The following is a 234,722-nucleotide window of genomic DNA, read 5'->3' on the forward strand; positions in this document are numbered from 1 at the left end:
TTGGGTCTCTTTTTTTGGTCAATGTCTTTCACTTATTAATACATTCCTGAAATGCCAAACATTGCTACTAAAACAGCAAATACAATGAGCATGTCTCAGAGTCACATAAGCCAGGTTGCTAAAGCATCTTTGCTTGGGGCTAAAGCATCTTTGCTTGGGGCTTCAGCTAATCAACAAAATGGGACTCTGTCTGACCTCTTGAAGCCCAGTGCCAGGATAGAGGACTCAGAACTGCACTTAGCTCCTGGGGCTCCAAAACAACTAGATTCAATAAAGTAGTGGCATATTTAAGCCATGTTGTGCCTACATACATATCCATATGCACACACATGCACAAAAGCTTGGAATTTGCTATCCTAAAAGTCAGGAATGATCAAAGACAATCCTAAATGGACATTAATATGAGAAGGGATAAATATATGAAGGTACATCTAAAATATGTCAGGCTAAGTAGAAGTTAAAATGAATGAGGAGGAAATTTCTGTACAGCCAAGAAACTATCTCAAAGAAATATTAAGAGGAAGAAAAACTTATAAAATAACATCTTAAGCATATGACCTTAATAATGTAAAAGTAAATGTATATTATTCTATATTCCTATATTCTATACTTCTATTAACAAATAAGTTAAAGATAAGTAGTTACTAAGTGCAAAGGAGAAAAATAAAATAGAGAAGGAACATATGAAACAACAGGAGAGGTACTGAAATGCACTTTAGCAATGTTCTCACAGCCTTTTATATAAATAAATAAAGTGTTCAAAATTTTTTAATTGAATAAATAAAAAGTCAACAAGGCAGGAATGGTACATCCCTCTTCCTTTTGCTTGGTAAGCAGATATTTCTAATCAGGGTTTTGTTCTAGGTCTAAAATGATATTGAGTGGATGTCTCAGTCAGCTCCTGCTGCCCAAATATGGGGAAATGGGCACTTTTTTAGGAGTGATGTTGGCCAGAGTATAAGTTAGTGTATCTCTGGAAAGCAATTTCACAATATTGAACAAAATGTTATCTGCATATGCCCTTTGATTCCCTGATTCCATGTTATTTACCATTCAAATATATAAATGTTCACAAGAATGTTCACAACAGCATTGTTTATAACACCAAAACACTGGACCAGGCACAGTGGCTCACACCTGTAATCCCAGCACTTTGGAAGGCCGAGGCAGGCAGATCACCTGAGGTCAGGAGTTCGAGACCACCCTGGCCAACATGGTGAAAACTGTTTCTACTAAAAATACAAAAATTAGCTGGACATGGTGGCATGCGCCCATAATCTCAGCTACTCAGGAGGCTGAGGCAGGAGAATTGCTTGAACTCAGGAGGTGGAGGTTGCAGTGAGCCAAAATTGCGCCATTGCACTCCAGCCTGGGCCACAAGAGTGAAACTCCATCTCAAAAAATAAGTAAATAAATAAATATCAAAACAACCAATTCCTCCATTATCGGGGTGTAATTAAATAGATTATGGCATCTAGTCAAAGAATTTGGTTCAACTCTGTTCCCTGAAAAAAACCAAATGACTGTTGAATGTGATCTGTTTGTATAATTAAGACAAAAATGCATAAATAGATTAATATACATGTGTACAATACGGATGCATTTAACATGAATTTGAATAATGCAAATTATATATTAGGCCATATGAAATATTAATACAATTTTTCCTGTGCTTGGAAGTTTGAATAACTTAAATATCCCCAAATATAATATTTATTTAAGAAATACTTGCTTAAAAAAATACTGGCAGGCCCCGGGCGAGGTGGCTTACGCCTGTAATCCCAGCATTTTGGGAGGCCAAGGCAGGCGGATCATGAGCTCTAGAGATCGAGACCATCTTGGCCAACATGGTGAAACCCTGTCTCTACTAAAAATACAAAAATTAGCTGGGGCCATGGTGGCACATGCCTGCAGTCCTAGCTACTCAGGAGGCTGAGGCAGGAGAATTGCTTGAACCTGGGAGGTACAGGTTGCAGTGAGCCGAGATCGTGCCACTGCATGCCAGCCTGCCGAAGGAGCAAGACTCCATCTCAAAAAAAACAAATACTGGCAGGCCCTGTGCTTGCTTAACCAACTGCAACATGGTAGTGTCACCCAAGCTGTAAATGTCACCTTCTTCTGACCAAGGTGTTAATGTGGGAAGGAGCATGGGAAGTTGGGGAACTGAATGACTAGCTGTATGGATACAGCACTGATGCCCCAGTTCTGTTTTCTGGCACAGTCTTTTGTTCAGGAAATGAGAGTAGCTGTCTACAATGCTCAATGAAAGATCTTAAGAAGATACATAATCTTTCTCTTTCCTTATTTCATAATAAATTAAGTGAACTAACATATTTCCATGTTACTAAGTCCAAGTACTTTTGAGTTGCAAATAAATGTACTCAAAGGTATGAGCTATCATGGCCTAATTTAGTTGTTTGAAAGCAAGATAAAACTAAATTCTCATTAACTTGAAGTGTGGCTCATATCACATTTCTCTGAAACAAATTTGAGGAAAATTTGAAAGAACCAAATATATCTAGTTATTTTAGATATTTAGATTTGGAACCATTTACCTTCATGGGGAATTTTCAGGATCTCTATTGTAAAAGCAAACTGCTATTTACCTTGGGTTTGGGGAAAATAGTTCTTTTAGCATTAGTTTCTACATAACAGAAAAGAGAGTAGAAAGATATAACCACCCCTCATTTGCAAAATACACAATAATGTAGACTACAACCAGAGTTTAGCATAACTGAAAGTATAAACATGATAACCCACAGACATGTTTAGGGTGAACATTTGATAAGAGTGCCATGAAAGTAGCTTGGTTAGTCAAAATACTGAATTAAAACAGATGAATGCAGCCAGGTGCAGTGCCTCACGCCTGTAATCCCAGCACTTTGGGAGGCTGAGGTGGGTGGATCACTTGAGGTCAGGGGTTCAAGACCAGCCTGGCCAACATGGTGAAACCCCGACTCTACTAAAAATAAAAAAAAAAAAACCGGGGATAGTGGCACACACGTGTAGTCCCAGGTACTCAGGAGGCCGAGGCAGGAGCATTGCTTGAACCCAGTGGAGGTTGCAGTGATCCAAGATCACTGCACTCCAGCCTGGGCAAGAGAGTGAGTCAGACTCCATGTCAGAAAAAAGCAAAACAAAACAGATGAATGCAAAAAGCAGCATGAATTTTATGCAGCTTTTATACTACATTTGATGCAAATTCTATAGAATAAAGTAATTTAATTCAGTGGAAGATGGCTAACCCATTGTGTGTTGTAATAGCAAATGTACATTCAGGTCAACTTATTTTTTAACTTGAAAAAAACCCACCCCAATAAAAGTCCCTTGTGTATTTTATGGTGAACCAAATACCGCCTCTAAAACTGTGTGTGTGTGGCAGCAGCTCACATCCGTAATCCCAGCACTTTGGGAGGCCGAGGCGGGCAGATCACAAGGTCAGGAGTTTGAGACCAGCCTGGCTAATATGGTGAAACACCATCTCTACTAAAAATTCAAAAATTAGCCAGGCATGGTGGCACGCGCCTGTAGTCCCAGCTACTTGGGAGGCTAAGGCAGGAGAATCACTTGAACCTGGGAGGCGGAGGTTGCAGTGAGCAGAGATTGCGCAACTGCACTCCAGCCTGGGCGGCAGAGTGAGACTCCATCTCAAAAAAAGAAAAAAGAAAAAAAAGTCCTTGGTACATGGATTGGTTTTAACATCTAAATAGAACTAAGATGTTGGAGACCTTCTGTATATCATTCCCCCACTCCTTTTCTTTGTTTTTTTTTTTTTTTTTTTTTGAGACAGCATCTCGCTCTGTCACCCAGGCTGGATTTCAGTGGTGCAATCCTGGCTCACTGCAACCTCTGCCTCTCGAGTTCAAGTGATTCTCCTGTCTCAGCCTCCTGAGTAGCTGGGATTACCGGCACACGCCACCACATCTGGCTAATTTTTGTGTGTGTGTGTGTGTGTGTGTGTGTTTTAGTAGAGACGGGGTTTCACCGCATTGCCCAGGCTGGTCTTGAACTCCTGAGCTCAGGCAATCCGCCTGCCTCAGCCTCCCAAAGTGCTTGGATTACAGGCGTGAGCCACCGTGCCTGGCCCCTGTATTTCAAACATAAAGGTTGCTTCCTGTTTTATAACTAAAGTTACAAGTTTTCTATTTTTAGCATTTACCTTGCTTCCAATTTTTTTCTTCTTGCTTCCAATTTTATATTATTATAAATAACATGGCAGTGGACATTTTCATGAACATAGCATTCCATATTTTAGATTATTTCCTCATTTCAGTTCTCAGAAGTGGAATTACTGGCTCATGGAGCTGTAAAAGCTGAGTCATTTTTGGAGTATTGCAAACTTGCTTTTTTAAAAGGGTTGTATCAATTTATAATGTTGTGAGCAATGCAAGACAGTAATAAGAGAAGCAGTTTTGTTTTCTCATCACATGACCACACTTTAGTACTTTCAGAGTTTTAAGATTCAAATAATATTATATAATCTGCAAAGAGGTACTCATTTTACACAATAAGGCTTTTAGCATGCGATATTCACTGAAACAATAAAAATGTAACACGAAAATTCATTCTTTAAGAAAGTAACAGGTCACATGAATATGAACACACTCTACCTTCTCATTTTCCCATCAGGGCACTTGATTTCTAGGACTTTAAAGGCAAACCTTATCTAGACTAAAATAAGCATACTTGAGCCTGGACGCGGTGGCTCACGCCTATAATCCCAGCACTTTGGGAGGCCGAGGCAGCTGGATCACTTGAGGTCAGGAGTTCCAGACTACCCTGGCCAATATTGTGAAACCCTTTCTCTCCTAAAAATACAAAAATTTGCTGGACATGGTGGCAGGCACCTGTAATCCCAGCTACTGGGGAGGCTGAGGCTGGAGAATTGAAATGAGAAAGTTGTTATTTTGTGGAAAATATTAACTACAGGATGTATGATAAAACAACACTAAATAGTGTGGCAAAACTTTTGAAGTCGTATACTTAATGCAAAATCGTATCTTTTTGGAAAAAGATATTAATTTTAAAAGTCATAAGCTATTAATGTGAAACCTTTAGGGTTGTTTTGTTTTGTTTTTTTCTTATTTTCTCTTGTCATCCCCATCCCCTGGCCTCCCTCTCCACTTATGAGTTTTGCTGTTTTTATAAGAGCAGTTTAGGTCTAAAAGAAAACCACTGCTCACTGAAAATTGAATTAAGAAGGGAATTAATTTCTAGCAATGTTCCTCCCCAAATCTGTGAGGAGACAACAGTTAATATTTTCTATTTATAGATTATTAATATTTCAAGACTATATTCTACCTCCCAGCACTTGGAGAAACTGCTGTCTTTTCCCAGTGAAAAGTTGGATTTATTCTCACCTGGAAGACAATCCACCAACATTGGAAAACCAGATGTATTAGTCAGGGTTTCCTAGAGGGACAGAACTAACAGGAGACAGGATACATACATATATATATAAAGGGGAGTTTATTAAGTATTAACTTACACGATCAGAAGGTCCCACAATAGGCTGTCTGCAAGCTTGAGGAGCAAGGAGAGTCAGTCTGAGTCTCAAAACTGAAGAACTTGGAGTCTGATGTTTGAGAGCAGGAAACATCCAGCGTGGGAGAAAGATGGAGGCTGGGAGGCTAGGCCAGTCTCGCCTTTTCAGGTTTTTCTGTCTGCATTATGTCCACTGGCAGCTGACTAGATTGTGCCCACCAGATTAAGGGTGGGTCTGTCTTCCCCAGCCCCCTGACTTAAATGTTAATCTCCTTTGGCGACACCCTCACAGACACATCCAGGAACAATACTTTGCAGCCTTCAATCCAACCAAGTTGACACTCAGTATTAACCATCACAAGTCAACCCCTTGTCAACTTGAACCCATATGCATCTCCTGAGATCATACATAATATTCAAATAAAGACAATAATGAGGTCATAATTACCCCTAACATAATACAACTATCGTTTGTACAACCGGAAATGCACCAATCCCCAACCCAAATACGCTTACATAAAGTTAACGATACTTAAATGCTGCCATGAAGTCAATAAATCTTATGTCACATGATAAAGGAAAAGGAAATACAATGAGGATATTTTCTTAGTACAAGTGTATACACGCACAAACATGTTTTTTAACAAAAGAAGGAGGAAATATTCATGAGAGCTATATTCCTCATTGCTGCAGCTAGTCATGTGGTAGTAGCTGGTCTTGATGACTACATTCTTCTACTACCCATTTGATATTTCCTTTGCCTTCAGCAAGCACCTCAGCAGGTTGTGGTTTCTTTCCTGGCGGAGTGACCCAAACCTTCATTCCTGAGGGGTCTGGGCCATTTGTAGTCCTACCTGGATTGAGCTATTGTAGTTTCCCATTGACTTTTATCACAGGGCATGGTAATACTAAGAGACACCCTAATGGATCTCCTGTATTCCATGCATACTCTTCCTTACCTCCATTATGGAGTAGTATATTGATTTAATCTTGATAGTCCGGGTCAATCACCGCAGCCAACACTGTAACTTCCTTCTTAGCCTGTTGACTTAAAGGTAGGAGGAGCCCAAAGTGTCCCGGTGGCAATCTTAACTTCCAATTTAATGGAATCATTGTTGTGTCTCCTGGTGGCAGTGTACCTCCCTCTGGAACTAAGACCTCTAGGCCAGCAGAAAGTAATGTCGCAGGAACAGGGAGCAAAAATGTTGCTAGTGGATCACTAGGGGTGATGGTGAGTGGTGCCACTTCCACTTCCTCTCCTTGATTCCTGGATGCATGAATCCTGGCTATGGGAAAAAGAGTACCATACATTGGACACTGATTCAGAGCACACACGGCCTTCTGGAGAACTTTGCCCCAGCCCTGCAAAGTTTTGTCACCTAGTTGGCATTGTAATTGTGATTTCAAAAGGTCATTCCATCATTCTGTCAATCCAGCTGCTTTGGGATGATGGGGAACAAGGTAAGGCCAGTGAATTCCGTGAGCATAAGCCCACTGCTGCAAGTCTTTAGCCATAAAGTGAATGCCTTAGTCAGAGGCAATGCTGTGTGGAATATCACGACAGTGGATAAGGCATTCTGTGAGTCTACGGGTGTTAGTCTTGGCAGAAGCATTGCGTGCAGGATAGACAAACCCATACCTCGAGTAAGTGTCTGTTCCAGTGAGGACAAACCTCTGCCCTTTCCATGATGGAAGAGGTCCAATATAATCAACCTGCCACCAGGTGGCTGGCTGATCACCCCAAGGAATGGTGCCATATCAAGGGCTCCGTGTTGGTCTCTGCTGGTGGCAAATTGGGCATTCAGCAGTAGCTGTAGTCAAGTCAGCCTTCGTGAGTGGAAGTCCATTTTGTTGAGCCCATCCGTAACCTCCATTCCTGCCCCCATGGCAACTTTGTTCATGGGCCCATTGGGCAATGACAGGCGTGGCTGGGGAAAGAGGCTGAGTGGTGTCCACAGAACGGGTCATCCTAGCCACTTGATTATTAAAATCCTCCTCTGCTGAAGTCACCCGTTGGTGAGCAGTCACGTGGGATTCAAATATCTTCACAGTTTTTGAACACTCAGAGAGGTCCATCCACCTACCTCTTCCCCAAATTTATTTGTCACTAATTTTCCAATCATGCTGCTTCCAAGTCCCTGACCATTCAGCCAAACCATTGGCTACAGCCCATTAATCAGTATATAATTGCACATCTGGCCATTTCTACTTCCATGCAAAGTGCGCAACCAGATGCACTGCTTGAAGGGCTGCCCACTGGGAAGATTTGGCTTCACCGCTGTCCTTTAGGGATGTCCTAGAAAGGGGCTGTAGTGCTGCAGCTGTCCACTTTCAGGTGGTGCCTGCATATCATGCAGAACCATCTGTGAACCAGGCCCTAGTCCTCTCTTCCTCTGTCAACTGATCATAGGGAACTCCCCATGAGGCCATCGGCGCAGGCTGGAGAAGAGAAGGCAGGGTGGCAGGAGTGGAGACCGTGGCCATTTGAGCCACTTTCTCATGTAACTTACTTGTGCCTTCAGGACCTGCTCAAGCCTGACCACATATATACCACTTCCATTTGATGATGGAATGCTGCTGTACATGACTCACTTTATAACTAGATGGGCCAGAAAGTACCTAGTTCATGATAGGCAGTTTAGGATGCATGGTGACTTCATGACCCATAGTCAAACAATCAGTTTCCACCAAAGCCCAGTAACAAGACAAGAGCTGTCTCTCAAAAGGAGAGTAATTATCTGCAGAAGATGGCAGGGCCCTGTTCCAAAATCCTAGAGGCCTTTACTGTGATTCACCTATGGGGGCCTGCCAAAGACTCCAAACAGCATCCCTATCTGCCACTGACACCTCAAGCACCATTGGATCTGATGAGTCATATGGCCCAAGTGGCAGTGCAGCTTGCACAGCAGCCTGGACCTATTGCAGAGCCTTCTCCTGTTCTGAACCCAACTCAAAACTGGCAGCCTTTCAGATCACTCAATAAATGGGTCAGAGTAACACACCCAAATATGGAATGTGTTGCCTCCAAAATCCAAATAGGCCCACTAGGCGTTGCGCCTCTTTCTTGGTTGTAGGAGGGGCCAAACGCAGCAACTTATCCTTCAACTTAGAAGGACTATTTCGCTAGGCCCCCCACCACTGGACCTCTAGAAATTTCACTAAGGTAGAAGGTCCCTGAATTTTAGTCAGATTTATTTCCCATCTTCTGGCATGCAAATGTCTCACCAATAAGTCCGGTGTGTCTGCTACTTCTTGCTCCTTGGATCCAATCAGCATAATGCCATCAACATAATGGACTAGTGTGATATATTACAGAAGCAAAAAGCGATCAAGGTCTCTTCGAATAAGATTCTGACACAAAGCTAGAGAGTTGATGTACCCCTGAGGTAGGACAGTAAAGGTATACTGCTGGCCTTGCCAGCTGAAGGCAAATTGCTTCTGGTGAACCTTTTGGACAGGAATGGAGAAAAAGGCATTTGCCAAGTTAATGACTGCATACCAGGTACCAGGAGATATGTTAATTTGCTCAAGCAACAAAACCACATCTGGTACAGCAGCTGCAATTGAAGTCACCGCTTGGTTAAACTTACAATAATCCACTGTCATTCTCTAAGATCCATCCATCTTCTGCACAGGCCAAATGTGAGAGTTGAATGGGGCTATGGTGGGAATCACCACCCCTGCATCTTTCAAGTCCTTGATGGTGGTACTAATCTCCGCAGCCCCTCCAGGGATGCAACATTGTTTTTGATTTACTATTTTTCTAGGTAGAGGCAGCTCTAATGGCTTCTATTTGGCCTTTCCCACTTAATAGCCCTCACCCTACCAGTCAGTGATCCAATGCGGAGGTTCTGCTAGCTGCTAAGTCTGTCTATGCCAATTATCCATTCTGGCACAGGGGAAATGACCACAGGATGAGTCCAGGGACCCATTGTAAGTCACACATGAGCTAAAACTCCATTAATTAACTGACCTCTAGAAGCCCCTACTTTAACTGGAGAACCACATATGATGTTTTGGGTCCTCTGGAATCAATGTCAGCTCTTAGAGCCAGTGTCCAGTAGTCCCCAAAATGTCTGATCATTTCCCTTTCCCCAGGGCACAATTACCCTGGTAAAAGGCTGGAGGTCTCCTTAGGGAAGGGTGGGAGAAAGATTCACTGCATAAGTTGTCAGTAATGTAGTGGGGTCCTTCCTCAAGAGGACCCAGCCTCCCCTTCCTTCAAGGGGTTCTGGGTCTGTAAACTGGCTCAAGTCTGGAAATTGATTGAGGTGCTGTGATTCTCTGTTTTTATAATTCAAATTAGTCTTCAGTCCATTTGACCTGAAAGTTTTCTACTTATATAAATTAAGTAGGATGCAGTAGGCTTCCTAACAATTTCACTTCTTGGAACACCATGATTAATTAGCCAATGCCAGAGCTCTTCACGAGTCAGACTATTCTTATTGCTGCTTTGTCTCTGCTGTCCGTTAGAGTAGCTACACCCACCTTGCCTTTGACAGTTGAGTGCCACCACTTGGTTCCTACCACCTTGGGATCCAATTATTCCCATTGTATTTAAATTTTTATTTGGGTGCCTGCAGTTCCCACTGTTAGATCTGACATACAGAGAAGAGCAATTACAGGGCTCTTCAAAGATGCAGGTGCTGCCCTCACAAATCTATTTTGCAAAGCATTGGTCTAAGGGTACATCTTCTGGACCCTCCCAGCTGGGAAGAGTGGATCTAAAGTGACTAGTCCACTCCACCATCCCAATCTCCCTAAGCCTTGGGGTCCCTTCCTCTACATTAAACCAAGGGAGATCAGGCATTTCCAGCTCACTCACCGTGGGCCATCTTCTAATCCATCTTTCAGCTAACCAAGCAAATAAACCATTAGAACCTTTTTTAACTCCCTGAGCTGCAACATGAAATGTAGAGTCCCTATATAGTGGGCCCAAATCAATCAATTCAGCCTGATCCAACTCTATGTTTCTTCCACCATTATCCCATACCCTTAATATTCATTCCCATGCCTGTTCTCCAGATTTCTGTTTATATAAATTAGAAAACTCAAGCAGTTCTTTTCGAGTATAGCACACCACCTCATGGTTCACACTCTGAACCTCACCTCTAGGGGCCCACCAGGACTTTAGTCTAGTTACAGGTCTAGAAGCAAACAGGGGTGTTGGGGGTGGCTCCTGAGGAGAATCAACATTTTTTTTTGCCTGGCAACTGCCTCAGGAGAGGCCATCACTGTAACATCAGGCAGCACAGGGTTCATCTACTCAGACAAAGGTGGCAAGGCTGATGGCAGCATGGGTCAGGGAGGGGATGTTGCCACTACTGGGGATGGAAAAGCTGATTCTTCTGGCAAACAAGGTTCATCAGAGTTTACAAACTCAGTGTCCTCAGCTTCATCAGGGTCCTCCCACACATCCCCATTCCAAGTTGCAGGGTCTCATTATTTTCCAATCAATCTCACTTTAATAGTAGACACCTGGTGAGGCTGTGCATGCACCTTTCATTGCATGTCAGTCACTCACATAAGAGCTTGTGTCTGTTTTTCCACAATTTCAACTCTTTCTTTACAGGACATGACTCTTACTCAGGCTGGGTATGGTGGCTCACACTTGTAATCCTAGCACTTAGGGAGGCTGAGGCAGGTGGATCACAAGGTCAGGAGTTCAAGACCAGCTTGACCAACATGGTGAAACCCCATCTCTACTAAAAATACAAAAATTAGCCGGGCATTGTGGTGCATGCCTATAATCCCAGCTACTCGGGAGGCTGAGGCAGGAGAACCGCTTGAACCCGGGAAGCGGAGGTTGCAGTGAGCTGAGATCGCACTAGTGCACTCCAGCCTGGGCGACAGAGCAAGACTCCATCTCAAAAAAAACAAGACTCTCATTCAGGGCAATCTTAGCAGATTTGAGGCTCAGTATCTGCTTCTGAAGCCAGGAGACAGAATTCCTAAGTTCATCATTTTCTTTCATCACCTTGTCCACTGAACTTAGGAGCAACCAACCAGCTTCATTATGTTCCTTGGTTCTCCATATATGGTCAAAAGTATTATGTATAGAGTCACTAAACTCCTTGCCTCTCATGAGCAGTGAATCCGGAGTGTCAAATGCATTTATTTCGCATAACTCTCTAAACAGTTCACACCAAGGACTATCAGTGTTCTCCACACTATTAGAAGTAGAGTCCTTAGCATTTTTGGGCGTAATCATATTAAGCAGCCAACTCCAGAAACCCAAAAACCAATGAAAGAACTCCATCTCTAATATTCTGTTCCTCTAGAACCATTCCTGGTACTAAAATCTGTATTAGTCAGAGTTCCCTAGAGGGACAGAACTAACTAACTATTATATATATATATATATATATATATATATATATATATACACACACACACACACACACACAAACTATATGTATGTATATAGGAGTTTATTAAGTATTAACTTAAGATGATCAGAAGGTCCCACAATAGGCTGACTGCAAGCTTGAGGAGCAGGGAGAGCCAAACCGAACGTCAAAACTGAAGAACTTGGAGTCTGATGTTTGACAGCAGGAAGCATCCAGCACCGGAGAAAGATGGAGGCAGGGAGGCTAGGCCAGTCTCGCCTTTTCAGGTTTTAATGCCTGCTTTATATTTGCTGGCAGCTGACTAGATTGTGACCACCAAATTAAGGGTGGGTCTGTCTTCCCCAGCCCCCTGACTTAAATGTTAATCTCCTTTGGCGACACCCTCACAGACACACCCAGGATCAATAGTTTGGCATGCTTCAATCCAATCAAGTTGACACTCAGTATTAACCATCACACCAGAGTTTCAAATAAATCTGTAAAGAAACAAATACAACAGTTAAATTCAGGATCACACATGCAAGTACATTTAGCAATGGGATATGAGCCAAGCACATTTCAGTTTAGGGAGCACATGATCCGACAAACACAAGTGTCCTTGTGCAGACAACTGCCTAGAATATTTTGGATCACAGCTGCCGCATAAAATCAAGTCCACATGATTGCTGCAGTTACACTTCTTGTGGAATGTATTTCTTGATCTTAAAATCTGTGTATCTATATTTCTGCACATTGTATTGCTATTAGGAGATATACTACATGGATTCTGGTGCCAATTTGTCAGGGCTGCAATCCCAGCTCTGCCATTTACTAGCTATGTAATTCGGGCTAGTTCCTTAACCATTCTATACCTCACTTTCTCCATCTGTGAAGTGGGGACAATAATGGTACTCAATTTATAAAGTTGTTGGAAAGACTGAATGAGTTAATATATGCAAAGTCTTAAAGTAGTACCTGGCACATAAATAAATACTATATGAATGATAGCTACTACTCTTAATATCATGATTATTAATTTTGATTACTACTTCTACCTAAATTTAAATACAATTTTATAGCCCTTATTTAAAAATCAAAAAGATGGTAAATACTTCTACAAGTATAATCTGTATTTTCCACAGCACAGTAATTTGGGCCTTAAAATATAGTCTTGCAATCACAGTTATACGGTATGCATGCATAGACGCAGGAAAATTTTATTTTGTTTTATTTTATTTATTTATTTTGAGACGGAGTCTTGCTCTGTCACCCAGGCTGGAGTGCAGTGGTGCGATCTCAGCTCACTGCAACCTCTGCCTCCCGAGTTCAAGTGATTCTCCTCCCTCAGCCTTCCTAGTAGCTGGGACTACAGGTGTGCACCACCACACTCAGCTAATGTTTGTACTTTTAGTAGAGATGGGGTTTCACCATATTGGCCAGGCTGGTCTCAAACTCCTGACCTTGTGATCCGCCCACCTTGGCCTCCCAAAGTGCTGGGATTACAGGCGTGAGCCACTGTGCCCGGCCTATTTTATTTTATTTTATTTTATTTTATTTAGACAGAGTTTCACTTTGTGCCCAGGCTGAAGTGCAGTGGCATGATCTCAGCTCACTGCAGCCTCAACTTCCTTGAACTCAGGTGATCCTCCCACCTCAGCCTCCCAAGTAGCCAGGACTACAGGGACGTGCCACCACACCGGGCTAATTTTTATATTTTTTGTAGAGATGGGGTTTCTTTATGTTAGCCAGCCTGGTCTTAAACTCCTGGGCTGAAATGATCCTCCCTCCTTGGCCTCCCGAAGTGCTGGGACTAGACTACAGGAGTGAGTCACCATGGGCAGCCATAAGCAGGAAAACTTTAGAATCAGTCGTTTCTGGCTGTGAATTCTACCTACATCACTAACTAATTGTGTGACCCTGGGAAATTTACCTACTTGACCTCTCTAAGCCTTTAGAAGCAAAATAATAATAATACTTGCCTGACAAGATAACCAAGAAGTAGATAAGATAAAATGTGAGGTGCCTGGCAGAGGCCTGATGCATAAAGATCTGGATGGAGCCTACTTCAAAGAACTGAACTATTTCTTGTAGCTTCTCCAGGGACCCTCTTTTTTTCACTCTCTGGTTCCCTCCCACCAAGCTTCTACTACACAGCATTAGGCGTGTGAGGAATGTATTATTCTTAAAAATAGAAAAGTGTAGCTGCCCTATTTTTAAGAATACAGGTTGGACACCTGTACTGCAAAACCTCCATGTCAGAGATCTATTCCACTCAGAAAAAAAAGAAAAAGAAAAACTTAGATGCAGACATAATAAAGCCAACTTCCAAATGATGAGCAATGTACATTGTTCTCCAATTTCTATGATGCTCCACCAGCCTCCCAGTCCCTTCGCCTCTATGCACTGCAATGCAGGTACCCTCATAATACTGTGGAGGGGCAAGTAGGGGTGAGGGATATTTCTGCATATTGGAAGTGTGAAATTTGGCTTCCAGACCCTATTGCACTGCCTCGGCTTCAGCAGGGCCTTACTCTTTTGCTTGGTGAAACCAAACCAAGAAGCAGGCCCAGGACCAGCTCCAGCTGAAAACTTGGGTGTTAAGATATCACTGGTGACTTGGTAAGTATTATATTGCTATGTAAAAAAGGTTTAAAAGTCGGTATTTTTAAGAGATGTACATAAATGTATATATGGGTTCAGGTAATAGATAAGCTTTGTTTTAAAATAATTCAGCAAACGGAGAAGTAAAGAGAAGGATACACGAAACAAATGTGTCAACATCTTGATAATTGTTTAATCAGGATGATGGGTATGATGGGGATTTATAATATTATTCTCATTATTCTGTCCCATTTTTGTGTCTGAACATTCTCAAACAATTTTAAAATCTGAAAAATTTAAAAAACCTTCACATTTTTAGGAACAATACATATGGTCTTGTAGCCACCAGGCACATGAGGCTTGTCTAATATCCTAGGCATCTTTTTCCGTCTCCAAAAGAGTCTAGTAGGATCTGGTCTGGTCATACAGTCCATCAAATCCTCTGTTCTTCCTAGTCCAACAGAATATGTCTTTTAATTTCCAAACAAATATTTCTGAAGCCTTGCTTAAGTTGGGGAATTGCCATCTTCTCCAACGTCACCATCCAGACACTGAAAAATGTTTTCAAAAGTGAAACCATGAGGTAAATCTAATGAAACTCTAAAGCATTATGACAGGTAAAATAATCCAGACACAAAAGACGACATATCATATGATTCCATTTATACAAAAAGCCCAAGAAAGGCAAATCTATAGAGACAGAGAGTAGATTAGTGGGTCATGGGGCTGGAAATGGGATAGGCATATAATGTAAATGGGCATAAAAGATCGTATTGGGATGATGGAAATGTGCTAAAACAGGATTGCGGGGATGGTTGTACAACTCAGTTGCCAAAAATCATTAAATTTTAAACAGGTGAATTTCACTCTATGTAATTATATCTCAATAAAGTTGATTTTTAAAAAAGAAATCCAGCTAGGTCACAAGCATTTTTGTTTTTTTGAGATGGAGTCTCGCTCTGACACCCAGGCTGCAGTGCAGTAGTGCAATCTTGGTTCACTGCAACCTCCACCTCCTGGGTTCAAGTGATTCTCCTGCCTAGCCTCCCAAGTAGCTAGGACTACAGGTGTGTGCCGCCACACCTGGCTAATTTCTGTATTTTTGGGAGAGATGGGGTTTCACCATGTTGGCCAGGCTGGTCTCGAACTCCTGACCTCAGGTGATCCACCTGCCTTGGCCTCCCAACGTGCTGGGATTACAGGCATGATTCACGATGCCAGGTGGGTCACAAGCATTTTTAAGTCATTTATTAGTCATGTAAAACATTTTATACTTAAAATGAACTATAGCACATCAACTTGAGATTTCACAGTAGTGATATAAACCTTTTGAATAACTTTCTAAGTTAAAAAGATGAATTAATTTAAACCACTGCTTTAAATTATTTTAATTTACATAATTAATTTAAATAATTATTATACAAAACAGAAGTTTTGGTGAATGCTAGTTAGGTTATTGATTCCCAAGTGATAAAACCCCAGCTCTGTGTGTGTGTGTGTGTGTATGTGTGTGTGTGTGTGTGTGTATTTTAACCTCAAGATCAATAATAAATATTAAATGGGATTATGTTGATTAAAATGGTTTGTAAATTGCCAGTGCTGTACTAACAAAAGAAAATGAATGGCTTACCTAAGGTGCCTTCTATTTTAATACAAAAGAAATTCTTATGTCTTGTTTATGACAGACAAGAGACTCTCCAGGTGGGGCAGGAGTTAATTTAACCAGTAGTGCTGCCTCCCTTTTCTAGGGTTTCAATTTCTTCCTTCAACAAACATTATTGAATGCCTACCATGAATCCACTAGGCGCAGGTCCACGTTCTGGATCCTCAAGAGATGCACAGTTGTCTTATTCCTCCTCTTCCTCCAAGCCAAGATGCTTTACCATGAAACCTCTACTGGACTGAGGTGCAGCACCCCCAAGCCCTTTCCTGGTTGCACTTGACACAGCTGAAAAGGGCTGGCATTTTTCAAACTTTCCCAAATATTGAGGGAGGAAAAAAAACCCACAAGAGTACAGTCAAGTTTTTAAAATTACAGAATTACAAAACAGAAGATTGGGGTTGGGAAAGAAAAAAGAAATCATGCTTCCCGGTTCCCACCTAGATTTGAGTTCCTAAAATCCTGCCTCTCGCACCCCTTTTTCTTTCTAAGGAACTAGTATCTCCCACCTTCTCAAGAAAACAATGAATGCTCCATTACATTTAAATCCCATCCCCAAATGAAGGAAGCAGTCATTATCTTCTTAGTTCTCAGCTCCATGAAAACCACCATGAAAATACCAATCCCCGTATTTTCAAGAATAGTTCTCAGCAAAGTGTTGCCGCAGGAGAATATGGTCTGGAGGCAGGGAACCTAAGGCAGATTCACACTGATTTCCTAGAACTAAATCAAATGTAAAACCCCGGCCGGGCGTGGTGGCTCAGGCCTGTAATCCCAGCACTTTGGGAGGCCGAGGCGGGCGGATGACGAGATCAGGAGATCAAGACCATCCTGGCTAACAGGGTGAAACCCCGTCTCTACTAAAGATACAAAAACAAAATTAGCCGGGCGTGGTGGCAGGCGCCTGCAGTCCCAGCTACTCCGGAGGCTGAGGCAGGAGAATGGCGTGAACCTGGGAGGCGGAGCTTGCAGTGAGCCCAGATCGCGCCACTGCACTCAAGCCTGAGCGACACAGCAAGACTCCGTCTCAAAAAAAAAAAAAAAAAAAAGGAAAACCCCAACTTTCTACACCTAAGTAACAAAAGAACCAGATGTTACTCCCTTTGCAACCCCCTCCCCACTACACAACCACACACACACACACACTTTCGCCGTGTGGCAGATGTGAAATTGACAGTATCTCTGATTCGTTGCTTTCTGCAACCAATCAGACGTTTGCATAGGAGTGTAACTTTGTAACTTCACTTTAGCCTCTGATTGGTTGTTTTCCACAACCAATCAGACTGATAGTGGAGCCGCTACTTCATTTACATAGGGGGTACACCATGTAACCAATGGGAAACCTCTAGAGGGTATTTAAACCCCAGAAAATTCTACAAAGGGATTCTTGAGCTCTTATGCTCTAATCGGTCTTGGCCTTTCGTTTTCAATAAATCTCTGCCTTTATTGCTTCATTCTTTCCTTACTTTGTGCGTTTTATCCACTTCTTTGTTCAAAACGCCAAGAACCTGAATACTCTCCATCAGCAACTATTATTGTTGTTAGTAGTAGTGGTATTACTATTTTGACGTTAGTTTGGCTAATTAATAAATCTAGGGATATTTTGCATTATCTAGATGTTCTGCCAAGTTTTCTATATGTAGCTATCAGCCAAATTTACAAAGGCCATAAAAAAAAGATCAGAGCATGGCCCATATCGTCGTGCCTCTTGTGTACACATTGGTCTCACGTAGTTTTGTTTCATCTCCTGCCAATTCTAAAAGGGTATGCAAGGCAAGATACTATAACCTATATAAACCTACATAACCTGTTTAAAGGATGTGTCTAAGAAGACAACACGCTAGCTGATGACAGATCCTAAACAGACACCTGTTCTGGATGACCTAAGTGAATTTCTCTTTTTATTTCAAATTCCTTAGAAAGAATCACCCTTGGGGCACGTAAGAACTGGCTCAAATGGGAGTGCCTGACGCGGGGTGGGGGGCTGGGGGGGTAGGTGGTGGCCGTGAGAAGGTGGGAGAGGAAGGGGTGGTTAGACTATTAGGGATGCAGGCTTTGGCACCACTACGAAGCCACGGTTTTGTTCGTGTTTTAACTGTCAGATTGAGAGTAGCTCTGTTGTAGCCCCTTTGCAGGGTTCCCATGAGACTTTTCCTAGGTAGTTACGTCGACTCGCTTAGCAACATAGCAAATTACAGAAACGGAGTAAGAACGTAAGAAATCGCAAAGCACGTGACGTATGGTGTCTCACTGTTCTTGGCCTTTCTCCCGACCCGTAGCCCTGCTCTGTTACGACTGCGTGGGTGAGTCGTCTATAAAAACTCATCTCTGCGCGTCTCTTCGCCGCATTCGCTTCCTGTTTTTGGCGTATCTGTTGTGTCTGGTTGCAGGCACCGCAGTCGCCGTGAAGATGGCGTCTACCAGCCGGTTAGTATGTCCCGCCGAGCCCGGCGAGCTGAGGGGCGGGCGCGAGCGCCGCCGGCTTTTAGGAGGCCTCCGGGCAGCCTCGTAGGGCTGAGCGCCTAGGGGTATGGGAGAGAAGCGGCGGGACTGACCGACGGACCGGGACAAAGGCACTTCCAGACGGCAGGACTGTCAGGGTGTCGCAGGGGTTACCAAGCTGTTGACGTTATTGCCTTGGAGTCTTATGTGGACATCACTCTATGTGGGTCCTGGTGGGCTTCTGTGTCCCCAGTCCTTGCCCTCGTATCTTTTCCGAATATTTCAATCTCCCTTTATTTTCTCTTCCTCCCCCCCTCCCCCCTCCCCCCCCCCTCCCCCCGCCGCTTGTGTTTTTCCTCTGCGGCCCAAACAACCCGAGGGTCCGTAATTTCTCCTTTTCAAAGGAACGGGAAACAGTTTCGGTTTCCTATCGATCTGACAGCTAGGAAGTTGGGAACGTCAGCATTGGTAAGCCAGATGGAACCTGGTTGGTTACCATCACAGCGGGCCTCGGAAGTGGAAGCTAGAGCCATCGGAAGAGTTGATTAGTTCCCTGCTAAAGGATTTGTTTACAAATATCGTTGCCTGTGTACTTCTGAAGAAAATCTTGCCAAAGGAAATTAGTTATATGTGCTGGGAGGTCGCTTTTTAGTATATATTTAAGAATGTAGTGTACTCATATCTACAGGAAATGCATGCAGTATCCTCAGAAACAGCCTTTAATCTTGTGACCTGAAAAATGCTTGCAGACCCTAATTATGTCTCTCATTACCACTGTGAGGTAGACATTAGTATTTTTGCATAAGTGTAAACTGAGTCATGCCAATGTTGACTTTTCCAAAGGGAGTGTTAGAGTGTAGAGTCTAAGAGAACCTGTTTCTTGTTATCCACACCTGGCCTTTGGTTAACTAATGCTGTGTTGAAAGTATCAAATTAATTCTACAGCTTCTGGAACTCTGGCACTATTTTTCTGACCCTGCTATCATCTGTGGAATTGGTTAATTTCACAGTGAAAGCCATTTTTACAAAATAGCCTTTTCTGGTAACTGCCAAGACTTACATTTTATGATTAGAAAAAAAGAATTTGGGGTGGGAGGCAGCTTTAGCTAATATACTGTTTGAACAGAACTCATAAAGCCAGTGACACTCTTGTTTACTGATTCTGATTCTTGGATTGGATGCTCAGTCATTCTATCTGGGTGGTATTCTGTCAGGTAAGGCCTCCTTGTAGGTAAATGGAAAACTTGGGCTCCTCAGATCACTCAAATACGACTTAAATTCTACCATGGCTTTTTTTTTTTTTTTTTTAATTGTATCATGGCTTTTTAAGTCTGAAATTCTTTTCTAGATATGTGCAATTTATGTATCATAGCAGTTATTGCTCAAGTTTTTCTATCAGTGACAACAAAGAAAGTTAAATGCAGTATTTTTTATTTTATGGAACAGGCCTGGGCTGAAGTGCAGGTGGCAGGATCATGGCTCACTGCAGCCATGACCTCCCCAGTTCAAGTGATCCTCCCACCTCAGCCTCCTGAGTAGCTGGGACCATAGGTGCACGCCACCGTGCCTGGCTAATTTTTTTATTTTTAAATTTTATTAATTTTTATTTTTGTGGAGACAAAGCCTAGTTACATTGTCCAGGCTGGTCCCGAACTCCTGGGCCCAAGCAGTCCTCCCGCTTTGGCCTACCAAAGTGCTGCGGTAACAGGTATGAGCCACTGCGCCCAGCTTAAATGTAATATTTCTGCCTTTTGCATGTTTTTCCCTCAGGAAGATGTATTGTTACTAGGCCATGAAACTGGCTGGTGTCCTCACAGAAGAGTACAAATGTTGAGTTCAAATGTAAGCTCCGCCACTTAATAGTTCCATGACTTCAGGCAAATCATTCTCTGAGCATAATCTTTTAAATGTGAAATAGTGCCTTTCTTGCAGGATTGTTGTGGAGATTGACAATAATAAATGTATAACACAAGTAATACAGTCCATGCCCAATAAATGATAGCTATAAAATGGAGTTTGGGATTATCTGGTACTTTAATAGTCTCAAATCGTTTTAATGTCAGTGGTGGTGGTTTCTCTATTCCTCCCCATTGTTTCTCTCTGTTACCACCTCCACCACCCCATTTGTATGGTTCCTCTTTTGTATTGTGGGTAATTTCATTAAGTTTACTAATTTAGCATACTTTTATTTTGATAGGTAACACATACAAATGGTCCAAAAGCAAAACTGCAATAGACTAAAACCTTGAAAAGTAGTCTCTCTCCTTTCCTAGCTCCCAGCCATCTAAGTCTCCCTGGATCAGCCATAATTACTAGTCTCTTGGTGTTTTCATAGTGTTTATGCTTTAACAAATGTATACGAATAGTTCTAACCTCTCTTCCCCCACAAAAGTGACCTAATTTAAACTCCATTCACTACCTTGCTTTTACCTTTTTTTAATGAAGTTAGCACAGATTTTAAAAGTGGGCAGCTCAGTTACAAAGTGAGCACATACATATAGCTACTACCCAGGTAAGGAAATGAGATACCACTAGCACTAGCTAAGACACTAGCAAAGTCTCTGTCCTCAGTCATTCCCCCTCCCTTGAGAAAACCACATCCTGATTTGTAACACCATCAATTCGTTTTGCCCGCTTTAAAGTTGGTATAAATGGCATATGTATTCTGTCTAGATTCTGTTAGTATTTTGAGGTTCATCCATGTTATGGTGTATGGCTAGTTCATACTTTTCAGCTTCGTATAGGTTTTCTACCTTATTCTTCACTCTTCATGTCTTTGAGATGTTTCTGTATCATTACACAAACTATAGTTTTCTATCTACTTTTTAGTACTGCAGAGATATTAGTTCTTAGCACTGTGTTGCACATGGCCTCCTCTTTTACTAATTTGTAATTACTGTTACTCTACTAACATTTCCCTTTATTTCAACATGGTTTTTCATAATTTATATCAACTGGTTAATTTTATTTGTCATAATTTATTAAAATACTTTCTTCAGAGGAATTTATAGAATAAGCACAAATATGAAGTAATACTCATCCCCCCGTGTTCCCAATGAGAAGATTCAAGACGTTCTAGTTAAGCTGACTAGATAAGTTTAGGGGGGAATATGGATTATTTTATCAGTTTTCCCGTAGATACCACCTTCTGAGTTGAGAGTTAACATTCTGAATTGTATTTGCTAGCATGAGAAACTTTACCCCAAACCGCAAATACTATTTACATACTATAAGAACAGTTGATTTTGTCTTTTACATGTATCTGATGTCCATAACCTAACCATTTATTGTATTTCAAATGATTTTTAAAAGGGCCTTATTTCCTGTGATACCAAGAATTTATGATTGTGAGGTCATACCCCCTGAAATAATGATCAAATCTTTGTTGCTTTTACAGCTGATTCTGTCAGATCATTTAAGATTAATGTGTCAAAAAAAGATGAATGTGTCTTCTGCAAACTGCTTTGTTGTTCAGAATAAATTGAGCTAATTATTAATATCACAGGTAAATTAACAAGTAGCTTTTGAAACAGTTTCTTGAATGATAAATTCAGTAACTCAATTCTGGACTAAAAGAAATCATCAAGTCTTAAGTTCGGCAGAGCAACTTCTACCATCCCTCATTTCTATACTTACTGGGTTCAGTGTACTATTTAAATGTGTTACTAAAGTACTTAACAAGTAGAAAAATACAGAGAGAAATTGTTCTCTGACTAGAGAAATAAGTGGCAAAGAGCACAAACTGGATGGTAATGTTAATGCTGCAGGTTATTATGGTAACTAGTCATTACTACACTAATCAACATTTCTAAAAGTCTTACTGGCGTACATATTAAGAGAAGAAACAATTATTTTCTATTTATGTTTTGAAAGCCTTCCACAATAAAATAAGAATTCCAGTGGAAACTACTTGCCAGTTACTAGCTGGAATTTAAAATAACCTAACTGGGATGTTTACTTTGAAAATCTAGCTTATATGTGTTACAGTCGTATGTACGAAAAAATGTTCACAATCTTTGTCTCCCCATCCCCCATCCCAGAAGATTAATTTGATACATGTTGGTTGGGAAGATGTAAAAATACAACTTTTTTCTTTTAGTTTGGATGCTCTTCCAAGAGTCACATGTCCAAACCATCCAGATGCGATTTTAGTGGAGGACTACAGAGCCGGTGATATGATCTGTCCTGAATGTGGCTTGGTTGTAGGTGAGTTGTTATTATGGTTTTAATTTAAATTACTGTTCAGGAGGCCAAGCGTGGTGGCTCACGCCTGTAATTCCAGCACTTTGGGAGGCCAAGGCGGGAGGATCACCTGAGGTCAGGAGTTCGAGACCAGCCTGACCAACATGAAGAAACCCCATCTCTACTGAAAATACAAAAACTAGCCGGGCGTAGTGGTGAGCGCCTGTAATCCCAACTGCTCGGGAGGCTGAGGTAGGAGAATGGCTTGAACCCAGGAGGCGGAGGTCTGCAGTGAGCCGAGATCGCGCCATTGCACTCCAGCCCGGGCAACAGAACAAGACTCCGTCTCAAAAAAAAAAATTAATGTTTAGGGTCCTTCACTTTTGCATAGTTTCCAAACTATCATTTAATGAACACATTTTTGATTTTCTCCCCAACAAATAATTTGTTTTTTGCAAAAAAAAAAAAAATTAGGAAACAGAAACGAGTAAAATTATTCAGAGATATATTTTATTGTATATCCAAATGTATATTTTTATAATGTGGGGTGGGAACTAATCCAGAAGACATGAAAAGGCCCCAGTAATTTCGTAAGTCCTTAGTCTGAAATATTTGGTAGAGGACTGGGGAGATGGGCTGACACTCATGCATATTAAATAATGAATAAATATAATCAAACTTTTGTGGCTTTTTTATACATCGGGAAGTAGATAAACATGATTTTTGAGTCCCACCTAAAGCCTTTTGGTCAAAAAGAAGATTTATTATAACTTCTATACAGAATCATCTATTGATGAATATCTAGTATAAAATTATTGCCAAAAATAACACTTAAAGTTTACCTTGTTCCTACTTGCACACTAATCTAGATAAGCAGCAGAACTTTAGACCACAGATAGTCTGTTCAAAAATTATTCTTGTGGTGGAGTTGCAGCATCTGAGAATAGGGGTAATATTTAGCAGTTTGAATTACTTAAGAATGAAAATTATAGAAAGATTGTGGGCAGTATAACAGAAGCATTAGTAGTGGCATACTGTGGACTTGTCTTACTTGGTCCGAGAAGGCTGCTTGCCTCAGACCTACAGTGGGAGTTTTAAAGTATACAGTTGCTAATAGGAATTGAGAATCATTTGCAACTATATTCTGCTGAGGAAGGAATATTAATAGCTAATACATTACTATATACTAGGCACTATTCTAAATGATTTACATATTCACTCAGTTTATCCTCACAACAAACCTGTGAGGTGAGTACTACCATTATCTTCATTTTACAGATGAGGAAGCGGACGTTTAGGTAGTCTAGAAGACTGGCTCCATTGTCTGCGTGGGAGGCAGATTTCTATCTTGTATTGCCTTTCATAATAATAACATTTTAATCTGGGGTCGTCAAAGTACAACCCATATATGGCCTATTTGCTAATTATGGCTTTTACATTTTTTAATGGTTAAAAAAATCAAAAATAATATTTTAGGACATGTGAAAATACAAATTTCAGTATCTATAAAGTTTTTCTTCGTTTGTTTTTTGAGACAGTTTTGCTCTTGTTGCCCAGGCTGGAGTGCAATGGCGTGATCTTGGTTCACCGCAACCTCCGCCTCCTGGGTTCAAGTGATTCTCCTGCCTCAGCCTCCCAAGTAGCTGGGATTACAGGCATGTGCCACCATGCCCAGCTAATTTTATATTTTTTTTTAGTAGAGACGGTGTTTCTCCACATTGGTCAGGCTGGTCTCGAACTCCTGACCTCAGGTGATCCGATCGCCTTGGCCTCCCAAAGTGCTGGGATTACAGGCGTGAGCCACTGCGCCCGGCCAAAGTTTTTTTTTTTGATATGGAGTTTCGCCCTTGTTGCCCTTTTGTTGCCGTGGTGCGATCCCAGCTCACTGCAACCTCTGCCTTCCAGGTTCAAGTGATTCTCCTGCCTCAGCCTCCCGAATAGCTGGGATTACAGGCGCCCACTACTACACCCGGCTAACTTTTTGTATTTCTAGTAGAGACAGGGTTTCAGCATGTTGGCCAGGCTGGTCTTGAACTCCTGACCTCAGGTGATCCACCAGCTTCGGCCTCCCAAAGTGCTGGGATTACAGGTGTAAGCCACCATGCCTGGCCTGGTATCTATAAAGTTTTATTGGAATATAGCAACACTCAGTTGTTTACATAGTGTATATGACTCTTTTCACATTACAACAGCAGAGCTTAGTAGCTTCGACAGAAACCACATGTGCAGCTCTCATCCCTTTTGTTCTGCTGCTCAGCATACTAATTGCAGTGATGCAGTTATAACTCAGCAACATGTTGATCGCCACATATGTTGCCATACTGCACTATTTTATTTATTTATTTTTATTACCATTACATATCCATCACACCAAAACAAGAAAAGTTAACTTTGAATGTCATGCTTTTAAGGCATGGTGGAGTGTGGATTATTTTGTCACTGAATTAGATGGCAAAACATTGTGTTTATTACACAATGATACTATAGCTGTGTTAAAAGTATACAGTAAGCGTGGACATTACCATACTGAGCACTCATCAGAATATTTCTAACTCAGGAAAACAATGGTCAGAAAATAATGTAAAATAGAATATCTTAACACAACATTCTTTTTTCACAAAAATAAAAGAATGAAACTGAGGCAGCAACTAGTTTCTAAGTGGCTTATTTCTTGGCCAAGCAAGGAAAGCCATTTACCAATGACAAGTTAATTCATATTTGATTGCAACAGCTGAAGAAATGTGTCCAGAGAAAATAAATTCATTTAAGACTGTTAGCATCTCACCAAGAACAGTTGCTTGAAGAGTTGAGGACAGTGGAGCAACATCAGTAGTCAATTAAAAGTCAAGGCAAATTAGCTCAGGTATTTTTCCTTGGCTCTTGATGACTAGATCGATGTTATTGCTACTTTGCAGTTGTTTATTCAAGAGGTCAGTGTTGGGCCAGGCGCGGTGGCTTACGCCTGTAATCCCAGCACTTTCGGAGGCTGAGGCGGATGGATCATGAGTTCAGGAGTTCAAAACCAGCCTGGCCAAGATGGTGAAATTCCATCTCTACTAAAAATACAAAAATTAGCCGGACGTGGTGGTGGGCATCTGTAATCCCAGCTACTCGGGAGGCTGAGGCAGAGAATTGCTTGAACCCGGGAGGCGGAGTTTGCAGTGAGCCGAGATTGCACCACTGCACTCCAGCCTGGGTGGCAGAGTGAGACTCTGTCTCCAAAAAAAAAAAGAAAAAAAAGTCAGTGCTGAGCTTGACAGAAGAACTAGCTCCAGTGAGTTGTCTATATGGAACAGCTATAGGAGAAAATAGCTTCAAAGCAGTTGCAAAAGTGTTAATTCAGTATAGCCTGAAGTGGGATCTGTTAAGATTTATTATAACTGATAAGAGTAAAAATACGTGGAGCAGAAGACTTAGTGGGACAGATTTGCCAAGATTGAAAACGTAAGGTGTTTAAAAAGCCTATTTATTACATTATTCATCAGCAGTACTTTGTTAGAGAAGACTTTAATCTACCTTGTGTTATTGAACCAGTAATTGTGAACAATGAACTTCATTCACTCTTGTGGATGTAACTATCAATATCAGTTCTGTGACTTTTTTTTGAGACAGAGTCTCACTCTGTTTCTCAGGCTGGAGTGCAGAGGTGCGATCATGACTCACTTCAGCCTCAACTCCTGGGCTCAAGCAGAACCCTGGCTAATTTATTTATTTATTTATTTTTTTATTTTTATTTTTTGGTACAGATAGGGTCTCACAGTGTTGCCCCGGCTAGTCTTGAACCCTGGCCTCAAGTGGTCTTCTTGCCTTGGCCTCCCAAAGTGCTGGGATTATAGGTGTGAGCTATCATGCTCAGCCAGTTTTGTGACATTTTTGTTAGAAATAGAAGCTGAATATTTCTAACAAAATACTGTTAGGGTGACTTGTCTTAATGACACACTAATCTGGTGACTTAGCAGTAGCAAAGTTTTGTTGTGATTTTTCTCAACTTGGGCCAAGAGTAAGATTTTTCTGAATCAGTACTGCCTTCGGCTACTACTGTTGAACACTGAATGGTTTTGAAAATTAGCTTTTGCTGCAAACTTGCTAATATGTCTTAATGAATTCATCATAGAGTTACAAGGCAAAATACTGCTTTTCTGTGAAACATAAAGTGCAGTAAAGTCAATTCGCAAGTTAACATTTGAATCGTAAGTAATGTCAAATTGCTTTTATATACTTTATATACTTCCAGTGGTGTCAGAAGTTAAAATAGGATATTCATTACCACATAGATTTGCAGCAGATATGTTTTCCAGGCTCAAGCTGTATTTTCAGCAGTGTTTTTCAGACCTGAATGCAAATGCAAAGGAAATTTTCATATTTCAAAATTTGTTTTCACTGTACAGTTAAGGGGGTTCCATCTAACTTTCAGTTGGTAGTGACTAATCTGCAGTGTAACAGTATGTTAAAAGGCCATTATCAGAAGAATGTAATACAATTCTATAAATGCCTTCCAAGCGATAAATATGCTCAATTAAAATCATACGCTTGTGGATTAATATCGGTATTTGGCATTACTTATCTATGTGAAAAGAAAGTGAAATACATAAAATCTTGTTAACACAACATCATTGACAAATGAACATTTGTCATTGATTTTGATAGAGAACGTTAACTTTGAACTCCAATTAAGTGAAATGTGATCCTCAAAAGAGAATTTTATTTTCCTCATTAGTAGACGTGTAAGTACCTACTTAATATCCTGAATTTTGCCTCTTGACCCACAAAACCTAAAATACTTACTATGTCACCCTTTACAGAAAATGTTTGCTTAACCCTTCAGTTAAATGAGAGCCTTCCAGTTCTTCCACAGTGTTAAGATCAAACTGATAATGTGTATGAGTGAGACAGACATACGTGAGATTGAAGATAGTTTCAGCTTCTTAGCTCTCCTAACCTCTGTAGCGTTTTTTTGTTTGTTTTTTTTGTTTTTTGTTTTTTTTTTTTTGGAGTGAGAGTCTCCCTCTGTCCCCCAGGCTGGAGTGCAGTGGCATGATCTCCGCTCACTGCAGCCTCTGCCTCCGGAGTTCAAGCGATTCTTGTGCTTCAGCCTACTGAGTACCTGGGATTACAGGCATGCACCACCATACCCACCTAATTTTTGTATTTTTAGTAGAGACAGGGTTTCACCATGTTGTCCAGGCTAGTTTTAAACTCCTGGCCTCAAGTGTTCCACCTGCCTCGACCTCCCAGCGTTCTGAGTTTACAGGCGTGAGCTATGGCGCCTGGCCCATTTTTAAATAATGTAAAAGTATCCCATTATATTTTTAGCCTTCCCACCAGCCTTACTTCCACTTTAACCAGCAAGACAGTTAAGTGAGATTAATCAACTGAAAAAGGAAGATACAATTCACAAGACTTGTATGCTTTCTTGTGCTTGGAATTCCTAATTTTTGCTTGTACTTTTCTGCTATATGAAACCAAAGGAAGTTAATTTTGTTTTTGCTTTTATTGACTTACTAGTATCAAACACCATGTTAAATCTTGAGGTCTGAAAAAAAATCCAATAAAACTTACTTTCTATAATATATGACAGTATTTCTTTTTGATACTGATTCTTCTGACACAAAATATAACCAACACTTATTTTAAAATATACAGTAGGCTCATTCATAGATATTTGTGGTTAAATGTGTAATATATCCTGTAAGCGAAGAATCCATTCCATTACCAAACAAGGGCAGGTGTAGAAGAGTCTAGGAGCAAAGTTCTGTTTTGCTGAGACTATCATCAAGCAAATTAAGTTGGAAATACCTAAATTGAACATGACACTGCATGAGTATAAATTAATATATGACATAAACACATGTATATATTAATGTCATATATCAATAGTAAATTTAGATTGCATTAAAATCATATGTCACTTGATGAGGGTATGTTTTGAGAAATGCATCGTTAGGTGATTTCATCATATGAACATCATAGATGGTACTTAATAAAACCTAGATGGTATAGTCTACAACACACCTAGGCTACATAGTATAGCCTATTGCCTCTGGGCTACAAAGCTGTACAGTGTTAGTGTACTGAGTACTGTAGGCAGTTTTAACTCAGAGGTAAGTATCTTTTTAAAAAAAAAAAAATACATACCTAGCATGTATTTATTCTGGCTTTTGGAGCTTCTGGCCAAACTCATATTCTAGTATGTGGTGTTTTTAACATCCAGTTCAATGTAGGCTTTGTGGGGCATGTCTGACCAATTGTACCTTCACTTACTAGTTCTTTTTTTTTTTTTTTGAGACAGCATCTTGCTCCGTCACCCAGGCCAGAGTGCAGTGGCATCATCTCGGCTCACTGCAACCTCCACCTCCCAGGTTCAAGTGATTCTCATGCCTCAGCCACTCGAGTAGCTGGGATTAAAAGTGTGCACCGCCACTCCCAGCTAATTTTTGTTATTTTAGTAAAGACGGGGTTTCCCCATGTTGGCCAGGCTGATCTCAAACTCCTAGCTTCAAAGAGATACCTCCAGCGTCGGCCTCCCAAAGTACTGGGATTACAGGTGTGAGCCACTGCGCCAGGCCCCACTTACTACATTTTTGTAGGTACTCAGGTACATTAACTTAATCAGTTTACCTATGAAAAGTGGGAGAAAGTATCCTTTCATCCCATTGTTCTGTGAGTTGTCAGGGTGCATACAGACCCTGCCATATATGTGAATGTGTTCAGCTCTCTCTGGAGGCAGTGCCTCCTGTATTTATATATCGAAACATAGAAAAGGTACAATGAAAAGACAGTATTATAATCTTAAGGGACCACCATTGTATATATAGTCCATTCTAAGCCAAAATGTTACGCAACATGTGACTGTATATGTAATTGAATTTGCATCAGCTCGCTGGTTTAAAGGCATCTGCTCTTTATTGCCAGCTCAGTTCAGCCTTTACCTCTTATGCTAAGAAAATGGGGAAGAAATCAAGGTGTGCAAATATTCTACAACGCACTAAGGGATAACATTTGTGACTTTTTTCTTATTTAAAATACCGTTTTTCATGGGAATTTGAATCCAGACATCAAGTGTTTCCTAATAAATTATCTTGGTATACATGATTGATTATGCTTGCCATAAAATTTTTTACATTGTCTGAAACTTTTTGGATTAAACCATATTAATTCAGTAAACATTTTCAGAATTGTTTTTGGACAGTCCCTTTTTTCTTTTCTTTTTATTTTTTATTTTTTTGAGATGGAGGAGTCTTGCTCTGTCGCCCAGGCTGGAGTGTGGTGGCACAATTTCTGCTCACTGCAACCTCCACCTCCCAGGTTCAGGCAATTCTCCTGCTTCAGCCTCCGGAGTAGCAGGGATTTACAGGCACATGCCACCACGCCCAGCTAATTTTTTTTGTATTTTTAGTAGAGACGGGGTTTCACCATGTTGCCCAGGCTGGTCTCAAACTCCTGACCTCAGGTAATCCACCCGCCTCGACCTCCCAAAGTGCTAGGATTACAGGTGTAAGGCACTGCGCCCAGCTGGACAGTTTTATATTAATGTTTAATTTGTGCTTGCAAATTAGGACAGCCCATTGTCACTAATTCCTCTTAATAGCAAACTTAAGCATAGATAGGGCCCAACTTGCATAATCAGAGCCATATGTCACCCTCTCATCTGAGTTAGCAACTAAGAGAGCCCATTACTATTTTTTTTTTTTTTTTTTTTAAGATGGAATCTCACTCTGTTGCCCAGGCTGGAGTGCAGTGGCGCTATCTCGGCTCACTGCAACCTCCACCTCCCAGGTACAGGCGATTCTTGTGCCTCAGCCTCCTGCCTGAGTAGCTGGGACTACAGGCACCCGCCACCACACCTGGCTAATTTTTTGTATTTTTAGTAGAGATGGGGTTTCACCATGTCGGCTGGGCTGGTATGGAACTCCTAACCTCAGGTGATCCGCCCACCTCGGCCTCCCAAAGTGCTGGGATTACAGGCATGAGCCACCGTACCTGGCCATTATCACCTTTTTTAATGAAATAATTCATAATACCAAAAGTATATTTATCTTATAAGCTTATATCTTATACTTTATACCTTTTTTCCTGCCTCTAATAACATTTATCTCATTGTCAAACCGTCACCTCCTTCTTCTTGAGGCCCACCCACCACCAATCTGAAAACAAGAGGCAAGTGTTTTTTATTTTTCTTAAAGCAACGTAATACTTCAGGAACCAATTTTTGTTTCATTTACAGTTACATTACAAACTACCTCAAAACTTAGTGGCTTACAACAACCATTTTATTTTGCTCATGATTTTATAAGTCAGTCATTTGGGAAGGACTTATCTGGGCAGTTGGCACTGGCTGGACCTGTAAGATCTGCTTCTATGATAACTTCTTCACTTGCATTTCTGGTTCCTCCGTGCTCCTTGACCTCCGCACATGAATCTGTCATCCTCCAGGGCTTCTCCATAGTTGTCTCACGGTAGTCATATTTTATACTACGTGGTAGTTGGCTTCTAAGAGAAATACCTCAAGAGCAAGTGTTCTGAGAAAGTGGAAGCTAGACATGGGTAGGTAAGGGTTATGCCTAGAACTGGCACAGGATCACTTCAGTATTCAATTCGTCATAGCCATGATAGGACCCACCTGAGTTGAAGGGAATGGAGAAATAAGCTGTACATAAATTTGGTAGTGACAAGGTCACCTTGCAGAAGAACATGTGGATGGGAGATATTGTTGCCGTCTTTGGAAAATACAAATTGTCACACATTTACTGTTTTTTGATAATGTTTTTCCCCAGTATTTAAATAGCTGTGTAATATTTAGTGTCTCTTAAAACTTGTTTCCAATTTTTGTAGCTATAGTTAATGCTATTCAACATGTGATAGTTGTTTGATTGGTTCTCTTTTATTTGAATTACAAGATTTTTATTTGAAACATATGAAGTGTTATGATTTGGTATTAGCTGCCCATTTCATCAGTGATCCTTGAGATACTGGTAGTGACTCTAAAACGACCAATTTTTTATTTTTTTATTTTTGAGACAAGGTCTCACTCTGTTACCCAGGCTGGAGTGCACTAGAGTCATCTCGACTCACTGCAACTTCCACCTCCCTGGTTCGTTCAAGTGATCCTCTCACCTTAGCCTCCTGAGTAGCTGGGACTATGGGCACACAGCACCACACCTGGCTAATTTTTGTATTTTTTGTAGAGATGAGGTTTAGCCGTGTTGCCCATGCCGGTCTTGAACTTCTGGCCTTAAGCAGTCTACCCGCCTCGGCCTCCCAAAATGTCCACGCCCAACCTGGGCCAATCTTAAAGCAAAGTTTTGTTGTTCCTACTATGAAACTGTTAGTTGTCTTTGCTTGTTTGTTTGTTTTGTTTTTGAGACCGAGTCTCGCTCTGTCGCCCAGGTTGGAGTGCGGTGGCTTTATCTTGGCTCACTGCAACCTCTGCCTCCCAGGTTCCAGCAATTCTCCTTCCTCAGCCTTCTGAGTAGTGGGATTACAGGTGACCACCACCATGCCCAACTAATTTTTGTATTTTTAGTAGAGATGGGGTTTCGCCATATAGGCCAGGCTGTTCTCAAACTCCTTACCTCAAGTGATACACCTGCCTTGGCTTCCCAGAATGCTGGGATTACAGGCATGAGCTACTGTGTCCGGCCGAAACTGTTTGTTCTAACAGCACTCTTTTGTGGGGGGTTTTTTCCCAAATTCCAATTGTGTGATTATGTCGTTTTAAAAGTTGAACACTAGGTGGCAGTATTATTATATTTAGATAATCAGCTTATTCATAAATTTGACCTTGTGCATTGCCCATAAATTGATTTTTATAGTCAGTAAAGTATTAGCTTAGTAACCTGCCATAATTGCTATTAAAACATAAAATTGGTCTATCATGACTTTATAAATTATTTCACAATGAGGAGTTGTTTGAAACTAGTAGTAGTATTTCTAGTTAAAGCCACTTTTTTGTGTACCATTTAAATCTAAATTATTTGATTGTATGTAAAAGCAATGTAAGGAAAATACTGGAAAATAGCTTAGGTATATTTGAAAGAGAGAAATGAGTCCATTTGACCTCTCCCTTCTACTAAACTCATTCTGCATATTGTTTATACCAGCGAATCTGAAATATGAATATATAAATGGGCATTAAGAGTCAGCTGGCGAATGTGCTTAAAAAGATTCTAGGCTCCATTCCCAGAAATTCTAATGTAGGTCATACATTGGTAACATATTGAGGAACACAAATCTGTACTATTTACTTTATAATTTACCACGTTCTTTTGGATTTTTTGTATGTTTAGGTTTTTTATCTTCATATTTTCCATGTCTTCACACCTACACTGCAAACTCCTTTGGGGCATATATTTTATAATTGTGTGTCTCCATTGCTCCTAGTATAGCTAGAAGTCAGTGTCTCTAGAATTGAGGGTTGGCTTTACTAATTAGTAAGCAGTGTAACTATAGTTACATAATTTGTTCAAGTTTAATTTGTTTCATCTGTAAAATAAATCTTTTTTTCCTCACCCATGAAAGACAGATATCATACATCTCAGAATGCTGAGTCAAATGAAATAATGTATAAAATATATAGTGTAGTTTTAGTATAAGATTTCACTGATACGTATTGTGGAGATAAAGTGCTTTTTTTTTGAGACAGGGTCTCGCTCTGTTGCCCAGGCTAGTGGCATGATTATGGCTCACCGCAACCTTGGCCTCTCAGGCTCAGGTAGCCTTCTGCCTCAGTTTCCCAAGTAGCTGTTGCCGCGGGCTCATACCACTACCCCCAGCTAATTTAAAAAAAATTATTAATATTTGTAGAGACAGCATCTCCCTGTGTTGCCCAGGCTGATCTCGAACTCCTGGGCTCAAGCAATCCTCCTGCTCCAGACTCCACAGTGCTAGAACAGGCATGAGCACTGTGTTCGGCTTCCCCCTTGTTTTTTTTTTTTAACCTTGTAGAAAAAGAGGGTGATTCTAAGTCTGAGATGCCACATTTCATAGCATGTCAGTTGCAACATATGTTTGAGTGATTGCTGTGGGTCTAGTATATTTAATGCTCCAATTATAGTATGTTAAAGATTATTGGGTTACCATCTTTCAATTAGCATTAACAGTGTTTCCTAAAGGAAAAAATCAGGTTTCGTTTAATATGGCTGAGTTAAGTTTTTAAAACAAACATATTTGTATTCACTTACAAGTTATTTCTTTGGCATCCCTTGTAAGCCTTTAGACACAGCCTTCTTGCCTAATTTACAGCTTTTAATTTGGGTGCAATTTTTCTCTTAAACATCAAAAAATTACTCATTAACTACTTGAGTAGCAGACTGCCCTTCGAGCTGGTTTGTTTCCATTTTACAGAAGGGGAAACTGAGACTCAGAGTGCTTAGGTAACTAGCTCAAGATTCCCATCTTGTAAGTGACAGAGCCACATAAATCCAGGTCTATGGGACTTAAAAACCTTTTTTTTACCATATGTCTCAGTTAAGCACTGTGCTGGTTGGTTACTGAGAGTGATAGAAAGATAAGAATGCTGTAAGCAAACCCTGGAGCAACTCTTTGGATAGTGTATGAAAGACAGTAGGGTAACTTAATACGGCATCCGCGGTAAAAGCTACATTACAGATCTTCCAAGTATGGTGACATCCTGAAGATAGTACTGTTGAATTTCGAGTGAAGCATAGTTTGTAAGAATGAATAAGGATTTATCAAGAGAAAATGATTCCAAGTAAAGAGAAAAAGAAACCTATGCCATAGGATAGAGGCCTAAACAGTAGTAGTGAGTGAGTGGCCAAATTTATTGTGGCCAAATTTAGGATACACCTTCAACCAGTGCATCAGCTCCTCATCTTAGATGCTGCTGCTCGTATCGACCTACTTGTATTTGAGGAAAATTGAAATGTAATAAGATATCCAGGGATGGAGCTTACAATATATTTTCCTCACTGTTTTCTACTATCACCTTGAACAGTTTTCTTTACAGTCTAAACATCAGGGGCAAAGTAGGCTTTTATGGGCTGGTCTGGGAAATAAACTGTGATATGCTTTGTTTCTAGGAGATAATTCATGTTGAGTTCCTACTCAATTTATGGCAACATAAACTGTGATTTAGAGACTGGTGATTTAGAGACTTGCTGTATTATTAATAGTATTTCTTTATAAAGTATCTCTTGGTCAGCATTCTCTTCAAAATTGTCTAATGCAAGATTTCAATAAGAATGTATAGTGACCCTAGACTAAAAATTAGGATTATTTGACATGTCATGAGAAGGAATGGTAGAAAGGATTAAATGACCACAGAAAGTGTGGAAGCTAATGATACATTTCATCATCAACATTAGACTGTTTACAGCATGTTGACTTAAAATAGTTTTCCAAAGTACCTTGGATTTTTTTTTTTACTTGAAATGTAAAAATATTTGATGTTTAGAGTTTGTCCACCTTGAATAATAATATGTTCAGATTCTTGAACTTTTAGACTTACCAGCACATTTGACAACATACGTAGTTTGTAAACTAAATGAGCCTGTGAAGACAAGTAATTTGGGTTTATTCTGAGACTTCTACTTCTGAATTCTCTACTACAGGTTGTATGCCACAGTGGTTAAGATTAGTTTCCAGGAAGACAGCAGAAAGAATTGAAATTCTGGGAAATTCCTCTTCATGTTCCTGTTTTTAAAAATTCCTTTATGAGGAGCCAGGGGTTTGTGCTGTAATGCTGATAACTCAGGAGGCTGAGGTGGGAGGATCACTTGGGGCCAGGAGTTCAAGACCAGCGTAGGCAATGTAGCGAGATGGTGTCTGTAAAAAAAAAAAAAAAAATTTAATTAGCTGTGTGTGGTGGCGCAAGCCTATAGTCCTAGCTACTTGGGGGAATTAGTTCCCCCAAGTAGCTAGGGAGAATCGCTTGAGCCCCGGAGTTTGAGGCTGCAGTGATATGATTGTGTCACTGCACTCTAGCCTGGGTGACAGATCAAGACCCCACCTCCAAAAAATAAAACAAAATTTTAAATGCCTTTATTAAATTGCAATAAGAAATAAGAAGCAAAAACACTCTAAGAGTCTAGGTCAGGCTAGAAAATCAGACCCTCCTCAGTATTTACTTCCTGGCTGCTTTTGGTGTGTTGCAATTTCCCCTGCACGATAAGCCCTTCTGGTTTTCACATTGTACTATGAAATACCTTTGGTTGGATTTCCAATTGCTTGCACGGTAAAGAGGATACATGTCTGTTTAATTTGTTTTTGTTTGCGATTCCCTTCAGAATATGAGGCAGAGTACCCTGATTTTTCTGGACATTCTTTCTCACTTCTCATCTCCCCCATCCTATTATTCCTTATAGCTGAGACTGCTGGTTATTTGCCAACATCCATTTCCCCATTCTTTAATTAGTAAGAGTCCCTGAGTTTTACATGGGCATGTATGTGGCTGCTCACCTAGACCCTATTTCCCAGTTTCCCTTGTAGCTAGGTACGCCATGTGGTTAAGTTCTGACCAGTGGGTTTGTAAGTATTAGAAGAGATGTGTACAGCTCTAGATTCTGCCATAAGAAAAGATGTATCCTTACTTTTTTTCCTTCCCAATAGCTAGAATGCAGACATGATAAAGGAAATTACCAACAGCTGTCCTATGCTACAAAATGCAAGCCATAGTGAGGATAACTTATCAAAAAGATAGAAGGAGCTTGGGTCATACTAGCCTAGGCCTGTTAAGTGTGGACTGTTAACATAAGAAGCTTCTGTCTTGTTTAAGTCACTACTATTTTTTATTTAATTATAGCAACCCTACCTGTATGTCCTTCCTTAAAAACTTCGGGAATCCTGGCCAGGCGCGGTGGCTCACGCCTGTAATCCCAGCAATTTGGGAGGCCGAGGCGGGCGGATCACGAGGTCAGGAGTTTGAGACCAGCCTGACCAACATGTTGAAACCTCGTCTCTACCAAAAATACAAAAATTAGCCGGGCATTAGCCTGGCGTGGTGGTGCGCGCCTGTTATCCCAGCTACTTAGAAGGCTGAGAAAGGAGAATCGCTTGAACTCGGGAGATGGAGGTTGCAGTGAGTCGAGATAGTGCCACTGCCCTCCAGCCTGGGCGACACAGCGAGACTGTCTCAAAAAAAAAAAGTACTTAATGGAATCTGGTGGGAAGTTTCTCTTGTTTGGGTCATCTGTTAGTCTGCTTAGGGACTGTGCTAATGCCCATAAAGACTGAGAGTACTGGTGTTAGTGATGTTGGAAGATTTTCTGGATTGGATTGACAATTCTTTATTATAGGATGAATAAGCTTAAAAATCAATATGAGGCTTGTGAATATAAAACTATAATAAAGAGAAACAGGGATCCTATGGACTTAGCAGAAAACTGTGCCCCTGACATAGTTTAATTACTCAGAGAAAGTTACAGAAACCAATGTGATCAGTGAGCTAAAGGGTCCATTATTGAAATACTATGGAAGATTTCTATTAAATGTCAGAAAAAAGTAACACAGTACAAGGAGACAGACACAATAAAACTGGTTTTTAGGTGATAATTAGCAGACTTAACACTCTAAAAAACTAAATCAGTAAAGCAGAGAACAAACCTGAGACACACCCACAGTGTGCAAGAAGACAAGATATCTGTTAAGTTAGTAAGACAAGGTACCCATTGTGGTACTACTTGAAGATCCAGGTGAGTAAGGTAAAGTATTAAAGATAAAAGAGAATAAAACTTTACATTCCTAGCAGGAGAGCTTAGGGCTACAAATCAAGAATTGTGCATACCACTGGGGATTGCATCCTTTTAATATTTAAAAAATTATATTAATAGAGACTTGCAACGAACCAGTAAAAAGGTTACTTTTTTTTTTTTTTTTTTTTTGAGATGGAGTTTCACTCTTGTTGCCCAGGTTGGAGTACAATGGCATGATCTCGGCTCACCACAACCTGTACCTCCCAGGTTCAAGCAGTTCTCCTCCTCAGCCTCCCAAGTACCTGGGGTTGCAGGCATGCAGCACCATGCCCGTCTAATTTTGTATTTTTAGTAGAGACCGGGTTTCATCATGTTGGTCAGGCTTGTCTCAAACTCTTGACTTCAGGTGATCCACCTACCTTGGCCTCCCAAAGTGCTAGGATGACAGGCGTGAGCCTCTGCACCCAGCCTAAAAAGGTTACTTTCAAAGGACCTAAAATCATATTGACAGATTACTTCTCTGTGACAGTTGCTGAAATACAATGAAATTATCCCTAATTCTTCAGTTTGTCATTTGGTACAAAAAAAAAAGGAAGCCATAGAACAATCTTCTGGGCTGGATGCAATTGCTCACGCCTGTATTCCCAGCACTTTGGGAGGCTGAGGTGGGTGGATTACCTGAGGTCAGGAGTTCGAGACCAGCCTGGCCAACGTGGTGAAACCCTGTCTGTACTAAAAATACAAAAAATTAGCCGGGCGTGGTGGTGGATGCCTGTAATCCCGGCTACTCGGGAGGCTGAATTAGGAGAATTGCCTGAACCTGCAAGGCGGAGGTTGGCATGAGCCGAGATTACCCCATTGCACTCCAGCCTGGCCAACAAGAGTGAAACTCTATCTCAAAAAGCATAATAATAAAAAGAGCAATCTTTTTTACGACTTTATACATAAATCTCCAAAATACAGTGCCAAATTATCTTTGTTAATTGTCACTTGGAACAGCACTAATGACTATTCACTTAATATTTTTGGTTCTCCTTTAGGGTATATGATGTAATTGTATTTCTCCCCTTTGAAGCATGACCACTTGACTGACTTTGGCCAGTGGCATGTGAGTGGAAATGTTAGTGTCACTTTTGGTCAGAAGCCATTATTAAGTCTGTGTGTAACTTCCCACATTCCCTTCCCCCATCCATGGTAACTGGCAATATCTCAGGTGATAAAGATCCTGTCACCTTGAATAAGGATGGTGTAAGAAGCTTCCATAAAGTTATCTCTTTATAGACATGTAATGTGAATAAGAAATAAACCTTCATTTTAAGCCACTGAGCTTTTAAAATTGTTACTCCAGTATAACTTGACTTATCCTAACACATAAGTATTAAAGTATAATAACTCTCAAACAACTGTGGTTAGCTTTTTACAACATAAGACAATCTGGGCTGGGCACAGTGGCTCACACCTGTAATCCCAGCACTTTGGGAGGCCAAGGCGGGCGGGTAACATGAGGCCAGGAGTTCGAGAGCAGCCTGGGCAATATAGTGAAACCCCGTCTCTACTAAAAATACAAAAATTAGCCAGGCGTGGTGGCACATGCCTGTAGTCCCAGCTACTCAGGAGGCCAAGGCAGGAGAATCGCTTGAACCTAGGAGGTGGAGGTTGCAGTGAGCCGAGATTGCACCACCGCACTCCAGCCTGGGTGACTGAGCGAGACTCTGTCTCAAAAAAAAAAAAAAAGACTGTGTAAGAAACACAGTGGTCTGGTAGGAAGACAGACATTTAATAAACTCAACACTTACTCCTATTTAAGATACTTAGAGTAGAATAATGCTTTAATACACTGTTTCAATTGTATGCATAATGTTGAAATGTTTCAGTTTAAAATCAAGAGCATTGTTTTGAAAGTTTTGACTAGTGCTTTAGATATAAAATATAAATGAAAGTTAAGCATTGGAAATGGAATATGTTTTTTGCCACTGATGGGGTTCTCTATCTAGAATAGTCAAATTTAAAAAATTAATAGTCTATTAAAAGTGACTGAATTCAAGCATATAAAATATAGCAATTAGTAATTAGAAAATGAGATTTTTAACATAAAAAAATCTAGGTCTAGTCTTAAGCGTGGCATACATCATACTTTGAAATCTGAAAGAAGACCTTGAGGAAAGAGTATTCCCTTGTTGAAGAAGATAAGAATTGTCCTATGATTCCCAAAATAATATATAGGTTTGTTGTCATTTAATTCGAAATCAGTAGTATATTAGTGGGAATGAGTTTATAATTTTTAATTTATTGAGCTGTAATTGCATACAATAAAACATAGTTTGAATTTTGACAGTGCACTTACTGGTGTAACCCACACCCTAATCAAGATACAAAGACCGTTTCTCTCACCTTAGAAGTCATTTTGGCAGCCTGGCATGGTGGCTGACGCCTGTAATCCCAGCACTTTGGGAGGCCGAGGCGGGCAGATCACGAGGTCAGGAGATCGAGACCATCCTGGTTAACACAGTGAAACGCTGTCTCTACTAAAAATACAAAAATTAGCCAGGCGTGGTGGCGGGCGCCTGTAGTCCCAGCTACTCAGGAGGCTGAGGCAGGAGAAGGGCGTGAACCCGGGAGGTGGAGCTTGCAATGAGCCAAGATTGTGCCACTGCACTCCAGCCTGGGTGACAGGGCGAAACTCCATCTCAAAAAAAAAAAAAAAAAAAAAAAGTCATTTTGGCTGGGCACAGTGGCTCATACCTGTAATCCCAGCACTTTGGGAGGCCGAGGCGGATGGATCACAAGGTCGGGAATTTGACACCAGCCTGGCAAACCTGGTGAAACCCCGTCTCTACTAAAAATACAAACATTAGTCGGACGTGGTGGCAGGCGCCTGTAATCCCAGCTACTCGGGAAGCTGAGGCAGGAGAATTACTTGAACCTCAGAGGCAGAGGTTGCAGTGAGTCGAAATCGTGCCACTGCACACCAGCCTGGGTGAAAGAGTGAGACTCCATCTCGGGGGGGGGCGGGGGGAAGAAGTCATTTTATGCCACTTGCCAATCACTCCCACCCAGCAATAGCCACTGAACTGATTTCTGTTCTCATAGATTATTTTCCCGTTTTTTTCAACTTCATGTGAATGAGATCATATAGTATGATCTCATTTTTTGTGACTGATATTTTTTGTGACTGATATTTTTGGCTTGAAATAATTTCAAAAAAATTTCAAAAAGTTTTGAGATATATTTGTTATTGCATATATCAGTAGTTTATTTACTGAAGAATATTCCATTGTACACATTTTTCTGTTGATGGGTTGTTTCTAATGGGTAAATGCACTCACTCCATCCCTCAGTATCTGGGGGACTGGTTCCAGGACCTCCCTTGCATACCAAAATTTGCAGATGCTCTAGTCTCTGATACAAAATGACATAGTATTTGCCTATGCACATCCTCCCATATACTTTAAATCATCTTTAGATTACTTACGTAGTGTAAATGCTGTGTAAATGTTTATACTGTGCTCAGGGAATAATAGCAAGAAAAAAATGTCTGTACATGTTCAGTACAGGCATATTTTTTCTCCAAATGTTTTCAATCTGGTTGGTTGAATCCGTGGATGCAGAATACACAGATACAGCAGGCCAACTGTACTTAAGAGTAGAATTGCCAGATTGTAAGGTAGGTGCCAAGTGACTAAACCACTTGAAACTGTTGCAAGTGACTTTTGACAATTACTCTCGGTTTCTTCTTGAAAAATAGAGATGGAATTCGTATTCTCTTCAGAATATGGTAAGATGTTTCAGTTAATACTCTTTAGACACCACTCTAATATATGGATTGAGAGCTAATACATGTGTGAAATACATAAATACACATATTGGGTGCGTTTACTCTTTTGGATGGGGAACTTGATTAAAAGTGTTAAAGGTCACACTCTAGGTGGAGGGAGGAGTCGTGCATATATATGTATTATAGTAGTGTAAGTTTTCTTTGATACTATAAATCTTCACATAGACTACAGTGTGTGGTTAAGAAGGAAACTAGTGGAAATTCATATGTTTCTCTGTTTCTAGAAGACTAAAGGATATGTGAAGTTTTGTGTATTTGCTAATTGGCTGGCTTCTTCCTTTTCAAAAGTTGACTATAAATTATACCCAGGCATGGCTGCCTTGTACCACTTAGCCCTTGAAAACATTTTGTCTTGCAGCTTTCTTCCAGAGCAACTTTTAAAAATACTACTCCATTTAGATTTTCTTCAAATGAAAATTCTTTATGTGTTCTAATTTTTTCTGAATGGACTTGCCCTATTTCTTGTTACTCATGCACTTAATCTGCTGGACTAGTTGTAGTTGCATGGTATGCTAATTTAGTTATTTTGGAAACTTCATTCCTTATGAGTGCTCTTTTGAGTAGTTAAATATAAAAAGAGGGAATGGTTCTTAGCACAAACCACAGATTCTTGAACGAGTCATTTAGATCATTCCTACGTATGTGGAAAAATTACATCACCACCCAGTGTTGCGTTTTCTATTTATACTATACTACCTTAAAATAATCCATCTAAAAAAAATAAAAAATCCATCTTGTCTTTATAAAAACAGTATAAAGTAGGCAGCAAATGAAACTCATGGTAAGGTATTTCAGAAAATGCTATGAAATGAAGCATCTTAGCTAACTAATGGTTTGTCTTTAGATTTCTAGAGAGACTTAAAAGATGTGGGCATACCTTCCTGCCTTTTCATTTATGCCATTCTCTTGATACATTCATCTATGTTAATAAAAATATTGCAAGTTATTGATGACATTTGATGATTTTTTTAGCTTAAAATTTAGTAACTCTGGGTTTGAAGACCACAGTTATTTTTGTTCTATGCATGTTTGTGTTTTTATTTTGCCAAATAGGAAAGTTAGATTGTCTTTTCTCTCCTTGAAAACATAAGTGCATGGGAACACCGTGGTATCACTTCAGTTGGTGGATGCTATTAAAGGTACTAAATTCTGTCTAAAAATACCATGCTGGTGTTTATGATAAATTTAGTGAAAAGAGCTTGTCATGAAACAGGCACAATATTTAAATTTTAGGAAAACATAGGTGCATACATATGAACGAAAAACACAGAGCGTATATGAAAATATAGTGGTCATCACTGGGTATTGGGAATGCAGGTAATTTTTTTCTAACATATCTTTTAGTGAGCTAGTATTTTCTAAAAAGGAAGAAAAATTTATCTCTTTAGTGTGATCTCTTTGAGACATGGGCTTGTTGGTAAATAGTACTCACTGCACAGTGGTTTGGTAAGGTTTCAGTGCACAATGACAATTTATGATACTTTTAAGTATCTTTTTAAAATCTGTATAATTCAAATTGCTTCCTAAGTTTAGGGATGTTTATTATGAGGAAGAGGAAACAGATAAATCCTTGTAATGCCATCCATCTAACGCTTTTCTCCTTGTTTCGGGCCACCTGTTCAATGTGTGATGTATTAAAATTGCCTTCTAACTTACCGTCCTGCTTCTGCCTTCCTTGGGTGTTCTCCTTGCATACAGGGATGGCACATGGGAACTCTGCCTCTAATCTCAATCCCTTTGTAATGTGGACACATAGTAGTCCAACTGATAATCCGCTTTTACCTTGGTGATTCAGTTGTTTAAGGAAAAGTTTTTCTGTTGTGCATGGTGGCCCACCCCTGTAATCCCAGCACTTGGGGAGGCCGAGGTGAGTGGATTGCTTGAGCCTAGGGGTTCACGACTAGCCTGGGCAACATGGCAAAACCCTATCTCTACAAGAAATACAAAAATTAGCCAGGCAGTGGTGGTGCATATCTGTAGCTGCTCAGGAGGCTAAGGTGGAAGTATTGCTTGAGCCCCAGAGGCAAAAGCTGCAGTGAGCCAAAATTGCACCACTATACTCAAACCTGGGCAACAGAGTGAGACCCTGTCTGAAAAAAAGGAAAAGAAAAAAGAAAAATTTTGTTAGAGGCTTCAGGAATGAATCATTCTCTTGGGCATTTGCTTACTTTAGACAGGGTCTCCCTCACCTCGGCTGGAGTGCAGTGGTATAATCATGGCTCCCTGCAGCCTCAACCTCCTGGGCTCAGGTGATCCTCCCACCTCAGCCTCCCTACAGGCACATGCCACCACGCCCAGCTAATTTGTTTTTGTATTTTTTTGTAGAGACAGGGTTTCACCATGTTGCCCAGCCTGGTTTTGAACTCCTGGGCTCATGTGATTTTCCTGCTTAAGCCTCCCAAAGTGCTAAGATTACAGGTGTGAACCACCGTGCCCAGCCTTTTTTTGAATCTATCACTAAGATTATACGATCACTATACTCTGGTTGTTTATGAGCATTTAAATTAATTTTTATATAAAAAATTAAAAAGTTAGCATGGTCTAGGTGGAATTCCTTCCGTTTTCTCTGTTCTTTGCTGTCCTCCTGATCAAATACGTAGCAGAGCACTTGGAAACTTTTAAAGTCTTCTATGGAGATTAATGTTTTTTTTTTCTTTTTTTGTGATGGAGTTTCACTCTTGTTACCCTCTTGTTGCGATCTCGGCTCACCACAGCCTCCACCTCCCAGGTTCAAGCAGTTCTCCTGCCTCAGCCTCCTGAGTAGCTGGGATTACAGGCGTGCGCCACCACGCCCAGCTATTTTGTATTTTTAGTAGAGACAGGGTTTCTCCGTGTTGGTCAGGCTGGTCTCGAACTCCCAACCAGGTGATCAGCCCGCCTGGACCTCCCAAAGTGCTGGGATTACAGGCATGTGCCACCATGACCAGCTAATTTTGTATTTTTAGTAGAGACAGGGTTTCTCCATCTTGGTCAGGCTGGTCTCAAACTCCTGACCTCAGGTGATCCGCCCGCCTAGGCCTCCCAAAGTGCTGGGATTACAGGCGTGAGCCACCACACCCGGCTGGAGATTAATGTTTTAAACTGATGCGTCTCCCTTATCATCCCCACAAAAAAGGAGAAACTCAGAATATTTGCTATCTTTCTGATTTTCATAGCAGTAAATAGTGAATATTGAGCACTTAGTACTACTTTTTAAGCAGTTTACATGCACTATACATGGGTATTATAATAGCTTATTTAGTCTTTATAATCTTTAAAATATGAGGTTAAGGAGAATTTTAGAGCTGAGGTAATAAAGACATAGAAATGAAGTAATATTCCAAGGCTAAGCAGCAAAGGGCAGAGTTCACACTCCTGACTATTATATTAATTGACTGCTAATACCGTAACTTCTAATTGCTGCAGTAACTGGTTTCTGCCATTTGTTTCTTTCTGCTTGCTGCGTATACACAAAGATGAAATGGTCTGGTTCCTTCCTACTTTCAGCTTCATCACACTTCACTGAAAAAGCTCATGTTTTGCAATTGGAGTGTAGAACAGTCTCTGATGTGCGTTTCAGTTCTAGCTATGTGATCTTAGGTTAGTTAATCTTATTTGTTAAGTGGCAATAAAATTGGTACCTACCTTTATAAGGCTGTGAAGATTAAGTGAGAACATTTACAAAAGGGCACAGTGAGTAGTATGTGTTAAGTATTCAATGTTAACTTTTGTCTACTCTGAAGGTATTGCCAGACATTGAGCTTTCTCACCAAAACAGTAATTAATGAGGTTTACTTGCGTCTGCTTTTATTGGACATGATATATTTAGATGCTGCCTCTTTGCTTAAAGAGAAAAGTTGGCCTACCAGGCTCTCTTCTCACTGATTCTAGGCTTGAAGTTTATTCTGTATAAATTATTTGGCCAGATATATTTTTCATCAGATTGTTATTTTGAAACAAAAGCTTAGGCTTATTTTCTGCGAAGCATTTCCCACACAAACTTAGTGACATTTTAATATGAAATTATTTGCATTAATACCATTCTAAAAAATGTTTTCTGTTTTTTTCCCATGCCTGTTGCAAATTTTGTGCAAAATCTGGTTCTTAATCATTATTACATTGGTTTACCTTTGCATCACATATGAATAGCTGTACTTTGCTACTTTTGACTAATACTTTTTCTTCCAAGAGTTAGAATATCATAGCATAATGTTTCAAGAGGATTATTGTTAGACTGGCACAATAGTTAAAGGAATGCTTTAGGACAAATGTCTGAAATGTGATATTTAAGCTTGGTCCTAGATGTCCATGTTGAGATTTCCTGGGAATAAAATGGCTTAGTTGGGCATTGGACAGTGTAGTTAAGTAAACCCTATCTTGACAAAATGATTCAGATATGTGCTTATATTCTTAGGTGACCGGGTTATCGATGTGGGATCTGAATGGCGAACTTTCAGCAATGACAAAGCAACAAAAGATCCATCTCGAGTTGGTGATTCTCAGAATCCTCTTCTGAGTGACGGAGATTTGTCTACCATGATTGGCAAGGTAATAAGTCCATTTGGCAGGAAACACCAATTGCAGAGTGACCATAGACCTGAGAGTTTGGGAACTTTGCAAAAGTATCAGTCACTGCACCAATGGGGAATCTTGACCTGTCTAATAAGATTTGCCAGTAATATCATTGTGAATGATGGCTAACTTGTGTGTGTATTCCATCTTAAAGTGGGGAAGACCATTAAATCAAAATTATAGAGCCTTTATATCGGGCCTTTTTTTCATAAATGACATTTTGTATACATAGGAAAAATGAGTGTAGTGTGGCCTTCATGAGTTAATATTGATATATTCTTTGAATATCAAGAATGTCTTCTCTTGATATTCTTGATGCCAAGCCACGGCTGGGCATCGTGGCTCACACCTGTAATCCCAGCACTTTGGAAGGCCAAGGCAGGCAGATCACAAGTCAGGAGTTCGAGACCAGTCTGGCAAATATGGTAAAACCCCATCTCTACTACAAAAAAAAAAGGAAAATAGAAAAATTAGCCAGGCTTGGTGGCGGGCACCTGTAGTCCCAGCTACTCGTAAGGCTGAGGCAGGAGAATTGCTTGAAGCCAGGAGGCAGAGGTTGCAGCAGTGAGCCAAGATCGCGCCACTGAACTCCAGCCTGGGCAACAGAGTGAGACTCTGTCTCAAAAAAAAAAAAAAAAAAGAATGTCTTCTCTTTTCTCTATATACCACTTAAGATAAATGGGAGGTTAGTGTAACCTCTTTTCTGGTATTAGTGAATTTATGACTTACCTAAACTTTACATTTCTCATCTGTAAAATGAGAATAAGAGTACTTATAGAGTTTTTGAGGGTTTCATGAGAATGTATGTAAAGTATTTATATAACCTGCTCTCTATACTGTGTGCTCAGTGAGTGGTAGCTGCTATTATTATGTAAGGCAATAGTATAGTTTTCTTGGCAGCCTGACTCTCACTCTGTTATCTGAGTTGGAAGTAATAGTGACAGTATTACTGAGGGCTAATCAAGGAAGTATGCACCATTTTATAACTTCATGTATACTATTGCATAGTCTGTTTTTTCTTTTTTTTTTTTTTTCAAAGAAGTCTTGTTTAAAATTTGTCTGGCTGGGCACAGTGGCTCATGCCTGTAATCCCAGCACTTAGGGAGGCCGAGGTGGGTGGAGATCAGGAGTTCAAGACCAGCCTGGCCAAGATGGCAAAACCCCGTCTCTACTAAAAATACAAAAATTAGCCAGACATGGTGATGGGCGCCGGTAATCTCAGCTACTCAGGAGCCTGAGGCAAAGAATTGCTTGAACCTGGGAGGTGGAGGTTGCAGTGAGCTGAGATCGCGCCACTGCACTCCAGCCTGGGCAACAGAGTGAGACTCTTGTCCAGGCAGGTCTTGAACTCCTGGTCTTCAGCAGTCCTCCTGCCTCAGGCACCCAAAGCGCTGGGATTACAGGCATGAGTTTACCATGCCGAACCCTGTATAGTCTGTTTTGTTTTTGAGACGGTCTAACACTGTCGCTAAAGTGGGAGTGCAGCAGTAGCATGATCTCGTCTCACTGCAACCTCCACCTCCCAGGCCGAAGCGATCCTTCCACCTCGGCCTCCCAAGTAACTGAGACCACAGGTGTGGGCCACGACACATGGCTAATTTTTGTATTTTTTGTAGAGACAAAGTTTTGCCATGTTGCCCAGGCTTGTCCCAATTCTTGGGCTCAAGTGATCCACCTACCTCGGCCTCCCAAGGTGCTGGTATTACAGGTGTGAGCCACCATCCCTGGGCAAGATAGAAATATTTTTAAGCTGCTAGATTTATCACATAATAAATTTCTATGTGTACTTGGGCATATTTCTCGACTTTCTGTCTTTTCCTGTCCTGGTCCAGTTAGTCAAATGCCATACCACACTGTTTTAATATTTAGTAGCACTAGTTTTCCCTCATTGCTCTTTTTCAGCATTTTCTTCACTAGTCTTTTCCATTTAAAGGTTAAGTTTGTTTCATTTTTAAAAAAAGTTAGGTTTGTTCACTTGCATTTTTTGTACCTTTGGAGTTGATCATATGATTTTCCTCTTTAGCTCTATTAATATGATGTTTTATGTTATTAGATTCTTTAATATATTTGTGGAACATTCTCCACTTGGTTGATATTACTGCCTTTTAATACCCTGTTGGATTCTGTTTTCTGTGGGGTTTTTTGTTTTTTTTCTTTTGAGACAGGGTCTCTTTCTGTCACCCAGTCTAGAGTGAAGTGATGTAATCATAGCTAACTGCAGCCTCAAACTCCCAGGCTTAGGTGACCCTCCTGCCTCAGCCTCCTGAGTAGCTGAGACCACAGGCGTGTGCCACCACACTCGGCCTGTTTTGTTTTGTTTTGTTTTGTTTTTTCGAGACAGAGTTTTGCGCTTGTCGCCCAGGCTGGAGTGCAATGGCGCGATTTCTGCTCACCGCAACCTCCGCCTCCCAGGTTCAAACGATTCTCCTGCCTCAGCCTCCCAAGCAGCTGGGATTACAGGCATGTGCCACCACGCCTGGCTAATTTTGTATTTTTAGTAGAGGTGGGGTTTCTCCATGATCGTCAGGCTGGTCTCACACTCCCGACCCCAGGTGATCCGCCTGCCTCGGCCTCCTAAAGTGCCGGGATTACAGGCATGAGCCTCTGCGCCTGGCCTGTTTTTTAATATTTAATATTCTCACTTGGGTTTTGGTCAGATTCATTTGCAAATTGACACAGGGAAAATTGGCTTCTTCATAATAAATCTTGTATTCAAAAACTCATATAATGCCTTTCCATTTCCTTAGCTATCTTATGTGTCCTTCAGGAGATGTTTGAAAGTTTTCTTCATGAACGTCTCACATGTTTCTCAAGTTTATTCCAAGATTTTTGTTGTTGTTTTAATTGAAAAATTTGCTTTCCTTGTCTTTTAATTGGTTGATTGTACTTATGAAGGGTATTGATTTCTATTTATCTTGACCTTGCTGCTTTAATGAATTATTTATAGCAGCTGTTTTTTAGTGATTTTCTTGCATATTCCAGGTGTATAAAGGTACTATCTGCAAACAGTTTATCACATCCTTTCCAATTTTGTACTTCCGATTTTTCTCTTGCTTAATAACATTGGCTAGTTTTTCCAATCAGTGTTACAAAATGGTAGCAGTAGGAGGTGCCTTTGTCTTGTGATTTTGGTGATAATGCTGGTAATGTTTCTCCATTAATCATAGTACTTTCTTTGGGCAGAGGAGAGTGGTTTTCTAATGTAAAGAAGTACTCATTTGTAGTGTCCTATGAGTTTTTATCAAAGATGAACTTTGAATTTTGTTCATTTGCCTTTTTAGCATCTTTGGAAATGATCATGGTTTTTCTTCCTACATCTGTTAATGTAATGTTTTACATTATTTGATTCTCTAATAATATCTTGTGGAACAATCTCCAGTTGGTCATGATATACTACCTTTTAATATGATGTTGGATTCTGTTTTCTAGTATTTAATATTTTTTATCATATTTCTAAGTGAAATTAGACTTTCTTTTTCCATTGTTTTGTCAGGTGTTTGTATCATATTTCTATTTATACACTTTAAGCTTCCTGTTTTCTGTGTTCTTGAACAGTTGTTAGACTTACATGTTCATTTAGTATAGATGAGCAGGATGCACAATTCAGATATCTAGTCTATATAGAATCAGATCTTGTAAGCTATATTTTCATAGAAACTGTCCATTTTTCATGCTTTCCAAAAAATTTTTTCATAGTTATAAAACTGTTTTATAGGGCACAGGAGCTGCAAGTTTTGATGAGTTTGGCAATTCTAAGTACCAGAATCGGAGAACAATGAGCAGTTCTGATCGGGCAATGATGAATGCATTCAAAGAAATCACTACCATGGCAGACAGAATCAATCTACCTCGAAATATAGTTGTAAGTTCTTGTCTGCCTCCTTTAGCCATTCTGGCATTGACTTTGCATCATTTAATGAACACATGAAATTTTGATATTGCAGCTAATTAAATGACGTAGAGTTAAACTTAGTTTCTCTGCTTTGAAGGATCGAACGAATAATTTATTCAAGCAAGTATATGAACAGAAGAGCCTGAAGGGAAGAGCTAATGATGCTATAGCTTCTGCTTGTCTCTATATTGCCTGTAGACAAGAAGGGGTTCCTAGGACATTTAAAGGTAAGTTTTTAGCTTTGTTTTTTTGTGTTTTTTTGTTTGTTTGTTTGTTTGAGACAGGGTCCCACTTTGTCGCCCAGGCAGGAGTGCAGTGGTGCGATCTTGACTCACTGCAACCTCCGCCTCCCAGGTTCAAGCTATACTCCTGCCTCAGCCTCCTGAGTAGCTGGGATTACAGGCACGTGCCACCACACCTGGCTAACTTTTGTATTTTTAGTAGAGACAGGGTTTCGCCATGTTGGCCAGGCTGGTCTCGAACTTCTGACCTCAGGTGATCTGCCCACTTTGGCCTCCCAAAGTGCTGGAATTAACAGACGTGAGGCACTGTGCCCATCCTAAAATAGCATTTTCTACATCATATTAAAGAAACAGACCAATGTCAGGCAGCTTTGACACTTAGAAGCTAAGTCATCTTTATTGTGACTACAGTAATCCACTTGAGCATCATTTGCCACTGCCTACTTATTTTGTTCCTTGACAGCAAATTCATAGCATGTTCTTTTAGGCTGTTTTCCCATGTAGACTCATTTTAGTCCATGTAAGCTCACTGTGTTCTTTTCTAGTGAGATCTTTTGATGGACTGTTGCTTTGTGGGCTTTCAGAAGGCCTGTAATCATAAACCAAAGTAGGCCGTTTATACATTTGGTTTACATGAAAACAGTTTCCATTTCTAGCACCGGTCTCTGTAGATGAGGGAGTCAAGCTTCAGAAAGTATCAGTGAAGGCCAGGTACAGTGACTTAAACCTGTAATCCCAGAACTTTGGGAGGCCGAGGTGGTTGGGTCATGAGGTCAGGAGTTCAAGACCAGCCTGGCCAATATGGTGAAACCCCGTCTCTACTAAAAATACAAAAATGAGCCAGGCGTGGTGGTGCGCGCCTGTAGTCCCAGCTATTCAGGAGGCTGAGGCAGAAGAATCGCTTGAAACCAGGAGGCGGAGGTTACAGTGAGCCGAGATCACGCCACTACACTCCAGCTTGGGCAACAGAGTGAGACTTCATCTCAAAAAAAAAAAAAAAAAAAAAAAGTTATCAGTTAAGTTTTTTCTCTTGAGGTGTATTGTTTGCACTTTTACACTTCGTTTAAGAACTGGTATTTTTCATCTAGTTTGCAGTTACATGTGAATATGTGATAATTTGTTCAGTGTTGCTCACTGACTTCTACTACCAAAGGTCAGTTTAGCTGAAGACTATACTTAACCCTTTATTCATCCAGTGAGTATTTATTTTTTATGTTTATGTAAAAGTGAAGAGGTGATGGCCTTTATCATCATCTTTTTTGTTGTTTTTACAACTAAAACAGCTTTTGTTAAATTTCTTCTGAAAGTGTATGGTGGTTGCATCTGGGAATAGCAGGATCAAAATATTTTATCTCATTGAGCTACAGCCCATAATCACAGGGATTTCATGTACACATGGTATTGTGTTGCCTAAGAGGCATCCTTTAGCTTGAGTATTTTCTTTCAATTCCTTGGTAACACTGCTTACAACAGATTAATACATAAACATCAAAGAATTTTTCATTTAAAGAAATTTAGTTGCATGAATTAATCCTTAGAGCAGTTAATATTTTGCAAGATTAAGACGTAAATTTAGCCAGGCATGGTGGCTCACGCCGGTAATCTCAGCACTTTGTGAGGCCGAGGCAGGTAGATCATGAGGTCAGGAGTTCAAGACCAGCCTGGCCAAGATGGTGAAACCCCATCTCTACTAAAAATACAAAAAATTAGCCTGGTGTGGTGGCAAGCGCCTGTAATCCCAACTACTTGGGAGGCAGGAGAATCGCTTGAACCCAGGGGGCAGAGGTTGCAGTGAGCCTAGATGGTGTCACTGCACTCCAGTCTGGACGACAGAGTGAAACTTCATCTCAAAAAACAAAAAAACCCTAAATTGAAAGAGTGAAGAACATTAGGCCAGGTGCAGTGGCTCATGCCTGTAATCTCAGCAGTTTGGGAGGCTGAGGTAGGAGGATCACCTGAGGTCAGGAGTTCTAGACAAGCCTGGCCAACATGGTGAAACCCTGTTTCTACTAAAAATAGAAAAGTTAGCCAGGTGTGGTGGCACATGCCTGTAGTCCCAGCTACTCGGGAGGCTGAGGCAGGAGAATCACTTGAGCCTGGGAGGTGGAGGTTGCAGTGAGCTGAGATCAAGCCACTGCCCTTAGCCGGGGCAACAGAATGAGATTCTGTCTCAAAAAAAAAAAAAAAAAGTGTGATGAACATTTAACTGAGAAATTTGCAATTACCTCTGTGGGAAGAAGTATCACTGAGAGGATTAGGGTTTCATCTTTAAGGTATAATTGAATGTTTTACAATTAGAATGTATATTATGTTTATAATTAGAAATGGTAGATTTTAAGATGAACTATATGGCTTAAGTGAATTGATTTATTTAATTTTTTTTTCTTTTAGAAATATGTGCCGTATCACGAATTTCTAAGAAAGAAATTGGTCGGTGTTTTAAACTTATTTTGAAAGCGCTAGAAACCAGTGTGGATTTGATTACAACTGGGGACTTCATGTCCAGGTTCTGTTCCAACCTTTGTCTTCCTAAACAAGTGCAGATGGCAGCTACACATATAGCCCGTAAAGCTGTGGAACTGGACTTGGTTCCCGGGAGGAGCCCCATCTCTGTGGCAGCGGCAGCTATTTACATGGCCTCACAGGCATCAGCTGAAAAGAGGACCCAAAAAGGTAGGGTTCGTCATCAGGAAGTGTGGCAGTAAACTGAAATTTGCAGCATGTGATTGTTTTTCCATTTTAAGTCTGAACCAGGTAAATAGCAAGAACCCACATTTGACCAGGCGTGGGGGCTCACGCCTATAATCTCAGCACTTTGGAAGGCCAAGGCGGGTGGATCACCTAAGGTCAGGAGTTTGAGACCAGCCTGATCAACATGGTGAAACCCCATCTCTACTAAAAATACAAAAATTAGCTGGGTATGGTGGTGGGGCTTGTAATCCCAGCTATTCAGGAGGCTGAGGCAGGAGAATTGCTTGAACCCGGGAGGTGGAGGTTCCAGCGAGCCGAGATTGTGCCATTGCACTCCAGCCTGGGCAACAGAGCAAGACTCCATCTCAAAAAAAAACCCCACGTTTAAGACATCATTCCTCAACATCAAAACGTTAAGAAAATATGTTTTGCTTTTAAGCAGCTCGTAAAAAAAATGTTCAGAGACATAACCCTGTGAACAAACCTAATTTTTTTCCCATTTGAATTATTTTAGTTTGTACATCTTTTATTCTTACAAGTTTTTTCTCCCTAAATATATTCCTCCTGATAATTTTGAATACTCTTTTCCTCCCCAAACTTACCTTTTTAAATCTTAGAGGTCAGGGAGGCAAGCTTTGTTTCTCACTGCTTGGCATGGGATCCTACAGATAGACACACTGTAAAATATGTGTTGGCCATCAGCTTTTAACATTCTGTGAAGGTTGTTTTTTTCCCATTTTGCACAGTATTTTACAGTTTCTTAATACAAATTCTGAAATAAGTAGATGTAAGTAGTTCAGCCTTCTAAAGCCATGTTTAAGTTTAGTGTTGTAGGAAAACTTTCACCAGAAGTATTAAGTGAATTTCTTTACCTTTTTTTTTTTTTTTGAAACAGTCTCCCTCTGTTGCGCAGGCTGGAGTGCAGTGGCACAATCTCAGCTCACTGCAACCTCCACCTCCCGGACAAGCTATTCTCATGCCTCAGCTTCCTGAGTAACTGGGACTACAGCCACGTGCCACCACGCCCAGCTAATATTTGTATTTTTAGTAGAGATGGGGTTTCACCATGTTGGGCAGGCTTGTCTCGAACTCCTGGCCTCATGTGATTTGCCTGCCTCCACCTCCCAGTGTGCTGGGATTATAGACGCAAGCCACCACACATGGCCCACTAACTCCCTTTTAAAGTTAGAAGTGACTACTCCTTTCTAAGTCTTTGAGGATTACAGAAGTTATTCATGAACAAATGCATGTAAAGAAATTCATAAACTAGGTGTGGTGACCAGCCTCCTGGCCAACATGGCAAAACCCTGTCTCTACTAAAAATACAAAAAAAATTAGTCAGGTGTGGTGGCACATATCTGAATCCCATTTAGTAGGGAGGCTGAAGCAGGAGAATCACTTGAACTCAGGAGGCAGACGTTGTAGTGAGCTGAGATCTTGCCACTGCCCTCCAGCCTGGGTTGATGGAGTGAGGCTCTTTTTCAAAAAAAAGAAAAGTTGGTGGCAGGGTGCGGTGGCTCACCTGTGTAATCCCAGCACTTTAGGAGGCCAAGGTAAGTGGATTGCTTGAGGCCAGGAGTTCAAGACCACCCTGGCCAACATGGCAAAACCCCATCTCTACTAAAAATACAAAAATCAGCCCAGCATGGTGGTGCACACCTGTAGTCCCAGCTACTCGGAGGCTAAGACACGAGAATCTCTTGAACCTGGGAGGCAGAGGTTGCAGTGAGCCTAGACTGCACCACTGTACTCCAGTCTGGGAGACAGAACAGGACTGTCTCAAAAAACAAACAAAAACAGTGAGTTAGTGAATTACTGGCCTCAATAACTTTGTAATACTCTATTCACAACAGCCTTCAGCTTAGGCTATATGTTGAAAAAAGTAATAAATGATAGGAATAATTAGAGAAAGGAAGCCAATCATTAGTTATTTGAAGGAGCCATTATCCATTCCCTTTGGCCTTCACTCACGTTTTAAGGAAATTTTGAGTCTTTTAGTAAAATTGAGAAGTTGCAGCTAGGCAGTTTGTCCTTGAGGTACATTCCTAATTGTAAAGTTTATTCTAATGAACAACATGAAAACATTAATCTTGTTGCCTTCTGCTTTTTGGCTTTATATGTAAAGTCTTCTTCAAATGTAAGGTCTTTCTCTTCTCTGCACAGCAGGCAGTTGACATTCAAATAGTTGGCATTTATTGGTATTTAGATGTAGAATAATGTAATGCAGTGTGAGATATGGAAATTTAAAATTAGCTAATTGTACAATGATGGCAGGCATTCACAGTGAAAATCACTAAAACCTCACTGATATGAATAAACTGAAAAGGTAGTAAAATGAATTTGTATTAAAAGATGCTCAGGCCAGGCATGGTGGCTCATGTCTGTAATCCCAGCACTTTGGGAAGCCGAGGCAGGTGGATCACCTTAGGTGAGGAGTTTGAGACCAGCCTGGGCAGCATGGTGAAACCCTGCCTCTACTAAAAATACAAAAATTAGCTGGGCGTGGTGGCAGGTGCCTCAGCTACTCAGGAGGCTGAGACAGGAGAATTGCTTGAACCGGGGAGGCAGAGGTTGTAGTGAGCTGAGATCTTGCCATTGCACTCCAGCCTGGGTGACAGAGCAAGATGCCATCTCTAAATAAATAAATAAATGATGTTTAAAAATCCATTTTAATAAAGCATTCATAATACTTAACCAAACATTGTAGTGGCAGTCCTTTGGTATTTCTTTTAATGACTTTGAAAGGAAAAAAGGGACAGTGACTTTAAAGGGTAAAAGTGGATCTGTTAGGATTCTGTACAATGTTCGTTTGAGCTCAGAATATTTAAGTATGTGCTTGTATCAGTGAAAAACTTCTCCATATGCTATAATAAGTAGCTGTTTGATCTCTGATGTATTAAGTAGAAAAAAAGATTGTAGAACAATATTTATAGTGTCACATTTTGTTTTTAATAAGGACCCCTTAACAGAAGTTAGCTAGGGGAGATTTTCCATGGGAGCTTTCAAATACAGAAATATAAAGTGAATTTCTTTACAAGAATGTATTTGTGGAGTACTCTTGTGATCCTCAGAAAGATTTATAAAGAAAAAGGAGCAGTCAGCTGTAAATACGATACCCAGTATAAGATGATAACACTCCTAATACTAAGACCTGAACACTGTTCATATATTTTATGTTAGTTAAACCCTTTAAAACATTGACAACCCTGTAAGGTAGTAACTACTAGTAATCATTTTTATTGTTGCTTGTTACTGACTTTAGCTCCCGCTTTTTTTTTTGAGACAGTATTTGGTTAAGTATTATGAATGCTTTATTAAAATGGATTTTTAAACATCATTTATTAATTTATTTAGAGATGGAATCTTGCTCTCTTGCCAGGCTGGAGTGCAGTGGCGCAATCTCGGCTCACTGCAACCTCCTCCTCCTGGGTTCAAGCGATTCTCCTGCCTCAGCCTCCTGAGTAGCTGGGACTACAGGCGCGTGCCACCACGCCTGGCTAATTTTTTGTATTTTTAGTAGAGATGGGGTTTCACCATGTTGGCCAGGATGGTCTCGATCTCCTGACCTGGTGATCTGCCCACCTCGGCCTCCCAAAGTGCTGGAATTACAGGCACGAGCCACTGCGCCTGGCCTAGCTCCCGCTTTCTACCTTTTAGTATGCATTTCTATTATCAGTTTTTAGAAATCACTTCTGGTTTTGTTTTTAAGTTTGGCACTTTATACTATCATATCTCACAAATTACAATGCAGGTAGTAGAAAGGAGGTAGGATGGAAATGATGGTTAATGTTTCGATTTTTGTCTTTCAGAAATTGGAGATATTGCTGGTGTTGCTGATGTTACAATCAGACAGTCCTATAGACTTATCTATCCTCGAGCCCCAGATCTGTTTCCTACAGACTTCAAATTTGACACCCCAGTGGACAAACTACCACAGCTATAAATTGAGGCAGCTAACGTCAAATTCTTGAATACAGAACTTTGCCTGTTGTACATAGCCAATACAAAATGCTGGGTTGAGCCTTTCTTGAGGAAAAACAAAAGACATGGTACGCATTCCAGGGCTGAATACTATTGCTTGGCATTCTGTATGTATATACTAGTGAAACATATTTAATGATTTAAATTTCTTATCAAATTTCTTTTGTAGCAATCTAGGAAACTGTATTTTGGAAGATATTTGAAATTATGTAATTCTTGAATAAAACATTTTTCACAACTAAAGTTTTTGTTATATGTTACATGTAACTTACGATACATAATTACAAATAATGCAAATCATTGCAGCTAATAAAGCTGATAGATGTTCTTTATTTCCATTACTTATATATACATAGTTTTTTATTTTAATTCATGGAAAGAGCAAAAGCTTTTGAGAACCATTGTTAACATCAACATCATTTACTTTCCAGTTTGAAAGGATGTGTATGTGAGATTTATTAATATGTATATTATTAAACAAGAAGTGATGAGCTTGGACCTTGAAAGGCACCAGCTTGAGAGATATTAAAATGTTCTAAGTATGTGATTTTCTTAGTGAGCTTATTGAGCAGAGAAGATGATGCTGGTAAATTAATAGCAGCAGTAGATCAACAGATTTTAATTTTGGGGTGTTAAAATCTTATGTTGTAGAATCTGCATATCCCTGGTTCTTTTTTCTTCTTTGTTAGGCTTACTGGTGTACTCATAGGCTGAAGAGCATTTCATTTATTTATTATCTATTTACTTATTTTTTGATACAGAGTCTTGCTCTGTTGCCTAGGCTGGAGTCCAATGGCACAGTCTCAGCTCACTGCAACCTCCGCCCCACCTCCAGGGTTCAAGCGATTCTCCTGCCTCAGCCTCCTGAGTAGCTGGGATTACAGGTGCCCACTACTACGCCCAGCTAAATTTTTTTGTATTTTTAGTAGAGACAGGGTTTCGCCATGTTGGCCAGGCTGGTTTAGAACTCCTGACCTCAAGTGATCCACCTGCCTTGGCCTCCCACAGTGCTGGGATTAGAGGCGTGAGCCCCCATCAGGCCTAAAGAGCACTTTAAATGAAGATTACTGGGCCTGGGATTGTCCAGTAGTTGTTTTTAACTAGCATCGTTTACGTGATTGTGATGTGTTAGATGTTTTCCCTATGACTCTTTAAGGAACAATGATTTAGGGTCATTTGACTTCTACTCATTGTAAGAGAAGACCAGCAACATTTTGCTCTTTGATCAGGTAGTTTTTACAGGGGACTTGAATTCATACTAGACATCACCACTGTTCACTGCTCTGGAAACAGGTGTCACGGTTCTGAAACATCTGAAAAGAGCTTAGCACTAGACTAGAAAGACAATCTCCTGTTGTGGCCTGGTGGGCAGGGTCAGACTCTGGTTCATAGAGGGACTTTCCCAAGAGCAGACCTCCACTGCCATTCTGCTGACCATGGAGCGGGGATAAGTATTGGCACGATGAAGACAAGTGGTGTTTCTCCCTTGAACAAAACATAGGACACTCACCCAGTATTGCTCACAGCTGGGGGAGAACACCGGAAAAATGACACCATCTTTGATCCCTAGCATCACACATCTCCACATACGGACTAAGGAACAGGGGTGCTTTCTAGTGTTCCCCAGGTTCTAGTGACTAGCCACAAAGTTGCCCATACAATGACCACTGCAGTTATCAAAGGTCATTTTTGCACTGAGTAAAGGTCAGTACCTACACATTACAGAAAATTAGAAAAATACATAAATAAGTCACCCAGAAATAACCAGTATTTTGGTGGCTTTTTTCTTTTCTTTTTTCTTTTCTTTTTTTTTTTTTTTTTTTGAGATGGGGTCTCACTCTGTAGCCCAGGCAGGAGTGCAGTGACAGGATCTTGGCTCACTGCAACCTCTGCCTCTTGGGTTCAAGTGATGCTCCTGACTCAGCCTCCCAGTAATTTTTTTTTTTTTTTTTTTTCATTTCAGCTTCTTGCTGTGCTTGTTTTAAGAGAAAGGTTCTCACTTTGTCACCCAAGCTGGAGTGCAGTGGCATGATCATATCTCACTGTAACCTCAAACTCGGGGTGAACTGATCCTCCTCAACTTCCCAAGTAGCTAAAACTACAGGTTCAGGACACCATATCCAGCTAATTTTTTCTTTTTTTGTAGAGGCATGTCTCACTATGTTGCTCAGGCTGGTCTGAAACTCCTGGCCTCAAGTAATCCTCCCACTTAAGCCTCCCAAAACACTGGAATTACAGGCATGAGCTACTGTGCCTGGCCCACATTTTTTTCAGCATAACTGATTAAGATTTAATATGACTTGTTTACTCTGTTCATTTTTCTGGTTAAAAAGATGTATTTATTAGGTAGCTAGAAAAATTCAGATAAAGGGAAAAGAAAAATCTAGCCCTTACTACTCATGTGTCAACAACATGGTCTTTTTTGTTTTGTTTTTTTGCTGTCTATACATTTGTAAAGTTTGGATCAGGAGAATTGATTTTGAAGATTAATCTGGGGTCAGAGGGTATGTTTGGATTTTTTTTTGTTTTTTGTTTTTGTTTTGAGAATGAGACTTGCATTGTAGGCATTTCTTGAAACTAAAGGAATTAAAATGCTAGTTTTTATAAATCCTCCGTAAGCCACCCATATGGTTAAATCAGCTTAATTCCAGATACTGAAATAAAGAAAAATGCCTATTCGAAGGGTAACTAGTAGCGCTGTGACCTGTTTTTCCCTCCATCCCTCCCTGGCTTCGCATGCTTGCGTGTTCGCAAAAGGGGTAGAAGTGGTTGGAATTGGATCCATTGTTAATAACCCTTTTGGGAAGTCATTAAATCTGACTACTGGAACATTTTCAGCAAAGAAGCGCAGGGCTCCGCAGCAATTCTGTTTGGGGCTCAGGCCCCTCAAGCGTTCTTCACCTGAGCAGGCCCTAGTCCTTATTTGTCTATTTCTTTGAAGACTGTTCCATCTTATAAATATGGAGGTTTTAGTTGGATGATTTTCTACTAAAATTCACTGAAGATGTGGAGTGTTCATTCACAACTAAATCTTATTTATTGTGGCAAAATTACTAATACTTAGACATTTTGAAAATTAGGGCCAGGCCCTACTTAGAGTGAAAAGAATTTGACATACTTCGAAAACAATACATTGTAAATTAGTGATTCAACGTGACTGATCTCTTGAGTTGTGAAAAATCCTATATAAAAGTGGACACCCACCTTATTGAGAGATGAGCATACTTAGATCTTGAAGCCAGCGCTGCTTCTGGGGCTTACATTTTACAAGTAAGATTACTGAGCTATGCAAGATAGTTTCTATGAAGATAACGTGGATCCACTTTATGCATGTTAGCATTTTTTTTTTTTTTTTTTTTTTTTTTTGAGACGGAGTCTCTGTCAGCCAGGCTGGAGTGCAGTAGCACAATCTCGGCTCACTGCAACCTCCGCCTCCCAGGTTCAAGCCATTCTCCTGCCTCAGCCTCCTGAGTAGCTGGGATTACAGGTGCATGCCACCACACCCAGCTAATTTTTGTATTTTTGGTAGAGACGGGGTTTCACCATGTTGGTCAGGCTGGTCTCGAACTCCTGACCTTGGGTGATGCGCCCACCTTGGCCTCCCAAAGTGCTGGGATTACAGACTTGAGCCACCTCGCCTGGCCACGTGTTAGCATTTTTAAACAGTTGAAGTATTCATGAATATGGTTCCTTCCATTTGGGTATTTGAAACATTCACTGGAAGCCACTTTCATTGATAACCTCTGCTATCACTCTGAGAGTTCAAGGATTTGATTATACGTTTCATGAAATCTTAGCTTCAGTGCTGTGGTCCAATCTCCCCATTTGGTATATCAGAGCAGTGTAGAGAAATGAGAAGATCTGTGCAAGTTCTCTTAGTAGCAGCAGAGATGAGACGGACTGAGGTCTCAGTCACTCAATCCGGTGTTCTTTCCACTGAACCATACCATTGAAGCTCACCTCACAGGAGGTTGCCTGAGAACCAACTTTAGTTGTACCCTTCAAATAGAATTCCATTCAGTTACTAAAGAGAATACTTAAAGGTAAAACTTCTATCTGGCTTATTGAGGAGACCTTTTGAGAGTTTTTGAATTATCTTTAAATCAGCCCAGGTGACAAAGAGTTAATAGCCAGAAATTGTTTAGTCTTTCCTCCGAACTTAAATGCTGCTTAAACTAGATGCCTCTTGATAGTAAGCATTTGTGTTCAAAGCAACAAATGTACTTTACCAATGGTTGTGTTTGGTTTCTGAGCTAATTTTGTTTCACAGGTGCAAGATTTACTTTAATTATCAAGATGAACAGCTGTGGGGGTCAGCCTATTACCCATATGGTCCTAATCCAGCCAAGAGGCCTCTGTGCCTCATGCCAATATTTCCAATTGTCAGTGGCCCTGACTTTTCCTGTTGCTGGAGTTTTAATCTCATCTGCCAGTGTGGAGCTATTGAAAGATCTTCTGATCCCCTGAACACCTCCTCATTCTTCCCTTCCCAGATACACACACACACACACACACACACACCCCCTTCATCAGGATCTCAAGATTGTAAGGCGTCACTACAAGAGCCCCATTCGGCTGATCTCTAGGCCACAGAGGCCCCAGCATCTTTCATAAGCATAAACTTCTATTCGTAATCCTCACTGGCATTTCTGGGGCAATATTTAAACTGGCATTTCAGGAGGCTCAAGCTTGCACTTGGTGAAAGAGGAGGAACTCTGAGAGGAAAAAACCTCTTTTTCCCTCTACCCACACACCACTAAACAACTTTTCTGACACTGTAATGTGGGAGTATTTCCCCACACAAACTTAGCAATTCTCCCGGAGACACCAGCTTGGTGTCCTATAATTCAATTTTGCCACTGTTTACCTGGAGATACATGCATCGGATCCCACAGGTTAGGGGTTCATTCCCACAAGAACTGCCCCCCAACTTCAGACACCAATTGCAAGTAGTAGGTTGTCACCTATATCTTTGGCAAAAAGTTGGGGCTCTCACCGGCCCCTCTTTGGGTTCCATTATTGAGCTAAGGCAGCTCATGTGACTCAGAAATACATTTAACAGCTTATTATAAAGGATATTACAAAAGATACAGTTGAACAGACAGATAAAGAGATGCATAGATCAAATATGTGGGAAGGGCACTGATGGCCTCTCCAGCACACCTCCCTCCTGGAATCTCCACATGCTCAGCTGCCTGCAAGCTCTCTGAACCCTCTCCTTTTGGGATTTTATGGAGGCTTCATTATGGAGGCAGGATGGATTACATCACTGGCCACTGGTATCAACTTTCAGCACCTCTGGACGTTGGTGGGGAGGTGGGACTGTGTCCGGAATTGGTGGGTTCTTGGTCTCACTGACTTCAAGAATGAAGCCGCGGACCCTCGCGGTGAGTATTACAGCTCTTAAGGTGGCGCGTCTGGAGTTTGTTCCTTCTGATGTTCAGATGTGTTCGGAGTTGCTTCCTTCTGGTGGGTTCGTGGTCTCGCTGGCTCAGGAGTGAAGCTGCAGACCTTCACGGTGAGTGTTACAGCTCTTAAGGCAGCGCGTCTGGAGTTGTTCGTTCTTCCCGGTGGGCTCATGGTCTCGCTGGCTTCAGGAGTGAAGCTGCAGATCTTCGCGGTGAGTGTTACAGCTCATAAAAGCAGTATGGACCCAAAGAGTGAGCAGTAGCAAGATTTATTGCAAAGAGCAAAAGAACAAAGCTTCCACAGTGTGGAAGGGGACCGGAGCGGGTTGCCACTGCTGGCTCGGGCAGCCTGCTTTTATTCTTTTATCTGGCCCCACCCACATCCTGCTGATTGGTAGAGCTGAGTGGTCTGTTTTGACAGGGTGCTGATTTGTGCGTTTACAATCCCTGAGCTAGATACAAAGGTTCTCCATGTCCCCATCAGATTAGTTAGATACAGAGTATCCACACAATGGTTCTCCAAGGCCCCACCAGAGCAGCTAGATACAGAGTGTCGATTGGTGCACTCACAAACCTTGAGCTAAACACAGGGTGCCAATTGGTGTGTTTACAAACCTTGAGCTAGATACAGAGTGCCAATTGGTGTATTTACAATCCCTGAGCTAGACATAAAGGTTCTCCAAGGCCCCACCAGAGCAGCTAGATACAGAGTGTCGATTGGTGCACTCACAAACCCTGAGCTAGACACAGGGTGCTGATTGGTGTATTTACAATCCCTGAGCTAGACATAAAGATTCTCCACGTCCCCACCAGACTCAGGAGCCCAGCTGGCTTCACCCAGTGGATCCCGCACTGGTGCTGCAGGTGGAGCTGCCTGCCAGTCCCACGCCATGTGCTCGCACTCCTCAGCCCTTGGGTGGCCGATGGGACTGGGCGCCGCGGAGCAGGGGGCGGCACTCATCGGGGAGGCTCAGGCCGCACAGGAGCCTATGGAGGGGGTGGGAGGCTCAGGCATGGCGGGCTGCAGGTCCTGAGCCCTGCCCCGTGGGAAGGCAGCTAAGGCCTGGTGAGAAATCGAGCGCAGCGCCAGTGGGCTGGCATTGCTGGGGGACCCAGTACACCCTCTGCAGCCGCTGGCCTGGGTGCTAAGCCCCTCATTGCCCGGGGCCTGGCCGGCTGCTCCGAGTGCGGGGCCCACCAAGCCCATGCCCACCCAGAACTCCAGCTGGCCCGCAAGCGCCACACGCAGCCCCGGTTCCTGCTCGTGCCTCTCCCTCCACACCTCCCCACAAGCTGAGGGAGTGGGCTCCGGCCTTGGCCAGCCCAGAAAGGGGCTCCCACAGTGCAGCGGTGGGCTGAAGGGCTCCTCAAGTGCCACCAAAGTAGGAGCCCAGGCAGAGGAGGCACCGAGAGCGAGCAAGGGCTGTGAGGACTGCCAGCACGCTGTCACCTCTCAATCCCCCCTCTAAACAGGACACCCCAACTGCTGTTGGGAATTTGGCCGATGACCGCTCTAGCTACTTCCTGCTGGATAGGGGTGAAGAAAGGGCACTGCAGTTGTAGTGTCCTTCAGAGGGGAACTCTCTAGGCCAGGGGAAGTGCCAGTGGGTCGGTCCAGGGGTCCTCGGTAGAAGTTGTTAGTTGAACTCATTTGGGGTTCCATTTGTAAGACCATCTGTAGCTTGATGGCCTCGATTCTAGAGGAAACAAATTTGACGAGAAGGTTAAAAATACAGGGCCCAAAGGCGAGTAACAGCAAGATGGCTGCCACAGGACCTAGAAAGGGGAGAAGCCATGTTGCCCAACTCCAGAGGTTGGTATAAGAATTTGAAAGGCGTTGTCTGATTTCAGAAGCCTTTTGCTGTAAACGCTGGGCGGCATCTCGTACTATCCCTGACTGGTTAGTGTAAAAACAACACTCTTCCCCTAAGAAGGTGTAGAGTCCCCCTTTCTCAGCAGTGAGGTCTAGGCCTTGGCAATTTTGGAGAGTCACTGCTGCCAAAGAGTCTATTTGGGATTGTAAAGTAAGGATAGATTTCGTTATTTCTTGCAAACTGTTTGAGAGGCAGATATGGGTTGAAGATCCATATAAGTAGAATATGCCTTGGCTGGATAGATAGACATTTACCCTGGCTTTTAAAGGAATAGAGTACACTGTTTTTTCTTTACTACTTCCATCTCTCTCTTTCTCTTTGACTTCTCCTTTGTCTCTTCCTCTCTTTTTAACTCTCTCTTTGATTTTCTGTGTCTGTCCCTCTTTCTCTCTGACTTCTTCTTTGTCTCTTCCTCTCTGTCTCTTTCTTTGGCTTCCTGTCTCTTTCTTTCCTTTCTGCTGCCTCTGCCAGCTGCTTATGCTACTGTTCTCCCCTCTCCTTCCCATTTTGATGGCTCTGTCAGTGTAAGATTCCCACCTCTTTGTGTTTTTGCATTGCGTGACTGGGCGGGCATTTTTTTGCCCTTCCAAATTGTCCTTCCAATGCCCAGACTTCAGGGTTGATTCCCTCCTCAAGTAGGGGACAACCAATGGGTAACTTGTTCCCCATATTCATGTAGTTAATAGCTCCAGCCTTGGTTAATATATCCCTCCCTAATAAGGGTGTGGGACTTTAAGGCGTAACAAGAAAGGCATGTGAAAAGAGCAAAGTCTCCCAATTACAACTGAGCAGATGGGAGGAATACCTGGTTACAGGCTGTCCCAGGATTCCTCGGATGGTAATGGACCTTGAGGACAGTCGTCCAGGACAGGAGATTAACCCTGAGAAGGCCACGCCAGTGTCCAGGAGGAAGTCAATTTCCTGGCCCTCAATAGTTAAACATACCCGGGGCTCAGTGAGGGTGATGACATGAGCTGGCGCTTGCCCCAGGCACCCTCAGTCCTATGTTGGATCATCTGGTTGGGGGCTTCTGACCCAGGGAACCTTCATCCTCTGGGGCAGTGCACCTTCCAGTGATTGCCTTAGCACAGTGGACATGGATGAGGGGGCAGCTTGTTTCTCATTGGACAATCTTTTTTAAAGTGTCCTTATAAACCACACTGATAACAAGTCCTACCAGGTGATTGGCCTGCTTCATTTTCTGTCCTCTCTGAACCACCAAGGTTTGTTTGTCTGAGGGCCATGACTAAGGCTGCAGCCTTTCTCTGATCTCGCTTTCCCTTTTGGGCCTGTTCCTCTTGGTCCCTATTATAGAACACCGAGGTTGCCAGGTTTAATAATGTCTCTAGGTTTTGTTCAGGGCCCAGGGCTTGCTTTTGGAGCTTTCTTCTGATATCTGCAGCTGATTGGGTAATAACCTTATCTTTTAGAATCAATTGACCCTCAAGTGATTTGGGTGACAGGAGAGTATATTTTCTTAAGGCCTCTCGTAGCTGCTCGAGGAAGGCAGAAGGAATTTCTTCCTTTCCCTGAGTTATGGTGGACATCATTGAATAATTCATGGGCTTTTTTCTAATTCTCCTTAGTCCTTCTAGAACACAGGTCAACAGATGTTTACGACTCCAGTCCCCATGATCTGAGTCAAGGTCCCAGTGGGGATCCATACTGGGCATGGCTTGCTGACCAGTAGGGAATTTGTCCCTTTCTTCGGCTGTCAGGACTAACCCCTCTAATCACATGGTTGGTTCCCTAGGCAGCCTGCCCTCATCTGAGGCTATTCAGCAGCCTGCCATGAATCATCTTATTAGGACAAAAGATGCTTCCATCACCCAGAAAATTCCAAGGGATTTAGGAGCTTTTAGACTCCATGATCATTCAGGAAATTACAAAGGTTCTATTCAAGTGCCAGTCTAAATACCAAGACCTCCAAGAAGCCTTCACTGAATTCACAAAATTCCAGGTTTGCTTGGAACTGTATTAAGTGCGCCTGGAACATCTTGTAGTTTAAGAAAGCAAGGCGGTACTCAAAGACCAATGGGGTCAAAGTTTGGGACAATCTAAGCATCCAAGAAAAAAGTATAATACATTTAAAAATCCATGCATTCACAGTAATACACAACAATACCAACCACAAAAGCAAAGAAAAACTGAGGGGAGAAAAAGCAAAAGCTTAAGAAAGAACAAGCTAAGAATGGCTGCTAATCAATACAGAAGGAATACTAGAGTTAGAAAATTATTTTGCAACTCCCAATGTAATGATTTATTCAGATGAAGATAATTGGAAGGATAAAACCACTGAAAGGAAGGTTTTTGGGAAATAGAATAAATAATCTCAAGTATTATCTCAAATTTCTTACTAGTTACAAAGGAAAAATGTATCTTTACAAAGAGCGTTCTGGTGATCCACCTTAACCATGTGATTGAACTTAAATAATAGACATTTGACATTACATATCTACTTATGTGATGCAATAAGAAGTATGCCATACCACTGATGTAGTATTCCTGAAAAAAAGTTTTAATTTTTATCTATTTTCTTTTTTTTTTCACACTTAATTCACTTTATTTTTTCTCGTATAAAAATCCTATGTTGTAGCCACAGCTGGAGCCTGAATCCGCTGCACAGAGACTCTGGTGTGGGTCTTGACGAGGTGGTCAGTGAATTCCTGATAGGGAGACTTAGTAAATACAGTCTCCTTCCAGAGGTCAGGGGTCAGGTAGCTGTAGGTCTTAGAAATGGCATCAAAGGTGGCCTTGGCGAAGTTACCCAGGGTGGCAGTGCAGCCCCGGGCTGAGGTGTAGCAGTCGTCGATACCAGCCATCATGAGCAGCTTCTTAGGCACAGGTGCGGAGACGATGCCAGTGCCCCTGGGTGCAGGGATGAGGCGCACCAGCACAGAGCCGCAGCGGCCTGTCACCTTGCAAGGGACGGTGTGGGGCTTGCCGATCTTGTTCCCCCAGTAGCCTCTGCGCACGGGGACAATGGAGAGCTTGGCCAGGATGATGGCCCCACGGATGGCGGTGGCCACCTCCTTGGAGCACTTAACACCCAGACCGACATGGCCATTGTAGTCCCCGATAGCAACAAACGCCTTGAACCTGGTGCGCTGGCCGGCACGGGTCTGCTTCTGCACTGGCATAATCTTCAAAACCTCATCCTTGAGAGAGGCCCCCAGGAAGAAGTCAATGATCTCTGATTCCTTAATGGGCAGGGAGAAGAGATAGATCTCCTCCAGAGACTTGATCTTCATGTCCTTGACCAAGCGGCCCAACTTGGTGACGGGCATCCACTCCTTATCCTCGGCCTTGCCTCCGCGAGCTCCGCGGCCTCGGCCCCGGCCCCGTCCCCGGCCGCGGCCGCGACCCCGGCCCCGGATGCCACTGCCGAAACCTCCGCGGAAGCCACCGCGGTTCCCCATCCCAGGGCCACCAGGGCCTCCGGGCCCCCCCGCTGCACCGGCGTCATCCGCCATTTGGTGTTTTTTCGGAAAAGAAGGATTTTTATCTATTTTCATCTGATGTTTTTGGAAGTTGACTGGTCTAATTTAAAGTCAATTTTTAAAAAGGTTTGCAGTGTAGCAGAAAAAGCATCAGGCAAGAGATTGGTCTTGGCTCTGCCATTTAGCAGCCATGTGAGCCAGGACAACTGCACTCTACTCATTTCACAGGAGTACTCTTGAGGATTAAATGAGATGATATACATGAGACTACTTAATTATAAGATATTAGTATTTAATTGCTTTTTTTTTTTTTTTTGAGACACGGTCTCCCTCTGTCACCCAGGCTGGAGTGCAATAGTGAAAACTTGTTCACTGCAGCCTTGACCTCCTGGGCTCAAGTGATCCTCCCATCTCAGCCTCTGAGTAGCTGGGCCTACAAGTGCACACCACCATGCCCAGCTAATTTTTTTTTTTTTTGAGACGGAGTCTCGCTCTGTTGCCCAGACGAGTGCAGCGGCATGATCTTAGTTCACTGCAACCTCCGCCTCCCAGGTTCAAGCAATTCTCTGCCTCAGCCTCCCGAGTAGCTGGGATTACAGGCACATGCCTCCAAGCCCAGCTAATTTTTGTATTTTTAGTAGAGACAGGGTTTCATTATGTTGGCCAGGCTGGTCTTGAACTCCTGACCTCAGGTGATCCACCCACCTCAGCCTCCCAAAGTGCTAGGATTACAGGCGTGAGCCACCGCACCCAGCATTTTTTATTTTTTAATAGAATCGAGGTCTTGCTATGTTGTCCAGGCTGGTCTCGAACTCCTGAGCTCAAGCAATCCTCCTGCCTTGGCCTACCAAAGTGCTGGGATTACAGGCCTGCACCACTGCATCTGGCCACTATTTATATTTACTTCTAAAAGGTGAAAAATTCATTAATACTACAAGCAGGCAATGACTTCAGTTCAGTGACCTGATTAATATGGGATGAGAAGCAATGAGTAAAGTAGATATTAGTAGAAAGGCAAAAATAAGCAAAGTCTAAAAAGTCAGCAAGAGTAGGAACACTTGAAGTGCATTAGGAGGCCGGGCGCAGAGGCTCATGTCTGTAATCCCAGCACTTTGGGAGGCCAAGGTGAGTGGATCACTTGAGGTAAGGCGTTTGAGACCAGCTGGCCAACATGGTGAAACCCCCTTCTCTACTAAAAATACAAAAATTAGCCAGGTGTGGTTGTGGGCGCTTGTAGTCACAGCTACTCAGGAGGCTGAGGCAGGAGAATCACTTGAGCCTGGGAGGCGGAGGTTGCAGTGAGCTGAGATCATGCCACTGCACTCCAGCCTGGGTGACAGAGTAAGACTCCGTCTCAAAACAAAAAAGAAAAAAGAAAAAAAGTGCACTAGGAAAGCCTGGTGCCAAGGTGATCTCAATATCCTGGTTTTCTGGCTCTCTGGTTACATGTGTTCACACCTGGGAGAGACACAGTGCTGATTACTTAAAGGGAGGAGGGGTGTTTTGCAGATTACTCCAAAAAATTACATAATCTTGACAATACCAAGCAGATATTTAATTTACACAAATGCAACTACAATTACTTGTCATGCGTATGCACACAAGAGAGAAAGAAAAATAATTTAAATGGTATAACCAGTCTAGCCTCTTACATACTAAACATCTCTTAACAAATCTTACCTTTCAGAATGAGCGTGACAAGGGAGCTGAGTTTACTGTCCCTCAGCTGCTCTCAATTTTTTTCATGTCTTTTGTAGTGTGTACATTAACTGTGCTAAATGATTCTACCACTTAAAATTACAAAAAATATATTGAATTTATAGTTGGAAGACATAATGGCAAATGCATGCCTATTGTTGGTAACACATTGTGAGAATGAGCTTTTTAAATTTCAAACTTTCTACTAAGAAGTCAAAGTAGACTGCATTTTATGGGTAAGTTAAAGAATTTCAAGAACTACAATTATATGAATTTTTTGCTTTACTTAATTTCTAAATGAGTTTTATTGCATAAGACTAAGACTTTAGTTATATGCAAATTCACACAAGGTGAACTACTCCAAATGATGTTGAATTAAGGAAGTGTTACTGTATATTTTTTGTGTGATCTCTTTTGGTATTGACTGCATCACATAGTGTTATTTTAGAGCTGATTACTATATTTGTTTGTTTATTTATTTGACCGAGTCTCATTCTGTCACCCAGGCTGGAGTGCAGTGGCACGATTTCAGCTCACTTCAACCTCCGCCTCCCGGGTTCAAGCCATTCTCCTGCCTCAGCCTCTTGAGTAGCTGGGATAACAGGTGCCCACCACCACACCCGGCTAATTTTTGTATTTTTAGCAATAAGGGGGTTTTGCCATGCTGGCCAGGCTGGTCTCCAACTCCTGACCTCAAATGATCCACCCACCTCAGCCTCCCAAAGTGCTGGGATTACAGGCACGAGCCACCTGGCACGTCTGGCCTGATTACTACTTCTATAATTTTAACTGTCTTGCTGATTTGAGCAAGCATCAGATGTGACTATATTTATAAAGCAGATTATATATATGTATAGGTAATAAGAAAAAGCTCATGTATTTCCTGGAAATGGACTTTTCCTTAATATACGGTGAATAGCCTTGCTTCCTTATGACTTTTAATAATCAATATGCTGAAATCCACATTCTTGCCATTTTCATTAATTTAGCAACAAAGGCAGGTACTATAAGTATACAATTTCCACATGAACATGTGAAACTGTTTGAATTTTAGATATCAATATCAAAATGATTTTAAAAAACACTTTAGGGGCCAGGCACGTGGCTCATGCCTGTAATCCCAACACTTTGGGAGGCCGAGGTGGGTGGATCACCTGAGGTCGGGAGTGTGAGACCAGCCTGGCAAATATGGTGAAACCCAATCTCTAATAAAAATACAAAAATTAGCCGGGCGTGGTGGCGTGCGCCTGTAGCCCCAGCTACTCAGGAGGCTGAGACAGAAGAATCGCTTGAACCTGGGAGGCGGAGGTTGCATTGAGCCGAGATTGTGCCACTGCACTCCAGCCTGGGCAACAGAGTGAGACTCCGTCTCAAAAAACAAACAAACAACAATAACAAAAACTTTAGTCCTTTTAATTTATGGAGACTTGTTTTACAACTAACCAGAGGCATCAGCATCTCCTGGAAATGTACCGGAAATGTAAATTCTTAGGCCCCATCTACCAAATCAGAAATTAGGGGTGAGGCTCATGTGTTTTTAACAAGTCCTCTGAGTGATTCTAATACACGCTGAAGTTTCAGAGCAACTACACAGGGAAGTTTAGTAAATACTTAGTTCAAAATAGTGAGACGAGTTAGCATGGTTGTTTGGATGCAGAGATGGATTTAAAAGAGGTTGGGCTGGGCACAGTGGCTCAAGCCTGTAATCCCAGCACTTTGGGAGGCTGAGGCGGGCACTTCAGCTGAGGTCAGGAGTTCAAGACCAGGCTGATCAACATGGTGAAACCCCATCTCTAATAAAAATACAAAAATTAGCTAGGCATAGTGGCAGGCACCTGTAATCCCAGTTACTCGGGAGGCTGAGGCAGGAGAATCACTTGAACCCGGGAGGCAGAGGTTGCAGTGAGCCAAGATCGCCCCACTGCACTCGAACCTAGGTGACAAAGCGAGACTGCATCTCAATAAATAAATAAAAGAGGTTGGGCTTGAGGTTTTAACAGAGTTGTACAAAGAAATAAGAGTGGAGCAGGGAGCTGAGATATATGGAAGAGAGTGATTACAAGGACGAGTTTGGGAATGAAAGCTGAAAAAGGGAAGACCAATGAAATCACCAAACTTGAGGCTTCATCTACTACCAATAACTTTAATCCAACAATGCACTTCGCCGGATCTCATTCTTCTGCCTTCCCACCAAATAACCACTGTCTTTTGTTTAACATTCCCTTACTTAACAAAGTTTTATTATATGTTTGGTAATAGACTTTGAAAAAGAATATCATGTTGTATGTAGTTTTCTGTGATTAGCTTTTTTCACATATTTTGTTCTTTTCTATTGTTCCCTATAGCTGCAGTTAATTTTCATTGATTTATATTTCATGGTGTAAATATGTCATATTTTATTAAGCCATTATCTCTCACTGATGGGAATTTAGGTTGTTCCCAGTTTTTGCTACTACAGACAGTGCTATGAACATTCTTGTTCATGACACTTGGTGAACATGTATAACAGTTTCTTTTTAATACAAGTCAAATGCTGGGTACCAAAGTATGCATATGTTCAAACTTTATAATACCAAATTGTTTTTCCAAAGTAGTTACTTCTTTACACTCTCCACAACAATTTCAAGGGAACTCATTGTTGGACTCCATCACTTGATACCAAAATTTTAAATTTTGCCAATTGAATGGGTGCAAAATTGTATCTCAGTGTGGTCTTGATTTGTAGTTCTCTGATTACTGTTGTGGTTGGGCTTTTTTTTTTTTTAAGTTCTGGGGTTCATGTGCAGGATGTGCAGGTTTGTTACATAGGTAAACTTGTGCCATGGTGGTTTGCCACACCTATCAACCCATTACTTATATATTAAGCCCAGCATGTATTAGCTATTTTTTCTGATCCTCTCCCTCCTCCTGCACCTCCACCTCCTACTGACAGGCCCCAGTGTGTTCCCCTCCCTGTGTCCACGTGTTCTCACCGTTCAGCTCTCACTTATGAGTGAAAACGTGGTGTTTGGTTTGCTGAGGATGATGGCTTTCAGCTCCACCCATGTCCCTGCAAAGGGCATGATCTCATTCCTTTTTATGGCTACATAAAATTTCATGTATATATGTACCACATTTTCTTTGTCCAGTCTATCATTGATGGGCATTTGGGTTGATTCCATGTCTGTGCTATTTTGAATAGTGCTGCAATGAACATACACATTCATGTATTTATATCCCTTTGGATATATACCCAGTAATGGTATTGCAGGGTCAAATGGTATTTCTGGTTCTAGGTGTTTTTTTTTTTTTTTTTTTTTTTGAGATGAGTCTTGCTCTGTCGCCCAGTCTGGAGTGCAGTGGCACGATCTTGGCTCACTGCAACCTCCGCCTCCCGGGTTCAAGCAATTCTCTGCCTCAGCCTCCCAAGTAGCTGAGATTACAGGCATGTGCCACCATGCCCAGCTAATTTTTGTATTTTCAGTAGAGACAGGGTTTCACCATCTTGGCCAGGCTGGTCTTGAACACCTGACCTCGTGATCCACCCACCTCAGCCTCCCAAAGTGCTGGGATTACAGGCGTGAGCCACTGTGTCCAGCCCAGTTTGTGCCTTATCTTTTAACTTTATGATGTCTTTTGATAAACAGAAGTTCCTAATTTTATTATAGTTGGATATATCAATCTTTCTTGCATTTTAGTGCTTTCTTGTAACATATCCTCAATGATTTGTTTTGCTTTTGACACTTCCTGTTTAATCTATTTGAGATGTTTAAGTATGGTGTGATACAGGAATTCAATTTCTTTTTACATTTCCACATGAATAATTTTCCTAATTCTATTTATATAACATTACTTCTTCCTCCACTGAATTATGTCTCTTCTACATGTTAAAATTCCAGATTCATGTGGGCCTGCTCCTTGACTCTTTTGTCCTATTTCTAATATACTACACCTTTTAAGTCTTATATGTTGATATTTATAGCTACATAATTTTATCTAATTACTTAATACATAGTTACATAATAGAATTACTACAATAATTGCCATATCTTTTTAAGTCTTGGTATCTAGTAGGGCAAATTCTCCTTTCTTCCTTAGGAATTTCCTATTCTTAATCCTTTGCTCTTCTACGTGAACTTTAGAGTGAGCTTGTAAAGTTCCCCAAAAAGTATTGGGATTCTGATTGGGGTTACATAGAATCTACAGACCAATTTGAGGAAAACTGACATCATAAAATGGGTATGTCTATGTTTACTTAGGTCTTCTTTAATGTCTCCCAGTAAGGTTTTTCTTACAGGTCTTGTATGTCTTTTGTTGTATTTATTTTTAGGTAACTTAGTTTGTTACCATTGTAAAACTTGTTTTTTGAATATTATGCCCTCTAATTGTTTGACAGTGTTATCAACATACCATCAACTTTTTTGTCTTCACCTTAAATCCAGTATCTTGGTTAAACCATTATTGCTAGCAAATTGCAGTCTTTTGATTTTTCTAGGTAGGCAGTCATATCATCTGCAAATAGTAGCCAGTTTATTCCCCCCTTTGAATCCTTATGCCACTTAGAGTAGCAAAGTACAATATTGAAAAGTAGTAGTAATGATAGGTATCCTAGTCCTATTCCCAATTTTAAAGGGGATGCTTCCAATGTTTCCTCATATGAAATGCCATTGGCTTTAGTTTTTTGGTTTTAAAAAATATAAAAAACATTTATCAGGCTAAAGAAACTCCCCCCCCCCACCTTTTTTTTAAAAATCAAGTATGAGATGAGCTTTTCCTTACTTTTTCTCCTTGAATCTGTTAGTATGGCAAGTACAGACTTTATAATTTTAAGCCATCTTTGCATTCCTGGGATAAACCCAATTTGACGTCTTTTTCAAACATCACTGAACCTGATTTGATACTTTATTATTTTGCATCAGTACAAATTAAATTTGCTAGTAATGTACTTTTCTTATTTTATCTAGATTATACTGATTTCATAAAATGAATTGGGAAATAAAATGTTTATAAAATCAAAGAGAGACTTCTAAGACAACCATTGTTATGAGAAAAGCCGTCAAATAGAAAAACCATTTGAAAAGCCGTCCAGCAGACTGTCTCCTCATCCCTACAGAACTCACTTCCTGCTGGCCTCTCAACTGCTTTTGATGTTTCAACTGAAAAAAAAAAAAAAAAAGTGTACAGTAACCTTTTTTTTTTTTTTGAGATGAAGTCTCGCTTTGTCACCCAGACTAGAGTGCAGTGGTATGATCTCAGCTCTTTACAACCTCTGCCTCCCAGGTTCAAGTGATTCTCCTGCCTCAGCCTCCCCAGTAGCTGGGATTACAGGCATACACCACCATGCCCAGCTAATTTTTGTATTTTCAGTAGAAACGAGGTTTCGCCATGTTGGTCAGGCTAGTCTTGAACTCCTGACCTCAAGCCATCCACCCGCCTTGGCCTCCCAAAGTGTTGGGATTACAGGCATAAGCCACCGCGCCTGGCCACACTAACCTTTTTTTGCAGGTGGAGTTTCGCTCTTGTTGCCCAGGCTGGAGTGCAACAGCATAATCTCGGCTCACTGCAACCTCTGCCTCCCAGGTTCAAGTGATTCTCCTGCTTCAGTCTCCTGAGTAGCTGGGATTAAAGGCATGCGCCACCATGCCTGGCCAATTTTTTATTTTTAGTAGAGACAGGGTTTCTCCATGTTGGTCAGGCTGGTCTCGAACTCCCGACCTCAGGTGATCTGCCTGCCTCGGCCTCCCAAAGTGCTGGGATTACAGGTTTGAGCCACTATGCCCTGTCCGCCGTTAACCTTTTAATGAATACACAGGGCTGGGCACAGTGGCTCACACCTGCAATCTCAGCACTTTGGGAGGTTAAGGTGGGAGGATCACTTGAACCCAGGAGTTCGAGACCAGTTGTGGCACATGTCTGTAGTCTCAGCTACTCAGGAGGCTGAGGTGGGAGGATCGCTTGAGCCTGGGAAGTCAAGGCTGCAGTGAGCTGTAATTGCACCATTGCACTCCAGCCTGGGTGACCCTGTCTCAAGAAAAAAAAAGCCAGCATCAAAAATGGAGACTGAAAGCCTGCCATTGTTTGTTGTTGCTGTTAACAGATGATCCAGGTATTCTGGTGATGCTACTCGTGCGGCTTGGTTATCCTGAACACATTTTTTCACTGTATTAATGGTATGTTGTATTTTTTACTGTTAAGTATTTATGTGTAAATGAACATAAAACAATGATTGCTTATTGACAGCGCTAAATTCAAAGTCAGGAATGACAATGATGTTAAACAACCACAGACTGTCTACGAGAGTGGCTGTGACAATGACACCTTTGCCTTCTGAAGGTTCAATGTACACAAACTTTGTTTCATATAGAAAATTATTTAAAATATTTTATAAAGTTACCTTCAGGCTATGTGTATAGGTGGATATGAAACAGAAACTCTCTCTACTCTTGTTGACATGGTGTGTCTAAAATCTACTTTGATATTAGGTGAAGCTACCATAGCTTTAGCTTGAGTGGATTTTGCATCACATATTTTTCCTCATATTTTTACTTTCAGCTTCTCCATATACTTCTATTTCAGATGTATCTTTTTGCAAACATCATACAACCAGATTTCTCTTTTTAAAAGCTAATCTTATAAATCCTGCTTTTAGCTAGTGAGTTTGCTCCATTTACATTAAGTGTGCTTTGGATTAATTTCTACCATCTTGTCTTTTGGTTTAGAATTTATAGTCACTATACGGTGAATAGCCTTGGCATTTCACAGTGAACCTAAAATCTAAAGTTAATCAATACCTTAACATTCCAACAATAAAAAGACTACACAATACTGTAGCTCTGGTGTTCACTATCCTGACTTTCCTGCTACTGCTATCTAGAATTTGTGCTTAGAAAAAACAAAAAACCTCAAAATCCAGTAATTCCTTCTTTTATCTCTTTGGTTTATTTAGATTTACCTAGGTGTTTGTCATTTTACTTATCACAAACCTTTTTTTTTATCTTGTGTTAACCCTTCTGGGATCATTTTTCTTCTTCAAGCACATTCTTCAGAACGTCCATTAGAGCAGCAAGCATTCCCCTTTTAAAACATATTATATGCCCTAATTCTTATGAAAATTGTTTTACTTTTATGTAATTCTAGGTTAACCTTTTTTTCCCCAACCTCTGAAGGTAATATTCTACTACATCCATTGTTGCAATTGAGAGGTCAGCTGGTTAGTCTTTCCTTTATAGACATTTAGTCCCTTTTCTCTGGATAGTTTCAAGATGCTGTCTTTGGTGATTTGCCATTTCACAATGGTTCTACGCATACATTTATATTTATCCTGTTTGGGAAATATTGTACTGCTTGGATATTTTCCATCTCCGAGAAACTTGCAGCCATTATGTCTTTAAATATTGCCTCTCATTCTTTCCTCGAGTCTCCATTCCATCTTCCATATCTCTTAATCTCCCTTTTATATTTCCCATCTTCATTTGGGATTGACTTTTCAGTTTCCAATCTTCAGTTTTCTTCAACTGTCTAATCTGCTGTTTAATCTTTCCACTGAATTTCATATTAGAACAATTACATTTTTCATTTTTGGATTTTAAAAATGTTTGTTAAAATGTTCATTTTACATGTTTATACTGATAGTTTTAGATATATATATGTATATATACTTTATATATAGCTATTCTATAACTCGTATCTGGTAATTTTTTTTTTTTTTTAAGTTGGGGACTTGCTCTGTTGCCCAGGCTAAATACAATGCAGTGGCATAACAGCTCACTGTAGCCTTGACCTCCTGGGCTCAAGCAATCCTCTGACTTCAGCCTCCAAAGTAGCTGGGACTACAGGTGCACACCACCATACCTAATTTTTAAATGCTTTTTTTTTTTTGTAGAGAGGCGGTCTCGCTGTGTTACCCAGGCTAGTCTCAAACTCCTAACTTCAAGCAATCCTCCTGCCTTGGTCTCTCAAAGTGTTGGAATTACAGGCATGAGTCATTGTGCCTGGCTGATAATTCTAATGTACGAAATCTCTGACAGGGATATCTAAATTTAATATTTCTGTTGGTTCTTATTCAAGGTAACTTGCTGTCTCTCGCATGTGGTTAGGGATTTCTGACAGTGAATTACTTGATCTTAATCTGTGGAATCTGATGGTCCCAACCTGGATCCATCCAGAGAATATTTCCTTCCACTGTCAGGGAAGAGTGACATGCAAACTAAAATTTGAACTCGTCTACAGGATTTAAGCACAGAAGTTAAGTCCTGATGCTATTGCAAGGTTTGCTATCCTCAAAATTGTGTTGCTAATCTATCCTTGGTAACCCCACTTCTCTTGGGTGCCTGCATTTTCAAAACCTGCTCCTTGCCATTGTGACTCCTATCTTTTCCAACTTCCTGCTACTCTGCCATACTCTGTAGACTCAGCTTCCAGTTCTCTCAATATTCCTACTTTTGTGCTTGAGCACTCCCACTCTAACTCTTAGGTGCTGAAGCCCTAACTTGTCCAGACTCTGCTCGTTTGTTTGCTTCTTTTGGGGTGAAGGGTTGCCAGAGACCACTGTTACCTTTATTGAGATCAGCAATACCTCAAATTACATATCTTATTGACGGTCTTCCACTAATTTTATATGCATATGTATACATATTATTTTTAATAACTTTAAAGCCTCTACCCATCATACTAATGTATAAAGCCAGTATCTCAGAAAAACCCTAGACCTCAAAAGATGGCTGGAAGGTAAATAAGAATTCTAAATTTAAATTAAGATTATGATCTGTGGATTAGGTATTTGCTTCTTTGGATTTTTCATACTTACTCCTTCAGTGGCTTTGGGAATACTGGCAGTACTTGCAAAAATCTTGTTAGACTTGAATCTGTACAGCAGATTTACCAAGTCAATATATGATTGCAATTTCCATTGTGCCCTCAATTTGTGTTACAGGGAGAGCATGGATCATTTTATATTTCTAAAATATTCCATTTGTAATTTTTAAGCAAGATTACTATAAAATACTAGTATTCTGTTTTATTCATTTGCCTTTTTGAGAAGCCAGGTCCTAAATTAAAATAAGCTAACCTCAAACAAGAGAAAAGTACATACAATACTGGTGCTTGCATCTTAATATTAAAACAGGCTGTTCTTCATTCATCAACATTTTGTTGCTTTAAAAAAAAAAACTTCCTATTCTCAGTATCTATACACAGTAAGCAGTCCATAAATATGCTTCAAATAAAATATGCTGCTGACCTTACAGGAGCAGAATACAAACTTTTCCCATTATTCCCAGTGAAGTGGACAATTTGCTCTGAATGTTCATGGTTTTAAGCCTTCACTAGGACAAAAAGTACTTGCAAGAATGTTTACTAAAGTTAATTAGTTTTGAGATTTTGAACACAGAAAAGTTAAAGTATATTTTAATCATTAGGAAGTTTCTAAAAGGAAAGAATACTTAAAACCAAAGTTACAAATTTCAATCTATATAGACTTTAATTTGTGCATTTGTGATAATTTATGACTGCAAAAAACACTTGTTTTCTTAGAATGACATAGTGAAAGGCACATTTCATTTGAATGCATAGTGTACCATTCTAAAATATCCTAATTTCTTTACAAAGTGCTTGAGCAGTCACATACACATACAGTAATAGCAAAATATATTTACACTCTATAAAGCTTAAAATTTTAAATCTGACTAAAATATATATATATTTTAAACTACAAAAAATTAGTGCTTTCTTCAGCTTAATTGTGTAAATAGACCCTGCCTTCTAATTTTTTTAGTGATTGACTTCAATTAAAAAAAATTCTGTACATTGTGTAGTTACAAAATGCTGTCAGTTTTTAATGCTAAAAGCCTATTTTAGACATTACTTTCTTTGCTATTTGAGAACCAAAAAAGTGAGCAGACTGTACCTCAAAAGTATTTAGTGTTTTATTTTAATGTTGTATTAACACTGTTTAAATTAAAGCCAGACAATTAAGCTAAGTTCCTCTATTGTCCTTTGCCAAGGAAATTAACTGGCATTTTAAAATAACTTTAAACCACATATTGTTCCCCCTTTCTATAAGATTTTCTCCCAAAGGATCTTGGGTAATAAACAATTTGGAAGGTAATATAAATGATCTCTGGACAATTTTAATTGTTCTCAGAGTACAATGAAAAGATGCTAAAACATCCCAGCAAATATTTATAAATGTTTTTAGCTCAACTCTCCATAAATCAGTGTGCTTTTTCATGTTTCTCATAAGATTGACACCTGAACAATTTTTAAGAGATGAGCTCACTGTGATTAAATAGTTAATTCAGTATGGTTACTTAACAGCTTGCTATTCCTGAGGTATAATGACCCTAACATGCTAAGCACAGGATCAAAGATGCTATTACTAAACTAAGAAAAAACAATAAAGTCATAGATTAGGAGAAAAAAATATAAAATCAAACCAAACCAAAACAAACAAAAAACTACAGGCAAGTGGAAAGTCATGGTTTGCAAAAAGACAACCCTAGAAGAGTATAAAAAGCCACAGACGGATCCTTTGAAGAGTTGTATAAAATATTTCATCAAATTATTTTTGAGACTTTTGAGGTACAGCTTTAGTGTTATAATTCTTTTTTTTATAAAATATAGACTGTTTTATCAAAAATATTTATACATTCTGTTACAATATATTGCTTTTGCCCTCAATAACTGCCAATATAAAATCTGGATCCAGTGGCCTAAAATGTACAAATGCACTTAATGTAAATGCTGGAGTTTGAGGTGTCTGCTTGGCCACTGTACAAAAGTGATGAAGTGGTAAAATTAAATAATAAGCCTACAACATAGAATACATTAAAACTTGCACATATACATGTTCACAGCATGTATACAATGATAATCCCTACAGTTTAACCAAGTTATAGTTCCCTTCTACAGCAGACACAAAACCAAGGTGAACTAGGTTGGCAGATGTAGAGTGAATATCAAAAAAAGGGTAATCGGTTCACTGATTCTGGAAGATATGACTGAACATACTGAGCATCTAGACTTTGGGAATGCATACAGGTAACAATATCTTGGTTCAGCTGATTAAAAGTCTTCATTCTTAACATCTTAAGTAAATGCTGATCTTGTTTGTTTCAGCACTGTTTAATAAACAAAAAAAATTGTTTGGCAAGCAGCTCTGTTGGAAAGCTATAAGCCTCTGTTACATGGTTGATAAAAAAGGCAATATAAAGTTTTCTCCTAATAAATATAGAACATTTATAAAATAAGACATCAATTGTTTTTTTAAAAAAATCAAGCCCCAAATTGTATACAAACTGCCACGTTTTTTGATATTACAGTAATGTCTTTTTTTTTAAAAAAAGGAGCATTTGCCTTATTCAAACAGAATCATAGTTTGTGTGAACAGTAATAGCATTCCAAGCCCTTTTTTTCTTTTTGAAAAACATAGTTAAGTGATTAACTTTCCTTCCACTTAAGGCGGGCATATGGCAAAGCTAGGGACTATAAAAAAGTGGTTTTTTTCTTTCTTTTTAAAAATATACTATTGATCCAAAAGTATTTGTGATGTATTTTCATGACCGATGTTCACTCAAGTTAAACTCCATGAAACTGTTTCCAGTGCTCATATTTACGTTGAAGTACAATGAGAAGCCACTTTTGAAGAAGTATTAGAATGGTACTTTTAAACAAATCTTCACGTGTTTCAATTAAAAAAACAAAACAAAACTCAGAAGCTATTGGTGGCACAGAGAGCAAATGAAGGGTTGCTATTTTTAAGAGGTCTTCTTGTGAGTCAGCTTGGTTTCGCAGTGTCTAGCAACTTAACACCAATCAGCAATGTAGTCAAAATCTCTGAACATTTCCTGCTCCTCTTCCGAAAGTATCCTTGGTTCTCGAGGTGGAGTCAGAATAGGTGCTTCTGAGGTAAATTCATCATCAAAATTACTAACATCTTCTCGTCCTCTTATGGTAGGTATAAATGGTGGCTTTACTTTTTTGTCCATCAGAGCGCTCCAATCAATTAGCTGGATCATAAAATAAAAAATGACTAGTTTAGTTTGTTACATCTAATCGCTCTAGTTTCATAAAAAATTTTAAATAGTCACACTTACCCGGAAAAATGGGTGCTTTTTTACATCCTCTGCATCTTTCTCGCTAGCCCCAAGGCGCCGCTCAGGATTTCTTCTTAACAGCTAGCATAATGTAAAATAAAAAAGTTAAAATAAAACCAATAGAATAAAATTCACTGATAAGGATTATTATTTTAAAAAACTTAGATATATTTTGTCTGTTTTTGTCTAAGCTATGCAACATTTATGAACTGAAAAACAACTTCTAAAGTTCTACTGGGAAATTTTCTTTAGTATAAAAAATTAAAGTAGTCTTTAAAAAATTCTTAACCTTATTTTAATTCTTACCCTTCTCATTATAGAAATGGCTTCTGTAGATAAGAACCTTGGATACCTTACTTCATCATTTACAATACTGTCAAAAACTTCCTCTTCATCATCACCAGGAAAGGGAGACTAGAAGAAATACCTTTGAGTAAGTTAAAGCAAGTTTTAAGGCAGTAAAATCTTATCACCTATTCAAAGTACAACCAAGATCCAGGCAGTGAAAAAGAAAAAACAGACAAACCAAAAAAAAAAAAACCACAAACAACAACAAACCCATGCCTACCAAAACAACAACAACAAAAGAACTATAAGAAGTGACAATAGATATGTTATCTATTACAGAGGGAATATACCATATACTCTTTCTGAAATCTTTAAATTTTATAGACCCTTATAAAAAACTTGTCTATCTCATATATGGTATAACTTTTCATTTAATTTCATTCCACTCCATTCCATTTTATTTCATTCACTCAATCACTTATTTGGCCAGACAGTCAATTTTTAGTGTCTAACAGACAGTAGGGAATATTTAGATAACAGATACAATCCTGAAGAACCTCAATCTTGTGGAAAGACAGAAGAAAATGGATAAGGTTAATATGGTAATAAATGTTATAAGAAAGGAAAGCAATCTGCGGAAATACATCAGATATAAATGTGCTTTGGATTTTAAAGTCAACAGTAAATTAATGGTGGTAAAACACAATTAGAGATTAGCAGGCATAATGACTGTATTAAGAAGCAGCTGCCAACAAAATTAGACTGAAAGGAACCCAAAAAGCACACATTGCCAGGCATTTTTAATGCTCTAAACACAAAAAGTTTTAGGGCATTTCCATAAGCTCAGTATTAAAATCATTTTTCATAATGACCCTGAGACATAAAAAAGTAGTTACATTATATTCAGTATGACAATTTGATTCACAAAGAGATAAACTTTCAACTATGCTAAAAACGTGTCTATCAAATGTGACTGCCTGCCTCAGAATTTCAGATGGCTTAAAAATCACTCAGTCATTTTTAAAATCAGGAAACAAATGTCTAAATATCATTTAATTCCTTAAAATCACCGAAATGAATTAGTATCTTGAACCTTATTTTCTCACTGGCTATTGAAGAAATATAGGCTTACTTAGCCTCGTTAGATTTGATTTGGCTGCTTGTTTCCAATTAAGTTTTAAAGAATAATAAGCAGAAAGCAATATCCAGGGAAAGTGAGCAATCTTTAAGGAATCTGTGAAAATAAATTCAGAATCCAACTTCTTAAGGCTGAGCTTCTAATCTTGCTCATAGCTAAGAAAATTTCAAAGCTTTCAGTTACCAAAACCTTAGTTTGTTCATTCACTCACTCAAAATACATAAATCAAATATACTACATGGGACAATGTAGTACACTCAAAATACATAAATCAAGTACTATATGGACAATCTAATTTCTTCTGGGGACTGAAACAGTAAGTCAGGAGAAAATTTTATTTTACTAGGATTCTCAATGGGAATTTCAATGGATAATACAAAGACAGCACTTTTGTCTTCTGCTTGAACAATTTTTACTTGAAAACTCACTCTACAAGTCTGAATAGCAAAGAAATATCTACACATTTGTTAAAATATGTAGTATCTTTTTTCTGCAAATAGATTGTAAGCAAACAGGGCTAACAACTGAAAGCTAACAAATGTGTTTTAAGCACATTTAAAGGAAACCAATAGTCTGTTCAGATGTCAACACTGATAGTATCTAAAACCATGTCCAGCATTCCGTTCAATCTCTCTGGTATCTTCACTCCCATCTGAGACAGGAAAAAGGGGACTTGGGATGTTTGTTTATTCCTGGAGTCTTTCCAGTAATCAAAACTAGTAGAAGTATACAAATCTGAACATGTATAATATATCCAGCGAGTTTACAATTATTTGTAATAATAGAGAAATCTGACATAAACTTTAGCCACACCTTACTTTCATCATAGTTAAAAAGGAGTTATCACTAGCGTTTCACTAATGCTATAAAATTATGAAGTAGACTGATGAGTTTTAAGTTTAGTTCTTTTCCCAGCTACCCTCTTGTGGAGATACTAAAAAGAAATTGCAAGAAACAACTGTGAAGAAATAGCCAGATCCACTGTCTTTTATCTTCTAGGTAATTAAGAGCTCAATCAATTAGCTCTTTTAAAAAATATGAAACAGGAGCTTCCTTGTTTTCTGCCAAACCCTCCAGTGGCTTTATAACAGGAGGGAGTAGATTCAACTGGCGATTAATTCTATAGTATTTTGTAATAAACTCATATTTTGCACATGTCATCTCTAATATGGAGAGTAAATTTTAAGCAAGCACATAATTGAATCTCATAAATCTCATACTTACTTGAATATTACATTAAACAAAACCAAAAAACCCCTCCAAAATGTTACTTTTAAAATAAGGGAAGGGGGTAGGGAGGAGTTCAAGTATGCCAGAGCTTACAGCAGATTAACTATTTTATGAGAACTTCTGGCACTCTCAGAAAGTAAAAGCCACTGTGGACTGGAGCTAAAATAAATCTTTCCAACCTAAACACTGCACAACAGCTTTTCTAAATAGAGGTGAAAAATTCAGATCTGGACCACTAGTCTTAAGAACAGAAACAAGGCTGGATGAATTGAAGATCCTATCCTGGAGCAGCAAAGCATAATGCTTTAGATATGTTCTGGAGCCAGAGTAACAAGGTTAAAATTCCAGCTCCACCATATGAGAGCTGTGTGACCTTAAGCAAGTCATTAATCTCTTTGTGTCTCTATTTACACCTCTGAAAATGGGCATAAGATCAGTACTGAGCTTATTAAAGGCTGTTGCAAAATTAAAGGAACTAATATTTAAGGCATACAGTACAGTGCTTAGCACATGATAAATTTTAATTAGCCATACTTCTCCTCCTTTTCCAAAGAATCCACTTCAAATTGACATACCAAAAGGGGCTATCCATCCGGAGAAACTAAAACCACTTGTTTGTTTGGGGTAAGTGCCAATAAATGACAAGCATAGGACAAAACTTTAGAAATTTCTGATATTCAATTTGGTAATTTGTTCATTCAGCGCTAACTTCTTCAAACTTACAAGTGTACAAGGGAGGTTGCTGGCATGGGGAAACTGCAGAATAATGAACCAGTCCCTTAAAATAATTTTTCTTGCATCTCCAGTTCAAGTCCCTTCAAGTAATCTTCAATTACTTATTAGAAGATTTACTCTTTCCCAATTTCACCCCAATTCAACATTTCTAACAATTTATAACATAATAAATTATTAGTCTCCTATTATTGCCTTATTAAACATAACTCACTGTTTCCTAATGGTAATAATTTCTATGTACAACTCAATTATCCTCAGAAATTTAAGTTAATCTACAGAAAACAGTAGGAAAAAATGCGAATTTTTTCAACTCTACCATTTTTTAAGGTAACACTTCTTTCATTTTTTTAAAATTATATTTTATTTAACAATCTAGGAAGTTCACAGCCATCAGCAGTTCTACTGCAACTTCAGGTGCAACTGGGAATTCAGGAATCTCGGTGGAGCTGTTAGTGTAGCAAATACTTTTGATAGCACATGTGAAGGTATCTCTCTAAAATTGACCTCATTGGTTTCATTCTCAGCAAATTGACCTGGGCCACTCAACATGACTTTTATCGTGCCTGATGTTAATGTACGTTCTGTTTTTACAATAAATTCATGGCCATCGGATGATATCAATTTGACATACATGGCATCAGGGCCTTCACAGCCACCGTAGGTTTTCTCCTCTCTCCATCCATTTTGTTCTTACGAAATTCTACTTTGCTTCCCCAGGAACTTCAGCAGTTTCCTGGTGAAGCAAGGATGCAGAGTGTGTTGCTCAGATGGAAGTCTGGATGAAGTCGGAGGTAACATTCATTTCTGACCAATCTATAGTGGGCTTTTCTTTACAGGTACAGAGTACATTCTTTTTATTATTAGTCTTTCTGTTATTCTATTCCCTATAAAATGACTATGTCTTAAAATCAGAAAACATAATCAAAGTACAATACTGAAATACAAGGAACTATTTTCAAAGCACTGATAATGCATTCCACAAACCACATACAAATCTTTATTGAAAGATACAGAAAGACAGCTGACTACTAGTATACTATAAATATTTATAAAACTTAAATTCCACTCATACTGAAGACAGTATTAGGTGGTTTTATAAATGACATGCTTTATTATTTCAATCATCCTTCCTCTGTTCTCTTACCTATTTCACACTGCTTACCTCACCAACAAGCATTTCATATATAAGCACGCCAAGGCCCCACCAATCTACAGCCCTTGTGTAAGAAGTTTCTGTTAATACTTCTGGGGCAAGAAATTCAGGAGTGCCACAAAATGTGCTTGTTCTATCTCCATATCCCATTCCTGGAAAAGATAAAATATAAACATTTGTTAGCAAAGAAAACAAATCTAGCATAAAAAAAAACACACGCACATTTGTGCATGGTGAACAAATTCAGACATATCTAAAACATTTCAAGAAAACAGTAAAGACTGGTATAGCAAAAACTGCAATAGCAACTATACTGTCTAATTAATGGGTAAATAGAAATAAGATAACCATGTTTCTTTTCAGTTACTTTTTCTTCTTGTCATTACAAGGGAGCTAAGAAATTATAACAAAATGAACTGATTGTGAAGTTCCATCATCTTTCCAATTCAATCTTAAATAAGTTTATTTACTTCATTATAAAAACAACATTCTAAAAAAAATAAGTTTCAAAAATACCAAAAAGCAAACCCTTGGATAATCAGAAGCTGACCAAATGTGTCATGTAATACAGAGAGATAGGGCCATGTGCAGTGGCTCATGCTTGTAATCACAGCACTTTGGGAGGCCGAGCCGGGTGGATCACCTGAGGTCAGGAGTTCAAGACCAGCCTGGCCAACATGGTGAAACCCATCTCTACAAAAAATAAAAACAAAAATTAGCCGGGCATGGTGGCTCCCGCCTGTAATCTCAGCTACTTGGGAGGGTTGAGGCAGGAGAACTGCTTGAACCTGGGAGACGGAGGCTGCAGTGAGCCGAGATTGTGCCATTGCACTCCAGCCTGGGTGACAAGAGCAAAACTCTGTCTCAAAAAACAAACAAAAAATATATATATATCTCAATATATATAACATATATATAGAGAGAGGAGGGGAGGAGGGGAGGGGAGGGGAGGGGAGGGGAGGGGAGGGGAGGGGAGGGGAGGGGAGGGGAGGGGAGGGGAGGGGAGGAAAGGGAGAGTACAGGTTGAACATCCCTAATCCAAAAATCCAAAATCTAAAATGCTTCAAAATCTGAAACTTTTTGAGCACCAACATGATGCCATAGAGAATTCCACAAGTACTTAACACAAGATTAGTTTCATGCACAAAATTATTAGAAATATTATATAAATTTACCTTCAGGCTATGTATAAGGTATATATGAAACATATATAAATTTTGTGTTTAGACTTGGGTCTTGGCCTCAAGATATGTCATTATTTATATATGCAAATATTCCAAAATCCAAATAAATCTGAAATTCAAAACATTTCTCATTCTAAGCACTTTGGATAAGGGATATTCATCCTGTATTAACATTTTAGCTAACTAGTTTTTAAATATATGTTCCTCATAATTTATATGTTAATCAAATATATAGTCTACATATTGAAGATATTATCTGTATGTATTCCAAAGTGTTAAAAACTTGTCATAAGTGTCATCTTTTTAAGAATTTTAAAGAAAAGCTCTCAATTCTAAATTAAGAATAATTAGGTATGCATATATAGTGACTATAAAATAGAAATGAATTTGTGTCTATGAACCAAGACTTGAAGGGCACAATTAGATACATTAGCACACTGGAGTGGAGAAATTTTTTTTGGCAAAATTTCTTTAACACTATCATAATGATTTTTATTTTCTTCAATAAAATATTATTTTAAAAAACAGTGATATAGTATTAATATCTATCTAAGTTCTGCACCAGCCTTTTAGTAACTTGGACAAAACTAGGAAAAAGTTAATTAACAAAGAAATATAACTTATGTTTCTTGTAGACTGGTAAAACTGCATGGAAGTGGTTAATATCAGACTCTAGATTAATAAATACCTGGTTTAAGTTCCAGTTCTGTCATTTGTTAACTGTGGGAGGTTGGGAAAGTTGTCTAACATCAAATCCTAGGTTTCTTCATCTGTATATGAGGGTTAATAATACCATCTACCAGTGTGGAATGATAAGACAAGGAAGACTCAGAAGGGTGAGGAGGTGGAAGGGGGGTGGATGATGAGAAATTACTTACTAGGTACAATGTATGTTATTTGGGTGACGAATATCCTAAAAGCCCTGATTTCACCACTATGCAATTTATGCATGTAACAAAATTGCACTTCTACCCTATAAATTTATACAAACAAAAATAAAATAAAAAATATTTCCTCCAAAAAAACTGTCTACCTTCATACGATTGTTATAAATTACAGAAGATATGCATATGAAGCATTTGGCAAAATTCTTGGCACACGGTAAGCACTCAAAAGTTGTTAGCTATATAATCTACTAAACATGTTTTTATGATAATGCATTAATAAGTCTGGTTATTCAACACACATATTTTCTGCACCTTTTATGTTCTAGGCACCTGTGCCAAGTAGCGGGAACACAAAAATGAGAGTAAGACACAGTCTTAAAGGGGCTTACAGGAGACTGGAGGAAAATGGATATTTATTGATAATTTTATAATAACAAGGGAAGAGCAAGATAATGTAGAATAGTGAAGAAGGGCTCCTAAAGCAGACTTGGGAGTTGGGGTAGTAAAAGGGAATCTCTGGTAACTTGCCTGTAGAGGTTACACTTGAGTTGAATGAGAAGGATGAGCAGATGTTAGTCAGCAAATAGAGTTGGGATGGGTGACAGTGCTAGAGGGACATAGACTATAAGCAGTTCATTGTTGCTGCAGCAAAAAGTACTAAACAGAGAGCAGCAAGAGATGTGGTCGGAGAGGAAGGCAGGCAGATCAGTAAGGGCACTGTATGTCACCTTATCCTAGCCACTGAAGAGTTTTCAGCAGGTGTGTGCCATGGTCCGATCTGTATTTATATGGACTCCTTAAGCAATTCAGCAATTACATGGCAGGTTGATTTGGGATAGAAAAAGACTAGAAATAGGAACAATTAGGAGATTATTATACCTGTCTTGTCAAAACAAGATGATGGGTGGCAGGAGCTGACTGGAAATGATAGATTTCAGAAATATTCAGGAGGTTAAGTGGCAGTAGAATTTTGTGAATCACTACATACGGAAAGTAGAGAACAGGATAGAACGCAAGATAATTCCTTACTTTCAGATTGAAGGCTGAGGGGATTGTGGTACCAACACCCAGACTACCTGCGGAAAATAAATGATTTTTGTTTGGGTGGTGTTTGAGGTGTCTCTTCACTATTCAGGCAGAGCTGTCTAGTAGATAGTTGAATATATATCTTTGGAATCCATAGGAAAGGAAATAATAGATTTGGGAGTCATTAGGATATAGCTGCTAGTCAAAAATTGCAGTGAAGAGCAGCCGGCTAAGGAGAGATGCTGAGAAACAAAAGCATTTAGATCGACAGTGTCCAATAAAAAGAAGCCCAGTCAAGAAAAAACTTACTTGATTCAGCAATTAGGTCAGTGGGTATGTGATGGGCATATATCTACAGAGTTCATTCATTTATTCATCCAACTACTTACTAATCAAACACTCACTGAATACTTAAGATGTACCATGCACTGTGTTATGTACTATGGAAACAAAGCTAAATAGCAAACAGAAGCCACGAGTGCCGAGGGAGATAGACAATGTTAGTACTAGTAAACAGAAAGAACTATGTCCATTTTTTTATAATTGGGGAAATAAGACTCAAAGAGGTTAAAACTAAGTTTTCCAAAGACAAACAGCAAATAGTGGCAAAGCCACGATTCAAACCTAGAACTGTTTGGTGCCTAAGCCCATGATCTTTATCCTTTCTTATGTTACCTCTGATTCAAATTTCCCCAATTTACTTATTTACTTTTGAATATAAAAAAAACATACATGAGATACCTATCTCTATTTATTTTCTATTTTTAAATGTTTCCAACTTTAAGAAGCTGGAAGGAAATTATCATGCCTATGAAATTCACTGTGTACAATCTCACCAGAATAAACGATTTTGGTGCTTAATCAATACTTCCTTAAAGTAGTGACAAACTTATTAATCACGCAGAGAAGCTTACTATGATTTCTATACATCTAACCTTATTTGTATTCAGAGAACAAATTCTTAATGTGATAATTAGGTTATATAAGCAATGTTTTCATTATATCTACAATGTCTTAATGAAGAATAAAGTTAAAAGTACAGTTTGTTTTCCATAGACAAACTTGAAAACTACTGATGTACAAAGAAACAGTAATTTTGAATCAGAAAAGAAACTTAAAAACATTCCATTACCTTCTTTGCAAAGACCAAAATCAGCAATTTTCACAAAGCCCTCTGTATCTAGCAATAAGTTATCCAATTTCAAATCTCTGTTCAGGATAAAAAGATACAGCATGAAAAAAAAATCAAAGAAATCAGTAGGTTATACAGTTAAAAAAATAATTGCAATTGGAACTGTATTTTCTCTTTATTAAAAATGGGATTTCCAAGTTGTGATTTGAGATTTAAATACTATATCACAAACATTCAGTTTTCTTCCTTTTGGTAAGTTTATTGCTCTATATAAGGTAGCTCATGAGAAATTCTTCTCCTGTTACATAAAAAAGGAAGAATGTATTTAATTTGTTATTTGTGATAATCTAATTTAATCCTTTTTTAAATTTTTTTGAGAAAGAGTCTCACTTTGTCACCCAGGCTGGAGTGCAATGGCATGGTCTCAGCTCACTGCAACCTCCACCTCCCGGGTACAAGTGATTCTCCTGCCTCAGCCTCCCGAGTAGCTGGGACTACAGGCGCATGCCACTACACCCGGCTAACTTTTGTATTTTTATTAGAGAGGCGGTTTCACTATGTTGGCCAGGCTGGTCTTGAACTTCTGACCTCGTGATCCACTGGCCTCAGCCTTCCAAAGTGCTGGGGTTACAGGCATGAGCCACTGTGCCCAGGAAATATTTTATCCGTTAGGTAGAACAGAACCTTATCGTGAAAACATCATTAGAACCTTACCGGCTGGGCATGGTGGCTCACAACTGTAATCCCAGCACTTTGGGAGGCCGAGGCGGGTAGTCACCTGAGGTCAGGAGTTTCAAGACCAGCCTGGCCAACATGGTGAAACTCCATCTATACTAAAAATACAAAAATTAGCTGGGCATGGTGGCAGGCACCTGTAATTCCAGGTACTCAGGAGGCTGAGGCAGGAGAATCGCTTGAACCCAGGAGGCAGAGGTTGCCATGAGCCGAGATCGTGCATTGCACTCCAGCTTGGGCGACAAGAGCAAAACTCCGTCTCAAAACAAAAAAGCTTAAATAATCCAATGTTTATAGTCTTCTAATTCTGACTAGCCTTCTCATAATCTGCTTGGTCCTGGGCAGTGAGTGCTAGTCAAAGTGTGGTTCACAGACTAGCTGCTGGGCCACGAATTACAGAGATCAGCTACATCACCAATACACTATTTAGTTCAGTTGACAGTAAGGCTTCTTAATGAGGGAAGCAGTGTGATGTTTTACACTCTAACACAAGCTACTTGTCTCATCATGGACATGTTTTTAGTAGTATTGGTCTATAGAGGTTTTTTGCAATGAGTCGTTTGAATGCAAAATATTCACTAGGATGAATATTGTTGAGAAATGCACTATCATAGACCAACTCATAATTTGACTATTTTAATTAGAAAATGTGCTATGGATTAGGAAACAAAAAGTTCATCATATAATCATAGTGCTAACCACATGTCTTCAAAATTGGGGTCTGACTTACAGGTGAAGGAGAAAACTAAGAAGCTGGTTAAACATAAAATGTTTAAGAAAAACAAAATACTATCTTTAATTCTAAATCATACCAAAGCAAGCCATTAGAAAAAATTAAAAATTAACTTACCTATAAACAATTTTGTGTTCATGTAAATACTGCAACCCAAGAACTACACAAGCAGCATAAAATCTGTTTGAAGAATTAAATCAACAGGAGTTTAATAAATTTTATTGCTCTTGAATCCCAGCTTATATGTTTATACTTCAAAGCAGACCTATCATTAATTTATTTCACAAATATTTATTTAGTCCCTACTATGTATCACACATTGTGCTAGATATTAGGGGTAAAATTTTAAAATGAGAAAAGTACAGTCTTGACAATGGAAGCCATTAACTTTGCCTAGTGGAGTCACTGAGAACCTCAGGGAGAACATTTAATCTGGTTCTGCAGGAGGAATTACAATATACCATAAGGACAAAGGACAGTGTGACAGGCAGAAGTTTTGTAGGGGAATAATAAAGTACTTACCTGAGAGAAAAAAGAAATAGAGGTGCAAAAGGCATAACATGTTTGATAACAAGTTTGGTGTGGCTGAAGTAAAGGATGGGTGTATCTGGGGAAGAAGTAGGAGATTAGGCTGAAAAGATCCTGGGCGAAGGACCTTGAATGTCATATTATGGATACTGAAATTTTTTCTCTTAGTGACAAAGAATCAAACCATTTTAATCAGAGGAGAATGATGGCATTTATGTTAAAGTTTTCTGGTAGCAATGCGAAGGATGGAGAAGTAGGTAGAGATCCAGAGGAAAAAAGAACAGATAAGGCTTTTATCATAGTATAGATGAAAAGATCATGAGAACATCCACTGTAGTGGCAACAGAGACAGATTCACAAGAACTTAAAAATCAGCATGACAGAAGGTGGTATCCCATTACAGGATAAGGAATTGGGAAGAGCTAAAGGTAAGTTTCAAGGTTTCCATCTTAGAATGAACAGATACAAGAAACACAGAGGTAGCCAAGGTTGTGTGACAAAACTAATTTTGGCATTTGACAGGTTGACTTTGTCTGTGGGGCAGGTGATGATATGTAAAAGCTGGGTATACGGGTTTGGATCTCAAAAAACCTGGGCCAAGAGAGAATAATTCTTGAGGCACAGGACCATGTTTGACTTTTTCAGTTTTTATCCTAAATGCATTAGCATAATGCCTAATATACATGATAGGCTTATTGAACAAGGAGGAAATAAATGAATAGATTTAAAAATGCAAATGTCTTCAGTGTAGAATAGCCTATAAACAGACACTTAGGATAATTAGTTTTTAATTATAAAAGTAATAACATGAATATTTTCTCTATAAAACGTTAAATATGCTTCTCCAAAGTACACTATTTAATCCATCTATCTCCATCTCACCTCATTCCACTGCCGTTCATACAGATAACAATTCTTGTCACTTTAACGTTATTCCAAACTTTCAGAATATATTTACATTCACATGCAGATAATATAGCTATGTTTTATATTTACCTATTTTTATTAAAAATGGGTGAATACTTTTTATTTATTTATTTATTTTTTTTTTGAGATGGAGTTTTGCTCTTGTTGCCCAGGCTGGAGTGCAATGGCGCGATCTCAGCTCACCGCAACCTCCGCCTCCCGAGTTCAAGTGATTTTCTTGCCTCAGCCTCCTGAGTAGCTGGGATTATAGGCATGCACCACCATGCCCGGCTAATTTTGTATTCTTAGTGGAGACGGGGTTTCTCCATGTGGTCAGGCTGGTCTCAAACTTCCGACCTCAGGTGATCTGCCCGCCTTGGCCTCCCAAAGTGCTGGGATTACAGGCGTGAGCCACTGTGCCTGGCATTTTTATTTTTTTCTATTTATTTATATATATATTTTTTGGTTTCTGAAAAGATTTATTTTGTTTATTTACTTTTAAATTATACTTTTAAGTTCTGGGATACATGTGCAGAATGTGCAGGTTTGTTACATAGGTATTCACATGCCATGGTGATTTGCTGCACCCATCAACCCGTCATCTACATTAGGTATTTCTCCTAATGCTATCCCTCCCCTAGCCCCTGACCCCCGGTGTGCAATGTTCCCCTCCCTGTGTCCGGGTGTTCTCATTGTTCAACTCCCACTTATGAGTGAGAACATTCAGTGTTTGGTTTTCTGTTCCTGTGTTTGTTTGCTGAGAATGATGGTTTCCAGCTTCATCCATGTCCTGCAAAGGACATGAACTCATCATTTTTATGGCTGCATAGTATTTCATGGTGTGTATGTGCCACATTTTCTTTATGCAGTCTATCATTGATGGGCCTTTGGGTTGGTTCCAAGTCTTTGCTATTGTGAACAGTGCTCCAATAAACATACGTGTGCATGTGTCTTTACAGAATTTATAATCCTTTGGGTATATATCCAGTAATGGGATGGCTGGGTCAAATAATATTTCTAGTTCTAGATCCTTGAGGAATCACCACACTGTCTTCCACAATGGCTGAACTAATTTACACTCCCACAATCAGTGTAAAAGCGTTCCTATTTCTCCACATCCTCTCCAGCATCTGTTGTTTCCTGACTTTTTAATGATTGCCATTCTAACTGGTGTGAGATGGTATCTCATTGTAGTTTTGATTTGCATTTGCATTTCTCTAATGACCAGTGATGATGAGCTTTTTTTAATATGTTTTTTGGATAAATGTCTTGAGAAGTGTCTGTTCATATCCTTCACCCACTTTTTGATGGGGCTGTTTTTTTTTTCTTGTAAATTTGTTTAAGTTCCTTGTAGATTCTGGATATTAGCCCTTTGTCAGATGGACAGATTGCAAAAATCTTCTCCCCTTCTATAGGCTGCCTGTTCACTCCGATGACAGTTTCTTTTGCTGTGCAGAAGCTCTTTAATCAGATCCCATTTGTTAATTTTGGCTTTGGTTGCCATTGCTTTTGGTGTTTTAGTCATGAAGTCTTTGCCCATGCCTATGTCCTGAATGGTACTGCCTAGGTTTTCTTCTAGGGTTTTTATGGTTTTGAGTCTTATGTTCAAGTCTTTAATCCATCTTGAGTTGACTTTTATATAAGGTGTAAGGAAGGGGTTCAGTTTCAGTTCCCTGCATATGGCTAGCCAGTTTTCCCAACACCATTTATTAAATAGGGAATCCTTTCCCCATTACTTGTTTTTGTCAGGTTTCTCAAAAGATGAGATGGTTGTAGATGTGTGGCGTTATTTCTGAGGCCTCTGTTCTGTTCCATTGGTCTATATACATGTTTTGGTATCAGTACCATGGTGTTTTGGTTGCTGCAGTCTTGTAGTATAGTTTGAAGTCAGGTAGCGTGATGCCTCCAAATTTGCTTTTTGCTTAGCATTGTCTTGGCTACATGGGCTCTTTTGGTTCCATGTGAAATTCAAGGTAGTTTCTTTTCTTTTTCTTTTTTTTTTTTTTTTTTTGAGACGGAGTCTCACTCTGTTGCCCAGGCTGGAGTACAGTGGTGCAATCTTTGCTCACTGCAACCTCCACCTCCCAGGTTCAAGCAATTCTCCTGACTCAGTCTACCAAGTAGCCGGGATTACAGGCGTGTACCACCATGCCTATCTAATTTTTGTATTTTTAGTAGAGATGGGGTTTCACCATGTTGGCCAGGCTAGTCTCAAACTCCTGACCTCAAATGATCCACCCGCCTCAACCTCCCAAAGTGCTGGGATTACAGGCGTGAGCCACCACACCCAGCCTAAAGTAGTTTTTTCTAATTCTGTGAGGAAAGTCAATGGTAGCTTAATGGGGCTAGCATTGAATCTATAAATTACTTTGGGCAGTATGGCCATTTTCACGATATCGATTCTTCCTATCCATGAGCATGGAATGTTTTTCCATTTGTTTGTGTCCTCTCTTATTTCCTTGGGCAGCGATTTGTAGTTCTCCTTGAAGAGGTCCTTCACATCCCTTGTAAGCTGTATTCCTAGGTATTTTATTCTCTTTGTAAGCAACTGTGAATGGGAGTTAATTCATGATTCGGCTCTCTATTATCAGTGTATTATGCTTGTCATTTTTGCACATTGATTTGTATCCTGAGACTTGGCTGAAGTTGCTTATCAGCTAAGGAAATTTTGTGCTGAGACGATGGGGTTTTCTAAATATATAATCATGTCATCTCCAAACAGAGATAATTTGACTTCCTTTCTTCCTATTTTAACAAACTTCCTTTCTTTCTCTTGCCTGACTGCCCTGGCCAGAACTTCCAATACTATGTTGAATATTGGCTGTGGGTTTGTGATAAATAGCTCTTATTATTTTGAGATACGTGCCATCAACACCTAGTATTGAGTTTTTAGCATGAAGGGGTGTTGAATTTTACCGAAGGCCTTTTCTTTTTTTTTTTTTTTGAGACGGAGTCTTGCTTTGTTGCCCAGACTGGAGTGCTGTGGCACAATCTCAGCTTACTGCAACCTCTGCCTCCAGGGTTCAAGCGATTTTCCTGCCTCCTACCTCCCGAGCAGCCGAGACTACAGGCCTGCACTGTCACACCCAGCTAATTTTTTTGTGTTTTTAGTAGAGATGGGGTTTCACCATGTTGGCCAGGCTGGTCTCAATATCCTGACCTGGTGATCCAACCACCTCAGCCTCCTAAAGTGCTAGGATTACAGGCATGAGCCACCGCACCCGGCCTTTTTTTTTTTTGAGACAGAGTCTTGCTCTGTCGCCAGGCTGGAGTGCAGTGGTGTGATCTCCGCTCACTGCCATCTCCGCTCACTGCCACCTCCGCCTATTGAAGGCCTTTTTTGCATCTATTGAGATAATCATGTAGTTTTTGTCATTGGTTCTGTTTATGTGATGGATTGCGTTTATTGATTTGCATGTGTTGAACCAGCCTTGCATCCCAGGGATGAAGCTGACTTGATCGTGGTGGATAAGCTTTTTGATGTGCTGCTGGATTTGGTTTGCCAGTGTTTTACTGAAGATTTTCGCATTGATGTTCATCAGGGATATTGGCCTGAAATTTTCTTTTTTTGTTGTGTCTCTGCCAGGTTTTGGTATCAGGATGATGCTGCCCTCATAAAATGAGTTAGAGAGGAGCCCCTCTTTTTCTATTGTTTGGAATAGTTTCAGAAGGAATGGTACCAGCTCCTCTTTGTACCTGTGGTAGAATTTGGCTGTGAATCCATCTGGTCCTGGGATTTTTTTGGTATGTAGGCTATTAATTACTGCCTCAATTTCAGAAAAATATGGAATGCTTCAAGAATTTACGTGTCATCCTCGCACAGGGGCCATGCTAATCTTCTCTATAAGGTTCCAATTTTAGTGTATGTGCTGCTGAAGTGAGCACGGGTCTATAATTTTTAAACGGGGGGCTTGTGCTGCAGGGGTGGTGGTCAGGGTCCACCAGGCAGTTTCATCAGGGCTTAAGACTCCCCAACACAGAAATAAAAAACAAAAATAAAATGCAACTACTTAGAAATACTTACTTGATTATACATTAAAAATTATATAACTTACCAGAAGTTTTAAGGATCTACTGAAGTTTATTAAAATAAACGTGAGCTTAAAATTGCTTCAGATGGCCAGGCGTGGTGGCTCACGCCTGTAATCCCAGCACTCTGGGAGGCTGAGGCAGGCAGATCACCTGAGGTCAGGAGTTTGAGACCAGCCTGGCCAATATAGTGAAACCCCGTCTCTACTAAAAATACAACAATTAGCCAGGCATGGTGGCACGCGCCTGTAGTCCCAGCTATTTGGGAGGCTGAGGCAGGATAATCTCTTGAACCTGGGTGGCAGAGGTTGTCGTGAGCCAAGACGGTGCCACTGCACTCCAGCCTGGGCGACAGAGCAAGACTCTGTCTCAAAAAAAAAAAAAAAAAATTGCTTCAGATAGTTAAACATAATTTTCTTAGCAAACTTATTTTTGTGGCAAAACAATACTGTAACAATTATAAAAATACCTTGATTTCTCTCTCTTTTTTCTTTCTTTAATTAGTGGGGGTCTCACTCTGTCGCCCAGGGTGGAGTGCAGTGATGTGATCTTGGCTTACTGCAACCTCTGCCTCTGGGGTTCAAGTGGTTCTTCTGCCTCAGCTTCCCAAATAGCTGGGATTACAGGCGCCTGCCACCATGCCCAGCTAATTTTTGTATTTTTAGTACAGACAGGGTTTCACCTTGTTGGCCAGGCTGGTCTAGAACTCCTGAGCTTAAGTGATCTGCCTGCCTCTGCCTCCCAAAGTGCTGGGATTATAGGCGTGAGCCACCGCTCCCCGCTGATTTCTTTCTTTGTAAACAGACTGCCTTGATTAATTGGGTATACTATCTAAAATACATATTTTATTGAATGCTCCTGTTTGTCAGGTATTGTGTCAGTATTTTCATTTATTAGCTTATTTAATCTTCAATCAAGCCTTAAGATAAATATTTTACAGAAGCAGATAATGAAGCTCAGAAAACATAATTTGTCTAAAGTTAGACTATGAAAAACAACAAAGCTAGAAATCAAGTTATTTTGATTCTGTGGTTTCAATCAATAAAAATTCACTGATTGCCTAATGTGTTCCAGGTATTCTTTTAGGTGTTTCACTAATAAACAGGACAGATACGGTTCTTGCTCCTCTCTTTTAAGTGAAATAAGATAGACAATAAAAATTTTAAAAATAAATCAGATGATTTCATGTAGAAATAAAATGATATGAAAAAGATAATACAGAAAATAGAGTGAATTGAATTGGTTAGTGATGTGATATTTTAGCTAGGGAACTCAGAAAATTACCTTTAAAGAAATGACCTTTGATCTGAGAACTGAATGATAAAGGGAGGTACTTCAGATTTGGAGTTCTGTAACGCAGCATTGTATTCTTGTATTTTCACTGGACTTTATGGTTTTATTTGTATATAATTTATATTTTCAGCAAAAATAACAGTTTCTTAAGGCAAACTACATTTATATATTATTTTAAAAACAAAAACAAGCATTAAAAAAACCAAACAAATTCCCATGGCAGCATAAGGCTAGGCATAATCATAATGCTCTGCCTTAAATATTGAGGGAATGAATTATTCGTAGCCTTCTACTACTTTCTGGCTTTTGCCTCCTTTTAAAATGCTTCAGTACCCATTAGAATTAATCCCTATTTCCCTCATCTGAAACTTGAAAGTTATGACAGTATTACAACTCTCCGCTCTAAATCCCTCTAATGGTTATGACAAGAATCAAATGGAGGAATCAAAGTGAAAGTACAACACAAATGTCAGTTGCTATTTCATCAGATTATAGACATGGAATGAAAACTAAAGAGTAAATAAAATAGAGATTTACTACTGGGTTTATGCTTCCTATGATTTGGGATATATTCTACAGGTGGAGTTGACTGGACTTGCTAATAGTTTGAGTGTTGAAGTTAAGGGAAAAAGAGCATCAAGAATGACTTTTTGTGTTCTGGCTTGAACCTGGTATTGCTGTTTAACAAAATAGGGAAGACTAAGAGTAGCAGGCCTGGGGAGTAGTAGATGAGGTAGGTAGAAAAATGGAAAAAATCAGTTCAGTTTAAGTTGTTAAATAAGATACTTAGCCACACAAATGGAAAACTAGCTGACCACTGAATATTATTAAAGTTGGAAGTTTAGGTAAGAGGACGGGGCTGGAAACACAAATTTGGTAAACATCAGCATGCAGGGTGTAGGTATTAATATCACTTTTCTAGGTTCAAATCCTAGCTCCACCATTTAACAGCTATAAAATTAAGATACTAACAGGGAAAATATACATACATGCATATATAATTTCAAGTGTTTACTATTATTCTTATGTATTTGAATAAGCCAAACCTTGAATTCAAAAACTACAAAAAGAGTTTACAATGAAAAGTCTGCTTTTTATCTCTTTGTCTGGAGGCAACACACATAGCAGTTTCTTTTACATTTGTTCAGAGATATTTTAAGCACAAGGACACAAATACTTGATATTCTTTTAAAATTATGCTTTAGAAAGGCAAATACAAATATTTTATATAAATATATGATACAGACTCTTCTGTACTTTCTTTTCAAAAACTTGACAGTGCATTTTGAGTGTAATCTGTCTTTAAAGCTGTAATTCTGGATGGTATTCTCTAGTGAGAAAATCTAATAGCAAAAAAAGAAATTTTACTAAAATGAATCTAAATTGCTTATCTAAAGTATCAATTGTAGTTTAGGGTAATCCATGACATTTTCAACACAGACAACAGAATACATACAAAAAGTATATGGCAAAAAAGTAAGTAAGGAGTTCTAATATTTCTTGCAGAGATCTATTTTCTGTTAGGAAAAAAAATCTAAAATTCAAAGAATCTCTTTTCCTTCCCAGAATGAAATCAGTCATGGAAAAACTCAGACAAATGTCTAAAGCATACTCACACAGCTCTTGGTTCAGAAAAGACATCAGTATGAATGTGCATCATTAGGTCCCCACCGGCAGCATATTCCATTACAAAGCAAACATGCTCTTTGGTTTGGAAACATGCAAAAAGGTTCACCAAAAAGGGATGCCTTACACTATTCACAGTTTCAAAAATTCTTTTTTCACACATCAGGCTGTAAAAGAAAATATTTAAAAATAAGCAGATTAAAAATAATTCTAGTTGGAAATAACATTCTTTATAAATTACTAAACTTAAAAATAAGCAAAATTTTAACTATAACTTAAAAATCCTAACATGTGTCTTAGTTTTGCTATACGTGCTATGAAAACTGACCTACCTAAAATAAATAACTTCAGTTGAAATATATTAATAGAAACTTTAAAAGATTATAGCATTCACATTGATAGTCTATAGCACATACATGGTTAGTGGTTACAGTTAATTTTTTGAAAGGCTTAATTAAGGGTGAAATATGAAAATTCTTCAGGAATTGGTCAGAGAATTTAGCAATTTAAAGCATACTCTGAAAAATTTAAAAGTTTGTGGTGAAGGTAATTTCAAGGACAGTATCTATAATTCACAAGCTATAGTATTCAATTTTTTTATCATATAAAATTGATATGAAGTTGAGCGGTACAGATATGCTGCATAAAATTTTAATTTAAAAGACTAGAAAATAAAGAGGATACCTGACAAACTTTCTAAATGTTACTACAAATTAAGGCACTATTATAAATAAACTCATAGAAGATTAAAAAGTTAATAGCTTTTATTTTTGTCATCATTTAAATTTACTAGAAAATAATGTACTAAAAATTGCTTTAGACAAGATCTGTAAGATGTATTCTAAAACATCTGCTTTATTAAGCCAATCTGAATGTTGGCTAAATGTAGATAAAATAATCAGATGAAATAAGACAAAACTAAGATGTTTTGGGCTTAAGTAGATGACAAATATGTTCTCTTCATTGTCTATAGTTGTGTGTTTTTTTGAGACAGGATCTTGCTCTTTCAGGAGCTGGAGTGCAGCGACATGATCATGGCTCATTGTAACCTTGAACTCCTAGGCTCAAGTGAACCTCCTGCCTCAGCTTCCTGAGTACCTGGTACTACAGGAGCATACTACACCATGCCTGGCTTTTATTTTTTTTGATAGGAACAGGGTCTCACTATGCTTCCCAAGCTTGTCTTGAACTTCTGGTCTCAAGCAGTCCTCCTGCCTTGGCCTCCCAAAGTACTGAGATGACAGGTATGAACCATCATGCCAGCCCCTGTCTATAGTTTTTATTTATGGGTGACTCACTAATTCATTATGGGTGAATTTATGAATGAAACAACTGTTCTCAACTGAACAGGTGTTAGGTTAGAACTAGGTGGAACATATAAGTGGTATAAAACATTTGAGACCCATTGACTGGACTACCCCTTGAAATGATTTCAATGCCATTCACAGGAATTAACTGAATTACAATAATGATGATGTATCTGCACAGATGTCTTAGGACAGCGAGATAAAGGAGCAAGGCTCTTTTATAGATCCAAATTGTCACAATAATTTTAATTTTATGCATTTTGTAGCACACGAAAAAGCTATTACATACGAATCTTCAACTTGTCCCACATTATCTAAATTGTGTATTGTCCCTAAAAGTCGATGCAACAATCCAACTTTATATAAAACTTTAAGCCTCATTCATCCTGTCCAGAATATTTCCCTCTAAATTGTCATCACTCTTCTCTCCTTATTCCCAAATAACTTCTGTCTACCAAAACCCAGCAAAAATCCAACCTCTTTTATAAGACTCTACCTAAATCTTGCTCCAAATACTTCTGATGATGACGACAAGAATCAAATAAACGGGTCAAAGGGAAAGTGCAACAACAAATGTCAGTTGATATTTCATCAGATTATAGACGTGGAATGAAAATTTAAGAGTAAATACAATAGAGATTTACTATTGGCTTTATGCTTTGTATCATTTGGGATATATTCTAGAGGTGAAGTTGACCGGACTTGCTAATAGTTTGAGTGTTATAGGTAAGGGGAAAAGAGCACCAAGAATGACTGTGTTCTGGCTTGAACAACTGGTATTGCTGTTTAATAAAATAGGGAAGACTAGAAGAATTGCACACCTGGGGAGTAGTACACTATATGTACTATGGTGTAGTAGTACACCAGTACACTGATTTCCTCCTAAGAACTGTTATTGTTTGTATTGCTTATTTTAACCTCAACTCTATCTAGCCACCTTTATTACATAAAGTATTAATGTCTTGTTTCTTGAAGTTACTAAGTTCTATCCTAACATGTTTCGTGTACTTCCTTCAAAGTTCATTACATTTTTAGATAAGTTAGAAACCTGAAAAACTTATATAAATAGTTATTTTAGTCAGGGGAAAACATCATTAATAAAACCAAGGTCTTAGAATTGAATCCTACATAAGCTGGTTAGCTGTGCTTTCTTCTACAAACACAAAAATATACTTCTAACCCTATTCTGTTGTGTTGAAATATAAATTGGTAAGAAAAGGAAGCTGAGTGAGGATGCATTGCAGTAACATAAACATAATATCCTTACTCAGCAATTGAAGGGCAGATGGGACTTAGAGTGTTTTACTAATGGTAGGTACACAGAATATGATCTTTGTTCATAAATTATCTAACACTTTATTTTAGAATCCGTAATTTGTGTTCACTTAAAAAGAGGTTGATTTGAAATTTTCTATGATTTATTAAAAAAAGGTAACTTCAAAGTAAAATAATATAATACAGGCTATAGAAAGAAAATTTAGACTATGAGAACTGTCATTAAGAATCCTAAAGTAGGCCAGGCACAGTGGCTCATGCCTGTAATCCCAGCACTTTGGGAGGCTGAGGCGGGTGGATCACCTGAGGTCAGAAGTTTGAGACCAGCCTGGTCAACATGGTGAAACCCTGCCTGTACTAAAAATACAAAAATGAACTGAGCATGGTGGTGCACACCTGTAATCCTGGCTACTTGGGAGGCTAAGGAAGGAGAATCACTTGAACCCAGGAGGCGGAGGTTGTAGTTAGCCGAGATCGCTCCACTGTACTCCAGCCTGGACAACAGAGTGAGACTCTGTCTCAAAAAATATATAGATAAAGTATTCTAGGAACATCTATTAAAAAATAAACAATAACACCAAATTCTATGGCTTAAAAAGATGAGCTAGGAAGTGGAAAGTAAATATTTAAAATTCTGCTCAGTTATAATAAGCTTAGCTTGAGTTATTTACTATTTATACTTGCAAGTAATGAAATACATTATGCTAGTCTTGGCCGGGTGCGGTGGCTCACGCCTGTAACCCCAGCACTTTGGCAGGCTGAGGCGGGCAGATCACCTGAGCTCAGGAGTTTGAGACCAGCCTGGCTAACATGGTGAAACCCCATTTCTACTAAAAATACAAAAAATTAGCAGGGCATGGTGGTGCATGCCTGTAATCCCAGCTACTCGGGAGGCTGAGGCAAAAGAATCGCTTGAACCTGATAGGGAGAGGTTGCAGTGAGCCGAGATCACGCCATTGCACTCCAGCTTGGTCAACAAGAGCAAAACTCCGTCTCAAAAAAAAAAAAAAGCTAGTCTTTAAAAAAAAACTTACAAACTAAATTTTTTTTCTTGCCTTCTTTCAGATACGCTAGAAATTTAAAAGTACTCCTTTTTCTTACCTTCATTCCTCAAATTTCTCTAAGAGTGTGTTTTATTTCTCACTCTCAGATTTTTCTTTTCTCTGTTTTTATACCAGTTCTACTTGAGATTTTTAAATTTTCATGTTACTGAAAAGTAGAAATTTAAGTTAAGACTGGGCGTGGTGGCTTACACCTATAATTCCAACACTTCGGGAGGCCAGGGAGGATCGCTTGAAGCCAGGAGTTTGAGACCAGCCTGGACAACATACCAATACCCTGACACTATGGGGGAAAGAAATGTAGATGGATCAGTTGTATGCACCTGTGGTCCCAATGGGAAGCTTAGGCAGGAGGATGGCTTGAGCCCAGGAATTCAAGGCTGCAGTGAACTAGGATCATGCCACTGCACTCCAGTGTGGGTGACACAGTGAGACACTGTCTCTACACAAGACTGGATTAAATTTCATTAGAGGTAATGGCCTAGATTCTGGCTACAGCACCATCCTGTGATCCAAACTTTCTGTAGATTTCATTAGGAAGCATTTTCCTACAAAGATTCAGCACAAAGACGTAACAAAGTAGCAGAAAGCCACATAAATCAAGATTAATAGAAGTAGTAAACAGTTTCCTATTATTTTAGAAAATAAATGAATTTACCATTTAAGAATCTGGAGAAAAGCAAATATTCCTTCAGGAAAGGAAAACATTTGACCTTTCTATTATTCCAATTATAAACAGAATCAAAGACTTGCTTTGGTGGGATCAAAGACTTGCTTTAATTATCTGCTTGTATAACATAAAAATAATTCTAAACATGTAATATGGTGCTCAGAATATTTTATAAATATTCAGCAAGCTCTTTAGTACTGGATATCAAGAAAGCATTTATTTTGATGTGATTCAGGTATATGAGAAACAGTGAAAAAGAAACAGAGGTGAAAAATAAATAGGAAAATCCAAAAGGAAAAGTTTATATAACATAAAAAAATAAATCTCAACCTTTTGAGGCCTGTCCTTATTCTAAGAACTACCCATATGGTCGAAAAAAACATTAAAAGTTGCAATTTGGCCTATCTACATAGCAAGACAACTCATTAAGGCAACTATTACCAAAACAAATATATTTTTAAATATATGAGTTAACTGGGGCTTAAAGATGTTCAGTGAAATGCCCTAGGGTCAATCCTTACTAAGGAGTAGCAATGAGGACGAGAAAAGTCAGCCCTCTCAGTCATAGTCCAGGGCTCTCTTCATTGTACAGAGCTGTCTACCATTAATATTAACATATGCTTCCTATAGTGGTGTAAGAAAAATGTCCAATGAAAACCTCTTTCTGTGATAAATATGCCATTTTTATATAATAATGTCCATATTTAATTATTCTGTATTAAGATAGTCATTTCTTAAAGTATATTCTCTAAGTGAATTACAATTTTAACCCCCACCAAATCCTTGCATTTTAATAATTGTGGGGCCGGGCACGGTGGCTCACACCTGTAATCCCAGCGCTTTGGGAGGCCAAGGCTGGCAGATCATGAGGTCAGGAGATTGAGACCATCCTGGCTAACATGGTGAAACCCCATTTCTACTAAAAATACAAAAAAAAAGCTGGACGTGGTGGCATGCGTCTGTAGTCCCACCTACTCGGGAGACTGAGGCAGGAGAATTGCTTGAACCCAGGAGGTGGAGGTTGCAGTGAGCCGAGATGGCACCACTGCACTCCAGCCTGGAAGACAGTGAGACTCTGTCTCAAAAAAAAAAAAAAAAATAAATAAATAATAAAAAAACAATTGTATAAGATACCACAACTTACTTTATTAGACCCAGACGTTAGGGTCAAAAAACATGTTTTTTTTTTTTTTTTTTTTTTTTTTTTTGGTGGGACCATGCATTGCATTTTATTTCTCTTTATTATTTCATTAGATTATCAATCAAAAAGTTTACTATAATTTTATTTTATTTTATTTTTTTTCCTAATTTTTTTTTTTTTTTCTTTTATTGTAATTATTATTATTATTATTATTATTATACTTTAGGTTTTATGGTACATGTGCCCAATGTGCAGTAAGTTACATATGTATACATGTGCCATGCTGGTGCACTGCACCCACCAACTCGTCATCTAGCATTAGGTATATCTCCCAATGTTATCCCTCCCCCCTCCCCCCAACCCACAACAGTCCCTGAAGTGTGATGTTCCCCTTCCTGTGTCCATGTGTTCTCATTGTTCAATTCCCACCTATGAGTGAGAATATGCGGTGTTTGGTTTTTTGTTCTTGCGATAGTTTACTGAGAATGATGATTTCCAATTTCATCCATGTCCCTACAAAGGACATGAACTCATCATTTCTTATGGCTGCATAGTATTCCATGGTGTAGATGTGCCACATTTTCTTAATCCAGTCTATCATTGTTGGACATTTGGGTTGGTTCCAAGTCTTTGCTATTGTGAATAATGCCGCAATAAACATACGTTGCATGTGTCTTTATAGCAGCATGATTTATAGTCCTTTGGGTATATACCCAGTAATGGGATGGCTGGGTCGAATGGAATTTCTAGTTCTAGATCCCTGAGGAATCGCCACACTGACTTCCACAAGGGTTGAACTAGTTTACAGTCCCACCAACAGTGTAAAAGTGTTCCTATTTCTCCACATCCTCTCCAGCACCTGTTGTTTCCTGACTTTTTAATGATCGCCATTCTAACTGGTGTGAGATGGTATCTCATTGTGGTTTTGATTTGCATTTCTCTGATGGCCAGTGATGGTGAGCATTTTTTCATGTGTCTTTTGGCTGCATAAATGTCTTCTTTTGAGAAGTGTCTGTTCATGTCCTTCGCCCACTTTTTGATGGGGTTGTTTGTAAAAAACATGTTTTTAAAAAAAATAAAAGGAAAAAAATAAGATAACATATTCTGCTTTGTAAAATACTTTAAATCATTCCGTTAACTGTAGATTATTTGTAAATGACTTTTTGTCATTTCCATTAAGATAGAATGAAATATAGCCCCACCAAACCACAGATGAATAACAGTTTCTATTCCATATAAACACTTTAACAATTCCATATATAAAAAACTTAACAAAATTAGTTTAAACATTTCACTATCTTTTTTTGGTATCCATTAACCAGTTAAATGTCACAAGAAGGGTAAAAAGGAAGGGGCAAAAAAGGAAAACTAACGTCTACCTTATGTCAAATACAGATACATTATATTTAATTTCTTCACATATTACTGTAAAATCGTAAAGTTTTGCTGTTGTAATATATACATCATTTCTCTTAACTTACAAATTCAGAAAAATAAACAATTTCATTTTTAAAAACTAACCTGTCTACTTCATCTCGAGCCACGATATCTCCTTTCTTTAAGGCTTTTATAGCAAACATCTCATTTGTGTGTTTATATTCAGCTAAAAGCACCTGAAATAAAATTAAAATAATTATTTTCCACTTGAGTTATTAATGTTGTAGATATTCCAAAAAATTCCAAAAAGATTACCTTTCCAAAATGTCCTCTTCCCAAGACAGCACAACACCTGAAATCTTGTAGATTAAACTGAAACCTTTGCTGAGATCTGAAAAAAGAAATTTTAATTAATAATAAGACAATAAAATATGGTACCAAACATGTAGTAGCAAAACTTGGTATATATTCTTTACCTTCTATCCTCAAGTTCTTGAATACCACTATATTCTAGGCCTGACTGAGGAGTATCAGGCTTGTATTCAGATTGAGATTTTGGAAGTATACTATTTCTGTCATTCTCAATATCAAAAACAGTCTCTGAATCCTGTAAAATATTAAATACATGTGAATCCATAGAAAGACCCAGAAAACAACTTATTTGATAATGATAAAATTAAGGAAAAACATTTCAAAAGTCAATATAAATGTTGGAGTGAAAAGTAAAATTCAGATACTCATTCTTTAAAAAAAATTTTTTTTCTTTTTTTAGAGGCGGGTCTCACTATGTTGCCTAGAGAGGTCTTGAATTCCTGGCCTCAAGCAATCCTCCTACCTCAGCCTCCTGAGTAGCTGGAGCCATCACTTTTATATTAAACTTATCTAAAAAATATGAAAAACTGGGCTGGGCACGGTGGCTCATGCCTGTAATCCCCACTCTGGGAGGCCAAGGCGGGCGGCTCACCTGAGGTCAGGAGTTCGAGACCAGCCTGACCAACATGGAGAAACTCCATCTCTACTAAAAATACAAAACTAGTGGGCGTGGTGGTGCATGCCTGTAATCCCAGCTACTAGGGAGGCTGAGGCAGTGGAATCACTTGAACCCAGGAGGCGGAGGTTGCAGTGACCAAGATCGTGCCATTGCACTCCAGCCTGGGCAACAAGAGCAAAACTCCGTCTCAAAACAAAACAAAACAAAACCAAAACAATGAAAAACTAACACATTATTATGTATGTTAATCAAGTGAGAAGAAGAATAGTATTTCAGGCAGTATGTCATGTAGTATCAACCACAATCCTATGTTACCTCTAGTTTAAGCAGCCTATTCTCTCTCCTCTGGACCATGAGCATCCAGAGGCTGATGAGAATTTCATGCCAACATTAAGAAGTTGGTTATCTCCTACCAACTCAGTCTAATTTCGTTGAGACTAGACCATAAGAAACATAAATTCGGGCTGGGCGCAGTGGCTCATGCCTGCAATCCCAGCACTTTGGAAGGCTGAGGCGGGTTGATCACCCGAGGTCAGGAGTTTAAGACCAGCCTGACCAATATAATGAAATCCCATCTCTACTGAAAATACAAAAATTAGCCGGGCATGGTGGCATGTGCCTGTAACCCTAGTTACTCGGGAGGCTGAAACAGGAGAATGGCTTGCAGGAGAATCGCTTGAACCCGGGAGGCGGAGGTTGCAGTGAGCCGAGATCATGCCATTGCACTCCAGCCTGGGCAACAAGAGTGAAACTCCATCTCAAAAACCAAAAAAACAAAAAACAAACAAAAAACCATAAATTCACAGTTCAGTGGCAATTTTAAATGGAAAGACACGCCTTATTCACTATGATGCTTTTACTGCTAATTCATTCGGTGAAGAGGAATTATGCAAGGTTTAAAATGGCTTGCCTGTCCTGGTGTATCCAAAACTCTTAATTCAGAAGATTCATCTATTTCTCCAAGGGAGGAAGCTCGTGGTGGGGCTGGAGGAGGTTCAGGCTCAAGATCGAAGTCCAATTTGGTTACTGTAGAATCACTTATAGAAGATAAAGTAACTCACCAAAACAGTAATAGAAAGTCTGTATTTTAAACAGCTTTAAAATTAAAGCAAACAATTTACTTTTTAAGTAAACAGAACACTACTTTCAAAATACTACTTGGGAAAAAAACAAGACTCAGTACACCTGCTATAATCAGTACGTAAGAATGTCCCAATAACTTTGTATAAGAGATGCTTAAAATCTCAGACACATACCTAGCTGGAGGTGCTAGTTCAGGGATGCGTACATCAACCACTGGCACTGTAGTAGGCACAGGAGCTTGAGGGCTGAAGGTGCCAGAATGATTTACTGTAGGAATAGCTCTTCTTACTAGCCTTCCCCAAGTGGCAATATTAATATTCATTTGAGGAGCTCTGAGAAATGTTTTGCCTGTAGATATTGAAAATAACAAAAACAGAGCAAGTAATTTCTTTATGTATAACCAAAAGCCATAATTAAAAAATTCTTATCCATTAGTTTATAATCTATGAAGAACAAACAAAATTTGTCACTTAAAAAAACTAGTTTTTTACTATTTGCTAGTAAAGGCTAGTGCAAAATAGCATACGTAGTTTTAAAAATAAATAGGTAAGAAATTGTTTTTTTCTCTTTAAGTCTAGTAGTAATATGTGGGTAAGGTTTTAAAAAGAAATCTTATCTTTTAGATATAAATTATAATAATTATGAATAAATCAATATGATGTCTGGGTTTGCTTCAAATTTGAAAGTAGTGAGAGGATGGCATATGGATAAAATAAAATTGGCCATGAGTTGATTATTGTTGAAGCTGGGTGATTGTACATTTCACTAGTCTCTCCACTTATGGATACATTTAAAATATTCCTTAATAAGAAGTTAGAAATAAATGAATAAACAACAACAACAACAAAACACACAGATGGCTATTACTTTTTAAATGTTAATTAGATTATTTAAGAAAATGTCAAAATGCTGTGTATTTGACTGTTAGTAATTACCTTGTTGCTTTGAGAAAATTTTCTTTTGTCTTTGAAGTTTTGGTCTTCTTTCAATCACTGGATTAAAAAAGGTAACCTGCAGTGAAGAAAATTCAAGTTGACATGCAAATAGCATTGGATTTATGGTTCATGAAATCCACTAAATTTATAAAATTTTACAGCTTAAGAGAATCTTAGTTACAGTTTAGTCCAGCCCCTCATTTTCTAGATGAGAAAACAGACATAGGAAGAATAATTGATTTGTCTCAAAGTCACATACCTATTCAGTGGCATAGCTCAGCCAAGAACTCAAGTCATCTGTCTTTCAGCCTAACACTCTTTCTACTTCTATATTATGCTGCCTACATATGTAATTTCAATTGTAGTTATGTACATTTAATAAAATACATTTATTACCTCTGCAAATAAAGTACCCTGTGGTTCCAAATAGAGACACATGCCATGCCGTTGGTTGTCTAAAAAATCTTCTAACCTCAGAAATTTTACAGCACACAGAGACCGCCAATCACGCCAATAAACTGAAATTTCCAGTTCACGTGACTAGGATAATTAAAAAAAAATAATAAAGAAAACAGAAAAGACATCATTGGACACACACTTGAATAAAATATCACAAAAAATATGAAATACAAATACAATAAACAAAAATTACACACACAAAGGTCACACTGTTTTAAAGAGGTTTGTAATGTTTCTCAACTGTACAGTACTTTATCAAACTTACACATTTTAATTCAAAGAAACAAAACTTACATTGTGACATTTTCCAGCAAAGGTATTCCTAAAGTATACTTAAAGAATACACAACTGGGAACAACCAATACAGATGAATAACCACCAAAACTCCTTCTCTTACAGCTTCAATCTTTTGGATTTCCCTCCTCTATTTGCCATAATGTGCTATGTTACTACCCCAATGCTTGCTTCAAATAACTCATTTGAAACCTTTTTATTTCTTCGTCTCATTGCTAAGCCAGAAAAAGTTCTGCAAATAGCATTTATTCTGTACTCACAATGTGCCACATATTGTGCTAATAAGCACTTTAAGAATATTAGGTCATTTAATTTTCAAAACAATACCACTGGGTAGCAAGACCCATTCTGCGTACGTAAGGCAGAAAGGGGAAGTTCAGACCAAGCTTTATACAGAAAGATATTCATTTATTATAACAATAAAACATAATTTAGAAAGCAAATTAGCAAGAATTTGAATGTTCAAAAACCAGGGACAAGTTAATTATACCAAAGCTGTATGAAAGAATACACAGTAGACATTGAAAATAATGCTTATGTGGCAAAATATATTTAAGGTTTTAATAACCAGTGTTTAAATGCACCTGTAGAACATAGTTCCTAAGCTGTGGTCAATCCATATACTGACCTCTGCCTATATGTTTTAATGTATATACATTTTAATCATAAAGTACTGGACTTTTCTATTATTTTGTTTTTCAGGCTTCTGTACACCATCCACAAAAAGAGATAAATACTTCTCCTTTTAAGGCTCTACAAAGCAATAAATTACTTATTTTATATAACAAATTTCAATTTATAAACTTATGCATCTTATTATATAAGGTCTTGGTGTAAACAGTAAAAAAAAAATCTATTGACCTTAAATTATATATCTAGTTGATGCTAATGAACACGAAAAACACCTATAAAAAATGCAACATGACAAGAATCAAAACACAGTGTGCCAGAGGGCTTCACAGTCAAACAGGAAAAGAATTAGAAAAATACATCTATGGCAGTGAGAACGTGATCTCAGGGCCTTCCACCTCATTTCTTCTCTCTGACTCAATTAATATGGGAGAGAATTGTCATGAAAGAAGTATGAGGAGAATATAATTAAGATTAGCAAATGGCATATAGAAGATATGGGGTACTAAGGCTATAATATTCTATTCAAGTTAGAAGTGTTAAGCATTCTGGAAGCAGTTATTTTGTGAAATAAACCGGAGGAAGAATCATGTCAGGATTGGTAATTTAGACTCCATTTTTTTAGATTGGAGGAAGAGAGGTCTACTTTCTCCTGCCTTCTTCCACTGCTGCAAGGAAGACTTGTTACGAATCAGGAAGATGCAAGATGCACATATGCTAGAGACAGAATTAGTACTTGTTAAAAGTTCTTATTACACTTTTACACTGGCTAAAATGGTAAGATTTTGTCTTACTGTGAATAAGAGAAGGTCTAATCACCCCATTTGCTATTTATTCCAGCCACTCTGGTAAAACTAACATATTGACTAATTTCTCTTTCCTCTGTCTCTTCATTCCACGCTTCAAACTAAAGTACATTATAGGCTGGGCAAGGTGGCTCATGCCTGTAATCCCAGCACTTTGGGACGCTGAGGTGGGTGAATCACTTGAGGTCAGGAGTTCGAGACTAGCATGGCCAACATGGTGAAACCCCATTTCTACTAAAAATACAAAAGTTAGCCGGGCGTGGTGCATGTGCCTGTGGTCCCAGCTACTTGGGAGGCTAAGGCATGAGAATCACTTAAACCCAGGAGACAGAGGTTGCAGTGAGCCAAGATCATGCCACTACACTCCAGCCTGGGCAACAGAGCGAGACCCTGTCTCAAAAAAAAATTAAAATTAAAATTAAAATAAAGTATGTTACAAATCTGAGATTTGGGATGTCACCTCACAGACCTTAAGGTAGCTTTCCTAGAATTTCTACATTCTACATTAAAGTTTTATGTAGAAAGTAGAAAAGTTCCTCTTCAAAGCTCATCTTGATTTAAAAATAAAATAAAAGACACTAGGAATAATAGCTCCTTACTCTAAAGCCTCCTATCAACTATTAGTTCTTACACTTCAGCCCAGTTAGTTGCGTTGGCTTACTCAAGCATGTCTGGACAGGCCCAGGCAAGTCTTAGCTCACAGCTTATGCCCCTTCCTTATTTGGAAATGTTGTTGCTTCCTTAAACCTTTCATAAGCAACTTCCTATTCCTCTTTGCTCTCCTTTGCACTTACCTATTTAGGAAAGTTTTAGGTTATTAGCAAATCAGTAATCAGTTTAAGACTGTGAAGTCCAGCTCCAGCCAATGGATGCAGGACACAGCAGTAAGGACAACACAAATGCATAAAGGATATATATGTCTGCTTTTCCTTTGTTCAGGTGTGCTCTCACGATTGTTCCTTCTGCGAGGGGCACCCTTTCTGCAGAAAGTAAAGATTGCCTTGCTGAGAGATCCTTTGTCTCCGTGCTGACTTTTCTTCACGGCACCAATTATCTGTTTCTAACATTTTACATATAAATCTCTTCATTTTTTGTTACTTTGCACTGTTCCCAGTGAGTGTTACTTTCTTCACAACATAAGTAGGAGGGTGGCTGTGATCTAGAGATATTTTATGTCAGTACTCCACCACTTGTGTTCAATCCCACTTTAAATCCTAACATCCAGCATGGTTTGAATAAGTAAACCAGTCACATGGTATCTGAAAAACAAGGTACCATACAGATAGACTGAAGCTTCTACATAAGAAGATGTCACTAATGTTTACCATTTCTTTTTTATTATTTTTTGTTTTTTGAGATGGGGTTTCACTCTTGTTGCCCACGCTGGAGTGCAATGGCGCAATCTCAGCTCACTACAACCTCTGCCTCCCGGGTTCAAGTGATTCTCCTGCCTCAGCCTCCCGAGTAGCTGAGGTTACAGGCACCCACCACCACACATGGCTAATTTTTGTATTTTTAGTAGAGATGGGGTTTTGCCATGTTGGCTAGGCTGGTCTCGAACTCCTGACCTCAGGTGATCCACCCATCTTGGCCTCCCAAAGTGCTGAGATTACAGTCGTGAGCCACCGTGCCTGGCCCAATGTTTAGAATTTAAAATGCAAGTGTGATTGCTGGTATGCTGGCAATTTTCTAGACGAAGCAGGTCAGTTACACAAGGCAAGGGCATGCTGTTAGATAATTTCAAACTCTAGGAGCAACAATATTCTAGATGGAGTAAAACTACCACCAAAAAAAGCTGCGCAGTACGAGCTGAGATAGGTACTGTCCCAACTTGTGCTTCGGTTTGTCTTATTATGAATTGAATCTAGAATCAAAGAGAAAACTGCGTGGTAGACTTAAAGAATCTGTGTGTCTTATCTGAAGTCTAAGATCTAAAAGTAAACAGAAAAGGTAAGAGACACTGCATCAGCCTTATGTGTGGTAGAAAGCAACAAATTAAAACATGTATTGCAATTGAAAAAAGAACAGTACACATCTATCATAAAATAATTAGCACAAAGAATGCTGAGCTTCTCAAAGTGTTCGCTGAGGAGCCCTGGGGTGCCAAAGAGTATTTTCACTTTTCATAGGGAACACAGCGACATCTATGGGACACTGTGAGAACTACTAGCGCAAGGTAGTTCATAGTTTCAACATTAGAATATTCCATATTCCTTCTGGTGATGTCATATCTTTGCTAAGGTGGGTTTTCAACAATAACAAAAAGCAACTTCCTATGAAGAATCACTGTGGAAGAAGACATGAGAGTGCAGTTATCTTTATGATCCCAAGATGTGGGAAGTTATATAGTGTACAACAGGCAGACATGTCCCATTAGTTAATTGTAATTATGTACTAATGGAATAAAAATATTATGTTTTCTCTCAGTATTTGTATTTTTCAAAAACTCTTGTTTTAAGACTTAAATACTAACTAGTAAGCACTTCTTAATAAATGAAACTGTTGGGTATTTCTTTAGGTCTAGGGACATACTGCAGAAACATTACAAGGACACTGAGGACACTGAACTGAGAAAGTCTGGAAACTTTGATAGAAGTAATGGAGAGCTGGGCTCCACTGCTGAAATGAAAAGGGCAAAAGAAGAAAATGAGAACCAGGCTCCACTGCCAAAAAGAAAAGAAAGGTCAAAAAAGCTTTCTGTTGCAACTAAAAAAGAGAATAAACTCAATACCTGGAAAATTCAAGAGCTGAGGAAAGATGAGATTTCTGCAAACGTGTACACGAGAGATGATACTCACTGGTTTTCAATGTGCTTCTGAGGACAACATAGGCTTTGGAAATTTATCAGTTAGGGTCCTAGCAGCATGCAGATAGTACACTGAAAGAGTTTAACTAAAGAGAGTTTTTTAAATTGGCTACTTATGGAGATGTGATTAAAGTTAAACCAACAAGGAATGAAAAGAATCTGACAAGCAACAGTAGAAATCCATTATCACTCTTAGCCTGAAGCGGCAAGAGGAACTTAAATCATTGCCAGAATCTGATTTAGACTAAATCTTAAAAAAGGAACTATCCAACAGGAGTTGGTGGCCACAGATGAACGCTGTTGTGAAAAGCAAGGCAAGGCAAGGAAGGAGAAAGGGAAATACACACTGCAACTTTCCTTTCCTCCTGGCTCTTGGATCTCCTAACAGTGTCTCTCATTCTAAATAAGAGCCAAGTAATTCGAGTAAACTTTGTATTCATCAGCCCATAAAGAGGGTAGGACAGGGAAGGAAGGAGACTGGAATCCACTGGGGAAAAACAGAAAACCACCACCTTAAGAAACAATAATATGTTTTCAGTTCAGCAGTCCAATGAGAGTGATTCTCCAGCTGGAACAAATGTGACAAAAAGAGGGAAACTTTGGGATCATATGGGAGGATGAGAAATACAGAGAGAACAGTAGGAGACAGAGATAATGGAGAATATTAAGGCCATGATCTTGGCAGGAAAAGTCGGCCTGCTATAGATGTGGGTTACTGCCTCTGCTCCCTTTATACGAAAGACAAAAACTACTATGATAGAAACTACTATGCTCTATCAACTATGCACAACTGCTTCCTATGTCAATCCACATCATATACAAAGTTCCAAAGACTCCTAATTATTCCAAACCTATTGTATACTTTTCTGCCTCCATGTCTTTACATATATAGTTTCTATTTCTAATCTTATATCTTATTCTCCAACTCAAACCTATATTGTTATATAAGATTTTCCTTCTATTCTTTCCCCCACACCAGTCCAAATTCTCCTCATCAAGGGCAAGTTAAACATCCATCTCTTCTATAAAGGCATCCTTTAAATCCAGCTCACATTTTTTCCCCAAGGTTTTTTGAATGCAGCTATCTTTTTATGTATCCTTGTAGGAACTTATGTTCTCAAATCTGAGGACTCATGGTTGTCATCATTCTGGAAGTTACTGGCTATTATTCCTTCAGACGTGGCCTCTGCCCCATTCCTTCTAATCCCTCCTTCTGGAACTCCACTCCATGTGTTAAGTCATTCTTAGTTTATCCTTCATGTCTCTTAATCTTTCTTTCATGTTTTTTATCTCTTAATCTTTTTGTGTTGTATTCTGGGCAACTTCTTTAGCACTTTCAGGCCACTAACTCTCTCTTCTTTTCTTTAACATATCCTCTTAGTTTTCCATTTCAGAAGTTATATTTCCTATTTTTTAGTTCTACTTGGTTCTCTTTGTCATCAGCACCAACAATTTATCAATAATAGTCAATAATGTTTCATCTCCACATTTCCCCCATAATTATTTGAAGCAAATTTCAGACATCTATAATTTCATTTTATTTATTTATTTTAGAATTCTGCTTAGTCTTTTTGGCTCATCACCCATCCTTTGCTCATGTTTTCAAACTCTTCTATTCTTTAAATACTATAATCAATTAAATATTTAAACACAAACTTTAAAATATTTTATATTATATATTTAACAATCCCATTATCTGCTTCTGCTTGGTCATGGTGGCTATATCCTCATGTATTTTAAAATTTTGTATACAAGCTCATGTTGGTAGAAGTATTATTCCCTAAGCTTCTGAAATACAATTTAATAGTTTTTTATTTTGTCTCAAACAATTTATTTTTAACCTACCAGGCCTTAGGGTCCTTTATGGAAGGAATACCTCTGGTGCTTTTGCATTTCTTTTTAAAAATTCTTCTTAAAATTTCATTAATTTTTAAAATTGTTTTCTTTTTTGTGTGCATTTATAGAATAGAGATGAGGTCTTGCTGTGTTGCCGCGGCTAGTCTCAAACCATTCTCCCACGTCAGCCTCCCAAAGTGCTGGGATTACAGGCATGAGCCACTGTGCCTGGTCTCTATTACATTTCTCACAGTGCTAAATGGAGGCCTTGAGTATTAATTTACAGATCAGAGAGGTCAGAAAAAGCTAAAATGCCTATATTATGTTGTAGAGCAGTGATTTCCTAATAACAAGTGAGGCACAGAGAATTAAATCAGATTTAGTTGTGCGGAGCAAGATGAGAGTAGGTAAGGAAGACATTCTCTCTTTTTTTTTTTTTGAGACGGAGTCTCTGTCGCCAGGCTGGAGTGCAGTGGCGCAATCTCCGCTCACTGCAACTTCTGCCTCCCAGATTCAAGAGATTCTCCTGCCTCAGCCTCCTGAGTAGCTGGGACTACAGGTGCGCACCACCACACCCAGCTAATTTTTGTATATTTAGTAGAGACAGGGTTTCACCATGTTGGCAAGGATGGTCTTGATCTCTTGACCTCGTGATCCGCCTGCCTCAGCCTCCCAAAGTGCCAGGATTATAGGCATGAGCCACCGCGCCCGGCAGACATTTTCTTTCTTTTTTTTTTAAGATAGAGTTTTGCTCTTGTTGCCCAGGCTGGAGTGCAATGGTGCAATCTCAGCTCACCGCAACCTCCGCCTCCCAGGTTCACGTGATTCTCCTGCCTCAGCCTCCTGAGTAGCTGGGATTACAGGTGCTCGCCACCACACACAGCTTATTTTTGTATTTTTAGTAGAGATGGGGTTTCGCCATGTTGGCCAGGCTGGTCTTGAACTCCTGACCTCAGGTGATCCACCCACCTCAGCCTCTCAAAGTGCTGGGATTACAGGCGTGAGGCACTGTGCCTGGCCCTGACATTTTCAAATTTATACCTGCCCTCCCTTCTCAGATTCTGACCTGTGTCTATTTGGGAATCACTGTATTGACTAGAGTGTGTGGTATTCTTTGGGTACGCTACAGCAAAAAAAAAAAAAAAGGTTGAGCAAAGCTCCTTTTCAGTTTTAATTATTTTCATTCATCCCATTAATACTTAGTGAATATGTACACTAAGTGTCTTCTGTGATAGAAATACAAAGATAAGTAACATATGGTCCTGCTCTCAAATAGTTCATAGTTTTGCTTTGGAAGACAGAAATTTTGGGAGACAGAAATGTAGATCAATACTGGCAATACAGTGGCATATACAATATGCACAATGACACAAAACAGAGAGCTGACCAATTTTTTTGTAAGGGAAAGGTAGTAGGAAGACCAAAAAATATTATAATTGCTCAAATTGGGTTTTGAGAGCTATATCTAAAGATTAAAGGAGAGGACAAAGTCATCAGAGGGTAAAAAACATACAAAGGTAAGGAAGTATATAGTACATCATAGGGATAGGAAACAGTTTCATATAGTTAAAGCCTAGAATATAAGTAGAAATGCTGTGAGAAATAAGAATGAAAACATGGGCAGAGATAAGTCATGAGGAGCTTAGCATGACTTGGAGTAGAATTTGGTCTTTAACTTGTAAGTTACAGGCCGGTACTAAAGGGTTTTGGTGTAAGGAGGGGTACGGATTGGATCACATCAGGCAGTACAGGCTGAGTATCCCTAACCTGAAAAGCTCCAAAATCTGAAACTTTCTGAGCACAAATATGACAAAGAAAGGCAATGCTCATTGGAGGATTTGGGATTTCAAATTTTTCAGATGCTCAGTCAGTTTGCATTTTTAAATGCAAAGATTCTAAGATCTGAAAAAAAATTTGGAATCTAAAATACTTCTGGTCCCAAGTATTTCAGATAAAGGATATTCAACCTGTATAGTTGCTAAAAAGAAAAGCACTGGGATCAAACTGCCTTGCGTATGCATGCACACTCAATAAATGTAGAACAAAAAGGTTAAATCTTAATCCCACACCACTTAGTAGTTCTGTGACCGTGAGCAAGTTATTTAACTTTGCTGGGTCTCAGATTGCTCACCTGTAAAATATGCATTAATAGTATCAACCTTGCAGCGCTGTGTGAGAATTAAAGGAGTTAATACAACTCCAGTACATAAGTCAATCTCAATATGTTGCCTTTTATTACTACTGTGATATGCAATGAAGAAAATCTACACTGCCGAAAGGACAGACTAGAAACAGAGACAAGTTTGCTAACTCTGATGAAGAACAAAAGCCTTGGCTTCAGACAGACTTGACTTTGGTGAGAGATGCTTGTGTTGATTACTGGCTGCACCACTTTCTAGCTGTGTGGCCTGAGAAAAGTAACTGAAACTCTTGGAACCTCAGTACTCTCTAAAATATAAATAATTGTATATATAGCATAAGATTATTGTGAGGATTAAATTAGACACTATACATAAGGTTTTTTGTTCATAACCTATAACGGCAGTAGAAACTTAAGTTTAACATATGGGAGGGTGAGGAAGAACAGATTCTGAACACAACTTATTTTTCAAGAATCTTGTCTGTGAAAGAAAGACCTATCAACAGAGCTAGGACGAAGCAAAACAAAAATTTTTAATGGGAGGAATGTGAGTATATCCAACAAGAATAAGATATCAGAAGAAAGAAGTGGTTAAAAATATAGGTGCTAATAGGGCTAACTTATGAAACAAGGCTATAGGAGACTAGAAAGAATGGAAGCTAGAGGGCAACTTGAATGATCATAGACTCTAAACAAGAAAGAGAGAGACTTCGTTCTCTGAAACCAAGGAGGAAGATACAAAAAAATTAGCAGGTGATAGGAGAAAGCTGAGGTCTAATGGTCTTAAATCTAATCTATAAAACAAAAGCAAAGGAGTCTGACGTGGGGTAGAAGACTTGAAGAGACAGGCAAAAGAAAAGCTGCTGGTAATGAAATAAAAATGTAAAATGTGGGATAACTTTTACAAGCCTAGCTAAGATTGAAAACTAAAATTCGCAGTAGTAAATGTGATCATTCAGGATATAGAGCAGAAAAGCAGCATTCAGGATATAGAGCAGAGAAGCAGAATAGAAATGATTTGCTACTGGGAGTTTCCACAGCAGGTAGTTATAAAGATAAGGTCAAAGGATGCTGTGGTAATATCAGTAAAGAAATGCTTCAGAGTAACATTGGTTTTAGGGTAAATAGAGAAGAAAATTAAGTTTGGAAGGGGCTGATAGCATGAAAATATCCTGAAGAATCAAGGAAATGGAAATATTTGATCAAATATCTAGCTTTGTGATAATAAAAAAAAGAGCTAGAAGAAAAACAATAACAAGAGCTATCGTTTACTGAATACCATTATGTACGAGGTATTATCCTAGGTGCATTAATTAATTAGCTAATTAATGAAAGGGTTTCACTCTGTTGCCCAGCCTGGAATGCAGTGGCATGGTCTCAGCTCACTGCTGTATTCAACTCCCGGGCTCAAGTAATCTTGCCTCAGTCTCCCCAGTAGCTAGGACTACATACAGGCTTGTGCCCCACACTTGGCTAATTATTCTAGGTGCTTTGTGTAGTTTATCATTCAGGAGAACAAGAGAATTGGTGAAAGGCTGGCATATTGATTTTTTTTTTTTTTTTTTTTGGAGATAGAATTTCGCTCTTGTTGCCCAGGCAGGAGTGCAATGGCATGATCTCGGCTCACCGCAACCTCCGCCTCTCAGGTTCAAGTGATTCTCCTGCCTCAGCTTCCAAAGTAGCTGGGACTACAGGCATGTGCCACCACGCCTGGCTAATTCTGTATTTTTAGTAGACATGGGGTTTCTCCATGTTCGTCAGGCTGGTCTTGAACTCCCAACCTCAGGTGATCTCCCCGCCTCAGCCTCCCAAAGTGCTGGGATTACAGGCATGAGCCACTGTACCCAATAGGTATACGAATTTAAGATTTCAATTTGTGTAGCACAATTCATTTAAAATGACAAAGGAGTAAAGGTATACCAGAGTTCAGGAGTTCAAAGAAGTTTAAATAGTGGTATATTATATGGGTTGTTTACATACACAGTCCACCCTCTGTATCTGTGGGTTCCGTATCTGTGGGTTCCCTATCTGTGGATTAAACTAACCATGACTGAAAATATTTGGGGAATAAAAGGATAGTTGTATTTATACTGAATATGTAGACTTTTTTTTTCTTGTCAATATTCCCTAAACAACACAGTATAATAATTTATATAGCATTTACATTGCACTAGGTATTATAATTACTCTAGAGATGATTTAAAGTACACAGGAGGATGTGTGTGGGTTATATGCAAATACACCATTTTATATAAAGGACTTGAGCATCCACGGATTTTGGTATGGGGAGAGGGAGTCCTGAAATCATTCCCCATGGATACCAAGGGATGACTGTATGCAGATATTTTAAATCCCTCATAATGATGGCAAATGTTGGAAGGAAGAATAAAAGTCATCCTTAATGAATATCAGAGAGTACCTGATGTTCAAGAAATAACAGAAACAAAAAAGAAAAAAAAGTAGGCAATTCTATACTGTTGACCTATGAACAATACAAGTTTGAAATGTACAGGTCGACTTATATGCGGATTTTTTTTCAATAAATATACTGGAACCTTTTCCAGAAATGTGCAACAGTTTGAAAAATCTGCAGATGAATCACATAGCATAGAAATATCAAAAACATTACAACAAAGATATGTCATGAATGCATATATGTAGATACTAGTCTATTTTATCATTCACTACCATAAAATACACAAATCTATTACAAAAAGTTAAAATTTATCAAACTTACACACAAACACTTACAGACCATACATGGCACCATTTATAGTCAAGAGAAATATAAACAAACATCAAGATGCAATATTAAATCATAACTGCATAAAATTAACTGTAGTACTGTACTACTATAGTAATTTTGTAGCCACCTCCTAATGCTCTTATGGTGAGCTCAAGTGTCAACAGTATCCATTTAAAACACTATGTAAATCTATTTCTGCCTGAGCAGTTCATCTCCCCAGTAAATTGCATATGGCAGTAAAAGTGATCTGCCTCAGTTCTTGCATATTTTTCATGGTATTTAATGCAATACCATAAACCCTGAATAATACTATGGAACTCTTACAAAGTACCACTAGTGATGCTGGAAGTGCTCCCAAGAAGGAGAGAAAAATCATGACATTACAAGAAGAAGTTGAACTGCTTGAGATGTATCCTATATATTGAGGTTTGCAGTTGTAGCTTCTGCCATTTCAATATAAATGAATCCAGAATAAGAACCATCGTAAAAGAAGAAAAGGAAATTTCTGAAGCTGCTGCTGTGGCTAAGCCAGCAGGCACAAAAACCTTGTATTTTTTGCAAAATAGACTATCTATGTTATCAATAAAGCTTCTGGTCCACAGTAGACTATTAGTATTTAAGTTCTGGGGGAGTCAAAAGTGTTATGTGGATTTTCGAGTACATGGGTTGGAAATGTGGGCTTGTGCTCCCTAGCCCCTGCGTTGCTCAAGGGTCAACTATACAGCTCATAGTCTCAAAGAAGTCATATAGCCCCAGAGGAATATATGACATGTTATTTATTTATTTATTTATTTATTTTTTGAGACGGAGTCTCACTCTGTTGCCTAGGCTGAAGTCCAGTGGCACGATCTTGGCTCACTGCAACCTCTGCCTCCCAGGTTCAAGCAATTCTCCTGCCTCAGCCTCCCGAGTAGCTGGGTTACAGGCATGCGTCACTATGCCCAGGTAATTTTGTATTTTTAGTAGAGACGGGGTTTCTCTATATTGGTCAGGCTGGTCTTGAACTCCCGACCTCGGGTGATCCGCCCGCCTCGGCCTCCCAAAGTGCTGGGATTACAGGCGTGAGCCAACGCACCCGGCCGACATGTTATTTTTAACAGCGGTGGAATCTGGAAGCAGCAAAGGAGGGGTAAAAAAGGTAAGTGTTACAGCTTTGTTACAAGTTAAAAAACAGTATCTCAGATTAAACAATATCCCCAATGTCAGACAGTTCATAACATGTAAAAAATTAAAAGTATCTTTGTATTCCTACTCTTGTTCTGCTATATTATAATGCTTTACTCCCCATTAAAAAATCTGTGACCAGGTGTGGTGGCTGCATGCATTTTTATCCTTTTCTAGGGAGAAAGCATCTTTCTCACTGCCATGGTTGCTATGAGAAATAATTTCCCCATTTTCCCTAAATATCTGGATAGGTCTTTACCTCAATATTCTTATTCAAACCTCAGAATCTGTTATCTGATAGGAGACTCTGGAAGACAAACTGGACATGAGGAACATAGCCCATTCCTTCTTTTCTGTTGAAAGCCAGGCTGTTCAATGGAAGTAGTTTGCTCTTTTCCTCCCTGCTTTAAATTTTACATAGATCGGGGCCTACAGTGATCCAAGAGACTGGACATAACCCCACTCTTGCTGCATACCCAGCCATACTCTCAAAAAACAGCTTATTTTTTCAGTAACATGGATGATATTTTATTTTCCATTAGTCATTTCTTTGTTTCTCTCAACTAGTTCAAAACCTGGGCAACTCCACACACACAGCTTTTTTTTTATTTTTATTATTTTTTGAGACAGAGTTTCACTCTGTTGCTCAGTGCAGTGGTGCAATTTCAGCTCACTGCAACCTCTGCCCTCTGGGTTTAAGCAATTCGCATGCCTCAGCCTCCTGGGTTAGCTGGGATTACTAGTACCCACCACCATGCCCGGCTAACTTTTGGATTTTCAGTAGAGACAGGGTTTCATCATGTTGGTCAGGCTGGTCTCAAACACCTGACCAAGTGATCTGCCCACTTCGGCCTCCCGAAGTGCTGGGTTTACAGGCATGAGCCACCACACCTGGCTCACACACAGCTTTAAACTGGTTACTTTAGTGTGTCTCATTCTTAAGAAAGCCATGGATTGCCACACATTTGCCCAAATATACAATATGATAAACAGAGATCTTAAAAGAGACCTCAGAAGTAGTAGAGACAATTCAAGAAGAAAATTTAAAGCTGATATTCTCAGTTTTAAGAGATATTATCTCCATGAGAGAAAAACAGGGTGTTGTTTTTCAAAAACTAAACAACAAAAATGAACTTCTAAAAATTAAAAATATGACATCAAATGTAAATTTTTCAGTTGTAAAAAATTTCCTAGAAAGTGGAACAAAAAGACAGAGAAACCACAGACAAAAGAAAATCACAGGATCAATCTAAGAAGTTTAACTACCAAGAGAAAACACTAAAAATGGACATGAGAAAATTATCAAATAAATAACTCAAGGAAATTTATTGGATCTGAAACAAATAAGCTTTCAAACTGAAAGTGCCACACGATATCCACCAAAAAGAATGAAAGATACCCAAGTAAGATACACTACTGTGAAATTTCAGAATCCCGGGGAAAAAAAAAAGAAAATCTTAAAAGTGTTTAGAGATCTAGCAGATCTAACAGATCATGATTAAATATTAAAAATCAAGGGGGAGACAGAATTCTCGACTGTAATACTGAGGCTAAATAATAATTACACAACTCAAAATTAATGAAAGTAATTTCCAACCTATTAGGTTGGTGCAAAAGTTATCACAGTTTTTGCAATCAAAAGTAATGGCAAAACCGCTATTATTTTTGTACCAACCTAAAAGAATTCTATACTCCAAGTATGATAGTAGAATATACATATTTCCAGACATATATGATCTCTAAAACTTTATTTCATTCACCCTTTTCTCAGCATGAAAATGAAGGATATGATTCACCAGCATGAGGAGGTAAAGCAAGAAGATGGAGTGATCCAAGACTCAAGTGATCCAATGTAGAAGACAGTTCTCAAGATGATAGTAAAACAAAGTCTCAAGATGAAACCTGTGTAGCAGCTATATAAATTGGAGCAGAAAGATGTAAGGCCCCAGAAAGGATGTCTCTAATGGGGAAGAAATGCGGACTATTAGATAACCAAGCATACCTGCTTACATACAGTTGTTTTAGAGTCCTTCTGGAGCTTTTGGGGATAAATAATAGGTACGCAGAAAACTAAGCAAAACAAAACAAAGAGGTATTTAGTGGCCCTAAGGGGAGGAAAAGGTATTAAAAAGGAAATATAATCACCGTACAGAACATGGTTCATCTATGGACAATCTTTATAGTTATAATAAACACTAGATTACTGATTTAACATAATTATTTGGGAGAATGAGAATAGGAGTGTGGTGGTTTAAAAGTTAAATTCCAATCTTCTTTCATGTAGTGTGAGTCAAAAATTTCTGAAAATTAGAAACCAATAAATGAAAAAGTCCCTTGGGTTCTTATAATCTTATTTTGTTATTATTATTATTATGAGATGGAGTCTTGCTCTGTCGCCCAGGCTGGAGTGCAGTGGCATGATCACAGCTCACTGCAACCTCTGCCTCTGGGGTTCAAGCAGAGCCTCAGCCTCAGCCTCCCAAGTAGCTGGGATTACAGGCATCTGCCACTGCACCCAGCTAATTTTTGTATTTTTAATAGAGTTTCACTATGTTGGTCAGGATGGTCTTGAACTCCTGAACTCAGGAGATCTGCCCGCCTTGGCCTCCCCAAAGTGCTGGGATTACAAGCATGAGCTACTGCACACAGCTAACTTCTTATAATCTTGTGATTTACCTTACCTTGCCGTTTCACTTCTGTCATCATACTGTCATACCAGTAACTACAATCCTTTCACAATCTCAACTGTCTGCATCCTTCTCTCTGAACATTATCTCCTAACATTCTAGTTCACTCTCTCTGAGACTTCAGCATCCACTGATATGACAATCCCACTGTTAGTCCCAATCCGTGAATCCTACCACCTTTTTACTTGTCCTAACTGCTTCGATACTCAGTTTCCCTCCTTTCCCAGTGATCCGTCGACATTTTCTATAGTTCTGCTCTTAACAACACTGAAATCTGTTAAAATTGTTCTAAGCTTTGGTTCTAAGGACAGGGCTCTTCTCTGTTTCTAATATTGATAAAGAACTTCTACTACTATGTTAGTAACATTATTCTAAAGGAAAGGTGCAAGGGAAAGAGTTAACAGGTCTTAGTGTAACATTTTGTCTTTTATTTCAATCTCTCATGGGAGCTTGATTAAGCTTTTTATAACAGGAAGGCTGAGGGAATTCAGGAAAAATGAAAAATTGCATAGCTACAAGAAAATATAAAAGAGTAACCTGACAGAAAAGAAAGAACACAGAGCTGGTAGTAAGTAGACTTCATTAAGAATCCTGGATTAGGCCAGGCACGGTGGTTCACGAGTGTAATCCCAGCACTTTGGGAGGCCAAGGTGGGCGGATCACCTGAGGTCGGGAGTTCAAGACCAGCCTGACTAACATGGAGAAACCCCATCTCTACTAAAAATACAAAATTAGACAGGAGTGGTGGTGCATGCCTGTAATCCCAGCTACTCAGGAGGCTGAGGCAGGAGAATTGCTTGAACCTGGGAGGCAGAAGTTGCAATGAGCCGAGATGGCGCCACTGCACTCCAGCCTGGGCAACAAGAGAAACTCCATCTCAAGAAAGAAAAATAAAAAAAAAAAATCCTGGATTATACCCTAGGCTAGTTATTTAGCCTGAGGGCCATAATTTCCTTAGTTTGTAAAATGGAGCTAAATTATACCAACAATTTAAAAACGTTTTTTCTAATAGCAAAATCCAAATGATATTTTACATAAAATTCCAAAACAACAACAAAAAAGACTGTGTTGCATCCTGAGACAATTCTGCAGAACACTGAAGCTCCACAGAACATAATTTGAATTTTTCTAGACCATTCTAGATCTAGATCATTTCTAGAATTATCCTACAAGTCTAAAAAGAACTATGAATTTTTTATCTTGAAATGAAACAGTATAGACAACTTAGTTCCAGAATGCCATAGAAGACAAAGTTGACATATGAGGCAAAATGCTGGAAACAAACATGTCAGTTTAAAGCAACATTTTCTATAAATTTTTTCTTTTTTTACTAAGGCCGCTTGCAATGTTTCCATCTATGTTTTAATAAACATTTTTTATAGTCTATAAATATAAGGGATAAAAGAATAGAAAGCACATGAAAATGTAAAATATACTATGTAAACAGAAGGAGCTATTTTAATAGGGAATGTGGTCTCTGCCAAGGAAAAGTTTATAATCAAATTAGGGATAAGAAACATGCCTATCAAGAACCTAGAGGATCTGCTTAACATGCACTGTGTCTTCCAAGTTTTAAAAGGAGCATTATTCCAAAGTGGGAAAAATGCCTGATGCCATTGAGGCGAAAAACATTTTAGGTGAAGATTACAATGGTAGGTAAAGAACAAACAACAGTTATCGCAGTCTTTTATTGTTCTAAGCTTGTAGTTTAGGTAATTTAAAACCATATTATCTCTTCCAGGCACTCTTCATCTTCTGCTGTTTCCTCCTCTGTGCTACTGTTATCTTTCTATCTCATTCAAATCACCAGAGGGAAAAAGAGCATCCATTTAAAAGTTAAGACACTGAAGGTCTAGTACCAGTCCTGAAATTTACTGGTATGTAACTAACCTGGATCTTGGTTTCCTCAACTACAAAATAATGGCAATATTCTAAATTACTTGTAATTTCTCTTTTCAGTATAAAACTTTATTAACAATAACCTTGTTATAAGAAAAATCTCCTAGCTAGTCATTTTCCCTCTAATAACAATTCTTTAAGTTTCATTTTGATATTACTCGGTAATTACCTTAAATAGGCTCGAAATGAAAGGAAATGACATTCAACCAGATAGTTCTCCATTCTCAAATCCCCTTTCATTATATTCAAATTCACAGCCATACTTCAAACCCCGGGTTAAAAGAAAGAATACCCATGAATGGCTTAAATGTACCAGGCAATGCAAGGTATTTTACACACACTACTCTCGGTTTTTCATCCTAACAGTTCTGTGAGTATTACATTCTTACCTCCACTTTAGAGACTGCAAAACATTGAATGCTTTAAAAATGTTTTGGTGATTACTGTTCTAGCCTCTACTTTTAAAATTGGGAAAGAATTAAAATTGAATGCTTTCCCAGTTTTAAAAGTAGCGGCTTAGAACAGTAATCACCAAAACATTTTGAGAGCACACATAGTTAAGCATTGTAAATCTGCTTTCATTAACATAATTAATTTTTAGAATAACATATATACCATCAACCTAAATACCAAATAATAAAAAAGTTTAGTATCTTTCTTAGTTTTTAGATAAAATTACGATTACATTTTAATATTTTCCTCTCACAACCCAATGAATGGATTTGAATCTAAAAGTTATCTCTATGGATTTAAATCTACTGTGGACCAAGTTAACTTCTGTTGGGTTCTATGGCCACAGACTGAATTCTAGCTATTCAAATTATTCTTGAAAGACACAAACACACAGAAGGCTGGGTGACCAAGCCTAATAGCTCATTTCAAATATAGCTCGAGTAAGATAACCTACACATGGTGAGCCAGAAGAATCGCCTTAATTGTTAGCGCACTAAGATCACCAATATGCTTCAATATTACACCTTACTGATCTTTAAGTTTGCTATGAATGAAACATTTCCAAATTACTACACAAATGAAAGATCCTACAGCAATCTGATATTCATCTCTATATTAAGGTAGATTTATGCATAACTCATTGAATAAGAAATGTAAAAAAAAAAATCTAAGTTCTATTTTTATATTCTTAAGAATACAACTTGTTGAAGCCTTCTAAAAAATATAACTCAAATTTAAAATGAATTATAATTAAAATTCAAGTAAAATGTTAGTCCTCTTACCCTGTCCAGTTCCAGTGTAAACTTCTGGTCCCATGACTGATTGGAAATGGGTTTCCAGCTAGTTTGGCCAACCACAGTATTATCGAGCTTCAAAACAGCACAGACATCATCTGTAATTAAAATTTACAAACTTGCTTAAAAACTTTAAACCTTTATAAAAAACAGAAGTATTGCTGCTTAATTAGCAATAAAAGTCTTAAGACCCTTTGAAAATAAAAGTTTTTCATAATCAATATTAAAACTTTTGAATCTTAAATGGCTAGTTTTACATATACATACACTCCTACTAGACACTCCCAAATTGTTTGACAAAAACACAAATAGTGACTGCTATCTCTTTTGTTTACATTGGCATGTGACTGAAAGAACAGATTAATAGTAGTTGTTTGCCACACTGTGTTTATGTGAATATCAATCAGTTTTTCTTTCTATATCTGATATTTATAGAGCTTGTTTCCTTAAACAATTCTTTATTTTCTTGTTTTTCTTAAAGCCTCTCTCTATACACAGGAAAGCACAGGAAAATTCACTTTTGTATTCTACGGTAGGTTGAACTGTCACATGCTTTTCCTCCCAGTTTTACATCTACATATAGTTTATGCTTATACTTCAGAATTTCTCCCCAGTGCTTTCCAAACCTCTTGCATTTTACTCTCCTCAAACCAACCCCTACCATCCCCCATCTCAGTGGACTACCAGGCTACTATCTCAGTAAACACGTCTGGATCAGCAGTTAGATTACCAAAATTTCAATGTTACTATTAAAGTGTCACTAAACCATTAAAAGAATCAAGGCTGGAGATGGTGGCTCACACCTATAATCCCAGCACTTTGGGAGGCTGAGGTGGAAGGACAGCTAGAGCCCCTGAGTTCGAGACCAGCCTGGGCAACACAGTGAGACTCTGTCTCTAGAAAAAAAAATTAGCCAGGCATGGTGGCATATGCCTATAGTCCCAACTACTTAGGATGCTGAGGTAGGAGGATCCTTAAACCCAGGAGGTTGAGGCTGCAGTGAGACATGACTGTACCACTGCACCCAGCCTGGGCAACAGAGCAAAACGCTGTCTCAAAAAATAAAGAAAAAAGAATCAAGATATGATTCTATAAGAAGGACCAGTCTCATAGCTTCTGTATACCTTCAGTTTGGCATAAGAGTGATGCTCAATATTTCATTCTTCCAAAAGAACTAATGTTATTTGTCATTCAGTTTTCTAATATATCTTCAACAAAACAGAATTTGTTGCCTGTTTCCTGACATCACAGGTTTTAATATTTTTTAATTATAAAAACCATAATTTTAAAGTGTTTTGTCCAACTTGAACACTTCATAAATCCCTTGTATAAGCACTTTAGTTTGTTACATGATTTTTAAAAATATGGTTACTGAACTGGACAAGTCATCGGTTTTTAGAAGATTTCGACTACTTCCGCTTTTACTTTTACTCGTTCTGCTCATGAAAGATGATCTGGTTTCACTTGGACTCCAACCAGGCAGTGCAACTGATGTTGCTTTTGACCGTCCAGGGACATTCTCTAGGATATCTTGGCAGCCCATAAGACGAACTTCCAAAGTACCTGTTGGCAAACATAAATATCAAATAAGAACATCAATCCTTAATCTATGGAATCCTTAATCTAAATCTCTTACCTATTCAAAAAAAGAAAAAAAAAATCTGGTAACAAAAACTCTTCTCCCAGAGGATCTGTGAGGTAGCTATCACCTTTCCTATTTTAATTAGAGAAACCATTACAAATTCTTTAGACAACTATAAGAAATTTTACAGAAAAGAACAGCACCTCCTGGCTGGGCACGGTAGCTCTCTCGCCTGTAATCCTAGCACTTTGGGTGGACTGCCTGAATTTAGGAGTTTGAGACCAGCCTGGGCAACACGGCAAGACCCTGTCTCTACTAAAAATACAAAAAATTAGCTGGGCGAGGTGGTGTGCGCCTGTAATTCCAGCTACCCGGGAGGCTGGGGCACAAGAATTGCTTGAACCCAAGAGGCAGAGGTTGCAGTGAGCTGAGATAGTGCCACTGCATTCCACCAAGACTCTCTCTCCAAAAAAAAAAGGAACAGTATCTCCCAAAAGTTGTCTGTATATAGGGCATAAAACAAAACAAGTTACATAAACTATGTTGGTAGAGATATGGGAGGAGAAACATAAAGCTAAATAATATGCCACTAAAATGGCACATGAAAATTGGAAATAAGGAAATCTCACTATGTGAATAGCAACTATGTTTAATAGTTATGTAGTTAACACAGAAAAGAACTTTACAGGGTTTTTGTATAACTAAATAAATTTGTGTTCTATTTGATGTAAAATGACATGAGCTTTCCATTCTGTTAGTTTAATTAGCCAAAAAATTATGGGTTGTAATTAAACATAAAATAACTTCAATTTATTTAGGCAAATAAATACTAAAGGTGTTCAAAATGAAAATAAAGAACTATGAGTTAGGTCCTCTGGATATATGGCTTTGTCATTATTTGGGCTAGACACAGTATACTAGAATTTAAATAATGCTTCTGTATTAACATTTTAGATACTGTACAATGAATAACATTTTAGGAGGAATATTTCTGGTAAAAGTTGTCCCATTAATTTAAATAACTACTTAATTTTACTTAAAGTTTTAAATTGTTTTTAATAACACTGAAGTACTTATATATTTCTATCCAAGTAGTAACAAACAAAGCTTCCCAATTCAAACTACCAAAAAAAGAAAATCAGACAAAATATATGAAAAAAAGGTTAAAGACACTGGACATCAGGCAATGAAGAATAGTGATCCCTGAGAGATGGGAAACAAATTAGATAAGCCCTAAGATTGCTCCAGCTTACTGTCTTAAGAGTTTCTAGGACAAAGTGTAGGGAGGGGGAAACTCAGGCAGAGCCAAGTTGAAGAGACAGAAATGAGAGTACAAGGAAACCAAAGCAGCTAGAGTTCACAAGGCAGTTAAAGTTGTTCATAGAAAGAACTCCTGAGATGGTCAGAGGGTTTTCAAATATTCGTCAAAGTACTAATCAGCACCTGCCTATGAAGAAAATATCTGAGGCAGGGGAAAGAACCCACTGAAAAAGTTAGAAAGAACAATACTCAGTGCATATAGGTAGGAATAGTGTTTGTTACCACCAGCCAGGCTTGAAAATCTCAATTCATGAGGCACTGAAGAAAATATCCAGAAGAGTCTTGCCCCAGCAGTAGAGAATAATTACCCCTAAACTAAATGATGCTTGTTTCACATAACAAATCTTAAAAGCAGTACCCAAAAGGGCCATATTGTTTCCAAGTAACTGTGTCCTAGAACAAAGCTCAAGAATATTTATAGAAATATAAAAATATTCAGCATCCAACAAGGCAAAATTCACAATGTCTGCCATCTACTCAAAGATTACCAGGTGTACTTGCTTTCTATGGTTGCGTTACAAATTATTACAAGCTTAGTGGCTTAACTGACATAAATGTTAGGGTTAGAAGGCAAGGACATCAAAACAGTCAATCTACTGAAAATGTGGCACAGACACATGGAAGAAATGAAAAAGACCTAAACCAAATTTCTAGTGATTAAAAAATGGCAATATCTGAGATTAAAAAAAAAAAAATACACTGGATGGGACTGCAAGCAGATTAAACATTGCAAAAGAAAAGATTAGTGTCCTTGAAGACATAGCAAAGAAATGATCAAAAATAGAAGACACTAAAGAAAGACTTGAGAATAAAAAAACAGTGCATATATTAACTGTGAGTTTAACTTCAAGTGGCCATATATGTGTAGTTGAAATTCCTCATTAAGAGAGAGCAGAAAGAATCGGAGACACAAAATGTATTAGAAAAAAAAAATGGCCATGAATTCTCCACATTTGATGAAAACTATAAACTCAAGAAGTATCCAAGAAGTTCAATGAACACTAAACAAAGAAACAGAAGCAAGCCATACTAAAGCACACCATAATCCAATTTCTCAAAACGAGTCGTGAACAAGAAACACTAAAAGTAGCCAGAAAAAAACATGTTACGTAGAGAGGAACAAAGATTAAGATGGCAGGAGATCTCTCATGCAAAACAATGAAAGCAAGACCATACACTTAACATTTGTATAGTTTTTGTATGTCAATTATGCCTCAATAAAGCTGTCCTAAAAACTGGATTACTGATGATGGTGAAATAGGCATATACATTTACTAAAAAAATCATACTGTGTATGTTTAAAATGAGTGAATTCTATGGTATGTAAACTATACCTCAATAAGGCTATTAACGTTGGGAGGTGGAGTGTCAATAATGTTTTGCTAGACTGTGGAAATCTTATCTTACTGTACAGTGATAACACATTAAGTATATCATTTTGAGTTCAAAAAATTTGTTGTGTTTCTTATTTGTTTTGTTGTTGTTAAACTGGCAAATTTAGCTAACTTCCACTGTAAATGCTCAGCTGTAAAATGCATCCTGGGGAAACTGAAAACATCTGGCTACTACTTCAAACTATGGTAGCTTATTAAATATTTTAGTAATTTCAATACATCAGAACATGACAATGCTCAACACCTGCTTTCATTTAGGAAAAAAAATCTAGAGGGAGTTCTTTATTAAACATCTAGAAGTTTCTTTATGAGGTGACACAATTGCATATAAACACATTAGAAATAGCTTAAAACTACATTCATAAAGCACAATATGAAATTTTTAAAATAAGCAAATCCAAGAAGTAAATGTTGGTATCCAGAAATAATAACTATGAATTGCATTAGAACAAGTAAATGCTTTTAAAAATTTCTTTCAACTATCTGGAAAACTATTTTATACCTATTTCACTAATTCAGTATTTCATCGTGGTATCATTAGGCAACTTTTTCTAATTCTGCAGAAATATCCTCTTATAAAAAACTAGTAAATTTCTCAAAACGTGGAGAAAAAACAACAAAAAAACAATTATACCTTATTCAAAGTAGCAACACATTGGCAAATTTCAGTAGTATAATCATACAACCACAAAAGAAACTGGAGTATGAGACGAACCACAAATAATAGCATGCAGTGAAAAATTCAGAACAGCAAATGCTCTTACTATTCATCCATGTTCATCTTTCATCATGTGTAGTCTTCTCTTAATGTCAGTACTATTTCTCTCCTTAGTTACTTAAAATTTAGTTTATGGTCCAGTAGGAGCTTAAAAAATTTTTAAAAAATGACTTAAGAATCGTAAGATACTTCTTTTTAGGTTGGTGACTTATATAACTTTGAGTAAAGTTCAGTAATGGAATGAGGAACAGGAGAAGAAGGAACTGAAAAGAGGGAATAGGAGACTAGAATAGAAAAGGAAAAAAATATCCAGTCATTATCAGCTGAGTTTCTAAAATGTGATTTTATTACTTTTCTAGAAATATTGTTATTCAAAATATTTGACAACCATATTTTAATCAATGAATCATTCAGAAATGCTAGAGTATCAACAATGTGTTCAGCATTGAGCCAAAAGGTGGTGAAACTTAGTAGACAATAAGTACAGTCCTTGCCTGAAGTACAGTCCCTGCCTAATTGTCAGATACTATTTACCAAGTACTTGTTGAATGTATCAAATATCCTGTGCTGGAGGCTAGGATTATATGTAGGTAGATGACAAGGTCTTTGCTCTTTACAGGTCTATATTCCAGTTTTGATCTAAAAATACATATAAGAAGATGAATACTAAGGCAAAGACATTTAAGCAGGGTAGGGGAGGCACTGGGCACAAACCAGTTTGTGACAGAATATTCACGATAGGAGTTACACAAATATGACTGGAAAGATAAACAGTTATCAATATGAAAGAATTAGATCAGAGGTTCCCAAGCTTTCTTAGTTCATGGTGCCCTAATGTTTTATTAAACTATTTTTTAACTGTGTCCCTAGGCCAAAAGATATACCTATAGTTCTGTTTATTAAACAGTTAGGTCCAAACATAGGATATGATTGCTTTCCTAACAAATTAATAGCTATTTGAAAAAAAATACATATAACTAAAAGAAAAAGTATGTTCATTTCATTCTTAAACAAGCAAGATTACTTCCTTTTGGGCACTGTATAACTCTAAAGCTTTGGAATCAGTTTGGAAACTACCACACTGATTTCCTATTCCACACTGATTTCACACAGCACTTTAAAAAAACCCAAATCACAGCAATTGAGGAAAACCCAGCTTCATAAATACACAACATCACTGAAAGGAATGTAGCTCCACCTAACCCTGACACTGTAACTACCTTGAGCTAGTAGTCTGAATGGTGACTATAGGAAGTGCAGATAACACTGTGCATCCCTCAAAAACAAAATATCCTGATGTGGCCCTGTGAATTCACTTTGGTATCCCAGGTTGCCTCAGATTTAAGCACTCAATTTGTGAACTGCACATTTAGACTGATCCTAATTAGTGGCAACAGCGAAGTTTAACTGTAAATTTGTCCTTCATGTTTTGATGTATAAGTTTGATACAGAATAAAACTGATTAATGATACTCTTTAACAACCGGAATGTGATAGTATGCTATGCAATATTGAAGAACACTTTCATAACCTCAAAAATTTTAAGGTTTGTTGGCATTAATATTCATAAGAAAATTAAAGGATTCTGGAAAGTCTGTGTAACAAAAATATGTCATATTCACATGGTCCATAAAAAAGAAGCCTTTGTAGGTGATGTCAGAGAAAATGATGGAGTAAGAAAGTCCTCTTGTGGTATAGATCAGATGGCATAGTATCTAGTATTTAGGATGGACATAATTGCAGAATAAAGTATATTCCTTTAATAAATCTGGCCTTGTGAAATTGTTTTTTAAAAAGATATATGTAATGAATCCTAAAAAAAAAAAAGTACAAAGTCTCTTCACAGAAACAGAAAAAGAAACTGACAGAAACTTTCAGAATTGAGTTTATCAGAACTCTGGAAAACATTCAAAGGTTTACTACAAATAAGCAAATGTTTAGTCAAAATCCAAAAAGCAAGGGACACTCCGGAGAGCTCTGTGGAGTTTTCACTTATCTTTGCCTCATCCCTCCCTTAACTCTCAATACCTTGGGGGCAGTATTGAAGATGGCAGCCTGCTGTAAGGAGGGAGCAGAGAAGATCTTTTTCTTAAATAATTGTGGTCACCTGCTTTGACCTGTCTGAGGGCTCCCTAAAATACTAACACGAACAGCTTGCCATTATTTCACGTAACTAGAAAATCTTTGGCTGGGCGCGGTGGCTCACACCTGTAATCCCAGCATTTTGGGAGATCAAGGCGGGTGGATCACGAGGTCAGGAGATCGAGACCATCCTGGCTAACATGGTGAAACCGCCCCCACCCCCTCTCTACTAAAAATACAAAAAATTAGCCGGGCGTGGTGGTGGGCGCCTGTAGTCCCAGCTACTCAGGAGGCTGAGGCAGGAGAATGGCGTGAATCCAGGAGGCGGAGCTTGCAGTGAGTGGAGATCACGCCACTGCACTCCAGCCTGGGCAACAGAGCGACACTCTGTCTCAAAAAATAAAGAGAAAATCTTTGAAGGCAGAGAAACAGCTAAGTGGAGGGCATCTGTCAAAAACAATGGAAGGCAAATGAACCAGTCTCCGCAAACTAAGGAAAAAGAGGATCAGTTGGGGTAAACAATAGAAAAGCCAAAGAAACTGGGAGGAAAAGCTAGCAGAGGAAATGCTTTGGAGAATAAAAGACTTTGCAATGCTTCTACATATTATTGGGAAACTAGAAGGCTAGGTGCAAGCAAGAGGCATCCTCGGAAGAGATCTGAGAACACCCTAAGCTCTCACCTATGGTTGACTCTCAAGCTCTGCACAAAGCAAATGCAGAGTTGCAAAGTGTCTGGGTGAGTGCTCAAGCACAGGGCCCAGCTGCAAAGACTGGGCAATCTTTTCTTCTTCAGGAATTAAAGGAAATGTCTGTTGAAACACCAGATGACCACTACATAGTAAACCAAAAAGTATCTGAGACAGGTCTCAATTTAGAAGTTTATTTTGCCAAGATTAAGGATATACATGACACAGCCTCAGGAGGTCCTGACAACACGTGCCCAAGGCGGTTGGGTTACAGCTTGGTTTTGTACATTTCAGGGAGACATGAGCCATCTATTAATACATGTAAAATGTACATTAGTTGGGTCCAGAAAAGATGGACAACTCAAAGTAGGGATTTTCAGGTCACAGGTGGATTCAAAGATCTGCTGACTGGCAATTGGTAGAAAGAGTTTATCTAAAGACCTGGAATCAATACAAGGGAGTATTGTAAGAGTGCTGTTAAGATAAGGGGTTGTGGAGACCCAGGTTCTCATTTTGTAGATGAAACCTCCAGATAGCAGGCTTCAGAAAGAAGAGACTGTAAATGTTTCTTATCTACTGAAAGAGTCTGTTCAGTCAGTCTTAAGGTCCCTGTTTTGATGTTAATGCTGGTCTGCAGTACCTGAATTCCAAAGGGAGGAAGGCATAATGAGGCATGTCCAAACCACCCATTCCCAGCAGGACCTGAACTAGTGTTTCAGGTTTACTTTAGAATGCCATTGGCTGAGAGGAGGGGTCCATTCATTTGGTTGGGTGGTTTAAAATTTTATTTTGGTCTACAATATATTAATGAAATAGACACCTCAGGGGTAATACATGAGAAAGAATAGTCTCTACAAAATAGATGATAAAAGTTACTAGGCAAACAACTACATTCAACATATAGCAGGAAAATGAAATCTTTGGAAAGAGTAAAATCTGATTTGTGAGTAAGTATACTAAGGAAAGGAAGTACTTGAATTATGAAGCAAGCACAGTAACAGAATATGGTCAGTTCACAGAAAAAAGAAATTAACAGAAACTGACCCTGGAGAAGTCAAGACATGTTGGACTTACTAAATTAAGATGCTCAAAAATCTAAAAGAAACCATGGACAAATATCTAGGGGAAACAAGAAAAGTGATGTGTCAACAAATAGAGAACATCAATATAGATTAAAAAAATTATAAGAAAGAACCAAACAGAAATTCTGGAATTGAAAAGTATAACAAAAATGAAAAAATTGGCTAGAGAGGTTCAATACAAGATTTGAGCAGGCAGAAGAAAAAGTGAGCCAATTTGAAGGTAGATCAATTGAACTTGTCTAGTCTTAAGAGCAGAAAGAAAAAATAATGAAGAAAATCAGAGTCTACGAGAAATATCATAAAGCACACCAACGTAGGCAAAAATCAAAGTCTCAGAAGGAGAAGAAAGAACATTAGAAGAAATGATTGGAAACTTCCCAAATCTGATGAAAGACAAGAACCTACACATCAAGCTCAAAGAATCTAAGTAGAATAAATTCAAAAAGATCCACTCTAAGACACATTATAATAAAACTGTGAAAAAACAAAGAAAATCTTGAAAGCAACAAGACAAAAATAATTCATCACTTACAAGGGATCCTCAGTAACATTAACAGTGGATTTCTCATCACAAAGCATAAAGGCATGGAGGAAGCAGGAGGACTTTTTTTTTTTTTTTTTTTTTTTTTTTTTAAGATGGAGTCTTACTCTGTCACCCAGGCTGGAGTGCAGTGGCATGATCTCGGCTCACTGCAACCTCCGCCTCCCGGGTTCAAACGATTCTCCTGCCTCAGCCTCCTGAGTTACTGGGATTACAGGCATGCGCCATCATGCCTGGCTAATTTTTGTATTCTTAGTACAGATGCGGTTTCACCATGCTGGCCGGGCTGGTCTCAAACTCCTGACCTCAAGTGATCCACCCGTCTCGGCCTCCTGAAGTGCTGGGATTATAGGTGTGAGCCACTGTGCCTAGTTGGACATTTTTTTAAGTGCTGGAAAAAAACAAAATTGCCAGCCAAGAATTCTATATATATAGCAAACTATCATTCAAAAAAAGAAAATAAAGAGATGTCTAGATAACAAAAGCTAAGGGAGGTAGACACTAGGAGACCGGCCCATAAGAAATGCTAAAGAAGCCTTTTAGATTGAAATGAAGGACGGGAGAGGTGACGGGCAGGGTGGGGGTGATGGCAGGGAGGGCAGGGAGGGGAGGGGGGAAGGGGGGGAGAGGGGAGGGGGGAAGGAGGGGAGAGGGGAGGGGGGAAGGAGGGGAGAAGGGAGGGGGAAGGAGGGGAGAGGGGAAGGGGGGAGGGAGGGAGAAAGGAAAAAAGGAAGACAAATGCAGGTAAAATTAACTACATAAGTAAATATAGAAGCCAGTATTTCTTTTTTTTGAAACAGAGTCTTGCTCTGCTGCCCAGGCTGGAGTGCAGTGGCGCGATCTCGGCTCGCTGCCAGCTCCGCTTCCCAGGTTCACGCCATTCTCCTGCCTCAGCCTCCTGAGTAGCTGGGACTACATGGGCCTGCCACCACGCCCGGCTAATTTTTTTTTGTATTTTTAGTAGAGACGAGGTTTCACCATGTTAGCCAGGATGGTCTCGATCTCCTGACCTCGTGATCCATCCGCCTCGGCCTCCCAAAGTGCTGGGATTACAGGCGTGAGCCACTGCGCCTGGCCAGAAGCCAATATTTCTGTATTTTAAGTAACTCTTCTTTTTGTTTCCTTTATGATTTAAAAGACTAATGCATAAAACAATATTTATAGCCTATGTTAATGGGTATATGGTGCATAAAGAGAGTTTGTGACAATATAACAAGGGCACAGTCAAAGAGTTTTGTAGGCTACTAAAGATGAGATTATAATAAATTTAGGACATTAGTTATAATCACTGGGGTAATCACTAAGAAAATAATAAGACTGCACATGGATGTTTATAACAGCTTGATACATAACTGCCAAAACCTGGAAGCAACCAAGAAGTCCTTCGGTAAATGAATGAATAAATAAATTATGGTACATCCACACAATAGAGTATTATTCAGCACAAAACCAAAAATGACCTATCAAACCACAGAAAGACATAGAGGAAACTTAAATGCATATTACTAAGTGAAAGAAACCAATGTGAAAAGGCTACATACTGTAAGATTCCAACTATATGACCATTCTGGAAAAGGCAAAACTACAGAGGAAGTAAGATGAGTGGCTGCGAGGAGTTCAAGATTTAGTGAAAGACCAGGCATAAGTAGCTCATGCCTGTAATCCTAGCACTTTGGGAGGCCAAGGTGGACAGATCGCTCGAGCCCAGGAGTTGAAGACCAGCCTGGGCAACACAGAGAAACCCCGTCTCTACAAAAAAAATAAAATAAGCTGAGTGTGGTGGTGTGCACCTGTACTCCCAGCTACTAGGGAGGCTGAGATGGGAGAATATATATATCTATCTATCTCATAAAAGGGAGCAAGAAGGGAATAAGAAAAGTAAGAGTAGAGGCTGGGCACAGTGACTCACGCCTGTAATCCCAACATTTTGGAAGTCTGAGGTGGGAAGATGGCTTGAGGCCGGGAGTTTGAGACTAGCCTGAGCAACACAGTGAGACCCCACTGCTAGCAAAAAACTAAAAATTAGCTAGGTGTGGTGGCACGTTCCTGTACTCCTAGCTACTCAGGAGGTTGAGGCAGGAGGATTGCTTGAGCCCAGATGTTTGAGGTTACAGTGAGCTATGATCATAGCACTGTACTCCAGCCTGGGCAACAGAGAGAGATCCTGTCTCAAAAATAAGTAAATAAAAACAGAGTAGAAACATTCAATCAAAACCAAAAGAAGGTAGTACTAGAACTCAGAGAAAAAAAGACAAACACTTGTATAAAAAAAAAAAAACAAACCCCACAAAATGACAGAAATAAGCCCTTTCGTTGTATAATAATTTGGCTGGTTTTTGTCCCTGGTTTCTGGAAGACAGCCTCTAAGTCTAAACCTTTGGAATTTCCCCCAGTGATAGGTGTGCCTTTGTTATTCATAGTGGATACCTTAGACCACACCTGATAAGGTGACTCATGGTGGGCCTCTAGACAGTTTCAGGATGGGGGCGGGCCATGCCAGAAAGAATGATCATATCTTCAGGAGGTTGAGGCTTTGAGCCACATATCAGCCTGACCTCCTGACCTAGGTAGGGGCACAAGGCTGGAGACTGAATTCAATCATGTGGCCAATGATTCACTCAATCACACCTATGTAACAAAGCCCCAATGAAAATTCTGCACACCCAATGCTCAAGTGAACTTCCTGGTTGGTGACAGACATTGATGTGTTAGGAGGATGATATATCCTAAGGACACATAAGGTTTGTGTTTGAGATCCTCTCAGATCTCCCCCTTTATGTTTATTTTCTTTTCGCTGCAGTGAGCCATGAAGGTCCTAATTTGTATCCTTTATAATAAAAATGTAATCCTAAGTATAGTGCTTCCCTGAGTTCTATGATTTGTTCCTGCAAATTACTAAGCTGAGATGCTAGTAGAAATCCTGGAATCTGTAGACAGTTGGTCAGGAGTGCATGTAGCCTTGGAAACTCTAAGTTTGCTGCTTGCTTATGAAGTGATGGCAGTTTTGTGGGGGGACTGTGCTATAAACCTATTAAATTTAACCTACCTCTCAGTAGTTACCACCAGGATTATTACATCTTATGGGTAATTACTTTACATGTTTCTCTCTCTTTCTTTCTTTCTTAGAGGTGGAGTCTTGCTGTGTCACTCAGGCTGGAGTGCAGTGGTGGAATCACGACTCACTGTAGCCTCAAACTCCTGGGCTCAGGCAATTCTCCTGCCTCTGCCTCCCAAGTAGCTGGGACTACAGGTGCATGCAACCTCACCTGGATAATTGTCTTAAACTATTAAATTAAACAGCAAACACTGGTCAGATGTGGAGGCACACACCAGTAATCTTAGCACTCTGGGAGGCCAAGGCAGGCAGATCACTTGAGGCCAGGAGTTTGAAACCAGTGTGGCCATCATGGTAAAACCCCGTCTTTACTAAAAATACAGAAATTAGCCAGGTGCAGTGGCACATGCAGATCACTTGAGGCCAGGAGTTTGACACCAGTATGGCCATCATGGTGAAACCCCGTCTCTACTAAAGATACAAAAACTAGCCAGGTGCAGTAGCACATGCCTGTAATCCCAGCTACTTGGGAGGCTGAGGCACAAGAATTGCTTGAACCTGGGAGTGGGAGGCTGCAATGAGAGTGAGACTGTCTCAACAAAAATGAATTAAAAAAAAAAAAAAGACTGACAGAATGGATCTTACAAAACAGAATACAATAATATATAATCTAAAAGGGACTCATCTGAACCCAAAGACAAAACCAAAACCAAGCAGGGGTAGCTGTTATAAAATCAGACAAAACAGACTTTAAATTAAATATTGTTACAGGAGACAAAGAAGGACATTATAAAGGAGTTAAGGTAAAGGTAAAGGAGTCAATCCATCTAGAAGATATAAAAATTGTAAACATACATGAACCTAGCAAAACAGCCCGCAAATATAGGATACAAAAATTTACATAACTGAAGGGAGAAATACAGACAGTTCTACAGAAATAGTTAGATATATTACCATACTTCCAATAATGGACCTATTAGAACATGATCAAAGAAGAATGAAAGAAAAATACTAACTGTTGGTGAGGATCTAGAGATACTGAAACCCACTTTATACATTACTGTTAGAAGTATAAAATAATGTAAATGCTGTGAAGAACAGTTTGACAGTTCCTCAAAATCTTAGATATAGCTAACATATGACCTAGCAATTATACTCCTAGGAATATATCCCCAAATTGAAAACAGATGTTCAAGCAAAAACCTGCACATAAATGTTCATAGCAGCCTACTCACAACAGTCAAAAGGTAGAAAGAACTCATATGCTCTGAAAAATAGGTCAATCAAATATAGTATAGGTTGAGTATTCCTTATCTGAAATGCTTGGGACCAGAAGTATCTCAGATTTTGGAATGTTTATACTATATTATACTTACCGGTTAAGCATCCCTAATCTGGAAATCTGAAATCCCAAATCCAAAATGCTCCAATGAGAATTTCCTTTGAGTATCATGTTGGGTGCACAAAAAGTTCTGAATTTTAGAATATTCCCACGAGTGGAATACTATTCAGACATTAAAAGTGAGTGAAGTACTCATACATACTATAACATGAATGAACCTTGAAAACAATATGCTAAGTAAAAGAAGCCAGGCAAAAAAGGTCACAAATTATATAATTTCTATCATATTACATATCTAGAATAGACAAATCTGTAGAGACAGACAATTAGTAGTTGCTACCAGCTGGGAGGAAGGGGGAATGGGGAGTGACTGCTTAACGGGCATGCGTTTCCTTTCGGGGTGATGAAAATGCTTTGAAACTAGGTAGTGGTGATGGTCACATAATATTGTGAATATAGTAAATGTTTCCAAATTGAATAAAATTAAAATGGTTAATACAACAAATTTTGTTCTATGTGTATCTTATCATAATTAAAAAAATCTATGCACAGGTTTTTCTTTCAATTATTAAATCAGAACCAGTTATAGACAAAAATACACACAAAAAACAACGGATATACACTACATACCTGTTAATGCTGCTGGTTTGGATAGTGTACTATATTGATTTTGTGTAGATATCATACTTTGACGTGGACTTAGTGTTGGTGATGCAGCAACAAGTGAAAGTTCTTCAATAATAATACTGCTTTTGGGATGATTCTTGGGTAGTTCATTTAATCTTTGCTCTAATGAATACTTTAAAAGGTCCAACTTCTGACTTGATTCATTAAATCTTGCTTGAGCCTTGCACAGGGAAAAGACAATTGTTGTCATTTAAATAATCACATACTTTGAATAATGTATTTATTAAACCAAATAAAAATTTTTATTTAAAATTACTTCCGAAAGTGCTTTTCTGTCTGTTACTTTTCCTGAGCCAAGTAATTTCATTACATTCTTTGCACCTTCTGCTACTGCAAACTCTATCCTAAAATGATGCCTTAATTCTTCCATCCGAAGTTCAAGAGGACTTATCACAGGTTTTGCTAGAAGGGAAAAAAAAAATTTAATTGCACCATTTATCTGACTTTCCAATTTGCAGTGATTAAAATCATGAGACGAAATGAATTCCTATAACATTACAATAATTTAGTCCTTACATTAATAAATACTGAAATACAAATATTTGATATGATATTGAAATTCAGAGCCTTTCATTTTTGTCATTACACATCTAAATTACAAATCTGAAAAAAAGATTTTAGAGCTGAAAGATATCCAAATATTGCAACATGGGGAGACTGAAAGTTTCTACTCCTACTCTTAGCAACTAGCTGTAAAGATTTCTTCTGGAATTAAAAAATAAATAAAACAAAACAAAAATAAACAAAAGAAAACAAAGCCATACTCTTAAATAGGTAACAGATTTTTTTAAAAATAAAGACTGATTGTAAGTATTTGATAATCTATTTAAATGAAGAGATACATTCTAGATCAATATCTTCTTGAAACATAAGGGCCAAATATCTAAAAGCATCTATCCAAGTGAAGAGTCTGAAACTCAAGATTAAAAAAAGATAGTAATAATAATGCTTCCTCCCTCTTAACTTTGAACCACTGCCTTGTTCCTACATAAGATTATTTAGCACCATTATGCTCATAAGAAGGAGGACAATTTATTCCATCACCATTATCAAAAGCCAATTCATTAGTCTGGACTGCCTGAAGAATCTGCATTCGTATGACTTCTATTTTTGTCTTGCTGTCCTGGAGCAGTTGCTGAGCTGTACCATGGAGTTTCCGATCCTATTAAAAAAATAAGTTTGAAAAATAAGCAAATAAAGGGAAAAATGAAACATTTTCCTATCTTCTAAACAGATCAAGTGATATATCAGCAAGTGAAAAACAGAGTTAAAAGAATGCTGTTAGCGCTATAATATATCTTATAGATACATTTACTAAAAAAGAGCCATCAAACTTACAGGGTGATAATTGTGAAAAACAACTCCATTAGTTAAGACAGTTTGGGAGAAAAGTAAATCTTATTATGGCTGTGTATTTTTAAAATTTATTTTTTATTGTATATACTTGCAGTGTACATGATGTTTTGGTATGCATACATATAGTGAAATGATTATTACAGTCAAACAAATTTACTGACCCATCACCTTCTACAGTTACCCCTTTTCGTGTGTATGTGTATTATGTGTACCTAAAATATACTCTTAGCATATTTTCAGTATATAATATTAACTATAGTTCACGCTATATATTAGATCTCTGGACTTATTCATCCTACCTAACTCTAAGTATGTACCTTTTGACCAACTTCTCCCCATTTCTTCTTCCTCCCTATTGCTGGTAACTGTATTCTACTCTCTGTTTCTATTTATTCAGCTTTTTTTGGATTCCACAGGTAAGTGAGATCATACAGTATTTTTCTTCCTGTGTCTGGCTTATTTCACTTTGCATAATGTCCTCTGGGCTCACCCATGTTGTCATATATGGCAGTATTCCTTTTAAGGCTGAACAATATTTCATTGTGTATATACACATATATACAAACACACCGCACAATCCATTTATCTGCTAACAGATACTGTAGGTTTGAATCTTATTACTATTTTTTAGAAAATCAAAATCCAAATTCACATTTGTAATTTTCTTATTTTTGCTTTATGCAAAACATAAAGAATTTTCCTTTACTATGATCAATAACTCTAAGACTCAGAAACATAGTATGAAATAAATGTCTCCATGATTAAACCTAAAATAAAAACCTAATCACAGATAGCAATTGTGTTCCAATTAATTATGCTAAGAAAGGTAGAAAACAGCATTTGTCAACCCTGGTGACAATGAGAAAGGTCCCTAGAAACACTTTAATGTCAAAAAATGAGACCTTCTTAATAAAAGCTGGAGAACACTTCTGTCATCTCTTAAGATTTCAAAAAAAAGCTCTGAATTAAGAGAAATAATGTTAATGCCTGATATGGTTTGGATGTTTGTCCCTCCAAATCTCACTTTGAAATGTAATTCCTCAGTGTCTGAAGTGAGGCCTACTGGGAGGTATTTAGGTCACGGGGACAGATCCCTCATGAATTGCTTGGTGCCACCCTCACAGTATGAGTAAGCTCTCATTCTATGAGTTCACGCTGGTTGTTGAGCTGTTTGTTCAAAAGAGCCTGGCACTTCCTCCTCTCTCTCGCTCCCTCTCACCAGATGACAAGCTGGCTGCCATTCATCTTCCATCATGACTGTAAGCTTCCTGAGGCCCTCAACAGAAGCACACGCCAGCACCATCCTTCTTGTACAGTCTGCAGTACTGTGAGCCAAAAATAAACCTTTTTCTTTATAAGTTACTCAGCCCCAGATATTCCTTTACAGCAACACAAATGAATCAATGCAATAGCATACCTCTGCTTAGTTCCAGTAACACTGAATGTGAGTGACAGAAGGAATTATATGCCAAAAAATGACCTACTCAAAGATGTCAATGTCCTAAGCCTCAGAATCTTGTTGGTAAGTTACGTTACATGGCAAAGGAGATTTAAGGTAGCAAATGGAATTGAGGTTGTTAATCATTTGACCTTAAAATACAGAGATTGTCCTTGATTTCCAGATAGGCCCAATGTAATCATAAGGGTCCTTAAGTGTAGAAAAGGGAGGAAGAAGAGGTCAGAGTGATGTGATGTGAGAAAAACTGGACCTGCTATTGCTGGCTTAGAAGACAAAGGAAGAGAGTCAGGAGCCAAGAAGTGTCAGTAGCCTCCAGCAGCTGGAAAAAACAGGGAAACATTCTGCCCTACATCCTCCAGAAGGGAAGGCAGTCTTGCCAACACCTTGATTTAAGCTAAGATTCACTTCAAACAAAATAAGTACAAAATTATAACATAATAAATTTCTGTTGTTTTATGCCACTAAATTTGTGATAATTTGTTACAGCAACTGTAGAAAACTAAGAAATTTTAAAAAGAAATATCAGAAGTTAATGCCACCTCCTGTTTTTAGAGTTGCATTAGTTGTTAAAGACTGGTATCCACACATACATACACACACAAATTGATTAAGCATCAAGTTAGAAAGCACTTATTCGTAAGAAAGGAGAAGCTTTGCGTATTATTTAAGCATCTCTATTTTTAATCACTAAGGCAATCAGTACTAATTTGGAAATAAAATAGCACACAATCAACCTGTATTCTCCTGGAGATTCATGTCTCTTAGAATCCAAGAGACACACTTGATGATGGCAGTATTATTTCAATAAATCAAACACACACTATATGACACTGAATAAAGAAGAAAGAGATTGGAGATAAGGGGAATAAAAGTGAGCTGAAATATACCCTGCTGAATACCAAACTCAGGTTAATATACCATGGAGGAAAAAATAATTGCATATTTATGAAATTTATAAATTTTTCTTCTATTTCTTTCGTATTCCCAAAGTCAGTCATTTAGAAAATAGCTTCTGGCCAGACTGCTGCATAATGACATTTAGGTCAACAACGGACTACATATACTTATGTTTAGATATATTTAGATACGCAAGTACTTACCATTGTGTTGCAATTGCCTACAGTATTCAGTATAGTTACATGCTGTTACTACAGCCTAGGTGCAATAGGCTATACCATGTAGCCTAGTACCATCTAGGTTTGTGTAAGTACACTCTGATATCCGTACAATGATGAAATCACCCACTGATGCTTTTTTCAGAATGTATCCCTGTTGTAATGCAATATGAATGAATTTCTTTGAGGTCATACTAGAGTAAAAGTATTTCAAAGCTCATAATTTAATGGGACAAATGTATTTTGCAGTCAGACTTGAGCCCAAATCTTATTATATATAAACTTGGACAAATTACCGATTTTCTGAAAACCTTAGATTTCTTGCATAAACTATGTAAATTGTGATACCATTCTCTTAAATATAAAACTTTTGTAAGCATTAAACTAAAATTATCTTGCCTAGCACATAATTGGCATTAAAATGTTCTCTTTTAGGACAATAAAAATAATGATTAAGTGTCTTATTCCAATGAAGTTCCAATGTAAATGTATAAATATTAAGTAAACCATATAATATTACTCTCTTCAATTAAGCTACTTCTTTTATTATTTTATTGTCATGCAAAATGAAGTAGTTCCATCATTTTACTTCTTTGGAAATACTCCTTTCTTCACTATTTCAATTCAACATGCAAGAAACAGCACTTGTATTTTATTTTAAAAATAGGTGAATTTTCCCACAGAAATTTCTGGAGGATCTGCAGGATGTCAAAGTATGACGAAACTTTTAAAATGGACTTTGGATATTATCTATCACAGGCAATATATAGTTATTACATATCAGTTTTATGTTTTTAGGCATTCAATGGAATTTTTATTAAGCACATCATATGTACAAGGGAAGAGATAAGGCTGGAGTACATGGACTGGTTTACATATTGGAGAAATCTGACTTTTATGTTGATAAAAATTTTGGGAAAGTTTTTACATATATTAGGTTGAACTACATGAAAATGCCAATGTCTGATTTTGAACTAAAAAAACCCAGCAATTTTATATGGCTCAACCTAATAGACTAAAGTAATGAACTATTAGTAACTGGCACTCTATAATGCTGGTAATTGTATTTGGAATAAATATTTTACAATTATAAGAATAACTAAAAAATTATGCTACTTTCAAATTATGTTTTTTATTTTACAAAAAAAAACCACTTTGTTTTGCAAGCTATAGCGGGACATTACAACACATTACATCACACAGAAAACTTTCAAATAAGCCAATCATTGTTCTTATTAGTACCATCTAGGTAATAAATAGGCCGATCATTCTTATTTTTTTCATCATGTATTTATGTTAAAGTAACATATAGGAAGTAAGCCATAAATTACATGCCACACCCAGTGAAAATACAAATATCAATCAGAATGTTATCCTATGAAGCTAATAATTTGCTAGAAGACATATAAATGATTATTATATGCACTAGGAAGTTAAAAGTAGCTGAAGAAAATTCCAAAGAAATGTGGAATCAGGCCAGGGACGGTGGCTCACGCCTGTAATCCCAGCACTTTGGGAGGCCGAGGCTGGGGGATCATCTAAGGTCAGGAGTTCGAGACCAGCCCAGCCAACATGGTGAAACCCTGCCTCTACCAAAAATACAAAAAATTACCCAGGCATGGTGGTGCCCACCTGTAATCCCAGCTACTCAGGAGGCTGAGGCACGAGAATCACTTGAACCTGGGAGGCGGAGTCTGCAATGAGCCAAGATTACACCACTGCACTCCAGCCTGGGCGACAACCCGGGCGACAGAGTGAGACGCTGTCTCCAAAAACAAACAAACAAAAAAGTGGAATCAATTTTAGTTAAGGGAATCCAGAAAGGTTTCCCGAGTCATTATAATAAATAAGTCTGGAATATGTCAAGACTGGAGAATTTCTCACGTTAAGTGCTTTGACAACAACGACAACGACAACAACAAAACCACTTCCACTAAAGAACTCAAGGGTACTTTTGGAAGTAACTTGATTGTCGTGGTGGTATCACATATGCATACATATGTATAGAAACATCCAAATTAATTGAAATGTATAACTAAATATGTGCAACTTTTTTCTATATCAATTAGATCTCAAAGCTTAAACAGGCAATACTGGAGGATTGGCGGCTGTGGGGACCTGGATGGACAGTCTGGTGTATACATATGTGGAGGCTTGGGGAATACTTAAAACCAATGCAAGATGCTAGTAAGAACCCCAAATTTTAATTAATACTTTGGTTTACTGCCTGAATATATAAACAGGAGACATGTCTTTTTTTTTTTTTTTTTTTTTGAGATGAAGTCTCAAAAACTCTTGGGTTCAAGTGATTCTATAAACAGGAGACATGGCTGGGCACGGTGGCTCACCACGTCTGTAATCCTAGCACTTTGGGAGGGCCAGGCGGGTGGATCACTTGAGGTCAGGAGTTCGAGACCAGCCTGGCCAACATGGCAAAACCCCATCTCTACTAGCAATACAAAAAATTAGCCAGGCATAGTGGTGTGCGCCTTTAATTACAGCTACACATGAGGCAGGCTGAGGCAGAAGAATCGCTTGAATTTGGGAGGAGGAGGTTGCAGTGAGCCAATTGCGCCACTGCACTTGAGCCTAGGCGACAGAGCGAGACTCTGTCTCAAAAACAAAACAAAACAAAACAACAACAACAAAAAACAGGAGGCATGTCTTTAACATGTCTTATCAAGCCCCCAGAGATCATTCCAAAGGACAAAACAAAAACAAACAAACAAACAAACACAACCAATGATGCTGCTTAAAGCCACACTACCAAATAAAGAAATAGCAAGCTATACTACTTATGTAACGGGGTAAAATAACTGTATCCCATTCCTCAGATCCTTGTGCTGACAATAAAAATATGTCAGTCATAAAAGGGATAATATGAAAATAATTATAGTACACACAGATATGAAATAAGAAAAAGAACAATGTGTAAATTATGGGCCAGAGGAAGATAAACGGCCACAAATGGGCAGTGAAGCAGTATCCATTGTTTTAACAGATACTAATTGAGTATTTGTAGCAAACTATTTCAATGTAGTATTGTTTCAGGTATTGAAGATACGGTGATAACCAAGATAATGTCTCTGCCTGCATGAAATTTATATTCTAATGCTGAAAACTGATGATAAATTGATCACATAAATTGTAATTTAAGGTAGTGGTAATGCAATAAGGGTTAAGAAGAGACAGAGGTTGCTATTCATCTTAGGATAGTAGTGAAGAGCTTGCTGAGGTGGTAGCATCCAAGTAGATGACTTAATGAATGAGAAAGCCACAAAAGTACTTGGGAGAATAGATACCTAGGCAAAGACATAGCAAGTGCAAAAGCCCTGAGGTAAGAGTGTGCTTGCTATGTTTAAGGGATAGAAAAGAAGCTAGTGTAGCTAGAGTGTAATGAAAGAGGAAGGTGTTTTAGAAGATGACATCAGAAGCTATAGGTTTTCAGAGTCAGAATAAGAATTTTGGATTTTGTCCTAAGTATGAGGGAAAACCATTGGAAGGTTTTGAAGCAGGAGGGTGAAAATATCTGACAAATTTAAAAAGGACAGCTCTGATTACAACATGCACAAGGGTAATAATTTAATCATGTAGAATCCAATAACCAGAGTTCTGTTGACAATTTTTACTGCCAAACTGAATTAATCATCCCTGTCCCTAAATTTGCTCCCCCTCATGAATTCTCTATCATTATAAAGGGCACCATAATTCATCAGTCTATCCACATAACCGATCTAAGAATAATCTTTGACTCTGCCTCCTTCCTCATATCCAAGATACCAAAAGTATGACTCTTATCTTCACTGTTTTCACTGCTGTTACAAGAAAAAGGAAGCTATTTAACCTGGACTACTGCAAAAAACTACTTAAAGCTACTGCTTGCATATATGACCTTCTTTAATTCTTTAAGTCTGAGGAGGATGGATGTGAACTTTCTTTTTTTTTTTTTTTTTTTTTTTTTTGAGATTTTGAGATGGAGTTTTGCTTTTGTTGCCCAGGCTGGAGTGCAATGGCACAATCTCGGCTCACCACAACCTCTGCCTCCCAGGTTCAAGTGATTCTCTTGCCTCAGTCTCCCAAGTAGATGGGATTACAGGCATGCACTACCATGCCCAGCTAATTTTGTATTTTTAGTAGAGACAGGATTTCTCCATGTTGGTCAGGCTGGTCTCTAACTCCCAACCTCAGCTGATCCACCTGCCTCGGCCTTCCAAAGTGCTGGGATTACAGGCGTGAGTCACCACACGTGGCCGGATGGATGTGAACTTTCTAAACTTGAAATCTGATTGTGTCTTTTCCCTGCTAAAAGGAGCTCCCTGCTTTCAGCAGCTCCATCTGTCTTGTAAGGTAATCACAACTGCTTAATTCTGTGCAAACTACCATATAACCTGGCTTGTCTTTCAGTTATGTTATACCTCTCACTATGCCTCACCCACTTAAAACTCCACTGGTGGGGAAGGGAAAGAAGCCCTACCGGAATCACCTGGAGAACTTTTCCCAAACAAAATGAATCTTTCTGGAGATTCAGATTTGTTTCCCTATGGCTTTTAATTGAAAATGACTACTAGAGTTGACAACTCTTACTATCAGAAATACATTCTACCTACCCTCAGATATGTTAGATAAGAAATACACTAAGAACTTGTACTATAGACACACCAAATCACTTTCATTCCTTAGAACAAGCCAGGCTATTCCACAGTTCCTTACTGTGTATATACTGCATTCACCCACAACACCATCCCTAAAGAGTAATTTTTATTAAATGCCAAATCATTTTTCAAATATCGTTCTAAAACTTAAAAGATTTTATTGGCAGTTAGATGATTATTCTCCACTGTGCTTCCAAAGTCAGTCAAACAAATCACTATTACACACTTTAACTATTTACACGTGATATATCCCCTTTTAAGATAGTGGGTCTCTTAAAAGCAGGATATTATATATTGCGTATATGTATAAGGCACCATCTATGTAATAAGGCACCATCTATGTAATAAGGCACCATCTTTATTACACTTATACCCCAGAGCCCAGCATAATGGCTACCAAACTTTTAACAAAATCCTTAATGAATAAATTAATATTCCACATAATTTCAATTTATAATTTTCCCTAATCTAAAACGATGTACTCTGACCCTTTGAGAAGTTTAAAGATGAAAAATAAAAACAGTTAAGGTGAAATCTAGACAGCAATAACTGGCAGGAATATCTCAGAGGCAATAGTAGTTGCAAATAGGCTTTTGACCTCCATTTGAGTCTTCCTCAAATTAATAAATCTAATTAAAAATAAAAAGCTATGCAAAATTGGCATATTTGTTTTAACAGGATGCTCACAGCCTTGTTCACTTTGGATCTGTGGTTGTTTTAGGTTATCTTTTTGTTTTACTTTTAATATGTCCATAACTCTGTTCAACTTAGAGCAGTGGTTCGTAATCTTTTGTGGGTTAAAGACCACTTTGAAAATAAGGTGTAACCTACAGCCCTTCCTTCCATACAACTATCAACATACACACTTGCTTTTCCTATAACTTCAAAGGGTTCATAAACCCCTCAAACTAGTCCATCCACCCCAGACTTAAACACTTTACTCTAAAGGGCAGTAGCTGCGTTAATTTAATTTAAAAATGCTCAGCATAATGTGCTAAAATCGCAGTTCCAGGAACAAAGTATTTACTTAAAAAAAAAAGGTCAAAATAACATTTTATAAAAATATAAAATCCCCAAAACTAAATGTCAGTGCTAAAAATAACAGCACAAAAAATAACTCTATCATCCGATACAAAATGTTCAAAGTTAGTGAAATAATATCCTATCAAATATCACATCATAAGTAAATAGGAACAAATACATTTCTCTAAAAGTAACAAAAAATTCTTTTGAACTATAACATAAAATCTAATGTTCATAATTAACCTTAAAACATTTATAGAAAGTACACATTTCTCTCTTTTTGGTAACTTCCCCTAATGTCTTTTCTTTCTTTTTTTTCTTTTTTTTTTTTTAGAGACAGGGTCTTGCTATATTGACCAGGCTAGTTTCGAACTCCTGGCCTCAAGGAATCCTCCTGCCTCAGCCTCCCAGAGTGCTAAGTATACAGATGTGAGCCACCGGACCTAGTCTCAAATCTCATTTGGGGTGAGTAGCTAGGATGCATGATTAAGAAAAAAAATTTTTCCCTCTGATTTCAAATTCTTTCTAAACTGAAACAAAAAAAGAAATATGTAAGAACTTCTATTAAGAAATTATTTTAAAAATATCTACTGAAATAAAAAAATTGATTTCCAGAGATAAACATATTTAAAATACATGAGTTGAAAGTAAAAAGGTACATTTTATAACTTTATATCTTTCTCAGAATTTCTGGAAATTATTAAAACTATAGAACCTTAGGCTGAAGAGAACCTTGAGGATAATCTGGTTCAGTGGCTCACAACATTTTTTTTGCTGCATTATACCTAATAACAAGGACATGTTCTTATTACTAAGAATTGCTCCCCATAACACTGATTTTCAGTTAGGAGTTATATGACCATATCAGATCTCCAAGAATGCACAGGTCTAGGCCAAGCAATTATTGATGATGCCAAAATGTCCCATCTTTTCATTGGCCCTCTCCCAAACACTTGGGAGAGTGGTCTATAATGTGGAAAACTCATTACAGACTAAATTCTTTTAGATAATTTCTTTTTAAATAATTTTAGGTTTACAGAAAAGTTGCAGATATGGAAAGCTCCTGTGTATCCTTTACCCATAAGGTCAAATTTTTTATTAACTGGGTCTTGGTAGGAATAAACAATTTATAAAATGTTACCTAAAAAAACAAACAAACAAACAAAAAAACCAAAGAAAAACATGTTTCCAAATTCTTTTATCCATTCTTTCAAATTCTGAGGTCAAAATGATTTCAGATGTCATAATATAGTGTTTAAACAGTGAAATTACCAATTAAAAGCACAAAAATGTGAAAAAAAACAGCACTAAACAGATCTGAAAAAGGATACTTTTTAGTGTACCATAGCTTAAGAAGGCAAAATCACCTTGTTCAACCTCAGCTGGAAACAAGCATGTCATATAATTCAAATTTCCCCCGCTCCTTGCATGTACACAAATGACTGCCAAAGTGCCATGCCACCAGTACTGATGTTGGAGTTACTAATAAATTTTATTGAGTAGGTAAATTTATAACTATGGAATCTGCAAATAATGACTGACTATATAGTTACATTTATTAACTACACTTACCTTTGAAGATCCATTTGAATACATCTGTATCATATTCTCTGCACCTTGTTTTACTTTAAGTTCTATATCCAATTGTTTTTGTAGAGCCTTCAATCTATTGTTGCTAGTAGAACAACGAGGGTCACTATTTGGAGTATCTGGAGTCCTTGGGCAATCTGTAAATAAAATATTGTTAAAATTACTTATTAGAATGAATTGCTGCTTAAAATTGGAAGTTAATATTTTTTCGAATAAACAGCATTTTTCAAACTTTGAGATGAGCCTAAATGAAATCTCCTTATGCTTACAGATAATCCATGAATTCAACCAGTTCATGCAAAAAAAAAAAAAAAAAAAAAAAAACCACGTATCTGAGTTGCAAGACTACTTCCCAGGGTAGATTCCACTTAAAATATAAAAGTGATTATATTAAGTCTGAAACTCAATTAGATGATTGTCCGTGGTTTCTCCAACACTATTATTTTGAACTGACTAGTCTATTCAATAATTAAACTAAATTTCCTACTATAACCTCATTAGCTGGAGAATAAAGCATATTCAAACATGACAACAAATTCAATTAAGGTAATTCTTTTTAAAGAGAACTAAGGGTATCTGAAATACAGTGCTAGCAATGCTTCAAAAATATTGATCCACTGATATCAAATTGATGCAGGGCAGAAGGCGGTTACAGAGGGATGAAAAATTCAAGTCCATAGCCTCTCATAAAGGATACTGTGTTGCTTCTATTTAAAAAACAAAAATAAAACTTCACAGAATAACTTAGGGAGGAGTCCCTTCTCAATTTTCTCGGACAGTTTCCATAGAAATGGTACCAGCTCTTCTTTGCACATCTGGTAGAATTTGGCTATGAATCCATCTTGTTCTGGGCTTTTTTGGTTGGTAGGCTATTCAATTTTGGAGCTTGTTTTTGGTCAGTTCAGGGGTTCTATTTCTTCCTGGCTCAGTCTTGGGAGGTTGTATGTGTCCAGGAATTCATCCATTTCTTCTAGATTTTCTAGTTTATATGCACAGAGGTGTTCATAATATTCTCTGAAGCAGTTGCAACAAAAGTAAAAATTGACAAATGGTATCTAATTAAAGAGGTTCTACACAGCAAAAGAAACTATCAACAGAGTAAACAGACAACCTACAGAATGGGAGTAAAATATTTGCACAAACTACACATCTGACAAAGGTCTAATATCAGCATCCATGATGAACTTAACAAGGAAAAAATAACCCCACTGAAAAGTGGGCGAAGGACATGAACAGATATTTTCAAAAGACACACATGTGGCCAACATGCACATTAAAAAAAGCTCAACATCACTGATCATTAGAGAAATGTAAATCAAAATCACAATGAGATACTATCTCACACCAGTCAGAATGGCTGTTTTTTTTTGAGACAGAGTCTTGCTCTGTCACCCAGTCTGGAGTGCAGTGGCGCCATCTTGGCTCACCGCAACCTCTGCTTCCCAGGTTCAAGCGATTCTCCTGCCTCAGCCTCCTGAGTAGCTGGGATTACAGGCGTACGCCACCATGCCTGGCTAATTTTTGTATTTTTAGTACAGGCGGAGTTTCACCATGTTGGTCAGGCTGCTCTCGAACTCCTGACCTCGTGATCTGCCTGCCTTGGCCTCCCAAAGTGCTGGGATTACAGGCGTAAGCCACTGCACCTGGCTCAGAATGGCTATTATTAAAAAGTCAAAAAATAACAGAGGCTAGCGAGGATGCAGGGAAAAAGCAATGCTTATACACTGTTGGTGGGAGTGTAATTTAGTTCAACCACCGTGGAAGACAGTGTGGAGATTCCACAAAGACCAAAAGACAGAAATACCATTCGACCCAGCAATCCCATTACTGGGTATATACCCAAAGCAATATAAATCGTTCTATCATAAAGACACATACATGTGTATATTCATTGTAGTACTATTCACAATAGCAAAGACATGGAATCAACCTAAATGCCCAGCAATGACAGACTGAATAAAGAAAATGTGATATACACACACACACACACACACACACACACACACCATGGAATATTATGCAGCCATTAAAAAAAAGAGAGAGATCATGTCCTCTGCAGGAACATGGATGGAGCTGGAGGCTATTATCCTTAGCAAACTAATGCAGGAACACAAAACCAAATACCACATGTTCTTTCTTATAAGTGGGAGCCAAATGATGGGAACACATGGACACATAGAGGAGAACAACAGACACTGGGGCCTATTGCAGTGTGGAGGGTGGAAGGAGGGAGAGGAACATGAGAAACAACTATTGAGTACTAGGCTTAATACCTGGGTGACAAAATAATCTGTATAATAAAACACCAAGACACAAGTTTACTTATATAACAAATCTTCATGGGTACCCTTAAACTTAAAAGTTAAAAAAAAAAAGCATAATATGTTGCTTTATAGGTTTCTATGATTTTAGGAATGGGAATATTTTCAAAATCTGTGTTAGTAAAGTCCCTAAAAACTCAAAACATGTGCCATTTAAAGATGAATTTCATGGAAATAAATTTGTCCTAGAGTAAAATAAAAATGGGAACTATTAATACATAAATAATTTATAAATCAATGCCTGCAGATTTTAAAAATTATAATTTTCCAAGTAAATAATTTTCATTTTGCAAAAATAAATAAAACTTCAGAAAGAACCATCTAGTTATTCTGGATAATCCATTATTATTGAAACACTTCTTTCTTTTTTTTGAGATAGTCTCACTCTGTCACCCAGGTTGTAGTGCAGTGGTGTGATCTTGGCTCACTGCAACCTCCGCCTCCTAGGTTCAAGCAATTCTCTGCCTCAGCCTCCCGAGTACAGGTGCCTGCCACCACGCCCGGCTAATTTTTTGTATTTTTAGTAGAGACGGGGTTTTACCATCTTGGCCAGGCTAGTCTTCAACTCCTGACCTCATGATCCACCCACCTCAGCCTCCCAAAGTGCTGGGATTACAGGTGTGAGCCACCGCGCCCGGCCTGTTGGAACACTTACCCTGAATCTGAAATTCTCCATATTTTAAGTTTAGTGTTTTGTATTTTTATCCACACTAGGTCCCTTTACTTCTATAAAAGCTAGAAGACTAGGGTACACCTGGTTCAGGTGATAAGTAATTTGGTCATGACTGGAAAACTGCCTAAACTGCAAGTTACTTTACCTTTGTGCTTCAATGTTCCCTTCACTCCTCTATGATATAAGATGGCGTGACTAATCATTTTAATGAATGTATTTCATATTGTTTTATATTCCCTTTAAAAAATTCACTAATTCAAACACATGCAATTATAATTTGTTAATTAATCTAAAAATATAGATATTAAGGCTGAGGCAGCAGAATCACTTAAGGCCAGGAGTTTGAGACCAGCCTGGGCAACCAAATCAGACACTGTTTCTAAAATAAATAGATGAATAAATAAATAAGAGATACTAGGCTAGGATGTAAAATAACAGTGCTTTAGTTAATGATATCTGCGCAAACACATGTATATGTGCATATAAATCCTTAAAATAACCTTTTGAGACAGATATCCATACTTTACATATCAGGAAACAGGCAAAGCCACACAATTAACTGAATTCAATTCAGGAAAGGTTTCTATTCTAACTGAATTCCCCAAATTACAAATGGGCTGCTCCAAAAAACTGATATAAAATGTAGGTAAGTTTTCAAATCAAATCACAAAAGAGCAACTTAGTATATATCTAGTATAGTGGTTAAGGCTGCCCAGGTCTGAGTTTCAGTTTTGGTACTGAGATTCAGTACAAACCATGTAATACAGGGTAAGGTACTTCACAGCTCTGTGCCTTACTTTCTTCATGTGTTAAATAGTGAAAACAGCATGTAACTCACAGGATTATAGTGAAGATTAAATAAATTACATGTACAGAGTTTAGAAACAGTGTGGTACATAGTAAATATGCAATAAATATTAACCAGCAGTACCCACTGTAGAAAGTGTATCTGTGTTAAATCCATAAATGAACTACACATTCATTATAACAATGACTGAACAGTTCAGATCTGGGAACATTTTAATTTTCTTTCTTTTCTCTTTTTGGATAAATGATATCAGAATCTTGTAAGAAATGTAAATTACACAGAATTTGGTATATAAAGATAGCTTATAGTAAGCACATTTTTTTTTTTACAGAACTGGAATGCATTCAGAATAGAAGGCCCTTAGTTGAGAAGAGTATGAAAGTGTGTTGTCTGTAAAACAGTTGATGGTGTATTTAGCCTAGGATGAGAAGGATAAATGATTCCTGTCTAAACATTTAAATATTTGTCTATGAAAGCTGTCCACTTACTATTTCCCCACAAGACAGAGAATTAGAACCAATGAGTAAAAAGGTAGGAAGGGCAAAAATTTTGTCACAACATAAATTCCTTATGTTTTGGGTTATCTAACAATAAAATGGCTTGTCTTAAAATGTAATAAAGTCTCGTCTCTGGAAGCACTTAAACAAAAAGATTACAATTTGTTAGAGATACTATATAATAGATTCTTAAACATTACAGCAGGTTGTACTAAGATACTGAAATATCCGGCCGGGCATGGTGGCTTACACCTGTAATCCCAGCACATTGGGAGGCCGAGGCAGGTGAATCACAAGGTCAAGAGATCAAGACCATCCTGGCCAACATGGTGAAACCCCGTCTCTACTAAAAATACAAAAATTAGCTGGGTGTGGTGGTGCACGTCTGTAGTCCCAGATACTCGGGAGGCTGAGCAGGAGAATTGCTTGAACCCAGGAGGTGGAGGTTGCTGTGAGCAGAGATTGCACCACTGCACTCCAGCCTGGTGACAGAGCGAGACTCCATCTCAAAAAAAAAAAAAAAGATATACCAATTGATCTGATAGTTTGTGAATTTGTAAAAATACTACATAACACTGTTCTTAAGGAAAAGTATGTCCTCAGTTTTAATAACGATTACGGGAATATAAGAAATAAGAAAATGGTTAAGAACCAGGGCTCTGAGGTCAGAATGCCTGGGTTAAAATCCTGTGGTGGCTACTCATTGGTATGGTCTTGATTACATCCTTACTTAACATCTCTGTGCCACGGTTTCCTTAGCCACAAATTGACGGTTACTGTAAAAATAAAGCCTATATAGTGCTTAGGTCGATGCTTAAAATGTAATAAGGGCTCAATAATATTACAAGTCAGGGCTCAGCTAAGTAGCCAGTATTTCTGCTCATTTAATCTTCACAAGAACTCATAAAGGTTTGCAATGTAACTTCATTTTACAAATAAAAAAATCTGAAACTTAGAGAATTTATTGCAAAGGTCACAAAAGTGTACACCAACGCAGAAATTTAACCTTAAATATGTCTTATATAAAGTAAACTTTATAAAGTTCACTTTTTTTTCCCATTTAGAAATCAGAGAAACAACACTGCTGTCATCCTTGGATTTCATCTATTTTCCCCTTTAACCTGCTTTCCTACACACTACTTTTCTTCTCTCCAATTTTCTTCCTTGTACGTTATAGTAAATTTGAGCATTATAAAACATACAGTTGCCAGTATATTTCTTAAACTCTTTCTCATAGGGAAACATATTTCAAAACAAGGATAACTAGAACTCCCTACTCCTCATTAATACTCTCACCATTCAAAAAAATTTTTAAAAACTCTATAAAATGGTAATTATTTTTCTACTCTAACAACTGCCTTTACATTATAAAAAGAGGTGAATCTACTCTTAAATACATACTTCGCTGGCTAAAGAAACTAAACCCCATGATTACAACAAAAAACAAATTTCCATTTGCTGCATATATTGCTAATATTACTGAAAAAGTATTTTCGGGGGTATTATAAGAAATTATGCATGCTTCTAACCTTCTAAACATTATTATACAATTCAAAATGTATGTTATACAAATTCAATAAACTTGCTTTAATGTTTACATATTAGATCAAAGAGATTTTAGGCATGTCTGGATTACAGTAGACAATGAAAGTCGCATCTTTACACACATTTAGCCAATATAAATTGTTGTGCTTTAAGATGGAACGTAGACAAGACTAATTCCTCCACCAAAATATTTTTAATAGCCATGTCTACCAAATACAGTCCCAACTTCACGGTTAGGCATTAAAGGTCTTATGCTATCTAGCTCCAAGCTAATTCTCCACTACTATTTTTCATTGTCAAATTCTGTGTTCAAAACCTTTCTAATAAAATGCGATTGCTTTCTTCAATACTATTGTTAGTTTAGGCATTACTTTCTCCAGAAAACTTTCCCTAACCATTTTCTAGTCTAACATGTCTTGAAGTATACTTTCGTCCCTCCATTGAAATGTGTACTACACTGTATTATAATGATCTGTTTTCACATCTGTTTTTCCTCTGCGACTATAAGCATCTTGAGTGCTAAGATTTGCTCTTAGACTGAGTTTAATAGCAGACCAGACACAGAAAAATAGCAGATTAATACTGAAAAATAGCTAAGTTTTTTAAAAAAGAGAAAGAGAGGAAAAATGAGACATAAAGAGACACAGAGAAAAAAAAATAAGCTCCAATATATCTTATGGTGTTTCGGAAGAAAAATAGTGATTTGAAGACAATACATAAAGAGATAATGACTATCATCTTTTAAGAACTAATAAAAATGCCAATCCATAGATTCAAGATACCCAATCAACCCCAAGCATAAACATATAAAGGAAAAAAGTCCACACTTGGATACGTCATGGTAAAACTTCAGAACATCAAAGACAAAGTCTTCACAGCAGTCAGAGAAGGGTACCTTCAAAGGAATTACAGTTAAATTTATGGCAGTTTTCAGCAACAACACTGAAAGCTGGAAGAAGGTGAAATGACAGCTACTTTATGTTAAAAGATACAACTGCCTCCTTAAATTGCGATATGGTTTGGATCTGTGTCCCTGCCCCAATCTCATGTCAAACTAGCTTCCCCAGTGTTGAACATGGGGCCTGGTGGGAGGTGACTGGATCATGGGTGTGGGTCTTTATTGAGTGGTTTAGCACCATCCCCTTGGTGCTGTTCTCACAATAGTGAGATGTGGTTGTTTAAAAGTGTGTAGCCCCTCCCACTCTCTCTCTCTTGCTCCTGCTCCGACCATGTAAGACGGGTTTGCTTCTCTTTCGCCTTCCACCATGACTGAAAGTTTTCTGAGGCCTCCCCAGAAGCCAAGCAGATGCCAGCATCATGCTTCCTGTACAGCCTATGGAACCATAAGCCAATTAAAGCTCTTTTCTTTATAAATTACCCAGTCTCAGGTATTTCTTTACAGCAGTGCGAGAACAGACTAATAAAGATTGTATATATCCAATGAAAATATCTTTCAACAATGAAGACAAAATAAAAACATTATGAGACAAAGATGAAAGAGTTTTTCACAGACTTATTAAAAATTTAAAAATGCTAAAGGATGTACTCTGGGAAGAAGAAAAGTGATAATTGGTAGGTCAAAAAAGAAATAACGAAGAACAGATAAAGTGGCTTAGATGTGAGTGATTTTAAAGGACCACTATATAAACCAATAAAAAAGTCATGAAGGGCTTTTTAAAAAATATAATTACAATGGCAAAAACTGCAATTACTTTTGCACCAGCCTAGTAAGACGGTAAAATATAAGCTAGGGTGTAGGCAAATAAAAGCATTCTAAGGAGTTGAAATTGTCTGAGAGATTAAAAACAGCAATTAGACTATTGCCTTTGATAAGTATGCATGATGTACTATCTAAATGAATCAATTTCCAAAACAATTGAACTTTTAATAATTGATTCTTAAAAAATAGTCTAAAAATGACAAGAAAGAAAAAGAAACATTAAAGGCACAAAATAAGATACTAAATATAAACCCAAATATAATAGTAATCATTTAAATAGGCTAAATGATCCAGGTAAAAGAGATTATTAGACAAGGTAAAAACAAATGAATAGAATAAATCCAACTATATGCTATTTTAAGAAACATATTTAAAACACGATACAGAAAAGCTGAAAGTAAGGAAATGGAAGAAGGGTATTCCACACAATCACTAACCTCAACCCACAACCTATATTAATAACAGACAAAAGATACTTTAAGGCAAAAAATACTTCAAGACAGAAAGATTACAGGTAAGTCATTTCATTTTAATAGAAGGTTCAATTCACCAGAAATATGCATCAATTCTAAATGTGTAGGTGTTCAATTACGTGGAACAAAATAAAGAAAAAAGTGGCAAATTTTTAAAAAATACAGCAAATCTGTATTCCACTAAATTTTAATACAGACAGTTCCAGCACAATTACAAATCACAAAGCTCGCTCAGAAAAAAATTCACCATGAATGAGAAAAAAATTAGAGGACTAGCCTCGTAAAGATTTCACTTACTGTACTTATCCTATACAGACTGTGAAATAAGTATGTTAAATATGTAAAGCTAAATGCAAGGGGTATCAACTGGGACAAGAGACTATCAAAAATTACCAAGATTAACAAAATAGAACCTCTAGCATTAAAAAAAAGTAATAACAAAATTAGAAACACAATATTTGATAAAGAGTAAGTTTGATACAGGTGAAGAAACTATTCAAGAAATGGAGATAGATTTGAAGAAATTAATATGCATCTAAAGTTCCCAAAAAACTACGTAGAAGGAAAACAGGAGGTACAACATTCAAAGGGACAGAGGCTAACAATTTCCCATAATTGATGAAATACATAAATCTCAGATTTAAGAAACCCAACAAATCCCAAGCAAATCAAATGAAACGAAATCTACGCCATTTTACTCCAAGTCCAGAACACTGAAGACAAAGGATATCTTAAAAGAAACTAGATGATCTACATGGCTTCAACCATGAGACTGGCAGCTGTTTCCTCAACACGAGTAGAATCCAGATGACCACGAAATAAGTTTCTAAGTGTTGAAAGAAAATAGATGTCAACTTAGAATTGTATATAAAAGGGAAATTGTCTTTCTAAAGTATCTACTGTACTTTAGGAAGTACAAGAAAAGATCATTCTAGAAGGTAGGTCTGAGAAGCATGAAGAAATAGTGAACAAAGAAAATGATCAGCATGTGGTTAATTATAAACCAACAATGACTATATAGAATAATGTTTAGATCTAATTTGTGGAATTGAAGCTAAAATGATATAAATAGAACATGGCCAACAACAGCAGGTAAGTATTCTAAGTTTATTACATAATATGGAAAGTTGATTTGCCATTCAAGAATCTAGTTGACAGACAAACTATGCAAGTTATTTTGGACAGAGGGAACTTAATACAGGGAACTAGTTATATCATATACAGCCAAGCATTATGCAAAGGACAACCCTGTGTACAGGTGGCAGAATTCCACTTCTCAAAGAGGTTAGAGTCAGGTGTGTGTATGTGTAAATATATAATATATGTATATATAAAAGGGACACCTTGTATGTACCTGTATGTACGTGTGTCTACACATACCAGAGTGTATGTGTGTATATACGAACATTTTCAAACTTACTGCAAAGTTGAATTTTACACTGAGCACCTATATACCCATCACCTAGATTCTGCTAATCTATACACACACACATGTGCATAAGTATAGAGAGGTAAAAAGAGAGGTAAAAAAAGAAAACATAGGGATAGGAGAAAAAAATTAGAGCTGGGATTAGTAGCAGAAAAAGTTGAAATAATAGAGGCAGATGCCAGACCATTTGAAAGGCATCTCTACCATGCTGCAAATTTGTACTGTATTCTGTAGCAAATGAAGATCCACTGAAAAGTTTAAATCAAGAAACTAACAGGACTGAATCTGAATTCTAGATTTAAAAAAATGCTGGCAGCAGTGTTTATGTTGAATTAAAGAAATACTGAACTTGTACGCTGTGGCAATAAAGATGAAGAAGAGATACAGATTTGAGACCTGTTATCAGAGGTAGAATCTATAAGGCTTGGCAACTTACAAACTTACAATGAAGGTTGAAGGTGGGGAAAAAAGGTTTTAAAAAGTCAGGTTTTAGTTATAGATTATTGGGGTCATGCACTAACGGGGCAGAAAACACAGAGAAAGATTTAGAGAGAGCGGTCCAAGAAAAGAAGAGTTCAATTTTAGACATGGTAAGAGGCAAAGCCAACAGGACATCCAGGTAATATCCAAAAGGGTGGCTATAAACTATCAGATGAAGCCCAGAAAACACAGCCTAGCTGGAGATACAGCTTTGGAAGTCACCAGAAAAAAGGATATGATTAAAATTTCCTTAGGGATAAGATTTCCCAAGGCCAGAATAAAGAGTAAATACTGAGTTTGTTAGATTCCCCCAAAACGTGTAAAGCAATAAATAGATTGCTGTTTCTGGTGCTTTTAGTATTTTCTCTAAAACCACAACTCAGCAGTTGGCTTACAAGATGAAACAGAGTTCTAGAACACAGGAGCAATCCTGATCCTTCTTAGAGGACTTCTGACTACTTAAGGTCTAGCCTTACCCTGATTCCTTGATTGTATTGGAGATTAGGAATATGGTTTAATTCTTGAGTCTTTACTTCCCAGACCCAGGAAAGCCTCCTCAGACTTTATTTTACATCCAAGTGGGGTTTCACGTTCAAATTTAGATGGCCTTGGATACCTCATGCTTTTTCTCAAGCTATCAAAATACCGTGTTCACAAAACACCCTAGATAGGGTACATATTGTCTGTCCCTCTCATTCTACAAATGAGAAAACAAAGGTCTCGACAGGTTCCAGGTGGTATACACCACACAATCATTTAATAGTGCAGCTGGATGACATCTCAGATGATATAACCTTTGGTCTTTATTTTATAGCAAGCTGGCTCTCTATGTCCAAAATTCATAAAGTGGTACTTGTATAGCCACGATATCTGCTTATGAAACACTGTTTACTGCATTAAACAATTAAAGAGGAACTATACTAATAGCTGAAATAAACTTAGCCAAATCTAAATTAATAAGGTTAATATACAAAATCACTAGCTTACTATTTATCTATATTCTTAACATACTTCTTCCTAAAAGTCTCTAAGTTACTATTTTAAAAATAAACTGCTCCAGAATCTTGCCATGTGTTACCATTATGTTAACTTTACACTTCTCCTAAAGTCCAACTTTCTTAAACAAAGATACTTTACCTTTTACAGCCCTCTGGAACCTGCTAAGGTTGTAATGAATGCTAAATAATTAAAGGAAGCTTCATTGGTTATTTTATATACTTGGGATAGCCCTTGTCATATATCAGCAACTGAACTAATTTTGGCTAAATATTTTATAACTAATACCACCTCTGGTTTAAGCTTTCTTAATATGTTACAAAAATAGGCACGGGTAACACTATATATATGTTTTTTGAGATGGAGTCTCGCACTGTCGCCGGGCTGGAGTGCAATGGCTCGATCTCGGCTCACTGCAACCTCCACCTCCTGGGTTCACGTGATTGAGTTAGAATAATTTTTAAGGTAAAACAAGCAACCTAGGTATAAAAATTGCAGAACTGCCTCTATCTGCAATATCTTAATGTTTGAAAACTGCACCTATCATCTCCTAGTAGAGAAGACTTCTTCATTCTGTACATAACTCTGTACCTAGGGCATGCACTGTTCTTTTGTAAATTCTCCTTAAGATGGTGCTGCTCTATTTTTATTTCCTCTCTCTATGACAATAATGTATATTAACTACTACATACTTGTTAGACTGGTTAATAAAATATATTAACAATACCAAGTGCTGAAGAGAATGTGGAACAACCAGAATTCTCATTCGCTGATAGTGGGAATGAAAAATATCACTACTCTAGAATATATCTGGCAGTTTATTTCCTTCTTTTTAAAGACCAGGTCTTGCTCTGTTGCCCAGGCTAGAGTGGCATGATCATGGCTCAATGTAGCCTCAAACTCTCAAGTAATACTCCCACCTCAGCCTCCCAAGTAGCTGGGGTTACAGGTGCACATCGCCATACTTGGCTAATTTTTAAATTTTTCGTGGAGATGAAGTTTCACTATGTTGCTCAGGCTGGTCTCAAACTCCTGAGCTCAAACGATCCCCACCTCCACCTCCAAAGTGCTGAGATTTTAGACATGAGCCACTATGCCCAGCCATCTTCTTATAATGTTAAACATATGTTACCACATGACTCAGCAATCCTACTCTTCAGTATTTCCCAAAGTGAACTGAAAACTTTATTCACACAAAAACCTGTACATGAATATTTATAGGAGCTTTACTGATAATTGCCAAAAATTGGAAAACCACCCTAATGTTCTTTGTGAATGGATAAATTATAGTACATTTATACAATCAACTATTACTCAGGAATAAAAAAATGAGCTACTGATACACACAACAACTTGAAGGAGTCTCAAAGGCAATATGCGGAGGGAAAAAATTCTCAAAAACTTATATACTTTATAATTCTATGTACATGGCATTCTTCAAAAGAGAACTATAGTGACAGAACAGATCAGTGGTTGTCAGGGAATACAGAGGTGAAGAAGGGTGTGACTACAAAGAAAGAACATGAGGGAGATTTATAGGGCACTGGAACTATTCCTTTTTCTGAATGTGGTGGCAGTTAGATGAATTTATCTTAAAATTCATGGAAAGGTATACTAAAAATATATATACAATTTTACTACATATTAACTTTTTTGGAAAATATATCATAAAAAGAATTCAAGTATTAGGCAATCTATACATTTAATCTCATGATTTCAAAGACAAGGAAACAAATCCAGGAGTGCAAAAGAGCAACTTACTAATGATCACACTATTTAAGTGGGCAGGGCAACAGTAAAAAAGAAAATTAAATCTTCATTTCTATTCATCCAAGACCATAAACTGTTCTTTAGTCATGAACAAAGTTCCCTCAATAGATATATTTTAGGAATTTAGAAGAATTTGCTAAGATTAACCCCACAAAATCCCAATATTATTATGTATATTACTAAATTAGTAATTCCCTTCTGAATATTTCAAATATTAAAGAAAATATTCACCAAATTAATAAGTAAAAACCAATCTAAGTTTGGTGGGGTTTGAAAATATAAGAATGGTACAAGAAAAGGAAATAAGATGAAAACAGAGACTATACACTACCCAAATTATTATCTATACTTAATAAAATATAAAAAAATGTTCTTATAGTCTTCTTCAGTGATGATATACTTAAAGAAACCAAGATTCAGGAAACCGGATCTTTCTCAAACGAGTGTCAGGTTCCAACTAAGGCTTAGATTACTACTCCATTTTAGAGATCAGTAATCTTTTTTCATAAGGTACATTTAGCCTCAGCTAACCATCACTGTAATTTCCACATAGGATGATGACAATACCCCATTAAACTATTTTTATTTCTAATCAACAAATTATATATTTATGGGGTATAATGTGATGTTTCATTACATTTATACATTGTAGAATGATCAAATTAGGCTAAGGTATCTATCACCTCAAATATTTCTTCGCAGTGAGATTTAACAACCTTTCTTTTAGCTATTTTGAAATATACAATACATTGCTATTAACTATAGTCACCATGCTATGTAATAGATCACCAGAACTTATTCCTCCTGTCTAACTAAAACTTTTTAACCAGTGACCAACAACTTCCTCTTTCCCATTTACCCATCCTCCCCCTCCCCAGTTCAAGTCTCTGGTAATCAGCATTCTCTTCTAGTCAATGAATTTGTCTTTTTAAGATTCCACACATAAGTGAGATCATTAGCTATTTGTCTTTCTGTGTCTGGTTTATTTCATTTAGCATAAGGTCCTCTAGGTTCATTCACGTTGCAAATGGCAGAATTTCCTACATCTTTAAGGCTGAATAGTATTGCACTGTGTTTATATACCATGTTTTAAAAATCCATTTGTCTGTTGACGGGCACTTCAATTGTTTGGATATCTTGGCTATATAATGCTGGAATGAACATAGGAGTGCAGACATCTCTTCAACATGCTGATTTCAATTTCTTTGAATATATACTCAGAAGAGGAATTGCTGGATTGTACTATAATCCTATTTTTAGTTTTCTCAGGAACCTCCACACTGTCTTCCAAAGCGGCCATACTAATGTTACAATACCACCAACAATGCACAAGGCTTCCCTTTTCTCCATATCCTTGCCATCACTTATCTTCCATTTTTTTTTGATAACAGCCAATCTAATAGGCATGAGGTGGTATCTCATGGTGGTTTTAATTTGCATTTCTCTGACGGCTAGAGATACTGATCATTTTTTCATATTATCTGTTGGCCGTTTGTATGCCTTCTTTTGATAAATGTCTACTCAGGTCCTTTGCCCATTTTTTAAATAAGATTATTTCTTTTCCTTGAATTCAGTAGTTTGAGTTCCTTATTGACCCCTTATCCAATATATAATTTATAAATATTTTCTCCCATTCTTTGGGTTGTCTCTTCACTCTGCTAATTGTTTCCTTTGCTGTGCAGAAGTTTCCAATTTGATGCAAACCCATTTATCTATTTTTGCTTTGTTGCCTCTGCTTTTATCCAAGAAATCACTACCTAGACCAATGTCATAGAGCTTTCCCTCTGTATCTTCTAGCAGTTTTATAGTTTCAGGACTGACATTTAAGATATAGGTATAAGTAAGATAAAGGTATAAAGGTATAAGGTTTAAAGGTATAAGGTATAAAGGTATTACGTATAAGGGTAAGATAAAGGTCCATCTTCATTCTTCTGCATGTCGATATCCAGTTTTCCCAACACCATTTATTGAAGACTGTCCAGTCCCCACCGTGTGTTCTTGGCAGCTTTGTCAAAAATCAATTGATTTGAACTGCGTGGGTTTATTTCTGGGCTCTCTTTTCTATTCCATTGGTTAATGAGTCTATTTTTATGTCATTACGATGCTGTTTAGGTTACTATAGCTTTGTAATATTTTGGAATTTGGTAGTGTGATGCTTCTAGTTTTGTTCTTTTTGCTCAAGATGGTGTAGGGTCTTTTCTGATTCCATATAAATTTTAGGATTTCTTTTTCTATTTCTGTGAAGAATGATGTTGGGATTTTGATACGAATTACCTTGAATCTGTAGATCACATTGGGTAGTATGGACATTTTAACAATATTAATTCTTCCAATTCATGAACACAGGAGATTTTTCCATTTATTTGTACCATCTTCAATTTCTTTCATCAATGTTTTATAGTTTTCTATATAGAGCTCTTTCAATTCTTGGTTAAATTTACTACGTATGTTTTATGCTATTAATGAGATTGTTTTCTTAATTTTATTCAGATATTATATAGTTAGTATATAGAAATGATACTGACTTTTGTATGCTGATTTTGTATCCTGCAACTTGACTGAATTCCTTTATTAGTCCTAACAGCTTTATGGTGGAGTCTTTAGAATTTTCTACATATATGTAAGATTTTGTTGTTCACAAACAGACAATTTCACTTCTTCCTTTCCTATTCGTACATCTTTTATTTGTTTTTCTTGCCTAAGTGCTCTAGCTAGGGCTTAAGAGTACTACGCTGAAAAGAAGTATTGAGAGTGAGCATCCTGATCTTGTTCCTGATCTTAAAAGAAAAGCTTTCAGCTTTTCACCATTAAGTACAATGTTAATTGTGGGCTTGTCATACATAGACCTTCTTGTGTTGAGAAACATTTCTTCTATACCTAATTTGTTCATAGAATTTTTATCACGAAAAAATGTTGAATTTTCTTAAATGCTTTTTCTGCTCCTATGGGGATAGTCTTATGGGCAAAAATCATATGATCATCTTTAAAGTATTTAGAAGATGAACAAGAAGCTCAGAGTATCATGGGTGTGATGAGAAAATAAAAAATTCATTTCCTACTACTCTTAAGAATAAATGAATATATTTATTTTACAAATAACTTTCTCAAACAATCAGACCTTGACATTACAATAAGGAATATTTCAGAGTTTTATAGTTTAAAAGTTCATCTGATAAAAATCCTTATTTTATAAACAAGAAACTGAAGATTCAAAGAGATTATTATTAGAGAGGTGAATTAAGAACAAGTGCCTAGCCGGACAGGATGGCTCATGCCTGCAATCCCAGCACTTTGGGAAGCCGAATTGGGCGGATCAACAAGGTAAAGAGATCAAGACCATCCTGGCCAACATGATGAAACCCTGCCTCTACTAAAAATACAAAAATTAGCTGGCTGTGGTGGCGTGGAGCCTGTAGTGCCAGCTACTCGGGAGGCTGAGGCAGGAGACTCACTTGAACCCGGCAGGCGAAGGTTGCAGTGAACTGAGATGGCACCACTGCACTCCAGCCTGGTGACAGAGGGAGACGCCATCTCAAAAACAAACAAACAAAAAGAAGTCCCCTAACCACTTAAACAGTAATGATTTATACAATGCAGACTTAAATTTTGTCCCTCTTTCCTTTAGTCATTTGTTCTGCTTACTAAGCTTATGTACCCACAAGACAACAGGAATTAGTCAAACACTTCTGTTATAAATCCACTCATACCTTTCAGAACTGAAAGCAAAGCACAATGTCCTTGAAATCTTCTTGCTAGACCTAATCTAAAACAAATTCATGGGTTTACCTTAGTGTGCAAGGTAAAACATCTAAAATTTTATGGCAAACTGACCTAAAATTAATGACATTAATTTTAATCCTCTATGTTGTGGTTGTTGCTTTTTATGTTGTTAAGTTAGTAAAATGGAAAAAAGAGAAAATAACTTATTACCAAGTTGTGTAAATATGCCATTTGCAAACAGAATTTTTTAAATAAAATAAAAATTTGATGAACTTATCATGTTTATTCTAAACAAACTGAAGTATTAAGAAGTCACAGTATAAAGTTATATTTCATATATCATCTGCCCTCCAATTATCTGAAATGTCAGTATTAAAAATGGTCAGTAAAAAAGTTTCTGGCTTTATCATAAAAGTTTTAAGTCTTTGTTTTCTAAGTTATTTAATGTTTCAAGTGTCATAATAATTAGGCTTTGATACTAATTCTAAAGACTAATATAAGATGCGGATTTGCTGGGTGTTTTTCTATTTTGAGATATAATATTCACAAGTAAGTATCTACTATGTTTCAGTTTCTGTAATAAACCTTGAAAATAGATGAGTGAACACATGTCCCTCCCTTCAAGAAGGAGACAGTTTAGTGATACAAACATGTACAGAAATACACTGCAATGCAACAATGAATGGACAAAGTAGCACAGAGAAGACAAAGCAGAGAATGTCATGGAAGGTTTTATGGTAATACCTAAAAATTGTTTTTTAAGGGTGATCAGGAATTTGATAGGACTTAAAGGAGGTAATTTCTTTATATAAAACAGTAGGAAAGACAAATTCAATCTAAAGTGATAGAAGATGGATCAGCGGGTTCCTATGGCCAGGGTTAGGGATCATGGGTTAGCTGGGAAGGAATATACGAGAACCACCGAAGTGATGAAAATGTTCTAGATCGATTGTAGAGATGGTTAGCTGGGTGCACACACACATTTGTTAAAAATCATTAAATCATGTACTTAAAATACGTGCATTTTGTCGTATGTAATTTATACTTCAATAAACCTTTTTTTTTTTTTTTTTTTTTTTTAAGACAGAATCGCTCTCTGTTGCCCAGGCTGGAGGGCAATGGCACAATCTTGGCTCAACAGAACCTCCGCTTCCTGGGTTTAAGCAATTTTCATGCCTCTGCCTCCCGAGTAGCTGGAACTACAGGCACACGCCACCACGTCCACTAATTTTTGTATTTTTAGTAGAGACAGAGTTTCACCATGTTGGCCAGGTTAGCCTTGAACTCCTGGCCTCAAGTGATCCACCTGCCTTGGCCTCCCAAAGTGCTAGCATTACAGGCACGAGCCACTGCACCCAGCCACAATAAAGTTAACTTTTATAAAACGAATGGGGAAACCAAATGGGCTCCTCGTGATGATAAAACTCTTCTATATCCCAGTGAATCACAAGGCAGTTATCAGTATTCTGTGAGGAGGAAAATTTCTCTAAATAAACAGCTCCAGTGCTGTTTCTTATTTTAGACCACTCCTAAAGATGTAACAGGCAAAAAAAATGTAGAGGTTGGCAGAGTTCCACGGAACAGGCTATTTCTATGTTTATAGAATATTACTAAAAACAGCATTTTCATAATACATTATTTCCATTTATAGCATAATTATTGAGTGTGTAGGAATACTAGATGAAGAGCTGAAGGGTTCTTTTTAACTAGATTGGTGATTCTGAAAAAACTAATTTGCATCTTTGGGATTATTTCAATCTAAAATTAGAAGGTGGATTTCCTATTATTTCTTTCATTTTAAAGTTTCGATTATTCTTACAAGGTTGAAATCTCTACACAGAGAGCCTCCTAATAAAAGCCCTAAATCCCAGATGTTGAAAGTGATGTCGAAAAACAAGTTTTAACAAGAACATTAAATATCAGTAGTGTTTTCTGCAACTTTTGAGATGGTAAAAATTTAAGGTTCTTAGCCAAATTTATGTTATTTTATTAATCAAAATTAAAATTACTTACATCTATTATTAGCTAATCACACAGATCCTTCTAAATTTTCTACCATGCTATAGGTATATTACTCTATACACTCTCACACTCTTTTTCTTTGCAAATAAAAAAATTGACAGTTATAGAAACTGATAATGTCTTCAGGCCTTGGCTTAAACTTAAACATACGTTTTTGTATGAAAAATTACAGAAAGACTATACATACTGATGGGTGAATATTGGCACAAATATATAATTTTTTATCTGGAAGGATATACAACAAAAAGTAATGTTACCTTTAAGGAGACGGTCTAAGAAAGAAAGAGGTGGGTTTTCAATCTTTACTTTCTGTACCATTAAAAAAATTCCAACATAAATATTTATTAATTCTATTGTTTAAAAATTATGTTTTTATATTGAAATCATAGGTTATATTTTCCTCTTATTTTCTATACTTAAAGAAAATAAAACTAATGTGTAACAGTTTTTCCTATTATGTTTTTCTTTTTTGAACACTATGCCTAGTAGTTTACTTGTTAATTCAGTTGCTTAGAGCACAAAGAATGAAGGCCATAGGTTTGACTAATTACATTTGCAAAGAATAAAACTATCTCTTGTTCAAAGAACACAGTTTTAACTTTAAGTCAGCTGGCAAACTTGTGCTGTTGATTACAGGATGAATCAGGTAAGAGCATGTGATTGACTCAATATACAACATTAATACTGGAGACTCACTCTAAGTAATGTCCTACTGACAGAGAGTAAGAGAGAATACATTAGGGTTATTAAATTCTAAGTAAACATTTCAATTTCCATACCTATCAACTCCTGCCCTTCTGAACAGAATATAAATAAGACCTTAACCAAAAGAGAAAAAGTCTCTGTACTTTCAGAAAAGCTAAAAACTATTCATGTCCCAAAACTTACTATTTCCTAAAAAGATACATTTTTTTATTAATATACCATATAAACATCAAATAAAGCACTACTATACCTGTAATATCTTCTGGATCTGATACAACAATATGTGCATTTAATTCCTGCAGCTTGTGATGTAGTTCTTCTAATTTTTTATTTGATTTTTTCAAAATGTTGTCTACGTAAGCCAAACTTTTTTTATCTGTTGTGACTTTCCTCAGATTTTCAGCTCCTTCTTTGATTTTCAGTTCTTTCCTTATTTCTCTCTTAATTCGATCCTTGATATCATCCAATTTCTGCTGCACCATTGTATCTGAAAAGTCTAATTTTTGAACAGCACTCACGTTCTCAGAAAACGGAAGACTTCGGGAATCCCCCTACAGAAAAAATAAACATACAAATGTGGGAGTTTAGGAGAGTTGGCTGCTCAGTAAATATGCAGTGTTTTCAGCCTAAGAGTCTTTCTTGATTACATTACATTTAACTATATTTAATTATCTCCTTAATAAGCAATAGACCAATTACTTACTTTTATTATAACCATACAAAATCATAAATTCAAGAACTCACTGGCCTCTCACTAAGTAGCATTACTTGACAAATACATTTATATTAAAATAAAGTGAACACAACACATATACACACAAAGGCTGTGTAAAGATAGCGGATTTTGGTATCTTAGGAACCCAGGTTAGATCCCAACCCCTGCACTGTGAACCTTGAGCAAGTTACTTAACTTTTCAAATACTCAGTTTTAATAGTCTACAAAATCTAAATAATAATAGTAGCCACCTTTTAGAGATACTGTGATAATTCACAAATATTGTAAATGAAGTTCTAAATACAAGTACTGGGTCACTGTAGTCACTTAATAAATAAAAAGTATTATTCAATTCTATAGGTAAACACTAAAAGCCCAGACTTCATCACTACATAATATATTCATGTAACAAAACTGCACTTGTATCCCTTAAATTTATACAAATAAAAAAAATTCCATAGGTGAATAATTTTATCTTCTGTAAGAAACTTCTTAAAAATAAATGAATATTGGCAAAATAGATACCTTTAGGACCACTTTTTAGCTAATGAATTAAATGAGGGCTTGGGAAAACTATATTCAGAACTCCATTTATACAGTTGTTCTTTGGTATGTGTGGGAGGTTGGTTCCAGGATCCCACATATACCACAATCTAAAGATGACCAAGTCACTTATATAAAATGGTTTGGTATTTGCATATAATCTAAATGCACACCCCATACTTTAATCTCTAGTTATTTATAACACACAATACAAGTGGTATGTAAAAAGTTGCTATGCTGTATTATTTGTATTATTTTTTATTTGTTTTTTTCCCTAATACTTTCAATCTGCAATTGGTTGAATCTGCAGATGTTGAATCCACAGATATGAATGGCCAACTGTATATTTCAAGGCTAAGTACTCCAATTGGTAATTTGGTTGACTCAGTACAAAAGCACCATTACTTGAGAACACCTCTAAATTGTGTTGTATTGATGGAAGCTAAGACAATACACAGTACAGTCACCTTAAAATGAAAATCCAATCAGTTAAGCACAGCTAATCTATATTTACAACAACTAAAGTTATGTTCTAGCTATTTCTATATCATTTACTGTTTCAAAGTCCATTACTATAATACCATTGGATTTAAAATGTTTAAATTCTGAAACACAAGAAACCAAAGATAATGGTTACCTCTGGGAAGGAGACTTGAGTTTATGAAGGACATGGAAAAGAAAAAGACACACTGTGCAGCCTTTTTGTACCTTTGAATCACAGACCTAATTAATGCAAAGATTTTCTTTAATTTTTTGAGAATTCCTCACACCCATATAAATAAGTTGATGCAAATACTTTCTACATTCATTCTTAATTTCTAAAAATTATGTATCATGCAAAATAGTGAAAAGGGTGAGCTTACGGGTGATATGGGATCTCGTCTTGGTTTTCTTATCAATTTACCTTGTGCCTGCAGGTATATTATGCAAAATATGAAGTAGTTGATTTCTATAAATCTTTTTTTTTTTTTTTTTTTTTTTCTGGTAGAGATGGGATTTTGCCATGTTGTCCAGGCCTATCTCAAACTCTTGGACTAAGTGATCCTCCCAACTTGACCTCCCAAAGTGCTGAGTTTACAGGCATGAAACATGTGCCCAGCCTGTTTCTAGCTAAGAATTCCTTTGAAACTCCAACAAAAAATAGTACAAAGAAAATTTCTTGTTGTTATGTATACTTACCAGGTTCCACAGATCCTAGGTTAAGAATTCCTAAAATAGGTAATCTACACCTGTTAGAAGTTGTATTTCTGATCTGTCACTATACAGATAAACAATGATCTTCTACCTGAGCCAAAATACTGTCTAGATTTTTCAGTATTTATAATGGAATATAAGTCCTACGATCCATTTGGTTTCCAAAGTTTAAGTGTCCACCCTTGGCAAGTTGTCAACAACACTAGCACATGTCTACTGTCCAAGAATAAAATCCCAACTTCCTATTGTCTAGTTTCAGGTAAAGTGGACTGAGGCAAAAAATGCTTAGATAAAAAATAGTTTAAGCTAGTTCCATTCCTCCAAATATTTTTGTTTCAATCCTTACACATTTATCAGAAAACACTTTATGAACTGCTTTCACAGATTTGTTCTTTAATATTATGTCCAAAGCCAAAGGTCTGTAAAATTTCCTTGTTCATGGTACTCTTAGCATCTCAGGAAATTATTCCTTATTTCTCATGGGCCAGAAGAAATACCTAACAGTTTCGTTTACTGCCTACTTCAACTCCCATTTCTTTCCACTTTGTTCCTTAAACTCCAATCATATCAAATTATAAAACTTTACTTCAAGAAATCATCTCTCTTGGCTCAGCCACTAAGCATGCTGCACCTTTGGTATGCACCATCTCTCCTTTCCCCTGCAGTTATCTCTTTCAAGTCTCTTCTTGGCCCTGTTAACTTTTACTTTGTTTCAAAGATCAAGAACAACTCTTGCTGGAAAATAATTTCCTGTCCAATGCCTTTCTTTATAATTTAGTTGAAAGCCTCTCCTGTGTGCTCTGATACTGTGTACCTTATTGAAACAATTACCCCCTTTTTTTATCTGACCACTCTTCAAAGACTATGAGCAATTTGAGGGCAGGGCTTATGCTTGGCAGATTAGTTTGTTTTTTTTTTTTTGTTTGTTTGTTTTTTAATGACTTGTCCATTATGTTATTTAATATTCCTCCTTTACAATTAAGGAAAATCTGTCACTGCTGAGGAACTCATGCTTCCCTCTATCTGATAAAGAGAATTTGGAGAAGAGACAGAGTCAAGATGGCTGAATAAGACTCTCTAGCGATTGACTCCCCACAGAAACATAAATTTGAACATGATCTATGCATGAAAGTAACTTCACAAGAGCCAAGGAACCAGATCAGAGATGACTGTATCTGGTTTTAGCATTACTAAGAAAAGATCAACTGAAGAGGGTAGGAAAGACAGAAGTGCAACGCCTGAATCACCTCTCCCCCAACTATAAGCACAGCACAGAGAAAGACACAGCCCACTTGGGGTAGGGAGAGGGAAGTGAGTGCAGGACTTCTGACTTGTAGCTCAGCAATGGGCCTGCCATGGTGAAACCCAACACCAGGCAGAACCCCACGGCCCTTAACCCCAGACCAAGCTAGGCAGACAAGGACCCATCCTGATACTATGTGGAAACCTGTGGCCTTAGTGTGACAGACTTGTGTTCCGGCATCTACAGTAGCCTCAAGCCATGAGTGAACTTCAGCAGCAGGAAGGCTACAGTGGTATGGGCCTGGTTGGTGCCCCGGGGATGTGGTAGTCCTGGTGGCAAGACTGGGACCCCATTATCCTTCTTCCAACCCTAGGCAGCACAGCTTGGAGAGTGCCTCCATCTACTGGGGGAAAAAGAGGGATATAAAAGCAGTACTTTGATCTTGACTCAATGACAAGTCTGCCATGGTAAAACTCCACACTGGGCAAAATCTGATGGCCCACTGATCCCAGGCTGGCACCCAAAGACCATGCCTCTGAACTCACTTCAGTGGCAGGCAGAGAGACATGGCCTCGGTGGAACAGACTCGGGGGTACATCACTACTGTCTGACTGCAGTGGACTTGAGCCACAAATAAACCTCAGCAGCAGGCAGGCTATAGTTGCACGTGTCTTGGGCATATCCCTGTGCTGTGCTTGTCTTGGCAGCTATGGTTTTCAGGTGTGACCTAGCATTACGGTGGCCCTCCTGGCCACAATACTGCCTGCTCCACCCCTTCCTTCAACCCCAGGCAGCACAGTGTGGAGACACTGATGCTTGAAAGAATGAGAGGGGAACAGGTACACAATGTTGCTTTGGAGCATGCCATGGTGAGGCCCAAGCAATGAACAGAGTGACACAGTGGCTAACGTGTCCTGGCCCCAGGTGGAACCTCACACACCCAGTGAGACAAATTACCCTCCAGTCTCTCCCCTAGTCAATCTGGGCCAGAACACAAACCAACTGTGAATTCACTGCAAACCTGGGCTTACGGTGCCATCTAGTGCTGAAACAGTGATACTGGCTCAAAGAACACAATAATCGCCCTGCTTAGAATTTCTGGAAGAACAGAACAAACCACCACCAGGCTTTGAATGGGGAATAAACAGCTAATCCCTTAATGTTCAGATGTTGGGGCAGGCCAAAGGCATGAAGAATATTCAGGGGTCGGGCACAGTGGCTCACGCCAACAACTGGGAGGCTAAGGTGGCTGGATTACCTAAGGTCAGGAGTTTGAGACCAGTCTGTCCAACATGGTAAAACCCTGTCTCTACTAAAAATATAAAAATTAGCCAGGAGTGGTAGTACATGCCTGTAATCTCAGCTACTCAGGAGGCTGAGGTTGGAGAACTGCTTGAACCCGAGAGGCGGAGGCTGCAGAGAGCCGAGATCATTCCACTGCACTCCAGCCTGGGAAACAGAGTGAGTGAGACTCTGTCTCAAAAAAAAAAAATTTTTAAGAAAGCATTCAGGAACCATAATTTCATGAAACAAACAAAATAAGGCACCAGGAAACAACCCTAAAGTGATGGAGATGTGTGATGTCTCCGAGAATTCAAAAGAGCTGTTTTAAGGAAACTCAATGAACTTCAATAAAACACAGGGGAAGAATCCAGGAATTTATCAGAGAAACATGAGAGATTAAACACACTGAAATCCTGGAGCTGAAAAATACAATGAACAAAATGAATGCAGTAGAGAATATCAACAGCAGAATCTAACAAATAGAAAAATCTGAGCTTGAAGACAAGCTATTTGAAAACACATAGCTGGAGGAGAAACAATTAAAAAAAGGGTAAAAGGGAATGAAGAAGTTTACAAAACAATGCAACAGTATCAAAAGAGCAAATATTTGGGTTACTGGGCTTCAAGAGGGAATTGAGAATGACAAACGGGTAGAAAGCTTATTCAAAGAGATAATAACACAAAACTTCCCAAAACTAGAGAAAGATACAAATTATCCAGGTACAGAAAGGTCAAAAGTCACCAATCAGATAACAGCCCAAATAAGTGTACCCCAAGAAATACCATAATCAAATTCTCAAAGATCAAAGACGAAAAGATTTTGAAAGCAACAAAAGAAGCAAATAACATATTAGGAAGTTCCAATCTGTCTAGCAATAGACTTCTCAGCAGAAACCTTATAAGTCAGGATGAGTGAGATGATATATTCAAATTGCTAAAGAAAAAAAAAGATGGGGGGGGGGGGGTGGGCTGTCAACCAAGAATACTGTACCCAGCACAACTATCCTTTAGAAATAAAGCAGAGATAAAGACTTTGCCAGACAAATGAAAGCTAAGAGAATTTATCATCATCAGATATGTCTTACAAGAAATGTTAAAAAAAAAAAATAGGCCAGGAACAATGGTTCACATCTGTAATCTCAGCACTTTGGGTGGCCAAGGTGGAAGGACTGCTTGAGCTCAGGAGCTCAAGGCCTTCGGTGGCATACCAACACTTTGACTCTACTAAAAATGAAAATTAAAAAATCAGCTGGGTGTGGTGGCGTGTGGCTGTAGTCCTAGATACTTGGGAGGCTGGGGTGGGAGGATCATTCAAGTCCATGAGATCAAGACTGCAGTGAGCCATGATCGCACCACTGCCCTCTAGCCTGAAGGACAGAGTGAGACCCTGTCTCGAACATACAAGCAAACAAAAAATGCTAAAAACCGTTCTTCAAATGAAGAAAGGGACTCTAATGTGTAACAAGAAAACATCTTAAAGGTATAAAACTCACTAGTAAGTATACTGGAAGACAGAATACTATATAATACTATAAATGTGATACATAAAGCACTTGTATCTTTAATATGAAGGCTAAAAGACAAAACTGTTAATAACTATTTTAATTTGCCAAGAGATGGGCAATATAAGATGTAAAATGGGACATCAAAAATTACAAATGTGGGAGAAAATGGAGTTAAAATGTAGAGTTTGCTTTTTATTTCTTTTCCTATCTTTACAATCAAAGTTGGGTTGCTATCAGTTTAAAATATCTCATTTTAAGATTTTTTTCATAAGCTTCATGGTAACTGCAAAGCAAAAACCTATAAGAAATACACCAAAAATAACAGGGAAACCATCAAAACACATTACTAGAGAAAATCACCTAACCATAAAGAAAGACAACAAGAGAACATAAATAGCCAAAGTAATCTAAAGCAAAAAGAACAAAGCTGGAGGCATCATACTACTTGACTTCAAAACACATTACATAGCTATAGTAATCAAAATAGCATGGTACTGGTATAAAAAAGACACACAGATCAATGGAACAGAAGACAGCCCAGAAATAAATCATCCATCTACAGTTTATTAATTCTTGACAAAGGTGCCAAGTACACTCAATGGGAAAAGGGCAACAAGTGGTGTTGGGAAAACTGGATATCCACATGAGAGAATGAAATTAGATTCTTATCTCTCACCACAGACAAAACTCAACTCAAAATGGATTAAAGACTTAAATGTAAGACCCCAAACTACAAAATCACAAGAAGAAAATATGGGGGAAATATAGGGGAAAGCTCCATGTCACTGGTCTAGGCAAGAATATTTTGGACAAAACCTGAAAAGCATGGGCAAAAAAAGCAAAAACAGTTTGAGCATTCTAAATCCAAAACTCTAAAACGCCCCAAAATCTTTTTTTTTTTTTTTTTTTTTTTTTTTAAAGATAGGGTCTCACTCTGTTACCCAGGTTGGAGTGCAGTGGTACAATCATTGCTCATTAGCTACCTTGAAACATTGGGCTCAAGTGATCCTCCCACCTTAGCCTCTCAAGTAGCTAAGACTACAGGTGGGCTCCACCATGCCTAGCTGATTTTTATTTTTTGTAAAGACAGGGTCTTGCTACATTGCCCAGGCTGGTCTTGAACTGATGGCATCAAGTGATCCTCCTGCCTTGACCCCCCAAATTGTTGGGATTATAGGCATGAGCCACCATGAAACCTTTTGATTGCCAACATGATACTCAAACTAAACGCTTATTGGAACATTTTGAATTTTCAAAATTTGATTTGGAATGCCCAACCACTAAGTATAATGCAAATATTCTGGAACCTGAAAAAATCCCAAATCCAAAACACTCTGGTTATAAGCATTTCAGATACAGGATATTTAACCTGTATAGACAAATGGAATTGTATCAAACTAAAAATCTTCTGTATAGTAAAGGTAACAATCAACAGAGCAAGGATGCCAGTCATAGACTGGGAGAATACATTTACAAACTACACAACTGATAAAGGGTTAATACCCAAATATAAAGAACTCGAACACTCAATAACAAACAGATAACCTAATCAAAAAATGGGCAAAAGGCCTACATAGACATTTCTCCAAAAAAGAACATACAAACAACCCACAGGTGTATGAAAAAATGTTCAACATCACTAATCATCAAAAAATGCAAGTCAAAACTACAATGAGATATCACATCACTCTAGTTAGAATAGGTACTCTCAAAAAATCAAAAGATAGCAGGTGTTGATGAGGGTATGGATAAAAGGGAACCCTTATACACTGCTGGTGGGAATGTATAGCCATTATGGAAAACAGCATGAAGGGTGCTCAAAAAATTTTACACAGAACTACCACATGATCCAGTAAATCCCACTACTGGGTATATATATCCAAAGAAAATGAAATCAGTATGTTTTACAGATGTCTGCACTCCTATGTTTATTACAGCATTATTCATAATAGCCAAGATATGGAATCAACCTAAATGTCTATCAAAGAGACTAACTATTTTTATGTTTCTTGTTACATATTCCCAACTTTTTTGTACCCATTAACCCATCTTTCCCTATCCCTTTTTCCCCGCTCCCCTCTCGTCCTCTCATAACTACCATTCTACTCTCTACCTCTATGAGAACAACCATTTAGATTCCACCTGTGAGTGAGATCATGTGGTATTTGTCTTTCTGTGCCTGGCTTAGTGTCCTCTAGGTACATTCACGTTGTCTGAAATGACAAGATTTCATTATTTATGACTGAATAATATTCCATTGTGTATATATATTTTATTTATCCACTTATAAGACTTCATTAAAAAAGTTGGGAATATAAAACAAGAAATTTAAAAATAGTGTTTCTCTTTGACGTAGAATTATAATTCAAGATTTATTATAATCTTGAAGATTATAAGATAATTAGAATTTTTTGTTATATAGAATGGTCAATTCAATAATTTTAAAATTAATCAATAATATGTTCAATGCACTGTATTGGGCACAGACAGACTCCCTTATAAAGCTTACAAATATCAGGGCTTTAAACCAACTTTAGAAAAGAGAAAGTTCAGGATGCTACCTAAGTGTCATAACAAAAGAATTTCAAGTCAGCTAGCGAATAAAGAAAGGTTTCCCTTATTTGTGCCCTTGATTAGTTAACAGCAGTATATGCAGCTGATATACTGCTGTGTAAACACACTTTTATTTCAAGTTATGTTAAAAATAAGAACTTTAAAAATAGAGGGAAAGACAAGAGGGATTTCCCTTTTATTTTTCAAAGTTTTCCATGTTTTCTCTATTTTTTTTGACAATAAAATTTTCTCCACTTCTTTTTTAACCTTGTCTAATAAGGAAAAGACATTATTTAAAAGAGACCAAAAGAACCAAAAGTAATATTAACTTTATTTCAATTGTGGAAAATGTAAAGGCTTATAATCATATCTTATACTACATTATATCTGCTACTTAACCTTGCCACTTTCATTCAACCCAATTATACTACAAGGGACCAAACTACAGACTACACAGTACATTGTAATTAAATTACCTCATGTGCCAGTCAAGTATTTCAAATACACAAATGTGATAATATGTATTTGATAAATACAATGACTTTTACTTTATACAATAATGAAATTCTTATTTTTAGACTCAAACATAAACTGACATTTTCAATTTAATATACTTCAACAAACTCACAGTAAAGTTAAGAAAAACACTGAAATAAGAACAAGACCAGATTCAAAGAACAAAATGAAAATGGACTGTCACTCATGACCAAGTACTTCATTTAGGGAGAGACAGGAGAGGATGTTTACTCCTCACTAGCCCAGTTCCCAGAGTAGTGAAAAAGCTGTTACTCTCTCTACATCTGACCTGACAGATGCCAAGAAATGTTAGAGTACCCATAAAAACTCACTGGATACAATGATTCATATACTATGTTAGCTAGAAGGAATTTCAAAAACCATTTAGTCTAACACTCTTGATTTTAGTCTTGGGGAAAGCATGCTTAAAGCAGCTAAGCAACTAGCTGTCAGAGACCTGGCTGGGTTCAGCTTACTAGTCTTCTGACTCCTGGTAAATTGCTTTTTTATTTACTCTATACCATCTTCTTCGAGGGGCCCTCTGAAATACCCACTTATCTATATTTGAACTACATCTTGACCAGATTGATTTGCATTAATAGATATTACCTGCCTTAAGCCAGGGATATTGGCAGAACACATTTCTTCTTCTCTAATTTCACCCTAATCCAACATTCTGTGCCTCAAAAGGAGAGTGCTCTCAACTAGAAAGCAAGAAACCAATTCAAACACAAGCCCAGTGCACTGGCTATGCAATTCAAGCGTATTATCCTATTTATCTGTACCTGTTTGCTCATCTATCTTTTGGTTTCCCTATCATACAAGGTTTAAAAAAAAACTTTATTCAAAACATGCATTGAGTTCTATGCAATGAAATATAAAGATAAAAATGACCTGATCCTTCTTTCTTTCTGGTATTCAATTTATTAAAGAAGACAGACATGAACACCAAATATAATTTGAAAGAGCAGCAAAGGCTTCACACAAATGTAGGCCATATTGTGTTTTTTGTTTGTTTGTTTGTTTTGAACAGAAGGCTCAGTTAGAATGTTGTGTTATGGAAATAATGAAGCATTTGGCATCAGAATGACCATGTATAAATTCTGATACTGCAATCATGCTAAAGCTTCGATTTCCTCATCTGTGAAATGGAATTATTATAACTGCCTGACCATATTATTTTTAAGTCTCATAACGGCCATGCCCACTGAAAAAATAAGCTTTCATAGCAACAGTACAGTTTCTGGCACATAGTTGGTACTGAAGCAGATAGTGCTGGGTGCCTACGTAATAGCATCCTCCTATTATCCTCACTTAAAAAACAACAATAAAAAGGAAAACCTCCCATTTTGTTAGATGAAACAATGTCTACACCTAAAATTCTCACTTCACCAGGTTCTCCTGCAGTCAGAAGTAACCATATTACCAAGTTTCATCAAAGAGAACTAAATCCAGGATTTTGATGAAAGCTTTTACTTCTCCTTTTCTATTTGACAGGAATGCAGACCCAAGGCCTGAAAGTACAGCAGTCATCTTGTAACAACGAGGAACAAACAGGACAAAACCCAATACACTAAGGATGGCAGAGCAAAAAGAGAGAGAGCCTGGGTCCCTGATGGCCTTACTGGGCACTGCTATACAAGCCCTAGACTGGCTACCTTTATACTTCTTGTTTCTGGGTCCCTGATGGCCTTACTGAACTGCTACACAAGCCCTAGACTGGCTACCTTTCTACTTCTTGTTTCAGATGGAAAATAAATCCCTATTTGGTTAAGGCAAGCTCATATAGGGCCCTGTAGGCCATATAAAGACTGGTGTTTTTCTTTTTTTTTTTTTTTTTTTTTTGAGACGGAGTCTCGCAGGCTGGAGTGCGGTGGCACAATCTCCGCTCACTGCAAGCTCCGCCTCCCGGGTTTACGTCATTCTCCTGCCTCAGCCTCCGGAGTAGCTGGGACTACAGGCGCCCGCCACCACGCCCCGCTAATTTTTTTGTATTTTTAGTAGAGACGGGGTTTCACTGTGTAAACCGGGATGGTCTTGCTCTCCTGATCTCGTGATCCGCCCGCCTTGGCCTCCCAAAGAAGACTTTGGTTTTTACTTTGAATGAAATGGAAACTCAGGGCAGGGTTTCAGCAAAGAAACGATATAGTCTAACCTGTGTTAAGAAATAATAGATTCAAGGGAGGCAGGGAAACATGTTGTGAAGTTACGGTGCATTGTTACAAAATGGCCTCAAGTGAATCCTGCCTCTCTGCATTCACACCCTTCCACATGGACTCTGAGGGTAGTCTGAGGGACTCTGACTGAAGTGACATTCTACTGATGTGCAGGAGTTCCAAGTACAGGCTTCAAGAGAGCTCATAGCTTGTTTTTGCTCTTAAAAACCAACTGCTATATTAAGAAGTCCAAACTATCCTGCTTGAAAGAGAGACAACATGGAAGACGAGAGAAACCATGTGGAAAGAGGCCATGCGTATAAGAACAAAAGCTTTCCAGCTGTTCTAGCCTTTCCAGCTGAGGCACCAGACATGTGAGTGAAGCCACAGTAGGCATTCCAGTCCAGCTTAGCCACCAGCTGAATACAGCTGCATAAGTGAGCCCAGTTGAGACCAGGAAAAGAAACACCTAGTATACCCAAAGAATCTTGAGATGAGCTTGCTATGCTGCAACAGACACATAATTAAGAGGCTATTGTACTAATCCAGGCAAGAAATGATGATAGCTCTAAGCAGTCTTTTCAAATACAATTATTATCGATTACTTTCTGTGGACTCCTACTGGATAACAACTGTAACAATTTAATTTAAAAGACGGGGATGCTGGCTGGGCGCAGTGGCTCATGCCTGTAATCCCAACACTTTGGGAGGACGAGGCGGGCAGATTACCTGAGGTCAGGAGTTCAAGACCAGCCTGGCCAACATGGAGAAACCCCATCTGTACTAAAAATACAAAATTAGCTGGGCATGGTGGCACATGCCTGTAATCCCAGCCACTCAGGAGGCTGAGGCAGGAGAATCGCTTGAACCCGGGAGGCAGAGATTGTGGTGAGCCGAGATCGTGTCATTGCACTCCAGCCTGGGCACAAGACCGAAACTCCGTCTAAAAAGAAAAAAAAGATGGGGATGTTAATAACATCACGGGACACTGGCTATAGACTTGTGGGGGAAAAAAAGACATGATCTATATTAAGCTAAATGAGTTCATAATGATGTCTCCAACTTGAATCTATCAAAACACAGATCATTCTAGCCTCCTCCCTTTGCTTATCTGTAAATCCCAACTCCAACAGTGAGAAACCTGGCTCCTACCATCTACCATCCATTTACTAAATCATTCAATTCCAGTAAAACGTACAGCAGGATCAGAACTGTTAACCCATGCCCCCAGGGGAAACAACTTTATCAACGAAAGTACAGTAGTTATATGGTTATCTATTTTTTTGTAAATCTAAACCTGTTCAAGAATAAAGTCCATTAAAAAAGCAAAAACAAAATAACCCTTACACTCAGGAGTGTATGTCTAGTGAGAAGACAGACATTAGATAAGCAAACCACAATTAAAAATTTTGATAACAGCAAAGAATGAAAAGCCTGCTTGTAATTTAGGTTAAAATATCAAGAAAAGTAGTATTTATTTTCCTTCTCCAGGAAAGCAGTATTTATTGAGACCTGAGAGATGACTGAGTTATCCAAAAGGAGAAAAAGAAACATGTGCCTGCTTAAAGAACCAAAACAAAAATTAACTGTCAAATTTCTGGTTCTCAACAAGATTGAATAGGCTTATATCCCTTCACTCCAGCCCACATAAATTCAACTAAACACCCTGGACTTAATACAGCAGAGAAGGTAGAAAGAAAAAAACAGACCAGTTAGGAACTTCAGGTCTTGAGGAAGACAAGATATGAATTCTCTGGGTTTTTCTTTAATAGACTTCTGCAGATTGTGCCAGAAGTCTGTAACCCAAAACCAAAGAATAAAAAAAAAAAAAACAAGCCCCAAGAAAAACCTGCTCTCTTTAGCCAAATAACTGCAAAACAGGGCAGCCCAGTAAGACAGAAATCTTTTTGAAATACCAACCCCACCACAGCCAGGCATCTCAGATGCTTCCTACCTTGCTGTGTTAGAGGGTACTGAGTGGGGATCTGGACTTCCCATCTGGCAACAGTAGGTGGTCCAGGTTAGTATTTTCAAATTGGAAGAAAAAAGTGTAGAGTAAAATGGAAGATTTCTACACTTCACCTGTGTGGAGAATGTCAATACTAATAATCTGATAAATTACACATGCATATTATAATACCCAAAGGAACTACAAAACAAATAAAAAAAGAGTGATATACGGAGAAACACTGTAAGAAATAAAAATGGAATTCTAAAAAAATACACATGTAGCCCACAGGTCAAGAAAAGGGAAATGGGAAGGAACAGAAAACAATAAAATAGCAAACTTAAGCCCTCACATACCAATAATCACTTTAAATACAAATGGTCTACACACAAAAATTTAAAACACAGGTTGGTACAGTGGATTAAAAAAATATGGCCTTGGGCAGGGCGCAGTGGCTCCTGCCTGTAATCACAGCATTTTGGGAGGCCAAGGTGGAAGGACTGCTTGAGCTCAGGAGTTCAAGACCAGACTGGGCAATACAGTGAGACCCCATCTCTTAAAAAACAAAAACCAAAACCCATATGTTACCTAAAAGAATGTCGTTTCAATGTATCATGACACACGTAGGCTAAAAAGGATAGGAAAGAATATACCATATAAACATTAATTAAAAAAAAGTAACCACATTAATACCAGGAAAAAGCAGACTTCAAAGAAAAGAAAATGAAAAAAAAAAAAAAAGAGCGTCATTAAAAATGATAAAAAAGTCTATCCACCAAGATGACATAACAATACTAATTCTGGAAACAACAGCTTCAAAACACAGGAAGCAAAAACTGATGAGGAGAAATTGAAAAATAGACAATTATAGTTGGGGACTTCAACATCCCTTTCTCAGAAAGATAGAAGTAGTAACAGAAAACCAGGAAGAATAGGAAGAACTAAACACTACCATCAAAAAGGGAATTTAAGTAACATTTATAGAAATGTTCCACCTAACAAGAAGAGAATACATATTCTTTGCAAGCACCCACAAAATGCTCACCATGATAGACCACAGCCTACATCATAAAACCTAAAGAAATGTAAAGAAACATAAGCATACGAGTATGAATCAATAACTTAGATGAAATGAACCAATTCTTCAAAAAAAAACACCAAAACTCACCCAATATGAAATACATAATCTGCAGTCCTATATTATACAATATTCTCCAGAAAATCAGAGGAAATACTTCCCAATTGCTCTTATGAGGTTGGTGTTACCCTGACAGAAGAAATACACACAAAAACTAATTTCTCCCATGAATTTAGATGTAATAATCCTCAACAAAATATACTCAAATTGAATACAGTACTGAAGAAAAAGAATTATACAATATAACACAGTAGGGTTTACTTCAAGTATATACGACTGGTTCAATATGCAAAAATCCATCAGTATAATCCACCATATATCAAGAGAATAAAGATTTAAAAAATCATATGATCACGCCAACTTATGCAGAAAAATTATGTGACAAAATTCAAGAGCTATACATGGCAAAAACTCCAAGCAAACTAGAAAAGAACTTCAACTTGACAAAGAGTATCTACAAAAAAATTTACAGCTAACATCATATGTAACGGTGAAAAACTAAATGCTTTTCCCCAAGATTGGCATTAGGACAAGGATGTCTGCTCTCAGCACTCTTATTCAATGCAATATCAGACATTCTATCCACTACAGTAAGTTAATAAAAAGCATATAAACTGGGAAATAAAATTCCCCCTATTAGCAGATAACAGGGTCATGTATATAGAAAATCCCAAGGAATGTCCTAGAAAACATCTACAATAAGTGAGTTCGCAAAATCACAGAATACAAGAGCCATATACAAAAATAATCATTCTTCTATATACTAAAATGACTGTGTAGACAACAAAGTTAAAAACACAATACCAGCTACAATCTGTCTAAAAAATTAAAACATAGATAAAAACCTAACAAAATATGTATAGAATTGGTATGCTCAAATGAATCATAGATCTAAGTGTAAAAACCATGAGAAAATCTGTGTTTTCCCTTCATCTTTTAGAAAAAAATGTAGGAGAAAATCTTCATAACCTGGGGTTAAGCGAAGAGTTCTTAGGACACCAATAGCATGATCCATAAAATAAGCAAACAAAAAAGATCAATTGGACTTATCAAAATGTAAAACTTTTGCTCTTCAAAAGGTGCTAAGTGCATACCATAATAGAAGAAAATATTTGCAAATCACATTTGTAACAGAAGATTCATATCTGGAATATATAAATAACTATACTCAACAGTAATGAAACAACCAATTTAGAAAATAGGCTTGAACAGATACCTCACCAAAGAGGATATATAACAGCAAACAAGCACATAAAAAGATTGCAAACACCATTAGCTACTAGGGAACTGCAAGTTAAAACCACAATAATAGATGTCTAATAAACACCTATTTAAATGGCTAAAAAAAATACTGACAATACAAAGATTCTTGTGAAAATACAGCACCAACTGGATCTCGCATACATTGCTGTATGGAATGTAAGATGGTATAGCCACTCTGAAAAACAGTTTGGCATTTTCTTATAAATTTAAACATATATATTTAAATACTATATATATCTAAACAGTAACACTTAACATGACCTAGCAATTACACTCTTGGATATTTACCCTAAAGAAAGGAAAACAAAACTATACAAAAATGCCCAGAGTAACTTCATTTGTATTAACCCAAAAGCTGGAAATAACCCAATGTTCTTCAATGGGTACATGGGGAAAAGGATAAACATATTGTGGCATATTCACAAAACAGCATGCTACTAAGCAATAAAAAGTAACTACTTACAGGCACACGCCTGTAATCCCAGCTACTTGGGAGGCTGAAGCACAAGAATTGCTTGAACCTGGGATGGGGAGGTTGCAGCGAGCCGAGATTGTGCCACTGTACTCCAGCCTGGGTGACAGAGCAAGACTGTCTCAAAGAAAAAATAAAAATAAAAAAATAAGGGGTGGGGGCGGGCACAGTGGCTCACACCTGTAATCCCAGCACTTTGGGAGGCCAAGGCAGGCAGATCACAAGGTCAGGAGTTCAAGACCCGCCTGGCCAACATGGTGAAACCCTGTCTCTACTAAAAAAATACAAAAATTAGCCGGGCATGGTGGCGTGCGCCTGTAATCCCAGCTACTCAGGAGGCTGGGGCAGGAGAATTGCTTGAACCTGGGAGGCAGAAGTTGCAGGCAGCAGAGATCATGCCACTGCACTCCAGCCTGGATGACAGAGCAAGACTCTGTCTCAAAAAAAAAAAAAAAAAGTAATCCCTCGGAACACTGTTTAATGCCACTTTCTTCAATGGTATACATAAATTTAATGAGATCCATTATATTAGTTTTACCAGGAAAAAGTAAATCAGAAGTAATGAATCAAAAAAATAGGTAGCATAACAAGATGATACTTGAAAACAAGCAGTATGTAACAAGACACATTTGCACTAAGAATTCAAAATACAGAAACACCTGGAACTATTTAATATAAGGATAATTAACCAGATACATAAGATTCAACGCCTAGGAGACAAATCATACAGTGGAACTAATGAATATAAACTATCAAGAAACTATTTAATTATAAGAAACAATGTGTAATACATTAGACTAGGAATCAAAACACCTGGGTTCTGGCCTTGTCCTAACACTTAATAGTTATATAACTTAAAGCAAGTGACTTGAGCTTTCCTTAAGTAAATAGTTATCTAACTTAAAGCAAGTGATTTGAGCTTTCCTTAACTAAATAGTTATCTATCTTAACTAAATAGTTAACTAACTTAAAGCAAGTGACTTGAGTATCTCCTTATCTCTAAAATCTCTAAATCTCTATCTCCTTATCTCTAAAATCTCATCTCTAACTTAAAGTGACTTGAGTATTTCCTTATATCTAAAATTGAAAAAATGCCTACGTCTCAATATTATTATGAGAACCAAAAGAGAAAAAATAGATGAGAAGGCATTATATTATATAAGAAGGGGGTGTATATGCTCAGTATCCCGTGTTTTAAAATGAATGGACAAATACATGCCTTTTAGATCTTAAAACTCCACCAATACTGCTTAAAATAGAATTTTGATAACTAAAAATATTATGCCACCTGAAATGAGGCAAAAGTACATTGAAATGAAAACATAAAAAGGATACCTGGATTTACACTTTGGGAGGCCGAGGCAGGTGGATCACTTGAGACCAGGAGTTCAAGACCAGTCCGGCCAACATAGCGAAACCTCACCTCTACTAAAAAATACAAGAATTAGCTGGGTGTGGTGGCACATGCCTGTAATCCCAGCTACTTGGGAGGCTGAAGCACAAGAACTGCTTGAACCTGGGATGGTGAGGTTGCAGTGAGCCGAGACCGTGCCACTGTACTCCAGCCTGGATGACAGAGCAAGACTGTCTCAAAATAAATAAATAAATAAATGGGGGGGGGGGGGGGAGGCGCGGTGGCTCACACCTGTAATCCCAGCACTTTGGGAGGCCGAGGTGGGTGGATCACCTGAGGTCAGGAGTTTGAGACTGGCCTGACCAAGGTGGTGAAACCCCATCTCAACTAAAAATATAAAATTAGCCGGGCATGGTGACAGGCGCTTGTTATCCCAGCTACTCATGAGGCTGAGGCAGGAGAATCGCTTGAACCTGGGAGGTGGAGGCTGCAGTGAGCCGAGCTTGAGCCACTGCACTCCAGCCTGGGCGACAGAGCCAGACTCTGTCTCAAAAAAAAAAAAAAAAAAAAAAAGATACCTGGCTTCAAATATTCAAAGAACCATGTTTGAATGAACAGTTTGAACAGTTTTCCCCTGGCTAACTCCTTATCCTTCAGGTCGAGGTGGAAAGCGATCCTTGATCTCACCTATATTGGTTAAATGTTCGTGCCAGGTGACCCACAGTACATTCCACTTACATTTCCTATCATATCCCTCATCACACCTTTATTTATTTGTCTTCCCTGACTGATGATAAGACAGGCTTTCTAAGTGCAGAGGCAGAATCTTTGTTGCTCACTACTATGTCCCCAGCACATCATAGTCAATCAATAATTTTTTTCGTTTCTTTTTTTTTTTATTTTGAGACAGGGTCTTGCACTGTCACCCAAGCTAGAGCGCAGTGGCACAATCATGTCTCACTGCAGTCTCAACCCCTCAAGATCAAGTGATCCTCCCACCTCAGCTTCCTGAGTAACTGGAACTATATAGGCATGTGCCACTGTGGTTGGCTATTTCTTTAAATTTTTTTGTAGAGATGGGGTCTCACTGTGCTATGTTGCCCAGGCTGGTCTTGAACTCCTGGCTCAAGCGATTCTCCTGCCTTAGCCTCTCAAAGTGATATTTTTAAGGCAATTCTTTACATTTTATGGGAGAAATAGCAATCCCTCATATCCAAATCCAATCTCCACCCCTTCCTGCCTCCAAAGGTCTAGTTATAGAAAACGTTTTAGGCAAAAAGAAAACATATGTATTGGGAAACGTAAACAGGTAGAATCAGAAATAAAGACAGTCCTCACGTTTATAATATGGAAAGGGCTTTCAGTCACAAGTCATTGTTCCTTTCCATTAGGTCGCATACATATTCAAGCATAAAAGAATATTACACAGTGAGTAAAATCTGAACTTTATTAATAATTGTCCTCTTAATGATTACTTAACAGACTAATTTCCCTTTCTTATTTTATCTGCACATTCCACATTCTTATAATCTTATACGCTTGAAACAGAAATAATTTTACTTTATGAGTACTTTAAACAAGAGGGCTCATTATCAAGAGACAAGTACTAGAGCCTACCAATGACTCTAGAGCATCTGATCACCATGCCACTGATCAATTCTATCAACTTTCCTCTACTAGTGTTCCTTAAACTGTTGCGTTATGTATATGGAGTTGGGATGAGGAGTGGGGATGCAGATTACAAATCTACTATGGGATCCTGACTAAAGCAATGGACCTCAGAAAATTCCATGTGTGCAACACACACACACACACACACACACACACACACACACACACACACAGAGTGGTAGGAGGTTTCATGAGGTTCACAGATCCCTGAGGTTTATCCAAGCACCCTAAATTCAAAGCCTATGTAGATGCACCCTCTTGTCAACCAGTTACTTTCTAGCTATCAGCTATTTCTTGTGAGGCTACTATACAAAAAAGACTTTTTAGAAAAATACACTATATTCACAAAAGGGCATCCAATAAGACCTTAATTAATTAACTTACCATAATACCTCCTTTATACAAAATCAACCATGTCAAAAATTTAAGTAACTTCATAAATCATATTAAGCAGACCTCCCAATGATCAGAAAAATCTTTCTTAAGGTCTAGATTCTATTTGTACTCACACTGTTTTCATTCTGAACCTTCTCCCATCCCTGGAATTCTCAGTAGATAAAACAGGCAAGCCCCCCACTGTGTCCACAGTTCTAACAATATAAGAAGTAATGATAATTAGTTCCATACACCTATTACTAACCAATATAATTTAACTGAGACCCTTAAGAACAAAGGGTCAAAAACACAATGCGATACCACCTTACTCCTTCAAGAATGGCCATAATTTAAAAAATAAAAAAAAATAGATGTTGGTATGGATATGGTGAAAAGGGAACACTTCTACACTGCTGGTGGGAATGTAAACTAGTACAACCACTACGGAAAACAGTGTGGAGATTCCTTAAAGAACTAAAAGTAGGTCTACCATTTGATCCAGCAATCCCACTACTGGGTATCTACCCAGACGAAAAAAAAAGTCATTATATGAAAAGGACACTTGCACACATGTTTATAGCAGCACAATTTGCAATTACAAAAATATGGAACCAGCCCAAACGCCCATCAATTAACAAGTGGACAAAGAAAATATGGTGTGTGTGTGTATATGATACTAAGCCATAAAAAGGAACAAAATAATGGCATTTGCAAGCAGCCTGGATAGAATCGGAGACAACTATTCTAAGTGAAGTAACTCAGGAATGGAAAACCAAACATATGTTCTCACTCATAAGTGGGAACTAAGCTATGAGATGTAAAGGCGTAAGAATGATACAATGGACTTTGGGAACACCAGGGAAAGGTGGGAGTGGGGTGAGGGACAGAAGACATACACTGGGTACAGTGTACACTGCTCTGGTGATGGGTGCACCAAAATCTCAGAAATCACCACTAAATAACTTATCCATGTAACCAAACACCACCTGTTCCCCGCAAAATCTATTGAAATAATAAAAAAAAAGGTCACAAAACATTTTTTTAAAAGGGCTACTTATACATTATATTTTTCTTCCATCTCTAAATGTGAGTTAAAAGTCCTTATCCCTAGCCAGAACTTCTCAATGGGGTTGTATTACCTCCTAGGAGCATTTTGGAAATATGTAGAAATTCTGGTTCTGAAGACAACAATAGAGACAAACAGACATGGAGACGGACAGGTTGGGAAGTGACTCCAATAGAGGCAGAGACTCAGTGCAACAGAAATCTAAACAACTCTTAAGAAATCACAAAGCCTACGAGTATATCAGAACAATTAAGAACAAGTTTTGGTCAGGCGCGGTGGCTGACACCTGTAATCCTAAGGCTTTGGGAGGTAAAGCAGGAGGATTGCTTGAGCCCAGGAGTTCAAGACCAGCCTGGGCAACATGGTGAAACCTCGTCTCTATAAAAATTGCAAAAATTAGCATGCACCTATAGTCCCAGCTACTCGGGAGGCTGAGGTGAGAGGATCACCTGAACCCCAGGAGGTTGAGGCTGCAGTAAGCTGTGATTGGTGCCACTGCACTCCAACCTGAGCAACAGAGTGAGACCTTGTTTTAAAAACAACAACAACAAAAAAAAACATTTTGACTCCTAGTTCAAAATCCCAGCTCTATCACTTACTACTTGTGTGAATTTTGGCACACTACACACTCAATAATCTCAGATTTTTCTTACCTCAAAGAATTATTAAAATGATTAAATAATTTATATATATCTTAGTCACAGTATCTGTTACTTATCACTTATGCAATTATCATCATTATTACTAAATATAGCCAAAAAGTGGCCAATGGACAGTAAGAATAAGAATGTTGAAAAGATGAAACTAATTTTTTTATGTATATGATTAATTTAGAATAGATCTATCACAAAACCCCCCCATGTGCTAGAGTGTTGATTATTTTTTAAATAAGCACAGACACAATAGAAAACACAGTAGCATATCTATTTCAAGCATAATGATACAAAGTATTTGGCTTAAAGAAATATACAGTAGGAGGAAAAACTTACAAAATAAAAGCCCAGAGATGTCTCTGTTGTTTTTAAGTATACAATAAAACAACAACAAAACTAATATCATAAATAGATGGATGAATGGATGGACAGATAGGAAGAGACAGAAGGAGGGAGGGAATCAGATTTGGGCTTCTCATTAAATGTTTTATTTTACTCATTAGACTGAAGAAATAAAAGCAAGTTGTTAGTTACTCCGAGCTGGAAGGTAGAGAAAGGAAAAATGAAACTATATGAACAATATAAAGCCACATCCCTGAGGAAATAAAACTAATTAGTTAAGTAGAAGATAAGTAAAAGATATTTGCAAATAGAAACAATAAAAGATCCAAATGACTTTGTTGAAACAAGTTAAAAATTAGTGAGCAATAAAATATTCTACTGGCAATTTGACACAAATGTGATGTAGGAAAACAAGTGCAACCTTTCCACTGTCCTCATACTGGTCTTCGTATATGCCAACGACACAAGAAAAAATATTCTTAAATTACCATGAGGGTTTGTAAGAAATAATTTCTGATGTGGAAATGATAAATATCACATTTAGCATAGTAGCTGGGGGTTTAGGAATGGGGAGGGTAAGAAAGAGAGAGGTATCCAGAAGGTTTCATTCAACAAAACTGGTAATGTTTATTTATTTATTTATTTGATGGCTGGTCAATACAACAGTGTTTTTATTACTCTCTATGTACCTTCAGTATGTCTATAATATTTTATAATAAACAGGGAAGAAATGATACAAAAACTAAAGGGGGAAAGCTATCCAAAAGTAAATACTAGATTTCATTACTAGGGAAGTAGTTGTGAAAGTCTGCAGAATTCCCTGAAGGTTATTAAATATAGGATAGTCCTCTGTCGGGTAAAGGCAAAGACCTCTCAATCTTTTAAAATTGTTTTATTCTGAGAGCACATTTCCTTGAAAACATGTTAAGAAATTTTCAGTTCAAATGCCATGTTACTTGGTATATTTCAATATGAGAAATATTAGGATATATTTAAATTTATACTCAACCTAATACATAAGCTTCTTTTATCTCATTCATTTTTCTCATTGTAAAGTTGGTCTCCACTAATCTTAATACTTCAAAACAAAACTACTGAATGAGGCCTGCCTGCCTCTGTAGACCCCACCTCTGGGGGCAGGGAATAGCTGAACAAAGGCAGCAGAAACTTCTGCAGACTTAAATGTCCCTGTCTGAAAGCTTTAAAGAGAGCAGTGGTTCTCCCAGCACGGAGTTTGAGATCTGAGAATGGACACACTGCCTCCTCAAGTGGGTCCCTGACCCCCGAGTAGCCTAACTGGGAGACACCTCCTTGTAGGGCCCAACGGACACCTCATAGAGCTGGGTGCCCCTCTGAGACAAAGCTTCCAGAGGAAGGATCAGGCAGCAACATTTGCTGTTCTGCAGCCTCTGCTGGTGATACCCAGGCAAACAGGGTCTGGAGTGGACCTCCAGCAAACTCCAACAGACCTGCAGCTGAGGCTCCTGCCTGTTAGAAGAAAAACTAACAAACAGAAAGGAACAGCATCAACATCAACAAAAAGGACATCCACACCAAAACCTCATCTGTACATCACCATCATCAAAGACCAAAGGTAGATAAAACCGCAAAGATGGGGAGAAACCAGAGCAGAAAAGCTGAAAATTCTAAAAACCAGAGTGCCTCTTCTCCTCTAAAAGATCACAGCTCCTCGCCAGCAAGAGAACAAAGCTAGATGGAGAATTACTTTGACGAGTTGACAGAAGTAGGCTTCAGAAGATCGGTAATAACAAACTTCTCTGAGCTAAAGGAGGATGTTCGAAGTCATCGCAAGGAAGCTAAAAACCTTGAAAACAGATTAGAAGAATGGCTGACTAGAATAAATAGCATGGAAAAGACCTTAAATGACCTAATGGAGCTGAAAACCATGGCATGAGAACTATGTGACACATGCACAAGCTTCAGTAGCTGATTCGATCAAGCAGAAGAAAAGATATCAGTGATTGAAGATCAAATGAATGAAATGAAGCAAGAAGAGAAGTTTAGAGAAAAAAGTAAAAAGAAACGAACAAAGCCTCCAAGAAATATGAGACCATGTGAAAAGACCAAATCTACGTCTGATTGGTGTACCTGAAAGTGACAGGGAGAATGGAACCAAGTTGGAAAACACTCTGCAGGATATTGTCCAGGAGAACTTCCCCAACCTAGCAAGGCAGGCCAACATTCAAATTCAGGAAATACAGAGAACACCACAAAGATACTCCTCAAGAAGAGCAACTCCAAGACACATAACTGTCAGATTCACCAAGGTTGAAATGAAGGAAAAAATGTTAAGGGCAGCCAGAGAAAGGTCAGGTTAACCACAAAGGGAAGCCCATCAGACTAACAGCTGACCTCTTGGCAGAAACTCTATAAGCCAGAAGAGAGTGGGGGCCAATATTCAACATTCTTAAAGAAAAGAATTTTCAACCCAGAATTTCATATCCAGCCAAACTAAGCTTCATAAGTGAAGGAGAAATAAAATACTTTACAGACAAGCAAATGCTGAGAGATTCTGTCACCACCAGGCCTGCCTAACAAGAGCTCCTGAAGGAAGCACTAAACATGGAAAGGAACAACCGGTACCAGCCACTGCAAAAACATACCAAATTGTAAAGACCATCGATGCTAGGAAGAAACTGCATCAACTAATGAGCAAAATGACCAGCTAACATCATAATGACAGGATCAAATTCATACATAACAATATTAACCTTAAATGTAAATGGGCTAAATGCCCCAATTAAAAGACACAGACTGGCAAACTGGATAAACAGTCAAGACCCATCAGTGTGCTGTATTCAGGAGACCCATCTCATGTACAGAGACACAAAATAAAGGGACGGAAGAAGATCAACCAAGCAAATGGAAAACAAAGAAAAAGCAGGGGTTGCAATCCTAGTCTCTGATAAAACATACTTTAAACCAACAAAGATTAAAAGAGACAAAGAAGGCCATTACATAATAGTAAAGGGATCAATTCAACAAAAAGAGCTAACTATCTTAAATATATATGCACCCAATACAGGAGCACCCAGATTCATAAAGCAAGTCCTTAGAGACCTACAAAGAGACTTAGACTCCCACACAATAATAATGGGAGACTTTAACACCCCACTGTCAACATTAGACAGATCAACAAGACAGAAAGTTAACAAGGATATCCAGGACTTGAACTCAGCTCTGCACCAAGTGGACCTAATAGACATCTACAGAACTCTCCACCCCAAATCAACAGAATATACATTCTTCTCAGCACCACATCACACTTATTCCAAAACTGACCACATAGTTGGAAGTAAAGCACTTCTCAGCAAATGTAAAAGAACAGAAATCATAACAAACTGTCTTTCAGACCACAGTGGAATCAAATTAGAACTCAGGATTAAGAAACTCACTCAAAACCACACAACTACATGGAAAGTGAACAACCTGCTCCTGAATGACTACTGGGTAAATAACAAAATTAAGGTAGAAATAAATAAGTTATTTGAAACCAATGAGAACAAAGACAGTGGACCAGAATCTCTGGGACACATTTAAAGCAGTGTGTAAAGAGAAATTTATAGCACTAAATGCCCATAAGAGAAAGTGGGAAAGATCTAAAATTGACACCCTAACATCACAATTAAAAGAACTAGAGAAGCAAGAGCAAACATATTCAAAAGCTAGCAGAAAGCAAGAAATAACTAAGATCAGAGCAGAACTGAAAGAGATAGAGACACAAAAATCCCTTCGAAAAAATCAATGAATCCAGGAACTGGTTTTAGGAAAAGATCAACAAAATTGATGGACCGCTAGCAAGACTAACAAAGAAAGGAGAGAAGAATCAAACAGACGCAATGAAAAATGATAAAGGGGATATCACCACCAATCCCACAGAAATACAGGTATCACCACCAATCTCACGGAAATACAAACTACCATCGGAGAATACTATAAACACCTCTAGGCAAATGAACTAGAAATTCTAGAAGAAATGGATAAATTCCTGGACACATACACCCTCCCAAGACTAAACCAGGAAGAAGCTGAATCCCTGAATACACCAATAACTGACTCTGAAATTGAGGAAATAATTAATAGCCTACCAACTAAAAAAAGTCCAGGACCAGATGGATTCACAGCCAAATTCTACCACAGGTACAAAGAAGAGCTGGTACCATTCCTTCTGAAACTATTACAATCAACAGAAAAAGAGGGAATCCTCCCTAACTCATTTTATGAGGCCAGCATCATACCAAAGCCTGGCAGAGACACAACAAAAAAAGAGAATTTTAGACCAATATCCCTGATGAACATCAATGCGAAAATCCTCAACAAAATACTGGCAAACCGAATCCAGCAGCATATCAAAAAGCTTATCCACCAAGATCAACTTGGCTTCATCCCTGGGATGCAAGGCTGGTTCAACATACGCAAATCAATAAATGTAATCCATCATATAAACAGAACCAAAGACAAAAGCCACATGATTATCTCAATAGATGCAGAAAAGGCCTTTGACAAAATTCAACAGCACTTCATACTAAAAACAGTCAATAAACTAGGTATTGATGGGACGTATTTCAAAATAGTAAGAGCTATCTATGACAAACCCACAGCCAATATCATACTGAATGGGCAAAAACTGGAAGCTTTCCCTTTGAAAACTGGCACAAGACAGGGATGCCCTCTCTCACCACTCCTGTTCAACATAGTGTTGGAAGTTCTGGCCAGGGCAATCAGGCAGGAGAAAGAAAGAAAGGGTATTCAATTAGGAAAAGAGGAAGTCAAATTGTCCCTGTTTGCAGATGACAAGACTGTATATTTAGAAAACCCCATTGTCTCAGCCCAAAATCTCCTTAACCTGATAAGTAACTTTAGCAAAGTCTCAGGATACAAAATCAATGTGCAAAAATCACAAGCATTCCTATACACCAAGAACAGACAAATAGAGAACCAAATCACTCCCATTCACAATTGCTTCAAAGAGAATAAAATACCTAGGAATCCAACTTACAAGGGATGTGAAGGACCTCTTCAAGGAGAACTACAAACCACTGCTCAATGAAATAAAAGAGGACACAAACAAATGGAAGAACATTCCATGCTCATGGATAGGAAGAATCAATATCTTGAAAATGGCCATACTGCCCATGGTAATTTATAGATTCAATGCCATCCACATCAAACTACCAATGCCTTTCTTCACAGAATTGGAAAAAACTGCTTTAAAGTTCATATGGAACCAAAAAAGAGTCCACATTGTCAAGACAATTCTAACCAAAAAGAACAAAGCTGGAGGCATCACGCTACCCGAATTTAAACTATACTACAAGGCTACAGTAACCAAAACAGCATGGTACTGGTACCAAAACAGAGATAAAGACCAATGGAACAGAACAGAGCCCTCAGAAATAATACCACACATCTACAACCATCTGATCTTCGACAAACCAGACAGAAACAAGAAATAGAGAAAGGATTCCCTATTTAATAAGTGGTGCTGGGAAAACTGGCTAGCCATATGTAGAAAGCTGAAACTGGATCCCTTCCTTATACCTTGTACAAACATTAATTCAAGATGGATTAAAGACTTAAATGTTAGATGACCTACAACCATAAAAACCCTAGAAGAAAACCTAGGCAATACCATTCAGGACATAGGCATGGACAAGGACTTCATGACTAAAACACCAAAAACAATGGCAACAAAAGCCAAAATAGACAAATGGGATCTAATTAAACTAAAGAGCTTCTGCACAGCAAAAGAAACTACCATCAGAGTGAACAGGCAACCTACAGAATGGGAGAAAATTTTTGCAACCTACTCATCTGACAAAGGGCTAATATCCAGAATCTACAAAGAATTTAAACAAATTTACAAGAAAAAAATCAAACAACCCCATCAAAAAGTGGGCAAAGGATATGAACAGACACTTCTCAAAAGAAGACATTTATGCAGGTAATGGACACATGAAAAAAAGCTCATTATCACTGGCCATCAGAGAAACGCAAATCAAAACTACAATGAGATACCATCTCACACCAGTTAGATTGGTGATCATTAAAAAGTCGGGAAACAACAGATGCTAGAGAGGATGTGGAGAAACAGGAACACTTTTACACTGTTGGTGGGAGTGTAAACTAGTTCAACCATTGTGGAAGACAGAGTGGCAATTCCTCAAGGATCTAGAACTAGAAATATCATTTGACCCAGCAATTCCATTACTGGGTATATACCCAAAGGATTATAAATCATGCTACTATAAAGACACATGCACATGTATGTTTACTGCAGCACTATTCACAATAGCAAAGACTTGGAACTAACCCAAATGTCCATCAACGATAGACTGGATTAAGAAAGTGTGGCATATATACACCATGGAATACTATGCATCCATAAAAAAGGATCAGTTCACTTCCTTTGTAGGGACATGGATGAAGCTGGAAACCATCATTCTCAGCAAACTATCGCAAGGACAGAAAACCAAACATTGCATATTCTCACTCATAGGTGGGAATTGAACAATGAGAACACTTGGACACAGGGTGGGGAACAACACACACTGGGCCTGTTGTGGGGTGGGGGTAGGTAGGAGGGAGAGTATTAGGAGAAATACCTAATGTAAATGACGAGTTAATGGGTGCAGCACACCAACATGGCACATGTATACATATGTAACAAACCTGCACGTTGTGCACATGTACCCTAGAACTTAAAGTACAATAAAAAAAAAAAAAAAAACACAACTACTAAGATGGCACAAATGTATCATTCAAGTAATAGTCAAGTGGAATCTTCACAAGTTAGTGTCTTAAATGGATTCTCATTTACAACCTTAATTTAAAATACTTTACATTTTATGGTATATTATGTTAATGTTTTTAATAATTTATAACACACCCTGAGTATTTTCTGTCTGAAAGAATCACATACATCATTACATTCTTAATAATTCAGAATACAGTACGCTTCACTGTCTTGAAGAAATTTTAGTAGTACGCAAAATCATAATTGAAAGTACACTCCTCCTACAGAAGTCATATTCCACCATAGGTAGTATAAAAGCAAACCTGGGAAGGGGTAGCAGTGGCCTAAAATAGTCTGATCAGATATAAATTATAATTCTGTTTTTGGCATATAGGTACTCTGATACATCATCTATCCTATACTTAGAATACAGGTTTTTTTTCTAAAAAATTATCTCATTTAGCAAAAATTAATTAAATACCTATTATATGCGCCATCCTATTCTAGTCAGTGGTGATATAAAGAGCAAGCTACTCTTTCCATAAGTTGGTGGCTTAGCTCTCAGTTTACAGAAACATATTTAATATAACTTGCTTTAAAAATGTATTCGTATCATACTGGAAAACAGTTGTGACTTTTAAGCCCATAATATATTCCTAAAATATCACATGTAAAACAAAAATAATTTTTTAAACCAATAATGTATCACTAAAGTTTATTCACCTTAGCACTAGATTATGAAGGCTTAGAGGGAAAAAAAGTTAAAAATAATTTTCCCACATTAAAAATGTTTCTGTTTCTCTTGCCGGTTCAATATATATACATGTATACATACACTCACATACACATACTAAGTATAATTTATGATCCAATCATATATGTTTATATTAGAACTGTAGAGGATAATATAAGAAAACTACATAAAATACAGTTCCTTCCTCCTGAAATTCTGACTGCCATTCCCCAAGCATCATTTTATCCCTACAGCTTTGAAACTTCCAGAGATTTCACCTCTCTACTTATTGAACAATATAAATGATCACATTTCTACCTACAATTGTAAACTTTCTTTATAAGTATTCTACAAACATTCCAAATACATATACATTTTATTAAAATGCATTATATATCCAAATTGAGAACTTAAATAACTATGATTTAATGGCTACAATTTATAAACACCTCATTAATATGAAGTCAATTTTTTCAGCCCAATCTTGTTTGACATTTAATCAATACTACCAGGATTACTATTGGTAGAAATGACATCTCAATAAAAAATAATTAAAAATCGTACCTACTCCAATTGACAGCATGTACCAAATCTGACGTTCTTACACTTCCAACATAGAAACATGTTTCAAAACCAAAACTGTCCAGACTGATTAAGCAAAGGTGGTATATTAATGGTGGGAAGTGGAATAATAAATAAGAAAACCTTAAGTTCTTTTTTTTTTTTCCATTTCTCTCTTTTAACTTTAAATTCAAGGGTACAAGTGCAGGTTTGTTACATAGGTAAACATGTCATGGCGGTTTATTGTACAGATTATTTCATCACCCAGGTAATTAAGCCTAGTACTCATTAGTTGTTTTTCCTAATCCTCTCCCTCCTGTCACTCCCCACCCTCCAAAAGGCTCCAGTGTCTGTTGTTCCCCTCTATGTGTCCACGTGTTCTCATCATTTAGCTCCCACTTATAAGACAGAACATGTAGTATTTGGTTTTCTGTTCCTGTGTTAGTTTGCTAAGGCCTTCAGTTCCATTCATGTCCCCACAGAAGACATAATCTCATTATTTCTTATGGCTGCATGGTATTCCATGATGTGTATGTACCACCTTTCCTGTATCCAGTCTATTATTGATGGTCATTTAGGTTGATTCCATGTCTTTGCTATTGTGAACAGTGCTGCAATGAAAATATGCATGAATGTGTCTTTATAATAGAATGATTTATATTCCTTTGGGTATATACAAAATAATGAGATTGCTAGTTGAATGGTATTTCTGTCTTTAGGTCTTTGAAGAATTGCCACACTGTCTTCCACAATGGTTGAACTAATTTACATTTCCACCAACAGTGTATAAGCATTCCTTTTTCTCCACCTCGACATCATCTGTGACTTTTTGACTTTTTAGTAATAGCCATTCTGGCTAGTGTTAGATGGTATCTCACTGTGGTTTTGATTTGCATTTCTGTAATGATCAGTGACGTTGAGCTTTAGAAAACTGGTTTGTGACAAGATTCATGGCAAATCCTTAAGTTGTGTGTTTCAATTGTGTCTTTTCTAAAATAGTGGTAAGTTCAGCTACACTAATTTCAAATAATTATTATGATAGCTTTCACATGTAAAAATACCACAGAATATAAAGAAATAATAAAAGTAGTTCTTATGCAAAATTTCTCCTCAATATATTAAGTATAAAATAGGAGAAAAAATAGGCCTGGAAAATTTTTCTCTTTTCTAACAGATCTTAATCATAACTCACTTCCAGGAAGATTCCTTCAATTGAATCTCTTCTTTAAACTTATCATTCTTATGTTCTATACTAACATGGCACTTAATATATTCTAATTTATATAATATCATGATTCAAATATTATCCAATGACTTCCCAAAGTACATCTCTACCTTGAATCCCAGAAACCGGTTTTACATTTCTAACTGTCTGTTACACATCACCACTTGAGTTAGTCTATTGATTTCAAACTCAGCATGCCTCAAAACAAATGCTTCATCTGTATTCCTAGTCTCCCTAATTCTTCTGATGATGCCAAAATCCCCAATCACCCACCTCCAATCCTAAGGATTATTTTTTTACCTGTCCCTTCTCTTGCCCTCCACATCCAATCAGATGCCAAACACTACATATCCACTTTCCATTCCCTTTGCAAGGTCTCTGATACATTCTCAAAGTCAAGGCTATGTGTATGGAGAAAGAGAATGTGTAATTGAGAAGCGGCACTGTTCAACTGGAGACCCAGCATAATTTTTTTAAAGGTTCTTGTAAAAAGAGGGAGTAATACACAATTTTAATAAATAATAACGTGTATGCTGTTCTTTTGTTCAAGTGATATGTTTACATCTAGCCAAGTACAACTAATTTTCTTAACCCTGTATATTTTTACTCAGTGACATTTTTAGAATGATTTATATGTTCCTAATATGGTTCGAATTTTAACCCTAAGTTTATATTATGTCCATTTTGAATCCTGTAAACAACTTTTGCTTTAATGGTGATTTGGGATTGTATCCTTCTTTCCCTTCACTATCCCAATTCAGCAGTTGCCAACGTGTGATCCTCTCGCCCCAGGGAGTCTCAGTATCTTTGCTTCATCACTTAATGTCTACCTTCCCCTGCCGTATTTTAAGGTTCTTGAGAGAAGAAAGTGTATTTGATTACTCTTAAATATTTTGACGGGCCGGGTGCAGTGGCTCACTGTAATCCCAGCAGTTTGGGAGGCTAAGGCAGGTGGATTACTAGAGGTCAAGAGTTTGAAACCAGCCTGGCCAACATGGTGAAACCCCATCCCTACTAAAAAAATAAAAATTAGCAGGGTGTGATGGTGTGCACCTGTAATCCCAGCTACTCGGGAGGCTGAGGCAGGAGAATCACTTGTACCCGGGAAGCGGAGGTTGCAGTGAGCCAAGATCACGCCACTGTACTCCATCCTGGGTAGCAGAACAAAACTCCATCTCAAAAAAAAAAATTGATTATTATTATATACGCAGGCCCCAGAATAATGCTTTGAATATAGCAGCTCAGTGAATATCTGCTGAATGAATGGAAAAACAGCTGTTCAATGTCAAAATACAACTGGGAGAAAAGAAAAAAAAAGAATCATACTAACCACAAAGGCCATTAGATACAGAAATAAAGACTGCTACTGGCCTAAAGAAAAAGTAAAATTATCTACCTATATTCTGTAAATCAGGCAGCAAAATGTGACATATATTACATAAATGTAATCTCCAAAAACAATGTTAAAAATCAATGTTTTAGGGGCTGGGCACGGTGGCTCATGCCAGCAATGCCAGCACTTGTGGGAGGCCAAGACAGGTAGATTACCTGAGATCAGGAGTTCAAGATCAGCCTGGCCAATATGGTGAAACCCCATTTCTACTTAAAAAAAAAAAAAAAAAATCAATGTTTTATATGTTTAAAGGCCTAAGATTAATTTATTTGTGAAATACACTTCATTTCTCATCAATGAGGCACTACATTATGTTGAATATAATAAAACAAAACTACATTTTAATCACAATTTAGGATTAGTAATGTTGAAGTATGACTTACTGTATCATCAAGTCATATATTCCAAAACAAACATTTTTTTTCCATGGATATAAGCAGTACCCCAAAGAAACACAAATAGTCACAAGACTTTGAAATATCTTATACTTTACTACTAAATGGAATAAAGTTTATAAAATGACTTATTTCATTATGAGCAAGGGTTAGACAACAAAAACCTATAGAGAACCAGTTAATGCCCATAACTAGTTTCCTTATTTCTATTCACACAATACAAGATCTACAGGTTTAACAGGTTCAACCACAAAACCATATTCGAATTTAACAGGTAGGCCACCACTGCAGATCTACACAATATCACCAGGTATTTATGTATTAAGGAAAGCCTTAATAATGAATAATTTCAACATTTTTTCTCTAGGTTAACAATCTGCATTAGTGTTAGTGATGCTACTGAATAAAACCAAACAGCAGTCTTGTTCCCATATACTATTAATACTGTCCAATAGGCTGGGTTTCCTTCAAATACACAAAACAAATAAAAATGCATGGAAAGAAAAATACTAGAACAACTATAGACCCAAGAACCATATTAATTTGAATATAAGTTACATATGGATTACTTTCACCATTATCTAAGAGTGCTCTGAGATAAAGAAATGTAAAATGTCATTTGAGTTGCTTTCTCTCAATATTCTGGTTAGAAAAATATGACCAGGTAATTCATAGAAAACGGATCCAGAATGGAAAATAAGCAAATGAAAATATACCAATCCTCTGTTACAATCAGGAAGATACAATTAAGATAATGAGGTATCTTTTCTTATCAAAATGATTGGAAAAAGATTAAAATATAATCTGTAAGGAAAAGGAACTATAATATGGAAAACAACTTGGCAATCAACATATGGCTAACCTTAAGATATTCATTTGCTCAGAACCAGCAATTCCATTTCTAGATGCATATAAACTATAATCATATATATAAAATACAAAAGGTTTGTCATACCATTGTTTGTGATAGGAGAAAAATCATAAGCAATTCATATAATCATCTATACAAAAAACCAGATTTATAATATATGCAATGCAATGAGACACTACACTGTCGCTAAAACCAATCTATTAACATGTATCTCCTTGAATAAATATGGAAAAGAATTAAATTTAAAAAACTTGTAAAAGAATATGATGAATGAAGACTTCATCTGCCACATTTTCCTCTGCACAGCAAGGAAAGGTAGTAGGCAGTAAGATGAAGACTGTCAAAAAAAGTAGGGCTTACATCTATAAAACATTTATTTTTAAAAAAATACAATGTAAATTTTGTAGAACATTTACTCAGGGAAAACAGATATAAGTTATTCTCAGCCTTTTGGTACATGTCTGAAATATTTCCTAATTAAAAAAAAAAAAAAAGTGTATGAGGAGACTGCTACTTCTGACCAACGTTAAGTAGCTGTGGGCAGATTTACCCTCCCAGCTGAAACAAAACAAAACCAAAAACACACAAGATATATAAAACAATGGTTCCCAAAACATCTGACAAAACATAAAGACAATGAGACTGGAGATGAGAAAAAAATGAGGTGTTCTTTGACCAAAATGGAATAAATTAGAAAGGAATAAAAGGAAGATATATGGACAAATGTCCACAAATTGGAAACTGAAGTACTGCTCATTAACCTATGGGTCAAAAAGAAATCAGCACATATTCTGAACTGAATGAAAATGAAAACATATCAAAAGCTGTGCAATGATGCTAAAAAAAAGAAGGAAAACCATTATTGTCTCAATAGAAACAAAAAATAATTAGATAAAAATCCAACATTCTTTCCTCATAAAAACATTAAGCAGGAAAAGCATCAAACATCCCCAATGTAATTAAAGGGCAAATACAAAACTCATACAACTAATCTTACATTAATTATGTAAGACTTTATGCTTTCTCCCTAATATCAGGAACAAAATAAGGATGGCTACTCTTACCACTTCTATTCTACATTGTACTGGAGGTAATAGCCAGTGCAACCAAGCAAGAAAAAGAAATAAAAGGCACTCCAGATTACAAAGAAGTAAAACTTTTTATGCAAAGACAGCATTATTATTAAATAAAAACACTATGGAAACTACAAAAAAAGCTACCAGAATTAATAAATGAATTCAGCGAAGTTGCAGGACACAAGATCCATATGCAAAAATCAATTGTACTTCTATATACCAGGAATGATCAGAAAAAGAAATTTTTAAGATACCATTTAAAATGGCATAAAAACATGCAGTACTTACAGACATATCTAACAAAAGATGTAAAAGACCCATACACTGAATACTACAAAATACTGCTGAAAGAAATTAGAGGAAATCTAAAGAAATGGAAAGACATACTTTGTTTATCATAGAACAGACAACTTAATATTGTTCGGAAGTCAGTTCTCCTCCTAATCTAAGATTCAGTGCAACCCCATTCAAAAATCCCTATAGACTTTTTCTAGAAATTGGCAAGCCGGTTTTAAAAATTATATGGAAATATAAAGAACCTAGATAGTCAAAACAAATTTGAAAAAGGAGAGTAAATTTGGAAGACTAATACTCCCAGATTCCGAGACTTATACAAAAGCACCAATAATCAAAACAGCATGGGACTGGCAAAAAAATAATAAATATAGCATGGGACTGGCAAAAAAAAATTATAATAAATATAGCAATGGATCAGGAGAGAGCAGAAATTGTCGCACACATATATGAACAACTGATTTTTTGACAAAGATATAAAGGCAATTCAGTGGAGAAAGAATATATATAAAAATATATATACATATATATTCTTTTGCAGACCGAGTCTCACTCTGTCACCCAGGCTGGAGTGCAGGGGTGCAATCTCGGCTCACTGCAAGCTCCGCCTCCTGGGTTCACGCCATTCTCCTGCCTCAGCCTTTCAAGTAGCTGGGAATACAATGCCTGCCACCACACCCGGCTAATTTTTTTTTTGTATTTTTAGTAGAGACGGGGTTTCACCGTTAGCAGGATGGTCTCGATCTCCTGACCTCGTGATCCGCCTGCCTCGGCCTCCCAAAGTGCTGGGATTACAGGTGTACGCCACCGTGCCCAGCCAAGAATATATTTTTAAAATAAATGTTGCTGAAACAAATATATGCCCATATGAAAAATATGAACTTTGATCAACACCTGGCACCATAAACAAAAATTACCTCACAATGGATCATAAAACTAAATGTTAAACCTAAAACTAAAATTCTAGAAGAAAACAGGAGAATAGCTTTATTTTGGATACCAAACCAAAAACACAGTGTGCAAAAGAAAAATGTTGATAAACTGTATCCATCAGAATTAAGAACTTCTGCTCCTGGAAAGATACTGCTAAAAAAAAAAAAAAAAAAAAAAAAGAAAAGAAAACATAAGCTACAGAATTGAAAATATTTGCGATTCACACATCTGATAAAGGTATTAAATTCAGAATATATAAAGACTCTCAACATTCAATAAGAAAACAACTCAATTTTTAAAAATAGACAAAAGATTTGAAAAGATACTTCACCAAAGAAGATATACAGTTAGCAGATGAGATCATGAAAAGATTGTTCAACATCATTCAATAAATGCAAATATGCAAATTAAAACCAGTGTGATGTCGCTATAAACCTACTAGAATAGCTAAAATTAAAATTATTAACTGTACCAAGTATTGGTAAGAATGTAGAGCAACTGGAACTCTTTTTTCTTTCTTTTTTTTTTTTTTTCTTGAGACAGGGTCTTGCTGTTGCCTGGGCTGGAGTGTGCAGGTGCAATCACCTCTCACTGCAACCTTGACCTCCCAGGCTCAATTCATCATCCTGCCTCAGCTTCCCAAGTGGCTGGAACCACATGTGCAAAACCTGGTTAACAACCAGAACTCTTTAAACACTACTAGTGGAAAAGTAAAATGATACAGCTACTTTGGAAAATCATTTGGTAGCTTTTTAAAAACTTAAAACATGTACCTGCTATACGTTTTAGCCATTTTTCTCTTAGGCAATTTACACAAGAATACTGAAAGTGTTAAGTCCACTAAAACTTCTACACAAATGTTCAAAACATCTTTATTTGTAATATCTCAAACCTGGTGATAACCCAAATATCCATCAACAGGTAAAGATAAATTATGGTATTATATATCCATATAATGAAAGACTACTCAACAACAAAAATGATTGAACTACCGATATATACTGCAGCATGGTGAAATATCAAAATCACGATTTGAGTGAAAGATGCCATGCCCCCCTCTCCAAAGTACACACTGTATAATTCTTTCTGTATAAAAACTCCACAAAAGGCAAATTCATCTATAGTGACAGAAATTAGGGACTGGGAGAAAGGGAATAATGACAGGAGGAGATTAGAAAGAGACACAAAGAAACTTTTGGAGTGGTAAATATATTCATTATATTGTTTGCACTGACAGTTTCACAGTTGTTATCAGCATGTCAAGCTTATCAAATTGCATATTTTAAATGTGTGAAATTTACTGTATGTCAATTATATCTCTTTAAATAAGGATGCTGGAAAAAAAAAGCCTTTTTAAGTCTCTTATTCTTTTTCTATACACAGGATTAGCTTCCCTTTACTAATATCAAGGATATTCATCAAAAATTATCTTCTACTAGAGTTAGGATATCTTGGTTCTAGACTCAATTCCTCTACTTAATGACAGTAAATCACTTAAATCTCTCTGGGTCTCATTTTTCTAACCTGTAAAATGAGATTAAGCTAAACTGATATATTCCCATCTCAATATTTCATGGAACTATAGACTAAGTAGCCTTTGCTTTTTACCACATTATGTTGTTCCCAGAACTCTACAGTAAAATGTCATTCTATAAACCAAGTCATATTCTGTGATGAGAGAAAAATGCTTATTACAAAATATATCAATAAACCCCTATAATTATTTGAAATATTAAAATACAAAATACAGAAAAGATCATTAGCCTGGATTTAGACAGACCTAGTTTCAAATGCCAGTTGGGCTAACTTGCTATGTAACATAGGCAAGTAACTTTACCTCTCTACGCCTCACTTTAAAAATATATAAATAACAAAAATAAGCCAATATCTCTTAAGATTATAAAATAAAACCAGCACATGTCTGATATACAGAAGTTATTTAATAGTAATTAAAATGTCTATTAATAAGATCGTGCTTTACATCATAAAACTATCTGCACGTTTTAGACTTTATTGTAACATATGAAAATTTACCAGAGAATTAACATAAAACAAAACCATCACCACCAGTTTAAAAGGATCTCTCACTATACATTAAAAAAAAATTTGGTTGCTCAGCATGAATGAAGGTTAGGCAAGGATATTTATTTAGTGCACATTAAGTATCATTTACATAAATAACTGCTGCATTTTATTGAACCTACAGAACAAACCAAGGAAGGAGAAAAGGGACAGGGAGTGCGGGAAGGTAGGATCACAAGTACTGCTACTTTTATATAATCAGATCATCAGGGAAATGCTCTCTCATAAGCAGACACTTTAACAGGGACTTTAGTATATTTTAATGCATTAAAAGTTTACACAAAATATCACTGCATCATTAGCTAAAGACTTCCTTGACCACAACAATAAAGAAATTTACCTCTTTAAGCAAGGAACAGAATGTGAAATACTTCAAACACAATGTTGCAAATTAAATCTAATTCTCCCAAAGGTGAAACTATCACACAGAAAAAAATGGTTTTCAACTGAAACTAGAATAACCTCATGAAATCTCTGCAGTTGAAAGTTTTCATTTACTTTTCTCTATAGCTCCTTGACTTAAATTATCTTTCATCATACTAGAAAGAAAACACATAACTGACTAAAAAACTTTTTCATGTAGTGAAATCTGCATTATTCCAAGTAAAAAAGAATAAATATGGGATAAAATAAAACAATTCTGTGTTTACATTCTTTACATCTTTTTTTACTGTTGCTCTCAAAGAATAAAAATAACACAATGCCTTCCTTCTCAAGCTGCTGACCAAAGTTTAGAACCAGTAAATATATCAAGGCCAACTTTAGTTATTAAATAATTTGCCTGTCAAAGTATGAAAAAATAAAAAGGACATAATTTGGAGCAGTCTTCTGAATGAAAAATAGAAAATTTTCTTTAATTTTTCTGCTTGCATGCATTTGGTTCCTATTATCCTACCCTCCTTGAACATTTTTTCCTCTTAGAAAATTCCAACTATCCCATTTTAAGCTTATCTTAAAATAAAAACTGTGCCCAACCTGGGCACGGTTGCTCATGCCTGTAATCCCAGCACTTTGGGAGGCCACGGACAGCAGAACACCTGGGCTCAAGAGTTCGAGACCACCTTGGGCAACATGGTGAAACCCTATCTCTACTAAAACACAAAAAATTAGCTGGGCATGGTGGCACGCGCCTGTAGTCCCAGCTACTCAGGAGGCTGAGGCAGGAGAATCACTTGAGCCCAGGAGGTGGAGGTTGCAGTGAGCCTGGATGGCGCCACTGCATTCCAGCTTGGGCTACAGAGTAAGACTCTGTCTCAAAAAAACAAAAAACAAAACAAAACAAATGACCACTCCCTCCTCTAAAGTCCTAGAACGACTGTTGCACAATTCATTTAGAAATTAATTGTGTGTGACTTTGAGCCATCTCTTCTATTGCTATCCAAATGTAATTTAAACTTTGACTTTTCATAATTCAAATAAGTACTTCTGATATAATAGCTAACTAGAAATCTAAAGTCATCAATAAATGAAATAGATGCTTCTCAGAGATGGAAACTCGGATTTATTGAAAACAATAAAACAAAAACCAGTTACAGTAATCCCCAAATAAATCAAATTATATTATTATACATTATCACACCATACCCAAGAGCTGGGCATTTTACTTTATGGGATCTAACTGTAAGGAGTAAACTGGAGCTCTTTTAAGAAGTCACAAGGCTAGACAAAATAAAGTCAGAATACTTAATGCTTTGTTGTTTTTTGTTTTGTTTTGTTTTATAGGCACTGACAATAGAGCTGGCCTTGAGCAAGTCTCATACTGAGCAACCAGAAAAACAAAACTCAAAAAAAGGAACTGTATACAATTATTTTAACTTCCTTAAAAGATAAGGCTAACTCTAGTAGAAGGGCTTAATAAAAGTATAGCTCTCAAGCTGTAAAGAAAATACAATCCCGAGTAGCTGGGATTATAGGCACCTGCCTCCATGCCAGGCTAATTTTTGTATTTTTAGTAGAGACAGGGTTTCACCATGTTGGGCAGGCTGGTCTCAAACTCCTGACCTCAGGTGATCCACCCACCTCAGCCTCCCAAAGTACTGGGATTACAGGCATAAGCCACTGCACCCAGCCTCAACCGAGTTGTTTTAACGATTAAGTAACATGAATGTGTATTCATTATCATTTGTTTTTAATAATAAACATTACTATTATTATCTACTTCTGTTGTGTCTGGTGACAGCTCCTTCTGCTGGTAAAAAAAATCTCAGTCTGAGACGTGGGAATTCAATTATTATATGACTTAAGGTGATAAAATTATGTACCTGCCAAGGGAAAAATGATATACTGCAGTTCTGCTCCCTCATAAATACCAAAACAAAAGCAGAAAAAATTTAAGTAACAAATTAAAATTGGAAGATTTTCAGACATTAGACTGTTATTTATTCAACAAACATTAATCAGCAGCCACTGTCAGACAGAAGTGAATACTTCCTTTGCCCTCTGAAAGTTTGTTGAGAACTACTGAAAAGAGGCAGATAAACAGAAGAAAAGGCATACAAATTTATTTGATCACAGTTTTACGTGACATGAAAGCCTTCAGAATGAAGAACCAAAAATACAGGGGAAACTGTCCTTTTTTATGCTTAGGTTCAACAAAGTATGGACAGCTGTGTAGAAATGTGATTGGACAAAAAGGGAATGATCTAATGTTAATAGACTGAGTGGGGAAACCATGCAAGACCTGTCTAATTCTTTTGTGTTTGTGTGCCTCCCTGAGTATGTACTCTTTACTTTTGGGTATGGAGAAGGATTCTAAAATAAGGATCTTATGATCTATGGTCAAACAAAGTAGGTCAGGTAATTTTTTTATGACTGGTGTTACACAAAAAAAAGGAAGAAGGAAAAGTTAGAATAATATTCTTAGGCTTTATGACTGACTTTTTAAAAGGGGTTCTGCATTGTGGAAGACAGTGTGGCGATTTCTCAAAGACCTAGAAGCAGAAATATCATTCAACCAGAAATCCCATTACTGGGTATATACCCTAAGGAATATAAATGGTTCTATTATAAAGATACATGTATGTGTATGTTCACTGCAGCACTATTCACAATAGCAAAGACATGGAATCCACCTAAATGCCCATCAATGACAGACTAGATAATGTAGTACATATACACCACGGAATACTACGCAGCCATGAAAAGGAATGAGATTAGCCAGGCATGGTGGCTCATGCCTGTAATCCCAGCACTTTGGGAGGCCAAGGTGGGTGGATCACCTGAGGTTGGGAGTTCAAGACCAGCCTGGCCAAAACAGTGAAACCCTGTCTCTACTAAAAATATAAAAATTAGCTGGGTGTGGTGGCACATACCTGTAATCCTAGCTACTCGGGAAGCTGAGGCAGGAGAATTGCCTGAATCCAGGAGGCAGAGGTTGCAGTAAGCAAAGACTGCACCACTGCATTCTAGCCTGGACGACAGAGCGAGACTCCATCTCAAAAAAAAAAAAATTAAAAAATTAAAAAATAAAAATAAAAGGAACAATATCATGTCCTTTGCAGGGACATGGATGGAGCTGTAAGCCATTATTCTCAGCAAACTAAAGCAAGAACAAAAAACCAAATACCGTTGTGTTCTCACTTCTAAGTGGGAGCTGAATGATGAGAACACATGGACTCATCGAGGGGAACAACACACACTGGGGCCTACTGCAGGGTGGGGGATGATGGCAGGGAGAGCATCAGAAAGAATAGCTAATGGATGCTGGGCTTAATACCCATGTGATGGGATGATCTGTGCAGCAAATCACCATGGCACATGTTTACCTATGTAACAAACCTGCACATCTTGCACACGCACCCCAGAACTTGAAAGTTGGAAATTTTTAAAAAAGGGAAAAAAATTAAAATTACATTAAATAATTCTAGCCTATACGCAAAAAACAAGATACTTATGTAATTAAAAATACATTTGCAAAAAGGCAGTGAATGGGCTGCACAATAAAATATATACATCTGAAGTTAGTGAGCCGAAAGAAAAATAAAGGCAATCTCCCAAAACAGAGAAAATTTAAAGAAATAGGAAATATGATGGTAAGTTTAAAGACATAGAAAACAGTCCAGGTGATCCAACCTATGTTCGTAAAGCGTTTAAGAAAGATGTTGTAGGAACTATGCAGAAGAGGGGTCAGGGAGAAAAAGAAAGAGAGAAACAGGAAAGAAGGAAGGAAGGAAAGAATATAATAGAAATATAAACCTTGTCAATGTAAAAACAATACAATGCAATAAATAAAGTCAGTGCAAGGGAAGTGAGAAGTGGAAGTGTACTGAAACTCTCATTTTTGTGCAGAGTTAATAGATGCTATGGCTCTACAAATCAAAACATAGTCGTAAAGGAAACTACCAGAAAAAAACTAAAAATAATAATGTAACTAACACATTTAGGAAATGAAGAAGGAAAAACAGAAGTTGGTTAAAAGTCTTTTGTAAATCACTTATAAATCACTAGGTTAATGCATATCGTCTAAAGTTGATAAATCAAAAATTTTAAATTATAATGTCAATTCCAGAAATAATAAAGGGCAATGTGACTACTTCTGGGGAGTAGGACTAACTGAAGAGAAAGTACTAAGGAAGTGCTCCTTACTTCTAATTTTATACATTTCAATATCTTTTGATTTATCCGTGCATATGTACACATGGATTATTTTCAAAAATTTTTTAAAAGTTAAGCAATGTAAGAGCCTATTAATACTGTCTTTGATGCCTCTAAAAGATTATATAACGAAGCACTTGGTGAAGTCTCGGTCCTTCCAGAATTGACTTCACCAAGTGCTAACATTAATGTGCTAGCTTTTATCAAAGATTGCTTTGAAAAACAACCATAAAGAATATTTTCTTGTTTACTGTAAAACTGTTGTTGAGGACATTGTTTATGCATGAGTCATCGTTCATTGTACAGGGGGGTCCTTGAGTGAATCTCTGTCAAGGTCAGTGCTAAATAAAGCTTGCTTCTGCTGGGGAAGAAAGAAAAGGGGGGTGGTGGTTCTGGTTTCTATGACCCACTTTTAAAAAGATGGATTCTAGTTTATATGGCTAGCCTTGGAGGAAAAATAAAACTGAGAGACAAGAGGACAAAAAAAGGTTAAAAAATTAAACAGTCCTTTTGTTTCTGAGACTACTTCTAAGACCTTCATTGTAGAGTATTGTTTTCTGAGTCTCAACACTGCTATGTGCAAGTTACTTTCTTCAGGACTAAAGGGCTAAAGGGGTAAAAGATGAAGATTAAAAATATAGTCCTTTCCTTCAAAGACTTTAAGCATTAAGCCTAGAAGAGAAAATGAAGTAGGATACAAACAACTACAGTACAATGCAATATATAATAAATGTCATGAGATAGAAAATATTCTTAAGTTTTGAGGAGAAACTGGACATGAGTAGGGGAAAATAAGGAAAAAAATAAATAAGCAAAATTTGAATTTGGCCTTGAAGTATTCCAGTAGATAGAATGTAGTAAAAATACAGGTGAGGAAAAATCACTAATCATAGTATGCCTGAAAAAATAAGCTGCTTACACGAGTAAGACTTAGGAATGAAAAGCATTTTGGGGCAACAACAATGACAGCTTGGATTGCCTAGCTAAGGAATTAGGACTACATCCCACAGGCATTAAGGAGTCACTGAATGCTAAGGACAAATTCTGAATCTAGCAATTGTACATAGTTTAAATAACAGCAGAACAAGGCAAAAGAGGTAAAGGTAAAATATCAACATATTATAATCATCCAAATGATAATGAAGGCCCACATTTAGACAATGGCAAAGTAATGAATGAATTCAAGATACAGAAGTAGAAGAAACAACTGAAGAGACTGAAGCAACAATCAAATAAAAGTGACTAGCAGATTTCTAGCAGCCAGGGGAAGAATAGCTTTTGGAAATTTAGAGAAGTCAGGTCTGGCAGATTGGTCATATAATGTTTTTTAAAATCTGTTCATTTATTTATTCAAGCATTTATTAAGCATAACCTGTATGTCAGTTGCTAGGGACATAAAGAGGAGTAAGACCTAGTTCCTGTCTTGAAAGTAGTAGAGACATGTAACAATTACCATATTAAGTGATATATTCAATAACAGGAGCTGTAAAATCGGAGACTAATTTGCAAATGTATCAAAATGCTTCATGACCAATTCCCTAAATTTATTAATCAAAAATATATCTTAAGTAAAACTTTTCTTTATTAGATATAAATATATTCATATATTCAATGAATATGATTTTCTTATCAGAATTTTAAGGATTGTCCAATTTGTCAAATGCTGTTCAGACAGACAAGCAATATTAGTATTCTTAAAACCAGAATCAGCATATGCAAAGATAGGGAGTGTGGTTCAAAGAAATGTAAATAGTTTTAATATTCCAGAGTGTAAGATAAATAGGGAGAAAAATCAGAAAAAATTGGGGTCAGATGACGAAAAGTATAAATATATTTTCTTCTATAACTGATGGAAAGTAACTGAAACATTTAAGCAGGAGAATCCCTAGAATTCTCAACCTAGAATCCCTTTTCAGAAAATAGTCTGTCCCAACCTCACAAGAGGTTTCTTGAAGCCATATTGATACTAGAGAATCTCATCCCTCCATTGCCAGTTCCACTGGATCAGGGACACATGTTCCACTGACTAAGGCCACTCAGATTTTCTGATCTAAGAATTTAGAATTGTGACATATAGCAACTCAGTCAGTCAGCTGTGGTCTATGTGCACTGAACTTGTAGCTAATGTAAATTTAGAAGTTAGGAGTGCAATTGGAGACCATAGCAAGGAGAGCAAAGAGAACCAACATACAGAGATATAAAGCAGTACACATACTTAAAGAAAAGAGAACATGTAGCCCTAGAAAGAAAACATCCAGTTTCCTGTTTAGTACTCATGGGACCTGGCTATACATCTTACCCTTAAGTGATACAACCCCATAGCTTTTCAAAAAATCCATTTTCTGCTTAAGCTAATTTAAGTGGGTTTCTATTTTCTGCAACTGTTACTAAACAAGGTTTTGGCGGTTAATCAGATTCTGGTGGTTAATCTGAAGGATAAATTAAAGGGAAAATAGGCTAGAAATAGGTGGAACATTTAAAGTAGAAAAGGAGTTACCAAACAAAAGCAGTAGTAACAAACAGAGGCAGGTATGATGAAAGAAAAGTAACCAATATAATGCAGGGTCCTCAAACCTTAATTAACAAGTTTCAGGAAGCTGGAGCAGTATCAATTGCGTCTAAAGACTAGAAGCAACAGAATGTCATGATACCTTTAAGAAAACTACTTCAACAGAATAACTGAGACAGAAGTCATAAATGAGTAAGCTAAATAAATGGTAGACAAGGCAACTAAGAAATTTCTTATAAAAAGAAAGAAATTTGAGGGTACAACAGTATTAAAGAGTGTAATAAAAAACAGCCAGTGGATAATGCAAAGCCCCACCCTGCAAAAGAGTAAAACATGATATTCCAGAGGAAGCAAAAGCCCAGGAAAGTATAACCTTACCAAGAAGAAGCAATTTTTCCTTAAAATTCAGTAGAAATAAAAAGGATGGCTAACATTCCAAGAAATTTGAAAGTAAAGACAAGAAAACTTGAGGAAACTCACATGGTTGAACAGCACGTATCTCTACATAAAGATGAGTGATATGCTGAGAACAAAACAGCAGGAGTAGGTTGGATGACAGAAGACAACATAAAAAGTTTGAGCCACAACTGGGGAATGGGATGGGTGTCAACAAGAGTTAAGACAAGGATGACCTTTACTGACCCAAAGCTTCAGGAGATAAAAAAACAAAAGAACCACAAATTGATATAATAAGGAAAAAGTGAGGTACTACTGAGCTAGGTAAGGATAAGTTCAGGTATAGTTCAATACATAACCTAGCATAATGTAACTCTAACTGGCAAAAATTTATCAAATTTGATTAATCAAATATAATTTTAATTTTAATTAATTTTAATTAATCATATTTGATTAATTTTTGTAAGTTAGTTAGGCTAATAAAGCTATTTACAGATGTTTCTATCCTAAAAGCTGAAAAGTGCTCTATTTTAAATTTGCATTATAAAGAAGTCTGATAGACATTTCAAAAAAATTTTTTTTTTTTTTTGAGATGGAGTCTTGCTCTGTTGCCCAGGCTGGAGTGCAGTGGCGCTATCGTGGCTCACTGCTAGCTCCGCCTCCTGGGTTCACGCCATTCTCCTGCCTCAGCCTCCAGAGTAGCTGGAACTACAGGCGTCCGCCACCACGCCCGGCTAATTTTTTGTATTTTTAGTACAGACGGGGTTTCACCGTGATCTCGATCTCCTGACCTCATGATCCACCCGCCTAGGCCTTCAAAATGTTTTTAAACATTAAAATAACTCAGACCTATCTACATATTCAAAAATCAATGCTATTAAATAAACAGAAATGAGATACTACGATACACTTATTAGAATGACCAAAATCCACAACACTGACAACACCAAATACTGGAGATGGTGTGGAACAACAAAAACTCTTACTGTTGGTAGGAATACAAAATAGTTCAGGCACTCTGGAGGGCAGTTTGGGAGTTTCTTACAATCTAAATATATTCTTACCATACAATTGGACACCCTGGTATTTAACCGAAGGAGTTGAAAAGTTGTGTCCACACAAAAACTTGCATAGGATGTCTATAGCATTTTATTCATAACTGCCAAAACAGAAGCAACCAAGATGTCCTTCAGTAGGTGAATGAATAAACTGAGGTACATACAGACAATGTGATATTATTCAGTACTAAAAAGAAATAAGCTATCAAGCTATGAAAAGACATGGAGGAAAATTAAATGCTTATTTCTAAGTGAAAGAAACCAATGTAAAATGGCTACACACTGTATGATTCCAACCGCATGAGATTTTCCCAAAGGCAGAACTATGGAAACTGTAAAAAGATCAGTGGTTGCCAGGGGATGGAGGAGAGGGAAAGATGAATAGGTAGAACACAGAGAATAAGCTTAGTGCAGGGACACTACTCTGTATACTATAATGCTGGATACATGTCATTATACATTTGTACAAACCCATAGAATGCACAACACCAAGATGTGTGCACTCTGGGCTCTGGATGATGATGATGTGTCAATATAGGTTCATCAACTGTAACAAATGTACTCTTGTGGAGAATGTCGATAATGCATATGTACATATGTAGGGACGCAGGTATTTGAGAAATCTCTAGACCTTCCTCTCAATTTTGCTGTGGACCTAAAACTACTTTAAAAAATGAAGTCTATTAAAAAACAACAAATACAGATAAACTGACTTAAATCTAAAAAATAAAACTGCAAGATTCTTAGGAGCAAATTTGGGTAGCTATCTTTTAAACCCAGGATAGGGAATAATTTATTTAAAAGGGCATGAAAAGCAATTACAGTAAGTCCTCACTTAACACCGTTGATGGATTCTTGAAACTGTGACTTTAAGAGAAACAATGTGCTGCAGGTCCTTTAATAATGCTGTTTTGCTCAATATCATTTCTTTCCTTTTCTTTTTTTGAGACAGGGTCTCACTATGCTGCCCAGGTTACAGTGCAATGACACAATTCCAGCTCACTGCAGCCTTAACTCTTGGGCTCAAGTCATTCTCTCACCTCCACCTCCAAAGTAGCTGGGACTACAGGTGTGCATCACCACTTCTGGCTAATGTTTCATTGTTTATAATATCATTTCCTTAGACCACTGATGAGAAAAAAGAAACCGGTCTCATTATAAGTTGCTTTGCTTAAAGTCAGTTTCCAAGAACCCATCAATGACATTAAGTGAGGACTTACTGTATGATAAACAATGGACAAATTTGACTTAAGAATTTTTTTTATCAAAAGATGCACAGCAATGACAAAAACTGTATTTAGGATTCTGAGTTTGTAAATACTAGTAAACTGTGCAGAAGATTAATATTTTGCTTTATATCCAGTATTAAATCTGATCAACTCCAGCATTTTAATGGCAAGCTATGAAAATACCTAAATAACTGACTCACATAATCTTACAGAATATACTGCCCTTTAAACAAAAGAATAAAATATTATTAATGACTAATAATAAGTAGTTTGCAACAGAGAGATATGGAATTGGAAAATAAGCAACTGATGAAGTGTGTGTATAATTTTTGCTATTTCTTTGCTTCTGAATTTACTTGTTAACTAAATCAACCTAGCATTTGGGGGCCTAGTATGTGTGAAGCAATACAATATTTTATACAACTTCATATGGCTGTTCATTTGGATAGTTTACAAATCCCCAGGCCATAAACTATTAATATAACTTTACCCTTTCTATACCAAATGTACAATAGATATTAAATACAAGCCTGTTGATGATAATGATGTAAATTATTCCAAATATTTGCCAAAGAAGGTAGAGGCATTTAAAACTGTCCCTCCCACACAACTCCCATAAAAGAAACTGAAAAAGTTAGGAACTGAAAGAAGACACTCACAATGTACACAGAGGATTAACACAAGCAATATAAAGAACTCTTATAAACTAGTAAGAAAAACAAAAACAGGCAAGAGACATAAATAGGAATTTCACTGAAGAAGCCACGTAAAAAGGCCGACAAACATAAAAAGAAGTGTTCTACATCAGTGATAACCAGGAAAATGCGCATCAAGATCACAATAAGGCAACATTTTACACCCTTATGATTTGTAAAACTTAAAAAGAGAGTATCAAGTGTTGGAGAGGATGGATAACCAAAGGATCTTTTATTTCATGTATTGCTAATATGAATATAAATTGGTGCAACCATATTGAAAGTTCTACATCATCTCTTAAGTTGAACATTGACCTACCCTGTGAGGCAGCAATGCTACCTCTAGGTATATAATAGGAACTGTGGCACATGCACAGTAGGAAACATGCAGACTGTCCATAGGATCTTTGCTTATAATTACAAACAAAAGAAAACAAAAAACAGAAAGTAACTGTCCAACAAGGGAGAGTGGATAAATATCCAAATATCCACCAAAGGAGAGTTAATGAATATTTTACTCAATGAAATATTATATAGCAATTTAAATGAATGACTATAGCAACATGCAAAAACGTGGATATATCTTACTTATAAAAGGTGCAAAATCAAGTTCAAAAAGATTATATTCACAATTCTATACAAACAACTAAAAGACGTTTAGATTTGTATGTCCAACTAAACTATACACAGTAGTCTCCTTTTATCCACCAAGAGACCTTCAGTAAATGCATAAAACCACGAACAGTACTAAACTCTATTTACACTTTTCCTTTAACATACATACTTATGCTAAAGTTTAATTTATAAATTAGGCACAGTAAGCGATTAACAATAATAATAAAATAGAAAAATTATAACTATACTGTAATTAGAGTTATGAGTGTGGTTTCTCTCAAAGTATCTTAGTACTTATAAATATCTTATAGTACTATACTGTACTCACCTATTTTTGGACCACAGTTGACCATGGGTAACTGAAACCGTGGATAAGGAGGGACTACTATATAAGGAAGAGAATGAACACAGGACTCAAAAATGATGACCTAGATGACAAGAAGGTGGAAATAGAGGGGTAGAATAGAGGAAAACTATACGTAGGTTAAAGTTCCTAGCTTGTTTTGAGAGAGGGGGAGTGGTGGCCCATGAGTACTTATTAAAATGACTGACAGATAGATAGGTGATTAATCCAATGCAGTGTGCCTGATGTTTAATAAATTTTTTAAAAATCCGAAAGTTGCATAAAATTTGTTCAATGAAAATTCTGAAACAGGGAGAACAAACACCTCCTTAAAGAATCCCTAAGGTAGCAACTACAGGGAAGGGAAAACAATATGATTAATGTGTAAAATATATGATACTCAGGCCAGGCACAGTGGCTCACATCTGTAATCCTAGCACTTTGGGAGGCCAAGGCAGGTGGATTGCTTGAGTCCAGCAGTTCAAAACCAACCTGGGCAACATGGCAAAACCCCATCTCTCCAAAAAAATATAAAAATCAACCATGCATGATGACTCACACCTGTAGTACCAGCTACTTGGGAGGCTGAGATGGGCGAATCACTTGAGCCCAGGAGGCAGAGGCTGCAGTGAGCCGAGATCACGTCACTGCACTTCAAGCTGGGTGACAGTGCGAGATCCTGTCTCAAAAATAAAAATAAAAATAAAATATATAAAAAACTCTCAGCACATGTATTGTGTGGTATGTCTTCTATAATCAAAAATAAATTCCAAATTTTTTCATAACTACATTCCACTAAATTAAGGTACTTATGAGCCAGGGCAGTAAACCTTTCACCAATTTGATAAGTCACTGACAAATTTCTAAAAGAGATAAATCCTAACAATATTATATAAGTCTTGTATATCCACTCATCTTTATGAGGCACTTGAACACTACCTTCACATCTAAGGTGTTTACTGTCATCAACTACACTGTCCCATGCTTTCTTATCTTCATTTTTTACAGGCAATATTTATGTATATAATGTTACACAAATTTCATTTCTGTGATTGCAAAAAAACCCAAGTATGATAATAGAGCTAGTTTCAAACAAGATTTCGTCAGATAAAATTAAGAGAAGCTAGACATGCATCAAGATAAAGGTTCTCTATTTCTGTTTCATTAAGGAAGTACTTTTTCATTAGTATATTTTTCCCACTCTAAATTTTAAATCTTTTTAAAGCTTTTAACTAGTTTTCAACTTTGCTGTCAAGTTTGAACTCTGCTGTATATCAAAAGTTGATCATATTAAATGTCATATACTGTAGAGTAAAATTGGTTTTTGAAATAATATAGACATTTGACAATTATCAGCACAGTATATTTTATGAGGGAATAATGTAGAATTAACTGTTTTATTCAAATACCATTTATGGTATGAAAGTAACATTATTTTAGGTGATGTTTACAAACTACTACTTTATTTGTTTAAAAGTAAACATGCTTCTGATGAATGGCATGAAAATTTACCATTGCCAAATTCGAAAAGCAGAAATAAGAGAGCCCAAGGAATCAGATGCTAAGCTCTGGGATAAAGAGATGATGTCTAGAAGGTGCCCCTACTTCTCCCTGTTTCAACACTATGTGAATGGTAGGAATTGCATGATACTAGACCTAACCTCTGTTACACTAATGAGAGATGAGAAAAAAATCCATTTTAGAGCCATCATTTAGTAACACTAGTTTTAACACAGACTTTTATCTTGGTTGTCAAGAAATACTTGGAAAGTTATTTAGTATGTTTAGTTCAGCAAAGTATGCGCTGCAAATCACAAACATTATGGTAGTCTATAAGAGCAGCAACAATCAAACCTAAGCCAGAAAAACACACTGTATTGCTATATTATTCAAAGAAATTGTTGCTATACTTCATTACTGTCTATTACTAAATCCATACTACTGCACTTTTCTTTGAGACAGGTTCTTGCTCTGTCACCAAGGCTGGAGTGCAGTCGCGTGATCTCAGCTCACTGCAACCTCCGCCTCCTGAGTTCAAGCGATTCTTGTGCCTCAGCCTCCCAAGTAGTTGGGATTACAGGCACACATCACCACACCTGGCTAATTTTTGTATTTTTAGTAGAGACAGGGTTTCACCATGTTGGCCAGGCTAGTCTCGAACTCCTGACCTCAGGTGATCCGCCTGTCTCAGCCTCCGAAAGCACTGGAATTACAGGTGTGAGCCACCATGCCCAGCCTGCACTTTTCTTCTCAATAAAGCAGTGACTCATAATTGAAATATTTTGAGATTAAAAAAGGCAATAAAAGCTAATTAGATCCACTCATCTAGAACTAGTGGCAAGAAAAAATTTTTTAACCTACTGTGACTTCTATCTTAAAATTCTCTGAGCTTCATTTTTCTTCAAAATTCTAGTAAGTAAAATGAGATAAAGAAGAAAAAGAAAAAATGTACTCTACAGCCATGGGACTTTTAGGTGGCAAAAGTCTGTTAGTCTCTAAGTGACAGAACTATGAGTAACTTTTATTTTCTTTTGTGCTTTTCCACATTTTCTGGATTTTCTGTAATACATGTGCATTACATTTCTAATTTGAAAACAATGTAAAGTCTGTCTTAACTACCCTGCTTACCTTCTCATACTACCATCCCCCAAACCACCCTAAAATTTTAATCCTTCCAACTCAGACCTTCCACTTTCCAGCGTCACTGCAAAATTAGATGCCGTCTCCTAATTTTCCATTAAATGAGTAAACTACCAGTGTGCTATATGGAAGAATGATGTAACTACTATAGAAATCCCTTTTGTACTTTTAAAGAGACTATTTTTGGGAGAAGGGATTAGAAATGTAAATTAAAGAAAACTACGTAATTTCATATGTCAAAGATTATAATGAACTTCTCTTAAAATAATCTAGACATCTCTCCTCCTACATGACAAATGGAGTCTTCTCATCAATGTATTGCGCACCTACTAAGTGTCAAACACAGAGCTAGGTTACATGTGAGTATAAAATTTTAAAGGAAAGCACAGACAGTCTACAGAGTAATGTTAAATCTTTTGGGAAGTTTTGGGCAAGCATGTGACACCTTTCATTAGAAACAGTAATTCTTAATGAAGAAACCCTGTAAAAAGATTATTTGTACTATTATTCTTTGTGAAATATTAGACTATCTACAATAATAAAACACTGCTAAATTATAGACTACCAAGTGGAATGTAGAAATCATTTTTCCTTGTTACAGATGGAGCTAACAAGTAGTGTAATGTTAATGTTGGTTAATTACGTTTTTGGCCAATTTGTAGAAAGTTCATACAACTATAACATTAGATGCAAAACATTTATAGTTCCCCAGAACTGCGGCAATTTAAATAATGGTGTAGTGGGGCCGGGCACGGTGGCTCACACCTGTAATCCCAGCACTTTGGGAGGCCGAGGCAGACGAATCATGAGGTCAGGGGTTCAAGACCAGCCTGGCCAACATAATGAAACCCCATCTCTACTAAAAATACAAAAAATTAGCCGGGGGTGGTGGCAGGTGCCTGTAATCCCAGCTACTCGAGAGGCTGAGGCAGGAGAATCGCTTGAACCTGGGAGACAGAGATTGCAGTGAGCAGAGATGGCACCACTGCACTCTAGCCTGGGTGACAGTGCGAGACTCCGTCTCAAAAAAAAAAAAAAAAAAAAAAAAATAGTGTAGTGGGAAACATACAGACCTGGGTTCAAACTCAGACACACAATGTAACCATGAGCAATTTACTTAACATTCTTGAACTTGAGTTTCCTGATCCACAACATGGAAATAACACCTACCTTATTGGATTGTTGTGAAGATCAAATAAGGTGTACAGGATACTAAGTACAATGTCTGATATATAGCAAATAATTTTTAAAATGTTATTTGTACTCTCTTATGATTATCTTCTAGTACAATTATCTATACTCTCTTCTGGAAAGCAAAAGTCTATCTTGTCATCTTTATATCCTCCAATATAGCTTTGGTAGATACTACATAACTGTTTGGTGAAATTAACCCCTGTAATTTAAGGGTAACTATCTCAACTTTCCACTTGAGCAAGTTACCTCTATCTAAATAAAATCTGCTGAGAATGGAATTTAAGATTCCCAGACCAACACTTTATTGGACATTCTGATGAAGAAAATGAATCTCCAATAATCAACAAGGTAGCTTTATTAGTACACTGCTCAATATTTGGTCTGCATTCTACAAAATTACCATTGTAGCCAACACTTTCATTTTGAGATTCTTTACAGTTTTCATTAATCCAGGTTTCTTGGAAATAAACTTTAGTTTCTTTGGCATTGCAAAAATGTGTAAGTTTTCTGCTATACTTCAAATAAAAAAATAAAGAGAACACAACGCAACAAATTAGTTATGAGATAAAAATTAGAAATTGGCCATTTTAAACAGCTGATTTTTATTTTTACTACAGTAAATATTCTTCCTTATACCTTGAAACCTCTAGCTACCAAAGTTTACATAGTTTATTAATGCTTCCTTGTTGAATAAGCCTCCTGAATTACTAGCAATACTTAAAAACATTACTCCATGCTATTACAGTAATTAACAAGACAGAATACTGTAGTTTCAGATTTTCTTACTTTGCCTTTCCATGACCAAAAGCCAATTCTAGCTCAAGCAGTGGAGTATTTCAAATTCTACAATTTGAAAAAATAATGAAAAGCTGGATATATTTCTAAATAAATATCAATTTCATTAAAGCTAGGTTGTAATATGTAACTTTCAGAGTAAAACAAGTATTCCTGAGACAGGATACATAGCAAAGTAACAGTTTTAACCATTAAATACATCTTAAAACTGGCTACAAAACTTCTTAAATACTTAAAATCTGTATGGCAGAGAAGAATTAAGAACTTCATATTAAACGGTATTTCAGTCTAAATTCAAACAATTTAGAAGCTTTTTAAAGAAGTGAATCTTGAAACAAAAGTTTAATAAATACTTGGTTACTGTACACTAAGTTTCAGGACCCAATGAAATAAAAAGTTTGAATAGATGGAAATATTTGGAGAAGCAAACTTTATGACTATTTATCTTTAAGTGTTGATATAAGTAATAGTCTCAAACATTTTAATAAACACGATAAAGTTTAAATGCAATAACTTTTATCAAAACTGGGAGTCAAATAAACCAAGAAAATGACTTGGATATATGACAACCTATAAGGTAACACTTAATAAAAACTATTCTTTTTCTGGAAGGGGTTATATTTCAGTTTATCTAGAAGCTCAACTTTAGGTATGTATTCCTCTATTTTGGTCGTATTTCTAAAGTCATCATATTTAAAATTTCTTCCTTCTTTGCTTGCTTCCTTGTTATTATAAAAATTGATCTTATTAATTAAAAGATCCTAAATGTTATATTTTAATACACATGAAAATATATTTTCAGTTCCAGTGCCAAAGTAGGTGTCTTTTATGCCAACTTTCTATAAAATACAAGTACCAATGCCAAATATATTATAACTCTAACACTGCTCAATTCAAAAGAAAAATGACCCTATCATCTTTCTCAATCAAAACCAAAGTATGTTTTTCATGGTTCAAGACCAGGCAATGTAAAGTATTTCTGACTTGCCTCACATCATCTTCATTTTAAAAGCTCACGTAAATTATTTACTATTAATAAAATAGCAAATTCCATTCATTTAGCAAATGTGGTATGCTGTAAGATCTGCTTATAAAAGGTTAACTGTAATTAAAATATTACATAGCAACATTTTCAATTATATGAAATTCAGCTTTGCTTTACCAAAGGATTCTAAATGTGCAACACTGCATTGATATACACTGTTAAAATCTCTATTTTTGTGGAGGAAATATCAACTATTATACCAACGTTTTCAAGCTTACGTCTGACTGCACAAGAAACTAAACTTATAAAGAGATTTCTTAAAAAGTATATTTAAACAAGAAATTTAGATGCAGTTGCAATACTTAATTCTGACATTATCAACTCTTCAGAGTTTCTTGATTTAGTCTTTTTTTTAAAAAAATTAACTGTCCAACACACAAAAAGAAATGCAGGCATGCTATTTTTTTCTCCTAATTCCCATCTACAATCTTCGAGTAGCTAAAAGATAACTATATTAAAATAAAGCAAAATAACTTTTAAGTCAAAAAACAAACATCTCTGGAACACTCCCAAGTAATGAAAAACCCGACAGGGTAGCTTAAGTCCCCACGTACACCATAGAGATCTAAAAATAAAAATCGTGCCTACATCATCAAATATTTATCTGGAAATGGGAAATAATATTGCTACTCGACATGGACTTAACTAAGCGATCCACTTTGCTCTCATCTTTTGCAGACATGTGGTGCCCAATGTTTTCCCTTAGTCGACTGCTTTCTCATTAGTAAACAACTTATGTAGCTCTTTCTCTGGTGCTCAAATGAGAGGGAAAATGAAAGTCTGAAAAGCAGCAGCATCTGAGCTCCCGGATCTGGGCAGGGGTAGCGGAGAAAGGCACCATGTATTTATCACTCGGTTTAAAAAAAAAAAAAAGGAAGGAAAAGAAAAGAAAAAGATAACCCTCAAAATAGAGGAAAGAAACTCTGTCACCTGAAGAGGGCTGGTGAAGTGAAGCAAACATTTGGAGAGACTCGTTTTTTAAAAAAACTTGTCTAGGGACTGAAAGTTATGGGGGCGCTCTTTGTGCGGAGTCTGAGGGGAGGGGGAGGGACAAGAAAACAGCTTGGGAGTCATTCAAAGGAGTTTAAGGAGCGGTGTACGGAGGAAAGGCGGGGCGGGGCCCGGCCGCGCGAAGGGAGGGGGCGACAGGGGCGTTCGCGGGTAGCTCTGACACCGAGGGAGGGGGCGACGGGCCAGCCTCTCCGGGGACCGGGCGAGAGCACGCTCCCGCTGCAGCAGGGCTGCAGAGATGGGGTCCCCTCTGGTAGGCAGAATCAAACCAAAGCGGTGGCAGGCCAGGGCTTTGGCGGGGGAGAGGGTCCGGCTCCCAAGGGAAGCGGTTCCCCGAGGGAAGCATTTCCCGAGTGACATCCCGGAGTTTCCGCACTTAGCGGGCTAGGGGCGCGGCGGCCGCAGGGCTTTCCTCGGTCCCCGACGCCGCGCGGGACTCTCTCCCTGTCTCCTCCGACAGCGCCACTCGCCAGGGCCGCGGCCCTTACCTGCAGTTCCGTGAGCAGAATCTCCCCCCGTTCGGGGTTGGACGCCATTGCGCTCCGGTATGGACTCCGCACCTGGACGCGGCCGCCGCTGGCGAAGGGAGAAGGCGGGACGGGGCTCGGGGTGGGGGTGAGGAAAGGGGAGAGAAAGAAAAAAAAAAAAAAAACAACTAGGGATTCATGGAGGCGCAGCCCCTGCTGGAGGCGCGGCTTATTCCGTCCGGTTCATCGAGAGCGGCGGGGAGCGAGGGCACTTGTAGCGGGCTTCCTCTCGCCGTCCTCACCGGACTGTTCGTCTAATCGCTCCCTCTGGGCGACGCCAGGAGCCGCCTCAAGCCTCTCCGTGCGGGCGCTGCGGCCGCGGCTGCAGCTCCTCCTGTCGCACCATTTGGCTGTCACCGCGTCGCAAAAGCGGCCTCACTTGGCGGCTGCCAGCACACGTGACAGCGGCAGCCACTGCCTCTCATCGGGCAGGGAAGGTGGGGCAGAGGGGTTCCCCAGGGCGAGCGCGGCGAGGGGGCGGGGCGTTTTCCCACCCGACTCCGCGGCGAGGGCAGCCATTGGACTCGGCTGGGGTGAAAATGAGGGGAAAGGACTGGGCTCGAGTCTCTGGGGAGGCGGGAAGAGGAAGAAAACACACGCCTACTTTCGTGCTGCATTTAACGGCTTCACTGTGAACGCTAGAACTCGGGAGCCTGCTCGATGTTGTTTTCTCGGGTTTTGTTTTGTTTTTTCTTTCTTTTGTTTTTTTCCCAGTTCCACCTTGCCGAAGCTTGGGCTTAACTTTAACAGGCCCTTTTCTAACCTCCACAACCCAAAGAGCTTCGGGACTCAGATCTTACAGATTATTCCTCTCCTCTCCCCTTGACCCCCACATCAACCCAAACTAATAATCTTGCCTTTTGCTCACCCGCAAACCCAGCCCCCAGCGCGCCTTCTCGACCAGTTAAGGTGCACAGCTGGCTAAACGGGTATGGTCTGTACTTTTCATGAAATGTAAGCGGCTGGATCCCTGGCAACTTTTAATGTACGGCCTTTAAGATGTCTTTTTCTTGAGGCTGAACTTGTACTGGAGAACTCTACAGAGCTCTACAGAGCTGAGAATTAGCTGGTTTTTTGGATTGTTTTAACTTTATTTAAGGGAGGGGGAGGTGGGACGGGATTACCCTCGGGAAAGGAAAAAAGCCAACTTTCTTTGGCGTGGTAAGCATTAAAGCTAACCTGACTACTTAGTAAAATATAGCTAAGTAAAGTAAATCTAGGTGTTTGTTTTTAATGACACTATGGTATTAAGGAATTTCGAAGTCTACAGACAGCTTTTGTTTTTGTTTTGTCTGAGCAGTGAATGGATAGGTAAACGCGTAACTTTTGCTTTTTTGAAGCTGCGGTACAATACCTTTGTTAAAAACTACCTGGAGAAAGTGGTAAGGGTTATTTAGGTACGTTGCTACTTAGAAAGGGCATTCATTGACATATTTCTTAGGAAGTGTAACATTATGTACTTCTCACATGCTCCATGTAAATCTGTTGGCCTGATGCCAGGACTTAACGTCTATCCTTTTGCCTTCTCAAGTCTCATATATCAATTCAGCAAACATGTATTGAAGATCTGGAGTTCTGTGGCCACAGTTTCTGAACTCTAACTTATCATATGTGTGATAAAGAATTTTTCTGATGTGTACTTCACAAGTCTTACAACTATTTATATGTCTAGTATATTGCCTTGGTTGAAAATGATAATTAAATACATGACAGAACACTTGGAAAGGCCGGGATATGATTACCTTTACTGGTAACTAAAAGCCAGATGGTGTCCTAGGCTTTGGAGTTACAGCAAGGATTAGCAGTTCTTATCCGGCCAGGCGCAGTGGTTCACGCCTGTAATCCCAGCACTTTGGAAGGCCAAGGCAGGCGGATCATCTGAGGTCGGGAGTTCGAGACCAGCCTGGCCAACTTGGTGAAACTCTGTCTCTACTAAGAATACAAAAACTAGCTGGGCATGGTGGTGTGCGCCTGTAATCCCAGCTACTCGGGAGGCTGAGGCAGGAGAATTGCTTGAACCCAGGAGGTTGTGGTTGCAGTAAGAGTGAGATTCTGCCTCACAAAAAAAAAAAAAAAAAAAGGTACTTATCCTTGGAGTGACTGGAAGATTCTTTGGGGAAGCCAACTTATGTCCGAACAACAATAATGCAATTTTAAGTAATAGATACAGTGTTAGGGGAGCACTGCATGCATTTGTGTGTGTGTGTGTGTATAATGTTTTATTATGGTAAAATGCATAATCAAATTTATTATAACCATAAGTGTACAATTCAGGGGCACTGAATGCACACAGATTTATTTATTTATTTATTTTTGAGACGGAGTCTCGCTGTGTCACCAGGCTGGAGTGCAGTGGTGCCATCTCATCTCACTGCAACCTCCGCCTCCTGGGTTCAAGTGATTCTCCTGCCCTAGCCTCCTAAGTAGCTGGGACTACAGGCGCGTGCCACCACGCCTGGCTAACTTTTGTATTTTTAGTAGAGACAGGTTTCACCATGTTGGCCAGGTTGGTATCGATCTTTTGACCTTGTGATCCTCCTGCCTCGGCCTCCCAGAGTGCTGGGATTACAGGCGTGAGCCACCATGCCCGGCGTACATATTTATTTTTGTCAAGGCTTACTGCAGAATGGATTTGAGATGGCTGACGTACACATAGAAGGTGATTAATAATGGTGGAACTAAGAGTTAACTGTGCAAGGGCTTAGAAATACAGTCAATGAGCAGTCTTTGTAAAAATTAATTTAGATATAAATGTTCACATTTCAGCATCATGTAATTTTAGAACTAGAAGTGACTTGAAATATCTAGCTTAACTCCTATTATAGGTAGGAAAAAAATAATGAATAGTTTCCTTAGCTAATTAGGAGCAAGACAACAGTATTACTTAATGGCAGAGATGGGGACTATTACCTAAGTCTCCTAATTGCCATCCATGCTTGTTTTAACCTTCACCGTGCCACTATAATAACTTTAAATTGATATTAAACTGAAAGCATTAAATTTTTACTGTAGAAAAAGACTTTAAATTTTACACACTCTAATGTTAAAACAATGTTAATAATTTAAAAAAATGTTTTTTGAGATAGTCTCGCTCTTTTGCCCAGGCTTGACTGCAGTGGCATGATCATAGCTCACTGCAACCTCAAATTCCTGGGCACAAGGGATCCTCCTGACTCATCCTCCAAAATAGCTGGGACTATAGGTGCACACCACTGTTGATAAGGAGTATTAATTTTACATTTCACATGTAAATTTAAGCAACAAATATACAAAGTTTTTAAAGTTATGGAATTATTTCTGAAATTAGCTGTGCTAGGGAAAGTAGTACAAAAGGGAGGCCAACAATATTAAAACTACTTGATAATCTAAAATATGTGATGATTTAAACAGCAAATTAGTTTCATTTAAGCTAAAATTTACTACCCAGGTCACATTCTCTGTTCAGGGGAAAAAAAACGTAATAGGACATGGATCATACTTATCAGACTGAAGCACACTTGAAAAAGTTTTAATGGAAACATATCAGGTTGATTCAGATGAGTTGTATTGGGCCCCTATTTACAAATGTGTTTAAAGAATCTTAAATATAGTTCAGAAGTTATGGTCTAATTTACATTAACAATAAAAAAAAGAAGAGTTTTTTTAGTGTCCATTTAAGAGGGCAAAGTCCTTAAAAATATCTGGATTGTATCACTAGTTATGCTGGTACCTTTTTAAATTTTTCATAAATATTTTAAAGGTCTTTAAGAAGTAGTAATGACCAAAAATCTAGAAATAAATAGAAAGTGTTATCTTTTTTTCTTAAAGATGGGATGTTACAGGAAAAATTCTAGAAAAGCTAACAACTGTTTTTTTTTTTTTTTTCATTTTCTGTGCTTTTGAAACAGATATTGAGATAATATGGGCCCTCTTTTTCCTTAAATTTGAAGTGAAATGAGACAGGAACCATATATCCAGGGAAAGGGCCAGAAATCTTTATTTTGTGAGTCACATTTTTTATTGTCTTCCGTTGTGCATTTCCCTTTTGCTCGTCCTTAATATTTGTAAACTGTTTGCAAATTCAAACTTGTCCCTACAGTATGATGGAGAATCAATACAAGAGTTTTGTTTTGTTTTGTTTTCCTTTCGTTGTTGTTGTTTTCCATGTTAGAAGAAAAAGCCCACCCCTACTTCCAAAAGATTAGAATGAAGTAGCGGTGGTAATCAAAGTAAGAATGCCTAAGGAAAGGCAAAACTCCAGAGGTCAGAGTAAGAATTACTTGGTCACCACCCTCTTCTTCCTTAAGAAACCCCCTTGTAGAAATCATTCTCTTGTATGCGCTCTGAAGATAATTTTGAGCACAGGGTTCTTGATTAACAACACAGAAGAGTAGTCAACTATAGTGACTACAGTAGCTGCTTTTTAGAATGTCAGCTCAGTCCACATCCACTTGACTGAAAATTCCTCCTATATGCAGAGATATCTCTGAAGCCATGTTAACTCTGCTTAACATAGCTCTTCCAGTAAACTATGATTAGATCACTGATAGACCATATCCAGGTTTAGCCAATCAGATTTTCCCTCTAAGACTTTGGAAACAGATCACTGGAATGCTGATCATTTGGCAGTCTAGAGTGGCAAGGTGTTGTTCTATGGATTGGATAGCCATTTTCTGCCATGTGCACAACAATGCAGAAAAACTGCTCTTTGGAACGAGAAAAGAATTTAATTCT

General features: G+C 37.9%; 3 protein-coding genes, 1 long non-coding RNA gene, 1 other non-coding gene and 1 pseudogene across 7 annotated transcripts; 1 reads left to right on the plus strand and 5 right to left on the minus strand.

Moving 5' to 3' along the window:
- Window positions 1–11,895: 11,895 nt before the first annotated feature.
- Window positions 11,896–17,216, minus strand: LOC134738344 (uncharacterized). The gene is made up of 2 exons (XR_010124044.1): window positions 16,205–17,216; window positions 11,896–12,310 (listed from the first exon to the last, which is right to left on the minus strand). It is a non-coding gene; the product is annotated as an uncharacterized LOC134738344 (long non-coding RNA).
- Window positions 17,217–18,331: 1,115 nt separating this feature from the next.
- Window positions 18,332–56,781, plus strand: GTF2B (general transcription factor IIB). The gene is made up of 7 exons (XM_054477424.2): window positions 18,332–18,501; window positions 22,616–22,722; window positions 45,575–45,708; window positions 49,448–49,594; window positions 49,722–49,851; window positions 52,258–52,539; window positions 56,367–56,781. The coding sequence occupies exons 1-7, from the start codon at window positions 18,485–18,487 to the stop codon at window positions 56,498–56,500; spliced, it is 951 nt and encodes a 316-aa protein (XP_054333399.1). The 5' UTR covers window positions 18,332–18,484; the 3' UTR covers window positions 56,501–56,781.
- A 9,595-nt stretch (window positions 56,782–66,376) lies between these two features.
- Window positions 66,377–67,310, minus strand: LOC129031312 (small ribosomal subunit protein uS5-like). The gene has a single exon (XM_054477437.1). The coding sequence runs from the start codon at window positions 67,291–67,293 to the stop codon at window positions 66,406–66,408; it is 888 nt and encodes a 295-aa protein (XP_054333412.1). The 5' UTR covers window positions 67,294–67,310; the 3' UTR covers window positions 66,377–66,405.
- Window positions 67,311–78,389: 11,079 nt separating this feature from the next.
- On the minus strand, window positions 78,390–231,945 carry PKN2 (protein kinase N2). 3 transcript variants are annotated; one of them, XM_063653103.1, is made up of 23 exons: window positions 229,971–230,362; window positions 185,579–185,700; window positions 173,299–173,599; window positions 153,872–154,026; window positions 143,739–143,856; window positions 142,951–143,096; window positions 142,638–142,854; window positions 129,584–129,769; window positions 128,195–128,304; window positions 109,889–110,032; window positions 109,493–109,568; window positions 108,731–108,905; window positions 108,385–108,511; window positions 106,960–107,090; window positions 106,799–106,874; window positions 106,628–106,719; window positions 99,643–99,819; window positions 91,388–91,450; window positions 89,803–89,879; window positions 85,583–85,725; window positions 81,336–81,443; window positions 81,030–81,110; window positions 78,390–80,942 (listed from the first exon to the last, which is right to left on the minus strand). In XM_063653103.1, exons 2-23 carry the CDS (start codon window positions 185,663–185,665, stop codon window positions 80,739–80,741), a joined length of 2,994 nt encoding a protein of 997 aa, XP_063509173.1. In that variant the 5' UTR covers window positions 185,666–185,700; window positions 229,971–230,362; the 3' UTR covers window positions 78,390–80,738. The 3 variants fall into 3 exon arrangements, with proteins under 3 accessions (XP_063509173.1, XP_054333427.1, XP_063509193.1); XM_054477452.2 differs by lacking the exon at window positions 185,579–185,700 and having other exon boundaries at window positions 229,971–231,945; XM_063653123.1 differs by lacking the exon at window positions 229,971–230,362 and having other exon boundaries at window positions 185,487–185,603.
- Window positions 81,451–85,569, minus strand: LOC129031327 (elongin-C-like; annotated as a pseudogene).
- Window positions 96,483–96,589, minus strand: LOC129022999 (U6 spliceosomal RNA). Its single transcript, XR_008496624.1, has one exon. It is a non-coding gene; the product is annotated as a U6 spliceosomal RNA (small nuclear RNA).
- Window positions 231,946–234,722: the final 2,777 nt, after the last annotated feature.

This window comes from Pongo pygmaeus, chromosome 1, assembly GCF_028885625.2.
Source record: "Pongo pygmaeus isolate AG05252 chromosome 1, NHGRI_mPonPyg2-v2.0_pri, whole genome shotgun sequence".
NCBI classification, from domain to species: domain Eukaryota; kingdom Metazoa; phylum Chordata; class Mammalia; order Primates; family Hominidae; genus Pongo; species Pongo pygmaeus.

Excerpts from the sequence above, each read along its gene's own strand:
- GTF2B (XM_054477424.2), top strand. Across the intron at positions 45,709-49,447 it reads TGTCTACCATGATTGGCAAG|GGCACAGGAGCTGCAAGTTT; the intron begins GTAATAAGTCCA and ends ACTGTTTTATAG. Across the intron at positions 52,540-56,366 it reads TGAAAAGAGGACCCAAAAAG|AAATTGGAGATATTGCTGGT; the intron begins GTAGGGTTCGTC and ends TTTGTCTTTCAG.
- LOC129031312 (XM_054477437.1), bottom strand. The coding sequence starts at position 67,293 with ATGGCGGATGACGCCGGTGCAGCGGGGGGGCCCGGAGGCCCTGGTGGC.
- PKN2 (XM_063653103.1), bottom strand. The coding sequence starts at position 185,665 with ATGACACGATCTCGGCTCACCACAATCTCTGCCTCCCGGGTTCAAGCG. Across the intron at positions 173,600-185,578 it reads CTGAGTGGCTGGGATTACAG|GGGGATTCCCGAAGTCTTCC; the intron begins GCATGTGCCACC and ends TTTTTTCTGTAG. Across the intron at positions 110,033-128,194 it reads TTACACTGGAACTGGACAGG|TCACGTGAACTGGAAATTTC; the intron begins GTAAGAGGACTA and ends TAATTATCCTAG.